At 46.8% G+C, this 237,642-nt stretch overlaps 4 protein-coding genes across 7 annotated transcripts; 3 read left to right on the top strand and 1 right to left on the bottom strand.

Moving 5' to 3' along the window:
- Window positions 1-23,119: 23,119 nt before the first annotated feature.
- BANP (BTG3 associated nuclear protein) lies at window positions 23,120-136,888 on the bottom strand. Of its 3 annotated transcripts, none has more exons than XM_071440816.1 (13): window positions 136,770-136,888; window positions 125,873-126,014; window positions 124,955-125,049; window positions 123,564-123,763; window positions 109,646-109,768; window positions 107,625-107,800; window positions 98,406-98,645; window positions 85,010-85,177; window positions 79,059-79,196; window positions 76,952-77,016; window positions 74,958-75,002; window positions 28,040-28,183; window positions 23,120-23,887 (listed from the first exon to the last, which is right to left on the bottom strand). In XM_071440816.1, the coding sequence occupies exons 2-13, from the start codon at window positions 125,940-125,942 to the stop codon at window positions 23,816-23,818; spliced, it is 1,536 nt and encodes a 511-aa protein (XP_071296917.1). In that variant the 5' UTR covers window positions 125,943-126,014; window positions 136,770-136,888; the 3' UTR covers window positions 23,120-23,815. The 3 variants fall into 3 exon arrangements, with proteins under 3 accessions (XP_071296917.1, XP_071296918.1, XP_071296919.1); XM_071440817.1 differs by having other exon boundaries at window positions 76,952-77,014; window positions 79,066-79,196; XM_071440818.1 differs by lacking the exons at window positions 23,120-23,887; window positions 28,040-28,183 and adding an exon at window positions 72,763-72,888.
- Window positions 136,889-148,883: 11,995 nt separating this feature from the next.
- CA5A (carbonic anhydrase 5A) lies at window positions 148,884-162,745 on the top strand. The gene is made up of 7 exons (XM_071440815.1): window positions 148,884-149,083; window positions 150,108-150,305; window positions 154,003-154,121; window positions 155,044-155,139; window positions 155,592-155,654; window positions 156,903-157,058; window positions 158,719-162,745. The coding sequence occupies exons 1-7, from the start codon at window positions 148,951-148,953 to the stop codon at window positions 158,851-158,853; spliced, it is 900 nt and encodes a 299-aa protein (XP_071296916.1). The 5' UTR covers window positions 148,884-148,950; the 3' UTR covers window positions 158,854-162,745.
- A 3,804-nt stretch (window positions 162,746-166,549) lies between these two features.
- Window positions 166,550-198,687, top strand: SLC7A5 (solute carrier family 7 member 5). Its single transcript, XM_071440814.1, has 10 exons — window positions 166,550-167,428; window positions 178,010-178,135; window positions 185,538-185,643; window positions 186,017-186,061; window positions 187,499-187,622; window positions 188,728-188,831; window positions 189,469-189,565; window positions 189,989-190,138; window positions 190,964-191,141; window positions 192,320-198,687. The coding sequence occupies exons 1-10, from the start codon at window positions 166,846-166,848 to the stop codon at window positions 192,373-192,375; spliced, it is 1,569 nt and encodes a 522-aa protein (XP_071296915.1). The 5' UTR covers window positions 166,550-166,845; the 3' UTR covers window positions 192,376-198,687.
- A 15,915-nt stretch (window positions 198,688-214,602) lies between these two features.
- On the top strand, window positions 214,603-235,219 carry KLHDC4 (kelch domain containing 4). Of its 2 annotated transcripts, XM_071440812.1 has the most exons (12): window positions 214,603-215,023; window positions 216,002-216,093; window positions 216,891-216,969; window positions 217,816-217,914; window positions 220,018-220,154; window positions 225,297-225,389; window positions 225,735-225,894; window positions 230,309-230,390; window positions 232,128-232,336; window positions 233,418-233,835; window positions 234,281-234,400; window positions 234,666-235,219. In XM_071440812.1, exons 1-12 carry the CDS (start codon window positions 214,925-214,927, stop codon window positions 234,848-234,850), a joined length of 1,773 nt encoding a protein of 590 aa, XP_071296913.1. In that variant the 5' UTR covers window positions 214,603-214,924; the 3' UTR covers window positions 234,851-235,219. The 2 variants fall into 2 exon arrangements, with proteins under 2 accessions (XP_071296913.1, XP_071296914.1); XM_071440813.1 differs by lacking the exons at window positions 214,603-215,023; window positions 216,002-216,093; window positions 216,891-216,969 and adding an exon at window positions 218,475-218,597.
- The last annotated feature ends 2,423 nt before the right edge of the window (window positions 235,220-237,642 follow it).

The raw sequence follows: 237,642 nt of genomic DNA, 5'->3' as shown, positions 1-237,642 counted from the left end.
TTAATAATGAGGAAAAATCACACAATCATGGGATGGGGGGGAAGGGACCTTAAAGCTCATCCAGTCCCACCCCTGCCATGGACACCTTCCACTATCCAGGGTGCTCCAGGCCCCTCCAGCCTGGCCTGGGACATTCCAGGAATGAGGAATTCACCGTTTTTCCTAACCCTAACCCTAACCCTGTTAAAATCCAGGGCCTGCAGGAAGGTGGGATATAAGGCCACAAGCAGGAATGAAGCCAGAGCTGCCCATAATCCCTTTTTGTCTCGGGAAGGTGCTGCCAGACCTTTGGAGAACACAGCTGGTGGAGACCCTGATCCTTCCTTAGCTCTGGAAAAATGGGAATATTCATCTGCCTCTCCTGGCTCAGCAGATTAGATTCCCCAGCCATCAGCTGTTGTTTTTTATAATTTTTCCTGAATCTCTTGGCAAGAGATTCCCTTCCCTGACATCCTAAACAGGGGCTGTGCTCGTGCCTGGGTTGGGAACAGGCAGAGGAAGCCGAGCTTGAGGAATCTCAGCTGGGGAAAGCCCAAATCCCAATTTCCCATCAACCAACCAAGCACTTAAGCCTGGCTGACACCACAGAGGAGCTGCTGAGCTCTGAGCTCAGCTGAACCTCCATAAAACCACCCTGAGAGCACTCCCAGCAGCTTCCCACTGGGAATTGCTGCTTAGCTCCAGCCTGGAGCAGCACCACCCTGGGGAAGGGCTCTGGGCTGGGGGCCACAGCCATGAGCAGCCAGCAGGATCCAGGGATGGAATCCCAGCAGGATCCAGGGATGGAATCCCAGCAGGAGCACTGGGATCAGGGGCTGGGATGGGCACAGGCTCTGGGGAAAGGCTGGAGAAGAGCCAGAGGGTTAAACAGGACCCGTCTGTGCCTGATAAATGATTCCTGTGGAAACAGCAAAGGGGTGTTGGGAATGAGCTGAACATGGAATGGCAGGGCTGGGAGGTGACCACCACAGTGATGAGCACCAGACCTTCTGAGAGACCCCAGCAGGAGTTTGGAGCTGGTTTTGGAGTACTGAGGATCACTGGGTGGGATTGGGATCACTGGGTGGGATTGGGATCGCTGGGTGGGATTGGGATCACTGGGTGGGTTGGGATCGCTGGGTGGGTTGGGATCACTGGGTGGGATTGGGATCGCTGGGTGGGATTGGGATCGCTGGGTGGGTTGGGATCGCTGGGTGGGATTGGGATCGCTGGGTGGGATTGGGATCGCTGGGTGGGTTGGGATCGCTGGGTGGGATTGGGATCGCTGGGTGGGTTGGGATCACTGGGTGGGATTGGGATCGCTGGGTGGGATTGGGATCGCTGGGTGGGATTGGGATCGCTGTTCCATGGGACAGCAGTGACACCACGTCCATGCCGACGTCACCGCTGTGCTGGGAACACCCAGAGCTGTCCATGAGTGACAGGAAGCCCTGGAATGGAGCAGAGTGGGGAGGAGAAGGGCCGTGTTCCTGCAGGAATGACCTTCCAGGAGGAGGTGGAGCCTGAGGAGCTCCGGAGCCACGGCCGCACTCCTCGCTCGGGCCCGAACTTACGCAATGATTTATTTGCATCCTGCCCGAAAACAAATGGATGTTTTGCATATTTATATCATAAGATAAAGTGATCCTGCAGCTGATCAAAGCCAGGGCAGATCTGGAGGCGATTACAGCAAGTGTTTGCTTAACTGAGGTCATGATGCACTCGGCGCGGGCGAGGCTCCGGCTCTGCTCCGCACATGTGAGCGCTCCAGGAAGGTCGGGAGAGGCCCTGGCTCCAAGTGCTGCCTGTCCAAGAGCTCCAGCAAAGCTGAACCGGGTCCTCAACCCGGCCTTGGGACAAAGGACTGGTCAAGGGGATCAGTGTTGTGCTGTTTGTGAAATGAAGTTGAGTTTGAGGAGGTTTGTGCCCGTTGGAAGCTCAGTTTGGCTTCATTTGGAGTTCTGGAGAATCCTGAGGGAGCTGGGAAGGGAATGGAGAATCCTGAGGGAGCTGGGAAAGGGAATGGAGGATCCTGAGGGAGCTGAGGGGGCTCAACCTGAAATCCAGGCTGATGCTGGGGATGTCCCCGGTGCATTCCCTGCCGCTTCACTAAATGTCATCACAGAGAGTTTGATTTCTGCCTGCTCCCACTGAAACAGCAAATTCCTGCTCTTACACCAGAGCCTGGATTCCAGCATGGGAAGAGCCAAATTCTCACTGAAAACCAGTCAGGAATTTGCCTTCTCCTGATTTTCCAGCCCTGCAAAGCCACGTTGGGACCTTCCCCTCCTTCCATGCAGCACAAACGCCCGTGCCAAGCTCGGGGGACAAATCCAGCCGGGATTTGCAATGCCTGGGATCTCATTCTTGGCCACATCTGGGGCCCTGCCGGCTCAGGAACATTCCCCTCCCGTTTCATGGGATGCTGAAATGAAAACCACATCCTTATCTCTGTCATCCCTCCTCCCGCAGCTCATCCCCGCTTCCCTGGCCCCGTCACATTCCCGAGCATCCCCGCAGCAGCCGGCAGGGCCCTAATCCGTGCCGTGTGTCCCGGGAGGCTCCCGGTGCCTCCGGCAGCCCGAGCCTTCATCGGGGATGTCAGCGGGATGCTGATAAGAGCCTCGCCCAGCTCGTTATCAGCGTGTGCGGGGCGGGATGGAGCAGCCGCAGCTGCTGCACAGGGGGATTCCCGAAGGCTCGGCTGCCTTTGGGAATGCTGCGGAGCCCCGGCAGCCCAGGGGCTGGGAAACCACAGGAATTTCTGGCGAGGCTTTCCCGGCAGTGCCAGCGGAGGTGACGCCGGGTCAGCGGCTCCGAGTGCTGAACTCAGGGATGCTCCAGCTCTGCTGAGCATCTCCTCCCCTCTTTCTATTCCCCTCTTTCTCCTCTCCTCTTTCTCCTCTCCTCTTTCTCCTCTTCCTTTATCCCATGGAATAAAATTGTTTCCCCTGTATTTAGTTCCTTACTGGAAGAGAAGCCAAAGCTCCAGCAGCCCCCACCAGCTCAGCTCACTTGTGTTCAGTTCATTCCCAGCTTCTCATGAACCCCAACTTCCCCAGCAGTTCCAGCTCTGGAAATTCCTGGGGATTTTCCTACCCTGTGAAAATGTCCATGGAAAACAGCAAAAGCCTGGAAATGTAACAAAATAATAATAATAATAAAAAAAGGCTACGGATTTGTCTTTTAGACAGAAATCGTCTCAGCAGCATGAGCAGGTTGGAGCAATCTGGGCACAGGCTCTGCCATGGAATAGGGATTATTTGGTCTATAAAGGGATTTTGATACAAAATACGTGAAAGAACCGAGACTTCCTGTAGCCAAATTCCTGCATAAAACATAAAACCGGCCCAGACTTCAAACAGCATCTCAAAAACTTTCCAGCAGATCCATTAAGAGCTGGGTTTTAAGGAAGCCAAGGGAACCAGGGCTGCCACCCAGCATTTTGCTGGTTTTATTTGGGAAATTTCGTGTTTCTCACCACCTGCACTCACCAAAAAGGGCTCACCACGAGTTTTAAGGAAATTTCTTTGCTTAAATGGCAGAGGGGGTGAATCCAGGCTGGGTTCTGCCAGGACTGGGGAGCAGAGGTGCCACAATCTCCACTCCACTTGACACCCCCAGATGTGGATGTGTTTCCTCAGGTGCACACCAGCTGTGGGAATGGGATGGAGGCCAGCACACTCAGCTTCCCCATGTCCAGGGAAAACCAGACCTTTGGGATCTGCCCTTCTGCTTCCAAGATCTTCCTCAGCAGAACATCCCTGAGTTTAAGTGATGCCCCAGAAATGTTGCTCCACCAGGGTGGAAACGGGATGAAAGCGGGGAAATGACCTCCAAATGAAGGGTCCACATCCACTTCCCTCCCAAAAACCCACCCCCCTGAACCAGCCTCCATGCTTTTGGCAAACCTACTGCTGATTTTCCAACTGCACCCCCCAAACCTCTGCAGAGCCCTCGGCAAAGGGCAGATTTCATCCTTCTTATCTCAGCTTGGAGACAACATTTATCTTCCTGACAGCAATCAGCTTGATCCCCAACACAGAGACAAAGGGAAAGGCCACGAGCCCCAGGAGGGCCTGGATTGTTCCAGCTGCTGCAGCTGAGGGGTGAAACCCTGGACAGGAGGGTTTGTCCCCAGTTTGTCTGCACGTGGAGCTCTGGGATGGTTCCAGCACACTGGGGCTGGCAGGAGCCGGAGCAGATCCCAGCTGTGCACACAGAGCACAGATCTTGATGGATTTTGGGGATGTTTGGGATCCTGGGGGCCCTCCCCAGCTCCTGAAGCCACGTTCCTGTTGGCTCCAGGGCTGGCTGGGCCACAGGACAGGGATGAAATAATCTTTGGGTTCGCTCAGGAGGAGCAGTAGGGGCTCAGTGGGGAGGGTCTGCCAAGGCTTGGGAAGGAGATGAAAGAGCCTTTGCCCCATTCCAGGCTCCAGAAACGGTTCCCAACCTGGTAAACCTGGACAGAACCCTCTGCCCAAAGCTTTGGGATGGAAGGGACCTCAAAGATCATCTTGTTCCAACCCTGACACCTTCCACTATCCCAGGGTGCTCCAAGCCCCGTCCAGCCTGGCCTGGGCACTGCCAGGAATGGGGTTTGTGCCCTGGGAAATGCCACAGGAATGCTGGAGCAGCTCCCTAAAGCCCCAGGCCTGCTGTGCCCTGCAAGGGAAGATTTTGGGAATTGTTTTCACCACATTCCTGGCAGCTCCTTGGCTGCCAGCACCAGTCCCAAACTGGTCTGCAGGAAGGAAACCAATCCCATGCTGGGCACCACCGGCCCCAGACACATCCAGCAGCTGGGACAGTGCACCACAAACCAGGATTGGGGCAGAGCTGGAAGCTCCCCCTGGGTAGGGTAAGAGTGGCAGGGACAGAAGGGAATCAAAGCAAATTCCCTGCCTGGGATGGGGATCCTGGGTTTGCAGCCTGGAATTTCCTGGGAAATTCCTGGAATTTTCCTGGAGCCGTCCATCCTGCTGGAGATGGATTCTGGACAGGGAGGGAGGGAGGAGGCACCTGAAACATTCCCTGAGCCTTGATCAGCACCTGGTTTTGCTTCAGAAGCATCTTCCTGGTTTATCCTGAGTTTGAGCTGCTTCCTGCAGCTCCACAGAGTCCATCTGGGATGTGCCAGAGATCTGCAGCCAGGCAGAGCAGCCCAGCCCCAAAAAACACAGTGTTCTGCCATGGACAGGGTGTCTGCATGACCTTCTCCTCTCCAGGCTTCCAGGTTTTGTTTGCTTGAACTCTCAGTTCCTTTTTTTATGGTTCCCTGGAGCTGACAGGCTCAGCACAGGCTCTGCTCCCATCATTCTGAGATCAGGATTGCAGACAGAGCTTGCCAGCCCCGTGGAAAGCAGGTCCTGGGAGCTGGTGGAACCAAATCCCACAGAAACAACCAACAAGGCTGCCCTGGTTTTGAAGAAGTTTCCAAGGCCATTTTTCCCCCTGGAGCAGAGCCAGTGGAGCTGCCCAAGGCTGGCATTGTCCCAAGGGCAGGTGCACACATGGATCACCCTCCCCACCGGCCACATCCGAGCCTGGGGAGGCACCTGGAGATTTGGCAGGTGGAATTCAGCAGAACTGAAGCGTTTCTGCTGTCATCCAGCTCTGCTTGGAGCTGCCTGGGCTTTATTTTGCCAGGGATTAATAGGACAAAAGTAGAAGTCAGAGCAGTGCAGCAAAGCAAAGCTTTGTCCCAAGAGTAGGGAGGAGACCAAGGCCTGGAGCCCAAGGGGAATTGCCAGGGAGTGTCTGTTTGGAGCCCCCAAAGGCTGGATCTGAGATCCATCCATCCCAACTCCTGCAGAGCCTGCTCAGCAGCCCTGGGGTTTCCCTTCCAGGAGGCTCCTGGCAAACACTCCCAGGCAGGAATGGTGGGTGGAAGCCAGGGTGGGCTCTGGATGAGCTGGAGATTGTTTTTCATGGTTTTCCTGGGGTGTTGAAAGAAATCCTTGGTTCTGCACGACCTGGGAGCTCTGGGAGTGCAGCGGGGTCGTGCTGAGCTCTGGAGCTGATTAAAGCCCAGCTCTGAGGCTCGGCAGTTGGAGAGAGCTGCCTGAGCTTTATTGGTGATGTCAGCACCACCCTGGGGCTGCTCCCAGCCCTTCCCTGCCTGCAGCATTCCCAGAGGCTCTCTGGGAAGCCCAGGCTGCAAATGGGATGGGTTTTTCACACCAGGAACCCCTCAGTGTTGTGCCCAGGCTCCCTGTGCTGGCACAATGCAGGAATGATCCCCAAGGGCAGGAAATGGCTGCTGGCAGAGGGGCAAGGAAGGAATTGGCCTCAGTGATTCACCAAAAAATGAGGTTTTACAAGAAAGCCTGGGATCCAACCCCTGGTATCCAAAAGAAGTGTGTGTCACACCTGAGGCTGTTCCACAGGATCTGCCCCCTTTTATCCCATACATTTATCCCATAAATCCTTCCCTACATTTCCACTGGCTGGAAGCAAATGATTTTCCAGCTGGCCCCAAGCAGAGAAACACAAATCCAACAGATTATTTGGAGGCAGTGATGGAGCTGCCCCTTCCCTCAGCTTCCTTTGTCACCTCCTGGAATGTCCAGGCCTTTCCTGCTGGACAGAGACAGCCACAGAGCCACTCCAACCACGCAGCAGGGAAAAATCAAAGAAATCCCCTCAGTTTTGTGCTGCTCAGGCCCAGCCGAGGGAGGCTGATGTACAGAGCACTCAGAGGGAGCAGCTCATCCCCTGAGGGCTTTGCTGTTCAAATCCAGCTCACTCTGTAGGAAAACAACACCCAAAGGCATCCCTGTGTGCAGCTCTGTGCTTCCACCCTCACTGTTCTTCCAAAAGATCCCAAAGTGGCACTGGAGGCATTCCCAGTGTCCTGGCCATCAGAAAGTGCTTGTGTCCATCCCAGTCCAGCTCCACAGAGGCCTCTGGAGCCTCCCCCTGGTTGTAATTAATGATTTTTAATCTGCAGCTGCTGAGGGGAGGCTGACAGCGCTCCCATTAATTCCATCCTGTTCCTTTGGAGCTGCAAACTCCCTCTGGAAGGCCCTGGTGCCATTGTGTGAGAGGGAAAAAGGGGGAAAAAAAGGACCACAAAGTAGAGAATCCCAGGAGGTGATGGATTTCTCATCTGCTCTTGCTCAGGGGATGAACCCGTCACGAGACGGGGCAGGAACCGGCCTTGGAGAAGCCAAACTGGAGATTTCCCCAAACCCCTGAGGAAAACAACTCTGCTGATCCCAGAGCTCCAGGCCAGCCCTGAATATCCATTAGGCTGGGGAAAAGCCAAAGCTCCAGCTCCAGGCCTCTGCTTTCACTCTTTGTCTTGGTCCCGTGCTCCTTTTCGGGGACTCTGTGGCAAAGACACATCCAAGGGCCACGGGGCCACCAGAGCCTCAAAGACACCAAATTCTGAGGTGTCCAGAAGAAAGAAGCTGATGAACCCCTCCAGAACATCTCCCCCAGCCCTCTGGGAGCTGTGGATCTCCCAGAGCAGCAATTCCCCAGCAGAGCAGACCACACAGATGGAACCAGCTGGAGAAAAGGGCCTGGATTTTTTATATCTCTCTATTTTTTTATTTTTTATATCTCTCTATTTTTTTCTGCTGTTGCTTTAACCTGCAGACAGTAACTCGAGGAGGTGCTGCTCATCTCCTAAAGTTCCCTCCTGCCCAACCTTAAATGGCATCCAGGGAGACACAGAAAACCCTCTGAGCTCCCTGCTGGCACCACCACAAAGCACAGAAGCCAAGGTGTGAAGCCCCCAAAGGTGCCAGCACATCTCCAGACCAGTCTGACACCCTCAGTGTCCCAAAAATCTCCTTTTTTGCCTGAAATCTGAGTTCATTTTGAAGGCAGCAGTTGCATAAGCACTTCTGCATGTGGTTAAGTTGTAAAACTTGGCCCAAGGTTTCCCTCACCATGGCTGAAGTGTTATTTTAGGGGGGAGGGAGGTTGTAGACACTGAAAATCCAGACCTACCCAAGCTTCAAATAAGTCTCTTTTTTTTTTTTTGTCCTGCAGACTGAAATTCCTGGAGTTTAAATCCCTGCTCTTTTTTTGGAATAGCACCTGGGAGAATGTTTAACCTCCTGAACAGGCACTGCCTTAGAAAAAAGGAAGTTTATTAGCTCTGTTCTTTGGAGGAATAGAAATGGATTATTAACAGCATTGGGGATTATTAAAACTTGGGGAAAGCAAATTAAAAACTAATTCTGTCCTCACCATCTCCTGACTTTTTGTGCTTTTCCTGCCCTGGAGTGGGAGGTGCTGCACAAGAGGGGAGGGATGGATGGGAAAGTGCCTTCCCTGCCTTGGATTTTCCTTTCCTGCTTCTTTTCACTTCCCTGCCTCCACAGGGAAACCCTGGGAGTTCCCAGAGCCAAAAGTCAGGATTTTCTCCTCCTCAGCCCTTAATTTGCATGAAATCCTCCTTTTTCTGCACTGCATCTTCTAAAATAATGTGGATAAAATAGGAAATAAGAGAAAATCCAGACTGGTGATCTGAACAAGGAAAACCCAGCACTGGGAAGAGACTCAGGGAATTCCCTCACTCCTGAATCCTGTCCTTAAAGCTGTGATTAAACACAATTAACATGAGCTCAACAGTAAACTTTAACAGGAGAATAATTAACACCCAGCTCTGGAGTTGCTCCTTCTCACCCTGTCCTCTGTGATATTGTCAGTTTACACAAATTCCAATCATTAGGGAAAAAAAAATTCATTTTCATAATAATTATGCAAGGTGCAAACAAACTTAGGCTTCTCTTCCATCCAGGAGGGAAAGAATAAATTGGGGAAAATACAGATTCCTCTGCTTTCCTTACTTTTGGAACCACTTTTCCATATCCTTGTGAGGTTCCTTGCAGGGGATATTTATCCTCCACAATAATTCCCATCCTGCTGCAGTCCCAGTGGTTTTTAAAAGGATGCAACAGAAAATCCACTAACCTTGAGGCCCTGGGGACTGAGAGCTCTGCAGATCCCTCACTCCTGAAGGGTTTCCTGAAGGGAATCCTGTTTTTCCAGGTGCAACAGCACAAATTCCTGGGGAGAAGGACCAGAATTGGGCTTCTGTTAATGTGGTTTGGGACAAAGCTGCACCTCAAACATTAAACCAACCAAGGAGGGTTGGGAAAAAGTGGGAATTCTGTTAAATTCTCCAGGATTTCCCCTGGATGTTGGTTTTAAGACATGGATTTCATGAGACCAGACAGGTGAGCACCAAACCCCCTTGGGTCAGCCACAGGTGCCACCTCCTCATGAGTGTTCCTCATCTCCAAGGTTTCCCAGGGCAGATGCCATTCCCTGGGGAATGTCCCACCTGGGAATGTCACCTGGGAATGTCCCCTGGGAATGTCACCTGAGGAATGTCCCACCTGGGAATGTCACCTGGGAATGTCACCTGGGGAATGTCCCACCTGGGGAATGTCCCACCTGGGAATGTCCCACCTGGGAATGTCACCTGGGGAATGTCCCACCTGGGAATGTCCCACCTGGGAATGTCACCTGAGGAATGTCACCTGGGAATGTCACCTGGGGAATGTCCCACCTGGGAATGTCCCACCTGGGAATGTCACCTGGGGAATGTCCCACCTGGGAATGTCACCTGGGAAATGTCACCTGGGAATGTCACCTGGGGAATGTCCCACCTGGGAATGTCACCTGAGGAATGTCACCTGGGAATGTCACCTGGGGATGTCACCTGGGAATGTCCCCTGGGGATGTCCCACCTGGGAATGTCACCTGGGAATGTCACCTGGGAATGTCCCACCTGGGAATGTCCCACCTGGGAATGTCACCTGGGAATGTCCCCTGGGGAATGTCACCTGGGGAATGTCCCACCTGGGAATGTCCCCTGGGGAATGTCACCTGGGGAATGTCCCACCTGGGAATGTCACCTGGGAATGTCCCACCTGGGGATGTCACCTGGGGAATGTCCCACCTGGGGAATGTCCCACCTGGGGAATGTCACCTGGGGAATGTCCCACCTGGGAATGTCCCCTGGGAATGTCACCTGAGGAATGTCACCTGGGAATGTCACCTGGGGATGTCACCTGGGGAATGTCACCGGGGGAATGTCACCTGGGGAATGTCCCACCTGGGAATGTCACCTGGGGAATGTCACCTGGGGAATGTCCCACCTGAGGAATGTCACCTGGGGAATGTCCCACCTGGGAATGTCCCCTGGGGAATGTCACCTGGGGAATGTCCCACCTGGGAATGTCACCTGGGAATGTCCCACCTGGGGATGTCACCTGGGAATGTCCCACCTGGGAATGTCACCTGGGAATGTCACCTGGGAATGTCACCTGGGGAATGTCACCTGGGGAATGTCCCACCTGGGAATGTCCCCTGGGAATGTCACCTGAGGAATGTCACCTGGGGAATGTCCCACCTGGGGAATGTCACCTGGGAATGTCACCTGGGAATGTCACCTGGGGAATGTCACCTGGGAATGTCCCACCTGGGAATGTCCCACCTGGGGAATGTCCCACCTGGGGAATGTCACCTGGGGAATGTCCCACCTGGGAATGTCCCCTGGGAATGTCACCTGGGGAATGTCCCACCTAGGGCATGTCCCACCTGGGGAATGTCACCTGGGGGTGCTGCTGTTCCCAGGGACAGTCACCCATGGGGACACCCCAGAGTGTCCCTGCTGGCAGAGGAGCCACAGCTCCATCCCAAGGACCAGAGCTGTCCTGGAGGTGTCTGAGCAGCCCCTGCATCAGCCAGGGGAGGGACAGGACTCAGGGCAGCTCCTGCAGGGATTCAGTTCAACCTCTCCAGGAAAATCCCTCTGTTTGAGTCTGGGAGTCCAGGCCTTGCTGAGTTTCCTGTTTCTCCTGGGATATTTTAGATTTCAGGTGGTGATTTGGGGTCTCTGAGGAAAGAGCCATTATAAATTCTTATCAGTTTCTCCCTGGGAGGGCAGGGAGGCCCTGGGGTGGATTTCCCAGAGAGGCTGGGCTGCCCCTGGATCTCTGGAAGTGCCCAAGGCTGGGTGAAGCCCTCCCCACAGCCTCAGGGGGATGGAGGAGCAGCAGTGTCACCACATCCCCTGTGCAGGGGACAGCAAGGACTGGACCTGCCACATCCAGATCAGGAGATCCAAGGTCAGTCTGAAGGTAAAAATGAGCTGGTTTCCATCTTTCCAAGGGTCCCCAAAAGCAGAGAACTGGGGGAGAGCTACACATGACTGCTCCATGCTGGCAATTACAAGCTCCTCGTTAAGAGCTTTGCTGAAAGAAATGCAATTTAGCCACTGATGTGGCTCTAGCCAGAGACAAACACAGCAAGAGCAGCGTGGAGCCTTTATCTCCCCTCTGTCCCATCCATTTTCCTGCTCTTTCAGCACCCACATCCCTGGCTGGGATCTGCTTTGATGGTTTCTTGGTTCAGGGTGTAATCAGCACTAATAATTTCTCCACTCCAGGACTATTAGGCACATTTGGGAAGTGATTTCCCACCCCTCAGAGACCCTGCAAGTGGATACCCTGTGTGCTACCCCCTGGATTTCCTCCACTCCAGCACATCCCCAGGCCTCGAGGAAATTAGCAATCCAAACAAATTCTGCTGGGCTTTCAGAGATGAATTCTTGTAATAACACTGCCCTGAGATTGGATCTGGGGCTGGAGCTCTCTGCAAAAGCAGGAAAATGTCCCAGACAAAGAGAGATTTGCCCAAACTTCAGCTCAGTGGTCACTTGGTAGTTTTGTGTCCCCCTTCCCTGCACTGATTGCCCAGATTATTTCTGTCTCAGCACCAGTTCAGTCACTTCTCCTTATCCAGAAACTCCTCCTTTCCACGAGCTCCAGAGAAAAATGAAACTGAGCAGCTTAAAAATAGAAGGGGAAAAAAAAAAACCACCCAACGACTTGCTATCTGTACTGACTTTGGCTTCTGGCACTTGCAGAGCTGTTCCTTGTTTTGTTTGCTTTATTTCTTGCCTTTTTGTCTCCCCTTTCCCAAGAGAGAACTGCAAAGGTCAGACACTGCCACTCTCCATGTGTCCCAGGCAGGAGCTGCCTCTTGGCAGGCTCAGCACCCAGACAGGTCCTTAGGAGAGTTCCTAATCCAGGCTCAGCACCCAGACAGGTCCTTAGGAGAGGTCCCAATCCAGGCTCAGCACCCAGACAGGTCCTTAGGAAAGGTCCCTAATCCAGGCTCAGCACCCAGACAGGTCCTTAGGAGAGTTCCTAATCCAGGCTGAGCACCCAGACAGGTCCTTAGGAAAGTTCCTAATCCAGGCTGAGCACCCAGACAGGTCCTTAGGAAAGGTCCCAATCCAGGCTCAGCACCCAGACAGTTCCTTAGGAAAGGTCCCAATCCCTGCTCAGCACCCAGACAGGTCCTTAGGAAAGGTCCCAATCCAGGCTCAGCACCCAGACAGGTCCTTAGGAAAGGTCCCCATCCAGGCTGAGCACCCAGACAGGTCCTTAGGAGAGTTCCTAATCCAGGCTCAGCACCCAGACAGGTCCTTAGGAAAGGTCCCAATCCTGGCTCAGGACCCAGACAGGTCCTTAGGAAAGGTCCCAATCCAGGCTCAGCACCCAGACAGGTCCTTAGGAGAGTTCCTAATCCAGGCTCAGCACCCAGACAGGTCCTTAGGAAAGGTCCCAATCCAGGCTCAGCACCCAGACAGGTCCTTAGGAAAGGTCCCAATCCTGGCTCAGCACCCAGGAATTTCCTTAGGAAAGGTCCCAATCCAGGCTCAGCACCCAGACAGGTCCTTAGGAAAGGTCCCAATCCAGGCTCAGCACCCAGACAGGTCCTTAGGAAAGGTCCCAATCCAGGCTCAGGACCCAGACAGGTCCTTAGGAAAGGTCCCAATCCAGGCTCAGGACCCAGACAGGTCCTTAGGAAAGGTCCCAATCCTGGCTCAGGACCCAGACAGGTCCTTAGGAAAGGTCCCAATCCAGGCTCAGCACCCAGACAGGTCCTTAGGAAAGGTCCCAATCCTGGCTCAGCACCCAGACAGTTCCTTAGGAGAGTCCCTAATCCAGGCTCAGGACCCAGAAATTTCCTTAGGAAAGGTCCCAGTCCAGGCTTGGGAAGAGCAGCAGGAGCAGGACATGGGAATGCTGAGCCAGCAGCCAAATCCCCACCCCAGGGCTGAGCACTGAGGGAAGGGGAACATCCACAGGCAGGAAAAAAAGGGATTTTATATCTGGGTTAAAAGAGAGGGATGAAGGAAAGGAGGAGATTTTATGTCTGGTTTAAAAGAGGTGGATGAGGGAAAAGAGTGGATTTTATATCTGGGTTAAAAGAGATGAATGAGGGAAAAATGGATTTTTTAAAAGAGATGGGATGAGGGATTGGAGAAGAGTGGATCTTAGGTCCACTGGTTTAAGAGAGGGGGTTGAGGAAAAAGTGAATTTTATGTCTGGGTTTAAGAGAGATGGTTGAGGGAAAAGAGTGGATTTTAGACCTTGGTTCTGTGTGCAAGCAAATAATTTTTCTTTCTTCTTCTTCTTCTTCTTCTTCTTATTATTATTATTATTATTATTATTTAGAAATCAAATTTATTTATGGCAGCTATTTAGACCTAAAATAATGGACTAAAATAACGTGCCCCAGGATTCTTTGTTCTTACAAACAAAGGGTGTTGGTTACTGAAGGTTTCCCTGTGTTGATGAGCACTCAGCAGGTTGAAGATGTAAAAAAGGGTTTATTTCAATAGTTCAGTTGGTTTGAGCTGCTCTTCAAGGCACAGGGAAGTTTTTAAAGCAGAGCAAAAACCAGAACAAGGTTTTTCATCTGTAACTTGAGCCTTGGGTTTATTCAGTGTCATCATTCTGAGGTAATTATGTTTATTCTTAGCATAATTATAATGAAAAGAGAAATATCACTGATCCAGAGCTCTGAGATGATGAGAGCTGGATTCATGGATGAAATACTCTTAATCCCACCAAAAGGTGGTGGGTGCTGCATAAGGAAGGAGAATCCAAACTCAGAGGGGCAGAAGGTCCGGGGAAGCAGGGAATGGGACTAAAGGAAGCATTGAAATTGCTTTGGAATTTTGCATTTTCACCGTTTGCATTGAAATTTTGGTCCTGCCAAGGGCAAGGGGCAGCAGGGGGGAAGGAGCAGATTGAAATGAGAGCAGGATATGGGGTGAGGACAGCAAAAGCCCTGCTGAGTGTTTGATGTGCCAGGGAAGAAGAAGCCAAGGAGAGGAAGTTTGTGAATGGATGTGATCTGGGCAAAAGGCAGGTCCAGCCTGCCAAGAGCAAAGGATGTTGCATTCATGGAGATGAGATGAGACAACAACTTGGCCACGAGTTTCAGCTCAAAAGGTTGAGCTCTTAGGGCTGAAAACATTTAGGGCAGGAGCAGGAAAACAGGAAGATGTTGACTGGCCAGAAAAAGCAGGAAAATCTCTCCCCACCACCTGAACTGCATCAGCTGAGACAAGTCCTCTCAGGAGATTTTCCTTCCCCTCCCACAATGTCCAGCTTCCTCCTTTCACTCTGCTCCCATCCCAGCTTTCTGGTGTCATGTGGATGATTTGGATCATCTGTGTCTCTCCTGCACAGGACCTGACCCAGGCAAGCAGGCCTTGTAAACCCAGGGCCTTTTGATGTCTGGAGCAGGCAGCCAGGCTGCTGGAATTTATGGTTTCCAAGGAGCACAGGGAAAGGGAGAAATTTATGTTAGGAAAATGTGACTGTCATCTTCGTTTATCTCCCAGTTTTGTAATGGAAAACAGGCATTTCACAAACACAGCCCCACAAACCCAGCGTGAAACGGGTCAGGGAGCCGAGCGTGTTAACCATGAACTGCTCCATAAATATCAATATTATTAATAATAACATCAGCAAAAACACTGCAATAAATCACACAGCAGCTGGAACACCCCATCCCCGTGCACCTGGCAAGCTTGGAAAGCAAATCTGCAGCATCTCTTCCTTCTTCCCATCCTTCATGGTGTCTGGATCAATCAGAAAATCCTTGGATGCTCTGGAGCACAAAGCCCCCACTCAGTGCAGGAGCATCCCACAGGCAGCAAACAAAGTGTGGAGCTCCACCAGGATGCTCCAAAGTTCAGGAAAGCCCATGCTGAAGGCAGAGATTGCCTGGAACCCTGCAGCTGGAGCAGGCAGACAAGGAGAGCAGCTCCAGCTGAAGGAGTTAAGCCACACAAATCAAAATGCTCCCACTTTGGGAGGAAATCCACACAAATTCGCATTCCCGCTCCATGAGTTTGTTTGCAGTCCTTGGCAGCTCGTGGGGAATTTTGGATTTACAGCAGGAAAGAGCAGAGATTGTGCTCCAGACCCCCCCAGCTCAGGAAAACCTGAATTAAGAGATCACCTATTGCATCTGGTACCCAACAATCCGAACTCACCTCTGCTCCTGACCTTCCCACCCAGCCATTCCCAATATTTCACCCATTTTCCAAGAGTTTCGGTGGGAAGTTTTTCCCTACTCACCCTGGAGAAGGTGGTGGCACTGCTGCTTGTGTCCTGCCCTGCTCCCAGTGCCCTGGGCAGTTCTTAATGTGCTTTTCCTTTGACAGGGAGCTGATTGCAGAGCTCTGGGATTACGTCTGCATCTCCAAATCTTTCTTTCTCAGCTGGAAAGTCTCAAGTTCCAAGCTGGGATTCCCTCTCCACCCCCTTTCTCCAGGAGTTAACTCTCCTTTTGCTGGAAGGGTCTGTCTGGTCAGCTCCCACCAAAATATCAGGGACAAAAGGAAGAGGGAAGGGGGCATTTTAAAAGAAAAATCAGTGTTTTCTTGGGTGTTCTCTGCTTATTAACTCTGTGCCGTAGCAAAGCTCTTTTTAATTATGATATTTTTAATTCTGGACTTTCAGAAACCAGCCTCAAAGGATTAAAGGTTTCAAGGCTTTTTAAAATTGCTTTTATCTCAATTTTTTTTATTACACTGTTGATCAATCTGTGGATTTCCAGCCAGAAATTTGCTGTCCCCTACAAACAAGGGGGACAAGGACCCATTGTTCCTCTGGTTAGAACCCAGTAAAAAGCACTTTTAGCCCAACTGAACCCTCCTGCTTTGAGAACTTCCCGTGAGCAAGACATTTATTTCCTCAATATTGGAACAATTTCTTCCCCAGAAGGGTTGTCCAGCCCTGGTCTTGGCAGTGCTGGGGGATGGTTGGACTTGATGGCCCTAAAGGTCTTTTCCAACCTGAATGATCCCTGATTCTCTCAATTCAGGATATTTCCCACATTATGGGGTGGTGCTTTTTGGGACAGGGAGGGAACAGAGGGACAGAGCCTGGGAATGGATCCAGGGACTCTGGACTGTGTGGATCCAGGGGCATCCCTTGGGATCAGCCCTGCACACCCATCCCAGGCTGCCACGCACCGTTCCCATTCCTATTCCTATTCCTATTCCTATTCCTATTCCTATTCCCATTCCCATTCCCATTCCTATTCCTATTCCTATTCCCATTCCCATTCCTATTCCTATTCCCATTCCCATTCCTATTCCTATTCCTATTCCTATTCCTATTCCTATTTCCATTCCCATTCCTATTCCCATTCCCATTCCTATTCCCATTCCCATTCCCATTCCTATTCCCATTCCCATTCCCATTCCTATTCCTATTCCTATTCCTATTCCTATTCCCATTCCCATTCCCATTCCCATTCCTATTCCTATTATTCCTATTCCTATTATTCCTATTCCTATTCCTATTCCCATTCCATTCCCATTCCCATTCCCATCCCAAGGCACCTGGTGGCACCATGGGGCTGCATTTGGTGACATTTGGCAGAAGGGACCTGAAGATGAGGAATCCTCCACTCCAGAGCTGCTTGGGCATTGCTCCTCCTCCTCCTCCTCCAGACACTGCCAATCCCTCTGCCTCAATTCCCACCTGGATTTCCCCTGCAGTTCCTTCCCTGCCCAAACTGAAAAGCTTTTCCCCAGTTTTTCTTCCCAGCAGCAAAACTCCAATAATGAGATTTTGAATTTACCCTTGACTTGATGGATTTGCACATGGATTAAATCTGCCAAGATCTGGACTTGGAGTCCAGAGCCTGAGGGACCTCAAATCCCAGGACACTTGCGCAGCACCGAGCTGGGATTGGAGCAGGGAATGACACAGGTGAATCCCAAAATAAAACCACAACCAAACACAAAAACCCCACCTCAAAATCTTAAACCACTTCCTATCAATGGATTTTATCAGTGCCAGGAGTGTTGTGTTTGCTCAAAGGAAAGATCAGCATGGAAAGCTGTCAATCCATGCACAAACATTCCAAAGTTTTTAAGGGAATACTCCTACAAACTCGGTTTTCTGGCAGGAAAATAAGAACATTCCACTTTTTACAATATGGAAAATAAAAGGGAATCATTCTTGTCACTGAGATCCAGGTTCACTGAGCTCTTTGCCACACAAGAAAACTTCCATGAAAACTCAGGGAAGTGTCAGAGGGGGACGAGTGGGGATGCAGGGTTTAGTTTTGGAAAATCCTGAGGCAGAACCTGCCAGAGGAGCCGCTGGTTTCGTTCTAACGCTCAACAGAACGAAACTCCCAGGAATTCCAGGCAGAACCCAAACCAGATGTAACCCCCCAGATGTTTACAGACTCCTTCAAAACCCAGCAAGGGATAAACAAAATGGGAAAGGAAAAAGAGATGGAAAAAACCCCCCCAAGCCGCTCCCCTCCGCCTCCCCCTGCCTACCTCCTCCTGCTGCTCCTGGGGTGCACGAGGAAATCTGGGGAACTGTCTCATGCCAGAAAAGGAGGAATTTCCCAGGAACCCCCTCCCTGGGCTGCAGAGAGGAGGGAAAGGCAACCTGAGCATGGAAAAGGAGGGAGGGATCCAACCGAACCAACAAACTGCTCCTCGGTTTTTTTGCCTGGCTTTTCCCTGGATTGCTCCCTCCTCCTCTTCTCTGAACATTTGGATTTTTTTTTTTCTTTAATTTCTCTGCTGGTTTTGCTGAGGAGAGCAGGGAGCCCATTAGAGCAGGGGGATTAAGAGAGTTGAGGAAGGATTGAGTCATGCAATGGCTGTAAAATCCCAGGAATTGTGCAAGGCAGATGGCCCCGAGGGCAAATCCCACGGGATGGGGCTGAGTGAAGCCCCCAGGAGGGGCTGGGAGCAGGAATTTGGGGAGAAAAGGCACCAAAGTGGGAATTTGCTGTTCCACCCAAACTGGAGCCAGCAGAATTCCTAGGGCCATCACCTGAGGGCTCCCCAAGGGAGCTTTGGGGCTTTGGGTTCACTGCCACGTGGGAACTGCGGGGAAAAATCTGGATATTGACTGAAAATGTTCCTAATTAGCATCAAAGGCTGGAATTTCCAACTGGGGAATTTTGGGAGCTGTTAAATCAGCCCAGTAAAAATCATCTTCCCTGTGCATGAAATTAAGGGCTGAAATTGCTTTAGTTTATCCTGATTAATGGAATTCAGAATGCAGCAGAGCATGGGGTTTATAAATATAGAAATATATAAAAATAAATATGATGTATATTATTAATAATATTATATTTATTATTATAAATATATAAAATAGAAATAGAAATAGAAATAGAAACAGAAATAGATAGAGAGAAATAGAAATAAATAGAATATAATAAATATAAAAATAAAAATTAAACAAAAATTATAATAAAAATATAACTATAACTATAGCTATAACTGTAAGTAGTGTATCTAAATATAAATATATGTTGTATATATTATGTATTAATATAAAAATAAATATATATAGTATCCATGGTGCATATATAAAAATTAATGTAGATATTGTATACATTTTATGTATATATAAATGATATACTATATATTGTATATTGTTCATATTTATATATAAAGAAATTTATAATTTATATATGGTGAATATGAAAATAAATATACCTATATTTAATATGTGGTGTATATAAATATAAAATATAAATATTTAAAAATATTTTAAATTAATCAATATAAATAAATAGATAAATACATATAGTTATAAAATAAGTATATAGAATTATATAAAAATATAAATATATATATAAATATATAAATAAAATATGAATCTATAAATTAAATATATATATATATATCTGAAGCATACCTTTCAGCCACTCAGGCTGTGCTGGACACCTCCCAGGTTTTTTTCCTGCTTTTCCCACCAGGCACTGGCAAAGGGAATGCAGAGTCCATCACTCCCAGCTGGAATCATTTCAATCCCTGGGCAGCAGAGCTCTGTCCCTGTGGCAACAACCAAAAGCAAAGTCCCTTTGATTTCCCTGCTCCAGAGCCAGCCAAGCCAGTGCATCTGGAAAACAGAAATCCCAGAGGTTCCCTAAGAAAGGCAGGGAAGCAGGGACATTTCTCATTTTTATGGTAATTTTTTGAAATCCCATCAAAGTCCAGGTCATGGAACACTGAGGGACAATGAGCACAAGCTTAGCCTAAACTCAGTTTTCCATCCAGGTTTTTGTTGTTGTGTTTCAGCACCACTTTAACTCACAGGAAAAATCTGGAATAATCCATTTACTGGAAAATGGTATAAATTAAATAAATTATAATAATTATATAAAATAAAATCTCATCATAAACCTGATGGAGAGCTGGAACTGGGCAGTTTAATTGAACACCCAAAACAGATTAAACAGAGGGACCAGATCTACAGAACTTTTTCCTGCCTATTGGTTAATTTAAAAAATCCATATGATTAATAAAATAGGTAAAATATATAAAAGATATATTTTCTGCCCAAAATATGAAATTTTATTATTTATCACTAGAAGACTTTTTTTCCTTTGCACAAAAAGGAAAAATTGAATAGGAAACAAAGAGGAGAAAACTTAGAGAAATAGAATTTAAAAAAGGCAAAAGAAGTTAAACAAAGGAGACATTTGCTGCTGGATTAAACTTTGTATGAGACAGAAATGGGGAAAAAAAGGTTTTTATCCAAGATTTGATTAAAAATCACCTTGAGAAAGAGGAGAGTTGAGCCCTGCCTTGGACTGTGGGCTCTGCACGGCTCCTCCTGCCGAAATTTCCATTTTTTGGGATCCCTGAGGGGTGGGAGGCATTGCTGTGTGCCTGCAGCAGCACAGGGAGCAGGAGCTCCCTTTTCCCAGCTCAGTGATTCCCTCATTCCCAGCTCCATCCCAGGAAATGAGCTCTGAGTGCCCAGGGCTCCTCCGAACCAGCCCAGCTCCCGGCAGAGCCTTGGGATCAGCAGGAATGAAAGGAACATTCTTAGCCCTGGAAATGGGAAACAGCTCCTGCCCCATTTCAGCTCCAGCTCCAAATCTGCAGCTCTGGATAATTGGGAATTCGGCAGGAGAATGGATTGCAAACAGGAGTTTGAGATCCCACCGTGGTTCAGGGTTTGGGGTTTTTTTGTAGGGATTGGTTTTCTCCCGGTGTTTTTCTAGCAGGAAACTCCACATCCATGGAATTGGGTAATAAAACCCAGGGCCACCAGAGGATCTCCACACAGCAGCAGCTCCACCACAGAGACGAGCACCAGAGCAACTTTTTTTATTTTTGGATGGAATTCTTTGCTTTACAGGCAAAGAAATGCCTGAAAATGCAGCTCATGAGGACATTCTCGTTTATTTGGGTCACAGGAGGGTGATGGTTTTTATAGATTTGTTTTGCAAGACAAAATACATAAAACTAACAGGGAAGAAAAAGCAGGCAAGAAATTCCCCACATCCCTCACTTTTCTGAGACTGATTTCTTGCTGTACAATCCATGAAACCAGAATATTTTAGCTTTAAGCGGGAAACCCTTAAGGATTCTTCTTTTCAAGCAGGATTCAAGATTAAATGATCTGAAGAGTCTTAATAATGGTCCACTGAGAGAATTTTAGCAAAAATCAGGATAAATGGTTGTGGCTTTAGTGAACTGAATATTAAAAATAACCAACAGGGCCAAGGAGGGCAACCAGAGGCTCTTCACCCTCTTGCAAAAAAACCTGAAGGCCAAAATATTTTGCTCTCACCAAAATCATCCCAGGAAAATCTGGATTCTGCAGGGCATGAGGTGAATTCCAATAAAAGAAGCAGCTGGTCCAAGTCTAAGCCCACAAGAAATGTCCTCTGAACAATCTTGGTCTCCATCTCTCTTGGACAGAAGCAGTATGAGGAGGTAAAACAATGAAAATGAGGCTGTTGGAAGGTTTGCTGAGGGAAAAAGAATGTTATTGGTAGAAAAGCAGAGACTGGGAGTAAGAGGAGATGTAAACTGAGTGTTTCTAGGGGATTCACTGAAAATTGTCTTCAAGGATGGAACCACATCCGTGGTGAACCAACACCAACCCTCCCAAACTCAGAGCCAGGCAGACCCTCAGGGCCCCCAGGAGCTCCTGCTTCCTTATCTTCCAAAACTTCCAGGATTTCTTCCTGGTTTGTGCATGGTTCTGGTACAACCTGGAGGTGAAGGTGCCTTCACCCTGCTGAGAACCTCACAGACACTCTCAGGAGGGAACCCATCCCTGAATTACTCACTTGGAGAATGATTTATTTGTGGTGGCACAGCCTGGGAAACACATCCAGCATTCCTGGAGACCTTTCCTGCCTGGACAAGGAGATCAATCCAGCATTCCTGGAGACCTTTCCTACCTGGACAAGATCAATCCAGCATTCCTGGAGACCTTTCCTACCTGGACAGGGAGAACAATCCAGCATTCCTGGAGACCTTTCCTGCCTGGACAGGGAGACCAATCCAGTATTCCTGGAGACCTTTCCTGCCTGGACAAGCAGATCCAACCCCCAGAGAGGGAGCGGGGACAGGGAATACTCACTGGAATATTCCTGGCTCAGTGCTGAAGCCTCCTGAACTCAACCTCCTCCTGAACTTCAGCTGGAAAATGCAAAAAGGACAAAATTCTGAGTTCACAAACCAGAGGAATGGAAAGGAATTCCCAACCCTACCTGACAGAATGGATTCCCACTGGGGGCAGGGATGGATGGATATTGGGAAGGAACTGTTCCCTGGGAGGGTGGGGAGCCCTGGAATGGATTTCCCTGAGAAGTTGTGGCTGCTCCATCTCTGGAAGTGTCCAAGGCCAGGTTGGAAAAACCTGGGGTAGTGGAAGGTGTCCCTGCCCATGGCAGGAGGTGGATTTGGATGATCCTTAAGGCCCCTTCCCACCCAAACCATTCCATGATTATTAAAATGTCCAGGCCTGACTTTATTTTTAGGCCTCTCTTTGGGTGCCAAGCTCTTCAAAGTTCCCCCAGGCTGAGGAACAGCACTGAAAAAGGAGCTGAAGAGCAGCCAAATTCCTGGCCTGCTGCAGACCCCGAGCTCCACAAGCTGTGGTTGTCTGCATTGTGCTTCTGTGTCAAGAAATATCCTAAAGAGAAGGAGGAATTTATAGAAAGTGTAACACTTACCAGGGACAGCATTCCCAGAAGCTGGGGCTGCTTAACCCTTCCTTTGGTAACAAAAAAATTAAAAATTCAACTTATCCTGGATTCCAACACGTGGGATTTTGGCCATACCTCATTTATCAATTCATTAAATGCATTATGAGCCATATATTGGGAATGGCCCTGTGGGAAATCAGCTGGAAATCAAATATAAAGCAACACCTCCCTCTCTTATTTTCCAAACTCTGTTTTCCAAACCCTATTTATCAAACTCTTATTTTCCAAACTCTATTTCCAAACCTTATTTTCCAAAACATGCATCATTAAAATAACCAGGTGACAGCAAAAAGGTTTCCTTTGCACTCAGGATTAGCAAATAGGACAATGGTGCTTTGTCCAAATCCATATTAAATTTCCCAGAACTTTCAGAGGAAAGGGGATTTCACCTGGATCTTGGATGTTGGGTTCAGATGGATGGATCCCACTCTGGGGAACTGCTGGACAAAGGAGGCAGGAGAACTGAAAGGGAGAGAGCTCAGAATTGTTCACATTACATAAAACTATTTCATAAATTCATTACATTTTGCACACTCAAAAATTCAGTTATCCCATGTTTCTTGCACTGGGAATTTAGATAACAAAATGGTCTGGGATTGGGAGTTTAGAAAATAAAAGGGCCTAGGATTGGGAATTTAGAAAATAAAAGGGTCTAGGACTGGGAATTTAGAAAATAAAGTGGTCTGAGATTGGGTTCTTCCTTAGAGGCTGAATGTGGATCCATCCCCAGCTCCTCCAGGACAACATTCCTTCCCAGCCAACCCAGACTCATTCCCAAGGCAGAGCAACTTAGAGCTGCACTATTCATAAATACACATTTATTTTTCATTAGAAATGCGTAATTACAGCATTTTAAAGCATTTTCCCCTAGAAAAGTAGTTAAGCAACAGTACAAACAAAAGTGTTAGTCTTCTGCAAATACAGTTTTCATGACACTGAACAGAAAACACCAGCAAAAGGCCAAGACTTGCTGTCAAGGGATTTTTCCTTTTTTTAAATATTTTCCTTTTTTTTTTTTTTTTGTTATAAACACCATAGCAAATTAAAAAAAAAAAAAAAAAAAAAAAAAAAAAAAAAAAGACTGTTCCAACAGTGAAAAATATCTGAGCTCTGGAACTTTCCCTAGGTGGCAAAGCAGGTACTGCAGGGCAGCAATACCCAAACATCTGCAGACATTCCATTTGCACAGGAGGGACCAACAGGATGGCCAGGGATGGAGTCTCACAGTTTGGATGCAGGAGAGCTCTTCCTCTCCCCACGAAAGGTTTGTTTTGTCCTCTCTGAGTGGATTGAAGTGCAGCCCACGGGGTTATTTTGAAGGCCAGGATGTGGATTGGTGTCATGATGCACCTTTGAGTGACACTGGAGTTATCCCAGGGGTGGGGGAGCAGGGCAAGGCTGCAGGTTCTGGGGTCTGGGAGGTTTTTCCAGCCCTTCCCACTCCATTTCTGGCTGCAGTTCACTGCCAGCTCCCCAGCGTTCCTCAATCCTCTCACTGGATTTGGATGGCTCCGTGTTCTATCTGCATTTCTGGCTGGATTGCTGATTGAAGGGAATCAGTGCCCTGCAAAGGGGAGTGGGACAGCAGGAAATCAATCCAAAAGGGATTTTTATTGGTGTAACCAAGAGAATGAGAGCTTATTATAAAGTTCTTGTGAATTCCAGTGGAAAAAATTCCAAAGCAAAATCCGCATGGATGTGGGGTCTGAGACAGTGGGAATGGGAACACACTCACAAAGGCACCAAAAATAACATCAAGAGCCTCCATGAAGCCTAATGAGGAAGCTGAAATAATGCAATTATGATAAACATCTACAAAACCATGAGTGGCACTAAGGCAATTATTCCCTCTCTCTTCCCAGGCTAAGAACCAGCTCCAAATAAAGGAAATAAATTCAGAGTCTGGCAGCAAACTGAAGCTGTGGAAGGCTCATCCCAACAGAGAGATTTTGGGAACAGGGAGCTGGGAAGGGCACCAAGGAGGAGCATGGAGAAGGCAGGAGGGAGCTCTGCAGTGCCAGAGCTGCTGGGGGTGAGGGCAGTGAAATCTCCTGTTGGCTTTGTCCTTGGAATTTCCCAGCTGGAGCAGGATAGGATCTAAAAATGCTGATTTTCCCCACTGCAGCCTTTCCCTGGTTAGGGTGAAGTGAGACCAGCTTGACTAGAGGCAGCTTTTCCTCAGAGGAAATCCCTCCTGACTCTCCTCACCTCCCAAGGAAATCCAGGAAGAATTAAAGGGAGCACAACTGATTGAAACCTCCAAAGGAAAAATCTCTTTACAAACCAACTCACTGTCTAGCAGGAGCAACAGGGGAGGGAAAATCCAAATTGCTGGGAGCTGGGAAAGCACCTGCAGAGCTGTGAGAGGAGCAGCCCCCAGAGCAGCTGCACTGGCCTGCACAGAGCCCCTCACACCCAAAAAAGCTTCCCCTGCTGCCAGCAGCCATCACAGCACGGATAGAATTCCCAGCCCAGGGCAAGGATTTCAGGATTTTTTCCCTCTGAAGTCCCCTTCATTCCAGAGATCTGCCCTTGCTGGATTCTCTCATAAAAACCTCTAAAGGATGCTCTGTGCAACACCCTGGCCACAGAATTCTCTCTCTGACAGGATTTTGGTGATTAAAAAAGCCTCATTTGAGGTCCTGCTTTGAGCTCCAGCCTTGAACCTGCCAAAAGATCCACAAGGAGGGAAAATCCAGCAGAATTCCCAACTTTTAGGTTTTATTACACAGTCCCAGCTTATTTATTATTCAAATTAAAACACCAGAACTTCAAAATCCTAAAGTGCTGCTCCTAAATTCATTTATTTCCCTATGCCTTGGTGCCAGTGGTTGCATTTGGCTACAGGAATTTTTTCCCTGTTTAATTTGAAGGGTATTTTGTGTTTGCTTAAAAGTTCAATAAATTCATGCCAAGGTGCTGAATCAATCTATGAGATTGCTAAATTGGATACCACAAAAAAAAAAAATTAAATAATCCTCAAGGTTTTCTTTCCCATTTAGAGGAAAAGTGTATTGAGTGAATAGAATTATCAAATATCAGCACAACAGCATCACCAAATATTGATCCAACCTCAGACCTGAAGGGATTACAAGAATTTATATTTGGAATGATGGTGGGTTTTTTTTCCAAATCTAACAGAATTTACCACCAGCATTGCATCTGAGCACAGAATTTTAATCCAAATATTCTGTATTTCTAGACTTTGCAAACTGCTGTCAAAACATGAAAACAAGCCAAGCAAAAATCATTCACGAATACACTGAAAATACAAAATTGAAGTGGATTTTGATCTGTTCCAGCTGAACTCAGAGCAGGAATTCACTTCAAGAAAAAAAAGGGCAGAAAACTGGTACCTTGTAGTGAGACATGAAATAAATTCACATTTGTGCTTTTTCTAACGGGGAATTGGCACAGAATCCAACCCAGATGGAAAATAAATTCCACTTTATTGAGCTTTGATTGATAAAGAGCTGCAAAATCCTTGGGAACCTCTCAGCACCTTGACCAAGAACCAGGTGGAAGTGTCAGGGGATTTTCCCTTCTGTCAGATAAGACTTTTCCCCTCAGATGAGAGATCCTTCTCCACAGGAAAATTCCATTTCTTTATCCACAAAAATCTCCTGAATGATGGATAAGCTCAGAGCAGTGCAAACACCAAGTTGGTTTCTCCAGCTCCTTTCCAGATCCTCAGTTTTCACTGGGTGCAAAGCGAGGAAACATTTATGGCTGACTTGTTTTGGGGCTTGTCTGCTTTTCCTTTCCTGCCCTTTTCCTGTCCCGTTCCTGCCCTGCTTTCCCTGGAAAGCTCTGGGGTTCACCACAGTGTAAAACCAACAGGGTGCAAAGTGTCCCTGCACAGGGAGCAGCTCCTGGGACCCTGCTCCAGAATTCCTTCCTGAAGGTGCTGGATGAGGAGGGAAATGTGGGAATTGCCCAGGCTTGGAGTGGGGACAGCAGCACGAGGAACAGCTCTCACTGCCTGCTGAGCTTATCTGGGCTCATGGGCCTTGTGGGTCCTTCCCAGCTCAGGGTATCCCTGCTGTTTGTGGCATTCACATTCTCTGGAAAATCCCTTGGCCCAGGATTTTTATCCTGGGAAGCTGAGAAGCCTCGGAGAAAAAGGAAAACAATAATTTGAATCTCATTTGATTCTCCTGTGTTTTGCTCCTTTGGAATGTGTTTGGAGATTGTTTACCCACAGGTGATTGTTTCATTGGATTCTGCTGTGAGTTGTTTTGACTCCTTGGCCAGTCAGAGCCAAGCTGTGTCAGGACTCTGGAAAGAGTCAGGAGTTTTCATTATTATCTTTTTATCCTTCTGTAAGTATCCTTTCTGTATTCTTTAGTATAGTTTAGTTTAGTATTCTTCAATATAATATAGTATCATAAAATAATAAATGAGCTTTCTGAGAGCATGGAGTCAGATTCATCATTCCTTCCTTCATCACAAATACAACAGTTGTTCTTGGATTTATTAAATCCACAGGAGCAGCAGTGATGGAGGATCCATAAAACACAAGGCACAATCCCTGCAGAACACCCTCAGTGTCCAGAGCACTGTTAAAAATTAAATATTGTCAAGGGCAGTGGCGAGGCACAAAGAATTCCACAACCACTTGAAGAAGCCCACGGAGTGGGATTTGCAAAACCACGTGTGACCAAATTCAGAAAAACGTGTTCCAACTGGTTTAAATCAGCTTTGTGGTGCTGTCACCAAAGCTTCAAGCTGATGACAGACTTTTTCTAGCCTCAGCTTCATGCTTGTTCAAGCTGATTAAAAACGACCAAAAAAACCCCCATAATTCCTCCTCAAGCAGAGAGGATCAAGTGTTCACTTCCAACTGGACTTGCTGTTGATCAAAACAACTGGAAAACTGCTGTCAGAACAGGAATGACCTTTCTGAGGGAAACCTCAGTCTGAAAATACTTTTTGGCTGATTGCAGCCACATTTTTGGTGCTGTCCTTTGTGAGGCTCTCAGCCTTCAGGGACACACCAGTGACCGAAATAACTTCTCCAGAGGCACTAAGCAAGGACAGCAAAGCAGGAGCAGTCAAGGATCATTTCTACCTTCAAAAAATGATGTTTCTTATTATAAATTATGAGTTTTATGGTTTGGAAAGAGGAAGATGAGGATGATGGAGAGGAGAGGAGAGGAGAGGAGAGGAGAGGAGAGGAGAGGAGAGGAGAAGAAGGAGAAGAAGGAGAAGAAGGAGAAGAAGGAGAAGAAGGAGAAGAAGGAGAAGGAGGAGAAGGAGGAGAAGGAGGAGAAGAAGGAGAAGGAGAAGGAGAAGGAGAAGGAGAAGGAGAAGGAGAAGGAGAAGGAGAAGGAGAAGGAGAAGGAGGAGAAGAAGGAGAAGGAGAAAAGGAGAAGGAGAAGGAGGAAAAGGAGAAGGAGAAAAGGAGAAGGAGGAGAAGAAGGAGAAGGAGAAGAAGGAGGAGAAGGAAAACTCAAAGGAGAACTCGAAGGAGAAGAAGGAGGAGAAGGAGAAGGAGGAGAAGGAGAAGGAGAAGGAGGAAAAGGAGAAGGAGAAGGAGAAAAGGAGAAGGAGAACTTGAAGGAGAACTCGAAGGAGAACTCGAAGGAGAACTCGAAGGAGAAGAAGGAGGAGAACTCGAACTCGAACTCGAAGGAGAACTCGAAGGAGAAGAAGGAGAAGAAGGAGAACTCGAAGGAGAAGGAGGAGAACTCGAAGGAGGAGGGGTGGCTCATACCTGGCTGGAGGCAGCGTGGTCTGTCACAGGGGTCAGCTGCACGTACTGCACCTGGATGTCGCTGCCCTGCAGTGGGGAGCCGTCCACGCCGCCGGCTGCGGGCTCGGCCGAGGCCACGGCGATCAGCTGAGCCCCCTGCAGCACCTGTGGGAGGGCAGGAGAGACGGGTGAGGGCTGGGAATGCCACCAAGGCAGGCTGCCAGTGATGTTTAGGTTTTAACTTTTCTATTTTCAGGCTCTGCACTGCATTAGTTCACAACTCTGAACTCCATATAAAGTGTTAGTGAGTTCTCCCAGCTCAGTCACACAGAACAATTCTTTTCCAGCCCAGAACCAAGGACACCGCTGCAGCTTCAGGCCCAAAAAGGGCAAACAACAGGGAATGGAGGAGAGCAAACTGGGAGGATGGGACTGCATAACCTGGAGTTGTGACTGGACAATTAACCCCAATATGGAAATGGACCAAATCCTATAAAAGTGTGAAAACTCGGGGGTAGCCTTGGCTGGGCTCTTGTACTGCCCAAGGTGTATCCATTGAAGACCTTTTAATAAATGTCTATTTTATTCCTTTAATACTGCCTAGCCCCTGTTCTAGGCAGCCTCTCAAGGCATCAGGAGGAGCACAGAGAGCAACTGGTCCCAGCTCCCTGCCCAGCAGGGCTGATGCCTTAAGATTTTTGTATTTTTCAAATCCTGTACTGCATTAGTGCATAGCTCTGAACTCCATATAAAATGTAGTTAACTGTCTTCACATTTGGGTCAGGCCATCTCCCAGACCAGGAATATCCCATGAACCATCCAGAGAAATCCAACCAGAAACACCCCATGAACCTCTAAACAAATCCAACCAGAAACATGCCATGAACCATCCAAACAAACAGAACCAGAAACACCCCATGAACACCCAGAGAAATCCAACCAGGAACACCCCATAAACCACCCAAACAAATGCAGATCCAACACCAAAACCCACTAAAGGAACCACAAGAGAAGCTGTCCCTCAGTCCCAGCTGCTCCCAGCAGGGTTTCCCACAAAACACAGAGCACATGGATTCCCATACTGGATGCTCAATGCATTTGGTCTTGTGGGATTGATAATTATGTTAATTTTGACAAGTTAATTGGGACAGAGTGACAGATCCTGCTGTGAGTGTGATACCATCAGAAATCACTGAGCAAGGTTTTCCTGCATGAACACCCAAATCCAAAATATTCCTTCCCACAGCCAAGGCATTCATTACAGCAATGTTTATATTCCTATCAATAGGAAGGTGTAGATTTAGGAATTCCTAATTAATGCTTATGTTTATCCCATCTGCATTTGGCTGGAGAAGACAGTAAGTCCCTCACAGAAAAACTGATCCATCTCAAAGCACTTAAAAATGGGCTTGGGATAAACTCATTTTAATTCCCTTCTTGAAACAAAAATCAGAATAAAATAAATGTATATAAAAAAATAACAAGTCCCCCTTGCATTTCTCAAACTCAGCTCCACATCCAGGTTTAACTTTTATGAGCCACAAATGAGGGATCTCTAAACATTTGAACACAACGAACAAAAGGAATCTTTTAAACCAAAAGAAGAGAACAAAGAGCAAAAAATAACATTGTTCACAAAGGTTCTGCTGACCAAAGGATGATTTCTCAGCTGATCTGAGGGTGGGTGGCCATGGACGAGGGGCTGCACCCGAATTTCCCCGGGGAGCGTGGGAGGAAGAGGAGGTGACCTCCAGGAATGACCTCCAGGGTGTTGTCAGGATTTTATTGGGATCTTGGGTGTTCTGGGACAGCACCAGCACCAAGCTGCTCAAGGATGTCCCCATCTGATTTGAAGGAATAAGCAGAATTCTCTCCTCCCACAGTATTAGTTTTGGAAGCACCCCATGCTGTCAGGATCACCCTTTGTCCCACTGATCCCCTGCAGGTTTGAAATGATTTTTCTCTCATTTATTTCTCAGCTGGAATATTCAGAAGGGTTGGGAGTGCCTGAACAACCCCACGAGCACAGAGTCCTGGAAGAGTTTGGGTTGGAGCACGTGGGAGAGTGGAGATGTCCCTGTCCAGGACATGGGGTGGGATGGGGTGACCCCAATGTCCCCTCCAACCCAACCATCCCAGGATTCTGGGATCCCCCCTGTGTCATCCCACTGACCTGAATCTCTGCCTTTCTCTTCAGGTTCCTCCCTCTCCTCTCCCCCTTTTTCTCCCCTCTGTCATACTCTCTTCAAAGTCTTGGGGATTTGGGACATGAAAACAACTGATCTCCCAAATTTCTCTATTTTGACCCTTCTTCAGTGAGGTGTTTACCACACAAAACATAATAAAATGAATATTGATAATGGAAACCAGCTATTTTCTCTGCTCTCTTTCTTTCCATGTCAAGTCCATTTTATCTCATAACAAATAATTCCCATTTAACATTGAACTGCCAAGGCATGAAAGGGAATTTTTCAAAAAAGAATAAAATATAAGAAATTTTCTTTCAACTTCTTCCAAAATTATTCAAACATGTTTAAATTCCTAGCACATCCTTTGAACCTGCTAAACCCCATTTTAAACCTTCTAAACCCCCTTTTTGAACCATTCTTGCTACTGTTGTGAGCTCTTTTATTAATCTGAGCAAGCATATGTGTTTGCCTACCTATAAAAATCTCAAAAATAAGATATATTGGGTTTTGGTGCCTTTTTTCCATGTTTTTTCCCCATTTCTACAGCAGGAATGCAATAAAAGGGGATGTTTCTTTAAACCAAAGTGAGGTTTGGAATCCCAGAAGGAGTGGATGTTTCTGGAAGCTGAAAACCCTGGGACACTGATGGCCAAACACATTCAAATGACAAACACAGCTCCTCCAAATGATAAGAAGCTCTGCTGATAAGAGTTCTCTTCAAAAAGATAACTCCCTGTCCCTGATTCTTTTCAGTCTGAAACTTTTGGAGCCTTAAACTAAAACCATCTCCTGCATTTAATGCCAGAAAAACATTCATTTAGTGGCTCAAATATTCCACTCTGAAGGAAATGCAGGGTTGTGGGATAAGGCCTTGCAGCAAATCCCACTGCAAGAGCTTTCAAGTGCTTTATTCCCATTAATGTCCCAATTAATTGTTCTGGGCATAAAAGTGTGTTGGGTAAAAGTAAAACAAAATAAAAAGCATCCATTGCCTAAATTTGTTATTTCTTTCTGACATGAAATGCGCCGATATGAAAATAAATTCAGCATAAATCAAAGCAGTTCAGAGTGGAGGAACTGTCCCTGCTGTGCATTTCTGGGAGTGCTGAGTGGAACCTTGCAAAAATCGACCTTAAATCTGTCAAAGCTTCATTAGGGAACCCCCAGCAGAGCCATTGAACAGGGAGCACCTCCTGGAAATCCCCCAAAATCCCAGCCATGGAAAAGGAAACTGATTTCAGCTCCACAGAGTGGGGGAAAACCAAAAGGAGAATCCCAGACTGTGGTTTTAGCAGGGGCATTATTTAATTGCATAAGAAGAATAAACCATCCCAGATCTGAGATTCCCTTCCTGTCCTGGGGAAATGCAGGAACACAACCTACAGCCACCTAAATGTCCCCAAAATGTCCCTTTTCCTGCCTGCCACGGTCAGGATTCTCTTCCTGTCCTGGAGAAATGCAGGAACACAACCTGGAACCACCTAAATGTCCCCAAAATGTCCCTTTTCCTGCCTGCCACGGTCAGGATTCCCTTCCTGTCCTGGAGAAATGCAGGAACACAACCTGGAGCCACCTAAATGTCCCCAAAATGTTCCTTTTCCTGCCTGCCATGGTCGGGTGGAGTGAGAGGAGTGATGGCAAAGTGTGGCTTTGCTTTGATTTCTGGCAGGGATGGTTCAGGCCCTGAACAATGATGTCAAATGCATCAAATCCAAACACAGATTTCCACTGAAAATCCACTTGAAACCAGCACACGTGCAAAGGTTAATTAGAATCATAATTAATTGGCAGTTTGAGTGCAGATGGAATTTCAGTAGGAATGACTGGTTATGGAAACAGGAGTTACCTCATCTCACTCCCTGTATCAAATTCGAGGGGATATTGGGAAGAAAGGAAATCTGGGTGGTTCCTCTGACTCATCTCCTGCTCTGAGATCCTCCCAGGGAATTGTGCTCCAAGGGAAACTCCTCAGGATGGCTCTGGAGGTACCTGAGGGCTCTTCCCAAAACCAGCCTGCACTTCAGAGGGATGGAGCACCTCTCCTAAGGGAAAGCCTGGGAGAACTGGGATTGTTCAGCTTGGAGAAGCTTCAGGGTGACCAAACTGAGACCTTGCAGTGCCTGAAGGGGCCTCAAGAAAGATGGGGAGAGACTTTGGACAAGGGATGGAGGGACAAGACACAGGGAATGGCTCCCAGTGCCAGAGGGCAGGGAGGGATGGGATATTGGGAAGGAATTCCTCCCTGCGAGGCTGGGGAGGTGCTGCAATGGAATTCTGAGAGAATTTCTGGCTTCCCCATCCCTGGAAGTGTCCCCTGGACAGGGCTTGGAGCAACCTGGGATAGTGGAAGGTGTCCCATGGCAGGAGGGGTGGATCTGGGTGAGCTTTAAGGCCCCTCAGGAGTGCCCACATCTGCACAATTGCAAGAGTTTGTGCAGAAATGCTTCAGTGCCAGCAGCAAGCGCAGCAAAACCCATGGAACTGCCTCCAAAAGGAGGAGTTTTCAGGAATGGGCAATTCCAGATCTCTAGGATAATTCACTGCTCTGAGCAATACTAAAGAAGCCTTTGGCTTAATTTTTTTTTTTCCAGAAGAATGTTATTGTTGGGTTTTATTCAATGTACAACTGAGTAATGGCTGCATAATCCAGAGAAAAATACTCCAGAGTCAGGGAAATCTTCTTAAACTGGAGCTGCTGAGTGCAAGAGCTCAAGAAGGAGTCAAAGATGGGTGATGCAGACTCCTGCAAGTGACCTGGGAGAGGAGAGCTCATTCCAAGGAATAACTGAGGGTCACTCATGCAGCATCTGCCTGGTGGGAAATACGTGAGTGCCACAACCCAGCCAGGAGGGGGAGGATCCCTCCTTCCTGAAGGAATGGCTCCCTTTCCATCCAAATGGGGCAAATCCCTGCTTGCCTGAAAAATGCAAACCTGGCTTGAAATGGCACCCTGGTCTAGAATTCCTGGTGGGATTAGTTCTGCTAGAAAAGAAAGGTCAGGAGAAATGCTGGGGTATTTTCAGCACTTCCCATGACATTCTGCTGAAGGTTTCAGGCAATTGCAGCAGGGAGAGCATCCAATCTTTTCCTAAATAAATTCAGAGGAGGATTTGGCCTCTCAGTGCTGCTGAGAAGCTCCATCCCCTCCAATGAGGCTGGCAGTAAATATGCCACTTAAAAAGAGTCAGAGACCTGAGCAGATCACTGAGGATCTCCCCAAATCCCACACAGCTGGGAGATGTCTGCTCCAATCCCTCACTCTGCCCTCAGAAGGGTCATTGCACTTCAATTCCAGAAAGAAAAGAGATTTAGGGGGAGCTGCAAATGTTTACATCATAACTGGCAGTGGGTTTTTTTTTTTTTAATAGAAGCAAAATAACATCTGAAAGTTTGGCTCTTGTTGCCAGAGTAACGAAACACTGCTCCTACTGTCCCCGACAGGATCCCATTAACCAGGAGAAATATGGATGGGAAAACAAGCATGGAGACATAAGAGAACTTCTAGGGTTGCACAGCTCAGGAAAAGGCCTAAGAAAATGAATCTTCTCCCTCCTCCACTTGAATTCTGGAATTATGTCACCAGCTGGAGTTCCATCCATCAGGATCAGGAGTTCATGGTGGCTTCAAAGGAAAAGCAGGAGGAGGATGGCAGGAAAAAGCAGAGTGAGGAGCCTGAGCTATAAATCAGGAGCTGGAGAAAGTTCTAAGCCAGTGCTTGACAATTAAAGAGCACTTAAAGGAGCAAACAGTGCTCTGGAGAATTACCTGAATTACAATAATGAGTTTCTAACAGAAACTTGCACCAAAAAAAAAAAAATCCTGCTCTGGATATAATTCATGGAAAAAAATTCCCAAGGACAAGGAAAAGGGGAAACTTGACCCAAGTTAAAGAGCAGACTCGGGCCCTCGGGGTTTGTTCTCTTTAACAGCCCCACTCCTTTGGGAAGATGCTCCCTGATCTCCTGGGCAGGGGAGGAATGCAGAGCCTGGAGCTGTCTGTTGTCTTTGGTTTTCCTTTCCCACCCAAATCTCGTGACAGGAGTGACAGAGCTCTACTGAACACGAGGAGTTCTCCGTGGTATAGGGAGTATTTCCATGTGGAGGGGGAATATGAATCCCAGAATTTCGGCTAAAAACAAACATATGGGGTTTGGAATGAAAACCATATGAGAGAACACCTGCACTTCTCCAAACTCCTACAAAAACTACAGATACTTGTAGGAAAGGAATTAAAACACCCAACTCCAGCTCCAATCCTGGCTTTTATCTCCTAGGAAGGTTCATGTCCAAGGAGTCCAGAGGAACAGAAGTTTTATCTATTTTATTTCAATTACTGGCAGTGGGCAAGGTGAGTGTGGCTCTGGCAGTGACCAGAACTCAGAGCAGATGGGCTGGATATTAAAAGTGATCCATCATCTCCCACCCCAGAAAATCATCTCTGATGTCCAAAGCCTTTTCCTGAGGAAAAGCCATTAGGAGAGCTGATGGATTTCCTCCATGGAGATGGATGTTGTTCCACACAGCCGCTGTAGTTTTTAAAATATTGGGTTTTGATGGATTTAATAAGATCAGAATCAGCACAAATCAGCACTCTCAGATTCCCAGCAGGGCTCACAGATAAGCCATGAATTATCTCAGTTTTCTCCACCTGAGGCCACATCGTTTCTGCTGGAATTCCACAGGTGCTTCCCTTTTGCCAAGGCACTAAGTGGACAAATGTTTCCAATCCCCTGGACAAAAGCTTGGGAATTGGTGCTTCTTTCACACCAAGCATTTGCAATGATGCAAATGTTCTTTTTCTAATTTCCAGCCATAAAACAGAAATGACTCCTCAGAGAGTGTCAGTTTGTTTAAGTCATGTACTACAAGTTCTGGGACTGCCTATGATGCTTTCCCAATTTTTGCAAATGAATTTGTGATTCCTTGAATTAATTTCCTCCTTTATGGACTTGTCTCAAGTTGAAGCCAGTAGCCTGACATGTAAGAATTGTACAAATCCTTCAAAAATGGGATTTGCCAATTGCATTCCACACTGAGCCCGCAAATAAAATCCTCGTTCTGGAAAGGATTTTTAAAATTTAAAATTTTTTTCTGCTTGCATGGAAAGCAGTCCCAGAGAAATTTGGATTTTAGCAGAGACCCAAAGCTCTGTTTCAAACGGGAACAAAGAGGAACAAGAAGGGATTTGTTTATCCACTGCACTTCCTGCATCGCTCCGAAAACTGCATCGAGTCATTCTAAAGCCATTAGGTAACACATCCACCCTGCTCTGCTATAAATCATTAAAATCTCTTTGCTTTGGGGGTGGAAAACAATTGGCACAGGCGTGGAGTGCCTGTTCTCCCCCGTGGATTAAACTCCAACCATATGTGAGTTGTCAGGGCAGTTTTACCCTTGCCGGGGCTCCCCGAGGTTCTGTGCTCTCCTCACCCTCTGTTCACCCTTTGTGCTCATTCTCCTCTCCAGCCACATCCAGGGGATGCAATTACAGCAACCAGAACATCTCTGAACCCCTGGCTTTGCTGTAGAGCTCCAAGTTTCACCTACGTGGAGCTCCCAGCCATCCCTGGCCTGTGCTTGAACCTCGCTCTCCCATCCAGCACGAAATTTCTATTTTGCTACCAGCTGAGCCTCCAGGCCAGCCAAAGGTCTTTAATTCCCCTCTCCAGATTACATTTGCATACATGTTAAACTTTCCCAGCGTCATTTGCATGTTTGAAAAGGCATTTTGGAAGGCCTCTCCATTTGATTTTATTTTTTTTTCCTGCAGTGTGAGTTTGAAGCAGACATCAAGGAGAGCTCTGGACCCAGAAGTGTTGTTTGCTCAGAGTCCACATCTGCTTTTCCCCAAGCCATTGCCAGTTCTGGAGCTCACTTTAATACCCAGCTGGGATAATGTAAAACGAGGATAGAACCTCAAATAAAGGCTGGGAGCACATATTTGTGCTCAGGAATAGTTGTGTGCAGCCAGTTCAGCTTCACTCATGTTCTACCCACTGAAATTTGGTCTCAGTGGAGGGAAAAGGAGGGAAAATCCACCCCAAACCAAGCCCTGTATGTATGTGTGGCCACACGAGTGGAAGTGGAACTAAAACTCACCAGAGCTGTATAAAATCCACTTTTAGAAGGTTAAAGTGCCTTATTTTTACAATCAACCCCTCGGTTCTGAAAGCAAAAATGTGATTTTCTCCAAGCAGCAAACACAGAATGTTCCCTGGACTGCTGAGAATCTTCTCCCTCCACAACTCCACACTTTCCTCTGATCCATGGAAATTCTGGTAAGAAATTTTTTAATTCTTAGGACACTCCAGCTATTGGAGTAGAGAGGGAAATGCTGGACAAAGAGAACTGAATACAAGGATTAATTCTATACAAACCATCACTTTTTTGGCAGCTTTGGTGGCCCAAACATCCATCAGGAGTCGGGTAGCAATAAAAGTGATAACCTGATAAGGTTATCCCGAAAGCTGTGCAGAGGGAAGGAGCACAAGCTGTGGCTGACAGGGATTTGTGGGATGGGGAAGGAGTTTTGAGAGTGTCAGGGAAAGTTCTTCCTCCTCCCAGCCCATTAAGGGATGAATTATTTTGATTTAGATGAGCAGATTTTTCTTCACACATCCTCCAGTCTGAGCCTGACTGCGTCTGGCTGTTTGTGGAGATGAGGAAGGGCTGAAAATGGGTTCAGCATTGGAGGAAAAAATCAAAACCCACCCACATTTGGCCTTGCTGGAGTCTGGGGCTGATACAAATGAGAGAATTTCCAGCCCTCACATGGATCCAGACGCTCCCTGGGAGTGCAAAATGCCAAAATCCCGTTAATGTGAGATTCCATCGAGCTCGGGCTCATAAAAGCAGTTTTTCATATCTAACACAGAACACACTGGGGTTTTTTTCCTTAAAAATCCTGCAAAAAGTGTGGAAGTCCAGCAAAAGCAGCTCATGGAGAGACCCAGAATGACCCTGGTGCCACTGAGCCCCCTCAGCTGAATTCCTCCAGCTGGCAGCACCGGCAGCCCCGAATTCCCAGCTCCTAAGGAAATTCTGGGAATATTTCCCCAATGAATTCCCAGCTCCCAAGGAAATTCTGGGAATATTTCCCTATGGAATTCCCAGCTCCCATGGAAATTCTGGGAATATTTCCCCAATGAATTCCCAGCTCCCAAGGAAATTCTGGGAAACTTTCCCCAATGAATTCCCAGCTCCTAAGGAAATTCTGGGAATATTTCCCCAATGAATTCCCAGCTCCCAGGGAAATTCTGGGAATATTTCCCTATGGAATTCCCAGCTCCTATGGAAATTCTGGGAATATTTCCCCAATGAATTCCCAGCTCCTAAGGAAATTCTGGGAATATTTCCCCAATGAATTCCCAGCTCCCAAGGAAATTCTGGGAATATTTCCCCAATGAATTCCCAGCTCCCTTGGAAATTCTGAGAATAGTTCCCTATGGAATTCCCAGCTCCTAAGGAAATTCTGGGAATATTTCCCCAGTGAATTCCCAGCTCCCTTGGAATTTCTGGGAATATTTCCCCAATGAATTCCCAGCTCCTAAGGAAATTCTGGGAATATTTCCCTATGGAATTCTCAGCTCCTAAGGAAATTCTGGGAATATTTCCCTATGGAATTCCCAGCTCCTATGGAAATTCTGGAAAACTTTCCCCAATGAATTCCCAGCTCCCAAGGAAATTCTGGGACCATTTTTCCCCCATAAATTCACAATTTCTGGCTGAGCACGAGGTGTTTTTGCAGCCTGTTCTCCTCCTGGTACCAACATTTTCCTCTGGGGCTGGATCCTGCCAGGATGGAACAGTCCCAACAACTCCAAAGTTTATCCCTCAAAAATCACACCCCAACCCCCCTTAAATCCAAGTTTCACACTTTTTAAGGAGAAAGGAGAAATGGGATTTAAGGAGAAGGAGGCAATAAGTGCTATTTAAGCTTTTGTCATAACAAGGAGATAAAAGCACAGGAAAGACAGGGATAAAAGACTCTCCAAGGAGATTTGCAGCTGACCAAAAATTCCCTCTGATCCTTTTATTTACCTACTTGGAGCTTTTTCCTGAATATATCGCTTAGGAATTGGATCACACAAAGCACAAAGAAAGCCACTGTACAGTAAATAAACCACAGAGGAGATAAGGCATGAAACAGCACTGAAAAAGATCAATTTCAATTTTTTTTTTCTCCTTTTTATGTGTGGTCAGATTAAAAATCTTTAGGAATTATCCATCCTAAAACTGGAAATAAATATTAAAGCACTGGGCATGCCAGAGTATGGTTGGGCAGTGTTCTAAGTAGAGCAATAAGAGTTGATAATTAGATTTAAAATGAGATTTTAAAGTTCAAATGGTGGCACGCAGAATGGAGCAGAAAAAGAGCGAACAGGGCAACTTTGAAAAGGTTTGGGAGTCTCTGAGAGAAATTTCATATTCTAAATCCACGGAAATGAAAATTTCTGCCTATTTTCACCCTGGATGTGACTGCTCAGGGGTTAATTCCATTGCTGGAGTGGCCAGAGATGGAGCAGGAGCTGCTGGAATCCTGTCCCAGACCCTGGAGCTGGTGCAGATCCCCCAAATCCCCGTTCCCACTGACCTGACAGGAGCAAACCTGCAATCCCAAATCTGTATTTAAGGGATCACTGAGCCTTTTCCTTCTCTCAGGTAATTCTGAGGAGCTGATCTGATCCCAGGGAATGGAGTTTGGTTTGCTCCTCCAGAACAATCCCATTCCCAGTGTGCCCCTTGTGCTTTTCCCTGGTTTCCAGGCTGGAATTCCTGCTCAGCAGCAGCAAATCCTGCTGGTCCCACCCCCAGACTCTGCTGAGCGTGGCATTAACACATCCCAAATGTCAGGGGGCAATTCCAGGGAGAGCTCAGCCTCCTCGGGGTGAGCTCAGTGCCACTGACAATGGCAATGATTTCATCTGAGCCTCTGGCAACTTCTGACATTTCCCTCTCCGTGCAGGATTTTCCATTTCTGCCCCTGGGGAAATGTGCTGCCATCCCAGACCTGGGGACATTCCCAGAGCCCCCCCAGCCATTCCCACTTCATTTACAAAGAGCCCCTTTGAGAGCTCCCTGGGGATGGATTCATGCTTAAAACATCCCAGATCCCACTCCATGCAAAAGCTGCTGCTGCTGACATTCCTGAAGGGATTTCTGAAGTGTTGGGCCACAGGGAAATGGTTACTGTATAATAGATATTATTATATAATACAATAATATTATTATTCTATTGGTACATGTTATATATAATTTTATTTTAATTTTATTTTCTTTTTAATTTTATTTTTAATTTTATTTTTAATTTTTATTTTATTTTTAATTTTATTTTTTAATTTTTCTTTTATATAGTATATACGTAATAATATAATATATAGTACCTTAATAATTCATATTATAATTATGAGTTATTAATTTAACATAATTAAAAGAATAATATAATTTATTGTATAATATACCAAATAGAATAATATTTTTCCTAGACAAATAATAGATAACAATGTTATATATAGGAGGATATTAGTTTTTCTAGAAAAAATTATAATATATAATTTAATATGCCATCTATATCATACAATATAATGTTATTGTATGGATTTTATGGGAATTTTAATTAATAAGAAACCAGGAGAAAGAAACAGAGGGGTCTCTTTGCTCCTTCTGTAACTGACCCTGTGTTGGGAAGGAGCAAATTCCACCTGAGCTTTGCACCAATAATTAGCAAAACTATAAATTAACAAGCTTATTATTACTAATAAACATTTGTTCTTCAGAACAATAAATGCAAGGGTTAAATTATAAAAATTCGATTTGACCTTGGAAAAAGCCATGTGGAATTTCTGGATGTTTTTTACCAACAAGGGGAGTTTGGAATTGTTTGGATGCTGCAAACAAAAGCCTGAAGGGGAGGAAGGTGCACGTGGAAATACTTAAGGTGGATAAATCCCTAATAATTCTACTCATGGCACAGGGAGAAATCCGGGAATGTTTCCACACAACACGTGGGAAGAGCGGAGCCGGTGCTCACACGGATTGAAACTTCCCTGAGGAATCCAAGAGTGAGGATGAGAGCAGGGACAGAGACTCCCCAGAAGGGATTAAGGGAGAAAATGAAAAGTTTGAAGGCAATCTTCAGGATAAAAATTCCAGCGGAACACGGAGCTCTCCAGGAAAAAGAAACCCTTGGAGACTGCACTGCCAAGCGCTGCCGTTCCACAAACCCGGCATAAAAACCTCCTATTCCATGGCAAGGTAAATCCAGGGTTTCTACCCAGGGGATGGCATTTCTGTCCTGATAAACAGCTGAGAAAACCCAGAGATGTGATGTGCAGGAAAGATTAGTGTAAGATAATTCTGCAGGAGGGAGAATTCCTATTTATTTTTGGTGTGCTGGAGTTGTTAAGGTTAAAACAGTGGGGGGAAAAGTTCTGTAGTGAGAAACAATTAGAAAAATCACAATAATTAAAAATTTGAGGAATTGCACTTCGTTCTAAATGGAAATTATTAAGAGAAATAATTAATTTAAAAATTAAAATCTTTATTCCTGCACAAACTTAAAGCACTTGAGCAGCAGCCAACAGTGCAGGGAAAGCAACGTTCTCCTTCCAAAGCTTCCACTGGAATAGCTGAGATATCCCGAGAAAATTCGAAATAAATCATATTTATCACCAGAGGGGCAAAAAAAGAAAGCAAGCATCCATTTTATTGTTTTTCCTGCGGCTGGAAATGAGATTTGAGCCTGAAAAGAACAAACAATTACGGGTTTTCTGTCTAAATCTGTTTGTTCGCTGCTTGGGAACTGGGGAAGGATTTTATCCAAGGAAAACAAAATCCTACCAAGCCAAAGGGTGAGGGAGCCTCGAGCCTGGGTGATGCTGAGGGTACAAATCATGTGAAATTCCCTGGAAATAAAGAAATTATTTCTTTTACAGCCCAACGTTTCTCACGCTTATTCCACATTTTCAACATTTCTGGCCCCGATCCCGCTCCGAGCCGGAGCACAAGTGGATTTTGGCCACCAAGGAGTCAAAGGGAGCAGTGCCAGGCACCCTGGAGAGCCAAGGCAGGGTTAAAATCCTGATTTAGGATATTTGGGAAGGGTGGGTGATGTTGTTTTCAAGTTTGATTCGATAAAATCTCTCGTAGACCTCAAAAGCAGGAAAAAAAATGAGTAATAAACTGTTAATTCCCTCCGTTTTTCCAAGTTTTTACTCTCTCAGTGCTAACAAAAGGGAATGGTTCCCGAATTTCTTTACTAAATTATTGTGTCTGTCGGTCACTTACGACTTTAAGTGCTAAAAAGATCAGATTAACAATTTTAGGGGATTTTTTTCCAGCTGTGAAAGTCCAGTTTTCAAATCCCTTCCCAGCACGAATGGCAGTTTTTATCAAAAGCCAGGAATTTCCAACAAGGAATATTTCAAGGACTTGATCTCCCACCGCTGCCGTTACTTTTTTATTTATGGGGTGGCAAAACGACCCCAAAATTTGTTGAAAAGCAGCAGGATTTTGAGATATCTGCCTAATGAGTGACTTAATTGTTGAGTAATTCCATGGCTCCCATCCCTGCAATCCCAGGTAATAAGAGGAGCTGCCCAGATACGGAATGTTCCCGGGAAATGTCCAAGATTTGGGAAGCTGGCTCAGGATGAGCCGCGTGTTTGTGGAGACACGAGGCCGAGCAAGGACTTGGGGAAGGATCCTTCTGGGAGAACTGAGCTCAAGGAATGCTCAAAGGTTATGAAAGATCCCTTATGTAACGAATCCACCTGGATTTTTGATGGAAAAGCCTGAATTTTAAACGAATTTAAATGAGGGTGGTGGGGTTTTGTTTTCCAGAGCGATTCCGTGGAAATAAAGAATTTTGTGAGATGCTGGGAAAACATCACAATGACAAATGAAAAGCAAATAAAACGAGAGAGGATTTCAAAGCCTTGAGCAGATATTCCAAAGGAAAGGAAAAACACTGAATCCCACTCCCAGAATTCTTTACATGCAAGAATGGAGGAGAAATGTTTAAGAGGGAAATCTTCACCATTAAAATTCTGTGTTAAACACTTGTTTCACACACCCCCAGCAGCACCAGCAGCAGGTTTGGCCAGTGCTTGTCAGATAATTCTGATCCTGTGCATTCCTTGCACTTCCCTGTCGGGAGGGATCTGGCTCCGTTTAACCCAGACCTAACAAAGCTGAGTTTGCTTAACCCCGAACGAGTTTAACCCCGACCTTTGGCCACCTGCTCCTTAAACTCCAAGGGTTTCCCTGTCCTTAACTCTCTGGTTTTTTGTAACCTCACCTCACACCTCACTAAACACTGCCAAGGTTTTACAGACTCTGTAATTCCCTAATTCCCTGCTCCGTGGGGCTTTATTGGGATTGTAACCTTTTCATGAGCTTGTAAATCCCGGCCGTGACAGAGCGAATAAAATCTGAGGATGAAGATGTTCCATAGCTGTCATGGAGAATTTTTTTTTAATAAAAACATTTTGAAGCATTCCTTTTTTAGCTGGAAACAAATTCCCTTTTTTTATTTTTTTTTCTTTTCCATGCAGCTGTCAGCAACTGCTCAGTGTATTAAATATTCTGCTTTCAAAAAGCAAATGTTTCGAGTTGAGATATTGAGATTAAACCCAAAACTCATTAAAAGACACCCAGAGCTGACCTGGGGCTATCCCTGCTCTCATTTGGTTCCCACTTCAGAAGAGCTGCCAAGAATCCATGAAATATTTTTCAAAATCTTTGGACTTGGGTTGATCACGAACGAGTTTTTCTCGAGGAGCTTCGAGCTCGCTGCAGCTTTAAGGAATTTGCACATCAAAAATCAATAGTAAAACTTCATCCCTTAAAAGGGTACAAAGGGCATAAAAATCTGATTATTCAGCGTGGAAATTAAACACAGAAATCGTAAAATGCCAGATTTTCCACCACAAAAACCAAATCTGTTTGTTGCGTCAATTAAATTAAAAAATTAAAATGGAGAAGTTAAAATTCAATTAGAAGTTTCCTGTTCATTTTCACCAGAACAAAGGAGATTTATTCAGCTGAAAGGGAACAGTGAAATCAAATCCATCCCAAAGATTTTGAGGGGAAAACTGTCACAAATGCATCAAGATCCTTTTGAATCCCAAGGATTTGAACAGAGCCTGGAAAAGAGGAGCAGCCCTGGGAGCAGAGAGCTCCAAACCATGGAAAGCTGAAAATCCCAAATTTTCCTGTAACTGACAGCTCGGGGATTTTGGAATTCTTTTTCCTGATCATTCCCTGCAAAGCAAGGCAAAGTTTTCTCCTGATCATTCCCTGCTAATTGACAGAGGGGAAAAACAGGCAGAGGGTTCAGAGCTCACTCTGTTCCTCAGGGAATGTGGGATCAGATGGGATCCCCAAAACCAGAAACCTCCTGAGGCTCCTTCCTTGGGAAAAGCAGGAGAAAATCCATTCAAAATCAGAGAAAACACCCAAAAATGTGCACAAAAAATCCAGAATTTCTGATTTCTTAGCTTAGTTCCCCACTGCAGGGATTTTTATCCAGGATGAGTTTTTATGTCCTGGAACATTTCCTGTCCCCTCCGTTTTTGCAGGATCCTGTGAATCTGAGTGCATCCAAATTTGGCTATTTTTGGGGAAAATAATCATTATTCCCCCTACAAATCCAGATTTACAGTCAAAGAACTGGATTGGGAAGGAACTTTAATTAAACAAGTTAATTCCTCGTTAATTGATTCACCCCTGGAATTATAATATTAGGATCTCACATTAATGAGGAATATCTGTGATAATTCCTCAAGATTTTTTCCTTGAGGTTTGTTAAAATGCAAAAGGTGGAGTTAAAGTCAGTAATAGAGTAAAAATAATTTATGGAGTAAAAAAAATATTCATGAAGTAAAAATCATTAATGGAATAAAAATATAATTAATGGGATACACTTCAATTACTGTCTAACTGCAAATTATGGATTTTAAATCCTGCAGCACTGAGCAAAAATAGTTCTGCTTTAAAATTGGCAATTTTATAACTCCTTACACTGCACCTCAAGTGTTCTTTGCTCTTATTAAAAAGTTCCATAAAATGTAAATTCTCCATTCAACTGAAAGCAAATCAATTTTGATCTGCTAATTATGATTATTTAATTTTTACCCGTAATGAATAAAAAAAATAATCCCAAAATCCAGGTTTGACACCAAAACTTTGACCCACAGGGAAATAACCACAAGCCACGAGTTGTTCTCCTATTTCAGATGCTCTTAAATTCTGTATATTTGGGAATATTATGTGACAAACCAGCACATGCACACAGCGATAGTTATTTAAATTAATCCTAAAATGTTCCTGAAAATTACAAATTTTTTACCTTGGAATTAATGGAATTAATTCCACAGGAAAAAAAAATTCCACGTTTTTAAAGCCAAAAGATCAGTTTTGCTTGCGGAATCCTTGCTTAATTTAAATTATTGCTGTTCGAACTTCCTTTTTTTATCTTCCTTGCCCTGCTCACAGCACCTGGTCTGTAAGAATCGCTATTATCTGTATTTATAAGATGTTTTCTATAATTTTTCCACAGTTTTTCCCACTAAATCTCTTCGGGAACCAACACAGGAAGGTTTATCCAGCATTTTTCCACGTATTCCACAGCTTGATGAACAAAACCCCTTGTAAGCATAAAAGGGGTTTCTCATTTGCTTGATTTATCTCGTGGAATTTTTCCCCTTTTTTTTTTGAGGAGATTTGTAGGAAAAAAAGGGGGAAAAACTGCAGGCAGAGCCGATCTCCCCGTGCCAAGAAATCCCCTCCTCTCCCTCGCGGGGCTCTCCAGCCTCGGGAGCTCTGTTTAGATAGGGAAAAATGAGCAACAAATGGTTCCATTTGTCAGAAAGGGGAAATATTTGCAATCCTCCACTTTTTCTATGGATAATATGCATCCATATGGATTTCACTGGCTCGGCCAATTAGGACAAGTGGTTCAAGATGCTCCTTAATTTCTCTTTTGAAGGAAAACAATAATAAATTTGGGAGCCCTGGTGTTGTCACATGCGCACGTTTTGCCAATTTGAAGGATTTTCTCTCTCCTCCCCAATCCTGGGGAATTTCCCAGGGGTTTCATTCCTCTGGCTCCTGAGAGAAGGACAGAAGGGTTTTCAGGGAGTATTTGGGGATGCTTGCAGGTTGAACTGATAAGGCAGCACGAGCTTGGCCTGGAGAGGGATTGAGGGATCCTGGTAGCTCTGGAGGGAAGCACAGGAAGGTGATCCCATCAAAACCCCATGGAAATCCCATGGAAATAAGGCTTGTGTTGCTCCAAATGCAGGGCAAAAATTCCAGTGAAACACAATCCAGGGATTTGGACCTTGGAAAAGGCAACCCTGATCTGACATGGAATCACGGAACTGCCAAGGCTGGAAAAACTCTCCAAGATCATCAAATCCAACTGTTCCCAGAGCTGCCAAGGGAATGGATCCATGACCCCAAAGGCCACAACCACATGGCTCTAGATCCCTGCAGGAAGGGGGATTCCACCCTGGGCAGCTGTGCCAGGGATGGGCAGCCCTTTCCAGCAAGGGATTTCCCCACTATCCAACCTAAACATCCCCTACAAGTTCAAGCTGTTTCCTCTCACCTGTCCCCGTTCCCTGGGAGCAGAGCCCGAATCCCACCTGGCTCCAGGGAATTCAGGTCCCTCCTGAGCCTCCTTTTACCCAGGCTGAGCCCCCACAGCTGCTCCTGCTGCTCCAAACCCTTCCCAGCTCTGTTCCCTCTACATCACAAACTGCTGGATCTGACTATCAATGATTCTGGAGCCCATAAAACACAAAATACCAAGGAACTCAAATAATCCCCAAATCCTAAATTGGTTTAGGTTGGAAAAGCCCCTCCAAAGCCATGGAGTCCAACATTCCCAGCACTGCCAAGTCCCCAAGCTCTGCATCCACTTTTAAATCCCTGCAGGGATGGGTTTTGGAGCTGGAGCTGAAAACTTCAAGGTCTGATCCAGGTCCTGTCAAACCGATGGCAAAATTCCCGATTGTTTGAAAGGGAAGAACACGGAACGAACGGGTGGAGAGTGCGAGGAGCTGAAGTTCACCCCCAAAAAATAATTCAGCTGAGAAAATGAGGAACAGGCGCGTGAGATAAGGCAGGGAAACACAAGGTGCCCTTCCCAAAAGTTCTGTGGAAGCTCTGGGATTAAGGTAAAAACGGAAAGTTGTGTCCTGTCCAAGCCCTGAGCAGCTTTACCAGCTTTTCCTGCAAATGTGTAACTTCATATTCCTTAATTCCTCAGAATTCCTTCTTAATTCCTTCATTCCTTAATTCCCCCTCTGCCTCCTGGATCCCCAAGTCCAGAGAACATTACTGGGAAAAGTGCAGCCACAGATGAGTTAAGACAAAATACAGATACAAAATATTCACAGAAAATCCTGCATATTTCCTTTTCCAGCTGCACTCCTGCAAAGAGTGGATCTAAAATCAATCAAATCTGTTGAATATTTGGTTGATTTTACACGGACTGAGCAAACTAAAGAATTGTGTGGTGCTTCTGATCTACTGGAATTATAGTCAGAAATCCAAAAAATCCTATTCTTGCCAGGGATTGTCCTGTAAATATTTCAGGGTGGCTATCCATAGCAGGAACAGGGAAAAATACAGGGATAAATATACATATATATAGGGATAAAATATAGAGATACATATATATTTTTCCCTATAAAATATATGGTTATATATAAAAAATATAGGGATAAAATATAGAGATAGATATAAATTTTTCCCTATGAAATGCAGGGATATTTGTAAAAATATAGGGATAAACTCCATTAAAACCCTCAGCACTCTCACTCATAATTCAAGTGATTATATTAAATTCAATCTAATTAGGCTCGAAAGTGAATTAAGGTCTATAAATTAAATCCTCTGGGATTCTGTCAAATATTGTCCACACAGGGGTTTATTTGGCTTAAAATAATCCACAGAACTTTGTTAATTTAGAGAAGTTTTTGGGAATATCCTTGCAGAGAGCAGCCCAAAAGAATCTCAGAAGGATGGGTTTAGAAGAATTATGGAAGTTATTCCTGTTATTATTTACAATTTTTGGACAATATTTTTAAAACATCATGCAAATTTAATGTGTTCATATTTTCATGCATTTTTAACACGCTCCAGTTTGTGCTGAGGGCTGGCAATAATAATTCCGTTTTTTGGATGTAACACCCACCCAAATGCTCTTCACAAAATTTCACTCTTCCCCTGTTATCCTTCACTCTCCCACGTTACCAAAGGAGTCCCAACATCCTGAAAATTATACAAAACCCCCCTTTTTTTGTAATAAATCTGCCCTTCAGAACATAACCCTAAATGTTATTATAATCAATATCCTCTACAGAGATTTTCCTCTCTAACTCAATTACATTCCCCTTTAATTAGGAGCTTTATTGACTGGGTACAGCAATGCCCTCTAATCTTCACTTTGGCTCTGTCCTTCTCTGGAATTTCCATGGAAAAGGACTCCCAAGCTTTGGGAACACCCAAATATCACTCTCAAGTCTCAGCTCCAACTCCGTTCATACTGCACATTCCCAACATCCAAACAGAACTCCTTGGATATTCCCCTGGCTCTGGGGGAATGTTCCTGGAATGTGGGGACTGATGCCAAAAGCAGGTCCAGGTCTGGACCCTCTGCTTAGAGAGAAATAATGGAAAATGTTCCCCAGACCCCGCTGGGACACCCTGATTCCCTCCCTCATCTCTCACACCTCTGACATGCCAGGTTTAATAAAGGAGAAGGGAAAGGCAGGAGGGATTCTGGACAGATTATAATTATAACTTAAATTTGTGATGTTCCCCCTTAATAACCAGAGAATTTGGCCACGTCCATTGTTATGAACCACAAATATCATCCCTCTGCTCCATAAATCATCATTAACAGAAAAGCACAATATACAGCAATAAATTAGCCCATGAATCCCAAACCCAGGGGTTTTTTTTAGCATAAAACAGCTTTTCAGGTGTTAGAGACAAAGCCAGCCATGAGCCCCTGCAGCTCCTGTAGGAGCACAACCTCTGCGTGGAGTTTGTGTTGGATTTTCCATTAATCCCCCTAAAATCCCTTCTCAAAGGCAGCCAAAGCCAAATGGGAGTCACCTCTCCTGCACCTGGAAGCTTCCTGGAGTGAGTACCCCCAAAAATCCATCATGTGCATCTCCACACTTTCAACAGGCTGAGGAATGACTGAAAATTTAATTAACAGAGGCATTAAGTGGTTCAGGTTTCCTGTTCTCTTTGGAAGCTGCTGCCTGTCCCCGATGAAGAATTGTTTTCAAGGAGATTCCTGAGCTCTGTTTTTGTTTTAAATACTTGCAGCTAAAGGCAGCAAGAAATAACTCCGGGAAATAAAATATTTACAGGAAAAGCTGCACTGAAATGTAAGTTTTATGGTTTTCATAAAGAAACATTTGGGTTTTGTTTCAATAGAAACTGGAATAAAACCTGCTGAAATTTTTAATGCTTTCATCTACAGAAATAAACATCAATTAAAGTCACATGGCTAAAAGACCAGGAGCGAGTTATATATTTCATGGGGGTTTTAATTTAATGTTTTTATCTAAATTCAAAATAAAAAGCTGAACATTCCCATTTCTCCCCCTCTTTGTTATCCGAGTTTTCCAAAGAATCACTCAGTGGAAAAGATGGAAGTTCTTCCAATTTCTCTCTTTTTTTCTGGTTAAACAAATTTTAAAGAACACAAGGTTAAAGTTGAAAGATGCCCCTGCTATTGCTGGCTGGGTGTTTGTGAGTTGTCTGAAAATACAGATCTGAAGTCTCGCTGTAAAAATGACCTTTCCTTTGGATAACTGCAAGAAAGATTTCCTTGGCAAGTGCTCTCACAGGGAAAAAAGCTTCACATATATGATTTTTTTCCATAAAAAGACCCAAATGCAATCAAAGATAACAGTATAGAAGTCTGTGCATAGAAAAAATACAAGAATTTTGAAAATTAGAGACTGAAGGAAGAAAAATCACCACAGAAAACTTCAAGTTCCTTTGGGTCCCATGTATGCCTCTGTAGCAAGGTCTTGTTCAAAGGCTGAACCCAGGGCCTTGGAAAAAAGGAAAAAAAAACTATTTGGAAAAAAAAAAGCCAAAAAAAACTACATAGAAAAAAACCTACTTAATAACTCTGAAAGAAGATGTAAGGGAAAAGAGAAATCACCACAGACAAATTGAAGTTCCTTTAGGTTCCAAGTAGGCCCTTTTAGCAAGGCCTTGTTCAAAGGGTGAACCCAAGGCATTGAAATAAAAGGGAAAAAACTATTTTGGGGGAAAAAAAGGAAAAAAAAAACTACAGAGAAAAAAACCAACTTAACCATTTTTAAAACAAAAGATTAAGGAAGAAAAATCACCACAGATAAATTCAAGTTCCTTTAGGTACCACATGGGCCCTTTTAACAAGGCCTTGTTCAAACAGTGAACCCAAGACCTTCAAATAAAAGGAAAAAAATATTTGGGAAAAAAAAGAGAAAAAAAAACTACATAGAAAAAAAACCACTAAACAATTTTGGGGGAAAAAGGGTTAAGAAAAAAAAATGTATCAGCACAGATATATTGAAGTTCCTTTGTGTCCCACATAGACCCTTTTAGCAAGGCCTTGTTTAAAGGGTGAACCCCCCAGCACCTTGAAACAAAAAGGAAAAAAACTATTCTGAAAAAAACACTCAACAATTTTGAAAACAAAAGATTGAAGGAAAAAAAAATCCTCACAGATAAATTGGAGTTCCTTTAGATCCCACGTAGACCTTTCAGCAAAACCTTGTTCAAAGGCTGAACACAAGGCCTTGGTGACTCTGGATAAACTCCAAAGTTCATCTTTTCATTTGGTGCCAAGTTTGGAACTGTCAGTTCAGCAGAGCAGCCACACAAAGCCACAAAAATAAATCTTTAGCAGTTCTTTAGCACCCTGCTACTGTTATTCTGCCCTTGGAAATCCAGCTGCAAGCACAGGATCTGAAACCCCCTGCGGCCATTCCTTAATTAGGCCTCGAAATTTGGACATGAAACCAGGGCAGTTTTGGAGTATTTTGGATTTTGTCTCTGCACTGATGGTTCAGGAAAACAGGGATTTCATTGGGAACTTCCTTGGAGTTGGAAATGCATGATTTTAAAAGGGAAAACTCACTGGTAAAACTTCTTACTCCCTAAATGCTTCCCTCTCACATGAGTTCAAGCACAGGTTGAAAATCAGCCTGAAAGTGCTGGACAAAGCTAGAGTTTGATTTATATAATATACACCATTTTTTAAACAGGTTTCTTGTTTTTAATCATCAATGCAAGACATTTTGAAGGGGTTCAGTCCTAATTCTGTCTCAAAAAACTCTCTGAGTTCAGCTGGGGCCCAAAAATCAGACTTTAGTTCAACTCTATGTTTTATATTAACTGACTGAGGCAAAAAGTATCTATATATTTTTAAATTCCTGTTTTAGTAAGTGCATGGGAATAATTACAGACATGAGCAGAACTTAGGACTTAGAATTCTTTCCTTGGAGTTCTGTGTCTCCTCACTTGGAATTCTGTCTCCAGCTCTGAGCTTGCACATCATCTGTCCATAGCTGCACTCATTACTTTACACACATCATTAAAATGTATTAATTACCCATTTTTATCTGCAAGGAAATAAAAGACCCTTCCAAAAACAATCCTCTTCCTCCAAAAGCTCTCAGCCAGTGCTACAAAAACACACCCCAGCTCACAGCACGAGCATCTCTCAAGTCAAACAATGACTCCTTTTCTTTTCTTGTGGAAGTGAATTTTGAAAGGCTGAACTCTCTGAGCAGATGGACCTAATTCCCCTCGAGTGATTTCACAAAATTAATTTCTATGGGGTGTTTTGAGTGATTTTCCCTCCCCCCGCAAATAAATCCGAATTTACAGACAATTTAGCAGGCACAGAGTGTATCTGTTTAACAACTTAAAGGGGGAAACAGTCATTGTTTCAGCTGTATCATATTTACGGGTGAAAAAGTGAATATGGTGAAGTAATTCACAATACTTTCACTCAAAATATACTGTTTGCAGAATGTTTTTCTTCTCAAATATAACTTAATACCAGTATAACAACGAGTTCTGCTGAGAATGGAAGTTAATTTCTCTGTGAGACGGCAAATCTTTAGTCCAAAATTCTGCATCAAAAACGTGAGTAAAAACACTTCAAGAATTTTCAATTGTCAGGAATTTTTTTAACCTTAACCCTCAGAAAAGCAGATCCCAGTGCAAGGAGCACATCCTGGGAGATGCTGAACCCAAACCAATGCAGGAACACTAAAAAGCATCCCAAAGGCAGGTGAAAATCATCCCCAAGGAGCACAAGTTAAAGCCACAACGATTTCCAAACTAATTCTGTAAATTCATGGGAAAGAAACCAAGACCAGGTTTGTAATGTCAGCCTAAACTGATGTGAAAGGCTTGGAAAACAAGGAAATGCCATTTTGGAAAACAGAATTTAGTGTTATGCATATAAATAAATACGTGTCCAGCTTTCAGCTTCTCAACCTTAGAAACAAACCAAAGAAAATAGAGAAATTGGCCCAGAGAAAAGCAGTGAAATATATGAGGGACCTGCAGGTTCTCTGCTGTGGAAGGGAGGTTGGGAATCTGAAGGATTCCCGGGACAAGCAGGCACAGCGGGGCTGCAGTTGCGGCACGGCGGTGCCGAATAAAAACATCTCCTCACACCTCCCTCATTTCATTCTGCATCACAAGCCACTTTTCAGCTCTGCTGCATTTTTGTGCAGCATGTGAAGCCTTTCCCAAATGCAAGGGGACATTTCCCAGCTCTGGCAGCACAGCTGGTTTGTGTATCCCCCAACACCGCTCCGCTCCCAGATCCCAATTTCCACTGTGGCTCTCGCGCTCCTCCCGAGCTACAGAAATCCCAGAAATCTCCAAAATCCACATCAGGAACCACCTGAGCAAGGTGGGGCAGCTGAGGATGCAGGGGAAGGGAGAGCCAAGGAGAAAAAACATGGATAAAGGGTGGAATATTCTTTAAATGAAGGCACTGAAATGACTGGAAAAGGCTCCCGGAACACTCAACTGTTCTGCGTTGCTGTTGCAAATTAAGAAGAATTCCAAGAGGAATTCGAGCAGCACAAGATGAGTTTGGAAGTGAAAGGTTTCATTGTAAGATAGAAACCCACATCTAAGCACTGCCACTCAGTTTTATTTAGAAGTGACCAAACTCCTGACGCTGATGCCACGGCGATCCTCAGCACACAATGGCTGCTGACAGCTGAAGGCACTGACTGAATGAATATTAATGATAACCCATTAAAACCCAAATTAACCAACAAAAAGAACCCCCAAATTATTCATTTTGGTAAATGCTGAGGCTATTAAAAACTGCTAATATGGATTTCACAGCCTGCCAGATGAATTTATTGCCCCTGCAGCAAAAAACAACTCGGAGAACTGAGACTAAACCACAATTATTAAATATTAAAAAATAAATTCTTACCCCTTTCATGCTCTCCTCTATCTCAGGGTGTGATGCAGGAGCTAAACTAAGTGTAAGGAGGATTCCTCACTCTAAAATGGCTCATCCTGAACATTCCCCCTGAAATGTGAGCACCCTCTTCACAGCAATTCTCTATCTGCTGCTCAAATTTTCAGGCTGCTCCTTCCAAATCCATATTTCTCCCTGCATTACTGAGCAGAGCTGAACATTGTCACTGAAATAAAGCAGACCCAGCTGGAAACACAGCTCCCACACCACTGAGACATTAAAGATTTAAACTTTCAGTCTTCAAAGCTCTTACACCAAGAGGACTCTCCTTGCAAAGTGGCTACAGGGGAAAATCAAGTTTTCTAATCACTCTCTAAAAGAGAAAAAGATTAGAAAAATTACATCAAGTTGAATAAAAATATTTCACTCCTCCTCTGTATTATGATTTTTTGCAGAAATATCCAACTAACACTTTTTCAAAGCCCCACAACCCCCATGTTTGACAAGTATCGATATCAGATAGAATCACAAAGTTCAATCCATGGGGAAAAAACTCCCCTCTATCAGTAAAATCCACATAAAAATGATAATAAAAAATATTTTTAACACATCTGTTTGACATCAAGAAAAGAAAATTTCTTTTTCAAAACCCTTCAGCTTAGACACAGCAGTAAAACCCTGGTAGTAAATTAGAGAGTATTTTTACGTAAGTCCATGGATTTTACCAATACACTAAAATCCTATTTCCACCCACGTGGGTTTAAAAACTTTTATGCATGATATTAATAAACAGGCAAATCCTAACAGAGACCATGTATTCAGTAGGGTATTTCTGCAAATTTCCTTTCATCTATTAACTTCTGGCTTGGTTTGGGATCATTCTTCAAAATAAAAAATGTAGTTATCAATGAAGAATGTTACCCAGAGAATGAATTACTTCAGGGATCAGGAAAACATTTGTTATTTTCCCATTTCTTAACAATAAAAAGCATCCAACCTGCTCTCTTCTTTGGCAGGAATTCATTGAAGCTTTGCAAAAATCAGCTTTAATAAGGGTATGGCCAAGGGTTCCATTTTTTCCACGTAGGCTGTGGGATATTACTTTCCCCAAATAAAGGTTAACATGAAAAATCAGCTGTTTGGTAGATTTGGGGTTTAATGATGGACTGAACTCGAAGCAATCTCTTTTTCCAGGAGAATTCTGGAACATGAGAATTCTCAGTTTTTCCATTCATGGGACAGGATCCTCTTTGCCCAATTGGAGGTGGGAGCTCTGCTGGGATCCATCACCCCCACACCTCATGGAACCATGGAATGCTTTGGCTTTGGGACCTCAAAGCTCAGCTCCTTCCAACCAGCACCTGCCTCATGTCTCACCAAGGGCTTGGCCACTCCTGACCTTAACCCTCCGGTCCCAAACCCTCTGCTTATTATTAATTAATGGGAATGTAATCATCTTCTTCAAGAGTCCTTCTGCAAGGACTGGGTCCTTCAATTAAGCCAAAATGAAGATTGTGTTTATTGCTTTCTTAGCACCAACCCCCCACATTTTTTTTCCATCTAAATCAAGCCCAAATTTAAATGAAAAACACAGAAAATATTGGTTAAAGCACATTGTGTGGAATTATTCGTGATTAAAATGAAAGCAAGGAAAAATAATTTTATAAAATCAGCTTTTCTAGAAACCTTACAATTATTTTTGCCTTCTTTTCCCCTTTTCCTCCCCGATATTTTTCAGAAAACTTTTTCTGACACACTTGGTGTGTCCCAGTGCGTGGGAGTGAGTGCTGCAGAGGCAAAGGGAAGCTTGGGAGCTGAACTCTGTGCCCTGGTGCGGGTGCCAGGTTTGCTGCCTGTGTTTGCTCTGTCCCACTGGATGCTTTCCTTGGCATCCCCACAGGTGAAGCTTTGGCAGCCAAACTCCATCCGGCTGCAAAACCCTGAGCAGGCATTTGGATGTGGAAGAGAAGAGCTCTGAGTGCAGCTTTGGCCGGGATATTAAATTCAAAATCCTAAGAACCTCATAAAAGCCGAAAATAGCCTTATAAATATTTATAATTTATTCTTATTACATTTTATTTATTACTTCAGCAAGTCTGAACCATGGAAAATTACACCGAAGCCATCGAGCTTAGCATTGACTGAAAGACTGTTTTGAACAGATAAACAAAAAGGCTCCTAAATAAATCCTGCAAAGTTCCCCATCCAAGACAAACAGGATCATTCTGATTTTAGGATGCTCCTGCAGAGCATTGTTGGGTGCTTTCATTGTTTTATGGGGTAGGAATAAATCTCTGCTGATGGGTCGTGGTTAAAAGCTGGGGCACTTCTAGGGAATCCACACATCCTAAAAACATCCTTGCCCAGACATGCAAAAGCCTGGGAAGCCAACTGATTTCCCTGCTTTTGAAACTCCTGCTGGAACTCCTGGGCTGTGCCATTGATTTTTCCAGTGGCAGCAATGGTTTTCCTTGGGCCAAGGTGTGGCCACAACCCAGAGGAGGCCAGGATTTGCTGGGTCTCCTTCTCTGCTGGCAGCTCCAGGGAGAGCCTGCAGCTGCTCATGGAACACCCTGAGCTGCAGGGAATCACAGGGATCACCAATCCCAAAATTCCAAACACTCCTCGAGCTCTGCTACCTGACCATTCCCTGGGGAGCAGTCCCAGTTTCCCTGAGGGAAGAACATTTTCCTAAAATCCAACCAATCCCTCCCTGACACAGGTTAACCCTGAGAGGCCAGAACTGGAATATCAGGATGTTCTTTCCAGTCCTATTATTTATAATGCAGAACCTCAATGTAAATCCATGGAAGGAAGTTCTCTGCCACTTGGTCTTAAGTCTCATTAACACAGAAATTTCCCCTAAATTTACACTGGAATTTGAATTGTGGCCAGATTTTTCCCTCTTTCCTCAGTAACTGTTCCAGGTTCTTCTTTTTGAGCTGCTGGGAGAAATGTGGATGGTGATGGTGTGCACTGGAACTCCCTTTGGATTTCCTGGAGTGTGGAGAGGCCCTGGCACCCAGAGCAGCTGTGGATCCCTGGCAGTGTCCAAGGCCAGCTTGGACAGGGCTTGGAGCAGCCTGGGACAGTGAAGGTGGAATGGGATGAGCTTTAATATCCCTCCCAACCCAAACTGTTCAGTGATTCCATGATTTGAGTTAAAATGAGATTCTGTCTGTTCTCCTACCTGGAATTCTTTGCCCACAGGCAGTGTTATTATCCACTAAAGATGAAGCTGCTGCAATGAAACAGGAATTGGCCAACAAATGAATAAATGGGACAGGAGAAAACATCAAGCTCAGACTTTTCCTCCCAGTTCCATGTATTTAACCTACATTCTTCAGGAAGGAAGAGGCCAGATACCAAACTGATTGTCTTTTTCTGTGGATCACCTCCACTCTGAACTTTTTTTCCCTTAGCCTCCTCCTAACCCTGCAATCCAATAATGATAAAATTCCAGAGATATTCTGGAGATGATCAGGGCATTTAGTTGAAGTGCAGTGTTACAGATATGACATTTAAAATTGGGCCTGGAGCTGGCTGGACAGTCTCTAATATAATAAAAATAGCCTTTTCTTTCCCACATTTTACTATCTGCCTTTGTTTATGCAACCATTCAGCAAACCCAGCTGGATCACAGGCATTGTCATCAAAGAAACATTCTAGGTCAGCCAGAAGTGGATGCCAATTGTCTAAAAATAAATAGAGGCTTTGTCACTGGAGTATAATTTTAAGGCCCCTGTAATGAATAATGGAAGAGAAAATCTTTCCAAACAAGTGGGACACACAGATTTCCAGCAGAAAGATTTCACAGTTATTGTAAGCTCCAGATAACCTCATTTTTAGTTTATTTCAATAAAAGTGATACACAAAAAGGGTTGGGATTGGTTTGAAATCCTGGAGGAGCTGCAGAATTCCCTGGAAAATGAGCCCAGCAGCACCTATCACACAGGCAGGGCTGAAATGCTGTGGGGAACCAATTTCCTCTGGGTCACCAAGTGGCAGGAGTGGGATCAGATTTCACAATTCCCACTTCTTATCCTTGATAAAATGCACAAATTATTTCCTCTGAGCTAAAAGAAGAGACAAGATAAGCCCCCCTGGCTTTATCAGTGCAGCCTAATTGCTGAAGATCTTCAAGGAGCTGGAAGGAGCAGCTCCAGAAGCCCGAGATGTTGTAACAACGTGGCTCTGGAAATATATTCATTTAAAGAAAACACTTAGCTGAATTCCTTCAGGAAAGTTTGTAAAAGCTGCTTCCTCAATGGATAAATAGCAGAGGTTTCCAGCTGACTTTTGGCCAAGTCTCATCAGCAAAGACAGGATTTTGTCTCGAGTGCCTGACACGGAGGAGTAAAAGATTGTGTGGGGAAAATCATTGTAAAGCTGTAAATCAAAGGGAAGTTTTGCTCCATTTTCTTTGGTCTTTATGAATTCCTACATAGGATTTTTTTCTACACAGCTTGAGGTGCCCTAAAAATGAGATGGTGCAGGGAAGCCACTTGCAAGGTTTGTCTGCAGTGGGGTTTGCACTGGGCAACCTGAGAGGCCCAAAAATCTGACAGTAAATGGGGGAGCCACAGGGAATTCCCACAAAAATGCCTCAGGGCCAAAATCCCATTTGTGCTTCCCCGGAACTCAACTGGCACAGGACAACCTCCAGCTCTCTTTTCACTGCTGCATAAAATCCAGGGATAATCCTGTGGAGTTAAAAACTGGTTCTGGACACTCAGAGAGAAAAAAACCCCACTCAAAAGTGGAATTCAGATGAACAATCTCCTGATTATTAACACAGTCATATCACCAAATTCAAAGCACCAGGGAAGCCCAGAAATTTGGGGTAGAGCAGCATCAAGGTCCTCTCCAGAGTCAGAAATGTTAGAATTTCAATTTTTCTATAAAATACCAGTTTTGCCCCCAAATTCCTTCCAATTGCCAGAATGAATCCCACCTGGCAAAAGGAATTCAAGGACAATAATCAGAGAATCATGGAATTGTTAAAAGTGGAAAAGACCAACCATCACCCAGCAGCACTAATCCTGTCCCAAGTGCCACATCCATGTTTTCTCACACCTCCAGGGATGGGGAATCCTCCACTGCCCGGGGTTGCCCTCAGAAGCTGTTTTAGAACCTCCTCCATATGGAAATTTTCCTAAAATCCAAACTAAACCCTCACTCCCCACCACAGGCTGCACATTGTGTGGGTTCATGTTTTATATGTACATTTTGGACTGACTCAGCTTTTAAACTGATAAAATATCACGTATTAAGAAGCTCCACAATGCAGTAACAGCCTCAATTTTTTCTTTTTTTTTTTTTTTTTTTTTTTTTGGTGACCACTTTTGGTGGCTGTTCTCCCTCAGACCATCAGTGAGGGGACTTTTCTCAAGTTGCACTTTGCAGTGGCAGCAGAAGCAATTTTTGGCTTTGTGACCAACACTCCATGGATTATATGGCATTAAGGAATGGATTCCATCCCCAAGAACCATAAATCCAAGTCCTAAAACAACAAAGTGTGTCAATATTTCTCTTACAAATGGGAGTCACTAAATTGATCTTCACTGAACTGGTGAAAAACTCGTGGTTTTCACTTCTTCAGTGTTTTGAAATCATCAAGAGCAAACATCCAAGGAATGACAGAGTAAGTGAGGAAGATGTGAGGGAAGATAATCCAGTGCTTCATGCAAAACCAGGGAGTGCTGAGTGCTCTGCTGAGCTAGAAACCCTCTTACGTTTTTAACATCTGATGTTGCTGTGAAATATATTAAAAATGATGTTCTATCTCTTCAGAAGGAAATCCAACCACTTCCTAACCCTCCATAAGCTGCAGAAATTGGTTAAAATCTAAAGCAAACTATCCCAGACACAAATAATTTTCTTTTCTAATTGGCTGGAACTTCACTGCTCCTTAAAAAAAAAAAAAACCTCCTCCAAGTGCTCTAATTCCACAAATGTTACAACTCTGAGGTTTCAAAGCTTTCTCAAAGTGTTCACAGCTAAAAATAATCTGGAAAAAAAGACCATTTCAAGGAGGCAAAAAAGAAAAGGAAGAAAAGGTTTTTTTCGCACGTTTTTCTCATCAGGTTGGATGCTGGTTTTCCATTCAAGTGCTTCCAAGGAAGGAATGATTCCCTGTGAAATGCTGAGATTTGTGGTGTCTCCCATCCTCACCCTGCCTGCTCCAATGAGGCCGCAGCAGCAGGAATGAGAACCACAGGACTGACAGGAACGTGGGGCCGTGCCCCACCACAAACCCGCCTTTGTTTACTCTCTTGTGAAATCCTGCATCTTCCAGCACTGCTGGGCCTAATGAAGAAAATCTGCTCCACAGATCATTGTGGGCAAGACAATTCCTGACAAATATTGATGCACAAACACGGCCCTGGAGATGCAGGAGATAAAGGCTGTCCCAGGCTGCTCAGAGAGAAACCTCCTGGTGTTAATTGACACAAAACAAGGGGAAATATTCAGCAGCAGCCTGATCTCGTTAGAGGGGAGAAATGAAGGCTGAAGGCCTCCAGAAGTGTCATCTTCTCCTCCTGAGGAGGGGCAGGCAGCTTAAAAAGTGACAGCATAACACAGGTGGTTGTGCACAGCTGGCAGGGCTGCTTCTCCTCAAGACAAGGATCAGCTCAAGGGGAAAATGGAAGGAGCTGGGCCTGGTGTGGAGGTTTGTGCTCCCTCAGTGCTGACACCACTGCTGGAGCGAGGGCTGTCCTGTCCAGCTGGCTCTGGGATGAAGGAAGCCTTTCCCAGCACCTTGCCCAGGCTCCAGCCCAGCTGTTCCAAGGCTTGAACATCACGTCCCTGCTCCAGGGCCCAGCTGAGCAGCACTCCCAGCATCCTTCAACTAAGCAGCAATTCCAGCACCTTCAGCTGAGCAGCAATTCCAGCACCTTCCAGCTGAGCAGCAATTCCAGCACCTTCCAGCTGAGCAGCACTCCCAGCATCCTTCAGCTAAGCAGCATTCCCAGCACCTTCAAACTGAGCAGCAATCCCAGCACCTTTCAGTCCCAGCACCAACACAATGTGAAATATTCACTGCAGCTTTTGTGGTTATGTTATTCCTGTTTGGGAAGGAAAAAGCTCTGTGCCACTGCTGGAGCCATGAGGGGAAAAAGGGGGCTCTGGGGAGGCTTTCTGCTCCCTAGAAATCCCTGCCAGGAGGGGACAGCTGGGGGGTCAGGCTCTGCTCCAGGGAACAGGGACAGGAGCAGAGGGAATGGCCTCAGGCTGGGCCAGGGCAGCTCAGGTTGGACATCAGCAGGAATTTCTGCATGGATAGGCCAGAGGGCAGACTTAGGTGGGATTTTGGGAAGGAATTATTTCCTGGCAGGGTGGGCAGGCCCTGGCACAGGTGCCCAGAGCAGCTGTGGCTGCCCCTGGATCCCTGGCAGTGCCCAAGGCCAGGCTGGACAGGGCTTGGAGCACCCTGGGATGGTGGAAGGTGTCCCTGCCATGGCAGGGATGGAATGAGATGAATTTTAAGGTCCTTTCCAACCAAACTATTCCACAAAACCCCTGGGTTTCTACCTTAAATGAAATCTTTAGGCATTCCCAGGCCTGCTGAGCTCACACTGACACAGGAGAGCAGCAGAGCAGCTGCCTGAGCCTCCTGCTGCAAGAATTGGAAAGATTTTCCACAAGATCCCAACTCTGTGGTAGCTCTGGCAGCTCCAGAGGCCACGCTGGGCCTGGAGCTGGACAGGCTTTGCCTTTGTGGGGTTGGTTTTGATCAGGTTGTCATGGACTAAATTTAACTCTGCTCTTTGTTCCACTGAGCTCTTGGCAAAAGCTCCAGGAACAACGGCTGCAAACATCCAGTGTCTCCCAGTTCTGTGCTTCACTGGGAATCCTGGAGCAGCAGTCCAAACAGCAATGCCCATACTCCACTGGGGAATCACCCATCTGCTCTCCTTGGCACTACCAGCTCACGGCCAGGCCTCAGCTGGGCTCTCCCAGGGCAGCATGGAAACTTTTCCCAGAGCTGCAGCACAGCCAAACCCTCCTCCTCCTTTCCACTGCACTGGTGAACAATTATTTTATACCAACTCCACACCCCAGCTCCTGAATTTATACCAGCTCCATACCCCACCTCCTGAATTTATACCAGCTCCATACCCCAGAGCTCCTGAATTTATACCAACTCCATACTCCAGCTCCTGAATTTATACCAACTCCATACCCAGCTCCTGATTTTACACCAACTCCATACCCCAGCTCCTGAATTTACACCAACTCCATACCCCAGCTCCTGAATTTATACCAACTCCATACCCAGCTCCTGAATTTACACCAACTCCACACCCCAGCTCGTGATTTTACACCAGCTCCACACCCCAGCTCCTGAATTTATACCAATTCCACATCCCAGTTCTTGAGCTCTGGCTCCTGATTACACTGAGGTAAAATACAAAAGGGCAGAAATTTTAGACCATTCTGGTCCTGTCTCAGCCCTGGTGCTTTCTGTGTTTCATTGCTTTGAGGGGAGCAGGGTGAAGAATTTGTGGATTTATAATTATCCCACAGGTTATCTTTATCCCTCACATTCCTTGGCTGCTGATCCAGACATAGGAATCTCTTCTGCATCTCTGCCCTGTCTAGGCCAGCCCAGGAGTGGCAGCTACAGCTCCAGGGTGACCTTTCTGCACCCTCTGCTGAGCTTCTCCAAAGGGCTTCCACATCCAACCCATGGATTTGCTGCCTTCCCTGGAGATTCCTTCCTGGTCCCTTTTTGAAACTTTAAACTCTGGTTCTTTTGGTCACACAGAAAATCAGTGCTCCTTCCTTCCTCCTCCCTGCTTCCACTCTTTCCTCTGCCCCAGGCTCGCCCCACTCCAGGATCTCCCTTTCCTTCTGCCTCCAGCCCTCTCCCTGTGTCCCAGCCTGAATATCCTGGCCTGAAACCCCACAGCACCTCCTGCCTCACCCGTGGGGCCCTTCCCAGAGCACTGACTACCATTCCAGAGCATTATTTATCACCCCTCCCATCTGAGAGCACTTCCAAAATAGTGACAGCGCTGCTCAGGCTCAACAGAGATTTTTCTAACCCGACACTACAGATCCCAACAAACATGAACCCAGGCCAGAAATCCTTCTGGCAGCCCCAACTGTCCCCCTGGGCTGTCCCTTGGCCATGGCCGCTCTGTGTGAGCAAAACCAGGCTGCAAAACTCAACAGGGCTTGAGCTGAGCTCCAATGAGAATCTGACAAAACTGTCTGGTTTAAAGCGATTAAAACACAAATAAAAATATAATTGTGCCTCTCCGGGGATGTTGTTGTGACCCTCCTGTCCTCGTGAGGAGGAAGAGCTGCTGGATTATTCAAAATGAAAAATTTCACAAGTCTATTTCTGCTCAGCTCCAGCTCTCTGATTGGTGAGGTTTGTGGCTCCAGGTCTTTTTTCCTGGAATATTTGGAATTCCTCCTGGAGCCCAGCAGCCTCCAGCACCTAAAGGGCTCTGAGAGAGCTGGAGAGGGACTTGGACAAGGGCATGGAATGACAGGATGAGGGAAAAGGGGTTTAAACTGAAAGAATGCAGGTATAGATGGGATTTTGGGAAGGAATTCTTCCCTGTGAGGGCGGGGAGGGGTTGGGATGGAATTCCCAGAGCAGCTGGGGCTGCCCCTGCATCCCTGGCAGTGCCCAAGGCCAGGCTGGACAGGGCTGGAGCAGCCTGGGACAGTGGAAGGTGTCTCTGCCATGGCAGGGGTAGAATGGGATGAATTTTAAGGTCCCTTCCAGCTTAAACCATTCCATGACTCTGGAGCTGCAGCCACAGCTGGTTTATCCCTAACCCAGTGCCTTATTTTGATGGAAAATCCCAGTGTTTTAAAGAGCATTTTGCTCCTGAGGCTCTTCCATGAGCTCCTTATCACAACCTCATCTCTCACCACAGAAACAATAAAAACCCTTCAGAACTGAAAAAAACATTGGTGGGATTGTGCTCAGTCCCAGGGCTTTCAGTGATTTCAGCCACTTTCAGCACCTCCTGCCTCAGAGGGTAAAGCTGCATCTCCTGGTGTTTCAGATGCTCCTGGAATGCAGCACTGCTCCCCTTTCTCTGACCCAATGTCCCAGTTACCTTCCTTCCTTTAAAAGAAAATGAAGTGGCTCAAGGGTGTCCAAAGCAGCCAAGTCCTGCCCAGCCCTATTCCCTGGAGCTTGGCTCAGCCCATTCTTGTTTCAACTTTCTCCTGTACCAAATTTTCACTCCAGTGCATGTTTCACATCCTCTGCTCTCCCACTGAGGATATCCCTCAATTTTCCTTGTATGCCTTGGACCACATGGAATTCAGCCATCAATCAGATCCTTGAAACATCACATGTGCACATTTGGGCTGGGCTTTTTTAAAATTGTATTTCCTGTTCCAAGTTGGCTTCACAAGCAAAACTCAAAATAACTCAAAATTCACCCTGTGTATTTTGTCCCAAAAATTCAGCTTTTAAAAGTGCTGTCCCCCAAATATTGCACCTTGCTGGTGGAGAGGGGGAGCTGGCATAATGCAGATTTTTTTCCTGAAATAAAGATTTTGGAGCTCTTACATCACTACCAAGTGAAGATGTGTGAGAAGGACTGATTATAGAACATGACAGGGTTGATTTATGATGAAAAAAATCTGATCTTGATGAGGAAAATGACCTCAAATAAGTCAGAGGAAACGCCACCAGCACGGGAATATCAAACCAGCACGTGGAAAATGAGCAGGAAGAATCCCAGTGGCATCCTGGTGTCTTCTGATCTCTTTCCAACGTGATGATTTTTACATGAGGTCATCATGTGAGATCACATCTGTGCTGCTGGGCCAGAACCTTTCTGGGATCAAAGGTTTTCCCTGGAATCACCACACACAGGAGTCGCCCAAATCCCAAATTTGTGAATTTACAAAAAGCTGGGAGGTCTTTGGGAGCTGTCCTCTGTAAGTGGCACCAGCAGATTCCAAAGCCAGCATGGCCAGGAATTTCCAGATGAAAGCAGCAGGAATTCCAGCAGGAATGGCAGGGAGGCAGGAGCCAGGCAGCCTTGGAGGGTGAAGAACACAGACCAGGGGAACCAAACCAACACAGGAAAATCCTTCAGAAGCCAAATTTTTCCTGGAGCAACTCAAGAAAAAAGATGCCAAAGACCCTCCTGAGGGAGAAACCAAGCCCTGATTAAACATATGGATGAATATTGTAAATAAAATGTAGGAGTGGAGAAAGTCTGAGGTTTGACCTGAAAAGAGCAGCTCAGAAGGTCAAAGAACGGGATAAAAATGAAGGGTTTATTCAAGCTCGTTCTCAAGGCAGTTCTAGATAATCCTAAGAGCAGAAAATCAATTTTTTACCTGGTTTTTCACAGGCAAAACAACTCCAGCATCAAAATAATTGTAAATCAGCTTGGAAATTTGAATACAGAACAAGGTGCTCACACAGAATAAAGCACTGGAGTCCCAAAAAATCTGGGTAAAACCAAAGAACTGGCTTCTGTCAACCCAAAAAATTCTCTCAGCTCCCAAGCCCAAAGCTCCTGCTGCCTGCCAGCACTGAGTCCAACCCCACAAACAAACCCTGAGCTTTTTCTTTGCAATTCACCCCCCAAATTCTCTTCTATCCATAAATATCTATTGCAGTGCTACATATTTCCAGGATTTCCTAATGGAGGGAGCATCATTTTTATTGATCACTGACAAGGGCTGGGCTGAACTCTGCTATGATGGTTTGAGTGCTTAGGAAATGTTTGTATTCCAAAACATCCCAGCCAGAACCACCTCCCTTGCTGAGGAATGTGAATTCTCTGGGATGCTCCAGGATCCCACTCTGTGCTAACCTCCAGCTCATTGAATTAATTGTCAAACTTTGCTCAGCAAGACAAAATATTTCTGTTTAATTGGAGCAGCACACACAGTCCTGACACCAAATATTCCCTCAAATTCTCCTTTGAATTCCATGCAGCACCTGTTTCTTGGTCAGAAAAAACAATGGGAATTGTTGCTCCCAATTTTTTCCCTTCAAAGGAGCAATTCTCCCAACAATTCTCCTCTTTGTCACACTCAGACCTTTGCACTGCCCAGATCTGCAGAGATGAGGGGAAAAGTTGAATTTTAAAGCAATTTTCTCTAGGAATAGGTCACAAAATGCCAGGAGTGTTGGTGTTTTCCTGGGATTTTCATTCCAGCTGCAGGGCACACACCTGAGCCCACCTGCATCCCAGCTCCAAGGAGAAAACTGAACACAGAGCCTGGAATGGACGATTCCTGCCAGGATACTCTGGAGCAGATAATGTCAGATCAGCCATAAAATTTAATGGAGCATGGAGCCAAACACATCCCAGGCAGCTGCTCCCAAATCCCTCCTCCTTTTTTAGGATGATTCTGAAGCCAACTGGATTTTTAATTATTTTTTAACGCTGAAAATAATTTTTACGTTCATTTTTCCCCTCACAGAATATTTAATTCTGATCTATTTGAGGCTAATGTATTGAAAAATAAATTATTTTTGTGGTTTTGCTACCATATTTCCCTACTTTTACTGCTTCCCAGAGAAGTTGTGGATGTCCCATCCTTGGGAGTACCCAAGGCCAGGCTGGAAAAATCTGGAATTATGGAAAGTGTCCCTGCCCATGGCAGGGGTGGAATTTGATCTTTAAATCCCCTCATCCCAAACCATTCCCTGATAATGCAGTTTTTCCTCCCTGAAACAAACAACTTTCCAAATTAGGGAAAAAAAAAAGGAAGTCTGGGAATTTTTGTAGCTTTTGCTTTTTACACTCTATTGGGTCAAAAAGAACCCAGTGATTTTTAGTTCATTCAAACATTTTGTACAAATTTCTGCTTTAATCATAATTACAGGCAAAATGCAAACAGATGACAAAGCCATTTATCATTTTAATAAAATGTTTGCCTTGACACAGAAAACACCATCCCTCACAAAATCAACATTTGGAATTCATCTGGCATTTGAATGAATTCAGAAAAAATTCCCAAGGAATGGCACTTCTTGTACTGACAGCAAGGTCTGGCTAATAAAGCCCAGCCCAAAGGCTCAAGAATGTGACTTTTAAAGTCCTTTTCTTCATCATCAGTGCTTGGAAATGTTTGGATTAAGGGCTGATGGATGCCATGGATGCAGAATCATCGGGAAAATCAACTTCTGATTCTTGTTTTGCCACCAAAGCAAAACAGATTTTAAGAGATTTTATTCACTTGCAGGGAATCATTTAAATATGGTTGATTTTCTTTAGGAAATTACTGCCCTTTTTTACACTTATGCACTAATCCACAGTTAAAAGGATCTGAGTTTTTCATTATAGCAAATTCTGAAGAGATAAACCCAGAGAATTCCCTGGAAATGTCAATAATTTAAGGAGTGGAAACGAGGAATGTCAAAATCTCAGTATTGACAAATTCTGGGAAGTTGGATCCCACTGCTGTAATTTGATAATTTATATTTATCTGAGATATGAGGCTGAAAGGAAAACCCTTCCTATTTGATACTTCAGGCAAGGGAAAAAAACAACCCAACAATAAATACTTACAAAACAATCTGGCTCAGCCTGATTAATGGAACAGGAAATAAGATTAAAACTGTTAAAAACATGGAATGTTCACTCTGGAAAGCTCTGGCTCTGGAGGGCTGTCATTCCTTTTTCATTATCCAACTGTCATCAGTGAGACCAAATTCTGCTCTTTTAAAGATCAGGGACAGAGGTTGAAAGAAATCAACTTTGACAGCAGACTCCAAATGGATTCCACTGGCTTCCCATTAAAATGAACAAGGCATTCCTCAACACATGGAAAATGCAAGGGTTTGATTTGTTCCATAAAATAACCCCACCTTGAACAGAATCATCTTAACCTTTGAAAGAACTTCAAAGAAAAGAAAAGCCTCTAAATTAAATCTTCACAATGGAGCATCTCTAATGAAGACTTTTACAACTGAAGTACCTCAAAAATGTTCTGTATAATGATATTTTCCAAGAGAGCAGGAGAAAGGCCTTGGCCTGAACTCAAAGACCAACACAGTCCTAATAATTTAGGGAATTCCTAATCATTTTCAGGACTTTCTCCTACAATCTCAGCATTTTCCCCTCCCAGCTCTCACACCTGCTGGTGTTTGCCTCTGGCTGAATTTGGGGGACCCACACAAACTCAATGCAGGACGGGCTGGGCTGGATTTCAGACAATCCCAGGATGGGTTGGGTTGGAAGGGGACCTTAAAATCCACATTGTTCCCACCCCTGCCATGGCAGGGACACCTTCCACCATCCCAGGCTGCTCCAAACCCCAGTGTCTGGGAAGCTGGATCCTACTGCTGTAATTTGATCATTTATATTTATCTGAGATATGAGGCTGAAAGGAAAACCCTTCCCATTTGATATTTCAGGCAAGGGAAAAAACAGAAACTGCCAGGGATGCAGGGGCAGCCAGAGCTGCTCTGGGCACCTGTGCCAGGGCCTGCCCACCCTGCCAGGGCAGCATTTATCCCAAATATCCCATCCAAACTGTCCCTCCTTTAGTCTGAAGCCATTCCCTGTGTCCTGTCACCCTGTCCCCTGTCCAGTGCCACCTCTCCTGTGGGATGAGTCCCTCATGGGCAGTGCCACCTCTCCCACAAGAGTTAACTGCAAATTCAATAATCCCAACACTTCCTCCTGCTGAACTCACTTGTGCTGCTTCACACAAACATTTAGCAACATTCCAGAGTGACAGATTTCAGGAATAAAAATAGTTGTTATTAAAAAAAAATTAAAAAAAAAAAGAGAAATAAAATCAAAAGGCAAGTTTTCAAAGGGATTCATTCAGCCAGGCCTGGTGGGAGCCCAGAGTTTGGATCAAAGTGGCTGAAGCTGCTCTGCTTCTGCTTCCAGCCCGGGCAGGAACTGATAGCTCTGAGTGGATAATTGATAATTGATGGAGCAGGAGCCAATGAATCCCAGCAGACTGGGAACCAAACACAGCAAGCTCAGCACTCAAATCCTCACTCCACAAGAGGAATTCTGGTCACAGAACACCAAAGAAATGGCTACAGAGGATGGTTTTCCAAGCAGGCTTTCCAAATGTTCCTCCCTGAATGAAGGAAATCTATCCCAGCTAATTAAAACAGCAGCTGAGAGCAGGAATTAAAACTGGGCTGCTGAGGGGGGATTTTAATGTCTAAATCAAGGAGCAGCTAATTTGTCCAAATTCCCTCCTCATTCCTTCAGAAAACAACTGAGGATCATCTTTAAGCATCTTAAAGTGCTCATCTGGTAGGGTTTTATTTTAATAGATGTGCAAACCTAATCCCAAATTCAGGATCTTGGATCATCCTTCTTCAGTTTATCAGAATTCTGTAGATAACATTTATTTATTGCTCAGTTAGTTTGAAATATTTGAAGGATTCTGGAAAATTGGCCTGGACATGGAGTTGAACTACGTGAAGGATTAAATCTCTGAACACAAACAAAAGTCAATCAACTGTCAAATTTCACTGGATTTAACACTGCCTTGCTCAAAATCTCTGTAAATCACACAGGTCTGCTTTGAAAAAGAGAAACTGATCCTTCAGGTGAGCTTTAGGTTTAAAAGGGATGGTTTGGTGCCTGAAGTTGGCAAAAATCCACGTTTTAAACAGAGAGGAGATGAAAAAGAGGAGCCATTTCCCATCTTTAGTCATCACAGATTCCCAAAGCTGTGACCAGCCCAAAATGCCATTTAACCCTGAACTCCCCTGATTCCCTGGGGCTTCCTGGAGGAGAGGGAAGGGAGAGGGAATTTGCCCTGAGCTCCTTTTCTCCTGGTTCAAAATCCCCAAATCCCCCCTGGCTTGGGATTGGGATGTGGGCAGTGATTCCCAAGCAGGGCAGGCTGCAGACACCCCCAAAATTCCAAATAAATGAGAGTGGAGCACAGGGATGGGATAAGGGAAACATGGAGCATCAGGACAGGGCTGGCATCACGTGATGAGAAAAATCATAAATGAAGAGCAGGAAAAAAAAATAAACAAAACAAAAAAGAAATGATTTCTCCAGATGAGCCCTGATAGCTTTGTGAGCACTGCCAGCCTACAAGCAGAGATTTTTATTAGCAACAGCTCTAATAAGAGGCAGCTTAGACCTCTGCCTCCTATCAAGGTGGAGAAAATGATTTTTCCTTATATTTAAAAGATTATCACTTCCTATCTCATCTCTTCTTATTAAGTTTACAGCAATATTAAAACAAGATTTGGGTGAATAAAGAACATAATATACTCCAAAATAGAGAAGGTATTCTTTGGAGCATTATAAATGCTCCTGTCTGCTTGAATGGAATTTTAATGGAACAAACTCACTTTCTCTGAGGAGAAAAATCAAAAAAACAGGCAGAAAATATTCTCCTTTTCCAAAGGCTTCATTAAAAAATCTTGTTTTACAAGCACAGATCAGTGGGAACTGAGGGACTATCACAGAGCTGCCTGTAAGAGATTAACAAATCACCTCTGCTCATTCCTCCCAGAAGCTTCCACAAATGGGAAAAAAATCACTGGGGGGATAAAACAAATTCCTGCTTGATATCACATGAAAATAAAAGCGGATTTTGCCACCTCTCTGCACACTTTGATCAGAAAGGCAAAGAAAAAGGAGAAGTTTGTGAGGGGAGAGAGGGACTTGGGACTGGGACAGGGAGCGGGAGAGGGGAAAAGCTGCGGCCATAAAGGAGAAATCCTGGAAATCCAGGGCACAGCTCTGCCCCAGCCTGGCCTCCCTCATCCCCAGATGGATCCACTCTGCTGTGGAGCAAAAATGGCATTTTCACTTCAACACCTCGCTTCTGAAACTACAGAAAATGGCTTTTCCCACCCAAATTCCTGAAGGTTTTTCCTTATTTTCTGTTTGGTTGGGTGTCACTGCAGGTCTGTCCTTTGTTCTGGGGTAGAGGAATTCTATCATTTATAATTAAATTATTAATAATACTTATAATATAATTATTTAATATAATTAAATAATAAAAATTAATAACAATGAAAGAATAAAAATACAATTACTGAAATAAAATTTAATTATAATTATTATAATAATGATAATTATGATGATGGCAATATAATAATAATATAATATAATATAATATAATATAATATAATGTAATATAATGTAATGTAATAGAATAGAATATCGATAATAATGATAATAATGATAAAATAATAATAATAATAAAAAAATAATAATAATAATAATAATAATAATGATGATGATAATAATAATAATAATAATAATAATAATAATAATAATAATAATAATAATAATATAGATTTTTTAAATTGGCCCAATTTGTTTCAGTTTTGGAGCTCAGTTTTTATCCTCCTAGGCACTGTTTTATCCTGTTTTAAGCTTCCAAATTAAGTGCAAATTTCCTCCAAACCCATCCTAAATTCTGCAGTGAAACTACAAATTAATCATGCAGAAATCTGTGTTACATACACACGTGTAGATATAAATAATTTATTACACTTCATTTTTAAGCCAGATTTAACAGAAATATTCCTGTTTTCCTTACAACATTCATTTTCCTGGAGATTTTTTGGATGACACTGATCACCAAGTCAGAGAATTTTCCTTCAAACCTTTTTTAATCCCAAGTTTTAGGACTGCTTCAAAAGAAAATTTCTCCATTTTAATTTGCTAAAATACTACTTTTACCTAAAAATTAAGTTTTCAGAATTAAATAGGGTGAGTTTTGTGGTTTGGATTAATTACTCTGAGGGACAAAGTGGGGACCAGCTCTATGAACACCAAGGTAAAAAGTTTGTGCAGAAAAATCCTCAAGAAAACCTAAAAAATCTTGCCTGTAAAATGCTTCTATTTAAGTATAATTAAGTATTGAAACACTTTTATTTATCCATAAATAGAGTTTCCATAAATACTCTGGGATTTCACAGAGTTTGCACAAAGCACAATTGTTTCCAAACTCTTCTTTTCCTTCTTGCTCCGAAAACCAGGAGCAAATTTAGGACAATTTACAACAATTCCTGAAGAACTATCAGTTCAAACTAATAATTAATTTCTTTCCAAACCAATCAAGGAGTTTTTAAGCTCCAGTTGAGCTGCAGTGAGTTTTTAATTAAATTTTTTTCTCGTAACAAGCATTTCTCCATGTGTGTTATTCCAGGAGCTGGGCTGGAACTGGGAAAACCTTTTGGAATTCCAGAGCAACAGCAGCAGGAGCACAGAATTTCCACATTTTTCCCCCCTCCAAATTCCCTCTCAATTCCTTCAGAAAACAATTCAGCATCATCTTAATGCTACTGCCCTCTGCTGCTCCTGGGCTGGGGAGAGGGAAAAATTCCTCCCTTGGATTCACTTGTGACTGAGCAACTCAAATAAAGCATTGCAGTGTATTGAAATCTGGAATATTCCAATTAAATGAATTATATAAAAATCAAATTTGTACATAATTTGTGCAAATTAAATTTGTGCAAGTTAAAAATTGCATTAGAAGGTTCTTGTCTTGTTTTGGGATAATTTAAATAGCCATCTTTTAATAATATTTTAATATCTGGAAAAGAATTCTCTGAGAATATTTATCCATCCTGGTAAATGAAATAAAGGTCAATTTTGAGAGGTTTAAATTACTTCAAGGGAGTGCCAATGAATCCCTGCTCCAGACTGGAATAAAAACATGGGGATAAACAGGTCTGGGAGTGGAAAACTTGGAATTTAAAAATTAACATTAACAACATTTAACATTGTTAAAAATTCACATTGATTTTTGGGATAATATATTCAGGTTGGGGTTATACATTGAGTTTTAGGTTAATATATTCCATTTTGGATAACACTGCATTATTGAAGTCATCAGAGGCAAAGTTCAGGGAAAGAAAATGCAATTCCTGCTCCATCCCAAGCCTCATCCAAGAGCAGAAGGGTGGGACAGGACAGGATCCCTCCCTCTCTAGAGCACCCCTCTGGTTCCAGGCTCTCCTGGGACACTCTTGTGTCCACAATTCACAAAATCCCAACTTTTTCTGGTTTTGGAAGAACAGCCTGGCAGAAGCAATCCTGCAGATTGATCTCCTCCAAAAGCTCTTTGCACTCTCTGCTGGTTTTTCCCTGCCAGCCCCATCCTGGATTTTCCTGCTTTTCCCACTTCCCCACGGTGAATTCAATGCTGCATTTGTCCCCAGTTTTTCATCCCTGCAGCAGAACAAATCGTTGGCTCTCCCTGAACACACACAATCCTATTTTAGATTTTAAAGGACATCAACTTTTCCATTTAAGAACCAGGCAATAATTAAAGACCATTTCCCTGGTGCCACTTAATTAATCCCTAAATTGAAGAAACACTGGCAGTGAGGGTGTGTAACATGGAATGGCTAAAAAACAGAATTAAGGAGTGGGAAACTCCTGGAATTGTGCTGGTTTTTATATCCCAGGGGTATCCCTGAGGCACAGGACACACTGAACATTTCCTGGGATGACCAAAACTCCAAGGAAAAAAAGGATGGAGGTGGGGAAGAGGCAAGGCAGGTAATCAAAGGAGACAAAAGTGAAAATTTCTGGTAATTCCTAAGGATAAAATGCAGAAAGAAATTCCCACTTTTCTGAGGTTTCAAGGTTCTGCTAATGTGAAGCTTTAATTATTTTTGCAGTTTGGGGTTTTTATTAAACGTGCACTGAAATCTGAAACTTCCAGCTAATAGAACACATGTGGAGGTAGACAGAGCTCCTCTGGAATGATTTCATTCATTCCATGCACAGGGATGCCAGAAAAACAAAATCTGAGCTCAGAGCAACCACCAGGACGCTGAAGGCAAGAAGGGGGGAAAGTACAATCAGCAAAATTCTGCAGAAAAGCCAAGATTTGGTACCTGAGCACCTGTGGCACCCTGGGGATTTCCCTGCTAACATCTCACCAAGGTTTGTGCTGTTCTCTGCCTCAGCTCCCAGGAACTTCCCAAGTTCCTGCTCTGTGAACCTTTCACTTGCAATTGGGATGGAGCAGCTGCAGCACCAAACCTCACCTGCCCAGGGGAACGCCCAGCCCCTGCTGTGTGCCCAGAAAATCATGGAAAACAGGAATTTCCACGGGGAAATATTCCCAGGGAGCATCCAGCAGCAGCCAGGCTCAGGTTCAGCCTTCAGTGAGGAAATATTTATTATTCAGCTGAAAACACTCAGCCACAGAAGCCCCACGTTACTCCTGAGTCTCCATTTCCTGATTATCCAGATTAGGCTTCAAAAGATCCAGGAAAAAGCCTGGAAAATAATGGACAGGTGGGAAAATTCCAGGATTTTCTTGGAGCTGCTGCTTTGTGCTGTGTTTCCCTGCTCTCATCCCACTCCTGGTGCCAAGGAAAAGGGATCAGCTCCACTCCCAGCCTTAAACCACCAGCAGGGTTTAGCTGAGCTGGTTTAACTCCTGCTCCTGGGCAGTTTTGGGGGCTCACAGGTCCTACAGAGCAGCCCCAGAGCTCCCCTCTGCTCACCCACCTCTGATCTTCAGCTGCTGTTGAAGCTTTCAGTATTTAATGCTAAAAATCCCCCAAATCTCTGCCCACTCCTGGTTTTTAATCCACTAAAAATACCAATTTCCCAGCAAATACTTCAGGAGGAGCTGAGGGCTCCTGGGAATGCTCCTGGTGATGCTCAAGGCACTGAAGCTCTTTCACACCAAAATGCAGCTGAGTGAGTGAGGAAAAAGCAAAAACCCAGCACTTCTTCCTTTGTTCTAACCAAAGTTTAAAAGCAGAGCTCAGAGCACAGATAGTTAAAAAAACATTCCCTAAAACCTGGATGTCAAAAACTGATTTCCCATCCTGTGGGTACAGCCAGCAACCACTGAGGCAGGAGAGAGGTTATCCCAAATCTGAGTGATAGCACAGACAGATAACATCATTGAAATCCCAGAAAAGAGCATTAATCATGGTTTTCTTCCCTGCCTCACATCCCTGACACAGCCCTGTGAATGCACAGACATGTGGGGACACAAATTTCCACAGGAATAGGAAATGCAAGGGGAAAATAACACTGTGAGGTTTTAATTACAAATAAATTCAATTTAATCTATGTACCACACCCAGAGAGATATAAACCCACCCAGAATTAAGGTGTCATTTGGACAGCAATAATTCACAGAAAAGGGGAAAACCCTCAAAAAATACCAAAATAACATTTCCAAAAAATCACCTTCGCAAGATTCACTCCTGCAAAAGCACCTCTGATGCATCCCTGAGCAAAGAACATTTCCAGGGGTTTATTTTCATGCTGAAATCCAAATACTGCCAAGTTCAGAGTGCTGGGGGCTCCTGTGAGCCCCAAACCTGCTGATGGCAGAGCCTCCATCCCAGCAGGATCCCAGATATATCCCAAGTTATTCAGATTCACCAGGAACCAAACAATTCCTCACACTCTGATTCAGTAATTACTGCAGAAAGGAGCTAAAAATCCCTTAAATATTTGTTTTGTCCTGGTTTTTATCCACTAAAAAAGAACCATAACTACAAAATTCACCAAAAAATAACCATAACTACAAAATTTCCCAGCAATGGAAACCCTGCTGATGGCAGAGCCTCCATCCCAGGCAGGATCCCAAATGTTTCCCAATTTATTCAGATTCACCAGGAACCAAACAAATTCTGGTGAATCTGACTTGCTTTGTTGACTGAAATGTTAATGCCATTTAAATATCCGGAAAACTCAGTTTTAAAACAGATATACCAACACTAAACATAATAATAGTCACACTCTGATTCATGTGGCCTGGAAGCTTCTTGCAGGATGATTTTTGTGCTCTGTTTTAGCAGAATTTAACATTTCAAGTGTGTCTGAGATCAAATGTGAGCAGATCTGGGAATCCTGAGAATCCTGAGCTCAGTTCCATGCTCAGCCCAGGAAAAGCTGCTTTTCCTCACCTGCTGTTTGCAGAAGCACCTCAAAAAACCTCTCATCCACCAGAACAGGAGCAGATTTGTTTCCCTCAGGGCAGCCATGCCATGGAAAAAGATACAGTGTAAATAAAAAAGAGCAATTTTTTCAATAAATGTTGGCTCCTGGGGACTGAGGAGAGCAGACAGGACCATTCTGGGCACTCAACCCAGCTCCTCTTTGCAAAGTTGGGAGAAAACAGAGGGAGCAAACATCCTGCAGGAATGCTGAACCAAGCTGGGCCAACTACCAAATATTTCCATCAGGTTTTATCCTTTTGCAAGTTATTTCTAGCAGCAGAGCAGGTTTGGCTCTTTAAGACAGGCACTAAAAATGGGGATTTTATCCCAATCTCCATCCAAGGCCAAGGAAATGCTGCTGACAGCCAGTGCTGCTCCTACCTGCCCGTCCTGACCCACGTGCACCTGGTGGATCTGCAGGTTCCCCTGGGAAAGGAGACAAGGCACAATCAGCACAAGCTTGGCAATGAAAAACTGCAGAGAAATCTGTTTCAGTGTGAAGGAAGTCTGGGAATTTCAAAAGTTCTGTAGGCAATCAGTCTCCACTCAGCCTCAACAGCAAGGACCTTTCCCACCCAGCATGTTTTGCTTTTATGCAAAGTTTTTCTGAGGTAAAACTTCTGGTTTTCCTTCTCGATATAAACCTGCAAATTGAAATCCAGCCCTATCCCAGAATTAGCAATCTAACACTTTTACAGGGTTGCAGAGCTATTTATTATTTGCTTTTTATTTATCCTCATTCCATATTGAAAACCAACACAGTTCTATTACAGGGATTACATCTATCAAATAATAAAAAAATCTCAATATATCAAAGTATTTTAAGCTCCAAAGTCCAATCAGGAAATCTTTATGACATGAAGTTTTTATTCACATGCTCACTGATGTCTTTCCAAAAGTACACTTGGATTAAGGAAAGGCAGCTTCCCAAAAGAGCCTTGCAGTGGAACAGCACAATTTGGAGGACAAAATCCCCTTTTTTGTGCAGTTTCTGCTGCTGGCAGCTCCTCTCTCACTTGTGTACATTGTCATCAATTTAAAACCAGATGTTTTCATCTGTCAGGGACAAATGCAGCCTTTGAAAGTCCCACAGACAAGAAGAGCCAAAGGATCCAGGCAGTGCTGGAACCTCAGGATCCAGTCCAGCAATCTCTGCTGAATCATCAGTTTTTTAGTGGTTCTTGACCCAAAAACTCCCTCAGTTTTATGGCAGCATCACACTTTAGAGCCAGGATATTTGAATCCTTTCTTCTCCCTCTCAAGGCCTGACAGGGCCTTCAAAGGACAAGCCTTTAACTATAATATTTATAGAATTTTTATGATAATATTTATTCTTCAGTAGCTGCCTGTGTTAACAATATTCCTTCACAAAGTGGTTTTATGAGCTGTGATTTGGGTTCTTTGGACAGGGATTAAACCAAGCCAGGCAGATCCACTTCCCAGCAAGGGAAAACCCTGACAGGGAAATGGGACAGATTCAAATTGTTGCCTGTGTTAATGTTCAACCTGATTTTTCTATTCCTTCTGCATTTAAACAAAGTGCATGAGAAATTCAAGAGCAGTTTTAGCAGTCAGGAGATTTTTAAATAACCAATAGCTGCAGCAAATACACAGGGAAATCCACCTGGATTTGGGAGCTGAGCCTAAATTGAAGGGTTTGGGATTGAATTTATATCCATTTCCAGTTATCCATATCCCTTTATCCATCCCATTCCATTGAAGTATTTTTCTGGGGAAAAAAATTAAGAAGAGCAAATACTGCAGTGCCAGATAAGCTGGTCAGGAATGGAGGGTAAATTCATTCTGGAATATTTCTTTATTAATTGGTGGCTGAAGCTTTCTCCAACCCCTGTTCAACCATTAAAGGCCCTGAGTGTTCTGACCACGTTTAATTCATCAACCTAAACAGAATAATTTCATTTTCAAGCACTGCAAGCACCTGGTTTCCTATTAAACTCTGTCAGTAGTAAATTTCCAAAGATCATCAGCCTTATGCAACAATTAACACACACTGAGCTGTTTTGGCTGATGAGGGAGGGAAAAATAATCAAAATAATCAAAATAATATAAATAATAATAATGAAAAAGAAACAGCACACACTGAGCTATTTTGGCTAGTGAGGGAGGGGAAAATAAAGCAAAATAATAAAAATAAAATAAGTATAAATAATAAAGAAACAACACACACTGAGCTGTTTTGGCTGGTGAGGGAAGGGAAAATAAATAAAAATAATAAAAATAAAATAAATATAAATAAGAACAATTTAAAAAGAAACCCCTGAGAGCCCAGAGGCAGAAGTACCAGGTTCTAAAGCACATTTTCTGCTGCTTGCAGCCCATTTCTCATTTTCCATGAGCCCCCAGGCTTTGCTCACCTCGCTGTCCTGCGTGATCTGCACCTGCTCCCCCTGGGGCACCTGGGCTATGTGGAGATGGCCCTGTGGGATCCACAACAAAAGAAAACACCAAGGAGCATCAGAGGAAAATCACAGCTCCAGGAAGCAGCTCCTGCCTTGCAGGCAGCAGAGTTTCATGGAGAGAAGCAAAACGTGCAGTGAAACCATTGAGGAGCTTTAAAAATGCAAAGTGCACCTGTACTGCCCCAGCTCTGGATAGAAATAAAAACAGAGGGACTTGGACCAAAGACTGGGTCATTTCCACTTCAGGGGAAGGAAAACAGGAGGAATAATAATAATAATAATAATAATAATAATAATAATAATAATAATAATAATAATAATAATAATAATAATAAAAAACATCATCTAACAAGTGCATTTTTCTATTGCCTTTTTGACTGGTACACAAAGCCTGGGGTTTGACTTCTTTGTTGACTGAAACTTTAATTGAATTTAAATATCTGGAGAACTCAGTTTTAGAGCAGATATACCAACAGTAAATAAAATTAAAGAAATATCTCCAAGAGTGAGGTTTACAGTCTCATTTTCCACCTATTTTTGCTCGTTCACTGGAGCACAGACCACGCCAAGGACTCTCAGCTGCTGGGATCTGGCAGGAAATCATTAATTTGAACAATTCCCCTGATTTATATTGGTGAGAATCTGCCCTGATGGTTTTGATCCTGTAATATTTGGAATTGCTGCCCATTCCCAGCACTCTCCTGGTCCCATCTGCTGCCAACAGGGAGAAGAGTGGCTGGAATTCCTTGTGCATCCTGCCCAGCCCAGCCCCTGTGATTTACCTGAGGGGAGATTGGATTCTAAATAACCTCCTGGAGGTTTTATAAAGCTTTGTGTTCATTTTAATATGCCTGCATGAGATGAAAGATAATCATTTGGAATTCTGTCAAAGGCCCCTCTGATTTTATAACACAAGAACAATTGCCTGTGATTTTCAAAGACACACAGATCCCTCTATTTCCAACAGTTTCATTTCCTTTGGAAGGAAACTGCCTATTTATAGGGAGAAAAACCACACTGAAAGTGTCCCTCTGACAATAGGGGCTGCAGAGAAAATTATAGCACTGCCCAGCCCAGGGGGAGATTAAAATCACTTCCCCTCCTTCACATCAAACTCTCAGTGCTCCCAGGAAAAAGATGGAATGTTTAGAAGATCCATTTAGAGCAGGTTTTTCCCTGGATTCCACAATTTGAAGGATAATTAATATGTCCAGGTCTTTTAATGAGGCAAGTTTTTATCACTTCCATCTCTAAACAAACCATCTGTTCTATTAAAGTCATATATTTCATGTAATTTTCCTTTCTATCTTGTCTTTCAAGACTTCAGAAGTATTTTTCAGTCATCACAGATCCATAGGAAAATCCACTTTTAAAATCTACATGGAATTCAAAAGACAGAGAAATTCCCAGGATAATATTGAAAAGTTATGGCAAAAGTGAAGTGGAAAAGGAAGATTTCCACCCAGTTCCTGCACAAAGAGAATTATTTCGCTGAGGACACTTCTTAAAAAGAATTTGAATTTCAAACAGTCCTTGTAGTGCCCTGTGGGACACAAGAATTAAAGTGAAGGTGGATTTTTTCAGAGTGCACTAAAACCACAGATAAAAACCATCAGGCCTGAGCTGTGGTGGGAGTGCCAGGCTTAAAAAATGTCAATATTTAGAACTTTCACTGATAGACACAGAGCTCAACAAACACACATGGGAAGAACACATCTCCCAGATGTCCAAAAGTGCCTGTGAATGCAGTTTTACAGAAAAAAACAAATAAACAAATCTGATTTTGTTGTGGAATCACACCAGAAGCATAAATCACTGAGTAAGCACAACCAGGAACAGGCTGATAATTCTCTATCTAACAACCAAAGTGCGTTGATTGCGTGAGGAAATCCTGCATGGAGATTTTTTGTCAAATAACTCTAATTTTTATTTTTTTCCCCATAAACCTGCAGGATTTGTGTTCTGGACACCCCAGGTGCTGAGAGGTTGTGATTCCCCCAGCATGGCAGTGCAGCTGGGGCAGGCTGTGCTGCTGTGGCAGCAGGGATGAAGGCAAGGGGAGCACATACTACTTGCACTTGTCCGTCCTCTCCGATCTGGTGGATCTGGACCTGCTGAGCGTTGGCCAGGGCGTAGTGCAGGGCCTGGGGCTGGTTCTGCTGCAGCTCACTGGAGGCTGACACCGAGCTCTGGGATCCCTCTGCAGCAAAAGAGACCAAAGCCCAATTTATGGCATGTGCAGCATCCCCCAAAGCGCTCCTAAAACCCCCCAGCAATCAAATCCATGCCTGCAATTCACCGCTCGTGTTCCTGTGCACGGGGGGGGTTTGCTGCAAAGCCACAGAATTCCAAAGGCTGGCACAGCTCCTGCTTTAAAAAAAGCACATTTTGGGATCTCAATCCCAGATTCTTCAGCTGGAAAAGTCCCATCAAAACAAAATCACAGAGGTTTGCTGAGGAATTCAATGTTTTTGGTCATCTGAGAACAATTTCTGCCACCACCACCCCAAGGACACCTTTAAAAACCCATCCTGCCTATTGTGAGAAATGAAATTATTGTGAGAAATGAAATAATTATTAGAATTATTTATAATTATCATATTAGTAATAACAACAATAATTTACATTTAATTATAATATTAATTAATATTAGTAGTTAATATTATTATTTATTAGTGATATTTACCAATTATTCCTTAATTTTATTGTTATTATTATTGTTATTATTATTGATATTATTGATATTATTATTATTGTTATTATTATTATTATTATTATTATTATTATTATTATTATTATTATTATTATCATTATTATTATTTTGTCATAAATTGTTTCTAATTTACCATTATAAATAAAGGGCATCTCCCAATTGTTTTCCAAGATCCATCCCCTACAATTCATACTGACACACATGAGGTCTGGAATTTTATTTTTGAACCTCAAAATGACAGGTGGATTTCTTGATTTATTAAATTTAAACATAACTCACACTGCAGAGTGGAAATGTCCCTGAAAAGGGAATGTTAAACATAAAAAATGGGAGTGATCTTCATGTAACAGGGACAAAAACCACCAGGAAAACCTCAGTGGGATTTCCAGAGAGTAAAAACTTGTAATGGACACATCATAGATCCACTCTGAGGTTTTCCAGCTGCAGGGAAAGGATTCTTCTAAACAGAAGAGGCAAAAGGCAAGTAAAAATGACAGAAACCATTCATTTTTAATATCTCTACTAAATACTCCAAGATTTATTCTGCAAACACACTGTTAGTTCTGCAGGAATGAGTTTTATGCACTCAAATATTTTAATGGGAATGTTCTTTAAATAAAATCAGCCATTTAAGGGTTTTTTTTTTCCTCCTGTCTGCAAATGTTTGGGCACGAAGATAATTTTGAGGTTTAGGTCTGAGCATGGGAACTGGGAACTCCAAACCACCAAGTTAATATTTATTTATTTGTTGAAAAGTTGGGTTGGTCGACAATTCAGGCAGCTCTGATTCTGTGAATGAGCTGGAACACAGAATTCCAGCCACAAATTTCCACAGGAACCGAGGGAAACACAACAAATCCACTTTTTTCTGCCTGCTGGGCCCACCTTTAATCCCTCACATCTCAGCAGGTAAATGCAGAGCTTTTATAATTCCTTAAATGCAGCCTTGGTGCTCCCTGTGCAATTCCAGCTTCTCCTGCTCTGGTGTAGAGTGGAATTTGCTGTATGGAATTCCAGGTGGGATTGGGGAATCCCAACTGGCTGTAAAGTGCTGGATATTGCAGAAAAATTGCCCAAACCAAATAAAAATGGCTTTTTTTAACCAAAGAAATGATAAATGGCATTTATCAACCAAATCAAAATGGGATTTTTCCAACTGGGATACAATTGGATTTGTCATGGCCACTGGAAGGAGTGGATATCCTGGGAAAATCCTTACCTGAGCCTCTGCCTTTCACTTTTTCACCCATTTCCATTCATTTATTCCTAACATTTGATGCAATTCATTTCTCTATTTTTTAATTTACAAATAGCATTTTGCTGGGATAACCGAGAAGATCCAGTGCTATCATCTGCTCCTTCAGGGCTCTCAGCTCAGAATTTTGGGGAACAAATTCCCCCAGGATTCTGAGGGATTATTTCCCTCAGGGCTTGGTCTTTCCTTTGTGTTTCCCAGTTTTTCCCTATGGAATTCAACTGAGCTAAATTACAACTCAACCTCAGCCACACCACAGTGTGCAAATACAGAATCCTTCATTTATAATATTTATTTGCTGATTAAGTGATGTGATAGATGATTATCAAAGAAGTAAAACCTGCAGCAGAGAGATCTATATTTTATATACTTTTATGATATTCACATATTGAAATGCATTTTTAACTGTAGGGCTCAAAAGTCTTGATTTTCAATTCATTTTTGGCTTCAGAGGACAGAAATTATTGTGCTTTTTGAAGGTGCAAGTGGAGCCACAGCCTGGATGGAATCACCCTGCACCTCTCCTATGGTCACCTATAAATGGATTTAAATTTGGCTTTACTGCAACAACTGAAATTGGGGGTTTTTTTTGCTCTATTTTGTTGGAATTTTTTTTGGTGGTTTTCTTTCTTAGGAAGACAGATGAGAGAGGATTCAGCCACATCTGAAAACAAAACATCCTTTCTGAGTCCTGTTTCCCCCCTCTTCATCTCAGGGCAGACAAAGGGAATATTTATCCACTTTTATAAACATTCCCCACTACAAACAAACCCAGGCATGAGGAGCAGAGCCAGCCTGGGGAGAGGAGCTGTCAGCAGGGAGAAAGCCCTGGAAAGCATCGAGCCTCACTTTTCCAGCTGGGATTGTGGAGAATCCCTGGCAGGAGGAGCCAGAGCTGAAGTCCAGAATTTTCCACGAGTTCCCAAGGGACAGCTGGGACATGAACCCTGCAGAGCATTCCCAAAGAACCTTCAAGGATATGTGGGGTTAATTCCCAGCTAAAATCACTTTTTAAGGCAGAATCTTTGGTGTTTTCCAATCTGTTCCTGTTTAGCTGTTGAGGATTTTCATTTTCATGGAATCATGGAATTGTTAAGGGTGGAAAAGACCTTTAAGATCATCAGGTCCAACACAGCCACCATGGTCACCACCCACCATGTCCCCAAGTGCCACATCCATGGGATTTTGGACACTTCCAGGGATGGAAGAGTTTATTTCCAGGAAATAAACTATTCCAATGCTGGACAACCCTTTCCATGAAGGAATTTTTCCCAATTCCAACCTGAACTTCTCCTGGTTCAACTTTAAGGGCATCTCCTCTCATCCTGCCCTTGTTCCCTGGGAGAAGGGACAGATTCCACAGCAGGAGAGAATCCCACTTAGGAATTCTGGAACTCAAAATGGTTTTCCAGCTCCACCCTCACAGACAGGGATCAATCTCCTCATTGTAGCCCCAGCAAGGGAAGGGTGGATGGATTAACCATCCCCAAACCCCAAAAAAGCAGGAAAAAACCATTCCAGAACAATGGAAATAAAGCTGTAAACCATCACCTCCCCCTGCCTCAGCCCCAGTTGTGTGGAACAGCTTTGAAGATTTGGCTGCACATCCAGTTTTTCATGTGACACCTCAGCACAGGCCTAAATCTGCACAGAAATCCCAAAGTCAGGGAATTAATTAAAAATTCCAACATGGAAAATTGTGATAACAGCTTGAACAATCTGAAGAGAAATGAAAAGAAAGGAAGAAGGCACTTTTCAATTAATCCTCCTCCCAAACCCCTCACTCCCTGCACAGACTCCAACCCTTTCCAAAGGAATATCCAGTGAAATTATCATGGCAGCCACATGGATGTCTCTGCTTGGGAAAAAACATGGGCAAAACACAGCTGGGTACTGAAATGTTGGCTCCAAGAGCAGAGCAAGGCACAGCAATCAACACCTCCTTTCCAAAAAAAGGCAATGGATTCAAGCAAACAGCCAGGGAAAATCAAGAAAAGCAACTTTTGCCTGAATTTAACAGTCAGTTAAGTGCAAAAAAATCTTAATTAACATCTCTGGGGGTGAAGGACAAAGAAAATCCATGTGTGTTTTCCCAGCAGGCTCCCCAGACATGATTTTCCCTGCAGGTTGATGCCTTGGAGGGTCTGTGGGCTCAGCCTCCTGCTCTGCTGTGGTTTCCAGAGTTAATTTTGCCATGTGATGAGCAGAGCAGAGAGGAAATCTGCTGTCACTTTTCACCCTGCTCCAATCAAGGCCACGTGCTCCAGGAACTGTTAATCCCAAGCAGGAAAAGCCTCAAAGCTTTGGCATTTCCAACAAGAGTGCAAGAGGAGTGAGTTTGAACAACAAGCCTGTTGTGATGCAAATAATTCAGAATTCTTAATTGTGTGTGCAATTATTCGTTTCAAAAATTTAAAATCCCAAATAAATGAGGTAGGAAGTGGCCTCTGGAGATGATCTAACCCAATGTCCTTCCTCAAACCATGGGCAACCAGAACTGGTGGCTTTGGGCTGCACCCAGGTGGATTTTGATGCCTCCAGGGATGGTGACAACCTCTGACTGTGCTCAGTCATCCCCACAGTTCCTCAGAGCCAGGGAAACCAAAGTCAGGGCACAGCTGAGTGAACTTCAGGATACCTTTTCTTTTTTTCTTTTTTTTTTTTTTTTTTAATTAGCCAAATTAATTGCTGCTAAAAACAACTGTGAAAATCCCAGTCCTCCCATTCATGGGAAGGGTTCCCAGCACTGCAGCCCCAGGATTTGGGAATACCTCAGGAAGTGTTCCAGGCTGGATGGGGCTTGGAGCACCCTGGGATAGAGAAAGGGTCCCTGGAATGGGATGAGCTTTAATGAAGGCCCTTCCCACCCAAAGCAGGCTGGGGTCCCATGGGATCACCACACCAAGGAACCAACCCAAACTGATGATCCTACAGCCTTCAGGGGACAGGAATCAGGAATCCACTGACTCTGAGTTTTACATCTCCACAGGTGCCTCCAAACCTCCAAAACAGACTGGAGATGAATAATTTGAATAATAAATCTCAACAGCACTCAAGGAGTCCAGGCTAATGAGCACAGGCTGTAATATCTACCTACTGCTGCTTTTTACCCTGAAATACTGATTGCTGAAAGAATGAAAGCAAAAATCCCATCAACATAGAGGGCTTATGGTTATCATTACATTGATTAGTTGTTTTAATTTGAGATTTTTGGATGGGATTCCCTGTTCCAGCACATAAAATTTTCCATTGAAAGCAGATTTTGTCATTCTTTGCATGAGATACAGTGGTTAGTGTTAACATGCAACCAAAAATTTTATGCAGGCAAATAAACTGACTTCCTTTTCTTTGGGCCGCCTTCCAAAACCCTGGTTTTAATATCTAATGTACAAAAGTCCCAGAACACTGCTTTATATTAAAAGCATGAGCCAGAAATGTCCTCAGAGAACAATCCTGAGGTCAGGATTTTTCATTTGTTATCCAGGCCTCCATACCTAGATGGAAATATGGAATCACCTACAGCACATTTCATGTCTGCAGAGGAAAACACTTCAGGAACAGCATTTAGCACGTCCCACTGAATGGTGTGAACACACTGGGAAGGGTTTAGGCACTTGATTCCTCCTAGGAACAACAACTGCAAGGGTATTTGGACTTTCTCCTCAAAGAACTGAGAGTGGTAAAACTACAAAATTCCAGCACAAAGCTGCAGGAGCTGAAGCCATGGGGGTGGACAGAAAGCAGGGTTAGGTGGGATTTGAGGAATTAATTGTTCCCTCTGAGGGTGGGGAGGTTTCCAGAGCAGCTGTGGCTGCCCCTGGATCCCTGGAAGTGCCCAAGGCCAGGCTGGAATAACCTGGGACAGTGGAAGGTGTTCCTGCCCATGGCAGGGGTGGAATGAGATGAACTTCAAGGTCCTTTCCACCCAAACCATTGCAGGGTTCCACACTCTCAGCACCTCAGCAAAGCCAGGCAGCCAAACTAAAACTCACCTTGGGGAAACCAAGAGGGATTTACGATCTGGGGGGGAAGGTTTGGTTTGTACCTGAGCCACTGTAGGAGGAGGATGAGGGGGTTCTCCTGGAGAAGCTTTTGACAGCCAGGCTCTGCCCTCTCTGCTTCCTCCTCCAGGCTGTCCTGCACTTGGAGTCGATGCTCTGCTTGATGCGGTACCAGTCCGACTCCGTGATGCCAAACTTGTAAAACAGGTGGCCTGGAATGGTGGGAAAAGAGAGAATTGGAGAAATACAGCAGAATGTACCACAGAAATAAATACACCTTAGAGATGCCGTGGAATAGGACAGACAGTGTGGAGAGAGAAATGGAAATAGAAACAAGTTTAAAAAGACAGCCTTACAAAAAAGACTGGATAGTTTGGAGAAATAAAATGATGAAAAAATGCATTGTAGTGGGACCCACGAGGGACAATTTGGCTTTAAGGCATTTACAGCATGGTGTGGCAAAAGCTGATAGACCAAAAAACACTTACAGTGTACTGAAATGAGGAAATAGTTGTCTTCTAATTGTGATGGTATGAATTATAACATCTGTATTGTCTCACCCTTCTCATGAGACTGAAAATGGAATAAAAGTTTAAACATCTCTCAGTTGCCCCATGTCTAGGTCAGAGAGGGGCTTAATCTGACAATAATGATCAACACAAACTTGTATTTTCCAGGAGCACAGAGAGGACACACACAGTCCCACACACCAGGCTCTGCACCTGTGCAAAAGCTGAGCAGTGCCAGGACTTCTTCAACACAACTTATCCCCAAAAGTCAGTGATTGCTCACCTGCACAGTTCTGCATGTAAAACTGCATGGAATTTTAAAAATGTGAAATGTGCATGGAATTTATCACCTGCACTGGGGTCTGTGGAAGCTGCACTGCTACAAAGCAAGAGGAGGATCCAGCACTCCAGAGGCAGAGCTGGAGCAGGGATTATTCCTCACTGAGTACCCCACAATACTGTACAAAACTGCCTCCTGCTGAAGAAGGAAACTGCAGAAAACTCCATATAAAGGAAAAAAAAAATCGATTCTTTTAAAGCTCAGTTCAAACTTGATCCAAACCCAGTAAAAAACACAGCCCAAAATGAGGATCCCTGCACAGCTCCCCCCAGAATTCAGGCACTTTAGGAGCCTCAGGATGAGCTCTGCAGACCCTGGTGCTGAGCTGCCAAAGTGTTCCATGGACATGGTGAGGAGTGGCTTTAAAGCTGGGAATTTAACTGGGAATGCTGTGCAGTGTCAGCTTGAATTATTCCACACTTTCACCATTTCATTGCAGCTTCTGAGGGGTTTGGATTTTCCTAAAGCACCAACACTGGAGAGCAAAAAACTCCAAGTCCCCCCTTGGCTGCAGAATGGGGAAAAAAAAAAACCCCACTTTTAAAATCCATTATTTGCCCATCTGAAAAAGAGGGAGGTGGATTTTTCTATGGACAGGACAAGGGGAATGGCTTGACACTGACAAAGAAAAGGGTAGAGGGGATTTTGGGATGGAATTGTTCCCTGTGAGGGTGAAGAGGGGCTGGGCTGGAATTCCCAGAGCAGCTGGGGCTGCCCTGGATCCCTGGCAGTGCCCAGGGCCAGGCTGGAGCACTCTGGGACAGGGCAGGTGTCTCTGCCCAGTAAATGAATTTCAAGGTCCTTCCCACCCAAACCATCTCAGGATTCTCTGATCCAACCCCCTAAATTCAGCCAGAGCTCTCTGAACATTAAATATGTTAACACTCCAAACCCTCAGTAATTCAAAATTCAGAGGTGCAACAGTGAACAAAGCCAAGGCTGCCAGAGATGCTTTTACTCCACAGGGCAAAGCTTCAGGAATCTCTAAAATTCTCCTTCTCCTTTCCCTACCCTGCAAAGTAAAATAATCTTTTCCACTTTTCCACTTACTGGGCTTTCCATCTTCCTCTCAGATGGGCTCCTAATCCTGTGAAGGACTTGCCTAAGCTGTTGTATATAGAACCTAAAGAACAGGATATGGGCTGCTCCTGCAAGACAAATGATTTGAAGCCTGGAGCCACAAAATTCCAGGTTTGCACAAACTAAAAGCTCCACAGTTTCCTCTGCATTACAAATGAGCCCAGAGTCCTCAAAGCCTGAAATCTGCAGGCTTTAACAGAGCCAAGTGGAGAAGTGGATCTCTTGTGGCATCATTTTTTAAAATAAAATTTATTTTTTCAATGCTTTAATTATTATTTTTTTTTGTAGGAGCAATTTGAAATAAAGGAGAGAACACAGAGGAAGAAAACCCTGGACCCCAAAATCTACTTCAAAATCTACTACTCTAACAGAGCCAAGTGGAGAACTGGATCTCTTGTGGCATCATTTTTTTTCATTTTTTAAAATAAAATTTATTTTTTCAATAATTTAATTTTATTTTTTTTTTTGTAGGAGCAATTTGAAATAAAGGAGAGAACACAGAGGAAGAAAACACTGGACCCCAAAATCTACTTCAAAAATGCTTTGAAGTCCCCAAGATTTCTCACTTCTAAGTGACAGCAAGAACCCAGAGAAGTTCACAGCCCTGTGTGGTGTCTCCAAACTGGGAAAGGAGGAAAATGGGCTGAAATTCCAATTTGCTGCTGTGCAGGGTTCCTTTCCATGGGTGTCAGCAAAAGCAGAGAACAGAATGGATTTCAGATGTAAAATCTGTGCAGGCACTGTCGCAATCTAAAACGCTCTTTTCCAACCAGGTCCTGAGCAAGGCATTTCCTACCAGGAAAAATCTCAACCTAAAGGCACTGGAGGAGTCTTTAAGCAGATAAAGAGTTGCCAGTGGCATTAAAAACATGATTTACCTGCAGGAGAGAGAGAAATGCCCCCGATGTGCACACAATAGCAGAGGGGAGCGTGCTGAGTGCTCCCTACCCACAAATGACTGCAGGCAGGGGAGCCCCAGCTGCCCCATCCCCAGCACCTCCCACTCCCAACCCAGCCAAAAATCAGCATATGGGACATGAGACCTCTCACTTGGGGAAATCCATAGGAGAGAAAAGGCAGGAAGGCTCCAGGGAGAAGGGATTTGAGGGTTTTTGGATCATTTACTCTCCAAAGCTGCATCAAACACTGATATTTTACACAGCACAGCATCCACGAGCCACAGAACAGCACAGGAAAAATCCAGGCAGGAATATAAATCAGCACTTGGAGCAAAAGACAGTGATTTGGAAGATGGATGCCCATAAAACAAGAGTAAAGTACAGGATTTAGATAATTTAAGACTGGCTGAGTGTGTTTTTAGCGATCTTTTCATGAATGGTGCCTCAAAAAAGAAAAAAAGTCCTTATTTTAAAAGAATAAAAACCCAAGTTCGCTTTATTGGGGGAAGGAATCTCATTTCCTTAAGGAAGCTTTCCATAAAAAACACACCAGAGACCTGAAAATAATTCAGTGATTTCAGAAATTGCAGGATTGGGGTGATTTATACAGACAGAGAGATCCTGGCTGCAGCTTGGGAAGCAAAAAGGGCTGCAAAGAGAATTCAGGGAGCCACAGGGGAGAAAAGAGGAAATCAAGGATCAACATTCCAGTCTCAGCAAGGAAAAGCTCAGGAAGAAGGCAAAACCAGGCAAATTCAAGTCAGCTTTAAAAGGCAACAGGTGCAGCAGGGATCAGAGACACAGGGAGAGAGCTGGGGGAGTTCAATTAAAATTAAAATTTAAAAGAGCAAGTCTGAAATAAATCTTTCTCCAGTTTTTCAAGGAAATAAAAACTAGGAAATGCAAAGGAAAAAAAGATTTGATTTGGTACAAACACGGAGGTGGAGACTGAAATGATTCAACACTCCCAAATTTTTGGAGGATCTGCTGTATAATATAAAGAGAAAAAGGGTTGGAGTTTCCTAAAAACCAGGATTAATTATAAACTAAGAAAATCCCAGGAAAACCACATTCCTGAGGAAGTAATCCTCTCTTTCTGGAAGGTCAGAAGTCAAGGAGCAAAAGACAAAACAATCCCCACAGAACATGAAACTGTAAAGAAATCAAATTAAGAACAAATTGAGGAGGAAGAGATCAAAACCAGACAGGAAATATTCCATCCTCATCCCACATTCAGAACCAGCTCCTAAAAACCAAACTCCATGGCAGGAGTTTCATTGGCACACCCTGAGTTTCTGCTGCTCCCCATCCTCCAGGAATCACAGATTTCCTTGGAAATTTCTAAGGTAAATCAGTATTTTCATGGACTTGGCAGAGTTAGGCTCAGGTGGCCCAGAAATTCCTGCTGGTTTTGGTGCATTTGGAAAGATTTGGGAAAGTGCAGCACAGAATCCAACAGCCACATGTATAAAATACAAATATATTTCTATTAAATACAGAATCCAAGCAGATTTTAGGTCACTGCTCCTTCACCTTCCAACTCCCTCTAATTTTTAAAACATAATGGGAAGCACAAGGATGGGGAATTCATCTTTAAGTGATGGACAGAACCCTTTCAAATTGACAAGAACATGATGGATCCTACAAGAAACAAAGGCTCCTGCCTGCTCAGAGAGGAGAAAGGGCTGATGTTTTGGCTCCCAAAATCCATTTTTTCTCAGCAGGGTCCTACATTTGGAGTCTTTCTGATTAAACCAAGAGCACACGACAGCAAAATCTGCTGCTCCAAACACAGAGGGAGCAGAGGAAAAGCTGAAGCACCTCTGGAATTCCTCCTTGAGCCTTCAGGGTTTGCCCTGCCCATATTGAAACCATTGGAGAGCAGGAATTGTTTACTCCTGTGCCAGCTGGGGGATGATCTCCACAGCTGAGAGCCACTTCCCCTGCTCAGTTTGGGATGTTTGGGTTTGGGATGCAGGAGGGGAGGGATGCCAGAGCTTTGGAGGCTGCTCCAGTGTCACATGCCTGGAAAATCCATCCTGGCACCAAAAATTCCCTCTCCAGGACATTGCTCTGATCCACAACGTCCAAAAAGAGACAGGAGGAGCTGCTGGGAACGTGGGGAGAGGGAGGAGGGAAGGCAAACTCAGCCACCAAGTCATTAACTCCAAGTTCATTCATATTTATTTAGGATATTTATCTGAATAATTCATCTTTAACAAGCCACAGATTCAGAGGAGACGTGAAAATTTAAGTTATTTTAAATGCCTTTGTTTTTCGAATTAAAAGAACCCCACCAGAAGTTTTAAAAATGGAAAAAATAATGTTAATTGGGATCTAGAGTCTCCAAATTCCACCAAGGGATCCTGTTCCAGAGCAGGAGAGCTCCTCCACTCAGCCACACCTCAGCACCTCTCTGGAAGAGCAACCAGGCTATTTTTACCTATTTTACAGCAAACAGAACCCGGTTTATTCTGATTTATGGAAGGAGACATCAGCATTCAAATATTGCCATCTAGTGGGGTGTCAAATTCCCAGTGTGGCAGGAAAAGATGGATTTTTATCTGTTTGCTCCATCCCAACTCCCCACAGGACACAGAGAGTGCTCTGAAAGATTCGGGAGCTGCAGGAGCAGGGAGAGGCTGGGGTGAATGAATGAATTAATCCCTGCAGAATTAATTAATCTCTGCATAATTAACTAATCCCTGCAGGAACAGAATATTTGTGATGTTCCTGGAATTCCACACGTTACAGAATTCCCAGAGGGATCCTTGAATCCCTTTCCTGATGGTGACAGATCATCCACAGCTGTTTAATAACCTGAGTCCAATCATTATAAATTAATCAATCAACCCCTATAAGAAAATTATTCTGGACCAAACAGAGGGTTTATAATTTGAAAAGAGAAAAATGTTCTCCACTCCAGCCTTGCTCCAGGACCCAAGTTACACCAGAGTGATGACACTGGACAAATGGCATTTGCTTCTAGTTTTTTCCATAATTAAAAAAAAAAAATCCTACATTTATTCCTATTTTGTCTCCTATTTTGAAAAGAGAAGACAACAGCTGCAGCAGAAACCTTCTCAATGAGACCATCTTCAAAGCTGCCCTTTTCCTCTGTCCCCAGCCCTGAAAGAGCCCTGGGAAAGCTGTTTTTGTGTGCCCAGGCTCAGCACTGTGCTCCTGCCTGTGCAGCAGTGCAGACCTGCTCACTCCAGCACGTACTCGAACCAAGGCTGGCCAAAAGGGAGAAGCACTGAGGGATGGAAGGAGTGTGGAAACAGATGGTCCAAGTGACCTCATACATTCATTTTCTGGTTTCTGGAGAGCCCAGCACTCACCAGTGCCTGACAGCACATCACACACAGTGGAGTTACAGCAGTGGGGACTGACAGCCCCACCACGGCTTTGCCAAGAATGGAAAATTGAATTCCTCGCTTGTCTAACACAAGGACAACAAGAGGAGTGTGAGGAGGAGAGAGAAAACACACAATTTATTTTCTTTCCCCAAAATTGCTGCCTTTTTTTTTTTTTTTTTTCAGTTTATTAACAGGGCCTGGCCAGGAAAATAATTGAAATCAAGAGAAGTGCCCAGGAAAGAAGCAAACTGCAGGCAGCAGCGAGTTCCAGCTGGAAGCAAGGCCAGCACTGATGCCATGGATGAGAACTGTGGGGCTGAGATAAACTCAATGGGTTCTCCCATTATCTTCTTGCCTGGCCTCAAACGAGGTTATCAGTGCCCTGCATGTGGCAGCATTTAATTGATTCCCAAAGCAGCAGCTCTGTGGAGCTGGAGCCAGGCTCGTGCAGCTCTGAGGGACACAGCGTGTGAGAGCAGCAGCAGCAGCACGAGGCCAACAGGAATTAAAGCTCTTCAGACAGGAGAAAAGCCCAACAGAAAGGGTTTCTTTCCCTTCTTGCTTTTTAAAGATGTGCTGAACTCTCAGACTTTGCTCCTGAGGAGGACAGAGCTCTCAGGTTCTGTCCCCAGCAGGTGACACCACCTTCCCAGGAGGGCCAGCCCAGCTGCAGGGGGAGCAGAGCCCCTGGCAAGGCTCAGGGCCCAGGCTGTGACAGCACCGAGCTCAGCAGGACCTGCACCATTCCCCCGGTCTGCCATGGGCACAGTGCTGCAGAACTGGGCAAATCCAGCCCTTCCACCCCAGAGGGAACCTGCCCTCCCCCTGAGCCGTGCTGAGGAGTGTGGGATCTCAGCACATCGTTCCCAATGTCCAGAGATGCCAGGAGAACCCTTGGGGGGGTCTCAAAAATCCTGGAATGTTGCCAAGAGTGCTTGGTGGCTTGATTTTGATCCATCCACAGAAGTAACAAGAGTCTGAGGACAAGAGAATCACTTTAGAGTACAAGGTGTAAAAGAGACACATTTAGAGGGTGAGATATAGACTTTAAGGTTTTTGGTACAGGGGGGTTATGGAGACAAGATGGAGGGATCAGGGTGTGTCTTGTCCTTCTTCTTTCTTCTTCTTGTCTTCCATCTCCTGTGATGATGTTGGCACTTAGAGATTGGTTTATGGTGAAGGTGCACTTGCCAACATGGGTGAAAAGCATTGGGAAATAAAGGTAAATATTGTGTACGTAGATTTTAGTATAAAAAGACATGACCGCCCCGTGGGTGGGCAGAGTGCCTGTGACTGCTTGCAGATCAGACCTCTGTTGGGCAGACAGAAAATTTTGTAGATAAGAAATAATAAACAACCTGAAGACCGAAAAGCTGAAGAGTCCAGACTCGTCCTTTGCATCGCGTGCCACCCAAGAACCGCCCTGCCCGTGTCGGGGCACAGACAGACAGACGGACCCGACAGAGGAGCAGGAGTGTCCCACTGAGCACCTGGAGCAGGGCAGGGTGTCCTGAAGGACAGACTCCATCCAGTCCCTTCCAAAGCACACAGTTCCAGGGCGCTGTGATAACACCACAGGACAGCCTGCAGTCACTCCACATTTCCCAAGAACTGCAGCCCGTGGTATTTAACACTGGGAGAAGAAAATGTTGGCAAAAAGGATTTCCAGGGACCACAGGATTAGCTCATCCAGCAGACACAAACCACAGGACTCCTGTTCAGGCTCCCAGGGCTGGCAAGAGGAGCTCTTATCCTATAGCCTGAGGAACCCTGGGCTGGGGCCAGCAGCTCAGGGATGCTCAGGAAATTGCTGGGGTGAGCTCTGCCACTGCCCCAAACCTCCAGAGCATCCATGGCTGAATCCTGAGGGAGCTGGGGAGGGGCTGGAGCAACAATTACCAACATCCCAATCACAGAAATCCCCACTTTGTGCTGCTGATGAAATGGTAAAGACACAGGACAAAATGCCAGCTTGGATCATTTTTCCTCAGGCTCTCCAGCAGTCTCCAGATGGAATCCAAGGTTTGGATGCACCTCTACAAGGGCTGATGTGCAGGACTGTGGCATGTTGGTGTGACACTTTCAAACCATGGGATGTTACTCAATACTCTGACAGCCAGCCATACTCTGAATATTGTGGGATATTCAGAAAGGAGACACGAGTAGCTCAAAATCATAAACAGGATATGAAAGGAAGGCAAAATATGCCAAAAAAGCATCCAAATATTCGGAAGGAAAGAAGAAAAAGAGGAAAAATTGGTAGAGTTAATAAAAATGCAGTAATAAAAAGGGCTTTTAGAAGTGGGAAAGTGAAAGAATAGAAAACATGGATGATATTCTGTATTTATAGAGCATGTCCTCAGGAATTGCAATGTTTTAGAGCACCTGAAGGAGACAGAAGCTGGAGAGGAATTATTTCCAGGGTTCTGGAGGGGCAGGACACAAGGGATGGCCTCCCACTCCCAGGGACAGGTTAGGTGGGATTTTGGGAAGGAATCATCCCCTGGGAGGGGAGAAGAGGCCCTGGAATGGATTCCCAGAGAATCCCCTGCATCCCTGGAAGTGTCCAAGGCCAGGCTGGACAAGGCTTGGAGCAGCCTGGGACAGTGGGAAGTGTCCCTGCCATGGCAGAGGGTGGCACTGGATCTTTAAAATATAACTATAAATACACATATAACTATAAATATACACATATAACTATAAATACACATACAACTATAAATACACATACAACTATAAATACACATATAACTATAAATACACATATAAATCTGAACATACAAATATAAATACATAAATATAAAATCCAACTATAAAGAATGGCTGCACACAGCCCAAACCACTCCAGGATTCCATGATAAACATCTTAAAAAACAGCACCAGCCTGGACTGTCCCACAAAACATCCTCTGGTGAGAAACATCTGAGCTCAGCTCATCCATGAGAACTTCCTGCCCTTCCTCCAGTATTTGCAAGCAGGATAATCCCCAAGAAGGACAGAAATGTGATCTATTTGTGTTTATCCTGCTGTTATTAAGCTCAGGCTCCCCATGAAAGCTGGAGCAGCAGTGCTGAGCTCCCCACACATTTTCCACGCCACCAGAGGCAGCTCCAAGCAGCCCAACCTGCCTGGGCTGTGGGCAGCAATATTCCTATTTCTATTCCTATTTCTATTCCTATTCCTATTCCTCTTTCTCTCTCCATACATAAACTCATCCCACTGCCATCAATTCCACAGCCAAATGTGGTTCCTATTAAGCAGCCGTGTGTGGGCTGCAGCTCAGAGCTGGTGTGTGGATTTTTGGGAAGCAGAGCCAGTGTTTAATTCCATTTGGCCTCTGCTGAGGACACAAGTCCTTTCAGAGTGTATTAACATCTCTTTCAACTCCTGCAGTAGGAGAAGTGCTCCCATCCCTACTGCAAGAAATGTTTTATAGAGCAGGAGCAGCAAGCTTTGATGAGGGATTTCTTTCTGTGCTGTGTTTTTGTGGCTTAAAAAGTGAAGTTAGTTGGCATTTGAAGCAGAAAATGCATCATTCAGAGTTAAAAATCAGATTTTATCATTGGGTATTCTCAGCTAACACTTTGTTTTATGGTATTTAAAAGACAGGGATGCATTCTGGATGAAATTAAAGGGAAATGGGAAAATTCACTCTATGAGAGTGGAAGCAGATGGGAAAATTCACCCAAATTTTTCAGCACAGTTTCCTCCCCTTTGTGAGCACTGGAGGGTTTAGGTGGGGGATTGAAGCTTTTGAGTTCTTTTTTTTCTCAGCAACAATCCTGTCCCTAACAAGAGAATTATTTCCACGTGCAGAAATCATTCCCTGAGCAACAGATGCTGTCTGGAGCCCAAATAAGAATTGTGGGGTCCAATAACACAAGGGCACAGGTTCCCCCTAATGCAATTCATGAGTTTGGATCTCCTTCCTCCACCCAGCCAGAAATTCTGCATTAAATGTGCAGGTTCTGATCTTCCATCCTGGTGGAATAATTAACCAGAACTGACAAATAAGTGGGAAAATGATTGGTGAAAATCTGCAAAAACCCGTGGGCAGAGCAAGGGGCTTGCACAGAAATAATACACAAAGTTACACACAATAATATATAACATATGTGTATATATATTATAAGTAACTAATCTGATTTAGTTTTGATTTAGTTGCTTTGATTATTTTGAAGAATAAGAATGACTGATGAATTTTCTTTTCTGAGCTTCAGAAATCCCCTCTCCATTTTTTCCAGCATGCCATGGAAAATCATCTTTTCTATTACACCATTTCTTATAACTGCAAAATTCTGAATTTGGGAATCTGTTTTTTCCAACTTGCTCGTGGAAATTGCTGTAAAATCTCCAAAGACCTAAACCTGTATTTTCTGTTAGGCAAAGAAAATTACAACTGAGGATGTTCTTGGATTGTATTTCACCAGCAAAAGTCTCCATTTTTAGCAGGGCTGAGGTAATGAGCTATTTAATGACATAGATTGTGTTTAAATCATTCTGGTTTCTTGCCCAAAAGCTCTCCTCAGTACCACTGCCACCCCACAAGCAAATTCCTACCACAAGTGAAAATTTAGACTTCCAAAGATAAACTTTCCTCTCCTCTTGTGGTAAACCCAGTGCAGAGCATCAAGAATTTTTAATAAACACACAGCTCTTCATTTTCTATACTTTCTGCATATTACACAAAATACTTTCTTATTAAATACAGATTTGCTTGGTGTTTTTCTTATAGAAAAAAAATAAAAGATGGAATATCTTTGCACTGACAAACTGCAAGAAACTTGAAACGAAAGGAAAAACAAAATCCTTTCTATTTCCTTGGGCTCCTCTGGCTGTCACTGGCACAGGCCAGGCTGATGACATTGGATTTTTCATTTCTGGTTGAATTAAGTCATCAAAGCATCATTGGCTGAGAGCAGAAGCAAATCCCACTGTGGGGAGCAGCCCTGAGGGGGTTCCCACACCAGGGACACTCGGGTTTGGGGCGATTTTCTGGGAGAACACCTCAGGGATGAAAAGCAGATGTGTGTGGACAGGGAAGGGGATTTGGGATGGCAGGGCTCTGCCCAGGCAGGGATGGAATCATGGCACACACAAGCTCTGAGCGTGGGCACAATCCCATCCTTGAGAGCTCCACATTCCTCACCAGGCTCTGAATCCAGCTCCACTCCCACTTAATTACTGCCAGTGATGACACATGAGGTTATTAAGTGAAATCATCATTCCTGGACCACTGTTCTCACTGTTACATTTGCTGCTCCATCAAGTTCTCCTGTGTTTTCTTTGCTGGTTGCCACAGGATTCTTTGTCCTTGCTGGTAGCAGATCAACATTTCATTGCCCAAACCAGACTTCTCTGGCCAGATCCACACAGGGTCTATTTTTTCCAGAAATCCCTAGTTTTTTATGGCCTGGCTCCCAAAAGAAAACAACACAGCAGCCAACAGCAGGAAGGAGTGAAGTTGTTTCAGATACCTGGATCCCAAACCATGCTCATATCACCAAAGTCAGACACGGATTGCTGCTCATGATCCGCTGCTCTCACATCTGTGCCATTCCAGACCTTCTCCAGCTGCAGGGATCACTTCCATAATCCAGTATTTTACTTCCATAATCCAGTATTTTCATGGTCAGAATGCCTCACAGAAATGACATAATCCCCAGCTTGAGCTCTTGGTCACATGGACACATTCCTTCCCCATGCTCACATTGGCAAACATCTTCCTCCACAACCAGTTACAAACTGACCCATGTGATTTGTGCTCTCAGATTTGAGGGATGGGAAAAGAACTGCCTGGGAATCGCTTTAACACTGGTGCAAGATCCATTTCTTAGTGTTTCTAAAAGGTTTTAACAAAAATCTATGTTTTAATAGCAACAGCGTTGACACTGATGAGATCAGCAGACAAGAAGGCTTTGGAGATCAGCATTAATTTGAATTGCCATCTCTCTTAAAAATACATATTTAATATGTTTGTAAAAGAAGCCCAAAGTCTTCTGCTTCAGGTAAATAATGAAGCAAAAATTGCCCTAATGCAGCCACCTGAGTGGGTTAGATTTGGTTTTCAACTTCCCCAAAAATGGCCTGAAAACCACTGAAAACAGCAGCAGATAAGAGGAACATGTTTCCTGCCATCACCAAACACCATTCACATTCCCTTCCCTGTAACTATCCCACAGCCACTTCTCCAAACACCACCCCAAATAATCCCTTGCTGACCTCTTCCTAAGCCTTACCTGGAGTTTCAAATTGCCAATTCCACACAAAACTCGCCAGGAGGACAAATTATTCCCACTCCAGATCCACTGATGACTACACAAAATGTGGCTATATCAAGAATCTGGTAACAAGAAGAGCTCCAGGTTTATTAGAATCCAGTTCAAGGATCACTCCTGGGCCTGCCCAGACAGCCCAACAATCCCTGCCTGTCCCTGGGAACGGTGTCCAAACACTCCTGGAGCTCTGGCAGCCTCAGGGCCGTGCCCATTCCCTGACTGCAGTGCTCAACCACCACCTGGCAGAAGAAACTTCTCCCAAAACCCTGGTTATGCTAATTTCTTGGAAATAAAGCACAGGGAACAGACTTGGCTGTCCTCAATGTATTCACTAGCAGTCACCACAGCAGAACACGATGCTCACGTCCAGATTCCTCTTTTCATTTCAAACCAGTGGCTGTGCCTTTGTTCTACATGAAACCACATTTGATTCCTTTTAAATTAACAAATATCGTGCCTTTAACACAAATAATATCAGCTCCATAACAGCTTAAATAATCCAAAGACTGGTGCACATGGAGCAGACAGAAATCCAACAGCGTCCTGCCATTCCTGCTGTGAACCCAGATTTTATGATTCCGAGGTTGCCAACTTTTCCCATCACAATCTCAGCAAGTCTTTTGAAAAAAGAGACATAAACGGGAAGTCAAAAACGACAGTTCAAGACCATGCTGGTCTGAGCACTTGAACAGTACTGAAATTTGTGTTACTAATTATTTCTGCAATATTTACTATACTCACAGCTGGCGATTGCACGGATGTCAGAATTCAGAATAAAAGACTGAGGAATTTCTGGTGAATACCCACCAGCTGAAGTAAACCAGCCCTTTAGGATTTCTTCCTAAAACCCCTAAACCTTCTTCATAAACAAAAGCCACCAGAACATCTCACCACACATCAAACACACTCTTAAAATCTCATTTAACCCCTCCACGTCTGCCTTACCAACACACCAAAGTCCCCGGTTTCACTCACAGCGAATCCCGTAGATCATGAGAGGATCCAGCTGCTTCTTGCCGTGCTTGCCCTGGCCCGAGAGGTTGGAGATGGCCTGGATCTCCCTGTGGAAGAGGTAATCCAGCAGGGTCAGCGCCATCTTCTCGGCCGTGCGGCAGTTGGTGCTGATGTGCAGCATGTCTGCGGGCGTGATGGGGCAGCGCACGCGCATCTCGGGGTTGTTCTCGTCACCCAGCCACGTCCCGTTGGGGTAATCCTCTGAAACACACATGGAGAGAGGCTGGGTGATCCTCTGAAACACACATGGAGACAGGCTGGGTGATCCTCTGAAACACACATGGAAACAGGCTGGGTGATCCTCTGAAACACACATGGAAACAGCTGGGGTAACCCTCTGAAACACACATGGAAACAGGCTGGGGTAACCCTCTGAAACACACATGGAGAGAGGCTGGGTGATCTCTGAAACACACATGGAAACAGGCTGGGGTGATCCTCTGAAACACACATGGAAACAGGCTGGGTGATCCTCTGAAACACACATGGAGAGAGGCTGGGTGATCCTCTGAAACACACATGGAGAGAGGCTGGGTGATCCTCTGAAACACACATGGAAACAGGCTGGGGTAACCCTCTGAAACACACATGGAAACAGGCTGGGTGATCCTCTGAAACACACATGGAAACAGGCTGGGTGATCCTCTGAAACACACATGGAAACAGCTGGGGTAACCCTCTGAAACACACATGGAAACAGGCTGGGGTAACCCTCTGAAACACACATGGAAACAGCTGGGGTAACCCTCTGAAACACACATGGGGCAAGGGTGAGCAGGGAGACAGGCTGGGGAAATCCTCTGAAACACACAGGGGGCAAAGGCTGAGAAAATCCTCTGAAACACACATGGGGCAAGGGTGAGCAGGAGGCAGGCTCAGGACACAGCCAAGATTGCTCAAGTTTGCATCCTCTCCCCCAGTTTGCCTCCTGCTGTCCGTGGGCTTTCCCAGCTGAGCGCAGCAGGATCGTGATGGCGGTCACTGAGAGAAAGAAACCCAAATTCACCCAGCAGTGACCAGAAGTTATTGTTGTTCATGTTCTGACCCACACAGCAACTGGTGAGGCCAGCCCAGGTGTCCAGCTCACTCTCAGAGATCTCTTTTATTGAGAAACCAGGCCCAGTGCTCTCATCCCATAAAAATGAAGGTTACTGCAGCTCTGGGATATTCTCAAAGCACAGCAAATTTCAAGCAATCAACAGCTTTAAACCTTATTTTTCCCCAACCCCAAACCCATGAGATTAAAGCAAAGTTAAGCAAGATTATAGATTTAGGAAATTATAATCAATAGTGAGCACTAACCTGTTTAATCATTTAAAAGGAGTACATCAAGCAATTACAATAATTTAGGATGTAACCAGAGATCCTAAATATAATTTGGGTTTTTCCTCATATTTACTGGCTATATTATTTTCTAAATAATAGTTTCCCAAGGAACAGGCCCAGCAGAAGGATAATTATTCAATCACTAATCATCTTCCCTCTTATTCAAATGTAAGACCATCAGTGCCACAGCTATACCTACCTACACACACACTCAATATATTAAGAAGCTTTTTTATTTCTTTCCCAGTTTGGCAGGGGGAAAAAAGGAACATGAGGGATTTAATTAAATAAATAAATTGAATTCAAAGGAGTATTAGGCCCTCACTTCAATTAACCTGTGCAGACAATGCCAAAAGTTGATGGATTCAAGACTAACCAGAAACTGGAACAGAGCTCAGGACCAACCCTACCTCAAGTGGAGGATGGAACACACAGCCAAGGATGAGACTCCCATTGCAGACATAAACCAAACCTCCAGAATTCCTCACACTGCTAATTGGAGCAGGGTAGGAAACACTCCAGCAATATTTCAGTGTCCACTGACATGGACCATTTGGGTTTGATTTCCATGTTTGCTCAACTGTGGAGTAAAACAAGGTTTGCTGACTGAGGGGTCACTCAGCCCTTCCACAGAGAGCTTCCCAGTAATTTATTGTGAACAGCATTCAGCTACAATTACTTTAATGACTTTTCTTTCATTAAGTGGTCTTACAGCAGAGTTTTGTATGTAGACAAAAATAAACACAATAAACCAGTTCCTGGTTTCCATAACCCTGCCAGTCCCCCAAGGAGGTGACAGAGCTCAGGTCAAACAGCGTTTCCTTTTCACACCGAGCAGCACCCACAGCAAGCAGCATCTGCATATCCAAATCCTGCCCTGGGCTTTATCAGACTACAAGCCAGAAGAACTCAATAAAATAGGACATAAAAGCAACTCCAAACACTCCAAGCTGCTTTTCCAGCACGACCTTTGGGTTGAGTCACCCCACATGTCAGGGCCAAGTTCGCAGGCTGAGTAACGACAGGATGAGGCAAACGTTGGGTTGTGCAATCCTGATTTATCACTGAGAGCAGCAGATTATCAGCACGAGCACAGCCACACTACCAGGGAATGGCTTGGGCTGGAAGGGACCTCAGAATTCATCTCCTCCACCCCTGCCATGGGCAGGAACACTTTCCACTGTCCCAGGCTGCTCCCAGCCCTGTCCAGCCCGGCCTTGGGCACTGCCAGGGATGCAGGGGCAGCCACAGCTGCTCTGGGCACCCTTGGCCTCCCCACAGGGAAGAATTTCTTCCTTATGTTCAGTAACTTGCAAGGAAAACTATTTATTATTGACATATGTAGCAACTCATCCCTCAAATTTTTTTCCTGCTGAAATCAGAACTTCATGCCCTATCCTGAATATATTTTTATACACTTGCAAAATGTTTGTATTTTTTTGCCTTAATTGGATCCTTTCTTTTTTTATCCTGAGCCAGGATAGGTCACACTGGCTGCTTTCTGCTCCCAGTACCAGGTGCCATCTGAAAAATAAAGTGGTTTGGATGAGTTGTGCCTTGTTTTGCATGCCACTGTGTCTGGCCTCACCACAAGTCTGGTTACCATTATCAGGGAAAACAACAGGCTGTTCCTCAAGATAAATGGACTGGGTTAGAAAAATTTGGGCAGATCTGGCGAAGGAAAAACATCTCTGGATCAATGTGTATGTTTTTCAAAGAAATTCTAGGAAGCCTGAATAAATTATCCTCCAGCCTATCACAGCCTTGCTGCCTTACAGCTCACAGGATTGCTGTTGGATATAGGAATTTTTATTCCTTATGGAACACCTTTTGCCTGCAGACTTTTTTAACAAACGTTGTTAACCTACACGAAGCAAAGATTTTGTTCAATTTGCAAAATCCTCTCTTTTTTCTGCTGGCACAGAGTCCAGAACATACTGTTTTTACCACATGCAACTGTTCTTTTATTGCTCCCAGCCTGGAAAAAAAGACATTATCTTGTTATTCTGACCTATGACCACAATCCCCCCACTAAATTATCTCTTGCATTTTCCTCCTCCTTTCAAACAGAAAGGGAATTTATTTTATAACCATTTTGCATTAAGCATGACTGAAGTTAACCATGAATCCACTGCAGCTCTGTGAGGGCACAAAAGCTGAATTATTCCTTATTTTAGATCAAAATCATTCCTGCCAGGCTGCCAACACATCCAGCACTTTGCAGGGAGCAAACACAGAACTGGCACCCAAAAATCTGCTGGAAAGAGGAAACCCAGGGCCAGTTCTGAGTGAGGCACAAACACCCTGAGCTGTGGTGTGAGCTGGAGGAGAATGGATAAGGCAGGAGAAAACAGATTGGGAATTGGGTGGAAATTCCCTCTGAGCAATTAAATACATAAACAGTATTGACTAAATCTGGATCATTGGAAGCTCCCAGCACTGAAACATCCTTTAAGGCATGTGGAATGGCTCTTGAGGTGCATTATCAGGCTTTAGAGGTGATATCTGGGTGGGATAGGTTATTTAGTGCATGCATGTAAAAGGCAGACTCCACCCCCCAGCACTGCACAGCCATACCCTGCTGCTGCTGCTGCTCCTTAAAGGTGTCCAAAAACTCAGCCAGTGTCAGCTGGGGAGGAAGGGAACACTCAGAGAACTCCCTTCCCTTCAGCTCAGTGAGAACACTCAGAGAACTCCCTTCCCTTCAGCTCAGTGAGAACACTCAGAGAACTCCCTTCCCTTCAGCTCAGTGAGAACACTCAGAGAACTCCCTTCCCTTCAGCTCAGTGAGAACACTCAGAGAACTCCCTTCCCTTCAGCTCAGTGAGAACACTCAGAGAACTCCCTTCCCTTCAGCTCAGTGAAGCACAACTGCACACACTCACCTGGAGCTCAGCTCTTCACACACCTTCTCATTTTGCCCTAGTTTTCTTTCTTTAATTAATTAACTGAGGAAGAACTCCATTCCCTGGAGGGTGGCAGAGCCCTGGCACAGCTGCCCAGGGACAATGTGGGGTGTCCTCCTCTGGCCACATCCCAAACCCACCTGGATGTGTCCCTGCCTGGGACTGGGTGATCTCCAGAGCTCCCTTCCAACCATTCCCTGATTCTGTGAATTTTCCTGAGGACCCTGCTGCCCTTTCAGGGGAAAGGAGCTTCCTTGCCCTTTTTTACACCAAATATCAGATCACCTCTGCTCATTTCTCCTCCCAGTGCAGAAAGCCCTGCCAGCTTTATCAGAGTCCCTCTCTGCACTCCCAGCCCCATTTCCCCCCACACCAATTTCTAGTTCCTCTCCATTGTTCCCCTTTTTTCAACATCACAAAATTTGCCTTTATCTCCATTCTACTGAACCCAGTTTGCTTTCCAGTGCTGGTTTTGACTCTTTTTTGCTGCATTTCTTTTATCTCCCAGCACAGCTGACCATCCATCCCTGTTTGGGACGTGCTGCCACGCAAACAAGGAATTCTCTGGGAACAGGAGGAGCCAGTGTGGGGTCAGCAGCAAAAAAAAGCCCTGTCAAGAGAACAAAAACCAGACAGGGGCTGCTCTGGCCGTGCTCTCCCACCCAGGGAAGTGACAGACACTGAGCTGTTCCATTTTTCCATTGGGATAGGCTCCCCTGGTCTGACATGAGCTTGAAAGCAAAGCCAGGCTCTGCTCTAACCCCAGGAGCTGTCAGTCATTCCTTTAAAACTAGGGAAAACAAAAGGAAACACCTGCCCACAGAAATACTGGAATTAACATGTTCCATCACTCCAAGAAGTTGTGTTTATTTTACTCTCAAGGCTGGGTGCAAAGTTGGCAGTGGCAGCAAAAGACTGGTAGGTGCAGAGAGGCAGAAAGATGAATTAATCTTTAAAAAATTAAAATAAACCCCAAAAAAACAAATCCTAACTTACAAAAATAAACCTTCATTTCTAGAGAAATTAAATAATGTTTTGGCTGATGTATAGAAGATTCAACATCAGCATCATGTGGAGGGTTGGAACGAGATGAGCTTCAAGGTCCCTTCCAAGCAAAACCATTCCATGATTCTGTGATCTTTTAATGAGCTCCTGTCAATTAGCAGAAGTTCACAGGGGCAGTGATTAATTGGCAGAGACTCCAGAGCACTGACTTTATTAATTAAAAATCATTAAGTCTGTGGAAGGGAGGGACAACCAGGCTGTAACTTCACCTCCAGATGCAGCAGTGGAATTGAAAGCTGTGCTAAAAGAAAGGTTAAAGAGCTCTAAAGTCACATTCAGCACAACCTCCTCCAGCACAAAATGCAGCTCAGACACTGGGAATTGTGCCTGAGGAACAGCCTGGGCACAGAACTGGAGTTTTTCACTCAACTGTTCTAGTGGGGGGAAAGAAAGGTTTCATTTCCTTGTGAATATCAAAGAAAAATAATGGAAGAGTTTGGGTGAAGGGACATTGGAGATTGTCCAATTCCAGCCCTGACACCTCCCACCATCCCAGGATGCTCCAAGCCCTGTCCAACCTGGCCTGGGACACTTCAGGGATGGGGCAGCCACAGAAAATCACATTTACTGATTTCTTATGAGTTTTCTCTGGGAAATCCATTCCAGGGACCCCCATTCCAGGGCCTCCCCAGCCTCACAGGGAGGAATTCCTTCCCAGTATCCCACCTAACACTGCCCTGTTTCAGAGCAAACCCAGAAGAATTTGTGCTCCAGGTAAATATTCCACAAAGGCTGAGGCTGAAGGAGACCCAGTCCCAGCTCACTCCCTGTGGATCCAGGAGCAGGAGGAATTTTGGGAACAGCCCCTGCACTCACAGGTTCTTCAGCCTCAGCACAACATCAGTGAGGCATCATTCATTTGTTAAGAATAAGGCTCAGTTTTGGTGAAATCCAAGAGAGATTCCCTTACTTTATGACTCATGGAAGGATGTGATCAGATTAAAAGTTAAGATAAAAAAAGATCCAAAAAACCCTCAGAGAATTAAAACCCATAGACTCAAAGGGCTTTTTTAAAACCTTGGAAAATGTGTTTCACATCAGAAAATCAGATTTCTAATGTGGATTTTGCCCTTTTTTCCTTGTTTAGTATATCTTTGTTAGATTTGGGTGGAGATGGGCCAGCGTTAACTGCAAATATCCTTGTGGCAGACACCTGCAAGAAACTTGTTCATCTGCTGGCTCCCAATAATTGAAGAAAAACCCCAAAGCAATTCAATTTTTATAATTTTCTTTGGCTTTCACCAGTCCTCATCAGTGTCTCCACATCAGCAGCACATCATTGTGTTTTAGGGTACAAAAGGTTCACTCCTGCCCTGCTCCAGCTCCTCTCACTGTCTGTGCCTGTCCTGAGCAGCTTGGCAGGAAAGAGCTCCAAGTGCTCATCCCACGGGTGAGATCTGAGCCTGCCTGAGCTGGAAAATCCTGTGCACAGATAAGTCTGGGACACAGAGCTGCCTGGATTCCCACTTGGAAAGCAAATCCTGAGTGCTGCTTAATGCTGCCATTATCAAATGACTGCTTCAGATGCCAAGTTGAGGAGACAAGATGTGACTGAGGAGTTTTCTCTGGAAAAAACATCAGTCATCCCTTAATTAACACCCAGTCTCCCCTTATCTGCTCCAAAAATACATAGTCACATTTCCAGCCTGGGGCTCTCTGCATGAGAAACAGGAGGGACAGGACACAGGGAATGGTTTCACACCAGGGTTACATGGGATATTGGGAAGGAATTCCTCCCTGTGAGGCTGGGGAGGCCCTGGAATGGATTTCCCAGAGCAGCTGAGGTTGCCCCATCCCTGGAGGTGCCCAAGGCCAGGCTGGACAGGGCTGGGAGCAGCAGTGGAAGGTGTCAGGGCTGGAACTGGATGGGCTTTAAGGTCCCTTCCCACCCAAATCATTCCATGATCCCACGTCTTCAGAGCCATGAAGGCCCAAAGAATTGATTCACAAATGAAGTTCTGTGCAAGGAGGGCACTAAGGACCAGCTGCAGCATTCAGAATCTTCAGAACTTTCAAAATGCACAAGAACTCTGGAAAGCACAGGAAAAGAGTCTCAAAAGAACTGAACAGAGCAAACTTTTTCTGCTCTTACCACCCTGAAGGTGTAAGGGCAGTGTGTGAAAAGTGAAGAGGAAAATAACACTGGGCCAATTACATCCATCCCATGCAACCATTATAAAATAAACCATTACAAAAAAATAAACCTCTATAAAACAAAACACTACAAAAGACATTTCCTCATGTTTAGTGTATAACACTTAATGGCTCTCCTGGTCCAAAGGTGTGTCAGTGAAACTAAAAAAGCTCTTCCTGTGCTCCTTGCTCTGCACAAGACACTGAACTGTACAAAGCTCATTGTTTTTAAGCCTAATTAGAATGTTCACAATTAAATAAAAGCAGTGCTGTGTTTGAGTGAGAAGATGCTGCACTCCAGAACTCCCAGTAAGAACACAAGCATGCCAAAATTAACTGGATTTTAAAAAACACATGGATTGAAGTCACAGTGTTCAGTCAGCAAAAAACCAGCCTTGTTCTACACCATTACTGGAACTGGGCTCAAAGCTTCTGAATCATTATTTTTTAGGGATAGAAAGGCAATAACACTAATTTTTAAATGATCACAATCACATGAAAGCCAGCAGAGAGCAATGAGTGCCTTTACAGAAATCCATTCCCTAAATCCTGGAAATATCCACAGCTCAATGTCAGACAAACTCAACTCTAAGCACAGTTCAGTTGTGCTTTCCAGAGCCAGGATGACAGAGAGGAGCTGTCCTGAACATCTGGTGTTTGGTCTCAGTCCTGGGCTGGATCTCCATCCTGGTTTTACCTCTGCACACCTCAGAGTCACCTGGAATTCTGCCCCAGCTGATGAAAGCCAAGGGCTGCTGTGACTTTGCCTCTCCCTGCACACCAGCCCTGTTATTCTCCATCTTTTCCTTTATTAATAATTGAATTTGTGCCACCCTGCAGGTAAAGTCACTTAGCAATTCCATCCCGTGCAAGGGCAAGGGCAGGTGGAGGAGGGTCACTGATCTGATCCTCAAAGCATTCATCAATCTCAGAGATTTTGAATGGATGAGTGTTCCAGAGGTCTGAGGGAAATCAGATCTGCAGACATTAATGGATTAGGTGTTTCTTCAGAATTTACATGCACATCAATGGGTCAAACATCACATTTGTCTGTGCAAATCTGTGCCACACCAAGGCAGAAAGGGAATTACACAACAAACATCTTCCTGGTGCTGGCAGCTTTGCTCCTGGCATAGCTCACAGAGCAATATAAATTCTGGAATCACTGAGGCTGGAAAAAACCTCCAGGATAAGAGTCCAAGCTGTGCCCAGTCCCCACCTTGTCCCCAGCCCAGAGCACCGAGTGCCACCTCAGGAATTGCTGGGACACCTGCAGGGATGGGCACTGCAACCCTCCCTGGGCAGCTCCAATCCCTGACCCCCCTTTCCATGGGGAAATTCCTGCTGATGTCCGACCTGAGCCTGCCCTGGCCCAGCCTGAGGCCGCTCCCTCTGCTCCTGTCCCTGTTCCCTGGAGAACAGCCCAACTCCCTGGCCAGGCTCTTGCATTGCCCAAGGTGCAGCCTTTGAAGGCCTTTTAATAAATCCCTACTTTATTCCTTTAACACTGTCCAGCCTCTGTCCTAGGCAGCCTCTCAAGGCATCGTTGCTTTCTCAAGACACCTGAGGGCTCTGCAGCCTCACACGAGGCCTCACTCTGGGGCCTTTAGGACGTCAGGCCTAAACACCACCAGGACTGTGCTAAATTACCAGACCTAAGGAATTACAAGTATGCACACTACGAGTACTGAGGATACATAAAATGTACATTAAAAAAAAAGGCAAAATCTCCCCTTGGCAGCCCACGTACCTTCGGAGTTGAGGGTGATGAGGGTGACGTTGTTGCCGATGCTCTGGCTGCCCACCTGGCCGCTGTTGGACACCGAGTCGCTGGCCTCGGAGCCGCTCTCGCCGTCCTCGTTGTGGCTGTCGTCATGCCCGGGCACCTTCACCACGATGGTGTTCTGCCGGCGGCCCGGCACCGCGCTGTGGGCAAGGAACACGGGTCACCTCCAGAGAACAGCCCTCAGAAGGAACGTGAGCATGGAATGTCCAAATTCCAGCAGCACTCAGTTCAGCTCATGGCCCTGCACCTCATTGTGAGGGACAACACAGGTCACCTCAAGGGAACGACCCCTCAGAAGGAACGTGAGCATGGAATATCCAAATTCCAGAGTTACTCAGTTCAGCTTGTGGCCCTGCACATCGTTGTGAGGGCCAACACAGGTCACCTCAAGGGAACAGCCCCTCAGAAGGAACATGATCATGGAATGTCCAAATTCCAGCGCCACTCAGTTCAGGTCATGGCCCTGCACGTCATTGTGAGGGCCTAGACAGGTCATCTGGAGGGAACAGCACCTCAGAAGGAACGTGAGCACGGAATATCCAAATTCCAGAGTTACTCAGTTCAGCTTGTGGCCCTGCACGTCATTGTGAGGGCCAACACAGGTCACCTGGAGGGAACAGCCCCGCAGCACAAATGTGAGCATGGAATATCCAAATTCCAGCGTCACTCAGTTCAGCTCATGGCCCTGCACGTCATTGTGAGGGCCAACACAGCTCACCTCAAGGGAACAGCGCCTCAGAAGGAATGTGAGCATGGAATATCCAAATTCCAGCACCACTCAGTTCAGGTCATGGCCCTGCACGTCACTGTGAGGGCCAACACAGGTCACCTCAAGGGAACAGCGCCTCAGAAGGAATGTGAGCACGGAATATCCAAATTCCAGAGTTACTCAGTTCAGCTCATGGCCCTGCACATTCTTGTGAGGTCAGCTCCAGAGAACAGCCCCTCAGCATAAATGTGAGCAAGGAATATCCAAATTGAAACGTTACTGAATTCAGCCTGTGAGGACCAACGCAGGTTACCTCCAGAGAACAACCCCTCAGAAGGAACGTGAGCATGGAATATCCAGATTCCAGTGTCACTCAGTCCAGCTCATGGCCCCACACATTGTTGTGAGGGAATTAAAAGCACTAATTGACAAAACAAATGTGTTGGATAAAATCAGCTCCTTTAAATCACTCTGCTCCTGTAGAACTGGGAGCCATCCAGCAGAATAAAAATCACACAAGATCACCAGGTTGGAAGAGACCTTAAAGATCATCAAGTCCAACCCATGCCCTAACACCACCTCAACTAAACCATGGCACCCAGTGCCACATCCAGTCTCTTTTTAAACACATCCAGGGATGGTGACTCCACCACCTCCTCAGGCAGATGATCCAATACTTTACCACTCTTTCAGTAAAATACTTTCTCCTAACACCCAACCTAAATTTCCCTTTGTGCAGGTTAAGACTGTGCCCTTTGGGTCACACGTAGCAGAAGGAATAAAAAAATCTTAGGTATCAACTTCCTACATCTGCCTCAATGGAAAAGTCTAGGCCCCATGTGCAAAACAAAAGAAATATCCCAGTAATTTATAAAAATATATTAATTACGACCATTTTCCACCCAGAATCGCCAGGTCTGCTTGTTTAAAATTCACTTTAGATAGTCCAAGTTTTGCTTGGACTGCATATTCCTCCTTCAGCTGGTTAAATACAGGATTTTGGCCTGTTCCCAAGGGATTGTGCATCCATGTAAAAATCCACAGCTATAGGAAACCCCTCTTTAACTTAACCCAGAGATAATCCCAGCTCCTCCAGGATGTTCTCTCCCACCAAGGGGGAAGCAAGAGAACCTATCCAAGCCCAGGTTCAATCTTTCCCCCATTATTACCTCAAGGATTCCTCATTTTTCCCTTTAAATGGAAGGGAAAAACTGGCCTTTGAGACTGGCCCTGGCCAGGGAGGGAAGGAGGGAGGGTTCCAGGGGATGGCACTCACTTGCTGAGGATGTTCTCCAGGGAATCTGCTGCTCTGCTCAGAGGCTCCTCCTGCCCCACCATCTTGGCCACGATGGAGTTCTGCCGGTCGTTGTTGAGGATCACCGTGGTCTGAGGGACAACACTGCAGAAACAAATAATCACAGAGGGAACAGGAATGTAAAGGAGCAAAGCTTATAAATAATCCATGAAGAGGGTTTGGGTTTGAGTAATCCAGGGAGGGTCTGGGCCTCGTCCCTCTCCCGGCACCGCTGACGCCGGCAATCCATCGAGGCTGACACCGGCACCACCTCGAGCACTCTGATTTTCCCAGAGGATGGATGGCTCCTATGGAATTATATAAAAGTCCACGACCCCTGGGGAAGCAAGAAGGAATTCATCAATTCAGGACACACAGGGGGAAGTGTGTAAATCACAGCTCCACCAAATTCTTTCTGGGAGAATCTGAGTGGTTGCAGAGGTACTGTGGCAAATTTACAAGGTAATGCATCAGTTTCAGTAGGATAATTCTTAGGAAAAGAGAATTTGAAAGGATTTATTGCAAAAGTGGACAATGAGCATGGTTAAAGGGCATGTGCTGTCCTCCAGGGTGGGGAGATGAGCAGCACAAGAAGCATCAGAGCAAACAGGACCAGACTGTAACCGAATAAAAACAAAACTAAACTACTTCTTGTGTGGATTTCACACATTAAAAAGCCTAAATCCAAACACCAAAATCATTTCATGTGTGAGAAACCAGAAAAAGCTTCTCTTATCACTCCTGATGAGAATGGAGAAGGAAAACTTGAGACAGGCTAAATTGACACTGGAGTACAAAAGGAAATATGGAACAAACAACTGTCTCCACATGCAGCTGGGCACCTGAGCTGTTGGCAGGGATTATTCACATTACTGCCACACCACACTCAATATTCCCAGGTGTGGATTTCAGACTTAAACTGTTCCTGCTGTGCTCAGGGAGAATTGAGGCTGAGAAATGTTGGTTTAGTTCCCCTTTGCTCTCCCCACAGTAAACAGCTTGTTCTTGTTGTCACTGCTCCAACATCCCAAACGTGACTGGGGGTCATTTATTTTCCCCTGGCTAATTACTGAAACACAAATTAAGCCAATTTGGTGATAGCAAGTGCATTTCCTTCAGCTGCAGCAGAGCACACACTTGAACATTCTCATGTCTGTGTAAGCCTCAAGTGCCAAATTATCCATCATCAAGGAAAGATAAGGCCCTGTCATGGAGCTGAGGATGAATGGATCCCAATTTTGGCACCAACAAAATGCTTGACCCCGGATTTTTTGGCTCCAAAAGCCCCAGGCTGCAATGCCCTGCCTCCCCCTGCCAGGGACTGCCTGTGCTGCTGGGATTCCTCAGGGACCCCTGGCTGCAGAGCTGGGCAGGCTCTGGGGGATTTGGGCTCATCCCAGGCAAGGGCAGGCTCTGCCAGAGCTCCCCGTGGGCACATGGAGCTCAGAATTCAGAAAGAAAGAAAGAAATGGGGGCTTCTGGTGCTTTCTTGTTGTTCTCTGGAGAATCAGGATTTAGGGCACTTCCAGTCAAAAGGGAAAAACCCACACATTTTTATTTCTGAAAAAAAGACAACTTCCATCTCTTTTCTCTGCACCAAACATTTTCAAACCTCCCCAAACACTCGATAAAAGGGGGAGATGTGGCAGTGCTGGCAGCTCCCAGGCCAGCAGCATCGTGTGTGTGCTCATTACATTGCCCAAATTATCCAGAGAGCTGCCCTGCAAGTTCTCACATCCCAGCTGAAAATGTTCAAGTATTTGACACTTCCTTTCAGACACTGTTCTTTATCAGCATCTCCCTTGCAATCACTTCTGAAGGCCTGTTTAAAATGTCACTTACCAAAGCTTCTTTTTAATGAAGACTCTGAATAATTAATTTCAACTGGAGAGATAAATGCAATAAAATTACATTTAGAAAGTCCTTAGCATTTTGCTCTTATTAAGTTTCTATCTGAAGAAAAAAATAAAAGCCTTAGCACTAAAAATTGGCATAAAATAAGGAATTGAGGGGGGTTGCTTTGTCTTAGGAATGTTCATTTTTATGGACTTGCTTGAAATTCTTTCTGATGTCCAATCTGGACCTCCCCAGGAGCAGCTTGAGGCTGCTCCCTCTCATCCTGTCCCTGCTCCCTGGGAGCAGAGCCCAATTCCCACCTGGCTGCACCCTCCTGGCAGGGACTTGTGGAGGATGATAAAGAATTTGCTTCCCCTGGAGATGTTCCAGTCCCTGTTTTCAGATTTATTTAGAAATCTGATGAATAGCCACAAAATAAAAAATGGAATTCGACATAAAATCAAAATATTGGGCCAAGCTGAAAAAAATCCATTAAAATTCATTAAAGCTAAGTGCATCCTTGGATTGTTCCCATTCCTTTCTTCAATCTCTCCATCTCTTTCTGAAGATGAAACTGCTTTAACCATTCCCTCTGTACTAAAAGACAGAGAACACAAAGGAGGAGGAGGAGAGCTTTGGATACTCCCTCAGACCCCAAGGGAAGCAATTTTGAGTGCTGCCAGTACTCAGGGGGAAGATGGAAGGAAAATATTCCAGGGGTCAGGGGGAGTTTCACAAACCCAGAGTGACTGCACAGCCCCAGAACTTTCCATTTGTGCTCACATATTCATTTCCCCACAAGCATTAGGACTTGGAGAGACTGGAGCAGCAATTTGCCTCTTCTTGGACACAACTCTCTAAAAAAATTTAAATGCATGCAACCTGCAGATATTTGGGAATTTTTTAATACAGTTTACTGAATAACCTGTCAAATTACAGGTGAAAATATTCCTAAAAAATAAACATACCAACTAATAACTGCATATTTAGCCTTTGATTTTTTTTTTTTAATAGAAAAGGCCAGTCTATATTTTGCATAAGGAAATTGCTGGCAAAGGTCATTTTCAGTATGGAAAATGTGTGAGTCAGATCTGATCATTCATCTTAAAGGCTGGGGTCCCATTGCCAATAACCTGCCAATCACCCAGAGTGCAGCCAGAGACAGAAAAGAACTTTTGGCAATGCCAGGACCATCCTCTCCTCTTCCCAGCTGAGCTTTCCATTTGGAGAGAGAGAAAAATCAGGCAGAAGGAATGAACTGACATTTCTCTCTTGCATGGGGATCAAAAGTGTTTCTCTAAAAAACTGAAAATGACTTGGAGTGAGATTTTCAGGCAGGTTCTTCCCTTTGTCCTCACTCCCATGCATCAGCTCATGGAGAAGGGTTAATGGGAAGAGGAGCTGGAATTCCTGCTGGAAAACTCTGCAGCCTAAAGGAAAGCCAGGCTGGAATAGAGCCCTTGAACTTTGCTATTTCCCAGTTTAAATTAAAATTTAAATGTACAGCTCATGTGTGGAGGAATATCACAGTTATCTCTAGCAGGGAGAAAATCTAAATATAACAAACATTTTTGTACAATGTGCTGTTTTCCTTATTTTATCCCTAGTTTATCTTGCACTAACACTCATGTTCATCCTTAACAACAGCCCCTTTTTAGATCTTTTCATCATTATTTAGGCAGATAATGTCCCAATGCTCCTTCCTCCTGATGGCCACCTGCTTCCTTTGCCTGCTGCTGACAGAGTTAAGGATCCCTATCCAAAGAGGAGAGAGAAAACCCACCCAGGATCTGCAGCAAAGCCACCAACTGGCACAGAATCCATGAAATGGCTTTGGGTTGATGCTCCAAAATGAACAAACCTGTCAACAAGCACACTGTGCACAGGCACCTCAAGAATTCCAATTTCAAGCCCCAAATTCATGGTCCAGGCACAGGCAACTGCCAAAAAAGCAGCAGTGGCCTCCATCATTTTCAGAGAGCTGAGGATTGAAAGTTCTCTTTGGATTCTGGACGTGCCCCAGAGCAAAGACCCCAGGAACAGCCCTGGAACAGGTCAGGCCAAAGTCCAGCAGGCAGGGCTGCAAAAACTCCTGGAGCTGAGAGCCCTGGAGCAATTTATAATAAAAGAGAAAGCAAATGCTGCTTTATCCAAACAATTTAAACACAGTCAGTGTCGGATTTTCAACTCAACTCAGTACAAATCAGAGATTTTCCAAGTTATAAAATCTATCTTTACCTACAGAGGAGCCTCTGGTTGGCTGGAGGCAGGAGAACATCAATTACTGGCTTTAAGATTAAATTAATTTTTTTTTAATTTAATTTTAATCCAATTTTTAAAGCTGTTAAACTCTCCTGGGGATTACTGTGCTCTGAGAAAAGCTAAACCCACCTGGAGAACCCAACTCCAAAATGACAACACCCATTTCCAAGGAGTTCATCAACTCAAACCCTCCTGTTCCCAAGCCAGGCTTGCTCCTCCAGGGATTTTCCACCACCTCGATGGGGACACAAATTATTTCAGATCTTGGTTTAAAAAAATACAACAAAATTTTAAAATCTCTTATCTTGAACACAGCTGAAACTGTAAAAATTAAGTGTGGTGACACAGGGACAAGGAATACTTTGCTTTTAAGAAATACACAAAACTAGGAAAAATAACAAAAAAGCAAGGAAAAAACCCCAAGAAAAATTACGAAAAAAAAAAATATAATAAAAAAGGAATAAAGAGAAAATATATAATTTTTTTAAAAATAAAAATGAAAAAAAAAATTTAAAAATATTTTTTAAAAGGAAAAATGGAAATAAACAGGGAGGGAAATAAACAGGGGGGGAAATACCCATCCAGGCAACGTGTGACATAACCAGGATTGAAAAGTGCTAGAAATTACATTAATTATCAGTCTTCTACTTTTGATTATGGCCAAGAAAAGGCCAGGTCATGCCATAACCAGCAGGTCAATACCACCCTTTTTGAAGATAAATGTACTCATAAAAATACAACAGCAGAGATATCTTGTTTTCAGCCAGTCTGGGAAGAAATTTACAGTTATTACCCTTCTTTGAGCCTTAACTTCCTGAGGCAGATAAGGAGCAGCACTGCAGCACGTGGAGATTGTGCTCAGTGGGAAATGAGGCAGCTGCCCTGACCCCCAGCAAGTTCCAGGAGTGAAATTATTGATTAAAATAGAAATTCTGCATGTTTAGAAAACACAGTTTGAATCAGGAGAAAGATCTGGAATCCTTCATTATACAATTAGTTACTTTGAGATGGTTTTTCTGATTTTCTGACAAATTCTGGTATCAGTAGAAGTCTGATTTAAGCACTAAATTCAATTTAGATTTAAGCACTCAAATCTTGGGGGTGGAGGAGGCAGTGCTATAAATTGGATTTCAAGATATTAATTACAGGAAATGAAGCCTCAGTGATCACCAGGTAACAAATAAATACAATTATCAGGTTCCTGTAAACACCCCTGAGCTCTTTCTGGGAGTTTGTAAATAACTCCCACCAGGTAATTCTGCTTTTCCAAGTTCCCAGCCAGCTCCGTGCCCTTGCCACCACCACAGACATTTTCCAGCCATTCCAAGGATGCTTGGAATGAAATTAGGGATTAAATCTCAAATTTCCAGATCCCCTGAGGGCACCCTAAAGAAATCCTGCTCTTCCCTTGGTATGAAAAACACAATTTCAGGAGTTATTGGGAGCAGATTTCCCGCTCATGGAACAAAGAGATGGAGCTCAAGATATGCAAAAATGTACAATTCCTAAAAAAAAAGGGGGGAAAAGACATTCCAAGGGTTTTTAGGGGTTTTTAGGGGTGGAAATGCAGCAGTTAAGGGGCAGCTGCTGCCAAGGACAGCAGATGGATCAGGGGCTCCAACCTCAGTGAGATCTGGGAGAGGTTCTGGAGCCACAAAGGGTGGGAAAGACCTCCAGGATCAGCAATTCCAACCTTTAGGGGTGGTTCATCCTTGGGAATCCTTCTATTGCTCCTTTCCATCCTGCTTCAAGTTAAACTGGGGCCCTGCAAACCCACTGAAAGAAAGAAATTATTTACTTTTCAAACTCGAGTGTTTGAAATGACTCTAAATTATTCTATGATTTGCTCAAAGCAAGACTGGCAGTTTTCACAATTTTTAAAAACAAAATTACTGCTTTAAACTGCTCTCAACTGGTACACAAATTATCCTGGGACACCACCTAAATATCTGTTCTTTCCAAACCCTGTCCCTTTAATCACTAATTGATTACCTGCTCTCCTCTTCATTTCTTTTCTGGCACTGGCAGAATTAACTCCCCAACCTACAGGAAAAGTTTCCAGGGTCTGCTTTTACTGCTGAATTTTCAAATTCCCAGTGTCTGCACCATTCAAAATATTTAAATTCTGCCAGGCTGGAACCCAAAAGGATAAATAAGGCTTTTCTGCCCCCTTCTGTTTATGGTCTGCTCAATAAATTAAATATATTGTGTGTAACACAGACTTTCACAACCCAGTGCTCTGCTTCACACTGATAAAGATTTGTAGAGTTTCACTGAACATTTTCCCATTTTACAACATCCATGAGGTAAAAACCTGCCTACTTTTATTAAATATAAGAATTTTTTAATTGTTTCTTTGGGCAGAAAGCAAAGATGAGCCCTACAAAGGCCTGAACCAAATCCCACTTCCTGCTCCTTTCCATTTATTCTTGGAATAATAATAATATATAACATATATATTATAATATCTTATATATTCTTATATAGTAATATTAATATTATTAATATATTTAGTGCTATATATATTCAATAATAATAACAATAATAATACTCCTGGCTGTGCTCATGGAGCCATGGAATTCAATGTTCTGCCTTCCCAGGAATTCATCTCATCACTGGGATTTGGCCAGCTTAACCCACATTTTAATAGGTTATAATTGATTTTTAAATGTTCTTAGACAGTAATTAAAGTGGCAAATGTCCCCCTAATCTGTGTCTAAATCCAAATCCTGTTTGATTCCCATGTATTCCTCTTTTTTTCCCTTCCCAGACACCCTTGCAATGAAAGGATGTTGATTTTAAATAGAATAAAATAGAATTAAATAGAACCAAAAGGATTCCCTAAGGTCTCTGACCCAAAGCAAATGTTTCAGCTGAGTGGCAATAAATCAACTGTTATCCACACGTGGCTAAGAGAGAACAGCAATCCTGCAAACCTCCCAAATTAAAGGGTTGCACATTTATCCTGAGCTAAGTTAACAGGGAAAATGCCCAATTTCCTAGCAAAAAAAAAGTAAAATATCAAACCCAGTAACACATCTGAAACCTGAGCTTTATCACCTAAAATCTGATTTTCAGTGCAAATTCTCTTTAAGAATTCAAAACCACCTCTTTTTAAAAGTTCATTTTGGTGGTTTAAGCCTGACAGGCACATTTGAAACAGCACCAGTGCAATTAAAAAGATCCAAACCACACTTTTTCCATCCTTTTCTCAGCCCTAAATCATCAGCTGCTACTTGCTCAGCTCTCAGTTGAATTATTGGAGTCTCAGAAATGATATTTCATCAGAAACCATTAACTTTAGAGAAGATGATATTGGACTCTCAGAAATGATATTTCATCAGAAACCATTAACTTTAGAGAAGCTGCAGTGGGGAGAAGGAATCCACAGTTCAAATCCTGGTCAGTCTGAGAAGTTGTATAAATGAATTCCACCCCCTCCATGCAGGAACTGCTGAACTCTGTAAAACCCAGCTGAAGGGATGCTGGTAAATCCTTGGTTTCAGCCCATAACTGACCTTTCCCCTGAAATGCTGCGAGTCAGACACTGCCTCCAATTTATCAACAAATCCTGGGCCCTTGGCTCCCCAATATCCAACACTCCTGGAATGTGAAATTCCACAAGAACTCTGCTGGGGGAGCTGATTAATGCAAGAGGCCACTTCCTCCTAATCCTGGGGGAATTTGGAATTCACAAAAATCCCAGCCCTTATTTTCAATAATCAGCTCGTTTTCAATAATCAACTGGTGTTGCTGATAAATCAAACAGATCACAGAAATCTTCTCCATGAAATCCACGTGGCCAGAAAGGCAAAATAAAATTAAACCTCAAGAGGTTGAGGCTGACACGTTTTGTGACAAATTAGGAGATTTTGGAAAGCACTGTTGTGTTTTCCAAGGAATTAAAGGGAATTAAAGATGTCAGGTTTTGGGAGGTTTTTTTTTTTTCCATTCCACTGCCAAAGAAACAACAGAACTCTGGATAAAGAAAAAGGAGCTGACAGATAATCTAATCATGCCTTATTTCATTTGTTCTGTTTATAAACTCCATTTTTGAGTGCAGGACAGAACTGTAATTTTCAGAGAAACTTCTCTACTGCACCTCAAGAAGGAATTTGGGGTTTTCACCACATATCCCAAGGCACAACAATTCCTGCAGGCTGCAACTGCTCAGTGCTGGCACGATGGTGACAGACACTGACTTCCCTCATGTACAAAACCACACAAAACACAATTCACAAACTCAACCTGAAAACAGAGCGTTCATACACAAATGATGTGTGGAAACCCCTTGATCTCTTTATCAGAACCGAAAAAAGGGGACTCCAAAGGCTGGAAAAGCAACAATTTTGTGGCCCAATCCACAAAATTATGAAAAACCATTCAAATTCTCACCCCCTAAACTGAAATTTCACTTCACCAAATTATTTTACTCAAAACCATCCAAATTTTACTTCCACTTCTTCTGTAGTCTTTAAAAATCTTGTGGTTCCAAACAGGATTTTTTAATTCACGAAGTGTTAATGATGATTTTCTCATTATCAATATTGACTCTGTTTCCCCACAGGGAGTGGAACCAAAATGAACGTGGAGAGAACAGACCCCAGACAATTGTGCCATTCTCCTGCAGCCCCTTCCTCCTCAATCCTCCAGGAAAACAGAATTCCACCTGGGAGAATCCCAGAACCCAAATATTCTAAAGAATTGTTGGTAATTATTTATGGAATTCCAAATAAACATTTGCTCCCGTGGCAGAGCCTGCTGACAGACAGGGAAAGGTTGGGAATTCCTCCATCCCAACAAGGACAAAAGTCCAGCTGTGGTTCTGTCCAAGCCTCCCAAAATTCACTTTTTGCACATTTGCTGCTGGGTGGGGCCCCAGGAAAGGCCAAGGATAAATAAAGGAGAAATAAACCTGGATTGCTGCAGAATTTCCTGCAAACCTGGGCAACTCCAAAGCTTCTCCAAATCAAACCCTGAGAGCTCATCCCAAATTCCTGACTCTGTACCTGACTCCCCTCTCAGCCCCAGGCACTGTGGGCTGTCTCCAGGGCTGAATCTGCTGCCAGGGAAATGTTTTTCCAGGCTGATTCATGGACCTGCACCTTGAAAAGAAACCCTTCACCCTGCCTGATCCTCTGCTCCTCAATCCATGCTTTGTTGCCAAATAAATCAATTAAAATCTTCCTGCAAATTCAGGGTCTTCAGAAGCAATTCCAAGAAGGAACAATTAGCTCTTAAATTGAGTTAAAACCAGCAAAAATCCTGAAGGTTCCCAATGTTAATTTATTTATCACTGAGTGAAATAAAAGGATATAAAGTGGTTTACATCCCCTAATGAGTTATAATATCAACTGCAGTGAACACAGGGAAGAGACTCAGCAGCCACTGCTCACTGATAAGGGCTGAGGAATTATTATTTCTTCTAAAAGTCTGGATTAGCATAGTGGGATAGTTTATTATAATCAGTAAAAATCCTCCTGATAAAAACGCAATTAGGTTGGCCAAGGGGTTTGTAACTCACAGAAAGAATAAATATATCGATATATATAAATTTAAAAAATAGAATTCTGGCTATTTTAGGGTTTATACACCAATACCTTGATTATATTTCTTTAGGTTTGTTTGTTTTCCTAAAGGTTTTATGGAGAAGCAAAAGTATTTTTGCTAAATCTAGAACAGTCCCCCTACAATTCATTCCACACCACATCCTCTGCTTTACAACCTCATTTAAGATCATCTCAGCTCTCAAGTTTGCATTATTTGACCCCAAACCCACTTATAAACAAGGAAACAATGAGCAGAAACACAGCTCTGGAATTTGGGGGATGTGGAGCCAGGGGGCTTTGCCAAATGGCAAATTGCAAAGTGGGTGGACAAGTCCTGTTCTCCAAATTCAATTCAATTGTTCTGCTGATTAAATTCAATGGTAAAACAAACATTTCAATGATCCACACCTACAAACACACAGCAAATTCAAACATCCCATCTGGTACAAAACTGCATCTGAGGATTAATTAGCCACATTAATTAGCCAATGTTCAACCCCCAACGAGTTTTGTTCAAGGACACCAGGATGGATTTTGGCTCATTAATTGAGTGCAATTAATCTACAGTTCCATTTACTACTGTCCCATTCTCATTAAAGACAAAAAAAGAAATGTTTTTATCTCTATACTTGTTGTCAATTACCCACAAATACATATGGAACAGAACCAGATGCTTGTGGTCTGTTTTTTAACTGTAGCAAAAAAAAACAGGCCCAGGAAAACACCTGAGCTCCATTTACCTCTGGATTTTCTCCATTTACATCTGAACACCTCCAGCCTGGCCTTGGGCACTTCCAGGGGTGCCACAGCACATACCATGATGTGGAAAAGCAACAATTTTATGGCCCAATCCACAAAATTATGGGAAACAATTCAAATTCTCACCCCCTAAACTGAAATTTCACTTCACCAAATTATTTTACTCAAAACCATCCAAATTTTACTTCCACTTCTTCTGTAGTCTTTAAAAATCTTGTGATTCCAGACAGAATTTTAAAATTTGATGACATACAGAGTACCAGCACACAATTCCAGAAAGCTTGAAGCATTCCCCATCCACAGTAAGACCATTCCTCACCAGAAGGCTTCAGGTGCCTGCCCCCACAGAGTAACAACCCTGCCACTTCAGAAGGCTGCAGCAGCTGCTCCTCCTGTCCTCCAGCCCAGCCTCTTATCCCCCCTGATGTTCATGTCCTGCTCCTGTGTGCCCTCTGTTCATGCCCTGCACTTGTGTGCCCTCAAATTCATGCCCTGCTCCTGTGTGCCCCTCACATTCATGCCCTGCTCCTGTGTGCCCTCAAATTCATGCCCTGCACCTGTGTGCCCTCTGTTCCCTCACATTCATGCCCTGCTCCTGTGTGCCCTCTGTTCATGCCCTGTCCCTGTCTGCCCTCACATTCATGCCCTGCACCTGTGTGCCCCTCACATTCATGCCCTGCTCCTGTGTGCCCTCTGCTCCCTCAAATTCACGCCCTGCCCCTGGGTGCCCTCACATTCATGCCCTGTCCCTGTGTGCCCTCTGCTCCCTGATGTTCATGCCCTGCACCTGTGTGCCCCTCAAATTCATGCCCTGCCCTGGGTGCCCTCTGCTCCCTCACATTCATGCCCTGCCCCTGTGTTCCCTCTGTTCATGCCCTGCCCCTGTGTTCCCTCTGTTCATGCCCTGCCCCTGGGTGCCCTCAAATTCATGCCCTGCTCCTGTGTGCCCTCTGTTCATGCCCTGCCCCTGTGTGCCCTCTGCTCCCTCCTGTTCATGCCCTGCCCCTGGGTGCCCTCTGCTCCCTCACATTCATGTCCTGTCCCTGGGTGCCCTCTGTTCATGCCCTGTCCCTGGATGCCCTCTGTTCATGCCCTGCCCCTGGGTGCCCTCTGCTCCCTGGTGGTTGCCCAGCACCCCTGGGCACTCCATGGCTCGTTGCTGTCAGTGCTGCTCTCCTGCTCCTCACACTGTGCCCACTTAGGGATGGCTGGGCCAGCCCCACTCCAATCACCACAAACTCAGTGCCTGCACAGGGGCAGCCACAGCTTCTCTCTCCCACCCTCCCAGGGAACAATTCCTTCCCAATCTCCCACCCAGTCCTGCCCTCTGGCAGTGGGAGCCATTCTCTGGGTCCTGTCCCTCCAACTCGTGTCCAAACTCCTTCCCCATCTTTCCTGCAGCTCTTTCAGGTCCTGGAAGGCCACACTGAGGTCACCCCAAAGCTTCTCCTGTCCAGGTGAACAATCCCACCTCTGCCAGCCTTTCTGCTCCACCCTCTGCTCATCCTCCATCCTCTGGGCTCTGTCCAGCAGCTCCAGGTCCCTGCTGTGCTGGGGCAGCTCTGCAGGTGGGGTCTCACCTGAGGGGCAGAATCAAGGCCAGCCCCCACCCACCAGCACCTCCAGCTCATGGATTCCCACAGGCCAAATTCTCAGCCAGGATCCTGAATTTACTGGATTTATTCCCATTTTTTCCCAAGAGCTGCTCTCCTGGCAGTGCAGCACCATCTTCCCTGACAGCCTTTAATAACCACAACTTTTTGTTACAGCAGCAAACCCAGCGTGAGTTTGGTGGCAGGAGGAGGAGAAGGAGGCTGGAGAATCCTATTCCTGTGGAGAATCTGAAAATCCCTACCCCAAACTTATGGGAAGCTCTGCCTTCTGTGATGGATGGGGAAGAGGGAAGGATACAGAGCTGGTACAATGGAACAGCCTTTAATTGGAAACAATCAACAAGTGATAAAGGGATTTATGGATGAAAGACAGGGAATTCAGGGAAACATTCTGTCCCTGTGCAAATGGAGTGTCCCCAGTGCCAAATTCAACACATCCAGCCCTATTTTCTCTCGAGTCCCACAGGCCACAGTCAGCTCCAGCACAAAAAGCCCTCAGTGCTCTCCTGGCATCACACCTCTGATAATGTGCAACTTCAGACCAACAGCAACAAATATTTGGGGCAGAGATTCCTGTTTTCTTCAAAACTTTTATCTAAATGATGGTGTCAGACTAGCTGAGGAGCTGTCAGCAAAAATCTGTAACCCAAACCAAAAGATGAAGTACAATCAACAGCCAGGACAGATTTCTGATGGTTGCAGAGATTTAAAAACAAACCAAACCAAACCAAGCAGCTCAAGTCTGACAAATTCCTTCAGAAACTCAAAATAGTACAATTTACAGAGGAAAGCATTCACTGAGCATGAATTAATAGGGTCCCAAAGGGGCTGTGGGTTCCTGAAAAGGTTTCTGAAGCCTCTTTTGCACAAACCACAGCTCATGCACAAGAACTTGGAGATCTCTAAATTAACGACAAAACATTCAGCCAAGATTTCAAGAAGGCTCTTGAAGAAACAATTATTGAGAAAAGAGTATTTAGCAAAAGCCCTGGTGTAAAACTCTGGTTGCTCCCTCTGTGATCCAAGTCCTTACTGCATGTACTTTGTGTCTGTTATTACACAGCTCAGCTGTAAGTGATCTTTTCAGTGTATGAAGCCCTCAAAAGCAGAGGGAAAAGCAGACACAGCACCTGCTTAAAAGAAAAATTAAATGCCTGCACACCTTTGTAATGGAGAGTAAAAAGTAGTTATTCAGAGCAGTATGAAGTGTTTTCCAGCTATAAAAAAATGAAAAAGGAGGAAGAAGTGTTGGAGAAAAGAGTCTTTTGTTAAGCAGATTTCTCTGGCTGGGATCACCTCGATGATAAGATGACAGACACATCAAGATTTAAGTACTTAAAACCACATATGGGGAGTGAGACACAAAGGGACTGCAGGTCAAGCCTGATCTTTCAGCAAAGTGCATTAGATTGTTCAACAGACTTTCCACCTCCAGCTTCTAACTCCAAAAAAAGCAGAGATACTTTTCTAGCAGGATTCTTTTGCAAACAAGTTCATAAAATACAGTCCATTGTACTTCTGGTGAAGAGAAGTAAAATGAGAAGCAATTAGAATGATGATGAACTCATTAAGTCAAAACAGCTATAAATAAAAGCAGAGCAAGTCTCAAAAACCTGTCTGAAAGAGCTGCTGAGGCTTTTCCAGGGGATGGATGAAGGAGTCTGGTTTAAGTCAGGATGAAATGTGGGAAGAGCTGCAAACTGTCCCTGGACCAGCATCTGCTTCTGAGTAACATCCCAAAACTGCTACAAAAATTACCTTCAAGAAGATAAATGAAACTCTACCTCCACCAGCAGCCTCTTGCCAGCTGCACAGGGAGCAGGAATGTCCAGCTCCTGGATTTGGGGGTTTTTAGGGCACTGGGCAGTGCTGTGTCCTTACCATCGGACTTTATTGCAGGTCTGGGTGGCGCCCAGCGGGGACCCGGCCACCATGGGCACCTGGATGGGGCTGTGCTGCTTGTTCATGACCAGGTCCAGCTTCTCCTCCAGGGACTTGCAGGTGGCCTCCAGGGCCAGCAGCTTGGCCTCGATGCTGTCCAGCCTCAGGCATATGGTCTGGTTGATGGAGTACAGGAACGACTGCGGAGGGAGGAGAAGAACCCGCATTGAAAACGCTCCCGCCTCATCCCCACTCCCGAGGAAGCTCCAGACAAACGTGACTGGGAAGCAATCCTAAAGGAACTCACAGCCTGTCTAGTGACAAAATCCACCCCTGATGACATCCAGGAGCGTTTCAGCAGGCTCACATTCTTCCAGATCTTTATTTGGGAGCCAAAAGCAGCCCAGCCAAAGCCATTTTCACCTAAGCACTTTGTCAGGATGATTTCATCCGCTGCAAAATCGTTTCTAATGACTTGCCAAAGCCTTGCAGCCCACATGTGAAAACAAAAGGATTATAAATCTCTGGATGCATCCTCCTGGATAAAGTTAGTAAGTTTTTTTCCTGCCCAAACAGATAAATTGCAGTGGAAATTGTATCAACACAAAAAATCTTGGAGACAATTAATGCCACTCACTTCAGCTTCCTGCTGAACAGCAAATCAAGAAAAGCAAATAAATAAAATCTGTTTTGCTAAGCAATCTTTTTGAAAAGAAAACATATTCCACTTGGGTTCTCCTGGGAAAACAGGCCATTGGAGGGAAGAGCTGCACTCTGTGTGCTTTGCAAACAGCAGCTGTGCCATCTTGTGGCCCTGCAGTCACTGAGCTCCCCAAACTCCTCCTTCACACAGCTCCAGCTCTGGGATCGCCCCAAAAATACAGAATTACACAGGACAGTGCCTGTGGCACTGAAATACTCATCAGGTACTCACACTCCAGGGCAAAAACCAACCCTAAATCACAGCAGGGTGACTCCTGAGCTCCTCAGCCAGAATCACATGTGAATTATCTATCAGGATAATGCTGTGAGCTTCAAATAATAACTTCAAACATGCTGAAAGTATCTACAAATTGTAACACAAATACATCCTCAAGTTCATCTCTTTTTGGTCAATTTAATTTACTTTATCAAAAAATGTCCCAGTACTGAGGTTTTGGGGCAATTAATTCTGGTGATATTTTACATTACATCTGAAATTCTTGGTACTAATTCTACACTGCAAAAATTAGACAATTATCCAGATTTTTAAATTTGTGCCTAAAAATGCACAAGTGTATAGCAGAATAATTCCAGTATTAAGTATAAACAGTTTATTTTACATTCTTGTAATAACTTCCCCTAAACTGAATTGGCATTAAACTGAAACCCAGGGAAGGACATGAAATAACCTTAATAGAGGGATCCTGGCAGTTGATTTCTATCCTCTGACGTTTCAGGGCAGGCTCCACATCATCATCTGCCACTTCATGGTTCTCCAGCACAACTGCAAAGGAAACAAGAAGTTTTTTTGTATTGCCAGAGTTTAGAGCCTGAGAGGACAAAGCTCAAATTAAAAATACAGTAAGTGGAGAAAACAAAAGCCTGTACATTTAATTAAGATATTTAATGTGCTCTTTGACACTTGCTTGGGGTTTCTCTCAAATCTCTGACAGTGGTGATGGGACCAGGTTTGAGTTCCTCTACCAAGCAAAGACTTTTGAAGGACTGGCAGGTCTCAGTTTCTCCTCCAACTCTTTGGAACCATTTCTGAGTGACTTTTTCATTTTGTATCAGAAAAGCAATTTTTTGGCCTGCGTCTCTCATTTCCATTACTGCTCTTACTTGCAATAGCCACAGAGGACCAACATCTCAATAGATTTTCACTCAGGAAGTCAATTTCTGAGCAAGTGATATCCAAATATTTGCTTTCAGAAGTGTTTTTCTATTTGACTGTCCAAAGAATTTTAATAATGGATGAGACAAAGTGTCTTACACATAAAACAATTCCTAATGGATGGGGAACAGTTCCCATTGGAGGAAAAGCCTAAACCATGGAGAAAAACAAGACTGCAGGAGTATTTCATTGTTTTGGGGGTTAGTCTACCCCTCCACAAAAAAAAAACAAACAGGCAATAAAGCCTTTAAGAGAAAAGTGAAATAAATAAAATAATCTGATCAAAAGGGTTTGGAGATACACAGTGAAGCTCTGGAAATCATGGGACATGGGCTTCAAAAGCACCTTTTGGAATAAAACCCTGGTTGGTATTTTAAAGAAAAGCTCAGCAGTGACTTCCAGTTCATGGGCACTGCTGGAAATCTCTTCCTACCTGGATTATCAGGAGTCAGGTCCTCCACAGCAATCTGAACCACATCAGCCAAATCCTGCTCTGACATCATTCAGAACCTGCAGCAAAACCCCTCAGGCACCACTGCAGCTCCCCAGGGCAGAGCTGGCCCAGGCATGCACTCCTGCAAAACAGCAGCAAGGACAGGGTTAATGTTTGTGAAACAGCTCAGGCAGCATCAACACCTGCAGCTGTTCATTCTCCTTTTATCAACAATTCAGAGAAATGACCAAGCTCCAAAGGGATTTTCCAGTGGCATCCACAGTTCAGCTCCTGCAGGAGGAACCTCCCTGCCCCAGGGCTGAGGCAGGAGCTGAAGCTTTCCTTGCTCTTCGTTGCACATTCCCAGGGATAGGGAGAACTTTCAGGTTCACACTCTCAAAGCTCCCAAAGCTCCCATCCACACCAGGTTTGCAAGAACTGCAAATTCTGAATCTTAACAGGCCTCTAAAATCTTCCTAAACTCAGTGAGAACCAGGAGTTTCCTCACACCTTGTTACAATTAAAGTAAAACTTGACTTTTTTCTTCAGGATGAACTTGCCTGGTTTTTCTACAGCTCAGTTCTGATGAAACCTTTTTCGGGATATGGTCCTGATTTTAAAGTCAAAATATTTCTCAGCCTTGCTGCCCTGGAATTCTCAGTCCAGGTTATTTATTAGTGTTTTAAGAGAAACCTTCAACCTGTAAAATTGAAATAAAATCGCTGCAATCTCTCCTAGCTGTGCTTTCTCCCATTTTACAAAGGGCTAGACAACAAATACCAAGAGATCAGTGGATTTTTTTTTTCCTCTTTTAACCTAGAGTAATAAACACTGAAGAGATAAATGGAGATTTACTGATGAAAATGATAATTCATCCATTAACACGGACATGGAATCAAATCCAACTATGTACAAGGATTTTCCTCTCCCACTTGAGCCCAAGAAATCCATCAGGCCAGACGTGGAGAGGATAAATTTTTAGGAGAGCAACAAAACCTAGAGAAGGATTCTGAGGAGGCCTCCCCACATCTCCCAACTGTTTACCCAAAATACCAGCACTGCCAGCACTGAGTCACTTGAAATTCTGCTCATGGTGAAAGAGTTTTGGGCCAGCACAGAGTGTGGCAGCAAGCCCAAAAACCCTGGCAGTCCTTCTGTGCTCGTGGATGCCATTTTGGCAAGGGAAATTTGCCATTTCTGAGAAGCGCTGGTGCCCAGCCAGGCTGAGCAGAACAAAGCAGCTGAGCTGATCCATCCTGTCACACATGGCCTGCACCAGGAGAGCCCTGCCTCGGCTTCAGGGGACACATCCACCACTGCAAGCACCAAAAAAGGCCAAATTAGAACAAATTAGAACTGTTTAAAAGCTTCTTATTTGCAGGAGTCACTGTAATTCACTTGGTTATTACAGGACCCACTGATGCTGCACGTATTGCATTGAAACCACTCAGAGCAACAGATTTCTCCTCTGAAGGAATTGCAATAATTGTGTTGCAATTAAATTGTAATAAATGTATAAATCCACTTTAATACTTCACATATCTAGCACAAAAAATCCTGAGTTTGAAGGGACCCACATGGATCATCCAACTCCTGGCCCTGCATAGACAACTCAATGCCTTCAAACTTAAATTTAAAAATCACTAAATTCAATTTTTCTTCAAATTATTTCCTGTTTCCAACACCCATTGTCCACCTCTCACAGGACACAGGCTGAAATGCTCAACTTCACCTCAGGGATACCCAAATATTCTGTCCCAGAGTCTTTAAAGAAGGGCACAACCACCAACCTACAGCTGGCAGAGCAGCTACAGCACACACAGAGAAATGTGTGTTCATAACATCAGTATTTACTTCAATTTAAATGAATTTTATTCCAATCTCACTAAGTCAGACACAACTTGGAAGAAATCAACCACAATTCTGCCTTTTCAAAGCCAGGACAAAATTCCCTTCTGCTGCCATCCTGGATCAAAACATAAAGGGGGAAACAAATAAATACAAACAAAATAACAAATAAATGAATTAGGATTAGGAAAGTCCAAGGAAGCTGCAGCCACTGCAGTTCTCACACCTTGAATAAAGAGTCCCTCTCCCAGTTTCACCATTTCCATTTCTAACAGTAAATTTTACTGGTGGGATGACCTTGCTTTAGAGCCAAGGGGAAAAGCCTGATCAAATTCAACAGGATGAGAGTTAGAGGAGTTTATCAGCTTCCAAAAGCTTCAGTCAACAAATCCAGAGTAACTTTGCCATTATGGTTTCCATGTACTTTACTCAGTGAAGTATTTACCAGTTTTCCTCACGTAAAACACTTTTTTTCTTGAAATTTCCTCTATATTCCCCCTTTTTTTCCACCTTCTGTCTGAACCTCTAGTCCCCATTAAATCTAAATTAAGTGTATGTACATTGGCATCGGGCCACCAGTGCTGAACTATTCCCAGGAACAAATTTTCAGTTATAAAAAAGAAATATTAACAGAAAGCCAGGAAGCTGGGGATAAACCACAGCAGGGCCAAGGAACGTGCCCACTTCTCCTCCCCAAGCAGCACATGGAAGTTGGATCAACACAGGAATATTTTATGGTCACTTTGCCCCTGTCTGGGAGAGGAGATGGGGAGGAAGGTTCTACCAGGCAGTGGAAAATATTCCATGAAAGGAGTTCCTGGCCAGCCAGGCTCACACCAATTCCAGCCCAGGGCTTTTGGTGGATCTATGCTGCATTTTTGGATTCTCCCAGAGAATTTCAGGGGCTCCTCCAACTCTAAAAGTGTGGAACAGGTTATGGTGTGTCCTGGAGGGATTTCCTCCCCCCTCCACTCCCAATTCCTTGGGTGCCTCCAAAGGGGCCAGCCTGAATCCACGAGGTTCCACAGGGCCCTTGGGTCACAACAACCCCTGGAACTCCAGGCTGGAAAGCTGGGAAGGGACTGGGGCTGAACAGGAGCCCAGGTGTGCCAGAGGCCACTGGCACCTGGCATGGCCACAGCCCCAGGGCAGGGACTGTCCCCTGTGCTGGGCATGGCTGAGGCCACACCTGGGCTCTGGTCAGGTTTGGGCTCCTCCAGAGCAGACACTGAGGGGCTGGAGTGTGTCCAGGGAGGGGAATGGAGCTGGGAAAGGGCTGGAGAATCCTGAGGGAGCTGGGAAGGGAATGGAGGATCCTGAGGGATCTGGGAAGGGGCTGGAGGATCCTGAGGGAGCTGGGAAGGGGCTCAGGAGGATCCTGAGGAAGCTGGGAAGGGGCTCAGGAGAATCCTGAGGAAGCTGGGAAGGGGCTCAGGAGAATCCTGAGGGAGCTGGGAAGGGAATGGAGAATCCTGAGGAAGCTGGGAAGGGAATGGAGAATCCTGAGGAAGCTGGGAAGGGAATGGAGGATCCTGAGGGAGCTGAGGGGGCTCAGCCTGGAGCAAAGGAGGCTCAGGGGGCCCTCCTGGCTCTGCACAGCTCCTGCCAGGAGGGGACAGGGAACAGGGACAGGAGCAGAGGGAACGGCCTCAGGCTGGGCCAGGGCAGGCTCAGGTCCAACATCAGCAGGAATTTCCCCATGGAAAGGGGGGTCAGGGATTGGAACTGCCCAGGGAGGGTTGCAGTGCCCATCCCTGGAGGTGTCCCAGCAATTCCTGAGGTGGCACTCGGTGCTCTGGGTGGGGACAAGGTGGGGATGGGGCACAGCTGATCCCAGAGCTCCTTCCACCCTCAATAACCAATTCTGTGAAATCCCAGGTTCCCCAAACATTTTAACCCCTCAGAGCTCCTACAGCCCATTACCAGAGCAGCTCTTCCACTACCCCACCTTTCCCCACCCCAGGCCAGAGCCCACTTTGTTCCTCTGATTCAATAATCCCAGCAGACACCTGCTGGATAAATGAAACTACAACTAAAAATCATCTCATTTTCCCTTAAAAATGGGAGCAAAAAGCCTTGAGTATCCCCATAAGCACTTGCCTGGAAGTGGCTCCAGTACTGGAATACTCAAAAAAAAAACCTCATCACAGACAACTAAAGATATAAATTTAAAGCTGATTAGATAAATTACATTAAATATCTCTGCCAATACTCTTACTCAGAATTGATACACTTAACACAGAATTCAATCAGCCTTTGTTTAATTAAGTAAATTAATATTTGTAAGCAACTAAATTAAATTCACCTGAATTCCAGATTAGCTTTTCCACACACAAGTTTAATGTAATTTAATTAATCTATTTTAAAACATTAATTCTGAATAATTCTTCTGAGCAGTCCCTTGTAAACAAAGCTATTTACTGAAATATCTGATGGCTTTCCCTGGTCACGGGGCAGCATTCCAAAGTGGATAATCAAACCCATCCAATGCCTTGTTAACACAGGAGAACATGCACAAACCAGAAACCTTCTCTCATATTAATTAGCAAGGGTAAACATCATCTTTTAAAAAACCCAAACACATTCCAAAGCTCTGCTTGGAGTGTGGAATTGCACTGCTCTGGCTGGAGCAGCTGAGCTCTCTTGGACATTTCCCAGTGCTATTGATAAATGAAAATCATCCCTCAGATTCCAACTTGCACTGTGGCAAATGTTGCTGCTGCTTGTGTGGGAAAAGCTGGGAAATGCCATTTCCCTCTGCCCAGCCCCAGAGCCTCAAATGTTCTTCCTCTTCTTCATTCCACTCTTCCCTCTTATCGATTAAAGGCATTGCTCAAAAATGGAATTTCTGTTCCAAAAATCTGTATCCAACCACACTTGGAATCATGGAATTGGTGGGGTGAGAAGGGGCATTGAGGCTCATCCCATTCCAGCCCAGGGACACCTCCCACTATCCCATGTCAGGGATCCAGGGGCAGCCTCAGCTGCTCTGGGAAATCACCCCAGGGCCTCAGCACCCTCATTCCTTCCCCACATCCCATCTGTCCCTGTCCATGGAAAACCATTCCCCTCAAATGAATTTAATTCATTAATTGAGCCCATTTTCTAAGCCAAAAGTCCTTATCCTGCAAAAACTCTGATTTAGTGAGACTTCCCAAGGTTTTCCACAGCAGGTGAACACAAAGCCCAGCCCAGTGACAGGAATGAAGCCAGCACAGGCCAGGGCTGATCTCCAGGAGCAGAGGAATGACCTCAAGCTGCACAGGGATTATGGTATAAACATCATCCACGCTCTCCAGGGAAGATGCAGAGGACAAAATACTCATTAATTTGGTTTTTATTTAAATCCCTGAGGTCTCATCCCTGCAGGGAAATAGCCCAGAGGGGCACTGAGCTGTCTCTGGGCATGGAATGATCCCCTCTAACTGCACCTGGGAAGCAAAGGACAGGATCCCAGCAAAGCAGCAGCCCAAGAACAGGACAGGACTGGCCCTGGGAAGGTCTCCAGGAACAAGAATCCCCCTCTGGAGACCCCAAACCCCTGGCACAGCTGGGACCCCCCTGGAGGGTCCTGGGGAACAACCTCTGGAGCAGCTCCAAGGAATGTTGGGATAATTCCACACATGAAGTTACTCCCAGGAGCTACAAAGCTCAGGACACAACAATTCTCATTTCAGTCTCTCTGTGACTTGCAGCAATTCTCTAACCCAGAGCCTGGCTTTTCCTCCATGATAAAATCACCTTGGTTGGCAGCTGGAACGGAACCTTCCTGCACCAATCCCCAATTCCCAAAAAAGCCACACCAGTGCAAATGGAACACAACAAAAAGCAACAATTTAAGAGCATGCAGGGCTCAAAGCACCATAAATCCAAGAGCCTCCTCTGAGCCCCAGCTCTCTGCAGCCCATCTCAATGTGAATTAAAACTCATTTTTAGGAGGAAGAGATCAGATTTACACTTCCTTCTTACTACCCGAAAGTACAAACGAGAATAATTTTTCTTAGCATCTGTTTGGCTGTCACCCTTATCCTCAATCCACCTTAAAAGGCAAGGAAAAACATTGTGTTTCAATTAAATTTCATAGTGAAACCACACAAACATTTCAGTTTAACAGCTTAAAAATGAGTGTAATAGTAGACAAGCAGCTTTGATTCAGCCAAAGATCAGGAAAAATGTCTGTTTTCCCAAAAAAAATATGACAGAAATATTCCCTATCTGGGAAAATCAGGACACCAGCCACAACATTCTGGAGATGGATATATCAAAGAAATATCACTCACAGAGGTAATATATAGTGATGGACTCCAGTGCAAGTGGTAAAATTCAGCTAGCAACCAAAAAAAGGAAATGGTTGCTCCAGGAATAAAGGAGCTGGAAGCTGTGGAGTAGAAAACCTCCCAGGGAGGCAGAAATTCTCAAGAATTACCACGAAAGCTCCCATTATTACTTTTGGTTTATTGTTTTGCCTTCAGAAATATTTGCTTTTTAGGTTGTTTTTTTTTTTTGTTCCACCTGGTACAAAGCCCTGTTTTGCTTGGATGTCTTTTCCCAACTCTTCTAAGCCTGGCACCAATCCTAACCCAACACCCAACAAATAACCCAGGAATGCCTTCCCTGCTCCCCGGTGTCCTCGCAGGCCCAGGAATGGCCGTGGGTGGTCACAGGGAGCAGGAATTCCAGCCCCAATTCCCTGTGGATCTTGTACAAACCCCCCTGCACAGCCCGGCTGGGATTGTTCCCCAGGAGCTGGGCAGGAAATGTCCACACGTGGCCCAGCTCTGCTCTCAGGTGCCCGCACACACTCTCAGAGCCTGAATTCAATTTACAGCCCTTTAATCCCGCTGAACTCAGCGGCCACCCCCGGGCGAGGAGCTCTAAATGCCTGCAGACTGCAGGCCTGAAGGCAGGGGCTGGAATTCCGGGTCCCGGGGGGATTATTCCCGACAGGGATCATTCACACCAGGCACAATTTGTAAGAGTTCGCTGAAAAGCAGCAAATGGGAGAGCAGACCTGCCCAGACGGCAAATCCCGTCCCGTTGTTTTCTTGGTTTCAGCCACTAGATGGAGGATTTTAATTGGGAACAGCTCAAAAAATCCTGTAAGGACTCCCAGGGCAGGTTTAGGTGGAGATCAGGGGAAGGTTCTTCCCCCTGAGGGTGCTGGGCACTGCCAGAGCCGCAGGAGAGGTTGGACAGCGCTGCCGGGGATGCCCAGGGTGGGGATTTGGGGATGGCCTGGACTGCAGGAACCCTATGGGTCCTTCCAGCTCAGGGTATTCCATTATTCCAGGAAATTCAAACTTCCAGGATTAGTTTCATCCACTTTCCACCACCCCAGGGACAGCCACAATTCCCTGGGAATCCGTGCCAGGGCTCCCCACCCACAGGGAGGAATTCATTCCCAATATTCCACTTATCCCTCTTCTCTAGGGCCATTCTCTCTTGGCCTGCCAGCTTACCTTTAGCAACAAGAGAGAATAATAGTAATAATAATAATTTATAGTTTTTTCTCGTTTTTTCCTAACATGTGCACTGCTAGTCCTCAATACACTGGAAAATGTTTCTGATCCAGCAATTCCAAAGGAGACAAGAACAGCCCCCAGTGTTGGCACAGGCTGCTGCTACTACAAAAACGCAGGAAAGCCAACATCAAATACAACCTGCTCACTCCAAAGTCTTCTAATGGATTTTCCTGCTGCAGGCATCAAGGAAAAAAACCTTTCCAGCTGCCAAACCAGACCTTGCACTGCTGTATAACAGAGAGATAGCAGGAGGTTCAAATTCTTGCAAAAAAAAAAATAATGAAGAGCATCATTTCAGTAGAACACGAATTGAGCAGTTTTTTCAAAATCTGAGTTATTTTCATAGGATTACTGAGGGTGAAAAAGAGCTCTGGGATCGTGGAGTTCACTCTGTGCCCCATCCCCACCTTGTCCCAGCCCAGAGCACTGAGTGCCACCTCAGGAATTGCTGGGACACCTGCAGGGATGGGCACTGCAACCCTCCCTGGGCAGTTCCAATCCATGACCCCCCTTTCCATGGGGAAATTCCTGCTGATGTCCGACCTGAGCCTGTTCCCTGTGCTCCTGTCCCTGCTGGTCCCTGAGCACAGCCCAACCTCCCATCCTGCCTCCAAATATTGAATTTTCATTTACACCGCCTGATCCTGGCTTGGCAGCTGCCCTCCCTGTAGTGAAAATTCCCAGCTAAATTCAGCTTTAAGCTGCCCAGAGTTTCAGTTCAGGGGGTGCTAGAGAAGATCAGGTTGATCTGTCTATACCTGAGGAGCAGAGATGGGAACTCCCCACTGCCATCAATTCCCTCCATTCTTCTCCATGGTAAAACTCAGATTTTCAGAGGTTTGAACTGAAAATATTCTTCCCTGAAGTGCTCTAAAGTCAGGGGTTACAAACAGGAAGCAACATCAAATGATTCTGTTCAACAGACACCACCACAAATTATTTTATTTCAAGTCCCACATACCAAGGGTGTGATGAAGTTAAACCTTTTGTATGTTTTTCAGTCTAACTGGTTGCAAAATTCACTATTTTCCAGCACCTTTAAAAACCTAAACCTGCAAGGAAACAAGTGGTTTATGTGACTGTGAAGACATTTTATTCCTTTTATTTTACTTGGGAAAGAAAAAAAAAAAAAGGTGATTAGCCTCTCAATGATATGGATAAGAAAAAAAATCAGGTTATTTCATCTGTCAATAACCAAATATGGAGTTTCAATCTAAAGGAAATCAACCTGTGACCAAAATTTTATTGGCAAAGTTCTGCATACAAAGACATTTTGTGGCTCTAAATCCAACCTGGCTTTGCTCTGTCTCCTCCTACTAGTGGCTCAATCCCAGCAACTCCAATTCCAAGGAAAGAGATGAAAACCCTGGAATTCTGACACAATGAAGGAAAACCCTGGAATTCTGACACAATGAAGGAAAACCCTGGAATTCTGGCACAATAAAGCTGTGTGTTGTTCCTGCACCTACAAAGCTTTCCAGGATGAGGGGGAAGCTCAAGAGAAAACCAGAGGCAAACTCAAGCCCTGGCAAACAGGAGCCTCTCCCTGGAATTCCCTGGGTGTGAATCCCTTGGGACACCCCAGCTCCTTCCCAAGCCAAGGGAAATCCACAATCAGCAGCTCTGAGCTGTGACTAAACCTCGTTTTCCTCACCTGATTGCCCAAAATTGCAGAGAAAGGATGGTAAAAGCAGCAAAGGCAGGAAAGGAGCCCTTTTCCAAACTTATTTCTTGGAGCAGGTGCCTCTGGAAGCTGCAGCTGTGAGCATTGCTAATTAGCACCAGGCCCTTAATGGTTTTATTAAATGACTCTGGATGTTATTAATCAATTAGTTCTTTAAAGGAACCTTAATTAACACCTGCTCTGGAACCACACAACTTTCACATGGCTGGGTGACTCAGACAGAAAACTCAGCTGTAGGAGAGATGATAAATTGAAAAAACAAAGTTCTAAAATGTTTGTGGCCTCTGGAGAAGATGGGATGTTTCCCAAAACCAACCTCTATCTTTTTATTCTGTCAGTAAATTAATTAATCTTTCTTCCTAACATCTATTACTGAAAAGGGAACTACTTCCATTTATTGGTGGGAAAATTTGCTCAGTTTCAGAATCAAAGTCTTGTTATGCTGGTGCATTTCCATAAACAACTACTTAATATATATATAAATATATATACAAAAACTTCCTAACAGAGAAAACCCTCTGGTTCAAGAGCCACTACTATGAAATTCTGACACTTTTTTGTTTGATATTTTAAAATCTTGGTTGAAATATTTAAAGTTATAAAAATATCAGGTTTGCCTCTTGATATCTTGGTATCTATAGGGCACCACACCTCAGATAACCTCATACAGAAGGCAAGAAAGTACCAAAAATCACTCGAAAATACCACTTTAAAGCTGCTTCCACCAAAGCAATCTCTCAGTTGCTAATAACCCTTGTTTACTTCAAAAAGTCTTCCCTGGAGAGCTCCAAAAATAAACTGATCCATAAACTATCTGTGCCATAGCAGGATAAAATGACTATATTTGGTGAAGTACACAACTTGCCACTGTGGATGGATTTAAAAATAAAACAAAAAAAAAAAAAAAGCGGGGGGGGGGGGCGGGTGGGGGAGAGAAAAAGGAGTCAACACTTGAATTGCAAATAAGGGTATCGGGATACCGAGTGTGTTCAGAGAATCCTGGAATAGTTTGGGTGGGAAGGGACTTTAAAGCTCATCTCGTTCCACCCCTGCCATGGCAGGGACACCTTCCAACATCCCCGGCTGCTGCGAGCCCTGTCCAGCCTGGCCTTGGGCACTGCCAGGGATGCAGGGGCAGCTCCAGGGAAAGCTGTGCCAGAGCCTCAGCACCCGCACAGGGCAGAATTCCGGCTCAAGATCGCATGGAAAGCACTCAATGTCAAACAGCTGGCTGGCATGAAGAGGACACAAAACACCAACCCTGCTATGGGTGTGGAAAACCCTGCCAGGCACTGAATGAGCACACACGGGGCTGTGCCCGGACCCTGCTGCACCACAGCCCCAAACACATCCCGGGGGGACAGCGGGACACCGAGCCCAGCACTGGGGAGCCCGGCAAGGGGTGAGCCCCGGAGCGGAGCGGGAAGAGCCAAACCTTTGGGTGGAAGGGACCTCAAAGCTGATCCCGTTCCAGCCCTGCCATGGCACGGACACCTTCCACCATCCCAGGCTGCTGCGAGCCCTGTCCAGCCTGGCCTTGGGCACTGCCAGGGATCCAGGGGCAGCCCCAGCTTCTCCGGGCACCCCGTGCCGGGGCCTCAGCGCCCTCACCGGGAGGATTTGCTCCCCGATATCGAACCACGGGTGACCCCCATGAGAGCGATGGGGGGAGGCGGAGGGGGGCGCGCGGCCCCCCCGCCTCGGCCGCTCCCTCCCCGCCGGCTCGCGGCCCGGGGAGCGCCGAGGGTGCGCGGTGTGTGCTCGGTGTCCCCGTGCGGGGCCGTGCGGGCGGCCGGGGGGTGGCCGCGTAGCGGAGGCTCCCGCCCGCGGGGCGCCGCGTTACCGTGTGAGGCGGGCGCCGAGTTCTCGTGGTGTTTTGTGCGGCGGCTGCGATAATGGCGTCCTTCCTCGCGAGAGATCCGGCCCGGGGCCCCGCGCCGCGCACGCGCCGCGCCCGTGCGCGCGATGCCCCCGCCCTTCCCCGCCGAGGCGCCGCAGCGGGGACCGGACTACGAGTCCCAGAGGGCAGCGCGCGCGCCCCCGCAGGAGCACGCCGGGACCTGTAGTACGCGCGGGGTGGCGCGGGGCGTGCCGGGAAGTGTAGTCAGGGAGTCACGGAATCACAGGGTCACTGAGGGTGGGAGAGAGCTCCGGGATCACCGAGTCCCACCTGTGATCAATCCCCACCTTGTCCCCACCCAGAGCACCGAGTGCCACCTCAGGAATTGCTGGGACACCTCCAGAGATGGGCACTGCAACCCTCCCTGGGCAGTTCCCATCCCTGACCCCCCTTTCCATGGGGAAATTCCTGCTGATGTCCGACCTGAGCCTGCCCTGGCCCAGCCTGAGGCCGTTCCCTCTGCTCCTGTCCCTGTTCCCTGTCCCCTCCTGGCAGGAGCTGTGCAGAGCCAGGAGGGCCCCCTGAGCCTCCTTTGCTCCAGGCTGAGCCCCCTCAGCTCCCTCAGGATTTCCCAGCTCCCTCAGGATTCTCCATTCCCTTCCCAGCTCTCTCAGGATTCTCCATTCCCTTCCCAGCTCCCTCAGGATTCTCCATTCCCTTCCCAGCTCCCTCAGGATTCTCCAGCCCCTTCCAAGCTCTGTTCCCTTCCCTGGACATGCTCAAGCCCCTCAATGTCTGCACCACTCAGCCAGCAGAGCCGGCAGATGAAACAGGAATCTGCACCTCCAAAACCATTCACACCTTTCCCATCATCTGCTCCTTCCATCAGATTCCTCCCCCCTGACAGCTCCTGGGTTTGGAGCTGGGATGAGCTGGATGTCACTGTGGTGCTGAGGACAGGAATGTCACCGTGCCCACAGCACACTGAGCAGCAGGCAGCAGTGGGAATTTGCTAAATTGGCTCCTCAGCCTCGCTCCTCTGTCACTCCCGTGTGTGCCGTGAGAACAGCAGGGCTGGGCGAAGGTGGGGAACACACCGTGAACCTGCTGGGGATGACAAAATATGCAAAAAGTCCCCAAAATAGAAGCACGGAGGAAGTGTACGGAAATGGCTCTGAAAGAGGACAAAGATTAGACGATTTTATATAGCACAGTGCTGCCCAATAAAGACCAACCACACTTCACTTTTCAGCTTCACTGTAGCCAGCAGCAACTTTCAGACTTCTGCATTAAAACAGTCCTTAAAAAAGACAAATAAAAATTCCTAAATAAGATGCCGAATGGGGTTTTCCAGTGCCATGTCACACAGCTGAATCCACTCAGGCTCAGCTGTGTTTCTGCAGACACCTGCAGGCCTGGTGTGTTGGGAAATTGCTCCCTCATGCAGGTTTGGGAGTGCTCAGCTGAGCCTGTTGATTTATTTATCATGTTCTCCCCCTTCACAAGCAGATCAGGCAGTTCAAAGGTTAAACCACTTAGAGTCTGACTTTTCACACTGGATTATTTCACGCTTTGCTGCACCGGTTTGCCCTGTAACAGTTTTGCTGAAGAGTTTCTGCTGGACTCAAGCAATTGCAGGTCCCAGCTGGAAAAACAGGGACACAAATATCCCTGTTCCAGCTGCTGTGGGAGCTGCTGGTGAAAGCTTTTGCCATCCTAAACCAGCCCAAGGAAAAAGCCACCCTGTTTTCTCATATTTTTATAATATTGCCATCCCAAAGATTGTTGACTCCTGTTTGCTGGAGGTGTGAGGTGTTTCTCCTCTGGAGAGCCATGAATCATTTCCCAGCACAAACATAAATCTTTCATTGTCATAAACCAGTTATGGTATTTACCCAAAGTTAATTTAGCTCAAATTAACTGCAGGAAATACTGGCGGGATCCAACTGATGTCTGCAACTGTGATCAGAGATAACAGCAGAATAAACAAATAAAACAATTTATCCCAAGGGAGGCTGCAGCACCTCCTCCTGCCAGTCCACTCTGATCCAGCAGCTGAGAATCCACAATTGCCTCACCCCTTAGAAGAGGTTTTCCCTCTTTACCAGAGAAATTAGTTTGGATTCTTTTCCAAACCAGGAGGCATTTCTTTTTAAAATTATGGATGACACCAATAAATCATAGAAAGTCTCCTTTATCGTGGTTTACCCCGTGTTTCCTTGAGACTGCACAGCCAGAAATGACAAACACTTCATGCAGCACAAAGTCTGACTGGAAACACTGGGAAGCAGCAGGAGGAAAAGGATCTTTCTGCTCAATCTGAAGGAACAGGTTTGGATATTCAGTCTTTGATTCCCAGTACCAATGAGTGACTGGCCAAAGGGTAATTGCTTCCTGTGCTTCACAATCTCCTGAGCTTCAGCTGCTGCCAAAACTGAGCTCCTGTGACTATTTCTGCAATAACTGAAAGAAATTCAGTGTAATCCCCATTTAGTGAATGAGGGCTTCACTTTACTCTGGGCTAAGTCTGCCTATGAGCAAATGCCAAGAAGAACTTGATACACTGGAAGGTTTATTCTGATTTAAACCATGATAATTTGCTCAAGGCCTACATCAAATCCACTCTTAATTTCCTGTCCTCATACAAAAGCAACTGAGAACTTCAGGCTGCTAATATATAATTTAATTTTTTTAATTTTACAGGAGAAAATAGCCCCTGTTGCCCTGTTAGTCTGTTGTCCCAAATAAAACAAGGGATTTCTTTGTTGTTTTATTTCCTCACATTTTCATGCTCTTTTTTTTTTTTTTTTTCAGTCTCTTGCATTTGAAGTCTGTGCTTTGCCATGTTATGAGGAGTAATTTGCTTCCAGGAAGTATCCAGCTTATTTCACCCTGCTCTCAGCATTCATTTACTATTGTTTTCTAAGGAAGTTGCTGCTTTCACACTTTGTGTGGATCAGGAGAGATTGGGATCTCATTCATTGGTTTCCTTTTTTTTTTTTCATTAGGGAAAAAAACCCTTCCAAAGCATTAAAAGGTAAAAAATTAACACACTGTGCACACAATTTTGCAGCTGCAGCAGAAAAAGAAAGGTTGCCAAACAAAGCTTTTGTTTAAACAAGTGACAGACATCCATAATTATCCTCAGTGCTGAGCATGAGGACATGGAAAAAAGGGATGGGGAAGATGTGAGCAGGGCACAGAAGTCACTCCACAGTATTTGTTGGAAAAATAATTTTGTTTCCTAAGGATAAAATCCCCAATTACATCCAAGTAAAAAGAGTACTTGAAGCTCCCCTGTTTATTAATTTCTTTCTGTTTGGGTTTATTCATTTTCTCTGTAATATCTCTTGTAACTGGAAAGGGAAATACACCAGCCTTATGAACACAGCCTGTCCTGTATTGTGGCAGTGATGCTTAAGGAAAAGTTACATAAAATATATCTTCAACCTAGAGAATATTGATACTATTTGTAAATGTGCATATGAAGAGAAGCTCATCATTTAATTTTCAGCTGCCACATCCATTTTCAATCCCCTCAGAATTGTTCTGTGGTTTGTAAGAGAAAACAGGGCAGCATCGAGTGAGTTTTGCTCCTGGACCTACTTCAGCTACCTCTGAATCAATACTCTGATCTCATTCTGGTTTCTGCTGAATAAACTCCATTTTATTCAATGAAAATACTCCTGATTTTCATGAACACAAATGGAAGAAAAGGCCCTGGATCCCCTCAGCAGAGAGAGAAACTTTGTGACACGTTTTGCCACCCCTCTGGTCAAAGTCCATGGTCCTGTAGGGTCACTTCTGCCAGTCTGAGGAGCAAGCTGAGAAGGGTCAGGCATGACCTCAGTGTTCTCTTATTTATTTACAGACTCCTCCATCTCCCTGGACACATCCTGGGGAAAAAAAAAAACAAAACAAATGATGGGAGGCTCCTTCCCTTCTGAGCAATGTGCCCCAGGCACAAGCCCTGTGTTTACACTTTGCCTGGCTGGGATCTTCCAGATTTCTCACAGATCCTGTGAGAGAAGAGAAGAAGAATCCAGAAGAAGATCTCTCTTCTTCTCTGCCCTTCTACCTCCCCAACACAGCTGAGATTGCCCAGCTGTGCTCAGGTTTGCCCCAGACCACGTTTATTTGGTCAGGTACCATTATCATCCGAGTGCTTTTGGGGGGATTATTAAAGCCTGAAGTGGAATCATTCCACCTAGAGCTTTTAGAGGATTTTATCCTTCTATGATTCTAAGCAGAATTTCACAATCTCCTCATTCCAGACATGCATCCATTTCAACACATCCAAAATTATTTTTAACTCCAACATTTCAGATGTGAGAGGTAAAATAAACTGAGTGGAGATGCCCAGCTGTGGCCAGGGTGGCAGGATGTCCCTGAGCACATTTCCACACAGCTCCACGTGGCAGAGGCAGGAAGGCAGGGCTGCTCTTCAGGGCAACTCAGGTCAGCCAGAACCTCATCCAGAGGCAAATTCCAGCCCTTGGGATGGTGAAATCCTGCATTGCCCTACAAGCTGGGCACTGCAAAGCTCTGGAGACAGAGTTTTTCTCCCATTCCAGGTGTTCTCCAGTAAATCCTGGAGTGCTCCCTGGCAGGGATGAAGGTCCATGGACTGCATCCATGGGACAGAACTTCCCAGCACATCTCAGGAATTCCTCCCGTTCAGCATTCATGGGGACAAATCTGGAATGTTCTGTCCTCTTTGGGGACTCCACTGCAAGGGAGAGAATGAAAAGCAGAGGTGGTTCCCAGGCCTCTGAGCTCAGCTGGATGAAGTGTCCCAGCAAAATGTGGACTTAAAAAAAAAAAGCTTTCCTCAAGTAAAAATCTACCATGGGAAGTGTGAGCCAATCCTCAGGGAAATGAGGGGCAAAGGCATCCAGGGATGGCCTGGCTCCTGTGGGGAACCTGCACTAAGTCATATTTTTAGTCACTCCATAGAGATTTCCACTCCTCAGCAGCTTCCCACAACTTGTCTGAGTGTCCTTACCTAATTAGACAATAATTAGGTGAGGAAAATGTTCATTATTAAATCACTTCCATGAAAACTAACTACAGTAAAGCTGTAACACTGGATTTTTTGCTGAATTACTGGGTTTGACCTACAACACTAAGGCAGGAACAGCCTTCCAAGCAGGATGCCTGGGGATCAGATTCCTTGGACACACTGCAGGGAGGAGGGGATTTTCCCTCTGCAATGAACACAATTAATCTGAACAGTGGTAATATAAAAACAACTAGGTGCTGCAATGCTCTAGTAAAAAAATCCCAATTATTGATCCTTTCTACTCAGTCTGGAGGCACTGACAGCAAAAGTCAGATGGGTGACAGCAAGAAAATTCTAAATTTTCCCTGGTTTCATTTCTGTGCAGAAAAAGAAGCCCATTTTCATTGTGTGCAGTCACATTACCCAATGATGAAGAACAGTTGATGTTTCAGTTCTCTGGGCAGAACTCAGAGCTGCCAATACAGGCAGTGCTGGCAGCTCAGGGAATAAATGACAGGCAGGAAGGAAGACTCTGTGAAACAGGAGGGGTTGGAATAATAAATAGCACAGCTCAGCTGGCCACTTCAGGCTACCAAAGAGGATTCCCTGAGCCTGAGACCTGCCCTGACACCCTGTGATAAGAGATGGCACACAGGCAGATGTTTCATGAAAATGTCATCAAATGGTTTCTAATTCAAACCATCACTTTGTTAAAAATAAATTAAAAACCCCAACAGAACACAAACAAAACCATTGAAAAGAGTTCAAAGGTAATTTATAAATTAAGAAAATTATAGGGTTTAATGTAGAATGTTAACACTGTTATCATTAGCACTTCTTGCTCTGTCATTCGTGGATTCTGGAGTTTTTAAAGCATAGCCATTCAGGTATTTAATGGAGAAAAAGAATCACATGGGTTGTGTAAATACTTTCATTTTGTCATGAGCCAGAGAGATTTTTTAATTAAGTTTTAATGACCCCATAATCCTCACCTGCAACCTCCACCCACCACGATGGGCCAGGAGACTATTTAAGCCTCAGCTCTGCTGCTGGGGTTTTTGGCCTCAGGTTTGTCTTTGTTTGTGTCTCTGGGAAGGAATTGGGATGTTTTCTGCTGCTTAACTCTGCTGTTCTCTCCTTTTGCTCCTCCCTGTGCTCCTGGGTTGGACCTTGGACTTGGTTTGTCACTTTGTCACTCACAGAGGCTGGGAATGCCAGGGGACCCTTTGCTGTGTCATCCTTGCCTCCCTGTCCTCAGAAGGGATAATTCCATCTTCAATGGCTCCTCATCTTCATTCCTATTTGGCTGGTAATAATCTGAAATATTGGGAATTTTTTATGGGATTCCTTTCCTCTGTTTCTGTGCTTGGCGTGAAAAACTGTGGCTCTGACTTGGATGTGTTTGTGTCATTGATGTGGATTTTTTCAGTCGAAGGAAGAGCAAACATCCCAAAGAAAATTAAAGTGTGGGATTTCCAGGGAGGATTTTCACATAACAAAGTTGCTGGAAGTGCCCGTGGAAACAGCAAGAGAGCAACATTCTTGCTCTTGTCGCTGAGAAATATGGGTCAGGAAAACATCTCCCTCCATCCTCTCTGAAACAAAAATTTGAGCTGGTCCAAGTGTGAGCAGATGAATAATTATGGGTCCTTATGTTAATATTTTTAGCCTGTACAAAATCAGGGGATGTTTTTGTAACAAAACTTGTTGGCATCCCTTGTTCTGCAGCTCCTTGCCTGGAGGCTGCAATGCTGCTGTAGAAAATGCTCAGAGCTGCAATGTTTCCCTTCCTGGGCCCAGCCTTGCATAGCTGCTGGATTTTGGGAATTCCTCACTTTGAGCACCAGCTGGGGGCATTTCAGCTGTTCCTGACAGCATCTCTTGGCTGTCAGTATTCAAATATACAACTATTCAAATTCACAGCGTGTATGCACCAAGGAGTGATAAGAACTTTCTCCTTGCATACCAAAGAGGAGTTTTCTGCAACCCTTCTGTGTTCCTGGAACTAGATGGGGGGGAAAAACACCTCTGGGAAGCACATGTGGAATAATCATCAACTAGCCAGCCTCTGGAGAGAATGCAGAGCCAATGAAGAAGACAGTGCAGGGACAAGTTGAAAATTAACTCCTGGCTTGGCTCCACCTCTTAACCAGCAAAGGGTGCTCTCAAAATTATTTATAAAGGAGCCTGGGCACCCCTCGGTGGAGCTCTGCACCCATGTGGGTTTGAGTCTGTGATGCTGTGGGGCTGGGAGGCTCTGCTGGGAGCGCAGGGAAGGTTTGCAGAGCGCTGGCAGCGATGAGCGGGGTGAAGGTGGCAGCCCTGGGCCGCCTCTCCAAGCTGCTGCAGCCCCTGCGGGCGGTGCCGGCACGGCCCTGCAGCCTGGCCGCCTGCTCCCGGACACACAGCAGGAACGCTGCCCGTAAGTCACTGCAGCCCCCCCGAATCGGGGAGAAACGGGGGAGGCTGGGTGGGCAGAGGGCTGGGGAGGTCGAGTGTTGTTCTTGTTTGTTGGGGGATTTGGGAACGTGACTGAAAGAGTGAAGAAAGAAAGAGTGGATAGAATGAAAGTAGTGAAAATACTTGGTGGAATTTCAGGGTTCCACTTTGTTCTTTGTTTCTGCTGCCAGTGGCACCGGGATTTTTGTGGCTCCAACCTGTAGCAAAAAGCAATCGTTACTTGGGAAGCTTGGCTGCTTTCAATGAAAACTGTTCATGAGCATAATTCAAAACACATTTAGTACAAATTGATTCTGACTTGGAATTTCATAGCCACTGCAATGTTTGATTTGGAAAATGAGGCCTAGAACAAGCCACAAACCCCTCCAAATGTGCTGCACAGACCTCCAATAAATCACTTTGAAGTGCAAGATACTCCTGGAGGATGTTAAAGATTTAGTTATTTAAAATACTGATTAACTTGCTTTCAGATAATGTGGGGCCTGCCAGAGATTGTGTCTACTGACTGCTGTGCAGATAATGTCAGCTGGAGAATAGCAAAGAGTAATTTCTTAGAGCTAGAAAAACCTTTTGTTTCTTATTTTATCCTCTGTAAATTTGTTCAGCATAATAACTTCTGCCAAAGAACAGAGCTGGGCTCCTCCTTGAACATTTCATGGTTACCCAGGGTAAGAGGGGATCCCATTCCAAGGAGAGATCAGCCAGTTTCTTCCATCCAAGCACCACTGCTGACTGAATCAGCCACAATTGGTCGTTAATTTTTACTCACATTCCTCTTTTCCATTTGAGACAGATACTGTTTGCTCCTTCAGCCTTTCTCTCCTCTGTGCCATTCATGCAGGAAATGCCAAAACAAACTGATTTGGGAAATCCCTGTCTTTGGAATGGCTGTTTTTGGCAGGCAGGGAGTGGACAGGAGCTCTGAGTGAGGCAGCCTGGGGGTTACTCCACAGTTACTCACACCAGGGTTAAACAACTCAAAGGCTGACAGTTTCTGCAGCTTCTGGATTCCCCTTGAGACCCTGCAAGGACAAAGGGCTTTTACTGCCCTTCACTGTAGAAACACTGGGGAGGATTGTGGCATGGATGTCAAAATTCCCAGTGGTGTGGAGGGCCAGGGAGTGTCTGTGCTGAGCTCTGAGGTATCTTGTGATGACACATGGAGGTGGAGCATTTGGACATTCATCTTTCAGAATAATTGCTGGAAATGCTCTCCATGGGGACTTTTAAGCCTAATTTAGTAATTATTAGCAGAGCAGACCCGAATGAATTTTTCCTTTCTTGCCCTTCAAGAAGTAGTTACGAGAAAAGCAGAATCCTTCAAGTTTTAGGATTTTTTTTTCCCAAAGAATTGTACAAGTCCTGCAGAGCCACACAATCCAGGTGTGCCATCTCCAGGCCTGCACACACAACTGCAGTGCCTCCCCAAATTGTCCAGGAGCTCTCTTCCAAGCCCTTTCCACACTGAGTTCCTAAGCCTGCATGCATAATTTCAGCAAGTGTTTTTTATACAGGAGAAGATAAAGCCTCTGTTTGCTTTACCTCTCCAGCTGGAATTACCTCCCCCTTATCTGGGCTCAGCCACTGCCTCCTCAGCCAGGCTCCTATCTCAGCCAAGCACTCTGGAGGCAGAGGAAAACTCAGCATTTCCCAATCTGCTGTGCTCCCCTGTCGAGCTGGGAGCACCCTGTCAGCTACATCTGTTTGATAAAAAGCTCTGGGCTGTTTATCAATAAACTGGCCTAAATCACAGCCCCCATCTGACATCAATTCAGCAGCACTTTCAGCACCTTGTCACGATGGGCCTGAGCCAAGCAGGGCTGTTATCCTCCAAAATCTTGATTCAGACCAAAAAAGCTTCCAGGGAATCAACCTATGCTGGATTTCCTCTGCAATATTTGGTTCCCGTGGCTGAAGCAGAGCTGTGCTCCTTTAAAGTTTAAAAGGGTTCTTTACTGAGTTTCAGCAACGTGTATATTTTATTTTCTTGTTCAGAATGTGTTGCTATGGCAAACAGGGCTTTATTTCCTTCCCCTGGGTGGGGTTTCTCAGCTCTTCCCACTGCACTGTTTGCCCTGGTTTATCTCATTTGTAAAGAAATCAAAGCACTTGATTCAACAGGTATTTTTCTTTTCAAATATTAAAACCTTTATTTTCACCTGGATCTTGGTCCCCATCCTGAAGTTTTATTGAGTTTTACTGAACTTCATGCTCAGAAAGAAGTACCAAGCACATGTAAAAGACTGGATGGAGATTCTGTGAGTGATACAGGAGGGAAATCAAAGTGTTGCAGGTAAAGTTATTTCTTTTTAGTTTTGTACTTCACCAGCCCATCGTTGCTGAGGGTGTGTCATAAACTTCCTTTTTGTCGTGTAGTTCAGCCCACAAGAAGTGACTTGCTCTGTTCAGCTTAGTGAAAATCTCTGTAAAAAAACTTTTCATTTTTCAAAACCTTGCAGGATCAAGCCACCAAAAAGCTTAATGAAATTGGGTTGTCTTAATGGCAGAATATAAAGCAGTGGAGTTTGAGGCTTTTTATTTCATCAGCTTTAACATACAGAAAAGGGATGGTTTAATTTTCTGTGATTTTCTGTAATTACACAACCAGGTGTAGATGTAATTTCGAAGCTGCCCAAGGTTATCAGTTGTATTTAGAGGGTACACCCTGGAAGAATGGACAGAGGGAGAATGGTGGAGGGATGACAGAGGTTTGTTGGTAGATGAGAAGAAGCCTCACTATCTCTTGTTGATGCTGAATATAAAACACCTGAAGCCCATCTGCTCTGTCCTGATGACCAGGAGCTGCCTGCCCATGATCAATAGGCTGTTAAACTGTGATTAAGCCTGACTGAATCATGATCTTTATGGCAGCAGGTCTTTTCAATCTCATTGATTACCCATTTTTTAAGCCACAGGATGCATTCTGAGAATTGAGAATAGTAAATTAGTCACCCTAAAAAATGTTGGGAGCCAAACCAAAAATTCTTTTGCTTGCAGTTTTGCTACACAAAAAAGACTGCAGGGAGGAAGTAAAATGAAATTTAAACCCAGTTTAACATCCTGACATCACAAGCTGTTTGTACATCTCCTGATGATCTGTTTGTGATCATGCAGCCACTCAAAGCAAATTGTTGGTCAGATTTCAACCTGCTCTTACTCAACTTAGTACTTTAAACATGTTATATTGTGAATGCAATGGAAACTTCTTATGCAATGTTGGTAAAGCAGGGCAAACACTTCTTGCTTGACTCTGCTTGAGTATCTGGTCCTGTCTTCATTTCAGTAAAACATTCTCAGTGTTACATCAGGTTCCTTGTGAAAATTCAAAAGTACGAGGTAAAAAAAAAATCTCAAAAAGAGAAATGCAGATTTTCAAAATTATTTTAAGAGAGTAATTAAGAAATATGATTGTACAGCAAGATTGAAGGGTGGTCTTCTGCTCCTGGCTGCCCAAAAGAACTGGCAAAAATTAAAGCTCTTGCTTTATCTCTCTGCTTTCACTGATGCTTTCAGCTTTCTGCAGGCTTTCCTTTTTTTCCTTTAATTTTATTTTTTGCTATGTGTTCCTTACTGGCAGCTGGAACAGAAGGAGTGATGAAGGTTTTAACCAGTTTCATTGAGATGTCTCTGCCTTGGGTGGTGTCGGGTGAACACTGAGTTCAGTTCAGTTGACCCTTTCACCGTCCAAGGTGGGACTATTTTGGCCTCTTGCCTTTCTGACAGCCAAAAAAAGTAAATGTAAATATTAACTTTTCATAACTTTTTCAAGTGTGGCTTGGAGAAGGGACTGTGCTGTGCCAGAGCCATTCACCTCTGTGCATTTTTTTGGTGTGAGGGCATAAACACTATTTTGGTGCTAGGGGATGCACTTGGTGTGAGGGAATAAATACTATTTTGATGTGAGGTGATACTCATTGGGTGTAAGGGGATGTACTTGATGCGAAAGAATCGCTTTTGATGTGAGGGAATAAATAAATACTCTGTGTGAGGGAAAACACTTGATAAAGGAGAAACGCTTTGGCGTGAGGGAGTAAAGACTATTTTGGTGTGAAGGGATGTGCTTTTGATGTGAGGCAATGCTCATTTGATATGAGGGGATGTAGTCAATGAGAAAGAATCACTTTTGATGTGAAGGAGTAAATACTCTGTGAGGGAAAATACTTGATAAAGGAGAAATGCTTCGGTGTGAGGGGATGTTCTCGGTGTGAAGGAATCCCTTTTGATGTCAGGGAATAAATACTCTATGTGAGGGGAAAATACTTGATAAAGGAGAAATGCTTCGGTGTGAGGGGACTCTTTTGGGTGAGGGGATGTTCTCGGTGTGAAGGAATCCCTTTTGATGTGAGGGAATAAATACTCTATGTGAGGGGAAAACACTTGATAAAGGAGAAATGCTTCGGTGTGAGGGAGTAAATACTATTTTGGTGTGAGGGGACACTTTCGGGTGAGGCAATACTCTTGAAGGGACGTTCTCGGTGCAAGGGAATCCCTTTCGATGTGAGGGGACGCGCTGTTGACAGGGTCACGGGGCCCACCCTGAGCACGGGACATTTCCCTCCCCACCCTGCACGGACCCGCTCCCGCTGCTCCGGGGCTGTCCCAGCATGAGGAGCCGCCGAGGGCAGGCCCAGCCCGCCCCCGGGCCATGGCGGGGAGGCCGTGCCGGAAGGGGCCGCGCCGGGCTGGGCTGGGCTGGGCGGCGGCTCCGCGATCTCCGCCGCGATGCTGCCGCTGCTCCGCCGCGCTTGGGCGGCCGCCGTCACCTCCTCCTCGTGCTCCTCGTCCTGCTCCCCACGGCGGGGCAGCCGCCGGTGCAGCCTCGGCGCCTGCTGCTCCTACCGCCTGCGAGACGCCCGTGAGTGCCGCTGTCCCTCAGCCCCCCTGCCCGCCCTGCCGCTGTCCCGCCATCGCTGCCCAGCTCTGTGTAGGAAAGGGAGACACCGAGCTCTGCCTGGCTTTGTCCTCGGCTGAAGCATCAGGAAGTGGCGGTGTTTTAAATAAATGCAGGGAGTGTTTTGCGCCGCCTTTGCCTGAGTTGACCTTACGGAGCTCCGCAGTTTGCGTCTCACTGAGGGAAACCGGGGCGGGAGGGAAGTTTTTCGGTCATCCCTCGTGTGAGTGGTTTGAAGGTTTAATTTCTTTTCAATTGCTCGTTTAGAAGACCCTGAGCAGTGGTGTCTAGTGAAGTAGCCTGTAAAGTGCTGCTCGAAGCATCATGATTTGGGGTTCGGCAGAGGCACTGCGTGCGGGTCACCGGGTGAACAGCTCCACACAGGTGGCAGTTCTGGTTTTAAGCAGAACAAAATCCTGTGGAAACCATTCATGTACCTGTCCTGCTTGTGCCAGACCCAAGCGGTCCCCAAAATTTCTGGGTTTGGGTTTGACGGGAGCTATCTGCACGAAGCAGTTTGGTCAGGATTGGCGCGGTTGGGGTTAGCTCCTGCTGCAGGAGCTTTGAACCCCCCTTTGTGGGGTAACCCCTCTGCTTGTGTTTTCTTCTAGAGAATGTTTTGCTTCCCAGTGGGAATTATCCCATGTCTGGAGCGCTCCCAGCTCAGCTGATGGTGCTGGTGTGTAAAGAAAGCTGTAAAACAAAGCAGCCTTAAAATCTGGCAATAATAGGGAAACATTCTCTCTGGGAAATAAGGGGACAATTTCTTTGCAGAGCATTCTGCAAAGGCAGAAAGGTACTGACATGGTTCTAAGTCAAATTACTGCGCTTTCCTGTTTGGCTTTGAGTCATGCAGCTGGAATGGTTTATTTTTCTTTTGCTTTCCTGGGCACCAGCTGACTCGAATTAGCCTTTGGTGACACAGCACCTACCCTTGCCAGAAAGTTCTGTGTTCTGCATCAGCCTGACTCTGCCCCTCATCTTGCAGTGCATCCGCTGTGGCAGAGCCCGCTGACAATTCCCGGAGGCACCCGCCAGTCTCCCATCAACATCCAGTGGAGGGACAGTGTTTATGATCCCTTCCTGAAGCCTCTGAAAATCAGCTATGACCCCACCACCTGTCTTCACATCTGGAACAATGGCTACTCCTTCCTGGTGGAGTTTGATGATTCTACTGATAAATCAAGTGAGTAAAAACTCAGGGGGGGGAAAAAAATCTGTTTAATGTCTTGTTAATGCTAAGAGAGGGCAAACACCTGTGTGATGTAAGACCTGATGTTGAAAATGAAAGTACAGTAAAAAAAATGCTGGGTTTAAAGTGGTGGGAATCATGATGAAGAAATTCCATACAGACTTCACATTAACAGTGTTTTTATTACCATGGGCATTGTGCACAAATCCCCTGCTGTATGTTGAAACTGCTTTCACAAGCCTCAGTGCCCTGTATGTTTTGTAATAAACTTTACCCACACGAGTCAATCTTCAGTCATTTCTATGTGTGCTTACTCAATTTGAAACCTGATTCTCTCACTGCTCTTTATTGAAGTAATCTGCCATTTATCTTTTGTGGTGTTAATAAAGATATTTACTGCACTTGAAATAATCAGCAGCCAAATGAGCTGCAGTTGGAAAGCACACACACTTATCTCTGTGGGGTTTTAGGGAATAAATAACACTGGGCTCTGCCCTCGAGAGCAGGTGTGTGTGTGTGTGTATCTCTGTTGTTTTAGGGGAAGCAGGAGTGCATGGAAAATCCAACCATGCATTCCAGCAATTTCATGTGAATAAACCTCTGACCTGAGCAGCTCAACCTTTTTAAAGGCTCAACAGAGTAAAAAATTGACTTAAAATCAAGATATTGCTCCCAAATCCCAGATTTTCTGTCCATGTTCTTTCTAAAAGCTGCCTTTACCAAAGGATGTTGCAGAATATAAAGGTATTTCATATGGGTGGGTGAGCTGGTAGCAATTGGTCAGGGCTGTTGTGAAGCAGGATTGCTCAGCTTGTCCTGCAGGGAAAAACTGAAGGACCCTGAGCAAGTTTGAACCTGTTGGATTGGAGCCGTTTATGTTTTAAATGACTGCTGACCATGAGAGCTCCTCCAGCTTCCTGAGGGATTTAGCAATGCCCTCGGGGAGGGAGCCTCCAGCACACAAACAAACACTTGGTCTGCACAACACCAGTTTGGAAAGAGGCTGATAAAACAGTGCAGCAAAAGACGGTGGTGGTGGAATGCAGGGAGCTTGTGTGATGTTTGGGGCTCCTTTTGTTTTCCTTGTTTCTAGCTGTTCACTTGGAGTATCCATTTCCAAGAGGGAATATCCTTGCCCTTGCTCATTTAAGCACTGATGTCATGAAGAAGTGCTGTTTTTTTTTTTTTTTTTGGTGAGGTTGGGTTAGAGGACAGACTGTTACCTCATCACTTGTTACCTCATCAGTAATTTTAATTTACTAACTTTAGACTGGCTTTGCTTTTCATCAAACAACCTCTTGCTTTATAAGCCACACCCCACTATCTGTTGAGGATAAGATCCTGAAAAGTGTTTAGGAGAAAGGGGAATTGCCAGTAGGGGGCTCAGAAATATGCAATATTTAATTGCACAGGCATAAAGGCAAGGCTGGAATCATCAGGTGCTCACCTCTGAAAGGTCTTACCTGCTTTGACTGTGAGACTTTCCTTGGGGTAAATCTTTCCCTGGGAGCATTTGCTGCCTTTTCATCCTCCTCATCTTCCTTAAATGAATGAAAGTCCATGAAGGGTAGGATGGCATCAATCAATCAGTGCCAGGGCTCCAAAATGACAGAGAAGCAACAGACAGTGAGGTGTTGCTGTATAACCCCCAGTTTTCAGGTGCCTGCCTCTCTTCTCCACCTTTCTTTCTTCACTCTTGCTGTTTCTGGTTTTTCTCACTGCCAGCTTCTGTCTAACAATCATAGAAATCCAGAGAAGAAAGCTTGGGAGCAAACAAAAGCACCACAGTGGAAAGAGAAGATGAGAAAGACACCCAGGATAGACAAAAAGGCCTGAATCCTGAGATGGGGTTTGCAAGACTTGGGCTAAAGCTGAAGGTAGAGCAGGAGGAAGAAGAGGGTGAGGGGAAGGTATGTAGAGCATGTGGTCTGTCTGTGTGTGGTGCCACCAGAAACGAGGCTGAACCAGAGCCAGGGCTGCAAGAAACACCTGAAGTGATTCTTGTTGTTAGAGCCCCTCAAACTTCAGTTGTGTTTTGAAATTGTCAAGGTTGTAATTGGAGAGGAAATGCTTCTGAAGGGACTGGAGTTTCTCTTTGTTTCCTGTCACTTTCTGGTGGCCACTGCAGGACCCTGAGTCCATACATGTGTCTGTGCCTAAAGGTATTTGTGAGGTAAGCACTCAGGTGCATGTGGTTAATAACACAGATTTGTAGTCACTTGTGGGTTTGTATCATCACATACACAGGAGTGGATTGTGTTAGAGCACAGAAACTGCACTTAGGAGGGGCTTGGCTGTGTGACCCACGTGTTTATCCCACCCTTCTCCAGCACAGAATCCCAGCATGGTTTGGGTGAGGATCCTAAAGCTGATCCCAGTCCACCCCCTGCCATGGGCAGGGACACCCTCCAGCTACCCCAGGCTGCTCCAGACCTGTCCAGCCTGCCTTGGACACTTCCAGGGATGGGGCATTGGCATCTCCCAGGGATGGTCAGCATTGCATTCATGCCCAGAGCTCAGCAGCAGGGGATGAAATGAATTCAATGTCACTTTGCACAGCTCCTTTTCATTTATTCCCTTTTCACACACAGGCCTGTCTGGTTCAGATTTCAAACCTGCTGGCTGGCTCTCAGGAAAAAAAATAATACAAGAAAATCTCTTAATGCCTCTCATTGTTTTCTCCTTAGCATGGAAGTGATTAACTTATTTCCAAAAGCAGTGTTGGGATTAGGTGCTTTATACCAAAGTTTGCTGTAAAACTTCCCCATGTCCTACAGTTCAGTAAAAATCAGCAGCTGCTGATGGTTTAGTGCTGGATGAACCCTTGGAAAGGCTCTTTTCCAACCTAAATGGGTTCCTGATTCCATAAGTGTTATTAGCCCTTGGAAGTAATTAGGGCTTCTCATTTACCAGATGTTCTGATTTCATAATTAGCAAGATGACTTTGCAGGATGGTTTTGGTCCAGGTAGGAGGGAAGGAGTGGAAGCAGAAAGATGGGCATGGACTTCATTCATGTGTGTGCAGAAGGATGGGAGGCCTTCTGAAATCAGGAGAGAAGGCTGAAGTTTTGCCTTTACTCCTTGATGAAAAGGGCATTAAATCTTTCAGAAGCTTGCCCAGTGGCAGGCTGGATGTTTAAATCCTCCCTGAACAGCTTGTGGGCACAACAAAACATATTTCTGGCTGGCCTTTGCTTGTGCAGTCTGGAAGCTGTGCTGAAGCAGAATAAGATGTTGGGATTTTTGTAGCTTGCAGGAGACTGATTTGTCTGGCATTATTTGCCTTCTGAAGTCTTGTCATGAGAAATGTCAACATTTTTCACAGATCCTCCTAGGGATGTCATTGAATACATTGAACAGATGTGTCACAGGCAGTCCTGATGCTCCTGCTCTGACAGAGGGGTGACAATGGGACACTCACCACTGTGACTGTGCCAGCCTTGGTGTTTTCCCCTGGGAAAACATTCCCTCGAGGGGAGATGGATGAGGAGACTTCACTCATCTCCAGTTTGGTGCAGGGAGAACCAGAATGTGTTTGCTTGAGTAACTTGGTCATGGCAAAGTGTAGGTAGGCACTGTTTGAGTTGCTCCACCTTGCACTTTTTCATGGGCAATTTTTTTCCAAGGACTGACTGGTCTGGGCAATTCTAAATCATATTTATTAACATGTGTGTCTTGTTTTGTTTTCTAGTCATCGTTGGAGGCCCCTTGGAAAACCAGTACAGGCTAAAGCAGTTCCACTTCCACTGGGGAGCTGTCAATGACTGGGGCTCAGAGCACACAGTTGACTGTAAATTTTACCCAGCTGAGGTATGAGATGAAATCCTGAACAATGCAAATGCTTAGCTCAGGTGTGTCTGTGAAAACTCCCAATTGAGGAATTGCAGTTTATTTTGAAGTGCTACAGCTCATCTGCTGTTTTATTCTATAAAAATTCTCTGTGTTTTCTGGAGAACAGCCTGAAAACTGGACATTGGCCCCATTACTGAAAGCTAAAAATCACTTTGTTTATTGCTACTAAATTTTTCAGAGAAACAAACATACATTCTTAAGAACCATCACCTTATTTTCTGTTTGCAACTGATGAACAGTTACTAAAATAGCAAAACTTTGATACTTAAGTAACTGCTAAGGAAGAAAACGTCAATAAAAAGGATGAAGTCAGTGAAAATGTGAAACTGTGACAGCTCTGACCACAGTTCTTTGCCAAAGGAGAAGAATTTGTCAAGTGATGATGGGTTATTTTTAAGGAGAGTTTCTCTCCTGTTGGTGTGTTCGTGGTGCTGCTGCCAGCTTGGCAAGAGCCTCATTAACAGGGAGACTGTGACTAAATTTTGGGCTGGTGTATTCATTTATCACACAAAACCCCTCAATGTATTGGCTGCCAGCAGTGCAGAGGAGGATTGTTGTGTGCAGGAGGATGTTCCTCAGCAGGACAGGGTGCTCTGCTCCTCCTGGGAAGAGAGGACCCAGCTTTGTCAGTGCCTTTGACCAGCATTCCTGGAGGCAGACTGCCACAGGCTAAACCTCTTTTAAATGTGGTGGGTCCTAACTATTGGTTAAAGCAAGACAAAAAAGGAAGGGAAGGCCCATTATTTACCAAGAGCACTCAGTTCCTCATTTCTGTGGTTTCTGAGGGGCTCCCTGCAGTGCTCACCCTGCCAGGATCAGCAGCCAGGTGTGGTGTCTGTGCTCAGGGCAGGGCATGACTTCTCTGTCACTGCTCTTTCAGCTGCATTTGGTGCACTGGAATGCTGTGGAGTACCCGAGTTTTGAGGAGGCTGTGATGGAAGGGAATGGTCTGGCTGTTATTGGAGTGTTCTTAAAGGTAATTTTGTTCTGTGGGACCAGCTGTGATGGGGCCTTTCTGTTTGCATTCTGTTCAAGCCAATTTAGGGCAATGAAGGGAAGGCTGAGAGGGGATCCCATCAATCCCATCAATGTTCCCAAGGGGTGTCAGAGGATGGTGCCAGGCTCTGTTCAATGGTGCCAGTGACAGGATGAGGAGCAATGGCCAGAAACTAAAAAAGTTTCACCTCAATGTGAAGAACTTTCTGTTGAGGGTGGAACAGCTGCCCTGGGAGGACATGGAATCTCCTTGTGTGCAGACATTCCAGACCCAGCTGAATGTGCTCCTCCAGCCTTGGGCTGGATGATCTCCAGAGCTCCCTTCCAACCCTAAATATCCCGTGGTTATGAAAAAATACTTAGGCTGATAGGTAGAACTGATTGATTATTGATCAATCTTATTGATTCTCCACCCCCTCCCTGTCCCTGCAGCTGGGAGCGCGGCACGAGGGGCTGCAGACCCTGGTGGATGCCCTGCCAGCAGTCAGACACAAGGTCAGTGCTCTGAGGTGTCCCACCCATTGCCACCCCGCAGAAAGGACACCCAGAAAAGCTTTCTTCCTTAAGTGTTACTGGGGGGGCTCATTGACACCTTGGAAGGGGGAAGGGAAGGTGATTTTTCAGGAGGAATTGGACACTTTAAGCTTTCCAGACCTCTTGGAGAAATGCTGCTCTTCGAGATTGGTTCCCCTTACAAGGACATGCTTGAAATGGGGGTTTGTTTACTGTGGGATTAAGGCTTTTTGATTTCTGTCCGATCTTTGAGGAGGTTATTTGCTTTTTTATAAACAGTGGATTTTTGCTGGGGGAATGGGATCGTTCCTGGCAGGCTCCTGCCAGGAGAGGGAGCGCTGAGTCTCTGACAGAAGCAGCATTTCCTGCTTCCCCTGCCTGTTCCCTTCTGAAAGTACACTCAGAAAACCACATCGACCACTTCAACTTCTAATCTCATCCAGCTGAAGTCGCTGTGCCGCTGCTTCTCACGTGAAGGAGATTGTAAAACCCAAATAAAACAAGTTTTTATATCAGAGCAGCAACAGCTCTGCCAGATAAACACCAAACACGTCAGTTCAGTGCCAGAAGACCTCCCCAAATCTGAATGTACATCTCTTGTGATAATATCATTTACAGTATGTGAATTTAAAAGAAACTAAGCCAAGATCCCCCAGTATATCCTGAAACTCCCCCGGGTGCAATGTTTGGGTGGGAAATCCTGGGCTTTGAAGCTCCTGATATATCCCACGAGTGGGAATGAACATTCTGGAAATGGGAATATTTGATTTAAATTAAACTTCAGTCCTGTTCCTGCTGCCTAAAATCACGTGGTGAAAAGTAAACCACTTTTTGTTTGCAGTCTTTTAAGGATCTGGCACAGCTACCTGAACTTATTCCACCATTTGTTCCCTCTTTTTCCTGGCTGCACCCAGCTCCCACAAAGCCTTAGGCCCCTGATCCTTCTCACTCCTTGTTTCTCCTGCACTGAATTCCTAATGGCTTGTGGGGACAGCAAAAATATTTAACTTCTGTCTGCTCAGCAGCTGCCCCTTACACCTCAAATCCAATTTCACCCAAATTTGAGGGATTTAAAATAATAACATCATTAATATTCCCAACACCCCATTTCCCATGCACACACAACACAGTTTTTAACCTCACTCTCAAGATACTTTTCAACTTTCTGTCCATTTTTTTCTCAAAACACCTTAAAAACATCCTTAAAAATGTTTTTTCCCTGCTGTTTAGGACACTGTGATCGAGTTTGATGTCTTTGATCCCTCGTGCCTGCTCCCTGCCTGCCCGGATTACTGGACCTATGCGGGCTCCTTGACCACTCCCCCCCTCACCGAGTCAGTCACGTGGATCATTAAGAAGAAGCCGATCGAGGTGGATGAGGATCAGGTAAATCTCAATTTTCCTTTCAGATCACGCCTCTTGCTGCCACACAGATGCTCAGAACCAGTTGTTTGCCAGTAATTCTCTGTGCAAAGACAAAAATTCTCTGTGTTTTCAGACATCTGTGACTGTTTCAACCCAGGATTTGGGGAGGAATCCTGGCATTAACGGCCACTAATACTGAAAGACCTCTCCAAGATGTTTTTCCAGCTTGATTCAACTTTTCCATCTATTCTCAAGAGTTTTATCTTGATCTGTCATACAGTTCTGGAAAGCTGCCCCTTGAAAACTTGGGGGGTTTTAGGAACTTACTGGAATTCTTTTAATTTTGCTCTCCTTAGCATGATGCAGCCTCTTTGTGGAGGGAACGGAAGAAGGGAGGATTTTGTGAGCTGGAAATTGTTAACAGAGAACTGCAGGCAGAGTGTGGCATTCCTTTAAATTGAAATTGTTCTCATTTTTTTCTCTTTTTCTTGGCTCTTTACTCTCATAGCAGTGACTTACCATTGGAATGGCCTTGTGAGCACTAGAACCTGATCTGCTGCTTTATTTTAACCCCAGTTACAAACCAGTGAGAGGAGAATAACTTGGGCATTGTTGGGTTCCCTCTTTTCTGGGTGCCAGGGAGGCTGTAAATGGAGATTGGATGAAGTATTTTAGTGGCAATAGCTCTCTCAGGTGTGCCACACTTGGGATTTGATTTCCCTAAGGGTAGCAGATGACTGATAACCCTTCCATGCTGGTGTGGGTAATGGGACAATCTTTATCAGCAGCTGTGGGTGCTAAAACCCCTCAGAACACAAACCTGGTGCCACATTTGGGATTTGATTTCCCTAAGGATAGCAGATGACTGATAACCCTTCCATGCTGGTGTGGATACCAGCAGCTGTCGGTGGTAAAACCCCTCAGAACACAAACCTAGTGCCACGTTTGGGATTTGATGTCCCTAAGGGTAGCAGATGACTGATAAACCTTCCATGCTGCTGTGGATACCAGCAGGTGTGGGTCCTAAAACCCCTCAGAACACAAACCTAGTGCCACATTTGGGATTTGATTTCCCTAAGGGTAGCAGATGACTGATAAACCTTCCATGCTGCTGTAGATAATGTGACAATCTTTACCAGCAGATGTGGGTGCTAAAACCTCTCAGAACACAAACCTAGTGCTACCTTTGGTGCCACACTTGGGATTTGATTTCCCTAAGGGTAGCAGGTGACTGATAACCCTTCCATGCTGGTGTGGATACCAGCAGGTGTGGGTGGTAAAACCCCTCAGAACACAAACCTAGCACTACCTTTGGTGCCACATTTGGGATTTGATTTCCCTAAAGGTAGCAGATGACTGATAACCCTTCCATGCTGGTGTGGGTAATGGGACAATCTTTACCAGCAGCTGTGGGTGCTAAAACCCCTCAGAACACAAACCTGGTGCCACATTTGGGATTTGATGTCCCTAAGGGTAGCAGGTGACTGATAATTCCATGCTGCTGTAGATAAGGTGACAATCTTTACCAGCAGCTGTGGCTGCTAAAACCCCTCCGAACACAAACCTAGCGCTCCCTTTGATTTCACTCCCCTCTCTGAGGATAAACTCTTGTCCTTTGCCACGAATTCCCTGCATGGGGGGTTCCTGGGAGGTGACAGGAGTGGCCCTTTGTGCTTCCCAGCTGGAGGCCTTCAGGACGCTGCTGTTCACGTCGCACGGGGAGGAGGAGAGGAGGATGGTGGACAACTTCCGCCCGCTGCAGCCGCTGATGGACCGCACCGTGCGCTCGTCCTTCCGCCCCCAGCTCGGCCCGTAGCTGCCCCAGCCCTGCCCTTGCTGCCCATGCCCTTCCTTGGCTGGCCCCAGGAAAGCTCTGGGGGTTTTTAGTTTTGATTTTTTTTTTTAAGAAGTGAGTGATATTTTAACCCTTAACTTGTTCCGAGGCAGCGGTCAAGAAGGAATTATTAAGACAGATAAAGAAAAGGACAGTTAATGATAAGGACAGGAGAGCTCCTCCCCTGCTCCTTCTCTGGATTGTTCTGTGTTTCTTCAAATGCTCTTTCAGTGCCTTGCATGAATTAGTAATCCTGGGTGAAAATTCTTAAGAAAGAAGAAGTGGGAAGCAAAGAAAAGTATCAGGCCTGATCAGGTCCTTTTAGGGAATTGTTTGATGTTTGGGAAGAGAGCTGGAAGGGAACTGGCTTGTCTCAGAGACATTTTACCTTCTTCCTGTTTCCTTGGATGAGAGGAGAAGGGAAAAATGACTTCCAGGATCTCTTTCCATTCTGTTGGCTGCACATTCCGTGTTTGATGTGGGTGCCACAGAATGCCCACTGCAAGGACACCAGGAGCCAGAGGACTTTTTCTAAAACCTTTTAACAACTGTAGAAGCTTTGGCAGCTTTTGTTTCCCCCTGTTAATAATCTGTTAGGAGAAGGGAGGAGAGGAGAATTCACCAGTGTCTCAAGACTGGCAAGAACAGCAAATTAGGTGAAAATGTTCAGTTGATCCCAGGAAACTGATCACATCAACAGAAGGCAAGATTAGATAAGGCTGAACCTCCCAGTGGGATGGGGAGGGCAAAAACCCAAACCAATTCCTAAAACCAGTGCTAGGAGAGTGTGGACAAAACTGAGAAAGGGCTTTTATTTCAGTAACTCAGGGAGCACCAGTGCTCTCTTCAGTTTTGCCTTAAGATGTATTTTCCTATAAAAACACTTACCCAGCTTCAGGACCATTGGGGACCAGTTGGTTTTTCTTGCACCTTATGGGAACAAGGTCCAGTGGGGGTTGGAATTGATTTGTGGACAAGCAGAGCTGCTGTGAGAGCTGCCAGCTGCCAGCCCTTGCCAGGAGCTGTGATCCAACAGCCCCAGGGATCCCTGACCTCTCACATCCTACTAAACCTGATCTTCTCTCAGGCCTGTCTGCTCTGCTGAATTTAGCAGATCAAATTCCTGCACCAGATTTCTGATGAGGAGCAGCTCTGTCTGTGTCATCTCCATGGATTGTTTTTCAGGAATCTCTTCAGGAATCTTTCCTCCCTCTGTTTGATTGCTGGTGGGATTCAGTGAAGCCACAACCTGGCTTGGCAATGCTAAATCCAGACCTTTCAAATTGGTACTTTGGTTTTTTTAAAGTCCAAGTATTCAGTTCCAAAGCACCTTAACACCTTTCAGTGTGAGCCTGATGTTTTTAAGGGTTTGAGATCACGTTTTGAAGCAGTTGAGTGCCCAGATCCTGCCTTTCCTTCCTCAACAGCTCTACCTCAGGCTGTGTTCTGTTGTGCCTTTGTCCCTGCAATGTGGCCCCTTCAACTGAGTGACTCTGGGTGCTGGAAGGAAGGGAATCTCCCTCTCTCCCAGTGCAGGGTATTTTTCCTGTTGGGAATTCAGTGGAGCTCCTTGGTTTCACCAGTTCCCCCAAGCCCTCCCTGTCAGGGGAACATTTCCATCTTGGTTGTGCCATCTCCCTTTGGATGGGGCTGGGATTATCCTGGGACAGTGGGAGGTGTCCCTGCCATGGCAGGGCTGGCACTGGATCAGCTTTCAGGTCCTTTCCCACCCAAACCATTCCATGATTTTCTGATTCCATGATCTCAGTTGAACTCTGCAGGCTTTGCCATCATCACTCAGATCTTCAGCTACAAAACCACATCAGTGATGAATTTGCTGGAGAATGATACATTCCAAAACAAAGCTGGAAGGAACAGCTACAGTCCAGGGAACAGGAAAATAATTATTTTACTTTTTGCCTGAATACATAATAATTATGATCCAGTCATTAAGTCTGAGATATTTATTCAGTGCTGTTCTTGCAGACACTTTCTGAGGAGGAAGCTGGAGAAAGATGGCAGCAGCTCAGATATTTTCTACTCACTAATAGAAAAAATTGTAATACAAAGACATCTTAATGTTGCCTTCTATTTAAAACCAGAGCTGCCTCAGCAGCACTGGGCTGTGGGTGCATCAATCTCCTTCTCATTTATGAATGGATCTTTTAAAAAGCTTTTCTAAATGCTCAGTTTTTAAATTGCTCTTGTCATTTCCACTGAGGTTTTGGATTTCTCTGATCCACTGAGAAGAGTCACCAGCTGATCCAGCTTTCCCAACAAACCCAAAACCCAGATTATTTTAGGGAACTGCCAGGGTTTGTGTTCAACTCCAGCTGCTCTGGAGCAGCCTCACAGCCACTGAGCTCTCCATGCTTTGCTCCTTTCAATCAGATTTTCCTCCTGGATGTGTAAATCCCTTTTGAACCCCCCTGCATCCATCAGAGGGGATGTGGGATATTCCCTTCCCTGTGATCCAGTTCAAGTTCTCAGAGAGATTTATTTCAAGTTCTCACAGAGATTTGCTTTGTTCAATATTGCCATGGAAGCTTTGTTAGAGAATAGTGAATTACCCAGTGATGCAGTTAAGCTGTGTCCATATCTCCATCAAATCACACTTATTTTTACTGACATAAAATAAAGAAATTCCAATTATAGCACTGATCACTTCAAATATCTGAAAACAGGGTTAATGTAGATTAAAAAATAACTGTACTGTGCTACAAAAAGAAGTTTTACAGGGTTTTACATTTATTTTGCTGTTTCTTGAGTCCTGCATTTATGTGTAGTGTTTCAGCATCTCCTTAAGGCAGGCAGGAGCTCAGCTGCAGGGCAGATTGTTGGAATTAATCTGGAAATGAACACACTGAGGTTGGTTTGTTTGTTTGTTTCCAGTGTAACTTTCCTGTTACAATGACTTTATTGACCTTGTGAATGTAAACTTTAGGAAAATAATTGTGTTTAAATCAAGAGATGGGATAGAATTCCTGTGCCTTATTCTCTCATCCAGTTCTGTGTGGAAAAATTATTTGATTGTTGGGTTAGAGCTGATTTTGCACAATTAAGTTAAAAAGGAATTTTTGGGCTCTTTTGGGTGGCACAATACAAAAGGGTCAAAGCACACATTTGTATTTTCCTTGCATAAGAGTCACTTTATTAGTGAATACTGCCCTGGGAGGCATTCCTGGGGCAGCAAGTCCCAGCAGTTAAAGACTCACAGCAATAACTGGGGGACAGCTCCCTGCAAAGGGAGGAGCAGGAGGAGGTGTGGAGGTCAGTGCTGCTCTGATTCCAGCTGCCTTTAGGGATTCCTCTGAGCTGCTGCTCTCACCTTGGCCTGGCTGCCTTCACACTGGGGACACCTTCCTCTGGTGTTGGGGTGTTTGGTCCCTGTTCCTGCATTCCAGAACTTTCACTCTGCAGGCATTCCTGCCCACTTCTGTGCTGCCTTTTCTGGCAGGGATGACAGGAGGGTATCCCCTGGCTTTGGAAGCTCCAGAATTGGAGTTTGCTGTGATCTCCAGAGGGTTTGAGAGGACTGGAATTCTGCTTTGGATGAAGGGTCCCCTCATGCCTTAATTTGGGATGTTTTAACTTGTATCTCCTGGCACATCTTGGCTTTTTGTTTGTTTGTTTGTTTGTTTTGTGCATCTCATTTCTGTGGCCTTTATGATGTTGTGTATTTAATGTGTGTTACCTGCCTGACCATAACTGAAATCACTGTCTGCAGACAACACCTGGAACAGGGAATGCTTTTTGTTTTCCTGGGGTCCAGGCCCTTCCCCAGAGTTTTTCCCTGATGTACAGAACCCTTCAGCTGCTGCATTTTACACTGTTACATTAGAGTGCAACTACAATAAAGGAACAGAGAAACCCATGCTTGTATCTGTTGTGTAATTAAGCTTTTCAAGTTAAAAAAAAAAAAAACAAAAATCAAATTTCCTGTCAAAAAAAAGATCAGAATTGCTCTTTGGGAATGCCCCAGTTGATTAGGAGCAGAGTCTGATCAGCTGGCAGATGTTCTGTGATCCTTCCAAGCCCTGAAAGGCTCTGCTGAGCTGTGTTAGAGTGAAAGCACAAAGAGCTCCCTGTGCTGCTGGAGGGTGTCCCATGATTGGTCACAGCCAGGCAGATGCCTCAGGCCATCTCCAGCAGCATTCCAGGACCTTTCCTGAGCTCCTTCACTGGACACTGCCCATTCAGCTGGCCCTGTCAGCTGAGCTCCTTCCTCTGTCATAACACTGAGCCTGGAGCTGGGTGCTGTGACTCAGCTGCTGCTTGTGCCTACAGCAATGCTGTCAAATAAGCCAAAAAAACCCTTTAAGTCGATTAAATTACTGATACCAATTCGAAGTTGATCAAAGAGAGTGGGTTTGGATGGAATATTGGGAAGGAATCACAACTGTGAGGGTGGGAGGCCCTCACTCAGTGTGCCCAGAGCAGCTGGGGCTGCCCCTGGATCCCTGGCAGTGCCCAAGGCCAGGCTGGACAGGGCTGGGAGCAGCCTGGGACAGTGGGAGGTGTCAGGGTTGGAACTGGATGAGCTTTAATGTCCCTTCATCCCAAATCACCCACGATTCCGTGAACTTTGGGTGAAATAAGTGTTAATTTCTGTCTCACAGCTGAGCCACACCTGGAGTCCAGCTCTCACCCAGACAGGTTTTGTTTAGCTGGATTAATCCAAGAAGTTTCTCTTGATAAGAAAAACAGAAGCTTCCATTCCTGGTTAAGGAATCCCCCTAAAATGATTGTAGGTAACGTTTCTAGAAGGTTCCCCAAGTGTGCTGGTGGGTGGGCAGCCCATTTTCTTGTGGAGAAAGAGTGGCCTGGGTTAGGAGTGAGGCCAGCTCAGCTCTTGTGACCATTTAATGGTTCTAGAAGTGCCACCCCTTCCATTTACCCCGGAAAAGCAGCTCTGAGCTCTTTATCAGCACCGCTGAGGTGTTTGCTGGAGAAATGGGGGATTGATGCCAGCAGGATCAAGGCAGCTTTTCCAAAGAACTGCTTCAAAACATCCCCATCCCTCCTGACAAATGGCCCATTTGCTCCTGCTCCTGCTCCTTGTTTGTGCTTCTGACAAATCATTCCTTCCCTCCTCCTTTTTGATGTGCCAAGCTCTGAGTGTTAGCACATGGAGAGCTGATTGGATAATCAAATAGTCTTCAAAGATCCTGCGGAAGAACTCGGGGCCCTGAGGAGAGGTAATGCTCAGGGCCGGCCGATAACAGCGCCTGCCATTGGCAGCTGCTTTGAAGATGTCGGCTCTGGGAACACACCCCGGTGCCAGGCTGGTGTTTTCTCAGGAATACAAATGGAAAAACAGTTGCAGAATGAACTCCCATGCAATAACTTGCAATAATTTGTACGAGAGATAAGCACGAGGTTGGCTTGGAAAGGGCAGTTCAGTGTTTGCTGTCTGAAGCCTGGCATTTCAGTCCTCAGCTCTGAGTCCGGGAAGAAATTCCCCTTGGGAAGATTGAGAACAGGATAACTGTGTCCCATTCTTGTGGGAGCTCATGGAAATGTCTCTGTGGGTTCCTATCAGGTGTAAAATGCCCATGGTGGGATTCTTGGGGCCAGCAATTGGACTCGATCCCTGTGGGTCCCTTCCAGCTCAGGAGATCCTGGTTCCAGGTCATCATTGGCCTTGAGGAGCTTGGCCTGGAGCACTGGAGAAGTAAATCCCTTGAGAAATGATTTTATTCCCCCAAATATATAATTGAGTATTCATCTGAAAACACCTGAAGCAAATACTTAATTTCAATCTCAGTCCTGTCTGCTGCATCCTGTGTACCAAGGCTGACACAGGGATAATCCCATTTGTTGTAAGTATCTGATTCTTTTCCTGATTTCAAGGTCCTGGGAGAAATCATGAAATGCAGCAACAAAAATGGCCTGTCATGGTAAACTAGTAAAGTAAAAAAAGGCTTTGGGGGTTATAGAAAACCCGTGATAAATGTTTTGTTGTTTATTTTTAATTAATTGTCAGAGTCTTTTCAGTCTCTTCAGGGTCCCATTTCTCCTTGAAAACTGGAGGAACGTGCTTCGTGCCAAGGTAATTTCTGGTTTTGCTCCCTTCCAGAATTTGGATGTTTACCTAAAGTCAGCAGCAGATTTTTGAGCCCCTGAGCAGCCACTAGATGTCAGGTTTGGATTAGTGCTCCGAGGACTGGGCTGGTTGGGATTCTGGAATGGCTGGAAGTGGTCATGATGGAAATGAAATGGAACTGAAATGTGCCCTTTCCCCCCAGAATGTCCACCTCACGTTTCCCTGGAGTTCTCTTGGAGAAAACCCTCCAGGCCACCTCCTGCGTGTGTGAACCGTGCACAGAGGGGACTCCAGGAGGATGAACCAGCCTTGGGTTTGGAGCTCAAGCACCACTCCCCGTGTGACAGCCCTGCCTGGGAAGCAGCTCCTCACAGGTACCACCCTCAGAGGGAATGTTTGCAATCAGAGCTTCCAGGCTGGGGCCTCTGAGCTCCTCTCCTCCCAAGAGGGCAAGAGGGAATCTGAATTTGCTGAGGGATTGGCTCCTTGGGCATTACTGTAGTACCCAAGTGATTCTCCTTGGATGCAGAACCTCTGCCTTCAGTGAGGCACACCTTGCCTTTTTTCCCTGCACGACTGCCAGATGGGTGAATTATTTTATATTTTCGTTTCACAAACAAGCATTTTGGTGGCTTTGCCATCTGTCAGATTTGAGATTGGTGACTCATTAATGTTTCAGAGAAGCCTTTTTGGCTGCCAGGAGGGGCTGATTCCCGCAGCGCCTCTGCAGAGGTGCAGGTGATGCAGCACCGGGGCCTTGCCCTGTGCTTGTGAACTGGGGTGGAAAAGCATGGCAGGATGGGGCTGGGAGAGGCAGGATATACATCCATACACATCTGTACATGGTACAGACATGGCTGTATATCATACAGACATGTGGGTATACCATACATATCTGTATGTATAGCCTGTATTTCCTACATACATGCATGTGTATCCTGTATATCTTACATATGTGTCGGTATATCCTGTATATCATACATACACATCTGTAGATCCTGTATACCATACATACACATCTGTATATCCTGTATACATGTATGTATATCCTGTATACCATACATACATGTCTGTATATCCTGTATATCATACATACACATCTGTATATCCTGTATACATGTCTCTATCTCCTGTATACCATACATACATGTCTGTATATCCTGTATACATGTCTCTATCTCCTGTATACCATACATACATGTCTGTATCTCCTGTATACCATACATACATGTCTGTATATCCTGTATACATGTATGTATATCCTATATACCATACATACATGTATGTATATCCTGTATATCATACATACACATCTGTATATCCTGTATACACATCTGTATATCCTGTATACCATACATACATGTCTGTGTATCCTGTATATCATATATACATGTCTGTATCTCCTGTATATCATACATACACATCTGTATATCCTGTATACCATACATACATGTCTGTATCTCCTGTATACCATACATACATGTCTGTATCTCCTGTATATCATACATACATGTCTGTATCTCCTGTATATCACGCATACATGTGTGTATACATGTTACCATGCAAAGGGACCCGCTCTCCTCTACAGGAGCTCCTTTACAGAGCACACCGAAGGCCCAGCGCCCATGCCGGGCGGAGAAGCGCCGCTAACACCCCTCCGCTGCGGGCACCGAGTGCCACCCGGGCCGAACCGCGGGCTGGCATTCGCCTCCCTCTGTCCCTTCTGGGGCCCGGGCTGAGAGCGACGCGGGCCCGAGCGGGCACCCCGGGGGCGCTGCGGCATCCCCCGGCGCTCCTGCCCTCCTCCTGCCGCTCTCCTCCTCCTCCTCCTCCCCCCGGCGCGCAGCCCGGCCCACCGCCGCCGGAACAAAAGGGGCGGCCGAAGGTGGCGGCGTGGCCGCGCCCGCTGCTCCCGCCGCTCCGCCACCATGTCCGCCAGCGGCGGCAGCTCCCCCGGCAATGCCGTGAAGAAGCGGAGCCCGGCCGGCTCGGCCGCCTCGCTGCCGCAGGAGGAGGAGAAGCAGGCGATGGAGAAGATGCTGGAAGGGGCGCAGGAAAACGGCTGCGCCCGCTCGCCATCGCCCTGCGGCTCGGCGGAGGGGGTGACCCTGAAGCGGAACATCACCCTGCTCAACGGCGTGGCCATCATCGTGGGCACCATCATCGGCTCCGGCATCTTCGTCACCCCCACGGGCGTGCTGCGGGAGGCCGGCTCGCCGGGGCTCTCGCTCGTGGTCTGGGCCGTGTGCGGCGCCTTCTCCATCGTGGGCGCGCTGTGCTACGCCGAGCTCGGCACCACCATCACCAAGTCCGGCGGGGACTACGCCTACATGCTGGAGGTGTACGGCTCCCTGCCCGCCTTCCTCAAGCTCTGGATAGAGCTGCTCATCATCCGGCCCTCCTCGCAGTACATCGTGGCTCTGGTGTTCGCCACCTACCTGCTCAAGCCCATCTTCCCCACCTGCCCCGTGCCTGACGAGGCTGCCAAGCTGGTGGCCTGTCTGTGTGTCTGTAAGTAGCAGCGAGCGGCGTTCGGGTGCCAGGCAGGAGGGGCAGATGGGGTTTAGGGAAGGGATTCCTCCCCGGGAAGGTGGGCAGGCCCTGGCACATGGTGCTCCGAGGAGCTGTGGCTGCCCCCGGATCACTGAAGTGACCGGGCTGGAGCATCCTGGTCTGGTGGAAGGGGTCCCTGCCCATGGGACAGGATGACCATTAAATTCCCTTCCCATCCAAACCATTCCGTGATTCAGTGACCCTCTGCAGGTCCCCGCTGTCCTACTCCACGTGGTTCCTCACTCTCCATCACCTTCCCCTAAAGATCTGCACCATCTCTCCTCTGCTACGCTGGTTACATCCTGGGTTTTTGGGGTTTTTTTTGGCTACTTTGAATAGCCACAGCAGAAAATGTGTCTCCACCCGTAAAAAATTCAGCAGAAAATTCCTCAAATGGCAGCTGTGGGCTAGCGAGGCTCTCTGATTCCCGAGCAGCGTGGGATAAATGCAGCGAGCGTTTATCCTGGGAGCTGGAATGGGATTTCTTGTGCTTTCCCACAGGACCATGCAGGGTAAAGCCCCCTTGTCCCCGGGCTCTGCAGGGCCCTGTGGGCGTTGGTGCGCGGCTTTGGGTGAGGATAACAATTATCTGTCACCAGCAACTGGTGCTGAACTCGCCCCTGAGCTGCTTTCAGCACCAGATGTGAGAGGAGATGTTTCCCGCCCGTGTGTGCGCTGATAGCGCGCTCAAAACCTGTTTTTGTGGGGCTTCTTTTGCCAGCAAACATTCTGTCTGTCTGTCTGTCTGTCTGTCTGTCTCTGGGGCGATGCCTTGCAGGGATGTTCGGTCGCGGTGGGGTGAAGTCAGGAGCCTGGTGCCAGCCTGGGCACACAGAGCCCTGCCCGGGCACTCAGATCTCTCCCAATGCACTTTTTGTCACCTCTCTGCTCTTTTGGGATCTGCAGTTTTGCCACTCAAATCATTTTTTCTGTTCCTCTGCTGACTGCAAAGTCACCCCATCCAAATTCCCAAATCTTTTAAATACAGGACCATGCCCTGCCTCTTCCCTCCTCATTTCCCATTCAGTCTGTTCTGCTCCACTGGAATTTAATCTCTTTCTAGAGATGTTTATTGGGAGAAGATAAAATTTTTGTGAGGGCTTTATAAATCATTTCTCCACTGGACAAATTCACAGCCAGGTGATCTCTACCTTTTTGCATTTTAAATGATGAGAGGGAAGCTGCTCGTTGGTGCTGCCCTTTTCTAGAATTGTGTGAGATTCCTTCCCCCCCCGAGGATCTCAGGCATCCCAAAGCTGCAGCACATGGTCGTTATGGGAAGATAGATTGTCTGGAAATGTCTCAGAGCCAGCCTGACCCGGCTGTGGGAGGTAAATGATATGGTTAATTATAGGATTGATAACAGGCATGGCACTGGGCCGTGCTTTCTTCAGGCAAGACTGAAACTGCTCAGTCCCCAGCTGATTTTTAGGAATATAAAGGTACCTGGGCAGGCATGTGGATTTCCATCCAAATTCTTTACAGCGTGAAGAGTGTTTCTTAGGGAAATGTACTCATTTAACAAAGAGAGCTGTAAACTGGTCAGGGAATAGTCCTGCTGATGGGTGTGCTGCCTTTTGGAAATCTGATTTTCGAGCTTTGCTGCTGCTCTGCGCTGTGGGTTCCTCAGGAGAGGGGCAGGAATGCACGTGCTACTTGTGTTCCTTGCTGAAAAACCAAGGAATTAGGATAGAATTTAAGGTTTTCTTGCTGCCTTACGGCAAAGTTTTGCTGTGCAAGCACAGATGGAGCTGGCAAAGCCTTTGGGGACATGTTTCTAACCCAAAGTGACTTTTCATCTTCAGGATCATTCCCAAAAGGGGTCTCTGTTCCCATTCTATTGCTCAAAGCCCAGGGCAGGGTTGAACAGACCTGTCCACGTTGGGATCTGTTCACTGGTGAGGATTTGCAGCACCAAACTCCTTGGAGCCAGCTCTCATTCCTGTTTATGCTCCTCCAAGAAAAGTCTCCAGCCTTCCTTTGGTAACAATTAGGATTTGCCTGGGGCAGAATTTGTTCCTGAACCTCTATCCTGAACTGCCAAGGGAAAGGTTTGGAGTTCTCCAAATCTGCATCATCCCCATGTGTTTCTCCTTTAAGCTCTGCTCCCCCTTGCACTGCTGGCTCTTGGTTTGTTTATGCTTTGGGTTAAGTTTGGGGTTGTCTCCTTTGCTCCAAGAGGTTTGTTCATCCTGCAGCGCCTTCAGCAGGGCAGCTTTTGGGAACTTTGATTTTTGGAACTTTGATTTTTGGAACTTTGAGTTTTGGAATCAGCTTTTCATCTCCCTGGTGCCAAAACCACACCGTGACCCAGGAACAATAAACGAAATAAATCTGCTCCAGGGGCTCAGGCAGCCACACAACACTTGTGGGGACTCACAAACAGCTTTGTTCAAACAGAAACTGCACAGAGAGAGACTTCTTTAGACTTTTCAAAAGCTCTAGAGTAGAAAAAAAAATGACCTATTTGTGCATAGGCTGTAGCACATACATGAATGAGTTACCTCAAAATGGGGGAGAGCAGCTTGGGAAGCAGCAGAGGAGTTTGGGACCTGGGGCTGGGGTACAGTAGCCAAAATCCAGCCTTGCAGAACAGTCCCAGCTCTATTCCTTGCAGGGTTTGTATCTCCACACAAAATGCACTTGGCTGCACAGTTTGTAGTAAGAGGAGGAATAACTAAAGTTATTTGTTTCCACTTTGCTGCTGCTGAAGGGTTGAATAAATCATGTGCTGTTCAGAATTTGCCACCCTGAACTTCAGAGAGTGAATTAATGCATTAAGAGAATCTAAATCACAGGCTTGAGTGAAAGGAAAAAAATGGTTGGAAGAGAGAATTTTGTTCCCCTGGAAGGTGCTGAGGAAAACAAGGTGGGTGGTAAGGAGAATTTCCCTACAAGCAGGTATTTTCTGCCCTGGAGGTTGTAATCTACACACAGCTGGTATGCAGGGCTTCTTTCATGGGCACCGGGAGTGCCTGTGGTGGTTGCCACAAATAAAAGCTGGGAATCCACTCCAGGGAAATCTTCCTGGAGCAGGAGGGGTCAGGCTGTTCATCTTTAGCCTCATTTCATGTTCCCCACATTTGGCTGAAGACTTTGCAGGCTGCAGGTTACTTGGGTGATTCAGAAACTCCAGCATCTCTTTTAGCTGGGAGATTGGATGGTTGATACTTTAAAACTCATAACACAAAATCCATCCACGTTTGGTGTACAAAAATTGGAAGTTCGGGAAACAGTTTGTGCATTTGTGTGCAAACCCAGGAATAATTTGAATTCTCTCACTTCTGAGCTCATCTAAACCAGTTTTACCTCTTCTGTAGTGGGTGGGGGGACAGTTATTAGGTGCTGAATTTGCATCCCTGATGATCTACATTACAATGTCAATATTGGACACGGCAAAGAATTAAACCTTGGATCCTGTGCTCTGTCTCAGCTGTGAGGGGCTCAGGTTTTCTTTCCATCCTGCTGCCACTTGTGTGAACACTTCAAGTTAATAAATCCTAACAAAAATCAGTAAAAATCACCAGTACACCCGGTGTTTTCCAGAGAGGGCTCAGGGATGGAAGGTGTTAAACTGAATTATTAAAGATGCTGGGGCTGTTCCTCATTTCCCACTGTTGATTTGCAGATTTCCTGCTTGCACAGAGGCACCTGCCCAGGTCTGGTGCAGTAAATTCATTCCCTGTGCATCAGGGAGACAGGAATGAAGCTGCTGCCAGCCCTGAGCTGGATCTTGGTGTTCCACAAGTGCCTGAGCTGTTCATCCCACACATCCTCACACCCTGAGAGCCACATACAGCTTCTAGAATTGCCTGATTTCCTGACAAGAAAATCTGCTCCACAGTGGAAAACTGGGATTGGACTCGATAATTCATCCTTGTGAATACTTTCCAGCTCAGGATATTCTGTTGTTTTAATTTTGTTCTTGCTCCTCAGTGTTAGATCAGCAGTTTGACAGTTTGCTTCTGAATTCGTGTCTCGCTTGTTAATTAGATATGGAAATCTGGCACTAATTGTCCCAGCACAGCAATATCAAAGCCAGGGAATTTTAATCTTCCTCAGAATTTATCTAAACTTCCCTCCCTGCTTCTGAGCTCTGCTCTTGGGCATTTCCCCTGCAGGGCTGGGATTCCAGGAATGCTGATAAACTCCTCATTTGTCTCTTCTGTTTAGAGCAGCCAGAGAGTGGAAGGATGAGCAGGAGGCAGGTCTGAGAGCCCTTGTCCTGTGGAAGTGCTGACACTCCTGAGAGAAGGAGTCCAAGCAGGGGTGGCTGCCAAGCTGTCCAGGAGGGAATATCCAGTGTCAGCATTGCACCCAGAAACCCCAGATCCCGTGGGAAGCAGGAATGTCTTTATTTGACATCAAGGTTTTGCTGCCAGGCTCAGCTCTTTTACAGGTGTGTGGATTTTCACCTCACCAGGAATTAACTGGTGAAAAGCAAACACCAAACACACCCAGGGCCTGTCTGCCTGAGATGGGTTCCTTCTGCAGCATTGCTGCTTTTCATTAATCAGCCAGGACAAGCTGGGTGTGAAGCTTTGAAGATTTCTTTTCCCTCCTCCAGAAAGGTGGATTAAGGGACTAAAGCTCCATCAGCAAATTGCCCTTGGTGGAGTGGAGTGGAAGGAAAGGGTCTGTGGAGCCCCTGCTGGATGGCAGAGGCTGCAGGGCTGAGGTTGCTTTTTTAATCTGTGTTTAATTAGAGCAGCATTAATGGAAACAGGCTCTGACACTCACAGGGCTCTCCAGAAATCAATGAGAGCTTGGAGGGCTCTTGAAACACACAGGGAGCAGCCACTGCAATTCCAGCTCCCCTCTCCTGGCTCTCACAACAATTACCCCAATAATTGTTACTGTGTTTGAATCATTTATGGTATCACTGAGATCATTCTGAGTCTTTCTGCTCTGGCATGAACAAATTGGGAAGGTTTTTGGAAAACCCCTCCAGGGTCAGCCTCATTTAAAGCAGCATCATTTGTTTTAAGTATTCCAAGAGTTCCATAGTCCCAGGGCCAGATGTGGCCACAGATCCAGTACAAGGGATGGGAAATTCAGGTTTTCCAGTCAGGATGCAGAGCTGAATTCTGTGCACACAAAACAGTGGCAGGTGCTGCTCCCTGTTGGGAAGATGCTTCTGTGAGGTGAGCATGGAGGTTAATTTGATGGGAATGGGAGAAATAGGGAGAAAAGATATAGAAAAGCTCTTTCTCCCTGTATTTTGTTTGTTTTCCTGAGGTAAAATGTCCTGTTGGTGGAATTGCTGTGTCATGTCCTTTGGAAACCTTGGCAGTAAATCACAGCCTTCTTCCTAAGGAGCCAAAATAGCAGCTCCTGCCTCTAGGTAGGAGCCACCTCTCCCAACACTCAGGAATTCTTTGGGGTTTTCCTGTGTCCTACTCTTATTATGGGATAGGGGTGGTGACCTGGTCAGGCTGCCTGGGGTTGTTTGCTGGGACATCCAGAGTTCCTGGCCTCAGTGTGGGTTTGGAGATGACCCCTTTTTTAAACCCCCTGGTAGGGCAAGTTTGCCTTCTCCTTGTTGATGTGTCCATTCCCTGATTGCTGTTTTGGAAAGAGGAATAAAAAGGGAACTGGGAAGCATTGCCAGGGATGTTGATTATTATAAGGAGATTTTAATATGGACACATTCACTCTGAGGCCAGGAGCTTTCCAACAGCCTCATGTGCCCCCAGGCCTTTCCCTTTCCAGGACTGACTGCCCTGGGTGTTACGTTTCTCCAGGGATTTGTCCTTGCAGAAATATCTGCAAAGTTTTTCCCTCTGCTTTTTCCCTTCCCCACCTTGCAGGGCACACAAAAGTCTTTAGTCAATACCTGCCAAGTTGAAATATCCTGAATCATTTTCTGCTCGTGACCTTGCCTGTCCCATGTTGGCATGTGCAGTTGAAAAGAGTCACCACAGATTTTTGGGAGACACTGTAACATCCCAGCTGCTGGAATATAAAATTGGTGGGGTGTTTTTGCCTCGGTGGCTTGATTTTCCCATGGATTTCATCCACTCTGCTCAGTAGAACTTAATTTTTGCTTTGTCCTGTGTGGATTAACTGTGATCTGCACTTCATGTGGAGGGAAAGGAGCAGCCTTTGCTGTGGGATGGGGTAAGGAATGTTCTGGGAGTAATTGTGAGGGAAAGTCAACATCACCCAGTGGCAGATGGTAAATGGGAGCATCATCTTACAGTGGCAGGGGCCAGGCACTTTGGAAATGTGGCTTACAGACAGAGTCATGCATGACAGAGCAGTTCCCAGGCCTTGTTTTCCTGGCAGGGCAGCTGATGGAAGGGATTTCTCTTCATTTTCCCTTCAATTTCCCTTTATTTTCCACAGCTTCCCAACCTGCTGTGTGTTATCACTGGGTCCTGTGATACCACAAACAGGAATCCCATGGGAATTAAGAGCAAGTTAAAGAGTTTAGTCTCTTAAAGGCAGCTATTTCCACACATTTACCCATATTCCAGAGGTGTAGGTGGAATCTCACTGCCAGTGCCACAGGTTGGGCCCAGGAGGTGAAATTAGGGACAAAAGGGCCATTGTGCAAGTGTGTGTGACCCCACAGGCAGCTGTGCCAGTACCTTGGGAATTCATTCCTGTGCTCATTCCAGAGATTTCACCTGCAAAGCTGCTGAGGAAGATCTTGGGCTGAGCAAGCTCTGACACCCCCAGGCAGTTCCATGTGGGAGTAGGATCCTTGTCCCTGTCCCTTGTCCTGGGAGAGCTGCAGCTGTGCCTGTGGACAGCAGTGCTGCCAAGGCTCTTGCATCAGAAGTGGCAGCCCAGGTTCAGCCGTGTCTGCTCCATTCCCACTGTTTGCTCTGGGCACAGCCTCACTCTCCCCATCCTGCCTTTCCCCAGACACAGGAGCTGTGGTTCCATGGATGTGTTCTAGGAGGGATTGATCCATTTATCTGTCTGCAGTTTTTCCTGTTGTCCTCTAGGAGTTGTGTCTGGGAGAGAGCTTGGGAGGCAACTTCAGAGGCAAACAGCCATAAAATGAGAATTGTGGGTAAAGTCCTGGGTCTGGTGTCACATTAATCAGTTTGTCCTTGTTCCTATCAGGAGTGGGGAATTCCCTGGCTGTGCAGGTGAGTGCCAGTGGAGCAGGTTCAGTGAGGTGCCTGAAGCCAGCAGGGACTGCAGGACAGAGGAAATACTGAAGCCAGACCTGCTGGTGTATTTAGAAACTCAGATTTCCCTCTGTGGTTTGAGTTGCCTTGGAATGAGGCTGGGCTGGAGCAGTCCCTGGAGGGTGAAGGGATGAACAGCACCTGGAGAGAAAAAACCAGGATCTCTCCTACCGGAGTCATGAGTAATTAATCACCTGAGCTAGATTAGGTGTAGGGGAAACTTTTGTTATTGGGAGGGTGGGCAGGCCCTGGCACAGGGTGCCCAGAGCAGCTGTGGTGCCCCTGCATCCCTGGCAGTGCCCAAGGCCAGGCTGGAATGGACTTGGAGCCACCTGGGACAGTGGAAATTGTCCTTGCCCATGGGATTGGAACAAGAGGAGCTTTAATGTTCCTCCCAACCCAAACCAGTCTGGAATTCTCTGAAAAGTCACCCCCTGTCCATCTGCCATCCCTTCAGCTTTCTAACACTTATTATCCCAATTATGTAAAGCTTTGGAGAGGGGCTGCTGGCTCAGCCAGGCTGTGGCACATCAGGTCAGGCTGAAATCCTCGTTCCTCGAATGATTTCCCAGCACAGCCCTGATGGGTCACTCCAAAGCTCTGCCCTGCTGCTGGCTGACAGGGGCTGGAGCCTTAGGAAAACACTGCAGGAATTAGGGCAGCACAGCCTGCTCTGTGTGTCAGTGCCCTGGTTTGTGGTGGAGCTGTGCAGCTTTGCTGTGTTTTTCCTGGAGTGATTCAGCCGAGGTGAGGGAGCGCTGCCAGGAGGATCCCACAGCCCCTGCCTGCCAGGGCAGCATCTGGAATCAAAGCAATCAAACTTGCTGCCCTAAGAAATCCCAGCCTCCTGAGAAGCTCAGCAGCCACTGGAATTTGTCCTGGAGTTTTATGGAAAAGCTTTCATCCTGTTTGTTGTCTGTTGGATTCTTCCTGATGGGTGAGACTGGGGGATTCAGTGGAGAAACTCTACTGTGCTCCTTTAGGAAAGACAAATATTATTGTAAAGGAGGAAAAGCAAAGCTGAGGAAATGTGACTGGCAGGGCTCTGACTGATGACCACAGCAGAACCTTCCAGCCCTGTTTACTCTCTGATCCCAAACTGGTTTCTCTTTTTTTAGGGAGTCTGTTTATCTGGCACCAACGGGGCTTTGGGGCTGAACATGTGTAGGGTTTCCTACACACTTGGACTGTGTAGGAAACTTTTGCCTATCATTTTCACCACCACCCTCCAGGGGACTCTGTACAGAGCCAGAGCAGGGCAAACAGCCCCTAAAAATCAGTGTTGAAGTGGGGGTGAAGCATTTATTGTCACTGACACAGAATGCCTAAATGGGGCAGGGACTGTCACTGTCACACCTCTCAGGGCTGTCCTCACCACGACAGCAGCAGCAGCAGTGTGGTCCTAGATGGGTGAGCTCATCCTCTAAATATCCCTCAGTAAACAAGGGCAGATTTATTTTTAGCATAATCACTGGTCAAAGGGAATCCTGCTCCAGAGCCTGCTGCCCTGAGGACTCACTGGAGGTGCTTTCACTGCCTGGCTTGGGAGTTTTGCTGGGAGACATTCCCTGTGTTTCCTTGTCCCCGGTAGCACTTGAAGGTCACTTGGTTAAGCTGTGTGTCCTCCTTGCTGCTGTCTGACTGTGTCCCTTTGCCCTGTCCCCTGAGGCAGATGTGTCCCAGTGTCCCTCTGTGGGGACAGAGTTGTGACCCCACAGGACAGGGCTGCTCCAGGGGCTGGGAACTGTCCAGACCTGTCCCTGTCCTGTATCTCCTGGAGGGGCCTGGCACAGGGACAGTGGTGTGGCACATCTGTCACCACAGTCACTCACCCCTGCTCCTGGCCAGAGCCCAGCTCGTGCTGCCCTGTGTCCCCAGCATGGCTCTGCTTCCCCAGCAACAGCTCAGGGTCATTTCAGCCTCAGCCACACTCCCAAAGGGGCTCCAAGGGCACGGGACAAAAATCCATCTCCAGTCCCTGTTTGCTGCTGGCTGTCACCCCTGTGGGATGGCTTGGATCCCGTGCTTTCCTTCCTGACACACACAGCTCTCACTTCTCCACACTTGAGCTGCTCCTGTGTTGGAATGGCAGCAGATCCTGGAGCTGGGAGAGTGGGGGAAGGAGCCAGTGATCCTGGAAGCCATTGGATCCTGGGACACTGGCACAGGCTGCCCCTGGATCCTGGGACACTGGCACAAGCTGCCCCTGGATCCCTGGCAGTGCCCAAGGCCAGCTTGAACGGGGCTTTGAGCACCCTGGGATGGTGGAAGGTGTCCCTGCCCTTGGCAGGGGTGGGAATGGGTCTGTGAGATCCTTCCAAGCCCACCCACTCTGAGATCAGCTCTGGGCTCCAGCTCCAGCTCCCACCCTCAGGAGAGGCACTGGGATGTTTTGGGAAGCAGCTGCTTGGCTCTGCTCAAGAGCTCCTGTGAAGAGGAGCTGCAGGCTCTGGGAAGGAGCTTTTGCACAGGGGCAGAGGGAGGTGGGAAAGGATCCTGCAGGGAAAAGCCTCCAGCTCCAGGAGGAGGTTTGGGATCTGCTCCTCCCTGAGCTGCTGGTGAGAGCTCAGGCTGGGGCTCGCCTGGGGACAGTGAGGGGTCACTGGGCTGGAGGGAGGGCATCCAGCACGTGGGCACTGCCACCCTCAGTGTGACATTTGCTGTGTCTATAACAAGCAGCAGGCTCTGGGGAGGGAGCAGGGCACCAAAATAGTCAATGATTTGTGAGGGCAGCAGAGCTTTGCTGCAGCAGGTGAAGCTCAGGCTTTGATCAAGGCCTGGTTCAGGCTGTGCCCTGCCTGGCAGGAATGTCACACTGGCAGGAGTGGGATGCAGAGGAGCTGGGGGGGAATGTGGCAAGGAAAGGTTGGAAGTAAAGCCCAGTAGTTGCATTAACCACAGGGCAACTTGTGGGCAGCAGGAGCTTCTCAGCAAACAAATACTAAGCCCTCAGGAGTGTTTTCCAGTGGAGCAATCCCATTCCATGTCCCAAGGACCACAGGCATTATTCAAAACACTTATTGCCAACATAAGGGTGCAATTGAGAAGTGTGAGGCTGCAGAGCTCTCAGTGAGTTTCTCCTCTGGTTGGTTGTTCTAGCAAAAGGAAATCACTGAATGGTTTGGGTTGGAAGGACCTTGGAGAACATCTCATTCCACCCCCTGCCATGGCAGGGACACCTTCCACTGTCCCAGGCTGCTCCAGGTCCCATCCAAGCTGGCCTTGGGCACTGCCAGGGATCCAGGGGCAGCCACAGCTGCTCTGGGCACCCAGGGCCTCCCCACCCTCACAGGGAGGAATTCCTTCCATGTATCCCACCTAAAGATTCCTTGTGATTTCTGGTGCATTTGGCATGTCTCCCTGAGTGCTGACCTTGTCCCTTTTGTCCCCTCAGTGCTGCTGACAGCTGTGAACTGCTACAGTGTCAAAGCTGCCACCCGTGTGCAGGACGCCTTTGCTGCGGCCAAGCTGCTGGCGCTGGCTCTCATCATCATCCTGGGCTTCGTGCAGCTGGCAAAGGGTGAGTGCTGCTCCTTGGCTCCTTTTGGGCACAGCAGGATCAGTGGCAAAGCCCAGGAGTCCAGCCCCAGGTGTTCCAGAGCTTTACAAACCTCCCCGTTCTCTCAGCTGCTTGGGGGATGTTCCCAGCTTTGCCAAAGGCTGGGGTTTTGTGCTTTATTTGTGGGATTTTCTGTTATCACTGCCAGGCTTGATTTCATGCTCCTGAAACCACTTAAAGTCCTTCCCACTTACACAGAGACAGTGATTTCTCCTTTTGGGAGTGAAAATGTTGGTGCTGCTGCACTGGCAAATCTCTTTGTAACATTTTGCTCACAGAGAATTATCTGCATGTGCAAACCTCTCCCAGTCATCTTAATCCTTCCACAAACTCTCCCTGCACATTTCCCTTCATCCTGTTCCAGGTGTGCAGTGGCTCAGGCCAGCTCTGGGTCACCCAGGGACACAGAGCCCACGAGGAGCAGAGATTGGAGCTCTCAGCTGGCTCTGGCACCTGGAAAAGGAGACAAAAATGGGAAGATAAAGCAGATTTTCTGGTGCTTCTGCTGGTTTGCTTCATGCACCCATAAAATCCTCTCAGAGCAGGGAGATGGTTTGTTCCAAACCCATTTGAGTTTGTTCCAAACCTGATTAACTCACAGCTAAACCAAAGTGTGGCTTTTTTGTGCAAGTTTTGTGGGAATAAGTGTGTCTTGGGGAACAGTTATGTCCTTGTTTCTGAAAGGGGATAAATTCTCCAGGGAATGGTGTCCCTGCACAGGGGTGAGTCTGTGTCTGCTCGTGGGTCTCTAATTCCTGTCTCAGCTCTGGGAGCCAGTGCTGTCTTTGCAGAATTTCTTGCTTTGTCAGAGGTTTTATTTTCTTCCAGCTCAGTGCAGACACTCAACAGGGACATTGTTTGAGGCTTATCAGAAAACACACCTCCTCCCTCTGCCCAGCTCCCCAGCCTGCTCTGCTGGACCTGATTCTCTCTCAGGAGGAAAAGGATAAATCAGGATAAATCTCTTTGAGCTGGTTAACATTTTACCATGAAGATCTTTACAACTGGGCTTTGTTTGCAGATAGAATCTCAATTTACATCTTCAGAATGTGCTGTTCTTTTGGCCTTTTTGGGGAGGCTGGGCCACTTTGTGCCCTGCTTCCTCAGGTGGAAATCCATGAGATTTCCCTTGGCTTCTGTGTAACCTCGAAGGGATTCCTGGCCTGTTACAATAAAACCCCCCTTCCCCTCCTGTGTCCCAGGAGTTGTTTTCCTTCCTTTGAAGTTTCAGGTGGCTGTGGCTGTGCAGCCCTTGCAGGGCAGAGAATTCCATGGGATTTATTTTCCTGCTGATCCACCTGGCAAGGAGATCAAAAGCAGTTCCTGGACAGGGACACCTGTAAGCAAAGACTTTTCTCCCTGTCTGAGCAGCCAGCCCTCAAACCAGACAGGATCAGAGTGGGATCCTCAGGATCCACAGCAGATCCTGGCTCCCACTTTGTCCCAAGTGCCCATTCCTGCCTGTCCTGGGATTCTGGACTGGGATTCTGCCTGGCTCCTCCAGCATGGGTTTTGTTAATCTCCTTTGGGAAGTTCCAGGCTCTCTGTTAAGTCCTTAAGAATGTGCAAGCTCCTTTCCTGTCCCTTCCTCAGCTCCCACCTGCAGTTTGCAGCTTGCTCCATTTTCCTTTCAGTTATTCCAGGTCACTCTGTGCTTTTAGCAGGGATACAGCAAGAAATTGTCTTTTTTCTTCTTTTTTTTTTTTTTTTTTTAATTCAAAAAAGCACAAAAATTCCCATTTTCAGTGACAAAGGGAGAGCATTGACCTGTCCTCCAGCTTTGTCCCACATTTCCACACCCTGTGCCCATTCCAGTGTTGCTCTTTTTGGACAAAGACTCTTCCCACCAGCAGCTGGGTGACCCCATCCAAGCTGGCAGCAGTTTTGGGGTGAGACCTGCACCCAGCTGGTTTTCAGGGGGATGGGGTTGTGTATTCCCAGGATGTTCTGGACAATGAACTGGTTTTACTGGTTCCTGTCCCACTGCTGGTTTGTGTTCCCAGTAGCCATAAACAGACCAGAGGAGCAGCACCACATTTTTTGCTCAAATGTGGAAATTTCTGTGATTTCACAGAAGTCTCTCTGCATTAACCTCCCACCTTCAGCCTTTGGCTTTTTCTCTTTTTATCCTCCCCTTGGCTCTTTTCCTGGTTTGCAGAAGAGCAGGGAGCTCTCAAGGACAAAGGACTCTGTGGCAATTTTGCCCACAAAAAGAACATTTCCCTGTCAGCAGCTGTTTCCCATCACTCCTTTCCTGCCCTTCCCAAAGGAGGAGGCTGAAATTGGTTTCCTACTCAGCCTTTCAAGTGCTTGGAGGTTGACTCAGTGGAACTGAGCTGCTTGGGATGAAATTATTTTATTAATCCAAGAGTAAAACTTTTAAAAGCCTTTTTGGGGCTGGAAATGTGTGGCTTGAAAAGTCCTGGATTTGGGTATTGATTTGTAAAATCTCGTGTATAGCCCCCAGATTATAGCCTGCAAACAATATAAATAAATAAATAAATAAAATTTAAATAAATAACTTATTTAAATAATGTTATTTAAATTATATTATATTTATATTATAATTTATTATCTATAATATATATTATTATCTATAATATAATTATTATATATAATATATTAATATATTATAAATAATACATTGATATATTATTTATATAATATATAAATAATATATTAATACATATTATTTAAATAATATTATTTAAGTAAGAAATAACTTACTTAAATAATAGAAATAACTTAAAACATAAAGAGGGTCGGAGTTTTTTCACTCCAGGATTATGAAAACAAGATTTCTTTTGGTTCTCTTATTTTACCAGCTCTCTCAATTTGCTTTCTGTCCAGCTGGGTATATTTTGGCAGTGTTCCTCAGCTGGGGAGTGGGATACCTGGGACTGGATCATGGAGAAGGTTTGAACAGCAGGGCTGAGGGATATTTTTGCCCTGGATGTGACACAGAAGTCTGTGGTTCTGTCCTCTCCATACTCACATCTTAAAATTTCCCTTAAAAACAGACTGAGGTGTGAAATGGTCAAAAAATCTGGGATTCCTTAAGGACACCCTTGTGCTTTTTAGAGATGAGGAAGTTCAGGAAAGGTTTTGATGTTAAAAAACTAGAAATAAACATATCACAGACATGTTTGACATCTATTTTTTCCCTGTGGATGATGCCTCAGGGTTTCTGGAATGTTTCTGTGCCCTCAGGCTGCTGGAGCAGGGATGCAGCTCCAGCCCTTGGTGTGATCTCTCACCAGCAGCTCTGCTTAAAAACCTGGAATTGGGCCTTTGGGACTTAGAGAAATAGAATTTAACACTGATTTTATTGAATTGCTTTTATTGGATTTATTGTCCCTTTATTTATTGTCCCTTTTCTTTATCCTGGCTGGGAAATTCCTGGTCTGTGGTGCCTCCAGGAGCTGTTTGGTGGCAGCAGCATTTTTCTCCCTGCCTCCCTTCCTTGGGCTGTCAGGGATGCAGAGCTGCATCTGCCAGAGCAGCTCGGGGTCAGTTAAGGACAGAGCAGGCAGGTTTAACTCCAGAGCAGAGCTTAGGCTGGGCATGAGATTTGGAGATTTGGGTTTAATTTGGGCTTTTTTTTTTCTTTTTTTTTTGTTTTGTTTGTTTGGTTGATTTTTTTTGGTGGGGGGGTTTTGTTTGGGCTTTATTTTTGAGTGGGTTTTTGTTTGTTTGTTTGGGGGTTTTTTGCTTTTGTTTTTTGCAGAATGATGAAATAATTTGGGTGGGAAGGGACCTCAAAGCTCCTCCAGTCCCACCTCTGCCATGGGCAGGAACACCCGTCCCCTGTCCCAGGCTGCTCCAAGCCTTGGAGGAAAGGAAGAGACTCAATTTTCCTTCCCTCTGTCTCTCAGTCATGGGATTCTTCACTAAAAAAGGGCAGGGAAAAAAATGTGGACTGGGAGCTACCAAAATAACCCCCAGGCAGAAATACAGAGGCCAAAGGGGCCTTTTGTAGCAAAAGGGATTTGATAAGTGAAAGCAGCACCCAGATGTCTCAACCCACAGTGCCAGACGTTTCCTTGCACCTGGAGTACTAAAAATGGCATTTTAAGAACCAAGCTCTGCACACTGAAGATCTGAATCTTCCTTCTGGTACTTTCAGAACCCTCCCAGCAGAGTTCAGGATTTCCAGCCACAATATTACCTTTAGAAAGCTTTTTACAAGCAGTATTGGGGTGAGGGTGGCAGCGCTGGCTGGGGTGTCCAGGGAAGCCGTGGCTGCCCCTGGATCCCTGGCAGTGCCCAAGGCCAGGCTGGACAGGGCTTGGAGCAGCCTGGGACGGTGGGAGGTGTCCCTGCCATGGGATGGGAGGAATTTTGAGGTCCCTTCAACCCAAAGCAGTCCTGGATTCCATGGTCAGCCAGGGCTCCTGGCACAAGGCTGGAGCTGTGAGGGAGTCTGGAGCCCCGAGCAGGGGGATGTCCCCACCCAGCCCAGCCTGGCTCCCACCAGGGATCCTCCAAACGGATAGGAAACATCCTGAGGGCACAGGAGGATGGCAGGGACAGCATTCCTTGCTGCTGCTGTCCCCTGGCATCCCAAATGCCACCGGAGCCTGCCGGTGCTTCTCCAGGACGGAGCTTCGCAGGGAGGCTCCTTCCTCATCCTCCCCTGGCAGCAGGGACAGCTGCCACACCCTGCCCCTGTAAATCACAGCAGCCTCCTGCTGCAGATTAATCACTTTAATCAGATTAATCAGGTGTCAAACGCTTCTTTTCCTGACTCAGTTCCCTGAATTGTCCCTGTTTTTCCTCCTCCTTTGGGGCTCTGGGTACAGACACCCTGTGCTGAGGGCTCCCTCTCCCCATTCTGAGGGCTCCCTCTCCCCATGGCCGAGTTGCCTCTCCTCGCTGTTGGGGCAAGTTGAAAATATTTAATTATCCTGCAATGCTTTGTGCAGGAGAAGATTGCTGTGCTATTAAAACCAGACTAGACATGACCGGGGAGCAAATGAACATTTTTGAAGGAAAGGCCGGGCACAGACACGCAGCGCCTCACGAGCCCTCCCTCAGCCCTCCCGCGGCAGGGCCCCGGCTGACCCGGCACAATTACCGCAGTCCTGGCAGCTGGAGGAGCCGCAAATGGGCTTTGTGTCACAGCTCGTTACCTTAATTTGGTTAATTGTAGAGCAGAGTGCGGTGGAACAGCCGGTTCAAACCAGGCTCGGGCTCTCCGGGGTGCTGGGCATGGGCAGGGCAGTGCCTGGAGCCCGGGATGAGCTGGGGATGCCCCAAGGCCGTGCTTGGCAGCCTCACCTGCACATTTGTAACCTTAATTTCAGCCAGATCAAAAGCCTGGGGTTGGAATTGTCGAGGCTTGAAGGATGGAGTGCCTGGGAGATGGTGCAGCACACCGCGGCTTCACAGGGTGGGGCTGGATCAAAGCTCCAAATTAGGATCAAACCTAAATAATTCCAGGATTTTTTCGCAGGGCTTGTTGAGGGGATGAGGTTTTAAACTGGGAGGTTTAATTAGATGTAAGGAAGAATTCTTTTATGCTGTGGATGGTGAGATACAGGCACTCCTGTGGTTTAATTTAATTGTGTCCTGACATGTTGTTAAATCCATTTGACCCTGGGGCACAGAAATAAGAAATTTAACAACTCACTGGGAGGTTTTGGGGAGCTCCAGCTCTCCAAAGGTGATGTGGGAAGGGCAGTGAGGTGTTGGCCGCCTCAGGAGAAGGAACATTTGGCCTGAGAGGGTTTTGCCTGTGACAGACAAGGAGGATTTTGGAAGAGCTGTGGACAAGAAATGCAGTGGTGCTTGTGCTGCTCCCAGATGGGAGCATCCTCCCGGGTGATGAAGGTGATGGTCCATGATCAGGGTGGGAACATGGAGAGCCTGAAACCTTTGAGAAGAGATATCCTGAGGGGTGTTTGAAATGCTGGAGAGCCTCCTGCTCTCCCAGTCCATCCATGTGCTGTTGCAGTAGCTCATTGCAGGCACTGTGAACAAAATGTGTCTCTTATTCCCATAACAAAAGGCCTGGAAAGAACCAGACTGGTAATTATTCACGAAGGGCAGAAAATGAGGTGGGGAAAGCTGAGCCCAAGGGATGCAGGGGATCACATTCCACCCCTCCTGCTCAGCCCTCTGATTCACCTGGGCTAAATCGGGATTCTGTGCAGAACCTGCAAGGCAGGAATTGAGGTTAAACTCAGCCTTTTATCAGTCTCTGCGTTTCCTGGCTCTCCTCTTGCGCTCAGATTTGTTTTTAAAAAGGATTGGTGCATTTTGCTGAGGAGGATCAAATACATCCAGCACATCCCAAGGGAGATTCAGGGAAGATCCTTCTGGTGCAAGGAGCTGCTGGGAAAGAGGTGACTCCAGCAGAGAACAGTAGGGACTGGGATCTGGGCAGGAGGAGCCTTGCACACCTGAGCTTTGTTGGAGCATCCCTGAGCTTTTCCAGCAGCACCTCCTGGGTGCCCAGTGCCAAGGGATGAAGGGTTAAGCTGCAGGCCCTGCTGACTGCCTTGTGATGCAGTTGCTGGGGTGATTAGGAGAGCTCTGTGCCCTAAGAGGAATCACATGGGCTCCCCCTGGGTGCAGAGGTGCCCCTCTGGATCCCACCACAGTTCCCTGCACTCAGTCTGGGAGTGTGGCTCTGCCATCCCTGTCCCACAGCCAGCCCCTCCATCAAAGACAGGGAACAAAACAACTGCAGAGCATTTGAAAGCAAAATAAATAAACCTGGGGCTGCTCGGGGAGAGCTGGGACCAGAGGCACAATCAAATCTTCTATTTCTGGCGTTTTCTTTCAAAAGCAGATCCACAACAGGAACTTTTGATCATCAGGCCCTAAAGAAGGTGACTTCTGATATCCAAAGCCCCAGAACCTGACTTCCCTCAATCAAAGGGATTGCCACAGGCCTCTGCTTTATCAGGTGGCTGGTGGGACTGGAGGAAATCCTGGGTTTCTGGGGGTTTGGGTGGCTGGTGGAAGTGCAGGAAATCCTGGGGCTTTATCGAAGGCCAGCAGCCTGGAGTTGAGAGGACAATGTGACAATCTCTGTTTGCAAAGCATCTTCCAGCAGGAAGGTCCCCAAGGATGTCCCTGGGACATCACCTTGGTGACAGCACGTCGCAGTGTGAGAAAGTTTGGAGGAGTCAGTCCTTGCCTGAGATGAGTTTTTGGGGTCATCATGTGGGGATGAACCCAACTGGAGCGATCCCTGGAAAACGAGGGCAAATGTGCCCCTGCTCAGCATAACCCAGAAAGGAGCAGGGTGATGATGAAAAGAATTCCATCCTAAGAGCAGCTCTTGCCTCCAGGTTTCTCTGGAGGCCTTTGGGGTTCAGAGCCTGTGGCACTGAGCAGGGTTTGTGTCCTGCAGGTGACGTGGAGAACCTGACCCCTGAGAGATCCTTCGAGGGCACCAAGGTGGGCGTTGGGAACATCGTGCTGGCTCTGTACAGCGGCCTCTTTGCCTATGGAGGATGGTAAGGCACAGCCCTCTCTCCCTGCCACACTGAGCTCAATCCCAGCTCCAATTATTCCAAACTGAAGCTCCTGCAGGGCTCCCTTGTCAGTCCTCTGAGCACCTGCTCTCCATTTGCTATGAAAAGAGGCCACTTGTAGCCATCCTCATCGTGGAATGATGATTTGGGTTGGGAGGGACCTTCAGGATCATCCAATGTGCAGGGACACCTCCCACCATCCCAGGCTGCTCCAAGCCCGTCCAGCCTGGCTTTAGACATCAGCCATCCTAAGCTTTCCTACAGGATCAGTGCCCCTCCTGGAATCCCTGTGCAGATGAGTTAAACTGGAGGGGTTCTTTAACCAGAATTAACCTCTGTCCTTTTGAAATTACAGGAATTACTTGAATTTTGTGACAGAAGAGATGATAAATCCCTACAGGTAGGTGTGAGTCCTGGCATGACTTCCCTGGGGAAAAAGCTGCTGTTTTGGGGAAGCCCCTTCCTCGTGTGTTTAACAGAGGAGGAAGCCAAGGTCTTCATCTGGAAAAAGAGAAAACAAGATGAGTTAATGACCTTCCACCTCCCTGGAATCAGGGAAAGGGAACAATGATCCCTGCAGGAGCAGGGCTGTTGTTTTCCCTGCTCTCCCGTGCTGTGTTATCAGCACTGAGAGAAATTTCTGCTTCCTTGGCCTGACACCTCTGTGAGTTATGGGCCAGGAAAGAGCACTCAGGGCTTTATTGCTGCCTTGGTTCAACTCCCACTGAGCATTTGTGCTGCTGTCCATGTGTTTGTGCTGCTCTCCATGTGTTTGTCCCGTGCTCTTCCCATCCTGTTGAGCAAGAGCTGCTTCCTGCTCTGCCCATGCCTCTCGGGGTTATTTGGGGCCCTCAGCAGAGCAGGACAGTGCTGAGAAATCCCTTCTGCCCCTGGGAAGGTGCCTGGGAGCTGCTGGAAGCTGCTGGGAGCTGAGGCTCGGGGGCACTTGTGCAAGAACCCATCCTGGCTGCCCCTGGGGGTGCCTTGGTCCTGCTGGGAAGCACAGGGCTGGATCCACCCCCTCCCAGAGAAACAGCAGAAGGGGGGCTGCATTTTGCAATTATTTTCATGTCTGCTGGATGCAGTCCTGGTATTTGACTCTGCTCCTGCAGCTTGGAGCTCTGCTGGAGCAATTAGAGTGGCACCAAGCAGGGTTTCCTTTTGCACTTTCCCTTCACAAATGAAATTAAACTGTTGGGAAAGGCATATTTGTACCAACACAGGCTGTTCACAGACCCACTTAGGCTGTGCCTGAACTCCTTTTCTTTGAGTTCCCTCAGTCCAGACAGCTGAGTTTAGGTAGAGCCTAAAACTGCCCAGTGCATCCCTGAGATTCCCATCTCCCCCAGGAATCCCCCCAGCACAAGGGAGCTCCATTGCCCAGAGAGAATCCCTGTGCTGGTGCCACTGGGTATTTTTAATTAAAAGTGATCTTGGATTCCTGCTTGCCCAGGCAGCCAGGGCCTCTCCATGCAAAACATCCCTTCTGCCATCATCCTTCCCTCTCCACCTGCAGCCTCCAGGCTGCTCAGGGACCACTCAGTCCTTGAGGCTGGAAAAGACCTTTAAGGCTGTGAACCAGCACCATGTTCACCACTAACCATGGCCTCAAGTGCCACATCCATGTGGTTTTGAGGGATGGGGAGTCCCCCACTCCTTGGGCAGCCTTTCCCTTGTGGATCCCCTGTCCTGTGGGAGCAGTGTGTGCCTGGGACACTGCAGAGCAGAAAAGCCAGGGAACAGAGCGGCTCAGAGCGAGCTCCGGAGGCTGGCAGTCCCTGGGATCAGCAGCTCCCTCCTCAGAGCTGCTCCAGGACAATGGATGTTTTTTTCCTAGAAACCTGCCCCTGGCTATCATCATCTCCCTGCCTGTGGTCACGCTGGTCTATGTGCTGACCAACCTGGCTTACTTCACCACGCTGAGCACCGAGCAGATGCTGACGTCTGAGGCCGTGGCCGTGGTAAGATCCCTCTGCTCCAGCCTGACTCATCCTAGGGCAGGTGAAATCAGCCTTGGAATCACTGCACACATCTCCTGCTTCCTTCCAGGCTGCTCAGGGCTGCTTGCAGAAACCCTGATGTTGAGCAGGGGAGAACAACGTGATCCCCAGGGGGTTATCCTGGGCAGCAGTGAGGGTGGCACTCAGTGCTGCTCTTCATTCTGAGCTAGGGAAGGTTGCTGCTGGCCTTGTGACTGCCCATCAGTTACCAGAGCTTGATATTTATGGGGAAAGGTCACTCAGTCAACACTGAACTGGATTGTTCTCTCTCCATGTCTTCCTTGAGAGAAAAATAATACTTCTATTAGTTAAAATGCCAGTGTGGTCAGGAACCCTGATGGCTTCAGAAGGGAGCAGACCTTGCAGACTGAGCCTGACTAGGATTGTTCAGGGCTTCAGGGGGAGTCTCCCAGCCCAGGATGAGCTGAGCCCCTCAGGTGACACTGCTCCATCCTTTGGATTTGGACAGAGGCCCTATTCCAGTGCTTCAGGAGATCCTGGAATGGTTTGGGTGGGAAGGGACCTGAAAGCTCATCCCATCCCACTCCCTGCCATGGGATCCTATCCCACCCACCTTCCACTCTCCCAGGTTGTCCAAGCCAGCCCTATGCAGCCTGGCCTGGAACAGCAGAGGCTGGAAATCAATCCTGTATTGTTGGTGCACACCCGCAGTGGAGCAGCACAGGCTCAGCCTGTGACAAAAAGCTGCAGGGCCAGGTCCCTGCGTGTCCCCAGGGCTGGCTCCCAGCTCCTGCCTCAGCACTTGGCAGGAGCTGCTGTCTGAGTTTCCTCACAGTTTCCGTTGGGTCTCGAACTTTCCGATAGCTGGTGGGTAAATGTCGTGTCCTGCCCCCGAGGGAAGGGCTGGCTGCTGATGTATTTCAGCAATTCCACAATCTGCTTTTTCAGGGAAGGGGAACAGCACATGGGAATATGGGAAACTCCGTCACAGCTTCAGCACTGAGCTGTGGCATTTTTTGGGATTTCTCCAAATACTCTTTGTAGGCAGCTCGGAGTTTTTTGGGACGTTGTGAGTGTGAAATGTCTCTTGTTGTCCCCCATTTAGGATTTTGGGAACTACCACCTCGGTGTCATGTCCTGGATCATCCCTGTCTTTGTGGGGCTCTCATGCTTTGGGTCTGTCAATGGATCTCTTTTCACTTCTTCCCGGTAGGTTCCTTGCTCAATCCTGTGGGTTTTGTTTACAAGCTGTGCTCAGTTCCTCACCCTTTGGAGTTCTCCTCCAGAGGGTGGCTGTGGGCAGACACAAAGTCTGGAGGGCCTGGAGGCCACGTGGGGAATGCAGGAAGACAAAGTCAGACTTCAAACCAGATTAAAGGCAACCTTTCAGTAGTGTCAATCTTGTGTTCCTCAGGCAAAGTCCTGGTGAGGTCAATAAACAGAACCAGACACAGGCTCAGGGCTTGGGGCTGCTGAGAAAGTGCATTTTATGAGAAGCAGAAAGTTGGGAAACTTCAGGGCTGAGAATCCCTCGGGAAGGGGTGAAAGGCTGGGCAGGGGCAGGACTGAGATGGTTCCGGCTCTGACACATCCCTGGGTTTCCTGAGGAGTCACTTAAGTGCTGTCCCTGGAGAGCAGGATAGAAATGCATCCTTCCTGCATTCCTTGGCCATGTCCAGCCTCCCTGGTGAGCAGGGCCTGCTGTTCAGGCCTGCTGTTCCACTCCTGCCTCGGGGCCAGCAGGGCTGAGCTCGGGCTGGCCCCACTCACTCGTTGTGTGCTGAGCACAGAGCCCTGCAGGGCTGTGACTGGGCTGTGTCCCCTCTCTCTCTGTGTCCCTTCCCAGGCTGTTCTTCGTGGGATCCCGAGAGGGGCACCTGCCTTCCATCCTGTCCATGATCCACCCCCGGCTGCTCACCCCCGTCCCGTCCCTCGTGTTCACGGTGAGCAGGGCTGGGATCCCACTGGCATGGAGCCACAGCCATTCCTGCATGTGCCCACAGGAGATGGACCCTTCCCATCATATCCTCGTTGTCCACTTCTGTCTGGAATTCTTCCCATCCCTGGAAGTGTTCAAGGCCAGGCTGGACAAGGCCTGGAGGAACCTGGGATAGGGGAAGGTGTCCCTGCCCATGGCAGGAGGTTGGAACTAGAGGTCCTTTAAGCTTTGAGGTCCTTCCAACCCAAACCATTCCATGATCCTATGAAATGGTTCCAGGCACCAATTGAAAATAGCTTAAATAAGTAAAAAATAGTTCAATGTGATCCCTTTCCTGGCAGTATTTCCCCTAAATCCCCCCGTTTAGTGTTGTAACATAGGTGGTTTTGTGTGCTCCCTTTCCTAATGGCCTTTTCCCTGAATTTAGTGTGTCATGACCCTGCTCTATGCCTTCTCCAACAACATCTTCTCAGTCATCAACTTCTTCAGCTTCTTCAACTGGCTGTGTGTGGCCCTGGCCATCATTGGGATGATGTGGCTGCGCTACAAGAAGCCAGAGCTGGAGAGGCCCATCAAGGTGAGAGCGGGGTGGGCACTGCCAGGGGACCTCTCCCCTGCTCCTTCCCAGCACCAGGGGAGGCTCAGCTGCTGGTCCTGCATGGAAAAGGGGCTGGGACTGCAGGGAAATGTTGTGTTGTGGCTAAAGGAGGTGTCCCTGCTGCTGAATCCATGCAGGAGCACAAAGAGCCACCTTGGGGACAGCACAGTGAGGGAGCTTTGGGTGACAGGGACAGGGTGTTGTGGTGGGATTACTCTCCATGAGTGCCAGGACAGATCCCAGGCTGTGGCTCTCAGTGTAACACTCTGTACCCCCATGGAATTCCCCTAAAATAGTTTTCTGCTAAAGCAGCCGGCCCCGTGCCGAGCTCTGTCCCCAGTGTCCTTGGCCAGCTTGGCAGCCCCGTGTCCCATCTGGGGGAAGGCCAAGATCCTGTCAGCCCCTGGTGCCTCTCCCCCAAAAGCTGTTTCTCCCTCATCCCACAGCACACTCGGGTCCGTGCCAGGCAGCAGCACCCACAGGGAAAGAAACCCACGGGCCTGGACTGGTGCCTTCCCAAAGGGAATCTTGGCTGGCTCTTCCCTCAGCTTTTGGGGTTTTCTTCTCAAAGCTGGGCTGCTCTGGTGGGTGCCCTGCTTGGAGTCTCCTGGGAAACAGCCCCAGCTTGTGCTGTGCCTCTGCTGGCTTTGGTGCTTGGTGATGATTTGGATATGGAATTATGGAGCTGAGGTCCAAAAAGGTGCTGAGAAAGGCTCCTGGCCATGGGGAGACAATAACTCTGTCCCTCCCCAGGCTGGATAAACTCTGGCACATGTCCTAAGCTGTCCCTTGCTCCCTGCTCAGGTGAACATCTGCCTGCCCATCTTCTTCATCCTGGCCTGCCTGTTCCTCATCGCCGTTTCCTTCTGGATGACGCCCAAGGAGTGCGGGATCGGCTTTGCCATCATCCTCAGTGGGATCCCCATTTACTTCTTTGGGGTCTGGTGGCAAAACAAGCCCAAGTGGGTTCTCCAAGGCATCTGTGAGTATCTCCAGGGAGGAGCAGCTTTGGCTCCCAAGAGATTTCCCAGTGCTGTGCTGTAGTGCAGGCTCTGCTCCCTCTGGAGGAGCTTCCAGAATCCTGGCTCTGCTCCATTCTTCTTTCATGGGAACAAGTTGATCCTGATGATTGCCATGTGTGCCAAGCATCCAAAATGCATCCTGATTTGCAATAATGGCAAAGTCTGGGACCAATCCCATGTTTTTGGGGGGTTTTAATCCTGCCAAAGAGGTTGTTAGCAGCAGAGCAGAATTCCCTGCTCCTGGAATAGCTCAGGGCCAAGCCTTTGCTCAGCAAAGAATCCCTTCCCAGTGGTGTAGGAAGGATTGAGCACAGCTGGCCTCAGTTTGACAGCAGAAAATCCACAATGAGTCCCAAGCCATGGCTTAGGCAGTGCTGGCATTTGGGATCCAGGCAAAGCTTTCCTTGGCATCCCCCTGTGGCAGCAGGGCAGAGGGAAGGGAAGCTCCCTGGATGTTTTCTCTCAGGTTTATTTTTAAGGTATCTGCTCCAGGGTTTTCCACCAGCTGCCACAAGGCCAGGGTGTGTTTGGAGGGATGGAGAGGCTGTGCTTGATGCACAGAACCTCAACAACTGAGCCCAGAAAGTCAATCCCTGCTGCCCAAGTAACTGAGCTCAGCAGCTGCTTCCCTGCTCTCCTGCAAGGGGCTGACCTGGAAAAGCAGACAAGGAGAAGTGCCCAGCCTTAGCTGGGTGTTTCATGAGGAAGAGCAAAACTTTCAGCAGCACTCAGCACTTATTATTCTTCTTTTCCCCCTTTCTCTCTCTCTCTGTTCCTCTGTCCCACGCTCACTTTTTTTTGTCCTGAGTATTAGGCTCGGTTCCTGGAAAAGCCATTTTTGCAATACCTGGGTAGTAAATTACCATATTCATTGTTTTCCTCCACCAAAGGATTGTAAGGAGAATATTGAAAATATTCTGGGAACAGACTGTGATAATTCTGCACATGTCCAGTGAGAAACACAGGAACTTTAAAACTGATTTATTGAATAAATGGAATGGAATGGAATTCTTGGAATATTTCAAGCCTTCAGCTGTACTTGGACTCAGGGTGGGGAGGCAGAGGGCTCAGCCCTTCCCTCATGGACCCAGGTTTGTGCTGGGGGTGATTCCTGAGCTCTCCTTTGCTTTCTCTGCAGTCTCCACCACCGTGCTGTGCCAGAAGCTGATGGAAGTGGTTCCTCAGGAATCCTAGGCAGGACAAGCAGGGACTCTGAGCTCGAGGAAACGCACAAGGTTATTCTGAGATGACACAAGGATCCGACCCCTCACTCCTCAGTCCCAGGCACCGGAGCTGCCTCCTGCTGCCACCACTGCCCCGAGGCTCTGCTCACCTCCTGCAGCCCCTCCAGCCCCTCCCAGCCCTGCAGAGCAGCCAGAAGAAGTCCTTGGTACGAGCCAGGAGGAGGAATTCCAAAGGGCACTTCCAGGGGAGTGCTGCCTGTGCCCTCTGTGTGTGTGTGAGGGCTGTGCTTGGCTCTGGGGGGCTCCTTGGCTTTGGCTCTGGCATCTGCTGGAGCCTGCTTTGAGTGTTCAGAGTGCCTGGGGGGGTCCTGAGCTGCCTTACCTGGCCCAGGTGGGGGTGGGGGGCAGAGGTTGGCTGATGTTGTCTCACTCCCCCAAACTCACACCCCCATGTGCTGCTGGACACTGGATGTGGGGGGGCCTCTGAGTGTCACTGTGCTCCTCACTCGGGGCCCTGCCACCCTCTGGATTTGGATCACCACTCTCAGATCCAAGGCAGCTCCCTGCTGCTGAGCCAGTCCTCCAGGATGCTCCTCCCCACAGTGCCCATCCCTGGGAGTGAGCACTGAGGGGGGAATTCCTGCTGAGAGCCCCAGGAGCTGCAGTCAGCAGAAGGCCAAGTCCTTGGCTTGCTCATTCCATGCTTTTCTGTGCCAGGCTTTCATCCAGCATGGGATGAGCAGCCCTGTGCTCTCTCTCCTCATGGCCCTGCTCAGGGAGCCATGGCTGCCCCTAAACCACCTGCAGAGAGAAATCCGGGGTGGGGATTGCCCTGGCACATTCCCTGGGGTCTCTGTGCACTGCCTGGCACTGTTCCCTTTGTCCTGCTGTGTTTCTTCTGGAATGTGCCATGGAGATGGGACCAACTGGCTCTGGGCTGTGGAGAAGGGCAGATGTCCTGGCTGGCTGGAGCCACCTTGGGCTGCTGGAGGTCATGGAATGGTTGGGTGGGAAGGGACCTTGCAGCCCATCCAGTGCCACCCCTGCCATGGCAGGGACACCTTCCACTATCCCAGGCTGCTCCCAGCCCTGTCCAGCCTGGCCTTGGGCACTGGCAGGGATCCAGGAGCAGCCCCAGCTGCTCTGGGCACCTGTGCCAGGGCCTGCCCACCTCTGAGTAATCAAAGTGAGCTCTGCTCTAAGGAGCAGGGCCTGGCCTGATCCTCCTTTGTGCATCAGGTCTGGCTTGATGAGATCCCATCAGCACCCTCCTGCTCCAGGAGCAATCCCTGAGCACAATCCATGATCTGCATGTGAAATCCTGGTTTGCTGCTGTGGGTGGTGCCATCCCATCCCTGAGCACCCCAGAATTCCTGTAGTTCCCTGTAGTCAGCACTGTCCCCTGAGGGACACGTTGCTTTCTTTGCTCCAAAGTGTCACCTTTTGGAAAGCTGCAGTTCCTGACCCATTTGCTCATTGTGCCTCTGTGCTCTGACATCACCTGGAATTCTGATCTTTCCCCACTGGAGCTGCTTTGCTGTCTGTGTTGCAGATCTTTGTGCTCGTGCTTTGTGCAGGTGGCTTGGTGAACTATTCCCCATTTTTTTTAATCTTGGCCGTTGGGAAGCCGGGGTGCTCCAGGAGCTGTCACTTCCCACTGGATTCTCCTTGTAGCAGAGTTCTGTGGGGTGAAGGGGCATTAAGGACACCCTGGTGCTCACTCACTTGGTGCTGGAAAGTTCTGCAGCTGTGCTGGGGCAGGGGCAGCTCCTGCCCAGCTCTGTGGCCATGTCCAGGTGCAGCTCCACACTCCCACTTTGCCAGCCCCATGTCCTGCTCTGAGGCAGGAACAGGGGAGACAATCAGCTCTTTATTCCATGGCAGCTGGGGTGGAGATTCCAAATCAGCTCAGTGGCAGTGTGGAGATTCCCAGTGACAGTGGGGAGATGCCCAGTGACAATGTGGAGATTCCCAGTCCAGCTCAGTGGCAGTGTGGACATTCCCAGTGACAATGTGGAGATTCCCAGTCCAGCTCAATCAGAGTGTGGACATTCCCAGTGACAGTGTGGAGATTCCCAATCCAGCTCAGTGAGAGTGTGGAGATTCCCAATGTCAGTGTGGAGATTCCCAGTCCAGCTCTCTGGAAGCTGAGTTAATCCATGAGGATTTGCAGCTGCTTTGGGAATATCCAGAGGGCAGACCCCAAGGTTTTTGGCCAGTGCAATGGGTTGGAGCATCTCAGATCCAATGGCAGTGGAGAGGCTTTGGCATAAATAAGTCATGAATCACAAAATCTGACCTCGAGTTTTGCCTTCTTCCAGCTGAAGGCTGAGATGGTTTTGAGCAGTGATGGGAAATCCCAGCTCCTGCTGGACCTGCTCCATGGAGAGGGGACCTCAGTCTGTCACCTGCCACTCAAGCTGCAGGTTTTTGTGGCTCTGAGGTCCCAGGGCAGCTCCTGCAGGGCCTGGGTTCAGCATGGGGGCTCTCAGTGCCAAAACCCACCAGCAGAATTCCTTGGGATGCAAAGCAAAGGCACTGGAATCTCAGCCACCTCAACCCAAAGTCAGCTGGCACCAAGGGCCTTCCACAGAGAGCTCAGCACTGGGGCCAGACTTCCCAGAGGCTGGCTTGGACACATTGTCCATCAGGGTGGTGACCATCACAGTGTCCTCCTGGTGACCCTTTCACACTGCTTTGAAAGAGGAGCTGTCACACTAAAAAGTATTTTTTAAGCAATCAACTGATTTTAATTTAATCCTTAACTGGCTTGCTTTGCTTTTTGTGGATTTCCATGGTTTCTCACTTGCTGCTGAAGATTTTCTCTTGTACTAACCTGAGGCTCTGATCCCACCTCTGGGGGCATCTCATCAGCATCTCTTGGCAATAGAGGTTTAGGAAGAAACTAAACCAGGTACCAGCACAGAGCCACAAAAAGGCTGAATTTGGTCAGCCACAGCTCACATCTCAAAGCTGATCTGCCAAAAAGCTGATTTCTTTCACCCTGGAGTCACTGATCCCCCAGAGCTGCCCTCCACCACAGCTTGGTGGCACGGCTGGAATAGCTTGGGTTGGTTTTTCCTGGAGGTTTGGGAGATGCCGAGGAATGGGGTAAAACTGAATTTCATTTTAGAAAGAAGAGACCACAAGGAGTTTCTGCAATCATGGAAATGGCTGCCCCAGCCTCTGCTATCCAGCATGGCAGCCCCCAGCTTGAGCTGCTCTGATGGGTTTGGGTATGGAGAAGGAAGAATTCACCCCTGGGAAAGACCTTGCTGCTTGTTTTCCTCACACATGGAGTGAGATGTGTCAAGGAGGGCAGGGGAGTGACAGAGTTCCCAGTTCCCCATCCTTGGCCAGCACTGGGATTTTCCCTGTTGTTTCTCTGTTGTGCTCTTTGGAGCCTGTGGTCAGGCAGGGAGGGAGATGAACCCTCCCCACAAGGGCCCTGCAGCCACAGTGACCCACAGGAGCTTCCACAGGAATCTGCTCCCTGCAAGTCCTGCTGGGGCTGTTCTGTCCATGGAATTCAGGTTGGAAAAGACCTTGCAGGTCACAGAGCCCGTGGCTGTGCCATGGTCCTGTGCTCTGAGCTGACCCCAGCTTCCAATTCCTGCTCCTCTCCAGTGGTTCTGAGTTCAGGCTCCCAGGCTGGCAGATGTTGTTTGGGGTGTTCCCAGAATTGCATCCTGCAGGGATTGCTAAACAGAGCAGGAGCTGCTGGCCAGACACTTCCATACCCATTGGGTTCCTCTTTCTAAATGAACCCTTCCTCCAGCTGGGAGGGGAACCAGCCCTGCAAGAACCAGGGGGATCTTTGTCATCGTGAAGGACTTTTAATGATATTTTTTTCTTAAAACTTCCTGCAGACTTTGCAGTGGTTTCCATCTCAGACACGGTGTTCTGGTAAACAGGCTTTTGTTTGGAACAGCCCCCTTGGTGGCCACGGAGTTCAAAGGGACTCTGGCACAGTTGAACAAACTTTAAAGGCCCTTCAGCTGGATTGGAACTCCTGGGAAGTGGCTTTGTTGTTGTCCAAGTCCTCTCCCAGTGGGTGGCTCAGGCAAGGGAATAAATTGGGCTGCTCCAGGGGCTGCTCCGTGGTGGGTCCAGGCAGGGGCAGTGGGGCTGGTCTCTGGAGCTGTGACTTCCCAACCCTGGAGGGATATTCCCAGTGGCAGAGTCCTGGTCTGGCTGCAGGGAATCCCAGGGAATGTTTCCACTCAGTCTGGGAAGGTACCTGTGCCTTCAGCTCTCGGGCTTTATTAGAAAATCAAATTACGAAACAAATCCTTGAGGAAACTGCCAAACGTCCTTACACAACTTGGGGCTGCTCCCGTGGGATGCCAGCTCTTCCTCCATCCACTGCAACCTCCTGACATGGAATTGGGAAAGGGCTGGAACAAAGCAGCTCCTGGAGCTTGGGAAAGGGCAGCCCCAGGGCAGGGTGGCTCCAGGCTGGTGCCGAGCTCTGGCTGGGACCCCAGGGATTGAATCCCAGCCTGTGCCTCAGCCAGAGCCAGCCACGCCTGGCTGCCAAGCAGGGAGATCCTGCAGGGATGGGGATCTGCTCATCCTGCAGGGATGGGAATGTGCTCATCCTGCAGGGATGGGGATCTGCTCATCCTGCAGGGATGGGAATGTGCTCAACCCTGCAGGGATGGGAATGTGCTCAACCCTGCAGGGATGGGAATCTGCTCATCCTGCAGGGATGGGAATCTGCTCATCCTGCAGGGATGGGAATGTGCTCAACCTGCAGGGATGGGAATCTGCTCAACCCTGCAGGGATGGGAATGTGCTCATCCTGCAGGGATGGGAATCTGCTCACCCTGCAGGGATGGGAATGTGCTCAACCCTGCAGGGATGGGAATCTGCTCATCCTGCAGGGATAGGAATGTGCTCCTTCATCTCTTCAGGGATGGGAATCTGCTCAACCCTGCAGGGATGGGAATGTGCTCATCCTGCAGGGATGGGAATCTGCTCCCTCATCTCTGCAGGACTGGGAATCTGCTCATCCTGCAGAGCTGGGAATCTGCTCATCCTGCAGGGATGGGAATCTGCTCATCCTGCAGAGCTGGGAATCTGCTCCTCCATCCCTGCAGGGATGGGAATCTGCTCCTGCATCCCTGCAGGGATGGGAATGTGCTCAACCTGCAGGGATGGGAATCTGCTCATCCTGCAGGGATGGGAATCTGCTCATCCTGCAGGGATGGGAATCTGCTCCCTCATCCCTGCCAGGACATCCCGGAGACCTCAGTGCTGAGGGAAGCTCCAAGGGCTCCTCATTCTGGGTGTCCCCTTGAGGAGTTACACCCAGGATGGTGCTGGCTTTGCCTGGGCTCGAGTTCTTCCCAGTTGGAACTGGAACTGGGTTGGGAATGTGTGGGGGATGCTGCTGAGCTCCCAATTGATGATGCAGGGGTAGGAAATGTGGCTTGGGGTTGGTGATCCCAAAAGATCCCATAGTCAGAGGATTATTCCTTGCCTGAGAAGGGGGGTTGCTTTCTCCAGCTGTGGAAGTGGTAATGAGTAAAAATAAAAAGTATTTTTTTAAACACTGAATTAATTTCTTAACTGCCTAAAAGAGACTTTATAGCTACACCTGAGTTCCTCCCCAGGGCTGACATTCAGCCCAGCACAGGGGCTCCCCCTCATCCTGGGGTGTGGCTGTGCTGGGATCCACGGCAGGCAGGGGAAAAACCTCCTGGTTTGTTTAGAGGATGGGGCAGGTCCATGTCCCACCAAAATTCTTGGACAGGGAGGATCCTGAGTGGTTCCCAGACCTCACTCCCACCCTCAGAACAAAGGGAGGGTGACCTTCACTCCCTGTGGAGAATCTGACTTTTCAGACACTTTGCTTTGTATTTTTGTTGTTGTTTTTTTTTAAACACAGAAAAAAAAAGAAAAGCTCTTAACACACACAAGAAAACCTGAATCTGATTTATGATTTTGTTATATTTGGTTGCTTTAAAAAAACCTGTTTTACTAATTTAAATATATCTGTAGATGACACTATATTTATTTGAAAGGGGTAAATATCTTTTAGTCTTAATTCTTCTCCAGTAAGTGCTGTGTATTCCCAATGTTTGTGTTTCTGGCAGCACAGCAGTTCCACTGACTGAGGGCTGGGCACCAGCAGCTCCTGAATCCAATGGCCTTGGACAACAAGACGTCTCTTGCAATTGTAATTTTTTTTTTTTTTGGGTAGTATTTCTTGATTCTTTTATGTCTGTGGTTTAACAAATCTGTTCAATGTTTGGGTTGTTCTATGTTTTGGGTTGTTTTGTTTTGTTTTTTTAACAAAGAAAGCTGAATTACAACACTCTGGTTGCTGGTCTTTGCCTCAAAAAGTTTTCTTTTTCCATGATTACCTCACATCCATCAGCACCTGGGTTCCCCAATAGTCCTCTTGCAGCTGGATTTAGGAGCAATGAGAGCATCCATGCCTCCACCTCCATCCTCCTTTTTAAATTCTAGATCATTTTCCTGAGGTTAAAACTGAGGGAATGGGGAAGTGGGAGGGCTTTGGGCATGAGGAGGGAGCAGAGGAGGAATATCCCAATTCCCAGGGTGTGTCCATAGTTCTGTGCAGCAAAAGGAATGTCCAGCAGCACGAAGGGACCAAGTTTTTATGGGAGAAGTGCTGCAATTCCTCTTCCCTGTGCATTCCAGGCTGGAGAGGAGGAGTTTCAGTGGGAAAGGAGCAGGGCAGGGATGCTCAGGCTCCCAGGGCTTGGTGGAGGATTTGATTTTGGATTGCAAAGGGCAAAACTCCAAGGTTTTCCTTCCTAAAGGAGAGGGCGGTGCTGGGGCTGTTTCCTTGGGACACAAACACATCCCAGAGGAAGAAATGGGCAGGAAAACCTGTGGAGCAATCCCAGTGAAGTGGGACTGGAGTGGTGCCACGTGAGCAAATGTCACAGAAATTCCACAGCCAGTTCAGGAGTGACCAGGAGGGACTCCCTGGGCTTCCCATGGGCTTTGGAAAAAGGGAATTCTTGTTTGGGAGAGAGGGAGCACTGACAGAAATAGTTACCAACAGAGGGAGGTCTGCAGGGCTCACCCAGGGATCATTTCCTGGAAAAGGAGATGGACAGGCTGGCAGAGCCTGCAGAACAAGGAAACTCAGAGCCAGGGAGTGAAATCCCACTGGATCTGGGCGATCCCCATGGATCTGTGGGATGCTGCTCCAGCCCCACCAGGGCTGGGCTCTGGGTGGGAGCAGGAGAGGACCTGGACACCCAACAAAGGCAGGAAGTGTCTGCACACCCTGGGGCTGTGCTCAGGGCACTTTGCTTTGTGCACTGAAGTTCCCACAGCACAGACAAAAGGGGTTTTTATCTGGGGGACACTCAGTGAGATCAGGGGTGGGATCACCCTCCTGCTCCATGCATTCCCTACAGATCACCATTGTTGGTCACCAGACTGGGCCCTTTGGCTCCTGGTAGCCCCAGCTGACCCTTCCTGGTGCCACTGTGCCCCCACAGAACCGTGGGATGACCTTAAAGCTCCTCTTGTTCCCACCAGGCCAGGTTGCTCCAGAGCCCTTGAACACCCCCAGGGATGGAGCAGCCACAGCAGAGAACAGACATGGATTCACCAGGGGTGCAGTGTGGCAGAGGAAGGCTCCTGGAGGGCTTTTCCTGGGAAGGACTCCTGGAATGGGAGCCACAGGTGGCCCCAGCACTGTCCAGCCACGGCCCCAGCTCTGCTCTTGTGGCTGCTGGGTTTGTCCAGGGGCTGGAGGTGCTGGGAGAGGGCAGAACATCCCTCTGGAAAGCACACAGGGAGCAAGGCTGACATTTTCCCACCCTCTGACCAAACCCAGGATATTTTTCTCCCCAAACCCAGGAGCTGCTGTGTGGGAGGGCTGTGGAGAACACAGGGAATGCCACCAAGGAAGGGTGAGCCCTTGGAGCAGCAGGTGGGATTGTCCCAGGACTGGAGGGAATTGCAAAGCCCATAAAACTGTTCCTTTGAAGATTTGTGTGGAAGATGAAAGGCCCTAAATCTGTTTGGGTTGGGAAGAAGCCACTGAAGGGTGGGGTGTGACACGGGCTGGGAGCAGCTTCAAGGGTGCACGGATAAATCAAAACAAGGAGCTGACAGGGAATTGTGGCTGGAACTAATAAAGGGATCCTTGGAGGGAAATCAATTTACACAGTGAAAATGAGCTCCAGGTATGAGGGAAATTGGAGACAAGGAAAATTGATGTTGACAAACTTCCTTGTAGCAAAATAACACCCAGTAACAAAATTGCTCCTTTGATATTGAGGCAATGGAACTGCCTGAAGGGTTTTTTTACCTTTTTTTTAAAGGAGTTGCTGATTTTAACCTGCAAAGCCATGAAATAAAGGTGTTTCTCCAGCTGATTTTGCTGGAGATTTATTTTTATTTAATTTATTTATTTTTTAGCTGTCAGAGCTCAGCAGCACAGGTTTTTTATGGAAAAATGGGTGTTAAAGATCTTTAACAAAAGGATCCATTCAACTCCCTAATTCCAGACCTTGAAATGTAACAGGGATTTTTCAGAGATCCCTATAAGGATTTCTTTCCCCCTGCATAATTCCTGGAGATGCAAATTTCCTGCCTGTCTTGGACTGCAATTCTCCCAGCTGGGAATGGATGGCACAGGAAGCAGTGGGGTGGGCAGGAGGAAAATCCACAGAAACCATCGTTGTTCCTGGCTGTGCCTCAGTTTCCCCTGCTAAGAAAGGTCTTGCTCATCTTCCCAGAACAGACTGAAAGCTCTGTCTCAATCAGCTGGGACAAGAAATGCTGGAAATTCCCCTGCTCTTCATCCAAGCTGCACAACGGGAAAGATGAATCCACATTTGGATCCCTCTGTCGAATCAGAGACCAGGGAAGCAAGAAATGGCAATTCCTGCTGCCTGAGCCTCTTCCCTGATTTAATTAATGTCCTGATTTAATTAATGTGTCCTTCGGCCGCTGTCCTGGGGTGGCCATGCAGGGCCCTGTTCCCAAAATCCAGTTTGCAGGCAGGGTTTGCTGGGAAAATGCCCCTGTTGCCTTAGGCCAGTGCAATCCCAGCCTTGGAGAGCCTGTCCTGGATTTGGGGGAGCTGAACCCAATTATCCATGTGAGCACCTGGAGCTGTGGCAGCCAGCAAAGAGCTGGGATGGAGCTGGGGAGGCAGCAGGAGTGAGGACAGTGCCCAAAACATGGAACAGGCAGGATTATGGGCTCATTATGTAGGGAAAATAATTCTTTTTTTTAAAATAAGGAATTAAGAGCTCTTTCCAACAGCTCCTTTTGGAAGTGGTTGCCTGCCTCCCTCTGCAGCCAGGGCAGGAGCTCTGCAATGTCCAGCTCCAGGATCCCACCCTGCTCTCCCAGTTTTTCTGCATGAGTTGGCATCACTTGTCACTGTGTGTGTCCCTCAGGGTGACAGGGACAGGTCACAGAGCCACCTCGGGCCTGGGGGCGCATTTGGCCGTGCTTGGCCAGGCTCCAGGAGTGTTTGGAATATTCTCCACCACAGAGAGCCTGGCAGGGCTGAAATCCCAGGGGCTGAGCAGGAGCTTCAGCCCCACCCTGCTCCTGGCACGGGCACCAGGGCCCCTCCAGCCATTGGAGTTGTCTTTTAGCTGAGCTGGTGGCTTTGTGCTCATTGCAGCCTTCAGAATCATTGCAGCCTTCAGAATCATTGCAGCCTTCATTGCCCTCAGAATCATGGAATGCTTGGGGGTTCAATCTCACCCATCTCCATGGGCAGCTCCCATCCCACGTGTCTGCATCATGCCAGCAGCACCAGGGACCTCTCCAGGGACCGTCACTGCATCAGGTGACAAAGCCTGCAGCCTCCCAGAACTATCCCAAAATGAGTGATAGGAATGAAAGGTACAGAGCCCTGAGCCTAAGCGAACCCTTGGGATGTTGCAATATTCCAGGAGTGTGGTGAGCTCCACTTTGGAGCCATTTCCTGGCTGGTTTGGTCACCATCTCCAGGAGCCTGGCTCTGGATCTCAGTGAGGTCATTTCTGCTCTGACTTGCCCAGAAAAGCAGGGGCTGCCCCTCTGCTCACGCAGCTCCTCACTTGTGTAACCAGCAGGAGCCTCATCCCTTGGGCTGCACAGAAATCAGGTCTGGGCACCTCAGGAATTTGGCTGTGTGCTGCAATGAGCTGCTGCACGTTGGATCTGGGGGCACAAAGCCACCAGCTCAGCTAAAAGACAACTCCAATGGCTGGAGGGCCCTGGTGCCCATGCCAGGAGCAGGGTGGGGCTGAAGCTCCTGCTCAGCCCCTGGGATTTCAGCCCTGCCAGGCTCTCTGTGGTGGAGAATATTCCAAACACTCCTGTGAGGACCTGAAGGAGATTCCTGCTGGCCCCGGCTTCCAAAAGCAGCCAAAAGGCACCAGGGCAAAAATTACTCTTGCTGGTCACAATTTTTTCTTGAGAAGGAACGTTTGGGGATGGAAAAATCCTTTTTCCCTTTGCTTATGTTTGTTTTCTCCATGTACCTCTAATATTTTCTAGAAAATAGAAAAGCCTGGTATCACCTAGTGGCTCTAAAGCCAGCAGCCCAGGGAAGTTTTCTGGGGAAGATGAAGCTGAGGGTTTGGGGTTATCCCAGCTTTTCCTGCATGTTTGGAAGCAGCTGGATCTTTGAATGATATTCCTGGTGGGCTGCAGGAATTGCAGGGCTGAGCTCCCTGCTGGTGGCTGCAGTCTCCTGTCTGTCTGTCTGTCTGTCCACAGCCTTGCTCCTACTAAATGGGATTTATCCCTGTGCCAGCACTGGGTTTGCATTAAGGGAAAAAAAAAAAATCATAATCCACACTGACAAAGTTGCCTGAAAGAGGCTTTCCAAGAGGCACTGGCTGCCCACAATGTAAAGAGTTTAAGCCCTCACATGATGGCTCAGGCTGTGCAATTACTGCAGGAATCAGCTGTGGGCAGCCCATTCCCAGGGGAGAGCAGGATCCTGGGGAAGCAGCTGCATGGAGGGGTCTGGGCTGTTAATTGGGGAGTTCTTCCACAGGTAGAGGAAATAACGTGGTCAAAATGAAAATCCCAGCTCACAGAAGAAAGTCATTAGAGCCACATTAATCCCAGTGTATGCAAGACTCTCTGATTAATCAAAAATTACTCTTGCTGGTCACAATTTTTTTCTTGAGGAGGAACATTTGGGGATGGAAAATTCTCCTGTCCCTTGTTTATGTTTGTTTTCTTCAGGTACCTCTAATATTTTCTAGAAAAATCAGAAGCCTGGTATTACCCAGTTAGAAATCCTGCAAACCTCAAACCATTCTCTCTTCATCTTCCACGTTTAATTAAAATTAATAGAAATTAAAGCAAAATTAGCCTTTTCCTAGCACCCCATGGAATTTCTGAGCAGGTGCTATCACTGCTGAGCAAAGGTTAAACAGGTTTTTGTCTGTCTTAATTAGGAAACCAAATCCGAGAGAAGCTCCTGTACCCAAGGCAAACAAGATAAACCCATAAATCCTGCAAAATATTCTCTCTGGGATTTGCTTCTTGCTGTGTGGGCCAAATACCATCTGGATTTCTCTCCTGCCCTCCAGACAGAAAAATCAGCCTGAAAAGCACTTTGACACTCTCCTTATTCTGGCCATGGGCTTGCAGCATCCTCAGGGACTGATGCAAGACCCTGCCCTGCCAAGGGCTGTTGCATCAGAAACAGCAGCAGGAAACAGTTGGCTCTGCCCTGGTTTCCCCCAAAACTGCAGATTCTTCTTCCTTCCTTTTTTTTTTTTTTTTTTTTTTTTTGAGGAAAGGGACTGAGTGCAGAGCTGTCTCAAGAAAGGGAAGTTGAGCTGCAGAAGATTCCCTCAGGAACAGAATTTATGGCAACTCTTGGATTTTCCCAGCTGCCTGTTGTGGCCTGCTCTCCACTGGGATAAAGGCTCCAGCCTGGAGCCTTTGGATGCTGCAGCTCTGTTGATTCATGCAGGGGATTAGGCAGGGAAGGAGGCTTTCATTTGATTTTCCCCAGCTTTATGAAATGAATTCCAGCTTTTCTGTGGAGCTGCACACGCTGCTTTGTGTGCCACAGCCTCACAGGCGCCAGGCCTGACCCTGCAAGGATCACTGAGGGCTGACCTGCTCCAGCCTCATCCCCTAAATCCTGCTGGGATGGGGATCCATCCCCCTGAGGGACATGGGGGAGACTCTGAGAACACAACAAGGACAAAATGGATCTCAGGGGTGGCTGGCTCCAGCCAGGTGTGACAGAAAAAGGGCCTGGGAAGAGATGTGGAACTGGAGACAATGAGGAAAATGGGCCTGGAACCAAAAAGGGATTTGATCCTCCAAACAGGAGAAGGAAGGTCAGGAGGAGATTCCCTGCTGGTGGTTTGGTGGTGGGCAGGAGGAAGAAATCCCTGCACACAGAATCCCAAAGGGTGAAGGGAAGCACACGGCCACAGCCCTTGGAATGCAAAGCCTCAGGTGCTCTAAGGGCAGCCCAGAGTGCCTGCAGCACCTGGGTGAAGCTGCCATGACTTCACCTGGGGCTGAAGGGGTTTGTGAGGATGCAGGCAGAGCTTTGGCTGGGCCTGACTCACTGCCTCTCCCCAGTAAAGATCCCCCAGCCTGTTCAAACCCCGCTGCCCTGGGGCTGCAGGGGATCAAGGTGAGGGATTTGGGAGGAATGAGCCCAGCACCAGCCCATGCCTGCCTCCAGCTGAGCCCTTCTCCAGGCAAGTCTGTGCCTGGGCAGAGCTGCAGCCTCTCCTCACAGCTGCTCTGCACTTCAGAGCATCCCTGGTTCGTGTATTTGTGTGATATTCCCCAATTCCCACTGATGAACCTTCCTGGAGATCCTCCAGTGGATATCCCATGGCAGCAGTGCCACGTGGAAGGACTCACTGCCCTGTCTGGGCTGTTTGATTTCATGGTGTCCTGAACTATCCAACCTTCCATGGACTGACAGCCCCTGTGCCACAAGTGAGCAGGAGGTGCCTGTCCATGAAAGCACCATCAAAGAGGGTGCAGCTGGTGTGCACAAACACAGCCCCTGTGTCCTCCTCTTCCAAGGGCCTGCCCTGGGCTCTCAGGGAAACTGTGGGGAAAAGCAGCTCTATAAAACCCAGGGGCTGGACTTCAATGATCCTTCTGGATTCCCTCCAGCTCAGGACATTCTTCCATAGAGTATAACCCAGCCCTCCTGCTGGCTGCTGTGGGGACAGCCTGGAAGAGAGGAACAACCCCTCCTGGCCACCCTGCAGCCCTTTTCTGGGATTTCTCATCTCCCACTGAGCGTTCAGGAATCACCCAGGAGCACCAGTTTGGGAAGAGACTCCCAGTGCTGGGGAGGAATGACTATGTGGATGGTTATAACTCCAAAAAAGGCAGGATTGATCAGCAGAGACTTGGAAGGGTTTTAGTGGGAGTCACAGCAAGCAGGGAATGACCTGGTGGTCACAGCACTGGAGTGGGAAAGGACGTGGCTCTGTCCCCAGCGTGGGATTCCTTGATGAATTTTGCACTGCAAGGGACCCAGCCACCATCCCAATCCCAATCCCAATCCCAATCCCAATCCCAATCCCAATCCCAATCCCTCCTGGGCTGCTGCTCCCCAGGATGTGCCAGTTTACCCTGTGGGAAGGGTGAAGCTGTGCTGGGTGCCAGGAACCACCATAGAAACTCCGTTTGCACTCCAAGCAATGCCAGACAGAACTGCCCAGCAGGGAGCTGAGTAAATATTGGTTCTGCAATGGGATCTAATTCCCACCTGCCTCACCAGTGGGATGGATGGAGTGTGGTGGGTCAGGCTGCTGTTCATGTGGTCACCATGAAACCCCTGCTTTCCGTGCAGGCAGCACAGAAAACCCCTGACACCTGGGGCTGGCCTTCCTGTGTGACTCTGTCTTTCCTAGCAGCACAAATGACAGCTCAGATCAGGAAACCAAGGTGGTTTTTTCAGAGAGAACAGGATGGAAACACTTAACTGAGGCTGCAGGTTAAAATTAGACCTTTTCTTCAAAAACTGAGTCAGTGATAGAGAGATATGGGACAATCACCTGTTACGTCATGTCTGTAAAAACACCCTGAGACATGTTCAGGAGTGCATGTGATGTCATCTTTTAAAATCTAAATTGCTGGAGTTTGAATCCATGTGGGCAGTCATGCAGGAGCAGTGTTTGGAGGAGGTGGGGGGCTCTGCAGATGACACTCCATGTTCTACTGGAGGGAAAAGCAAAGTTTTATTTCCATTTCATGGTTCCTAAATTGCCACTCATCCCTAGAGGTTCTGCTGAGATTTTGGGGGCTCACAGGGAAGAGTGAGAAAGGAAATTCAACATCATTTTAACCATGGGGGAGAGCTCTCCCGTGTCTCCTGCACTGACCCCACCACAGCAGCTCCTCCTCCTGCAGGTTATTGCTTCAGGAGAACATTCCTGCTCAGAGAGTGGTTACCACACCCACTTGTACCTTTTTAAGCTGCTGAGAATGAACAAATATTTTCTTTCCTTTTGCAAAACCACAAGGAATCTTGCCAGGGTCATCGTTTCCTGAGGGTAAATGCTGAGCAAGATAAGAGATGTAAGGAGTTATCTCTGCTGAGGGGCTCAGGGAACCAGCCTGAACTGGAGCAGAGCTCACCAAACCCTCCCCAGCCTTGCTCTGACTGGTAAAGCCTTGTCAAGTGCCTTGAGAGCAGCAGGCAGGGCAGGAAATCCATCTGATCCCAAAGGCTGTCACAGCACCACCGGGAAAAGCAATGCCAATCAGCTCTGGGAAAACCTACTCACCCATCAGAACAGGGCCAGTGGGTTCTGTGGAGATAAATCAGAATTAATGTCAACAGTGGCACTGCTGTCGGGGCTGAGGGAGGTAAAAATCAAACACTGAGGGCCAGGCCCTGTCCTTTACCTCCTCAGCTGGGCATGGCAGGACAGGCAGAAATGATCCAGATCCACCCTTTCCACAGAAAGAGCTTGACTCCCTCCAACCCTCTTTGACAGGGGCTTAGACACAGCTCTGAAAATGCCACAATCTTCCCATGTCTGACTGTGCTGGAGCTCGCTGATTTTCTGTGATGTTCAAATTAAACCTTTTCCTGATAATGTATAAGCAATCCTCTCACCCTCCCTGCCAGGAGATCCCTCCCCCTGAACACAGGTGAGTCACTGAGCCCAGGCTCCTAAGGCTCCCTCAGCAAGTGACAGAGGGAAATTGGTGGTGGAGAACACCTGGATGAGGACATTTTTTCCTGGATTGCCACAAAAGCCAATGGGACAGTAAACCCTGCCCTGCCCCAGCCTGGCTGTGTCTCAGTGCTGATTTCATCTGCCCCCAGCATTTCCTTCCCCATCTAAGGGAAATGTCTCTGAAATGTTCTCAGCCTTGTGAGGAAGGGTTTGTGCTGGGAACTGAGTGTTGGCTGTAAGATAACTGGATGTCCATACAGCATTTAAGGTTTTCTTTAAGTGAGTTTGTATCTGCTTTCTGAGGGCAAACAGTGCTGAGGATTGTGGCCAGTCCTCTGCAGCACCCACTGCAGGCTCTTTTCTGGAGATGGTGTATCCCAAAAAACAGCCCTGGGCTCTCTGGAGATGGTGTACCCTAACAAACAGCCCTGGGCTCTCTGGAGATGGTGTATCCCAAAAAACAGCCCTGGGCTCTCTGGAGATGGTGTACCCTAACAAACAGCCCTGGGCTCTCTGGAGATGGTGTATCCCAAAAAACAGCCCTGGGCTCTCTGGAGATGGTGTACCCTAACAAACAGCCCTGGGCTCTCTGGAGATGGTGTATCCCAAAAAACAGCCCTGGGCTGTGCAGGCACCTCATGGCAGAGGAGGTGTCCCTGAATGTGCTTGGACACGTTCTCAGCAAAACAATGGCACTAATAGTGGAAATACTTTCTCCACTGACGAATTCCCGAGGATGTCCTGAAGCTGGAGAAACTGAAATACAAAGGATTTCTCCATCTCAACCTGCTTTGCTCACTGGAGAACACTTCCCTGCTGGCTTCCAGGAGCTGGGATATCCACATCCCTGACTCCAGGGGATATCCACATCCCTGAATCCAGGGGATATCCACATCCCTGAATCCAGGCTATGCTGGAGCTGGGATATCCAGATTCCTGAATCCAGGGGATATCCACATCCCTGAATCCAGGCTATGCTGGAGCTGGGATATCCACATCCCTGACTCCAGAGGATATCCAGATTCCTGAATCCATGTTATGCTGGAGCTGGGATATCCACATCCCTGACTCCAGGGGATATCCAGATTCCTGAATCCAGGGGATATCCAGATTCCTAAATCCGGGGGATATCCAGATTCCTGAATCCAGGCTATGCTGGAGCTGGGATATCCACATCCCTGACTCCAGGGGATATCCACATCCCTGAATCCAGGCTATGCTGGAGCTGGGATATCCACATCCCTGAATCCAGGGGATATCCAGATCCCTGAATCCAGGCTATGCTGGAGCTGGGATTTCCACATCCCTGAATCCAGGGGATATCCACATCCCTGACTCCAGCCTGAATCATCCCTGACACAGCCTGAATCCAGGGGATATCCAGATCCCTGACTCCAGGGGATATCCAGATTCCTGACTCCAGGCTGTGCGTGGAGCCGGCACATCCGCATCCCTGAGAGCCGAGCCCTGCTCGGAGCTGATGCAAGGCAGGGCCGGGTGTTGCAGCAGCAGCAGCAGCAGCAGCAGCAGCGGGGCTGCACTGGCGCTGACACCTCGTGGGGCTCCGCAGCCACTGCAGCCTGACTCCACTCCAGGCCGGGTTGCATCAGACTCCGAATTTGAATATTGGTGAGGAAACAAAATGGTCCTTTGCCTAAGGGCAGCGGATTTTAAGGTATTCTTGGCTGGTTTGTTCTCTGAGCAATACGATCGATCTCACTGGCCAGGACTCACTTCGCACCTCTGATTTTCTAAGATTTCCTTTTACTCACTTCATTTCTCTCAGGTTCACTCAATTATTTCTTTAGAAATCTCAAAGTGGGTTCAGAGATATGGGGTTGAGCCCCAAATCGTGCCCCTGGACCTACAAATCCCCGACTCCAAATGAGTCAGGGACCTGTGTAATGACACTGGCATTGAAGTGCTTCTGGGTCAGCTTGGGACATAAATGAGTGGAAAAATATCAAAACTTGTTCATCAGCAAATTGGGAACAGAGCAAAACAAGGCTGGTGACAGGTAAGGAAAAGCAGTTTCAGCTGGTGTCAGCTGGATCCATCCTTGATATTGTGAGCCCTGCTTGCCCAGGAAGATTAAGCATCTCTAAAGAAGCTTAGGTAGCCTAATTAATGGTTCACCAGCCTAATTAAAGAAGATCCAGGACAGACATAAAGACAGTGTAAGATTTCTGCTTTCTCATGGCTGTTGTGGTGCTGGAGCAGATTGATGGGGGTCAGTGTCCTGGAAAATGTGGCAAGAGCTGGACAGAGCCTTTGGGAGCAGCTGCTGGAGCATTCAATCGGGAGCAGCTTCGGTTCTGGGCTGGTGAATCCTGTCACAGCTCAGTGACAACACCCCAAAGCTGCTGCTCTGATGAAACAACAGCACCAAAGCAAGCCCTGCTGCAGTCCCTGGTGTCTGATAAAGGACAAGCAAAGGAGGGCAGTGACACGTGCAGAGAAATTTGGCTGCTCCCTGAGGAAGTTTGGCTGGAGCAGCATGGAAACAGCCATTCCTCCAAGAGCCCCATCCTCCTGTGCTTACTCAGACCTGAGCACCCACGTGTGCAGGGATTGAGTCACCAGAGCCTTTCCCTGGAGGGAATTTGGGGATTTGGGTGCTTTTGAGGGTGGGGATAAGCCAGTGAACAATGGGAGCAGAACCCTCTCTTGTGGCAGCTGCTCCTGGTGAGCAGCTGAAATAATTCCACCATTTCCCTGCTCTGGCACAGAAGGTGCTCCATGCAGGATCCCAGCACAGTCAGAGACAAGGTCTGCTTTACTCAAATCAGAAATTCTGTATTTCCCCCAATCCATAACCAGTTAAAACCAGAGATCAGAGAGAGGGGAGTCTCAGCCTCCTTTGCTCTGACAATCTTATTTATTTGCTCCGATTTTTCTCTCAAAAAGTGCAGAAACCCCAAGGAAATCCTACTGGAATGGCAAAAGTAAGGGCTTTCACAGCTTCACAGGGAATTTTTGGCCTCAAGCCTGTCATTTTGCTGATGGATTTAGATGGATGTCCCTTGGGATGTGTATCTGGATAGAGCCATGCTTTGTACTTCCCTCAAGGGAAGCCTCTGCCTTCCTTGGCTTCCTCTGTTCTCGAGATATTAAAGCACCGATTTCCAAACAGAAAATCCAGGAAGCCAATTCAATGGCTGGGAGATTTTATCAGCTCCTGGTTATAAATGAGCCTTGAATGGAGCAGCAGCCACCTGCCAGCTCCCAGTCCAGCTCCAGGCTCTCTGGCATAAGCAGGGAATGAGGGGCCTCTGCTGGACTGTCAGCACAGCCAGGAGAAAAACGAAGAATTCCCAACTTTTCTCAAAGTGAGCCCTGGTTATGGACAACCTTTGTCCCTCAGCTGGATTTGCCTTTGGAGATGACTGACTCTGGCTGCCACCACAGCTTGGAGGGCACATTTTGGGTGGATTTCTCCCCTATTTTATCTGTGTGGTGGAGGAAAATTGCAGCCTGAGCTTGAAGACCAAAGGTTGTTTTGATTCATTTTGTGAAGTTTCCTGCATGAAGCTGCTTCCAGTGACAGACAGGATGAGAGGAAATGACCTCAGGACTTGCCAGGGGAGATTTAGATATTTGGATATTTTGGATATTGGGGACGTTTTTTCCTGGAAAGGGTTGTCAAGCCCTGGCACAGACTGGAGTGGGAAGTGCCCTTACACCTGGAATTGTGTAAAAACCACATAGATGTGGCACTGGGGGACATGGCTGGTAGTGAATGTGGTGCTGCTTTGATGATCTTAAAGGCCTGTTCCTACCTTAATGATTCCATGATTTTCTGGGTTTTCCACCACACAGCAGTGAAAGAAAATCATTTTTCCTGGGCATGCTGGCATGTCCCAGGGCACTTGGGGCCCTGGCTCTGCCCAACTTCTCCAACACCCCCGTGTTCCCTGGCAGTGCTCCCCATTCCTACCAGCATCATTTGACTCCCCATCCCTGGAGGTGTCCAAGGCCAGGCTGGGCAGGGCTTGGAGCAGCCTGGGACAGTGGAAGGCGTCCCTGGCCATGGCAGGGGGAGGGATGGAATGGTTTTTAAGATCTCTTCCAACAAAACCATTCCATGATTCTATAAAACACTCGCCATCAGCAGCCCCACAGCTCTCTCTGTTTGCAGGGTTTATCTTTAGCCTCCTCTTTCCATACAGACAGAGGCAGAACTCTCCAACAGCAGCAATTCCAACCATTGCAATGCTTTTTTGGTTGATTTAGTTCCTGTGCTGTCAGCATGTCCTCCCGCTTAATCTGTGGCATTAATTCCTTCCTTGCTACTGGCTTCAGAAAGCATTAACAAGGGAAAAATAAATCAAGTGTTGGAGCACAAAGAAGACTTGTGGGAAAAAGCTTTTGAGCCTTTTCTGAGGCTCTCATGCCTGTTATTCTTTACTTTGCTGATACAGCTGGATTTACCATCCTGTTGAATGAGCATATTCCAGACTATAAAAAAATAACAAAGTCGAACCACGTGGGCTTTGTATAGGTCAGAGCTGGAGAGGGGCTGCCAGAGACAACAGCACAGGACGACTTCAGAGCACGAAATGTGCAAACACAGCCAAAGTGCAGCTTATGTTCCTCCAAACAAAGCAGGGACCAAACCTGAGACACAACAGAAACAAGCGTGGGACATCTGGGCGTGGGATTTCTGTGTGTGTGTGCCCCAGCCCGGAGTCACAGCTGCCTCTGCCTGCCAGCTGTGTGCAGATGTTGGTGAGACTGTGGGAACGTGGAGTGGCCTTTCCCATCCTGGGTGATGGGAAGCTTGTGGAAAGAGCTCACCTAAGTCAGTACTGGAGTTTTAAATTGATGTTTTCGGGCAGGTTGGTGCTCTCAGGTGTTCAGTCTCATCTTTACCCTCGACCTTCTGAGGAAGATTGATCCCTGAAGTCACCATTATGGACACAGCAACTCCTCAATAGAGGAGCCCAGAATTCCCTGAGGAGTTCCTGCCCTGTTTCACGCTCCTGTCGTGCTTTGCATTTTCAAAGCAGAGCTTTAGTTGTCCCCCATCCTCCTTTCTCACATCCCCCGTGAGAAGCCGGACTGGGGAGTTCAAGAGATCAGAGAACTCACACCAGCAATGTCCTGCCTCACGTGGGAGCCAGCTCTGAATGACCCCACACATCCCAACCTGCACCAGAAACATGGAAAATAGAGGGGTGAGAGAGCAATTTGAGCTTGGAGAATCTCTGAGCTTATGGAAATAACCGTGAATGATGCAGCACCAAAAGGGGGTGAGTGGAGCTGGGTGTGCGGGAGGTGAAAAACTTCTCACTCCCTCAGCAGGTGAAGATTTGAGGGTTAATTTCCTAAAAATGCAGCTTTTTCATTTCAAAGCCTGCCTAAAAAGTGCTGGACGATCTGGACCCAGAGGAATTGTTGACCTGTAGACACCAGGAGGGGATGTGTTTTCACACACTGATGTCTCTTTGAAGTTGAAGCCCGAGGAGCAGCGGGGAAACTTCCGAGCCCGTTTGCAGGGCCAGGGAACTCGGCAGAGCTCCCACATCTGGGAATTGCAACGTCCCATCCCCGGTGCCTCCAGGGTTTCTGTTCCCCTTCCTGCACATAAACATGGACACGCTTCAGCTTGAACCACAATGTTTTCAGAACAAACAGAAAAACAAAGAGCTGCTCATGGTGACCATTGTCTGCAACCTCAAAATAACTTTCCCAGCTCTTCTCTCCGTGCTCCAGGGCTGTGTTTTTCCCTGATCCAGGTTCAAGAGTAGGTGGATGTTCCCAGCAAAGGATCCATCCTGCAATTCCACGGCATGTGCTGGATGTTTGGGATAATTCAGTGGGTGTTGAACTGTACCTTAGTGGAAATCCTCTCTGGATTGGGGTGGTGAAACCCCCCTGCTTCCAGGAAATGAGGGGTTTTGTGGGAATTCAGTGAAAAATATAATGATTTTATTCCTTCTGCTCTGCAAGAAACAATCATGGCAGCGATTTTGATACATAGTAGGATGAACTTGCAGCTAAAAGATGTATTTCAACCCTTACTTACTAGGTGTTCAAAGCAGGTGTTTTCCCAGGAACTTTTCCCTGGGCTCAGCATTTCTGTGTGAAATACCAGAAAAATCATCATTATTCCTTCTCCACCACTGAGGGAAAAAGCAGCTGCCTGGCATTGCCTGACAGTGCCTGTACTTCTTTTGGCTCTCCAACAGCTCAGGATTTGGAGAGTGGCCTGGATAAACCCCATTCCCCAAGGTCTGCAGCTGGAAATGAAAACACTTGCACAGGGCCCCAATCCCTGGGGAACTCTGCCCGTGGTTTAATTTTATTTTATTTCTGCACAGGGCCTCCCCCAGGCCTGGCTCACGTTTCAGGTGATGAAATTACAGAATCCCAGGACCACTGAGGTTGGAAGAGAGCTTCAGGATCATGGAATCCAATCTTTGCCTGATGCCCACTTTGTCCCCAGCCCAGAGCACTGAGTGCCACATCCAGGAATTCCTGGGACACCTCCAGGGATGGGGACCCCAAACCTCCCTGGGCAGCCCTGCCAATGTTTAACCACCCTTTCTATGAAGAAATTCCTCCTAATCACAGAATCATGGAATATTTAGGGTTGGAAGGGAAATCATCCAGCTCAAGGCAGGGCCACCTGGAGCAGGCGGCACAGGAACATGCGCAGGTGGGCTTGGAATGGCTCCGGAGATGGAGACTCCCCAAACTCCCTGGGCAGCTGTGCCAGTGCCACTCTCACGCTGAGGTGGAACTTGTGGTTTAGTTTATGGCCATTTCTGTTTTCCTGCCCGTGGGCACCACTGAACAGAGCCTGACCCTCCCCTCCAGACACGTCCTCGCCTCCCTTCCCCTGAGGGGGGGCCATTTTGTGTGAGGGGAGGGGGCCATTTTGTGGGCTCCACGTTCTCCTCAGGGCGGGCATCAACCCCACCGTGTCCAAGCCGTGCCAGGGCTGTGCCGGCCGGTGTGCGGGGCTGCACGAACCCCTCTCCCCGGCCCTGCGGAGCTCCTGACGCCGGCCCGGAGCGGCCGCAGCCCGCGGAGCTCCCTCAGCGCTCCCTCAGCGCCATCAGCCCTCCGGGCCGCCAGGGGGCGCGGCCGCGCAGCTCAGGGAGCGGCCCCGTCCCGGGGCTTTCCGGGGTATCCCGGTCCGGCGTGAGCCCGGGGTATCCCGGCGTGATCCCGCTGCGATTCCGGGGTATCCCGGCCCGTCTCGCTGTGATCCCGACGTGATCTCGGGGTATCGCAGCCCGGCCCGCTGTGATCCCGGTGCGATCCCGGGGTATCTCGGCCCCGTCCCGCTGTGATCCCGCTGGAATCCCGGGGTGATCCCGGCGTATCTCGGTGTGATCCCGCTGTGATCTCGCCCCGGCCCCGTCCCGCTGTGATCCCGCTGGAATCCCGGGCTATCCCGTCCCCGCCGCCATGGGGAAGAAGGGCAAGCGCGACAAGAAGGGGAAAGGCGCCGAGAAGACGCTGGCCAAGATGGAGAAGAAGGTGTCCCGCAGAGCCAAGAAGGAGGAGGTGACGGGCGCCAGGGAGGGCGGGGGCCGCTCTGGGGCAGGGGGAAGGTTGAGGGCAGCGTTGGGAACAAAAGACCGAATCCAACGGGAATCTGGGCTGCCCAGGAAAAGCGAAGGATGTCATGGGTTGGAAGGGACCCACATGGATCATCCGGTCCGGCTCCCGGCCCTGCGGAGATACCACAACAATCCCAGTGTGCCTGAGAGCTTTGTCCAAGGCTCCTTGAAGCTGGAATTCAGGGATGCCCCTGGATCCCTGGCAGTGCCCAAGGCCGGGTTGGACGGGGCTTGGGGCCAGCTGGGATTGTGGAAGGTGTCCCTGCCCATGGGTGAGATTTAAGGTCCCTCATTCTCTGATTCTAAGCAGAATCTTGTTTAAATCCCCTCCGACCCCTTGTGTGCGACAGCAGTCACATGGTTTAAGGCTCCTTCTTGCTTTCCATCCCCTTCATCCTTTTTTCCTTAAAAGCACATGAGAACCTTTATTTCTTGCACTCCTAGAGAGGCTGCTTGTGTTTAAGCCTCAAAGCAGCGACTTTTCCCTGGTATAAAGTGCTGTTAATGGCTTCATCCAAAGCTCCAAGGCATGGAAGGTGCCCCTGTGGAGTATCCTGGCTGCAGGGAGAGCTGATTCCATGCTGCAGAATTCCCAGGCTTTGGAAATCTCTGCTTGGAGCCCCCCTTCAGCAAAGTCACCTGAAGTGGGATGGTAGGAGAGACCCAGGCTCAGAACCTCCCATTGCTGCAGTCCTGCCTCTGCCCTTGGTCTGTCAGCAGTTTTGGGGACGGATTTTGGTTTTAATTCAGTGAAGTTGAAAGGGAATAAAGATGCACGAGGTTTCTCTGGATATAAAAGAGTTTCCAGTTATATTTGGGCAGTTATTTTTCTTTTTAAAAAAGGGAAACTATCAAGTGAGTGCTGTTTTCATGTGTGCTTCTGTTCATGTCAAGCTGCTCATGTCTGGCTTTTTCTTTCCAGGAGGATCTTGAAGCCCTGATAGCAGAATTCCAGAGTTTGGATGCTAAAAAGACCCAAGTAATTGAGTCATCCTGCCCACCCCCCTCACCCAGGTGAGAGAGCTTGTGTGAAGCTTTGGCTGCCACTTGTAGAGCAGCTGGGAGTGCTTTTGATGTAATTTATTTATGTAAAGTTATTTCCCAAGAGTGGAAGGTATAGCTGATATCTGGAGTTATGAAACAGCTGGAATACTGAGTTCATGGTTATAAAGAGACCAAAAGCCTGGTTTTGGGCATCAAAATCCATTTTTTAACCATCACATCAGCACAAAAGAGGCAAAGCAGGGTTAGATTTCAGGGCTTTGAGGGAAAATAAAAGTGAAGAGGAAGTTTTGGGTTTGGACTAGAGGGCTGAAGGGAATTCAGAGGCAAAAGGATGTGTCATGAGGTGAAAACCACTTTGTTAAGTGGGGTTCACAGACTTGGGGTGTTCAGGAGAGCAGTGACCAGCAGCAAGTGCAGAATAATGACACAGATAAATGGAGAGGAGACAGCCCAGAGTTCTGTGCCCTCATCAAAGTAATTTTTGTTCCTGCCACGCCAGCATTAAAATTCAGGAGCTCACGTCAAAGGGGGAGTTAAATCACGGAGTACGTGTGCTCCTGAAATAGGAGAGCCTCTCAGACAGTGCCCCATTCATCTTGCTGGAAGTTTTGGAAGAAACTAATTTCTTTGGAGAAGTTTTTAGCCCTGGGGTGAACATCACAGCACAGTAATTTGGCAGATGATGGAGAGACCTTTGGGGCTGGAGGGCAGAGGTGCTGGTGCCTGAGTTAAAGGCTCCAAGATTCAGGGTTTTAAGGACTTTCACATGGTTTTTTTTTTGTTTTTTCCATCCCCTTTTCTTTCAGGCTGAACTGCTCCTTCTGTGCTCACCCTGAGAGAGACGAGCTGATCCTTTTTGGAGGTGAATATTTCAATGGCCAAAAAGTAATGTATACTTCATTTTCTTTTTCTTTATCTCCCCCCTCTCTCCTTTTCCTGTAATTTGCACGGGTCTCATTTGAAGGGAAATTCAAGGCAGAGTCATAAAATATGTATTTGTCCCTGAATGAGAGCAAAATAGCCTTTTAATTCTGCCATGGCTCTGTCTCATGGCTGAGCAGTTGGCAGGAAGGAGACACTCTGGAACCCATTAAGGAGTCAGAGTGATTGTCTCAGCATCAATATTTCAGGGCTTCATAATTTCTCCAGACTTAATTGCAGCCATATCTGCCCCTCATTTGGGATAACTAGTGAAGAATCTCTTGCCCTTCTCAAAACAAGATATTTCTACACCTTTGCTGCTGGCTGCCTTGGAGATGGGAGCAGCAGCAGATTATTGCACTCAGGAATACTCTTTTTTTCCTGAATTTCTGCAGGTTGCAAGTGGTTATTTTGCTCCTGGAGATGAACTGCTCTGGAAAACTCCAGCCTGGCAGTGATACTTGGCCACCTCAGAGTTACCCAGTGTGATGAGCTGAACTAATTCTGCTTTTTTTACCACCTGGAGCTGTTCTTTGCTCTGGAGTTGAGCAGCTTTAACCTAAACATCTGTGTTAAGCTCCAGCTTTTTAAATCCTCATATCTCAAGCCTTCACCAAGGGTTTGGGAAGGAACCTTCCAGCCCAGTGGAAGAGTTGCTGCCTCCCAGTGCAGTGCAGTGCAGGGGCTGGTTGTCCTCCTTCCCTGCCCTCTGAGGAGGTTGTGCTTTGCAATCTTCACCCCAGATCCCCTGTGCAGAGCTGGGCTGGGCTGTGCTGGGCTGAGCTGCTCTTTCCTCTCCCTGTCTCACAGACCTACCTGTACAATGAGCTGTACATTTACAACATCAGGAAGAACAGCTGGGCAAAGCTGGACATCCCCAACCCACCCCCGAGGCGTTGTGCTCACCAGGTAAAGCTCTGGCTGCCAGAGCAGCAGCTGGGATTGTTCTCAGGGAGATCAGGGATTCTGAGGGAGGAGGGTTTGAATTTTTGCACCTCCTGGGGGTTTCCTGCCTCTCTGTTGTCCTCATAATGGGGTGCCAGTGGTGTCAGTTCAGCTTTTCTGTCCAAGGTGCTCTGCTCACTGGGTGTCCTCTGGCAGTGTTGAGTGGGGAGTGAAGATTTGGGGTTGTGTCTGTTGATTTGGCAGAGCCAGAGGGGGGATTCTTCCTCAGAAATTAATTCTTTGCTGTATTGTACAAGGACCAGCTCAAATCCAGAATCCCAGGGGCCCCTGAATCTCCAGACTGGAATTTGCCCAAAATCCATTGTTCCCTTCATGGCCACAGCCTTCATCCATGAACATCCCAGCCACTGCCACTGCTGCCAGCAGGGAGCACTTGGGCTCTTCTGCACCTCTCTGCAAATCCAGGTCACTGGCTGCTTGTGAGGATGAGGAATTTGGGTTTGTTTACTTCATGTGAACACCTGCACAGCACAGCCTGGACCAAAGACTTGTATTTTTTGCAGGTCTTTGGCCCTCACCAGCTGATAGATTTTCTTACCTGCTGCAGCCAGTGGGTGACTGGTGCCTTCCCAAAGCTGCCATACAGGATGTGAATGTCCTTTTCCTACCCATCCCAAAGCTCCCTGGTAAGATCCAACACCCCAGTTAGGTTCACATCCCTTTGTTATGTTACTGAGTGCCAGTGTTGCTCTGAGCTGTGCATCCTTGAATTGAAAGGTTCTGCCTTGATTTTTGGGCTACTCTGTGCTGTTTGAAGTCGAGCTTGGTTTCAGAGCTGTGCTCCAGCAGCCAGCAGGTGGCTGTCGAGCAGCTCAATCCAGAGGGAGCAGCTCAGGAGCTGCAGCTGGATTACAGCAACAAGAAACTGAGGAGTCCTGCTTCAGCAGTGCTTCTGTCTGATAATTAATTATGGTTTCACAGGGGACACTTCAGCCTCATGAGCTCACTGGTTTGTCTTCCTTGTGGCTTTATATTTAATGCATAGCTCAGAGCTAAGCAGAAGTGTGTCTGTACATGTTTTTAGGTTTATTATACCCTGGTCTCTCACACACAATCCACTGTTGGAGCTGAGGTGAGAGGAGCTATGGGCAGGTTTTGGCAGTTGTTCAAGGAAAAAGGTTTGGTTTTGTCATGAATTTCAAGCCAGCTCTTGGAAATGTCACCCACAACTATGAGCAGGCTGTTGCATAAACCTCCCCTTTAAGCTTTTAAGCACTGGATGCCCATGGAATTCAGGCACACATCCCCTTTGTTTAGGTAACTTCATGTTCCCACAAATCCTGCCTGAAGGCACACCCTGGATTTTTGTAATTAATCATTTCATGTTTGGGCTGGTCTGTGGCAGGGCATGGTCCTCTGTGGGGCTAAAAATCTTTTTTTTTTTTGCTGGGAGAGACAGGCAGGGAATGAAGCCTTGTGAGGAAGGAGATCATTATCCCAACGTTGAGCTGTGATGGGTACCCTGGAGAAAACAGAAATTGAAATTTGCACAGCCACAGCATTTCCTTCTTGGGATTCCTTCCTTCTCCCTTGGTCCTACCACAGATAACCTCAGTGAAGTGGAGTTCTTGCTCTTCTCCCTGCTTTTAACTGTCATCTTGCATGCCAGAGGTGTTTTGGTGCTGCTCTGTGCAAAAAAAATGATAAAAAACCCTCTCTGCTATGACCCAATCAAAGCAGTAAGAGTCTCCCCTCTTGCCCAAATGCTGCACATTTCCTTCTGTATTTGGGGTTTTTTGTTTGTTTTCTTTCTTTTGTTTGGTTTTGAACAGAGAGAGTTGAACATTTTTTATTACACTAATCCCAAGGTGTTTTCTAGGACACTTTGAACTTCCCCCAGGAGGTGGGAAGAGCCCAGCTCCTAGGCCAGCTTTCCCTTGCTCTAGGGAAGATGTGCTAAACACTCTTTAATCCAAATTCTCCTTCCTTCAGCCCCAGGGAGCTGCTGCTGCTGTTCCCTGGGATTTGGAGCTGTGTGTTTGACACTGGGGGAGCTGTGTGCCTGCTTTGGAATCCTCTCTGACCCAGCTGTCCCTTGTCCTGCAGGCAGCTGTGGTGCCCACGGCTGGGGGGCAGCTCTGGATCTTCGGGGGCGAGTTTGCCTCTCCCAACGGGGAGCAGTTCTACCACTACAAAGATCTCTGGGTCCTGCATTTGGCCACCAAGACCTGGGAGCAGATCAAGTAAGTGCTGGGCCCTCGTTCTTTTGCCAAGAAATTTGGATTTCTGATCCCTGAGGTCCTGGTGTTCAGTGGCTCTTTGGTGTTGGCCTCATGAGGAGCTGTGCCAGTGTGATCCAAGTTTGATTCCTGGTTCAGTGCTGTGATTTCCCAGCTCTCCGTTAAATACAGAAGGTTGGAGAAGACCCCCCTAGAAAGAAGTGGGAATGAAAGATGTGTTCTGAGTCTGTTGAGACCAAAGCTGGTTTATTTCAGTTCTGATTTTTGGGGTGTGGGTTTGCCTTGGTGTTGCTTAACTGAAGGGAAGAGTATCATGAGCAGCTCTCTGTTCCCAACCCTGGCAGGTGCAGATGTCCAAAGCTGCTGCTCTGTTTTCCTGGGCTCCTCCAGTGGGGGCTGTATGAGGCCAGTGCAAGGATCTCCCCATTTTAACACCACTGGAGAACCCAGTTTGTACCCACCCAACTTCACTCCTGGCATTTGCTGCCTTGAGATTCCTTGGGATAAACAAGGCAGTAATTCAGGCCTGTCAAAGGAAACAGGTGCCAAAAGTTTTTGACAGGAGTGAAAGTGTAAATATTTTCAGTGGATCTGGCCCAAAGTCCTGTGTTGATGTTTCTTTAACCTTTGGCTCCTTGCTTTGGCTGCTCCTGATGTATTTGCATGACAGAAGAGTTCTAGTGACATCCAGTGGACTGAGAGGCAGGAGATTGGCTTTGGGTCTGAGTTTGGGATTGGTTTCCTCTTGGACTTTGGGATTGTCTTGTACCAGACCACAGCTTTGGGTGTCCTGGAGCTCCAGATCGCCCTCAAAGTGCTCTGAGAAAAGCAGCAGCTTTTGCTCACTTAGGAGTGATGTTCTTCCTTCAGATGGGAGCACCAAATCTGTCCAGGCTGATCCCATTTGACCCTGTTAGAGGGTGTGGGGTCTGTCAGCTGTGCCTGCCTCTCCTTGCACAGCAGCTTTGGGATGGAGCTTTGGGATGGAGCTTTGGGATGGAGCCAGGGACTCCATCCTGAGCTCTCAGTGTCTCACTGTGCCTGTCTCACCTTTTTCCCTCTCCCTGCAGAGTGGGAGCATTGACAGTGCCTGACAATGGGAATTTGGAGTCTTCTCCATTTGAGCTTCCTGCCTTGTTTGGGTGGCCCTCTGTCCTTCAGCCCTGCTGGGATTTTGGGAACACCCACGCCCTGGTGCCAGTGTTGGAATCAGACAAAGCACATCCCCTCCCCATCTTTGAGCTGCTCCTGGAGCTGTTTTAATGAGGCAGAGGGAGGGAATGGCTTTGTTTTAATGTTGACCTGCTGAGCACAAAAATGCAGGTTCTGCTGCCTCTTTGCTTTTCCATACACATCTTGGTCAGGAGGCTGCTTGGAAAGGGGAAGAGGAAAGAGCAGAGGTGGTTGTTGACTCCTACAAGGGATTTTATCCTGCTTCTTTTAAAACTCTGATCGTGGCACCTGCTGCACTTCACTTCCTTCAGCATTTCCCATTTGTTGGGATCACGGTGAGGAGCCATTCCTGGTGCCAAGAGCCTTCACACAGACCAAGGAATAATTCCATGTATCCAGTGTGCTGCCAGTGTTACCTGAATAAATGCCAGGTGACACACATGGGATACAGACTAGTGTGGGGTTTAGAAAATGTCATTTTAGTGCAAATAATAAAGTAATACAATTAATTATTCATGAAGAAATGTCTGGACAAGAGAGGCAAAGTTTCTGTTTCTGTTCCCATGGGAAGAGTCACAAGTGCCACATTCCAGGTGGGTTTGATGTGTTGGTTTGTCCAAGATGACCCTGCTGTGATATAAACATGAAACTCTAGGAATCTGGTTATTCCAGCCCCCCAGTTCAGATTCCAGACAGTGATGTTGTCCTTCCTGGCCTACAATTCCTGCCACAAACCATCCTGGTACCATGAGGGGCTCGATTCTGAAAGACTTGGGAAGAGAAAACCTTGACTAACTCTGAAAACTTCCCTGTGCTGGGCAAGTGCAGCTCCATTTTCTCCTAGCACAGAGCACAGTGGTGCCAGGCTGCCTGACAGAGTTAAAAGTTGCTAAATTTAGCAGGATTTAGCTGTGTTTTCCTTGCATTTTGCATGCACAAAGATGATCCAAACACAGCGAATCCCAGCCCGTTAGAAGCCGTGCCAGCAGCTGACTTTGACTTAGTGCAGCCACCTTATCTTGTGTGTGATGCTCGAGGTTTCCTCAGTCCATGAACTGTTTCTTACCCTGCCTTGGAGCAGCAATATTTTAACCTAATTGCCTCATTCCTTCCTAGAGAGAACATTCCCAGTCAGCTCTTTGAGTCCCAGTGCCCTCCCTCAGGGAGAGGCAGGGAACATCCTTGGGGCTTGTGCTTGGCAATTGCCACATCCCTCCCCTGCAGCTCCCTTCACTGACATTCTGAAATGCTGCTGATGCTTCCTGTAGGATTTGGTGGGATGTGCTGCTGGAAATTTCCCAGTTTCACCAGTGTCTGTTGAACTGGAGCAGTCCCTGCAGTGGAGGATGGCCCACACAGGGTTGGGTCTGATGGAGGCCTCTCCTTGCTCACCAGAAAAATCAGGTCCTGCCACAGCAGGTAGGAGGTGCTTAAAGAAAAGGGTGTTTTGGTGTAAATCAGGTAGATTGTCAGCCCAGAAATGAGTTTGTTCTTTGGTAGATCAGGATGCAGCTGTACAGCAGTGGGTTGACTTTGAAGGGGTTGGAATTGAGGGTTCTGGGCTCTGTGCCAGTTGTGTTTTCCCTTCTCTATTTCCACCCGAGTGTCCAGACATGGGGGGACAGGATCTGTGTGTGCCACTGGTGTAAAACAACACAAATCCTGAGTTCACCTTCCTTTGCAGGATAAAAGTGCTCTGTCCTCAAGTGCCCCTGTGATGGAATGTTCTCTTCATCCCCACTTTTATTATTATTGAGCACTCCCAAGCTCCTCCTGAGCATCCTGTGGATGAAGAGGTAACTCCTGCAGGCTGTAGCCACTGGACAAGTAATTCATGAATCTGGAGGCTGAATTCAGCTCTGATTTGTTACTACAAATCCCAGAGTAACTCCACAGGCAAAAGAAAATTCCTTATGGAGCAGCTCAGCTCAGCCTCATGCTGTACATGTGTAGAGCCAGTCCTTAGCCAGAGTTTTTCATCTATTTTTAAAAAAAGTCTGGAGAATTTACAGCTCCCTCCTACATGTCTGCCTTCTGGTGTCAACCCCATGAAAGAGAGCATTAATCACAAAGTCTGGGAAGCCATTTCCAAAATGTTTCTTTGGGACCAGGAGCACTGAAAGAGGTAAAAGGGAAGAGTTTGTTTGGGAAAGAAGTCGCAGGAAGATCTTCCTGGAGTGGGAATGAGGTCCTGCATCACTGTGCCATTTGTGCCTTGGAGTTAAATCTGCATTGGTGGGAGCTTTATTAAAACACATCAATAAATAAATTCCTATTGATTTTAAACTCAGAGGAAACCTGTTTGAGAAACAAGGCACAAGATATTCTCTGAGAACCGGATTTTAGTGCTCACGTTGGGTTTAATTCATCCTCCCCTTAAAAAAATAAAAGGATGATTTAAAAAGTGCCATCTTTTAGAGTAATGACACGGGAGCTTTGTTACAGCAAGAGGAAATAATGGTTTCAAGTCTTGATGAAATTAATACCAGAGGTGCTGTTCTGCAGGGTGATACTTAAAGATCCAGTAAATGCTTGGAGAAACCTCCTCTCTGTTAGAATAAAGAGTCCCAGCAATCAATATTAATTCAGTCTTCCCCAAACGCTGCTCTTCTGGTGGAGTTTCTCATTATCACCAGGGTGAGGTTGTCATTTTCCATGGTGAATAAGGGCCCTCGTTCTCTCTCTCCACAGAAATCCATCACCACATTCCCAGCTCCCTGCTGCCACTTCAAGTGTGGCCAGGGGGTTGTGGCTTTAGGTTTTGCTGCAGTTTTCAGCTTTATTTATTTAGGCCCTGATTGTGCAATCACTTCCACACCTTAGGGCTGCCTGGTGGAGGAGTCTTGCTGGGCCCAGTGGTGCCAGCTGGGAGCTTTGGGAGACTCCTCAGTGAGGGAAAGCAGGATGGATTCATCCATGGGGGCAGAGAACACACAGCAAACCCTCTTTGGCCTAAAGTTGGCTTTGGAAAGTTGCTGGGGTTGTTTTTGTTGTCTCTTGTGTGATGTGGGGGTGAAGGTGGAGGAAGGAGGTTGGATCCATGCTGGGGTGGTGCCCAGCAGCCCAGCTCCTCAGGAGCCTTGTGCATGGGACACATGGAGGGGGTGTTGCTTGGTCCTGGAAATGGAAGCTGCACATTTAACTGGAAGGTCAGGAAAGCTTGGAAGAGCACAACAGGAGTGTGTGGCTGCTTTTGAGTGTGTAGGGTCATGGAGTGAGTCACAGAGTCATGGAATGGGTTGGGTTGGAAGGAACCTTAAATCCCATCCCATTCCTCCCCCTCCATGGGCAGGGACACCTTCCACCATCCCAGGGTGCTCCAAGCCCTGTCCAGCCTGGCCTTGGACACTTCAGGGATCCAGGGGCAGCCACAGCTGTGCCAGGAAGAATTCCTTCCCAACATCCCATCTATCCCTGCCCTCCTTCAGTGGGATCATGCTGACAATGATGACTTGTTTTGCTGCAGTGCCTTTGTTCTTGAGGAAATCTGGGTAATTCATGAAGTGTTTTCACTGGCTTGGAGTCATACCCAAACTGCAGGTGGATGAGTGAAGGTGGTGTTGATTTCCTGAGACACTGAGGGAGGGGGGTGGCAGAGCCAGGCTTTGTCTCTTGGTGCTTGGAGAAAACATCTCAGTTTGGAGTGTCTTCCCTGCAATTGTGAAGTGCTGTTCATGAAACTCTCCTGAAGAATCAGCTCCTGAGTCATCACTGGAAAGACTCTGGGCGCTCTTAGGGTGCTTTATCTCTAGGAATAGAACTGCCTGTGCAGTCCCAAGAGTTCCTGAAGAGCACCCATCCTGTCCTGAGGAAAAGCAGCCATGGATTGAGGCAGCCCCGTTCCCAACGGTGCCCATTTCCAGGAGAGGCTGAGCTCAGCCAGCTCAGCTGCCAATGACTGCAATAAAAATGGCCTGAGGCACTCCCAGCGCAGGGGATTTTGCTGAGAAATGGAATTTCTTTGTGTTTCAGGGCACCAGGAGGGCCCTCTGGACGAAGTGGACATCGGATGGTTGCATGCAAAAGGCAGCTGATTATCTTTGGAGGATTCCATGAGAGTGCAAGGTGGGTTGCTGGGGTGGCTGGGGGTTTGAGTCCTCCTTAAAAAAGGCAACAAAATTTCACCAGTAACAGAAATCTGGGTGTGAATGGGAGAGTTATCCTCAGCAGGACTGGGACTGAACTGGATTTTTGTGTTAGAAGGACAAGGGATCTTGATTTAAAGTCTTCATGTGTGGGAGAAATCATTGTAGCACTGAAGCAGCTGCCCATCCTTGTAGCCAAAGCTCAGTCCAGCATTTTTAGCCTCTCAGTCTTGTCAGATCCTTGTCTTGTGGAAGTGGGGGCTGTGAGCAGAGCTCTGAAATGCTGTTTTACCCTGTCCTGAGTGTCCCCATGTGCTCTCTGCAGAGATTTCATCTACTACAACGATGTGTACACCTTCAACCTGGACTCCTTCACCTGGAGCAAGCTGGCTCCTGCAGGGATGGGGCCTGCTCCAAGGTCTGGCTGTCAAATGATTCCCACCCCTGAGGGCAACATCATCATCTATGGGGGCTACTCCAAGCAGGTAGGGGACACTGTGGTGGCAGGTGTTGTCCACAGGCTGGGAACCAAAACTGGCATCTTCTCATTCTGCCTTTTATTCATGCAGTTCTGCTGATTGAGGGGCTAATCTTGGTTCAGATGATTACTTTATTTTCCCTGCTGTTCTTATCCAACAGAAGGAATTGATGTCACTGAGGGAGGAATAAGCAACTGGGAGAAATGACATTTTTTTGGCAACTTAAAGCATTCTCAGGTATTCCTTTGTGCTTCAGCACTTGCAGGTTAAAAGCAGCAGTTGCCAAGAGACTTTTATTTCGTGCCATCAGTGGCAGAGGTGAGGGAGCAAACTCAATAAGCCAAAAGAGACTTTTGACAAGCACCAGGCTCCCCCAGCTCTGCTCCTTGCTCTGTTAATCCTGGGAATTTATACCAGAGAGCACATTCCTCACTGAGCAGGTATCCCTGTGCATGCTGGGCAGCAGGAAGGAAGTGTTTCATTGAGGAGAAGGCTCCTGCCAAAGCTTTTCATGTTGGGAATGAGGCAGAGGCCTGGATCCTGCTGCTCCCGTGGAAAGGCAGCAGGGGAGGAGGACGCCTTGTTCTTCTGAGGGGAATAAATGAACAAAGGAGGGAAGCAGGGAGAGGAGAGAGGGGAGTTGGTCTCTCTGTATATTTAGAAGCACTTGTGCCTGCTCAGGGCCTGAGCTTTGGGCTCTGCCTCATCAGATGTGCCTTGGACTCAGCAGCAGTAACGACACAGAGCCTTCCCCACCCAAAAGGGCTTTGTCCTCTTCCCTTGCCTGTGCTGTGTGCCCGCTCCTGAGGGTGGGCAGGGAGCAGGAGCCTGCATGCTCTGCTGGCTGTGGAGCTCTCCTGGCAGCAGCTGGGCTCCAGGTGCCCCATGGAGATAGGAAAGTCTCACATGTTTGCAGTTGGTTCTGTTCCACTGCTGCTCTGGGTTGGTGTGAGCTGATAAAAATGAAGGAGAAGGGATGGGGGAATGCAAAGCTGCCCTCAGCCTTTGGCAGGGCACTGGGTGAGGATGGGAGCTGGGGCAAGTTCTCTGCAGCTTGGAAAACAGCTTTTCCATTAAAACAAGCACTCCATTAAGCAAAACAGACATTCCATTAAAACCAGACATTTTTCACAGATGTTAAAAGTCTCCTTCCTTTGTCCTGTGGAGAGCTCTGTGTGCTTCTCTCTGATGGGCCATTCCTGCCAGGCTCTGCTTCTGTAGCACAAACTGTCCAAAGCTCTGAACAGAATTTTCTCTGCAGCCTTCAGCATGCTCCTGAAAATTAAATTCAGCAGGATATGGCCCCTCTAGGAGAGACCCACTTCTGTTAATGTGTGGCTATTTAATTCTCATTGTGTCTTCACTTAGAGCTGATTGTGGAGCCGAGTGTCTGCGTTTGCTTTGAAGTGCAGAAAATGTGTTTGCCTGGGATGCTCTTGGGAGAAGGTAGACATGGAGAAAACAACACTTAATTGGAGTTGGGCAGCTGCAGGAGAGGACTCACCCCTTGTCTCCAGTTACAGGGGCAGATGCTCCAGTCAGGGCTGATGTGAAGACATTTTGGGGAGTTGGAAGACATTTCTACACCTGAAGCCAGGCAAATATCCAAGCAAAGCACCATTCATCAAATGCAGAGTATTCCAAGGAGAGGCAGGACTAAATCACACATGGGATAGGAAATTTTGAAGGGAATAGGGGAGGAAAATTGTAATAGCTCTTCTTTTTGAATAAGGACATCATTTGGCTGTCACATTGCTGGAGGAGGGTGGTGCTGCTGTCCAGGGATGGGCAGGGAGCTGGGAAGGCAGGAACAGAGTTTTGGGAGCCTGCTTTGATTTCCTGAACTTGCAGAAGTGATGTGGAGAGTCTCCTCTCAGTAACACGGCAGTCCCATGCCCTTCATGGGACATGATTAAAAAGTCTCTTTCCTGGCTGGGGAAATAGGGGCAGCAAAGGTGGAGTGACTTTCTGAGGCACTGCAGGACCTGCAGAGCCAAGGCCAGCACCTTGGTCCCCACACACTTTTGCTGTGGATTTTCCTGAGCAATCCAGGCTGCAAATGGTGAAAAAGGAGCTTTCCAAGCCTGGGTGTGACTGCCTTGAGATGCTGCTGCTTGATATTTTAAAGAGCAGAATTCTCAGCACAGTGATGTCTCTGTCCCTGTTCCATCAGCAGCCTGGGGATGATGAAGACAATTTCTGCAATTTCTACAGAAGGGATGTTGTGGGTGCTGCCAGCTCTGCCTAGAACAGACCTCACAATGCCCAGAGGAGCTCAGACCTGCTCTCCTGCTGGTCCTAAAGATGTCCTCAGCCCTTCCCTGTGCTGGGGATGGGGCTTGCTGCAGCGAGCTGCATTTTGGGCTGGCTGAAGCTCCATTGCTAGGCAACAGAGGGGCTGGAGCTGCTGCTGCTCCACCTTGCAGGTGCAGCCTACAGGCCAGGGGAGGGGTGGAGTTTCACGTGGGCAGGGCTTTGGGATGCCAGACATGGCTGTGGTGGTGCTTTGGGTTTTTTTAGTGGCAGTTGTCACAAAGCTGAAGTGGATTCTGCTGGGAGATGTGGAAGTGCCTGAATTGTAAGGTCTGGTGGGACTGGTTCCCTCTGTAGCTCTGCCTGCTGAACACTTCTGCTATTTGGATGTTTTTCAGCACTGTTGATCTCCTATCAGACAATTTTGGAGAATCCTGATTCCCCCCTCGAGCTCTCTGTGCCTCAGTTCCTTTGCAGGCTGGCAGCAGAGCTGAATTTCCAGCTGATGCCTGTAAAGCTCTTGCACCTCCCCACTGTGCCTGCATGTGCAAAGCACAGGCTGTCCACTGTGGGCACCCCAGCCAGTTTTTCCTGGAAAACAAACACCTGGAACTGGAAAGCACCAAGGACAAGGACTCACTCTTGTGAGTGATGGAAGGATTTGCTCAGGGCTGACTTGTCCTGCCTGGGAGGGGATGGATCTCTCCAGCAGCTGGAATTGCCTCTGACAACAAAAACTGACTCCCACTCCACCTCATGGGGGTTTTCTGAGCCCAGGGAGCTTTGTCATGGTGCATACACAGTGTGTTTACTACAGGAGAAAGGAATGTGGATTTTCCACACAGCTTGGATGGCTGTGGAGCCAGCTGCTCTCCCTGTGTTTGCTCTCCTGCCTCTCAGGCAGTGCTGTGCTCCTCACACTTCACCTGGCTGGAGTTGTGCAGTGCCTGGAGCACACTTCCCTCTCTTCTCCCTGAGAACTGAGCACCAGTCCCAAGAATTGGGTACCAAGTCCTGTAGCACCAAGAGAACCTGCCAGCTACAGCTGTGCAGCAGGAGAGTGCTGGACCCAGTTGGTTTTAATCCCCTGTGACGATTTATTTCTCTTCTCTGGGTGCCAAAATTCCTGCATCCTGTGGTCTCCACAGAGCTCATCTTGCTGAGGGCTGGAGCCTGGGGTGCACTGCAGGGATGCACTGCAGGGATGCACTGCTGGGATGCACTGCTGGGATGCATTGCTGCCATCCAGGGAGCAGAGTTCCTCGTGCCAGGAGGGAGGGAATGACAAGGAAGCTGTGCAGGAAGGATGGCTGGCTAATGACATTATTAACACAGCTCCTGTGGTGGTGTGGCACAGAGCTGCCTTGGGATGCTGCTGTTGCCATGAGCACTGGAATCCAGGGAGAGGAGCAGGGAGATCACACTGAAAATCAGGCATTTCATGGCTTCTGCTGAGCTTTCACCTCGTCCTTGCTGCTGCCTTTTGCAGGGATGGGAGTGGAGTTTCTGCTTCTGTTTGGGAGGATGAACCTGTTGCTCAGGGCTGTGGCAAAGCTGCAGCTGCAGGGGGACTGAGCTGTCACCTCTGCCCCTCCTGTGCTGCCTCAGGGGGTGACAGGGACCCACAGCCTGGGCCACATGAGGCCACTGCAGATCAGAGCTGCTCCCCATCCAGGGCAGCATCCCACAGGGCCTTGCAAGCCCTGGAAAGTTGTCATGTCCCACTGTGGGGTGGGAATTCTCCTTTTACAGGAGTTAAATCAGCCCTAAGAGCACCTGGTCCTGTCTGGGGCAGAGTGAAAGGCAGGACCTTGGCTCTTCTAATCCCTGAGTGCTGCCCACCCTTCCTTTGTTTACAGACCAGTTGGTTTTACTCCCCTGTGACAATTTATTCTGCTCTGGGTGCCAGAATTCCTGAATCCCATAGTCTCCATACAGCCCCAGAAATCTGTGCTGCAGCCTGGGGAGCCCTTCCTGCTGCCACAGGCAGGAATTCTGGCACATCCAGGGAGTATCCCTGCTTTGAATCCCATGGTTTGGAGCTGCCTGATGCTCCAGAGGGACCTCTCCTTGCCCAGAGCCAGTGTTTGCATTTCCAGTTGGATCCCTCTGTGGTTTGGCTGCTGAAGCTGTTTCCTGAGTGTCTCTGTGTTTCCCTTCCCTGCAGAGGGTCAAGAAAGATGTGGACAAAGGCACCCTGCACACTGATATGTTCCTGCTGAAGGCTGAAGGGACAGGCAAGGAGGAAGGTGAGCACTGCCCTGGGAATGCAAATCCTCTCCCTTCCTTGGAATAACACAAAAAAACCTGGAACCAAATTCCCCTCTCAGTGATAACCTCTGTGCCCCAGTGTTGGCTCAGGAGGAAATGCAGGAAAAGAGATTTTAGTGATTTTTTTTTTCCAGTTTGTATGTGGGGGGGGAATCAAAACAACATTTCCAAATTCCTGTTTCTGGGACATTTTGATCAGCACTTTCCTGTTCACAACAGAAAATCTTTGGGATTGCAGAATTCTCCTGTGGTAGGGTATTCCTGGGTGGATGCCAGGGACCTGCTAAAGCTTCTCCATCCCTCCCTCCCCAGCTGGAGAAGGGAGGGAAAACCCAATGGGAGACTCATGGATTGAGATAAGGACACAGAGAATCACTCAGCTCTCCCCTGCTCCAGGCTGGGCCCATTCCATGGGGTACAATCCTTCTGGGACAGATTGATCCATGGTGGCTCTTTGGTTATCTTGGATTGGAATAGGAATTCCATCACCTTCCTTAGGAGATTTCCTCCTTGACTCAGGCAGTGGGACACTTTTCTTGGAGCTGAATTTCTAAAATGTTTAAATTGTGATTGATTCCTCCAAACCTGACTGTCTGGGATGGGGTTTGGGGAGGAGGGTTGGTCACCAGCACTGTCTGGACTCCAGGCCCTGTTTGCATTATTCCTATTTATAGTTTTATCTTGCTGGAATTGCAATTCCTTCAGAAGCACAGGGCCTGGCAGTCTTCTCCCAGCCTGAATTTCAGGGATTTGCTCTGAAGTCAGAGTAGAAGGGATTGAAGAAAAGCAGAGGGATAGAGCACAAGTCTTGTCCTGCTGCTGAGCCCTCTTTTAAAGCCTGGCTGGGGCTTTTTGGGATGATCTGTGTTTATTTTTGGGGATAAGGCAGCAGTGCAGGGTGGCAGAAGAGATGGAGAGAACTGATGGAAGGTGGGAGGGCTCCATGGGATAACTGAGGGATGTTTTTTGGTGCTTGAAGGCTGCATCTGATCAGGCCTTGTCTGAGCTCCACCCTCCAGTAAAGGTGCAGACACTTTCAAGAGTCTCCTTGCTCCAGAAAGCTCTGGAAATACCCTGAAAATGCCACAAGACTGTCCAAAACAGGGCATGGAATTGATGCCTCAGGTTTTGGCTTTTCTATTTTTCAGATTCTGTGCTGCTTCAGTGTGTGGGTCTGGGTTCACATCAGGGGATGCTGAGCTCTGGGCACAGAGCAGGGACACAAAACAATTCCTGCTCCAGCTGGGCACCAAGGACAAATGATCCAAATCTCAGCCCAAGAGCACAAACACCGTGGGCTGGAGAGAGAAAAACAAGGATGGGACTGCAGGGGCTAAAGCTGGAATGGGACAATGAACTGCAAGATGCAAATGGAGCAGAACTGATCCCAGGGAGAGACCCCGGGAGCGCTCGGGCATTTTGGGACCATTTTGGTTCATCTTGGGTTCATTTTGGGGCCATTTTGGTTCATCCTGGGTTCATTTTGGGACCATTTTGGTTCACCTTGGGTGCAGCCCTGGCTGGGCTCTTGTGCTGCCCAAGGTGCATCCATTGAGGAGATCCTTTTAACAAATCCCTGCTTTATTCTGTAACTCTGCCCAGCCTCTGTTCTAGCTCAGCCTTCCCAAGGCCTGCTGGAATTCTGAGAGCCTTGGAATACCCAAACCAGCCAGGATTCTCCTCTGCTGCTGCTCACATTTGTTCTCTCCTTGCAGACAGGTGGAGCTGGAGTCGGCTCAGCCCCTCTGGAGTGAAGCCCAGCCCCAGGTCTGGCTTTGCTGTGGCTGCTGCTCCCAACAACCGCTGCCTCCTCTTTGGGGGGGTGCAGGATGAGGAGGAGGAGGAGAGCATTGAGGGGGACTTCTTCAATGACCTTTATTTCTATGACATCGGGAAGAATCGCTGGTTCCCTGCACAGCTCAAGGTCTGGGTTAAATAATTTGCTCTTTTCATCACCTGGCACATCCTTTATGGCTGGTTTGGCCTCTTTGAGATTTCACAGATTGTCTGGGTGGGAAAGGACCCTAAAGATTCTCTCATTCCACCCCTGCCATGAGCAGGGACACCTTCCATGAGCCCAGGCTGCTCCAAGCTGGCCTTGGACATTTCCAGGGATGGAGCAAGGATTTTTCTCTCTTTAAAGGAATCCTGTGTTTCTGGTAGCTCAGGGTGCACCTGAGCAATCCCTCTCCTCCAGGAATCAGGCTGCCCCATTATTGTGGAATGCAAAATGAAGCAAAGCAGCTTGAAAACATATTCCTGGTGTTTTGCTGAAAGCCCTCTCCAGGCCAGATGAGTCTGACATGAAGAGAGTTCACTCAAAGCTGCTGTGAAAAGATTTCAGGATCAAACCCTTCCCTTTTCTCCCCAGTGCTGATGAGCTTCCAGAAGAGATGAAATATTAACCTTGGCTCCAGGAGCTTCAGAGCTCAGCTCAGCTCTTTGATTACGTTTGAACCACTCTCACAGGCCAAGGGAGGTGCAAACCTGGTTCAGCTTCTCCTTCCCCCTGCCCCTTCCTGGCTTTGTTCTCCAAATGGAGAAGTCAATCCCATAATAACAGGCAAACAGCCACTCAGCTGGGTGCTTCAGCCCTCCCAAACTGATTGTTTTCCAGCCCTTTCAGAGAGTTCTTCCAAGACCTGGAGTGCTGCCTGGTAATGGGCTGTAATTTAGCACCCAGCAATTGTTGTGATTTCAGGAAATCGTGGGGTACTTTCCCTTGTCACAGAACAGTGGCCTTTGTGTGTTTGTGGCACCTGGGAGCAGGAGAGCTGCTCCTCTCTTAACAGAGGGAGCAATTCCACACTCTGGATTCTCCAGGATCTTCACTGTTCCTTGTTGTAGGCTGGGAGAAGCTCATGCTGTAGGAGGAACCGCACTGATCACTTGAGACTTTAAATTGTGGTGAAAAATAGGAACAGTTCCTTCCCTCCGTGCTGTCTGTATGAACTGCTGTTAGCTGCATGCAATCCCACAAAATCTCCTTCAATTCCCGTTCTCAGGGCCCAAAGTCAGAGAGGAGGAAGCGCAGGCGTGGCAGACAGGCTGAGGCAGAGGCTGCTGGAGGGGAGGAGCTGCAGCTGCCACCTCCCCAGGGCCCCCTGGAAATCGTCAAGGAGGTGGTGGCAGAAGATGGCACCGTCATGACGATCAAGCAGGTCATCCCTGGAGCTGCAGAGGACAAGGACAGGTCTGGCTCAGAGAAGGAGGAGGAGGAGGAGGAGGAGGAAGGTGGAGCCCTGGGCCAGCCTGTGGAGCCGTGCCCACGCTCCAGTGCCATGGTGGCAGTGAAGCACGGGGTCCTCTACGTGTACGGGGGCATGTTCGAGGTGGGTGACCGCCAGGTGACCCTCAGTGACCTGCACAGCATCGACCTGCACAGGATGGACCAGTGGAAGGTGCTGCTGGAGATGGATCCAAGTAAGCTCTGCTGCTGGGAGCTCTCCCTGTGCCTTCAGGGCAGCAACACGGGGGGAAAAAAAGCAACTCTGGGGCTTCCTCAGGGGTGGTGGAGAGCCTTTGAGTGGAGGTTTTCCCTGGATGGGAAAAAGTGTCTTACCTGTGTGGCCCAGAGCTTTGGGGTCACTGTACAGTCAGCTCTGCCCTGTGACTTGGAAGTCCAAGAGCTGCAAACAGAGTTGTGGTGGCATGAGCCATCCTGGGAATCCTGCTGTGCCAGCCTTGTCCACTCCTCCAGGGAACTGGGATGCTCTTCTTGCCTGTCCCCACTGTCTCAGGGCAGTGCAGGGCTTGGGTCCTGCAGAGCACGTGGGCATTACCTGGAATTAGCTCTTTGTAGCTCAGTTATCTCTTTTTACCTTAATTATCTCTTTGGACCTCTCTTCTCTTTCCTTTCTCATCAAAGAAACCCAGGAATGGCTGGAGGAATCAGAGTCAGATGAAGAGGGAGATGATGTGGAAGGTGCAGAGGGAGGGGAGGAAGAAGAAGAGGAGAGCTCTGAAGAGGACAGTGAAGATGAGGAAGGTAATTACTAACAAATGCTGTCTCCATACTAACCTCAAGTGGGCTTTAGTGCAGTGCCTGGTTCTGCTGGGAGCCTGGAAGGTCTCCTTGGCATCCAGGTGAGTTTCCAGCAGAAGCAGCTTTCCTAACACATTGCTCTTGGAATAAAAGAGGAATTTTCCTGCTTGCTGGTAGATTTCCAGGCTGTTACCTTCAGCCCCACGTGGCCTGGCTGATGTGGCCCTGGTGAGCTGTGTGTGACCTCTGTGTCCCTCTCTTTGCCCAGGGGAGCAGCAGCACCCAGCAGTGCAGCCTGGGGAGGCCCAGGCCCAGTACTTGGCCAGGACAGAGCAGTACTGGCTCGGGCTGGCCCGCAGCCACATGGGCCCCGAGGCCAAGGACAAGAAGGTGCTCAAGGTGGCTCATGCCATGGCCAAGACTTTCTATGAAGATCCCATCCAGACGTCCTGAGGCTGCTCCAGGAGTGAAGGAACGTGCTGGGAGCAGTGGCCAGCCCTGCTGAGCTCAGCCCCATGTCCATCCTGGCTCCAGCCTTTCCCAGCTCTGGGCTGACCGTCCTGGGTGGATGTTCTGCATCTGCTGCTGGTACTCCTGGGAATGCTCTGGGAGGCTCCTGAGGAACAGGATTGCTGTCCAAGCACTTGTTCTGCTTGTTCTGGGCTGTACAACACTGACTTTGTTGTTCCAAAGTTGTTTGGGGTCTGTCTGGACAAACTGCACATGACAATGGTTCACTGGTCCCAGATTCCTGACTGGGGCCAGGACATGTCTCCAGGTGTTCCTACAATAAACTCACTTGGTTATATCACCTTTATTTTATATCACCTTGTTTTGCTCAGTAAATCCCATCCCAGGTTGTGTTCTTGTTTTCCTCCTGGTGTGGATGAGGGATTGCAGTTCCTGCTGTGACATCTGCACCAGCAGCTCTGGGATACCTGGAAAAACGTGGGAATCCTTTCCTGCCTTACCTGTCAGATGCACTCACAGAAACCTCTTCCTTTTCCATGTCCACTGTAGTTTTGCCTTTGTGGGATGTCCCAGTTCAGTTTTTCCCCCTGTTGGCCCAGTTGTCCTGCAGGTGACCTCCTGATGACCAGTGAAATGTCCACCTGCAGACCTCACTGAGGCCAGGAAGGAGTGGGCTGCTCCAAGGCTTTGTTTTTCAGCCCCTCTCCTCAAGGCATCCCTTCCTTCCCAGCAGAGCAGTGCTGTGTCCTTGGGGACAGCAGATGGGATCCAGGTGTGTGCTGCAGCAGCCAAGTGATGCCTGGAGGTGCCATCAGGGCTGGCTGTCCTTGTGCAGGGAATTCCAGGTGCCCTGGGTATTGCTGTGGCAGGGCCATCCCCAGGGATGCAGCTCTCCAGAGAGCAGGGCTGGGATCTGCTGGGCTCATTAGGACAGAAGGAAGATTAAATAGAGCTGACAGGGAGCTTTAATTGGTGAGATAAAAACATGGCTGGCAGGGAGGGACCTTCCCCACAAAATAACAGGTGAGAGGTGAAAACAAACCATTTATTGATAACCTTGGAGAGGAGAAAACAGAGCATTTAATGATGATCTGGGAAAAGTGAAAACAAAGCCTTTTTGTTAATCCAGGAAGGAATCCCCTGGCTTGCTCAGTCACTCACCCTGTTGTCCTCTCACTTGGGTAAGTTCACATCTTTCTGTTCAATGTTTTGAAGGATTTGCCCCTCCCTGTGAGGGTGGGCAGGCCCTGGCACAGGTGCCCAGAGCAGCTGTGGCTGCCCCTGGATCCCTGGAAGTGTCCAAGGCCAGGCTGGATGGGGCTTGGAGCAACCTGGGACAGTAGAAGGTGTCCATGCAAGGGTGGGACAGGATGAGCTTTAAGATCCCTTCCAACCCAACCCATTCCATGATTTGATGATCCCACAGCTGCTGCAGTCATTCAGGAGCTGTGCAAGGAGCTGAGCTGTTTCCTAAAGCAGGAAAAGCTGTCAGGATTCTGTTCCCTGCAAAGCCCTCACCCCCAGCTCAGGAGATCCCATCCCATCCCTGTTCTGTCCTGCCTCAGCCCAGCCCTCTGGAGCCGCCCTGTCTGTGGGACAGCTTCCAAAAATCCCTGCTTCCCATGCTCCCTGCACTTGCCAAAGCTGCCGTGTGTAATTAGTCCTTAGGTCTCAATTAAGGCCTCTGCCGTGGGTCCCACCCTGTTTCTGCTGTCGCTCCTCCCCCTCTGATGCAGTCTGGCTGTTTTCCTGGCAGGGATGCTGCCACAGCTCGGCATCTCTGGAACCTGGGGCTCTGGGGACTGCTGGAATCTGGGTCTTGGGTACAACCACCCAGACACCAGATGGGCTGGGAGCAGCTGACGTGGCACAGGGGGTTTGTCTTCCTTCCTTCCTTCCTTCCTTCCTTCCTTCTTGCTCTTCCCAAGGATGCAGTGCTGGAGCAGCCCCTTTCACACAGGTGGGATCCAAATCTCCCTTCCCAAATTCCCCCTTCCCCATTGCTCTGCTGTGCCAGCCCCTCCTTGTACTGACAGAACATAAAAATTCCAGTGCAGCTTTAAAAAATGATCCAAAACTTCAACTGACCAAGTGCAGCTGCCAGCCTGGACATAAAGCAGCAGGGCTGGATCATTTCCATGGATTTATGGCCCACCTTGATGGGCATTTTAATGGGCCTTAGGTAGATCTGCAGGAGCCAGGCTCACAAGACAGGGAAATACATTGAATTGCCTCTGTCTCTGGGCTACTTCTCAGGAATATTTCTGGCCTTGGGCAAATGTGAAAAGCCCAGGACTGAGACAAATTGCTCAACTCCACGGGATTAAGAAAGGAATCATTATTTTGGACCATGTGGGTTGGGAGCCAATTAATATTAGTCTGTGGCTGTCTTTCCTCCTGAGCAAACCTCAGCTTGACTGAATGGAGCAGAGAACTGGAAAATCCTGTGCTGGTCCAGGGGCAAGAGCAGGAATAACTGGGCAGGCAGCAGTGGGAAAAATCCAGTCAGGAAACCACCAGTCCTTTTATTTGATGGATAACAAGAGGCATTCTGCTGCTGTTTCACAGATATTTAGATATCTGTGTCTGCAGGGCCGTGTTTAGCCTGCTCCTGACAGGAGCTTTGTGTCCTGCACTCAAATGCACCAAAAAAAAATAAAAAAAAAAGGTCCTCGAGAGTGTCTCCAAAGTGCAGAAGCAGGATTCCAAATCCCAGGGGTGAATTCCCAAGGCTACAATCCCAATGTGTGGTTTTTTTTGTTCATTTCAAGTGT

The sequence above is a fragment of the Agelaius tricolor genome, unplaced genomic scaffold, assembly GCF_023055355.1.
Source record: "Agelaius tricolor isolate 1412-34295 unplaced genomic scaffold, bAgeTri1.0.p SCAF_15, whole genome shotgun sequence".
In the NCBI taxonomy this organism is placed as follows: domain Eukaryota; kingdom Metazoa; phylum Chordata; class Aves; order Passeriformes; family Icteridae; genus Agelaius; species Agelaius tricolor.
This window is presented reverse-complemented; position numbering and strand designations above follow the sequence as displayed.

Excerpts from the sequence above, each read along its gene's own strand:
- BANP (XM_071440816.1), bottom strand. The coding sequence starts at position 125,942 with ATGATGTCAGAGCAGGATTTGGCTGATGTGGTTCAGATTGCTGTGGAG. Across the intron at positions 125,050-125,872 it reads CCTGACTCCTGATAATCCAG|TTGTGCTGGAGAACCATGAA; the intron begins GTAGGAAGAGAT and ends TTTCCTTTGCAG. Across the intron at positions 98,646-107,624 it reads CATCACCCTCAACTCCGAAG|AGGATTACCCCAACGGGACG; the intron begins GTACGTGGGCTG and ends TGTGTGTTTCAG.
- CA5A (XM_071440815.1), top strand. The coding sequence starts at position 148,951 with ATGCTGCCGCTGCTCCGCCGCGCTTGGGCGGCCGCCGTCACCTCCTCC. Across the intron at positions 154,122-155,043 it reads GTAAATTTTACCCAGCTGAG|CTGCATTTGGTGCACTGGAA; the intron begins GTATGAGATGAA and ends CTGCTCTTTCAG. Across the intron at positions 155,140-155,591 it reads TTATTGGAGTGTTCTTAAAG|CTGGGAGCGCGGCACGAGGG; the intron begins GTAATTTTGTTC and ends CTGTCCCTGCAG.
- SLC7A5 (XM_071440814.1), top strand. The coding sequence starts at position 166,846 with ATGTCCGCCAGCGGCGGCAGCTCCCCCGGCAATGCCGTGAAGAAGCGG. Across the intron at positions 167,429-178,009 it reads GGTGGCCTGTCTGTGTGTCT|TGCTGCTGACAGCTGTGAAC; the intron begins GTAAGTAGCAGC and ends TTGTCCCCTCAG. Across the intron at positions 187,623-188,727 it reads CGTCTGAGGCCGTGGCCGTG|GATTTTGGGAACTACCACCT; the intron begins GTAAGATCCCTC and ends TCCCCCATTTAG.
- KLHDC4 (XM_071440812.1), top strand. The coding sequence starts at position 214,925 with ATGGGGAAGAAGGGCAAGCGCGACAAGAAGGGGAAAGGCGCCGAGAAG. Across the intron at positions 215,024-216,001 it reads GCAGAGCCAAGAAGGAGGAG|GAGGATCTTGAAGCCCTGAT; the intron begins GTGACGGGCGCC and ends TTTTCTTTCCAG. Across the intron at positions 234,401-234,665 it reads GGACAGTGAAGATGAGGAAG|GGGAGCAGCAGCACCCAGCA; the intron begins GTAATTACTAAC and ends CTCTTTGCCCAG.